Here is a 288,358-nt window from a genome sequence, read left to right as displayed (position 1 = left end):
TTGATAAAAAGATCTAACACAACATTAGGTGATAATATATGTAATATTATGGATTTATAATCAGCTATAATGGGGCGGTCATTTTGGAGCAGGAACACAGAATTAATTAACATGAAACAAACACAACAGGAGGTTTAAATGAAGGCCTTAAGTTAAGGGGTGTGAAAACTTTCTGAAGGCACTGAAAATGACACTCGTTCTAGATCTATTTTACCTCATAATTGCTGAAGACAAATATGATACCAGTCAACTGTCAGCAAAACTGAACCATATCAACTTTCCCACAGTAAAGTTTACAAAATTATTTGCCATTATGCAGACTTTTTATTGTACGGCCTTTTAACTTGCAGAGATGGGCTCTCTCGAATGTCTTAATTTGTCACGCCTGATCACACTTCCCCTCTCTGGCGCTCGAGGGCCCCAGGTTGCCCTTCATTACATACACCTGTCACCATCATTACGCGCATCAGCGCTCGTTGGACTCGGCTGGACTCCTTCACGTTGTTGATTTCCCCCTCTATATCTGTTTGTTCCTCAGTTTTGTTCCCCGTGTCAGCATTATTGTCGTCATGTCATTTTGTTCCCCCTGTCCAGACGCTGTTCTTGTTTTGTTTGATGTCCGTTTTCCATTAAATGTTCACTCCCTGTACTTGCTTCTCGTTTCCAACGTCAGTCGTTACATAATTATAGACTACTCAGACTTTCTCTGTCTCCTATTTATTTCATGTTAAATATTAGTCACTATCAGTATCGACCATCAGAAGGTCTAATAACCACACATATTCAACTGCCAATTTACTGTTAGTTGCCTATTATTATCATTCCATTTAATTACATTGTTTCGTTTACCTTTCTTTGCTTCCTCTGTAAACGCCATCTTTGCCGAGTTGTTATTACTGAGGATTATTAGTAACTGAAAAAAAGGTGCTATCTTGAACCAAAAAGGGTTCCTCGGCTGTCCCCATAGGAGTACCCTTTGAAGAACCCCTTTTTAATTCCATATACAACCCTTTTTGTACCATGTACAACCCTTTTGTGTTCCATTTAGAACCCTTTCCAGAGAGGGCTCTACATGGAACCCAAAATAGTTCTGCATGGAACCAAAATGGGTTCTATCTGGAATCAAAAAGAGTTCTGCTATGGGGACAGCCGTAGAACACTTTTGGAACCCTTTTTTCTAAGAGTATAATAACTTGTTATGGAGCAGAGCTCAGGCCAAGCCATAACAGTTTGAACCCAATGCATGAAGTAATACTTGGCTGTGTCATCACACAGTTCCATGGTTGGTGCAGGCAATAGATGAGGGTATAGTCTACTATTGTACACTACTCTCCTTATAGTAATTATATGTACGCTAATCTTCCAACATTACCATGGGTTGAAGAACTGAATGTGGAAATTTTCAGAATGAATCAAACCACCTTTCTTTCGTACGTAAAGGCTCTCTAAACATGTTATTTATGAATCATAAACACTTTTCCTAGACCGAAATAACCTACAAGATCAGAATATTTTTTAATCTACCAATTGTGGCTGAAACGGAGACGATTATGCATATATGTACATGGCTTTCTGAACAAGTTCTCTCGATATACAGTTTTCTAGTGAGTCTGTCCACAAAATTCTAACTAAAAAGTACACCGTATTTTAAGGCATGGCTTAAGATAAATGTACAAAAAATTATGTTAGCCAGCAAGTGAAGGGTTTACAGATGATGAATGAAATGTATTCAGAGCGCTCAAGGTAGCCATACCGGCAAAGCCCTTTAGCAACTGAATATAGTAAGTCTGAGAAGTGCTTAGAAAAGGTGTTGGTAGGAAAGGCGTAAATTCCAAATATGAGATTATCATATTATTTGAAGTTCAGTGTCACCTGGCACTTTTCTCCTCGTGTATATCTAATCAAACTGCATTAAAGAAACATGTTTTGTTGAGGGACTCTTAAAAGGGCCCTTCGTTATTCCTGATTCCAAGAAATCAGGAAAACCTTTCTGAAGCTTCTCTAAGCTTCTCTGGCTTCTGCCTGACAGGGCAACAACATTGTTTCTAATTAATTGTTTTTGGACCTTTTGATTCATTTTCACAAAGGCTTTGTACAGGTCTTTAATGGTTATCTGCTCTATTTAATCCATTCCTGTAGATTGTTGAGATGTGCAGAGGATAGGAGCTAAGTTTCCCCAGAGCTAGGTATGAGAAGAAAAATGCCTCTCACTTTTACTGTTCAAAAACTTTAACTTCAAAAATAAATCTCTCCAACTATGATCAACTAAAATATAAACACAGCATGTAAAGTGTTGGTCCCATGTTTCATGAGCTGAAATAAAAGATCCCAGGATTTTTCCATACGCAAAACAAAGTATATTTCTCTCAAATTGTGTGCACAAATTTGTTTACATTCCTGTTAGTGAGCATTTATCCTTTGCCAAGATAATCCATCCACCTGACAGGTGTGGCATATCAAGAAGCTGATTAAACAGCATGATCATTACACAAGTGCACCTTGTGCTACAGACAATAAAAGGTCACTCTATAATGTGCAGTTTTGTCACACAACGCCACAGATGTCTCAAGTTTTGAGGGAGCATGCAATTGCCATACTGACTGAAGGAATGTCCACCAGAGCTGTTGCCAGTGAATTGAATGTTAATTCCTCTACCATAAGCCACCTCCAACATCGTTTTAGAGAATTTGGCAGTACATCCAACCGGCCTCACAGCCGCAGACCACGTGTAACCACGCCAATCCAGGACCTCCACATTCAGCTTCTTGTTCTACAGGATCGTCTGAGAACAGCCACCCAGACAGCTGATGAAATTGTGAGATTGCACAAACAAAGAATTTCTTCGCAAACTGTCAGAAACCGTCTCAGGGAAGCGCATCTGCGTGCTCGTCGTCCTCACCAGGGTCTTGACCTGACTGTAGTTCGGCGTCGTATCCGACAGCAGTGGGCAAATGCTTACCTTCGATGGCCACTGGCATGTTGGTGAAGTGTGCTCTTCACAGATGAATCCTGGTTTCAACTGTACTGTGTGGGTGAGTGGTTTGCTGATATCAACGTGTGCCCCATGGTGGAGGTGGTGTTATGGTGTGGACAGGCATAAGCTAGCAACAACAAACGCAATTGGCAATTTGAATGTACAGAGATAGAATGACGAGATCTTGAGGCCCATTGTCGTGCCATTCATTCATCGCCATCACCTCATGTTGCGGTATGATAATGCACAGCCCCATGTCGCACGGCTCTGTACACAATTCCTGGAAGCTGAAAATGTCTCAGTTCTTCCATGGTTTGCATACTCATCAGACATGTCACCCATTGAGCATGTTTGGGATGCTCTGAATCAACGTGTATGACAGCGTGTTCCAGTTCCCGCCAATATACAGCAACTTTGTACAGCCATTGAAGAGGAGTGGGACAACATTCCACAGGCCACAATCAACAGCCTGATGAACTATATGCGAAGAGACAAATGGTAGTCACACTAAAGACTGACTGGTTTTCATATAAATGCCCTTACCTTTTTTATAAGGTATCTGTGACCATCAGATGCATATCTTTATTCCCAGTCATGTGAAATCCATAGATTAGGGCCTAATGAATTCATTTCAATTGACTGATTTCCTTATATTAACTGTAACTCAGTAAAATCGTAGAAATTTTACTGAAAAAAACTTGCATGTTGCGTTTATATTTTTGTTCAGTGTACATTTTACTCAATGTAAATGTATAAATGAGAAGAAAGTCTGAGCATTTCTAATTAAATCTAGCTACTGCTACTGTACTTAGATTACTGCAGGTTGGTTATTGGATGATACATCACAGTAGGTTTCAATATCATCATGTCATATCTTCCGTTAGGTGATATCATACTCTGCACCTGTCATGTGACCACCACCAGCTACTGTATGTAGATGTGGGCTTCACCTGTACTCTGCTCTGCCTTTGCCTGGTTTCACAATCTCAGCCTAGCTGGGAGCACAGAAGCTTCAGCTGTCCTGTCCCCGGTTAATTACCTCTGCACGCTGACCACTAGCAGTCTTTACAATGACAGTCAGCCAGGGCCTAACGCTCGGGTGGAGAGGGAAAGGGATCAGGGCTTGGAGGGAGGATGAGATGCCCTCAGAACACAGTAATCCTGGATCACAGAGCTAGCTCGGTTAGCGTCTCCTGTTCACAGTGGGGATTAGACACTGAGCCCACCTCTCTGCTCAAGCACCCGTAGCTACTACAATAGGAGCCTTTTTATGTCCTCCGGGGCCACAAATCAGAAAATGGCAAAAGATCATAAAAGCCTGGTTACTACTGCTTCCACATACTGTATATTATCATGTTTAAAGTCAAACAATATATCTGATTAAATAGATTAGGTTTCTGTGAGATGCAGTATGGGGGAAATGAATCTGTCATCAAGACCATTCAACATTCAAGAAGAACAGACATTTTAAAACTTGATTGTGTCTACTTGGAAGCGGTCTCGAACGTAATTTCAAAGATGTGGATATGCGTTTAATGCCATTTATATACATTTGTTTTGTTAGTTTTTACAGTATATGTGAGATTCTCTCTGTAATGAAAAGAGCTATATAAAATGAAATATTGTTATTATTAATTGATATACACTTTATGCTGATTAAAACACAAATGACTAGTTATAATTAAGACTGCAATTTGTCTCTGTCAATTCTCAAGTGCCATTCAATCCACTTCTCTATACCTTATTACCTCACTCAACTTGGCCATCTGCTTCTAATTATGTGGCAGAGGCCAGTCACATCTTGTCTTATTCTTTTCTTTTGCAGCCAAAACATTTTGGAAGGAAGCAGAAAACTCAAAATGTGAGGCAATGTAAAATAAGAAGATTTCTTCAGAACCAAAATATTGGTGAAATTGAATGATATGGTGACATTTAGACCAGTTTTAAAATGTTCCAAACATTTTCCAAGTGGTTCACATAAAAAATGATTATCCTTCCAAAATGGAAAGCCACTGGCCCAGTGCATATCCAGCTATTCTGTTTTAACATACAGTAACAGTCAGACGTTTGGAAACACCTACTCATTCAAGGGTTTTTCTTTATTTTTTACTATTTTCTACATTATAGAATAATAGTGAAGACATAAAAACTATGAAATAACACGTATAGAATCATGTAGTAGCTAAGAAAGTATTCAACAAATCAAAATATAATTTATATTTGAATTTATTCAAATAGCCACCCTTTGCCTTCATGACAGCTTTGCACACTCTTCACATTCTCTCAACCAGCTTCATGAGGTAGTCACCTGGAATGCATTTCAATTAACAGGTGTGCCTTGTAAAATTTAATTTGTGGAATTTCTTTCCTTCTTAATGCGTTTGAGCCAATCGGTTGTGTTGTGACAAGTTATGGGTGGTATATAGAAGATAGTCCTATTTGGTAAAAGACAACGTCCATATTATGGCAAGAACAGCTCAAATAAGCAAAGAGAAATTACAGTCCATCACTACTTTAAGACATGAATGTCAGTCAATGCGGAAAATTTAAAGAACTTTGAAAGTTTCTTCAAGTGCAGTCGCAAAAACCATCAAGCGCTATGATGAAACTGGCTCTCATGAGGACCGCCACAGGAAAGGAAGACCCAGAGTTACCTCTGCTGCAGAGGATGAGTTCATTAGAGTTAACTGCACCTCAGATTGCAGCCCAAATAAATGCTTCATGGAGTTCAAGTTCAACAGACACATCTCACCATCAACTGTTCAGAGGACACTGCGTGAATCAGGCCTTCATGGTCAAATTGCTGCAAAGAAACCACTACTAAAGGACACCAATAATAAGAAGAGACTTGCTTGGGCTAAGAAATATAAGCAATGGACATTAGACCGGTGGAAGTCTGTCCTTCGGTCTGATGAGTCCAAGTTTGAGATTTTTGGTTCCAACCGCCATGTCTTTGTGAGATGCAGAGTAGGTGAGCGGGTGATCTCCGCATGTGTGGTTCCCACCGTGAAGCATGGAGGAGGAGCGGTGATGGTGTGGGGGTTCTTTGCTGGTGACACTGTCTGTGATTTACTTAGAATTCAAGGCACACTTAACCAGCATGGTTACCACAGCCTTCTACAATGATACGCCATCCCATCTGGTTTGCATTTAGAGGGACTATCATTTGTTTTTCAAGAGGTCAATGAGAGGCCAAAACACACCTCCAGGCTGAGAGGGATGGAGTGCTGCATCGGATGACCTGGCTTCCACAATCACCCGACCTCAACCCAATTGAGATGGCTTGGGATGAGTTGGACCTCAGAGTGAAGGAAAAGCGGCTAAGAAGTGCTCAGCATATGTGGGAACTCTTTCAAGATGGTTGGAAAAGCATTCCTCATGAAGCTAGTTGAGAGAATGCCAAGAGTGTGCAAAACTGTCATCAAAGCAAAGGCTTGCTACTTTGATTTGTGTTGTGATTTGTTTAACACGTTTTTGGTTACTACGTGATTACATATGTGTTATTTCATAGTTTTGATGTATTCACTATTGTTTTATAATGTAGAAAATAGTAAAAATAAAGAAAAACCCTTGAATGAGTAGGTGTGTCCAAACCTTTGACTGGTACTGTACATACAGTTCCTTTAGAAAGTATTCACAACCCTTGACTTTTTCCACATGTTGTTGCATTACAGCCTGAATTTAACATTTATTGAATTGGGATTATGTCACTGGCCTACACACAATACCCCATCACTGAGTACCACTCAGTTATGGGTATGCCTGTCATCGGCAAGGGAGTTTTTTAGGATAAAAATAAATGGAATAGAGTGAAGCACAGGCAAAGTCATAGAGGAAAACCTGGTTCAGTCTGCTTTCCAAGAGAAACTGGGAGACAAAGTCACCTTGCAGCAGGACAATAACCTAAAACAAGGCCAAATACACACTGGAGTTGCTTACCAAGACAATATTGTATGTGGCCTAGTTACAGTTTTGACTTAAATCGGCTTGAAAATCTATGGCAAGACTTGAAAATGGCTGTCTAGCCATGATCAATAACCAATTTGACAGAGCATGAAGAATTAAAAAATATACATTTGCAAATTATCAGGTATGAAGGTAAGACCCAGATGCAGACCACGTCGAATAAACAATAGTTTAATATTCCAACAGGGCAGGCAATAGACAGGTCAAGACAGGTAGGGGTCAGTAAACCAGAGGTGGGGCAACGGTACCTGGCGACAGGCAGTCTCAGGGTCAGGGTAAGGCAGAGGTCGGGAATCCAGAGGTGGCAAAGGTACAGGTCGGCAGGCAGGCTCGGTGTCAGGACAGGCAAAGGTCAAAACCAGGAGGGACGAGAAAAGAGAGACTGGTAAAAGCAGGCGCTGAGACACAAAACGCTAGTTGACTTGAACAAACAAGACAAACTGGCAACAGACAAACAGAGAACACAGGTATAAATACACAGGGGATAATGGGGAAGATGGGCGACACCTGGAGGGAGTAGAGACAATCACAAAGACAGGTGAAACAGATCAGGATGTGACACAAATATTGTACAATCCAGGTGTGCAAGGTTTTTAGAGACTTACACAGTAAAACTCATAACTATAATCGCTACCAGTGGTGGAAAAAGTACGCAATAGTCATACCTAAGTAAAAGAATAGATACCTTAAAAGTTACTCAAGTAAAAGTGAAATTCAGCCAGTAAAATAGTACTTGAGTAAAAGTCTATGTATTTGGTTTTAAATATACTTAAGTTTCAAAAGTAAATGTAATTGCTAAAATATACTTAAGTATTAAAAGTAAAAGTATAAATTACTTAAAATTCCTTACATTAAGCAAGGTAGACGGCACACTCCAACACTCAGAGATTACTTACAAAAAATACATTTGTGTTTAGTGAGTCCGCCGGGCCAGAGGCAGTAGGGATGACCACGTGTTCTCTTGATAAGTGCGTGAATTTGACAATTTTCCTGTCATACTAAGGATTCAAAATGTAACAAGTACTTTTGGTTGTCAGGGAAAATGTATGGAGTAAAAAGTACAATATTTTCTTTAGGAATGTATTGAAGTAAAATTAAAAGTTGTTAAAAAATATAAGTAGTAAAGTAAAGTACAGATACCCCACAAAATACTTAATTAGTACTTTCAATATTTTTACTTAAGTACTTTACACCACTGATCGCTACTAAAGGTGATTGTAACATGTATTGACTCAGGGGTATTCTGTGTTTCATTTTCAATAAATTCTAAAAAGTTGTTTTCACTTTGCCATTATGGGGTATTGTGTGAAGATGGGTGCGGGGAAAAAAACATTTTAAATTCAGTCTGTAACGCAACAAAATATGGAATAAGTCAAAGGGATGAACACTTTCCGAAAGCACTGTAACTACAATCCATCTAAATGTAATATCGCTAGGTGGATGAGTGTGCCTACTTGAGAAAATGTACTAAAAGAGAGAGTGACACTGGAGGGCCACCTTGGCCATGTAATTTGATATCATTCCACTTCATAGATAGTAGACCTACTAAAGCACAGGTAATGCCCTTAGGCATTGATTTCCTACTGAGAGTTTCCCCTGAGTGCCACCCATGCAGCGATACTGCAGTAGCTCACAGCCATCATGTGCTATTCAGCAGGGAGCCCTGTTGGTTCCAAGGCTTCCTTGCCCTTGTTAAAATCGCCCCCTCCCAGATCAGTGTACCCATAGCGCCATTGAGCCGGGCGACGGGGAATGCCAATGAGTTCTGAATGACTTCCGCCGGTACCCTGCTTTCACCCCGCATGTCACTCTAGATAGGCTTCTGTCGGACCGCACACAAACATGCAGTTGGGGAACAAATTCAATTTATGCATTTAGAGTTATCATTATGCATAAAGGATATTGCCACCTTGGCTCTCTGAAAACGTATGCAGTATTGAAACCAATTCAAGCACGAAAAATAGCAGCAAAGTTCTCTTACCACAACTGAAAGACAATTATATAACTTTCAGCATTATTTATATACACTCAGTGGCCAGTGTATTAGGTACACCCATCAAGTACCTTTTGTCTCCAGAACAGCCTGAATTCTTTGAGCATGGATTCTACAAGATGTGGTGTTCAAATGTTGCTCAATTGGTAATAAGGGACCTAACGTGTACCAGGAAAACATTCCCTACACCAGCCTATACCGATGGACTCTGCCATCAGCATGACACAACAGGAACCGGGATTCGTCAGACCAGGAGATGTTTTTCCACTCCTCAATCGTCCAGTTTTGATAATCGCATGCCCACTGAACCTGCTTCTTCTTGTTTTTAGCTGATAGTATTGAACCCGGTGTGGTCATCTACTGCAACAGCCCATCCATGACAAGGACCAACCAGTTGTGCATTCCGAGACATCATTCTACACACCATTATTTGCACATTAGTGGCCCCCCTGTTTATTTACTTAACCTTTATTTAACTAGGCAAGTCAGATAAGAACAAATTATTATTTACAATGACAGCCTAGGAACAGTGGGTTAACTGCCTTGTTCAGGGGCAGAACAACAGATTTTTACCTTGTCCACTCTGGGATTCGATCTAGCAGCCTTTCGGTTACCGGCCCAAAGCTCTAACCACTAGGCTACCTGCCGCCCCTGTTCGCTTGCACGATTCTTGCCATTCTCCTTCAACCTCTGTCATCAACAAGCTGTTTTCGAACACAGGACTGCCGCTGACTGGATGTTTTTTGTTTATTGCACCATTCTCTGTAAACCGTAGACACTGTCGTGTGTGAAAAGCCCAGAAGGCCTGCCTTTTCTGAGTTACTGGAACTGGTGCTCTTGGCAACCACGATCATACCACGCTCAGAGAGATTTAGTGTCACAACCTGATCTGTTTCACCTGTTCCTGTTATTGTCTCCACCCCCTCCACCCCCTCCTGCCATTTGCGGTCATTTGCAGGAATTCATGGCAGAGGTGAGAACTTTTTGAGTCTTCGGTTTCCGGGAGAAAGGTGGCCAGCAAACTGCTTGACTTACGTCAAAACTCACGTAGTGTGGCAGACTACACGGTGGACATTCGCACGTTGGCCGCCGAAAGTCCCTGGAATCCAAAGTCTCTTTTCGTTACTTATTCTGCACGGAATATCTGAGGAGGTAAAGGATGAGCTAGCTGCTCGGGAACTGCCAGTGGACCTCGATTCTCTTATCACCTTAACCATTAAAATTGAAGGACGCCTAAGGGAACGCAAGAGTGAGAGGAGGTCTGGTATCGGGCGCACTCGTGCACCCGATACGGCGCGTTCACCTCCTATGTAATCCGGAAGTTTCCGAAGGCAGCTCTTCCGAGAGGAGTCGAAGTCACCCGAGCTCTCTCGTGAATCTACGACGGGTGAGTTGGATACTCCTGAGCCTTTGCAGTTGGGAAGAACTAGGCTATCAGTTTGGGAGCGCTCACGGAGGATGAATAATAACTGTTGTCTGTACTGTGGAGGGGCAGGACATTTTATAGCTACCTGCACTATTAGGAAACCCTCGTCTCTAGTCGGTACCAGTACATGGCGAGTCAGACTGGGAGTTCCCTAATTCCCATCACCCACACACCCCTTTTTGCTCTTGTGCTGTGGGGAGACCAATCTAAGTCTCTCCGAGTGCTCATTGACTCTGGGGCTGATGAATGTCTTATGGATGCCACGATAGCTTCGGAGCTTGGTATTCCCACTCAGCCTCTCTCTGTGCCCATGGATGCTAGGGCATTGGACGGCCGCTCTATAGTACTAGTAGTAAATCACCTATAGTACTGTGCCCATTCACTTACCGGTTTCTGGTAACCACAGTGAGACCATACAGTTCCTACTCATTGCATCTCCCCATGTTCCGGTTGTGTTGGGATTTTCCTGGCTACAAAAACACAATCCTGTGATTGACTGGACCACAAGCTCCATCCTGGGTTGGAGTCCTTTTTGCCATTCCCACTGCCTTCAAGCAGCACAGCCTTCCCCAAGTCGTCCTCCTCAGGATGTTAGCAAGACTGTGGATATCTCTGCTATTCCTACTGAATACCATGACCTCCTGGAAGTGTTCAGTAAGGCACATGCTACTTCCCGTCCCCCGCACTGTCCTTATGATTGTGCCATTGACCTTCTCCCAGGCACTACACCACCTCGGGATTGGTTTTATTCTCTGTCCGGACCAGAGACCAAAGCTATGGAGGAGTACATAGAGGAGTCTCTGGCCACTGGGGCTGTCTGTTCTTCTGCATCTCCTGCTGGCGCATGGGTTTTTCTTTGTGGAGAAGAAGGACAAGACCTGCGCACGTGCATTGACTACCGGGGACTTAACGATATCACTGTCAAAAATCGGTACCCTCTACCTCTCCTCTCCTCACAGTTTAAACCTCTCCAGGGCCCTACCATGTTTTCCAAGTTGGACCTTCGGAATGCCTACCACTTGGTTCGGATACGCAAGGGGGATGAGTGGAAGACAGCCTTCAACACAGCCAGTGGACATTATGAGTAACAGGTCATGCCAGTTGGACTCACCATCGATGCTGTCTTCCAGGCTTTGGTCAATGATGTGCTTCGGGACATGCTAAACCGGTTTGTGTTCGTCTACCTGGACAACATCCTGTTTTTTCTCCGATCTAACCAAGAACATGTACTCCATGTCAGACAGGTCCTTCAGTGCCTCCTGGAGAACCAATTGTTTGTGAAAGCCAAGAAGTGTGACTTCCAGCACTCTTCTATCACCTTTCTGGGATATGTCATTGCTGAGGGCAATGTTTAGATGGATCCTGGAAAGGTGAAAGCAGTGCTGGATTGGCCTCAACCAACGTCCAGGATGCAGTTGCAACGGTTTATTGGTTTTGCAAACTTCTGCCGTTTCATTCGGGATTACAGCACCCTGGCGGCCTTCCTCTCAGCACTCACCTCCCCAAAGTACCGTTCAAATGGTCTCCAGCTGTCGACAAAGTCTTTGTGGACCTGAAGCATTGGTTCACAACAGCACCCATCCTCATCCATTCGGACCCCTCGCGTCAATTTGTGGTGGAAGTGGATGCTTCGGATGTTGGAGTGGGGGCCATCCTGTCCCAGCGATCTGCCCAGGACCAGAAGCTTCATCCCTGTGCCCTCCTGTGCCATCGTCTCAATCCTGCTGAGAGGAACTACGATGTTAGCAACCGAGAACTCCTGGCGGTGAAGATGGCATTGGAGGAGTGGAGGCACTGGCTGGAAGGAGCAGAACAGCCATTCCTGGTCTGGACCGACCATAAAAACTTGGAATATGGCCCGGAGGAGAGGTGCTGGCTTGGACCGGCCTTCATCGCCGATTTCCACCGCCGACACCCCGGTCAGCCAGGTATGCTCCCAGGTTGGATGCCATGTGGGGGTGGGGCGGGGGGGGGGGGGGGGGGTTACTGTCACGCCCTGATCTATTTCACCTGTTCCTGTTATTCTCTCCACCCCCTCCAGGTGTCGCTTATTTTACCCTGTGTATTTATCCCTGTGATTCATGTCTCTCTGTGCCAGTTCGTCTTGTTTGTTTCCAAGTCAACCAGCATTTTTCCCGTTCTCCTGCTTTTTGCATTCTCATTTTTCTTGTCCTCCCGGTTTTGACCCATGCCTGTTTCTGGACTTTGTACCCGCCTGCCTGACCATTCTGTCTGCCTTCACCACGAGCCTGTCTGCCACTCTGTACCTCTTAGACTCTGATCTCGTTTTGACCTTTTTGCCTGTCCATGACCATTCTCTTGCCTACCCCTTTGAATTAATAAACATTCTAAGAATCTAACAATCTGCCTCCTGTGTCTGCATTTGGGTCTCGCCTTGTGCCTTGATAGCTGCTTCTTCTTCTGCTGCTTTTCTTCTTCTTCTGCTTCTTCTTCTGCTTCTGCTGCCTTCTGCTTCTTGTGCTTCTTCTTCTGCTGCTTCTTCTTCTTCTTCTTCTTCTTCCACACTGCGTGAAATAGATCAGACAGTAATAGGTTCATAGACATACTTCCTCATTTGTTGATTATATTTGACAGTGCAGTTTTCTGAGCTGAGGGCCCATCATGGTGTTATGACTGTTGCAAATACATTTGACATTTCCACCGGTGCAATAACAGTATGTGGAAGATGAAGAGGACCACTGACATTTATGGTAATAAAAAGAGTAGTGCCTATGCTGTATGTTTGACCTCATCTCAGGGAGTGTCTTGACAATTCATTGCTTTTTGAAGTGGTCAGGTAAATGAAAGGCGACTAGTAAAATAATAAGGAGGGAGTGGTGCTTTCAGTCGTGGCTGTCTCCGTTTGAGGTGAGAGGGAAAAATAATGACATTCACCTCACAGAGAGAAAAAAAGATTTGGTAATCCTTACTATCACAGACAGGATAAAAAACTATATCAGGGGACACGCATGACCTACTTCACGAGGCACCGGGCTCATGTGTCCTTCAAGACTTCAAGGAGCAAAAAGCCAAGCAACTCATCTCAATTCTTAAGCTTTGGCATGGCTGAAATCTTATATATACAAACATTGTTGGGATCAATGGGAAAATAAGACCCATATATAGTACACATTCCTCTAAAGCACAGGCATCTTATTGCCCTGCTTCACTGAGCCTGTGAAGTACATGGAAAGACTCACTTGATCTTAAAAGTGTTATCTGCTGGCTAGAGATTTGTCTCTGTGTTCATATAAAGATGTGGATTTAAACAATTCTGAAGTAGTCACCTGCGGTCATGTGTTTAAAGGTCAAGAATCATTGAGGCTGCTTGGGTTTGGCTATATAAAAGTGTGAGGTGATTTCTAAGTGTAAAATAATTTCCAACATGAACCTTGTAGAGAATGAAATGGATAGCCCTAAGCTAAATGTTACCCAGTTCACAGCTGCCCCGACATCATATAAAACCGATGGAATCAATTCAATTTATACTATCGGAAACGCCACTAAATGGAAAAGTAGCTAGAAGCCACAGCAAATGGGGTCTCTCACAAGCAAACAACAGGCAATTTACCTTCAAAAGAAAATGGCCGATGGGGAAACATTTTTGCTGTGAGATAATCAACAAGAAAGTACATTAATTACACTGTAGGCTACGGCATCAATAAACGGTTAGATCTTTTGATCGTTAAAGAAAAATTGTTTCATGTAGATTCACCGATAATACCAACATCAAATATGGACAAATAACCAGTTGAGAGCACCCTGGCTGTAGTCACACAGTTCCTCTATTTCATGGCAACAAGCACTTCTAAAAGAAGGAAAAATACTGCCACGACGTGAGCTATCCTAGATCTGCTTCTTGACGCTGAAGGCAAGCAGCCACCAGATGGGAATGAGGAACCTGTTTGTTCTTCTAAAGGTAGACCTTTTGATGACAAGCTTCAAACTGATGTAAATATGACCTCCATGGAATTGTGTGTTTGCTTTCTTAAACATGCAGCATCTCTTTGGTCTCAGTCAGTTGATCTAATTCAAAAGCATACTCCGGAAAGAAACAACAACATCGTTTTAAAGAGTAACTGCTGGCTGGCACGGCACTTTCCATTACAAAGACGCATTGCTGGTCCCAGAAGTTGTCTTGTGACACCAGACACCAAGCAGCCTAGAAACAGACCCAATGTCTTCAAGGAGAAATTGTTATTGCAATATGCACCATGAAAACGCTTGAATCACTGGATAGAGATTCATCCCTCAAGCCCTCCCTTTTCTCTGGCTCCGGCAGAACAATCACAGTCATTCTTCTGGGTGTTCGGACTGTCACTTCCCTAATCAGGGCCTGCCATGCTTCACACTGAGGAGCACACTCCTCTGGAACATTTCACATTCAAGGTCTATTAGCTCCAGCCAGTGCAGTGCTTCACTCCAGAAACCATGTCCTTGAAACACGTGTATAGAGAAAAGGGCAGGGAGGGTCAGAGATAGGGGAGAATGGGTCAGAGATAGGGGAGAATGGGTCAGAGATAGGGGAGAATGGGTCAGAGAAAGGGGAGAGTGGGTCAGAGATAGGGGAGAATGGGTCAGAGAAAGGGGAGAGTGGGTCAGAGATAGGGGAGAATGGGTCAGAGAAAGGGGAGAGTGGGTCAGAGATAGGGGAGAGTGGGTCAGAGAAAGGGGAGAGTGGGTCAGAGATAGGGGGGAGTGGGTCAGAGAAAGGGGAGAGTGGGTCAGAGATAGGGGAGAGTGTGTCAGAGAAAGGGGAGAGTGGGTCAGAGATAGGGGAGAGTGGGTCAGAGAAAGGGGAGAGTGGGTCAGAGAAAGGGGAGAGTGGGTCAGAGATAGGGGAGAATGGGTCAGAGAAAGGGGAGAGTGGGTCAGAGATAGGGGAGAGTGGGTCAGAGAAAGGGGAGAGTGGGTCAGAGATAGGGGAGCATGGGTCAGAGAAAGGGGAGAGTGGGTCAGAGATAGGGGAGAATGGGTCAGAGAAAGGGGAGAGTGGGTCCGAGATAGGGGAGAGTGGGTCAGAGAAAGGGGAGAGTGGGTCAGAGAAAGGGGAGAGTGGGTCAGAGATAGGGGAGAGTGGGTCAGAGAAAGGGGAGAGTGGGTCAGAGAAAGGGGAGAATGGGTCAGAGAAAGGGGAGAGTGGATCAGAGAAAGGGGAGAGTGGGTCCGAGATAGGGGAGAGTGGGTCAGAGAAAGGGGAGAATGGGTCAGAGAAAGGGGAGAGTGGGTCAGAGGTAGGGGAGAGTGGGTCAGAGAAAGGGGAGAGTGGGTCAGAGATAGGGGGGAGTGGGTCAGAGAAAGGGGAGAGTGGGTCAGAGATAGGGGAGAATGGGTCAGAGAAAGGGGAGAGTGGGTCAGAGATAGGGGAGAGTGGGTCAGAGAAAGGGGAGAGTGGGTCAGAGAAAGGGGAGAGTGGGTCAGAGATAGGGGAGAATGGGTCAGAGAAAGGGGAGAGTGGGTCAGAGATAGGGGAGAGTGGGTCAGAGAAAGGGGAGAGTGGGTCAGAGATAGGGGAGAGTGGGTCAGAGAAAGGGGAGAGTGGGTCAGAGATAGGGGAGAATGGGTCAGAGAAAGGGGAGAGTGGGTCAGAGATAGGGGAGAGTGGGTCAGAGAAAGGGGAGAGTGGGTCAGAGATAGGGGAGCATGGGTCAGAGAAAGGGGAGAGTGGGTCAGAGAAAGGGGAGAGTGGGTCAGAGAAAGGGGAGACTGGGTCAGAGAAAGGGGAGAATGGGTCAGAGAAAGGGGAGAGTGGATCAGAGAAAGGGGAGAGTGGGTCAGAGATAGGGGAGAGTGGGTCAGAGATAGGCACATCTGGATCAGGCCTTGTACGTCTAGAAAGTGTTAGTTATTACTGCATTATGACAGATGACAGATCCATCTCACCGTGAAACCCTGCTGATGTGTGTGTGGCCCTCATGCACGGTGAAGTGTAACATTCATTCGCTGTGTGAGTGGTAACTGGGTTAAATGGGCTTGCTAGCGTTAATGGAGCCATCCCGGCTGCAGCAGTCAGGCAGAACAGAGGGCTCTTATTGCAATTATTTCCAAACGCTCCAAAAAATGGATTCCCATGTAATGTGAACTATTTAATCTAAATGCAAGGGATCTGACTGGACTACCACATACTGTACACCTTTCGGTTCGTGGGTTTCATTTTAGCCAGTGTTCTCTTTGAATAGCATGGAAACCATAATGAATGGAAAGGTGGTTTGAAAAGTAAAGTCAGATACCCATTATTCATTCCTATCTAATGTACACTACTGTAGTTAATAGACTACCCCATCTACACTACTGTAGTTAATAAACTACCCCATCTACACCACTATAGTTAATCAACTACCCCATCTACACTCCCATACAGTGGCTTGTGAAAGTATTCACCCCCTTGGCATTTTTACTATTTTGTTGCCTCACAACCTGGAATTAAAAATTATTTTTTGTATCATATTAGTTTTGTATCATTTGATTTACACAACATGCCTACCACATAGAAGATGCACATTTTTTTGGTGGTGAAACAAACAAAGAAACTGAAAACTTGAGCGTGCATAACTACTAGACCTCCATCCCAGTCTCAAATCTCTGGAAAACTGAAACAGGTTTCCCTCAAGAATGTCCCTGTATTTAGCGCCATCCATCATTCCTTCAATTCTGACCAGTTTCCCAGTCCCTGCCGATGAAAAACATCCTCACAGCATGATACTGCCACCACCATGCTTCACTGTGGGGATGGTATTCTTGGGGTGATGAGAGGTGTTGGGTTTGTGCCAGACATAGCGTTTTCCTTGATGGCCAAAAAGCTCTCATCACCTCGAGTACCTTCTTTCATATGTTTAGAGAGTCTTCCAAACGTGTTTGCTGATTTCTTTCTTTTAGCAATGGCATTTTTCTGTCCACTCTTCCGTAAAGACCAGCTGTGTGGAGTGTAAGGCTTAAAGTGGTCCTATGGACAGGTACTCCAATCTCTGCTGTGGAGCTTTGCAGCTCCTTCAGGGATATCTTTGGTCTCTTTGTTGCCACTCTGATTAATGCCCTCCTTGCCTGGTCCGTGAGTTTTGGTGGGCGGCCCTCTCTTGGCAGGTTTGTTGTGGTGCCATATTCTTTCGATTTTTTAATAATGGATGTAATGGTTCTCCGTGGGATGTTCAAAGTTTCAGATATTTTTTTATAACCCAACCCTGATATGTACTTCTCCACAGCTGTGTCCCTGACCTGTTTGGAGAGATCCTTGGTCTTCATGGTGAAGCTTGCTTGGTGGTGCCCCTTGCTTAGTGGTGTTGCAGACTCTGGGGCCTTACAGAACAGGTGTATTATATACTGATCTCATGTGAGAGATCATGTGACACTTACATTGCACACAGGTGGACTTTATTTAACTAATTATGTGACTTCAGAAGGTAATAGGTTGCACCAGATCGTATTTAAGGGCTTCATAGCAAAGGGGGTGAATACATATGCACACATCACTTTTCTGTTTTTTAATATTTATTTATTTTTTGAAACAAGTCATTTTTTTCATTTTACTTCACTAATTTGGACTATTTTGTGTATGTCATTACCTGAAATCCTAATAAAAATTTATTTAAATTACAGGTTGTAATGCAACAAAATAGGAAAAACACCAAGGGGGATGAATACTTTTGTAAGCCACTGTAGTTAATAAATTTCTACATTTCCTTTCGTCTCTGTTGAACAGTCTAACACTGCTCCAAAGGGATATTGTATCTCTGGCCTTATTAGGTGACACCAAAGCAAGTTGAATGACGTGTACTTGACAGGACAAGTCCTATGGCTGCTGGCTAGGCCCAGGTGGATAGGTCAGGAAGAATAAGGGGATGTCAAAGCCCCAGGGCAGGTAGCACTAAGACCCTGTGGCTGACAAGACTGCTAGGCTGACTATGAAAACAAGTGTCCCAAGACTCCATTCCTTAAAATAGTTTTAACAGTACACGCTTGCCACCTGCAAAGAAAATAACAAACTACAGTCAATGAAACTTGAGTCAGAGAAGGAGATGTGAGATTTGGCATGCATTTAAAGCCCATTTGCAACACACGCATGTTGCATAAACACAAAAGTAAAATTGCAAATATAGATTTGAATATATTGTAATACCACCAACAGCTTAGTTACATTCAATTTGTACAATACAGTAGAACTGGTTAACTAATGAGATGAGATACTGGAGGGTTAATGAACCACTTATTAATGTTACATTCCCTACATGGTGATTATAGCTCTGAGACCTCATGTAGAGGCTTCTTCTGCCCTCAGGGGCATAGAAGCCATAGATCAGAATCTCTGCTTCACAGAACCAAAGTCCGCTGAGGTTTTCTTTATTTTACAGAAACAAAAAAGGAGAGGAACAAAAAAAGAAAGGAAAATGGAACAATCCAACAAAAATAAAGTGTGGAATATACAGTTGAAGTCGGAAGTTTACATACACTGAGGTTGGAGTCATTAAAACTCGTTTTTCAACGACTCGACAAATGTTTTGTTAACACACTATAGTTTTGGTAAGTCGGTTAGGACATCTACTTTGTGCATGACACAAGTAATTTTTCCAACAATTGTTTACAGACAGATTATTTCACTTTTAATTCTCTGTATCACAATTCCAGTGGGTCAGAAGTTTACATACACTAAGTTGACTGTGCTTTAAAACAGCTTGTAAAATTCCAGAAAATTATGTCATGGCTTCAGAAGCTTCTGATAGGCTAATTAAAATAATTTGAGTCAGTTGGAGGTGTACCTGTGGATGTATTTCAAGGCCTAAATTCAAACTCTGTGACTCTTAGCTTGACATCATGGGAAAATAAAATAAAATCAGCCAAGACCTCAGAAAAAAAGATTGTAGACCTCCACAAGTCTGGTTCATCCTTGGGAGCAATTTCCAAACGCCTGAAGGTACCACGTTCATCTGTACAAACAATAGTACGCAAGTATAAACAGCATGGAACCACGCAGCCGTGTCATACCGCTCAGGAAGGAGACGCGTTCTGTCTCCTAGAGATTAACGTATTTTGGTGCGAAAAGTGCAAATCAATCCCAGAACAACAGCAAAGGACCTTGTGAAGATGCTGGAGGAAACAGGTACAAAAGTATCTATATCCACAGTAAAACGAGTCCTATACTGCTCAGCAAGGAAGAAGCCACTGCTCCAAAACCGCCACAAAAAAGCCAGACTACTGTCACGGCCGTCGTAAGAACTGGACCAAAGTGCAGCGTGGTGAGAGTACATTTACCTTTTTATTAGAATGTCGCCAACAAAACAAGAAACGAAAGAAACAACCGTGAAGCTTACGAGGGCTAAGTGCCACAAACACAAGTCAACTTCCCACAATGACACAAGGAAAAAAGGCTGCCTAAGTTTGATTCCCAATCAGAGACAATGATAGACAGCTGTCCCTGATTGAGAACCATACCCTGCCAAAACATAGAAATACACAAACCTAGAAAACAGAACATAGAATGCCCACCCCAAATCACACCCTGACCAAACCAAAATAGAGACATAAAAAGGCTCGCTAAGGTCAGGGCGTGACAACTACGGTTTGCAACTGCTCATGGGGACAAAGATCGTACTTTTTGTCCTCTGGTCTGATGAAACCAAAATATACAGTGGGGAGAACAAGTATTTGATACACTGCCGATTTTGCAGGTTTTCCTACTTACAAAGCATGTAGAGGTCTGTAATTTTTATCATAGGTAAACTTCAACTGTGAGAGACGGAATCTAAAACAAAAATCCAGAAAATCACATTGTATGATTTTTAAGTAATTAATTTGCATTTTATTGCATGACATAAGTATTTGATCACCTACCAACCAGTAAGAATTCCGGCTCTCACAGACCTGTTAGTTTTTCTTTAAGAAGCCCTCCTGTTCTCCACTCATTACCTGTATTAACTGCACCTGTTTGAACTCGTTACCTGTATAAAAGACACCTGTCCACACGCTCAATCAAACAGACTCCAACCTCTCCACAATGGCCAAGACCAGAGAGCCGTGTAAGGACATCAGGGATAAAATTGTAGACCTGCACAAGGCTGGGACGAGCTACAGGACAATAGGCAAGCAGCTTGGTGAGAAGGCAACAACTGTTGGCGCAATTATTAGAAAATGGAAGAAGTTCAAGATGACGGTCAATCACCCTCGGACTGGGGCTCCATGCAAGATATCACCTCGTGGGGCATCAATGATCATGAGGAAGGTGAGGGATCAGCCCAGAACTACACGGCAGGACCTGGTCAATGACCTGAAGAGAGCTGGGACCACAGTCTCAAAGAAAACCATTAGTAACACACTACGCCGTCATGGATTAAAATCCTGCAGCGCACGCAAGGTCCCCCTGCTCAAGCCAGCGCATGTCCAGGCCCGTCTGAAGTTTGCCAATGACCATCTGGATGATCCAGAGGAGGAATGGGAGAAGGTCATGTGGTCTGATGAGACAAAAATATAACTTTTGGGTCTAAACTCCACTCGCTGTGTTTGGAGGAAGAAGAAGGATGAGTACAACCCCAAGAACCCATCCCAACCGTGAAGCATGGAGGTGGAAACATCATTCTTTGGGGCTGCTTTTCTGCAAAGGGGACAGGACGACTGCACCGTATTGAGGGGAGGATGGATGGGGCCATGTATCGCGAGATCTTGGCCAACAACCTCCTTCCCTCAGTAAGAGCATTGAAGATGGGTCGTGGCTGGGTCTTCCAGCATGACAATGACCCGAAACACACAGCCAGGGCAACTAAGGAGTGGCTCCGTAAGAAGCATCTCAAGGTCCTGGAGTGGTCTAGCCAGTCTCCAGACCTGAACCCAATAGAAAATCTTTGGAGGGAGCTGAAATTCCGTATTGCCCAGCGACAGCCCCGAAACCTGAAGGATCTGGAGAAGGTCTGTATGGAGGAGTGGGCCAAAATCCCTGCTGCAGTGTGTGCAAACCTGGTCAAGAACTACAGGAAATGTATGATCTCTGTAATTGCAAACAAAGGTTTCTGTACCAAATATTAAGTTCTGCTTTTCTGATGTATCAAATACTTATGTCATGCAATAAAATGCAAAGGAATTACTTAAAAATCATACAATGTGATTTTCTGGATTTTTGTTTTAGATTCCGTCTCTCACAGTTGAAGTGTACCTATGCTAAAAATTACAGACCTCTACATGCTTTGTAAGTAGGAAAACCTGCAAAATCGGCAGTGTATCAAATACTTGTTCTCCCCACTGTAACTGTTTGGCCATACTGATCATTGTTATGTTTGGAGGAAAAAGGGGGGGGGACTTGCAAGCCGAAATTAAAGAAGTTAAAGCTGAAGTAAATCATTCTCTCAACTTTTTTTCTGACATTTCACATTCTTAAAATAAAGTGGTGATCCTAACTGACCTAAAACAGGACATTTTTACTAGGATTATATGTCAGGAATTGTGAAAAACTGAGTTTAAATGTATTTGGCTAAGGTGTTTGTAAACTTCCAACTTCAACTGTAAATTATCTTGTCTTGTCCCTGCGAGACTAACTTTGCATGATTTCTGGAATAATGGATCCCCTGTGAATATTCTACTGTTCACTGTCCCGTCTTCCACATTCAAAAGCAGTAAAGGTAATCCAATTCAAATGTGTCATGATAATGACTCATAACCACAAGTTTTGCAGGTCAGGTGAAATCTTGTTCTCCTCACTTGATTCACTTGACTTGTGCTTATTGCATTTAGTGCGTCGCCAAATACCCCCCTCTGGATCTGCCAAGCATATCCTATCTCATTGTCAGGAGTTTAGTTTAATATATTCCTTCTCATGCTATACTCGCCATTTCATGAGACTGTTGAAGAACAACGGAATGCAATCAAATGTAATGTTGATCAAATGTGCACAACAGGCTTCCTGGCTGTCTTGTGACTGGTCTTCTGGTCTGCTGCAGGAATGCACAGGCAGGGGGCTCTGGCCGTGAGTTTGTTCCGCATGCTGCCCCTGCTGCCTGAAATTAGATACCTCTCCTGTGGCACCATGCGGCCAGGCAGACAGAACACACTCGTCCTGACTGCCATTCTTAGCCTGGGGAAGTGATTTTCATGCTCTACTGTTTCCACAGAAAGACACTGCCACTGGGTCCAAGGGACCTTCCTCTGTTATGTGGCAGGAAACTGACTGGACTCCATGCACTCTAGTATGACGAAAGATAAATAAAGTGTGTTCTTTTATATTGACAGGTAGAGTCTGTTTAATTATGTTTTTAGTAACTAGTAGCTTTATCCCCTAACCAAAGAGGACTTGAGGCCTTTGTAGGATATTACCCATCAGGCTAGTGTATTGTGTAATGACCTCATAAAACTAATGAAGGCAGGGTCATTGTAAAGCCACAATCCTCTCCACTGTAAGTCTTGGATACAATTTACTACTTCGTGGCTCCACTGAACAAATGGCTTAGACTAGCAGAGGCCTAAGACAACTTCCTGTGTTCTGATCAGAGCTCAGAGTTATAGGCCACCAGGAAGTTCCAGGAGCTCATTCCTCATGCAAAAAATATGGTTAACTCAGAAACCAAGTCCAAGCGGGCTAGGATGTGAATTGACAAAACTTGGAATTAAGTATAAGTAATATGTCCTTACCACGAAGGACCTTGGCATCTTGAGTTAACACACTATAAAGCCTTGTCATTATAACAAAACAAATAAACCAGTGAGGGACGTAAATACTGAAGGAATACATCTGTGCCTCTACTCTGAGCTGTTATAGAGGTCAGCATTTTGAAGTGAATTACACATCACTGGGTTGTTTAGTGAGACAAATAGCAACATACTATTGGTATATTTATGTTGTATTGCATTCATATCATAGAGTAACTTTATTTGTTGCATCACAATATTTAAAGTAAAAATAGAAATAGCGTACAAACACTCAAAATAATGTTATTTTCATTTCACACTGATGTAGGTCTTTTCATGGCATTTACTGTATGACATTTTATTCATATCAGTAAATGTAATACTCGTGAAAGTTGGTTGATGTGTTATTCATGACAGATCTCGACAAGAACAAGATGAAGACTTGTCAGTCAGTATACTATCATTGTTATATGATGTTGTGATTCATCAGAACCCATTTTGCCTGGACAAAAATGCTTCTGTGACAGTGCAAAGAAATGAGCATCCTGTCTCAAATGCCACTTGTCAAATAGGTTTGAGTGACAGAGATTGCAGAGGATAAGGTTGCAGACCACAAATTCCCAGCCCGAAGCTCTTTGCAAATCTGGCTTACCAGTGAGGCATAACGAACTGTCGTGTTGCTTCAGAGAGGTTTACTTCTCAGGAAAACTTTGTCTTTATAGACGTTTGACAGGATTTCAGACTCAACTTTCAGTTGAGTTTGTTTCCCTAGATAGAGATCCTTATTATGTTTTCACATGCATTCAAAATGTGTTAAAACTTTTACCTGTGGTGGGCCAGTAATCCATTCCTAAATTCAACAAAGAAAAGCCGTCCTTAATGTGGTTGTTTAAAACAGATTGTATAAGACAGGTAATGTATGATGTGATATTAGCACAAGGTAACTGTAACTGTCTCCAGGTTAAAACTGTTGCCCCTACTGTATTTATCGCTCTGAAGACTTTAGTGTTGCAGACAGTTGCTGCAGAGCCACAGGTGATTGTGCATTAGATCTCTGCCAGATGGTGAACCTCCACCAGTGATGCAATAACAATAATAATTGTGCAGATACATTTTCTCTGGATCGCAAGAGCTTTTACAGAAGTCCCCTGTTCTTCAATGCAGTTTAAATTCCCTGTCCCTGCCCTCGGGTTTGGACTATTGCTTTTCCTGCTGTTCAGTCGGACCATATTGAAGGGACAGAGGTTTACAGGAGTGCTGATAATGACACATAACCGTTGTGGCATCATTTCAGAGGCAGTCATTAAAATCATTACAAAGGGAACTACTTTCGAGACAGTACTATCCACTACCAAAACACTTAATCTACACAGTTCTGCAATATCATATCCTGTACTGAAGGCCTATATTGCCCCACTCTCCCCTGCTCCCACCACCATCCTTTCCATCTTCCTTGAAATAGGACCAATTCCAACCTCTGTATTGCAAAGAAAACAACATTCACCTCTCCTCTCTCTAAACTGCTGCAATTTTGCCAGGGAAATATTTCTCTTGGGGGATCCACTCCACATCACAGGAGTCGCAACATGACATCCCCTCCAGAAACAGTTAATAACATCAGTGTACTCTCCCGGTCAAGTCAAAGGTCACAACTGACACAATTTCACTGCTGTTCTATTTCAGGTGATCTCTAATAAAGGCCAACAGCCTTACCCCTTCACACTCTACTGTCAGGGTGGCAAAACATGATCACTTCCGGATTTCCTCTGAACAGAAAGGTTTCCTGCCATTTTGTAACAATTATGTTGGTCGATGATGACTCAGAGGACACCACATACAAATGTAGCTTTGCAAACCAAAAATATGTGTCGGTAATTTAGAGCCTGTAAAGGTTTTAACACAAGTCCTACGTAATAGCCTGGACCTGGGAAAAACATGCCCTTATGAGTGATATGGGGGATATTTTGTCAATGGCCTATACTCCATACAAGAGCCATGGGCTACATCAAAAGTAGATTATAGGCACATGCCATTGTTTTTAATGTCATAATGATGCCAATTTATACCAGAATTGAATAATAATACACAATCCTGAATGAATTCATTTAAATGTGTATCATTTCCTTCAAACAGAAAGCCGTAGAGAATGCACTCAGTCCATTATGAAGGATCAGGACTGTGGTTTGGGTAGGATAACAAGAGTTACTGTATGTCTGTACCCTCACAACAGTTGAATGGACTGTATGGTATACTCAATACAATGACCCAAAGTTTCCAGAGATGTGAATAAAGATTGCCAGAGAGTATTTTTCTCACACATAACGTAGCTACCATTCCCAAAGCAGTTTTACAGAGACGAAGAGGACAAAATTGACAGAGACACATGAGGTATAATTAAATCTATAGCCCACAACAGAAAACATACACAACACTGACTCGCAGTTATCCGGATTTCAATCTCTTTCACCTTAACAACCTTACCCGAAATACAGAAAGCCAGGTAGTTTGCCTGACAATTTACAAAATATAAAAGGTGTCTGCTCTATTTTTGAAAGCAGCCACCACAATGTAACTTTACACACACCTTTAAAGTGTCCATGCTGCAGCAGCCGCCTCTGTTCCGAGGTTCCTTGACAAGGTAATCAGCAGCTGGCTCGCCATCAAATAGGCTTGAACCTGAGCTGTATTAATACAGCAGTAGACATGTTCAAGGTTATTACTCCTGATGCAGACGACTAGCTACTTTCTCAAGTGACTGCCAGAGTTAGAAAGTAGGTATATATAGAGAGAGAGAGAAAGCATATACTGGTGAAAGTGAAAAGTGAAATCCAATTTAAGGGTTACAACGCCAGGCAGGTAGCCTAGTGGTTAGAGTGTTGGGCCAGCAACCAAAAGGGGTCAAATCCCTGAGCTGACAAGGTGAAAATCTGTAGTTCTGCCCCTGAGCAAGGCAGTTAACCCACAGTTACCTGGGTGCTGAAGATGTGGATGTCAATTGCAGCAGCCCCTTGCACCTCTCTGATTCAGAGGGGTTGGGTTAAATGCAGAAGAGGCATTCAGTGGTACAACTGACTGGCTATCCCCATCTCCTCATTTCTTCATTAACCTGACAATGGTCATATCATGAAACTCTGAATGATGGAATTTAATCTATAAGGAATTACAATTAAGTCTTTCAGAATACATTTTGTTAAAGATATAAGTTCTATTTGACAGATTTTGACAAGTGTCAAAGGTCGCCCAAATGTTGTTATTGTTCTATGTTAACATCTATACCATGATATGAGATGTATTAGTACTAAAGCACTATGATTTACTTGGGTTATCAAGACTCAGATATTCTATCATGTGAATGGCTTCAGTTTGTGGACAGCAGTGCTATATCCCAAACCGAAGTGATCTGTTCTTTGAATATCGCTTCAATTGAAAATTACAAAAAATCAAACCCATAAATAGATTACATAAATCATCTTCAATAGGTTTGCTGAGGTACATCCATAAAGGGGCCATGCAACCTTACCTCACTTACGCTGCCATTCCTGGCTAGTGGGCATAATTGACCTGCTTGAGCTAGTGGGCATAAATGACCTGCTTGGGCTAGTGGGGATAATTGACCTGCTTGGCTTCTGAAGGCATGAGATACACACAAATTAATGATTGGTTAATTGCATCATTTACAGCCTACCACTATAGCCCTGGGTACAGTACTCCATCCTAAAAGGGTTATCTTTTCAGAAACTAAAGAACTGTCAATGATTCTGTGCCTGACATTTTCTGATTTGCATTTCATGTACTATTCAATGCAACTCAATATAAGACCGGTATTTTCCAAAAGCACTGTTTTATTTGCTGCACATTTAGCCAGCTCCCAAAAATCCCTTAGTTGTTGCATCCCATCAGCACTCTCTATCCAACTGTCCCCCCACAAGGGTGAATGGATCCATACATGTAATGTATCCAATCAATTACCAGAATGTTTTCTTTCACTTTAAGTGGCTCCTAACATTTAGCCACTCAGTAGTATGGATCCTGGATACTAAATGGTGGTAGTTGAGGGGTTTGAAAAACCAAACTGTGAAATGTTTATCACTACTCCCACCTATCTTCTGTATGAAACTTAAGTTTCAGTGAAAGCGCTCTGAGAATCACGCAAAATCCCCAAGGCCCAAGATTGGTTACGAATGAAATTTGCTTCCGGGCCATTATCAATCCATTAAAAACAATGCTCCTGTAATATGAGATAAATAAATGTTCATCGCAGCCACAGACCGTAAGCAGACTGCTCTCTCTCCTCTGATGCTCAGCAGGATTGGCCTTTAGAGACATTACCTCTCCTCCCTAAACAATGCAGCCCTTTGGGCCCTGCATGGAGAATAATGAAGACACAATATCCACACGGCCATGGACCAGCTGCTCCCTCTGTCCTCCTCTGACCTGGCGTGTGCATAATGGCCTTCAGAGGAACAGCCAGGGTGAAGGCAATCTTAAAAAAAATATATATATATTTGTTATTTACCCACAAACCACCCCCTCTCTTCAGAGGACACATATACTGTATATTTTTGTTTTTACAGCTTTTATGCTGCATATTCATTTTACATATACCACCAATCACCATAGACCACCTTATTTGGTTTCCATGTGCAATATATTTTTCAATTATGCTGTGATGTTTAACATACATTTTTAACCTTTCTAATTGCACAGTATCCACATAATTGTGAGCTAAATATGAATATAAATACGAGTATTATTATATTATTGATTTCCAAATTGCCCAACACTGCTATTTGTAAGGTTAATTGTAAGTACATTTTGTGATTTTATAACCATTCCTGAACCTGTGACAAGAAACAAGCTACATTGTAAAGCGTCTGTGTGTAGCTGGTGAGATGAGTCAGGCACAGGACAGCAGATATGAGTAATGAAAGCAATTTTACTCAAATATATCACAATACACGTCGTATTAATATGAGGCCACAAATACGGACCGCAATACAATAAACAAATACTCACAAACAAACATGGGGGAACAGAGGGTTAAATAATGAACAAGTAATTGGGGGATTGAAACCAGGTGTGTAAGACAAAGACAAAACAAATGGAAAATGAAAAGTGGCTAGAAGGCCGGTGACGTCGACCGCCGAACGCTGCCCGAACAAGGAGAGGGACCGACTTCGGCGGATGTCGTGACATACATAGGGGCAATACCAGAAAAAAATATTGTGTGATTCTGTCTCTTGACAGCTAAATCTACAGATCTGAGATTGTTGAATGCCCCATATACAGTTGAAGTCGGAAGTTTACATATACCTTGGCCAAATATATTTAAACTCAGTTTTTCACAATTCCTGACATTTAATCCTAGTAAAAATTCCCTGTCTTGGGTCAGTTAGGATCACCACTTTATTTTAAGAATGTAAAATGTCAGAATAAAAGCAGAGAGAATGATTTATTTCAGCTTTTATTTCTTTCATCACATTCCCAGTGGGTCAGAAGTTTATCTACACTCAATTAGTATTTGGTAGCATTGCCTTTAAATTGTTTAAACAGCTTGGAAAATTCCAGAAAATAATGTCATGGCTTTAGAAGCTTCTGATAGGCAAATTGACATCATTTGAGTCAATTGGAGGTGTACCTGTGGATGTATTTCATGTGACTAGGGTGGGCATTCTAGTTTCTTTATTTCTATGTTTTCTATTTCTTTGTGTTTTGCCGGGTGTGGTTCTCAATCAGAGGCAGCTGTCTATCGTTGTCTCTGATTGAGAACCATACTTAGGTAGCCCTTTTTTCCACCTGTCTTTGTGGGAAGTTGACTTTGTTTAGGGCACTTTGCCTTTGAGCTTTACGGTTTGCTTTTGTAGTGTTTATTGTTTTGTTTGGCGTCATTTTGATTAAATAAAGAAAAAATGAAAATGTACGCCAACCACGCGGCACCTTGGTCCTCTCCTTTAAACAGCTGTGACACTAAATTCAAACTCAGTGCCTCTTTGCTTGACATCATGGGAAAATCAAAAGAAATCAGGCAAGACCTCAGAAAAAAAATTGAAGACCTCCACAAGTCTGGTTCATCCTTGGGAGCAATTTCCAAACGGCTGAAGGTACCACGCACATCTGTACAAACAATAGTACACAAGTATAAAAACCCTGGGACCACGCAGCCGTCATACCGCTCAGGATGGAGATGCGTTCTGTCTCCTAGAGATGAACGTACTTTGGTGCGAAAAGTGCAAATCAATCCCAGAACAACAGAAAAGGACATTGTGAAGAAGCTGGAGGAAACAGGTACAAAAGTATCTATATCCACAGTAAAATGAGTCCTATATCGACATAACCTGATAGGCCGCTCAGCAAGGAAGAGGCCACTGCTCAAAAACCGCCATAGAAAAGACAGACTACGGTTTTCAACTGCACATGGGGACAAAGATCGTACTTTTTGGAGAAACAAAAATAGAACTGTTTGGCCATAATGACCATCGTTATGTTTGGAGTAAAAAGAGGGAGGCTAGCAAGCCGAAGAACACCATCCCAACCATGAAGCAAGTGGGGGGCAGAATCATGTTGTGGGGGTGCTCTACTGCAGGAGGGACTGGTGCACTTCACAAAATAGATGGCATCATGAGGAAGGAAAATTATGTGGATATATTGAAGCAACATCTCAAGACATCAGTCAGGAAGTTAAAGCTTGGTCGCAAATGGGTCTTCCAAATGGACAATGACCCCAAACATACTTCCAAAGTTGTGACAAAATGGCTTAAGGACAACAAAGTCAAGGTATTGGAGTTGCCATCACAAAGCCCTGACCTCAATCCTATAGAACATTTGTGGGCAGAACTGAAAAAGTGTGCGAGCAAGGAGGCCTACAAACCTGACTCAGTTACACCAGCTCTGTCAGGAGGAAAGGGACAAAATTCACCCAATGTATTGTGGGAAGCTTGTGGAAGGCTACCCAAAACGTTTGACCCAAGTTAAAGGCGCAGTCAACTTAGTGTATGTAAACTTCTGACCCATTGGAATTGTGATACAGTGAATTATAAATGAAATAATCTGTCTGTAAACAATTGTTGGAAAAATTACTTGTGTCATGCACAAAGTAGATGTCCTAACCGATTTGCAAAACTATAGTTTGTTAACAAGAAATTTGTGGAGTGGTTGAAAAACATTTTTTAATGACTCCAACCTAAGTGTTTGTAAACTTCCAACTTCAACTATATGTACACTAACCGGTCAAATGTTTAGAACACCTGCTCATTGAAGGGTTATTCTTTATTCTTACTATTTTCTACATTGCAGAATAATAGTGAAGACATCAACACTATGAAATAACACATATGGAATCATGTAGTAACCACAAAAGTGTTAAACAAATCAAAATATATTTTCAGATTCTTCAAATAGCCACTCTTTGCCTTGATGACAGCTTTGCACACACTTGGCCTTCTCTCAACCAGCTTCACCTGGAATGCTTTTCCAACAGTATTGAAGGAGTTTCCACATATGCTGAGCACTTGTTGGCTGATTTTCCTTCACTGTGCGGTCTGACTCATCCCAAACCATCTCAATTTGGTTGAGGGCGGGGACTGTGGAGAACAGGTCATCTGATGCAGCACTCCATCATTCTCCTTCTTGGTAAAATAGCCCTTACACAGCCTGGAGGAGTGTTGAGTCATTGTCCTGTTGAAAAAGAAAGGATAGTCCCACTAAGCCCAAACCAGTTGGGATGGTGTTTCAATACAGAATGCTGTGGTAGCCATGCTACTTAAGTGTGCCTTGAATTCTAAATAAATCACAGACAGTGTCACCAGCAAAGCACCCCCACACCATAACACCTCCTCCTCCATGCTTTACGGTGAGAAATACACATGCGGAGATCATCCATTCACCACACCGCGTCTCACAAAGACACGGCGGATGGAACCAAAAATCCCGACAGGATGCTCTCGATTGTGCATCTGTAAAAGTTTGTCAGGGTTTTGGGTGACAAGCCAAATTTATTCAGCCTCCTGAGGTTGAAGAGGCGCTGTTGCTCCTTCTTCACCACGCTGTCTGTGTGGGTGGACCATTTCAGTTTGTCCGTGATGTGTACGCCGAGGAACTTAAAACTGTCCACCTTCTCCACTACTGTCCCGTCAATGTGGATAGGGTTGTGCTCCCTTTGCTGTTTCCTGAAGTCCACGATCATCTCCTTTGTTTTGTTGACGTTGAGTGTGAGGTTATTTTCCTGACACCACACTCTGAGGTCCCTCACCTCCTCCCTGTAGGCCGTCTCATCATTGTTGGTAATCAAGCCTACCACTGTAGTGTCGTCTGCAAACTTGATGATTGAGTTGGAGGCGTGCGTGGCCAAGCAGTCATGGGTGAACAGAGAGTACAGGAGAGGGCTGAGAACCAGCGGGCTGAGGATCAGCGGGGTGGAGATGTTGTTTCCTATCCTCACCACCTGGGGGCGGCCCGTCAGAAAGTCCAGGACCCAGTTGCACAGGGCAGGTCGAGACCCAGGGTCTCTAGCTTAATGACGAGTTTGGAGGGTACTATGGTGTTAAATGCTGAGCTGTAATCAATGAACTGCATTTTTACATAGGCATTCTTCTTGTCCAGATGGGTTGGGGCAGTGTGCAGTGTGATTGTGATTGCGTCATCTGTGGACCTATTTGGGCGGTAAGAAAAGTGGAGTGGGTCTAGGGTGTCAGGTAGGGTGGAGGTGATATGATCCTATGTGACTCATAGCTACTGTATGATATTTACAGGCTATACATGTAAGATACTTCAAATAGTATAACTACATAATAACAATAATATAGCTGGTGCTAATATTTACTGTATGCGCTGGAATATTTCAAGGATAGGAATTTTTGAAGGATCTGAGACTCATCACATGACATACTGTGTCACGATCGTCGTAATGTGGAAGAGAGGAGGACCAAGGCACAGCGTGAAGTGAATACATTCTTCTATTTATTAAAGAAGAAACGAAGAACACTTGACAAACTTACAAAACAACAAACGAACGTGACGCTATATATAAGCAGTGCAGACACAAGCAACTAACATATAGACAATAACACACAACCCACAATACAAAACAGGCTACCTAAATATGGTTCCCAATCAGAGACAACGCAAAACACCTGTCTCTGATTGAGAACCATATCAGGCCAAACACATAGAAATAGACAAACCAGACATACAACATAGAATGCCCACTCAGATCACACCCTGACCAAACAAAACATAAAACATACAAAGCAAACTATGGTCAGGGCGTGACATACTGCTTTTCTAGGACAATTTTGAGTTGAGAACAAGTTCTCATTTACAACTGCGACCTGGCCAAGATAAAGCAAAGCAGTGGGACACAAACAAGACAGAGTTAATACATGGGGTAAACAAGCGTACAGTCAATAACACAATAGAAAATTCTATATACAATGTGCGCAAATGTAGTAAGATTAGGGAGGTAAGGCAATAAATAGGTCATAGTGGCGAAATAATTACAATTTAGCAATTAAACATTGGAGTGATAGATGTGCAGAAGATGAATGTGCAAATAGAGATACTGGGGAGCAAAGGAGCAAAAAATAAATAACAATATGGGGATGAGGTAGTTGGGTGGGTTATTTACAGATGGGCTGTGTATAGGTGCAATGATCGGTAAGCTGCTCTGACAGCTGATGTTTAAAGTACATTGAAATAAGCTTGTAAAATACAAAGAATTTTGACCTTGACCAAGGAATCTGCCCATATTGCTATTGTGTAATCGAAGGGATATATGACACATAAGTGTGATAGGATTATCTATATAGCCATATAGCACAACATATATGAAAAGACAAAGGAAAGGAATGGTGGAGGGTTTAGAATTTGTGTAGCCGACAGAGTCGAGAAGAGAGCCTGCAGCGGTTTGCCAAAGAGATTTTGGTTATTATTCGCTGGCATAAATATTCATTAAATACACATGCAGGGGGCAGACTCATGGATCCACCATTGATGAGATCACGTTATTCAAACAGGAAAATGGAGGACAGGAGTGATACCAGCAGCAGGGGGCTTTGTTTCTAATGTGGGAAATGTTCGCGTTCCTGCCATTTCTCCTTTACCGTCTGAAGAAGAATGGTATTTTCTGGGTCAGTAGACAGGCAGGAAGACCTTTGGAACAAAGTGCTTGCAGATATACTCAAGACAAATGCTTTGGGATGATACATATAGCAATTCTCTGAACTATATTTATGAACTATTTGTTACCTCACAGTTCTGTGTATGTTACTGTTCATGGGAGACTAGGACGGCAGCAGAAAATGAACTTTCATAGATTTTTTGAGTCAGGTGTCATTGTTATGCAAACAATTGGAAAATATATAGTAGACACTGAAATATTTCTGAAAAATTCCATGTGTATTAATACGTGAAACATTAATACAACTTGTGCCATACGATGGGCATATGTAAAGTTATGACGTACTTATAAAGGTTGAGAAAATACAATATTCATTACTCATAAATACTGAAGTGGAATGTTATGCATTGAACCTAGTGGCTCTTCATCATTGCTTTAGCTAATTGTACCAGCCATGTAACATGATTTCTTACAAATGACAATATAAGGAAGAGTGGGGTTATGTGTCGGAAGATGCATTGTCTTCCCTTAAATGCCCCATTAGGCCTGAGCTAAAGGATTTTGAGAGTCCTCATTAGTTAGCCTATTCCTCACACTGACATACCATCTCTTATGGGTATCTCCGCCGTCAAGGCTTTGTGAACTGTGTTTAAACAAGAGAGTTTAAGGGGGGAAGTATGGAATAATGAATAATCCCCTAAAGTCCCAGTCTCTACATTACTCTGATGTTCAAATGTAGTTCTAGTGTAACTACGTTAATACATAATGTAACTGTGTATTTGTTCTGGTAGAAAAACTGCTGGAAACTTTCTTTATGACTGTCCTTTCAATCCAAAAATTACTAAAATTGTGTTTAATGGCTGATATTGTTCTTTATTTACACTGAACCAGCCGGATCACACATAACAGGCTATGGAGATAGGATGTGAATGAATATGAATGAGTAATATGCATTCAAACCCATAAGGATATAAATTTAGCAGTATTTTTACTGATTAGAATCTGACGTAGACAATTGTATCGTTTCACAAAGACTTGCAATTAGTTTCCAAATAGCATGGAAGGTCATGGAGGGTTACAAGGATTTACAGAGTATCAATATATCGTCACAATCTTAGACAGGCAATATGTCTGACATGGACTGGTCAGTGGCCGGATGAGGTGGAAGGGTAAAAGGGACATTTCAGTTTTAATGTCTTGAGAAAAGGATAAAATGGTGCATTGCACATTAGCTACTGTCATGGTTGAATAATTGCTTGAATCATGCTCTTTAACTTTTAAGAACCTGAAGTAGTGTGTAATATCCTGGTGAATGACCGTCTGTAAAATGACAGCACTGGCTCTATCTTTTTATGAGAGTGTTTGAGCCATTGCCACATATCATTTTCTTGCCAAAGACATTCTGTATTTCCATCCCACCCATTTGCAGGATGGCCCTTCATTCTCATGACATTTGTGCTCAATGAACACTGCCATTTGTCATTTCACAATAATATCCAATGAGCCAAAGGTACCTTTCTTCTCTTCATTTTTTGGCGCTCCGAGACCTCATCCAGCACCTCATCCCTGAGAAAAAGTCTGAGGCTGTGTCTCAGGAACACCTGTGTAATCTCAGCCTCATCAATGGCCGACATTGATCACTGCCTATGAGAGAATACAGGTAAATCAATCAGCTGGCCAGGACAAAGCTAGCATAGACACCCAAGATCATCCTCTCATCAATAAAGGAGCATGGCGATCGATGACCCAGTCCAAAGTTCTGCTAACTGCATAGTAGTGGCAGCTGAGTGGTGCAGCTTTGCCCTTGGAAGAGTGGATAGTCGGAGGAATGATTGCTGCTCCTTGTCTGTTCTGGCGATGCACTCTTGCAATCAATGAAGCTGTGATAGTAAATAGATATGGGATCGTATTGGACACGTATATTTCCGCTCTTGTTTGGTTTTTGGCAGCCACACCAGCATTTACAAATTTGATGGTTGAATTGAGTGTGTATTCATTTAATGGAGTATCAGGGGGGTAGGCAAAGAGCATCAACAGTTTCAATCCCAACCATCAATTTATCACTGTCTAGACAGAGCAAAACAAGCCAGCCTGACTGCTTTCTGGGCGCACAGGTTCCTCTATCCCTCTTTCTAGAGGTGTATAACCCGAATGGACCTTCAGGCAAAACCTTCAGCCTATTCTAATTAGTGTTGTTGTGGATAAAGGTTTGTGTCCCGGGTCAGCCGTACAGAAACGGAACTAGCATTATAGACATACTGGGAATACCACTATAGAAACAAGGAGTATTTATAATGACACAGGTCGAGACCCAGATGCAGACACAGGACGCAGATGGTTTGAGTCTCTGATATTTATTAAAATACAAGGGGCAGGCAACATGCATGTCGAAGACAAGCAGGAGTTCATTAACCAGGTCAAAGTCCGAAAGGTACAGGGGGGCAGTCAGGCTCGAGGTCAGGGCAGGCAGAACAGGGCTAGAAAACAAAGGCTAGGAAAAACATGCTGGAAGGCTTGACAAGACTAACTGGCAACAGACAAACAGAGAACACAGGTATAAATACACTGGGGACCCAGCACCTCTCCTCCAGGCCATAACCCTCAAGGTCAACCAGTTACTGGAAACCCCTGCCCTGAGGTCAAACCTTCAGGCGTCGTCTCACTGTGTACGCCGGATGACCGTTGATGAGACGGGGAGGAGGTGTGGGCCTGGAAACAGGAGACAAAAGATTGTGAGATAAGGGCTCAATCCTGGACACATGAAAAGTGGGAAGTATACGAAGGGTAAACAGAAACAGAAACAGAAGATGAACAGCAGTGGGACTAAGGACTTTAGAGATGGGGAAAGGACCAATAAAAGGGAAAGGGAAAGGTTTACGGGACTCCACCTGTAGGTGCATGTCCCGCCCGAGACGATATCGGGGAGCCGGAGTCCGGTAGCGGTCCGCATGTCGACGATACCTGGAGTTGGCCTTGAGAAGAGCAGATCGAGTTCTCTTCCAGGTACGCCAACAGACAAACATCTGGGCCAAGGGTATGTTGCTCTAGGAAGAGCGGGGTCTGATAACCCATGGAGCACTCAAAGGGCGAGAGCCCAGTGGCCGAGCAGGGAAGAGTGTTCCGGGCGTACTCCATCCACACAAGTTGCCGACTCCAGGTGGTGGAGTTGGTCAAGACGAGGCACCTAAGCACAGTCTCCAGCTCTTGATTGGCACACTCCGACTGGCCGCTGGACTGGGAAGAAACCCGAAGGACAGGCTGGTCGACGACCCAACGAGGGTGCAGAATGCCTTCCAGAATTGGAACAAGAATTGAGGACCACGATCAGAGACAATGTCGACAGGGAGTCCATGGATTCGGAAGATGTGCTGCACCATGAGCTGGGCCGTCTCCTTGGCTGAAGGAAACTTGGGGAGAGGGATGAAATGGGCAGCTTTAGGGAACCTATCCACTACTGTCAGGATAGTAGTGTTGCCATCACACGGAGAAAACCCATTGACAAAATCCAGGGATATATGGGACCAGGGGCGATGAGGACAGGGAGTGGCTGAAGGAGGCCAGCCGGAGCTTGCCGCGGAGTCTTATTCTGAGCACACACCATGCATGCTGTGACGTAGGCTGATACGTCAGGAACCATAGTGGGCCACCAGAAGCGTTGATGTAGGAAGGCCAGGGTTCAACGGGAGCCGGTATGGCAGGTGAGCTTGGAGGAATGAGCCCATTCCAGGACCTGAGATTGGGCCGAATCAGGGACAAACATTCGGTTAGACGGGCCCCTCCCAGCGTCTGGCTGGGAACGTTGTGCCTTGCGAACCAGGCTCTCGATACCGCAGACAACTGTAACTGCCAGACACGAGGTAGGGAGGATGGTCTCAGAGTCAGACAGTGTGGCAGCGGAACTATACAGGCGAGAAAGAGCATCCGGCTTCACATTCTTGGACCCTGGGCGGTAGGAGATGGTGAAGTTGAACTTGGTGAATAATAGGGCCCAACAGACCTGCCTAGAATTAAGGTGCTTGGCGGTGCGGCGATATTCTAAATTCTTATGATCGGTCCACACCTAAAATGGATGTTCCGCCCCTTCCAGCCAATGCCGCCACTCCTCCAACGCAATCTTGACCGCCAGAAGTTCCCGATTTCCTATGTCGTAGTTTCTCTCAGCAGGGTTGAGACGATGGGACAGGAAGGCACAGGGATGCAGCCTTTGGTCCTGAGCAGACCGCTGGGACAGGACGGCCCCCACTCCAACATCAGAAGCGTTGACTTCAACCACGAACTGACGGGACGGACCCGGATGGATGAGGATGGGGGCTGTAGCAAACCGACGCGTGAGGTCCAAAAACGCCCTGTCAACAGCTGAAGACCATGTGAACGGCACCTTGGGAGAAGTAAGTGCAGGGAGGGGTTCTGTAGCCCCGAATGAAGCGGTGGTAGAAATGAGCAAATCCCAGAAAACTTTGCAGCTGCAATCTGGATGTGGGTTGGAGCTAATTCACACTTCTCAGCTTTCACGAACAACTGGTTCTCTAGGAGGCACTGAAGGACTTGTCGGACATGGAGGACGTGTTCTTGAGCAGAACGGGAAAAAACAAGGATGTCGTCGAGGTAGACAAACACAAATCTATTCAACATGACACGGAGCACATCGTTGACCTGGAACACTGCGGGAGCGCTGTTGAGTCCAAACGGCATGACCAGGTACTCATAGTGTTCGCTAGCTATGTTAAAGGCCGTCTTCCAATTGTCTCCTTCGCGTATCCGAACTAGGTGGTAGGCATTCCGAAGGTCCAACTGGAAAAGATGGTTGCCCCCTAGAGAGGTTTGAAAGCCGAGAAGAGGAGTGGCAGAAGGTAGCATTTCTTCACCGTGATGTCATTGAGACTCCGGTAGTCAATACATGGATGCAGGGCCTTGTCTTTTTATCCACAAAGAAGAAACCTGCGACGGCAGGGTAAGCAGAAAGATGAATGCTCCCATTAGCCAGAGAGTCCTCAATGTACAACTCCATGGCCTTGGTGTCAGAGCCAGACAGGGAATATAGTTGCCCACAAGGCAGTGTTGTGCCCAGGAGGAGATCAAAAGCGCAATTGTAGGGATGATGCGGAGGGAGGGAGGTGGTGTGAGCCGTGCTGAACACCTCCTGGAAGTCCTGGTATTCCGTGGGAACGGCGGAGTAATTTGATTGCTTTACCAGAGCCCGCAGGAGGACGCCCCGTGACAAGCTTCGCGACCTTAAGGCAATAGGAGTGGCAGAGCGGGCTCCAACCCAGGATAGAACCAGGGGTCCAGTCAATAACGGGGATCTGCCTCTGGAGCCATGAGAATCCCAAAACAGGAACATGTGGAAATTCAATGAGAAGAAGCTGTATGGAATCAACACACGCAGGTTAATGCACCGTACTATGAGTGATCCTGCCTATGGTGCGCCCGTACAGTGCTCTGGCGTCCATGGGAACGGAGAGGAGTTGTGTGGAGATACCCAGCTCCGATACCAGAGTAGCGTCCATAAAACTCTCATCAGCTCCAGAGTCAATGAGCACTCGGATAGATTTAGACAGGTCACCCCACAGCAGGATAACATGGAAGAGAGTACGAATAATGGAAGTTAGAAAACTCTCAGTATGGCAGTCCATAGTACTCTTACCTAGCTGATGAGTCTGGTCTTTTACTGGACAGGCGGATTTGTAATGCCCTGTAGCACCACAATACAGGCAATTGTTGAAGTTAAGCCTCTGTAGTCATTCCTGATGCAACAACCTAGCTTTGCCCCATTGCGTAGGCACAGTAAAAAACAGGTCGCTCGTTCCCGATGATTCCCAAGGAGACTCTGGTGCCTTCGGATCCACTCGGAAATGCAGGCATCGGGGACTTCTGGGGTTCTTCTGGGGAGAGCAAGTAGCCATGGACGAAAGAGCGGGGACGAAAAAATACCAAATCTCCAACTGCGCTCCAGTAAACGTCCATCGATCCTTATTGTTAAGGCTATGAGGGAGTCGAGGTCCAGGGGGTACTCCCGAGCTCTGAGCTCGTCTTTAATCTCCTCGGATAGTCCATGAAGAAAGGTTTTGAACAGAGAATCCGGGTTCCATGCACTCTCGGCGGCCAACGTGCGAAAGTCTACTGCGTAGTCTGCCACACTACAGGGTTCTTGACGTAATCGAAGTAGCTTTCGGGCCGCCTCTCTCCCGAACATCAGAGAATCGAATACCTTCCTCATCTCCGCCATGAAATCCTCCAAACGAAGGCAAATGGCGGATAGCTGCTCCCAAACCACCGTAGCCCAGGAGAGCGCCATTCCAGACTTTAGCATCATAAGATACAGGGGGCAGGCAGGCTCGAAGTCAGGGCAGGCTGAATGGTCAGGCAGGCGGGCTCAGTGTCAGGGCAGGCAGAACAGGTCGGAACCGGGAGGGCTAGAAAACAGAGACAAGAAAAAACAGGAGCACCGAAAACACACTGGTAGGCTTGACAAGACGAACTGGCAACAGACAAACAGAGAACACAGGTATAAATACACATGGGATAATGAGGAAGATGAGCGACACCTGGAGGCGGCTGGAAACAAGCAAAAAGACAGGTGAAACAGATCAGGGTGGAGTGGAGACAAGCACAAAGACAGATGAAACAGATCAGGATGTGACAATATTAATATTAATGGAAAAGTTGGTCATGCACGGAGCACATGATTGCTTTTCCTTCAGCAATGTAGGCTAGCTCCAACTCTTTAGAAAATATCTCCTGATTCAGCCCATGCACTGCGTTATTAAGCCTGTGCCGCCTTCTTGTTATGGATATATACTAGGAAACCAATTAATTTAAGTGATTAAAGCACTGGCTAACTAGACTGAAGTTAAGAAAATTGAGGTCAAACGGTGTTAATTTATTTTGAGAATCCCCTATTTATAGCTCCTCGCACACAAATTATCAGAAGAGCCCTGCTGCTTACACACTGATTAATTCCCAACCTTAACTGTTGCGTTGGAAACTGTTTGAGAAGGATGGACAATGCAGTCTTTTTTCTCACACATTTCTCAGTGCCAAATTGGCATCAATAACATGATACTCCAGCCTAGACGTCCTCCTTCACTTCACATCTCAAGACGAGAAGACTGAAGCCTCCCAGCAGAATTAATAATGTCACTGTCTGTTTCAGACGGCGAGTCTGTGACACTTGTTTTGCGGTGTTATAACAGACGTCATGTCAGCTTGGAAGAGGCTGGAGATAAACAGCTTGTGATGCATTTAATTGTTCCGATTTCATACCCATTTAACAACCACAACATCACAGGCTTGACAAAGTGCATCTCAGAGATGAAATAGAATGCTTGCCTCCAACCCAGAGGGCTAATTATAAAATAGCACAATACTTTTTCTTTCACTGCTACACTTTTTGGCATCCTAGCTAAGCTTCATTATCACAATGCTTATGGAGTGATTTTAAAATCCGCCGAAGAGTCTAAAGAGAGAGAGAGAGAGAGAGTGAGCACTGAAAATCCCTGACACTTGGCTGCTCTGACACCCTGGTTGAACTCGTCCCCATTAATGCTGGATTACTGAGGAGAGGCCATGTTTTCATGACAAGGGAATACGGCAGAATATTTGAGCCGTGATATCATCTCCCACTTTTTAATTGCTGCAGTATCTCTGCATGCACTTTCTAGATGCCCCAAGCAGCTTTTCTGATGCCCAGGGAAAAGTCAGGCTTCAGCATAAATAGTTGTTACCACATGCTACCTCTGCATTAAAGTCAATGGTCTCCGCTTTTTCACTGCCATGATTTTTTTTAAATTACCTTTCTTCAAAGGTAACTATACTTTTTGTAGTTATTTTGTATCACGTATGTACTACGGTACTTCTGTCACGACTTCTACCGAAGGTAGTTCCTCTCCCTGTTCGGGCGGCGCTCGGCGTTGCCGGTCTACTAGCCATGACCGATCCCTTTTTCCTTTTCTGTTTGTTTTGTCTTTGGTTCTTTTTCACACCTGGTTTCATTTGCCTTAATTTCTGTGTGTATATATTTACCCTGTTGCCTGCCTAGGTTTGTGCAGGATTATTCTTTCATTGTGATGTGCTCGGTGAGGTTATGCCATTCTTTGTTTTCACGGATTCAGAAGAGTGTTATTGTCGGAACTTTGTTTGTGTTACGGCTGATTTCCTCCTCTTCGTCTGAAGAGGAGGTGTAGGGATCGGACCAAGACGCAGAGTGGAAAGTGTCCATGTTTTATTATCAATAAACTGAACACTACACGAAACAAAATAACAAAAGAGAATCTAACCGACAAACAGTCCCGTGTGGCACAACTACTGACACGGAAAACAAACACCCACAAAACACGTGAAACCCAGGCTGCCTAAGTATGATTCTCAATCAGGGACAACGATTGACAGCTGCCTCTGATTGAGAATCATACCAGGCCGAACACAAAATCCCAACATAGAAAATCACACATAGACAACCCACCCAACTCACGCCCTGACCATACTAAATAAATACAAAACAAGGGAAAACAGGTCAGGAACGTGACAGTTTGTTCCTCCGTGCGTTTGTACGGGTTCTCTGTTGTCGAGGGCGTTGTACTTTTTTGATTGTGCCATACCTGTGTTGGTGGACTTGCCAATTAAAGTACGCTTCTCAGACATCTCTGCTCTCCTGCGCCTTACTCCTTCACCTACCTCCTAAACGCAACATTATCACAACTACTGTGTGCTTGAAGCCCAAGTTAATGTAAAATGTTACATAATTGACATATCCTAGTATTTTTTTTTCTTTGGTGCAACAACTATCATTTGAAGCCAAATGGAAGCAGCCGACTGCTTTTCCTTTAGAAAAAATATTTAAAGGAAGTCTATTAAAAACTGTTCTTGATGATCTGATATTACATGTGGGATGTTTGTGATCTTATATACTGTATTATCCTGGGTAGGAGATGTCTGCAGTGTTTCTAATCAGCTCTTTCACTGAGATTCGAACCTCATTAATTGAAAGAAAATAAGTAGCACATTATGTGAAATGCAAATTTGCCCATTTTTGTGTCCAATCTAATCATGCTGTCACTAAAATAATTGCATACTGACGGGAATACCTCACTAAAGTACCAAAGATTGCGTATGATATACTGCAGTGGAGGCTCCTCAGAGGAGGAAGGGGAGGACCATCCTCCTCAGTGAATTTCATAAAAATACAAATTGTAAAACATTTAAAAAGTAATCCTTTTTAGATCAAACTATACTAAATATATTCACATGTTACCAAATATTTGATTTAACCTCTTGAAGCTAGGGGTCAGATTTTTTAATTTTTTTAAAATAACGTTCCCAAGGTAAACTGACTTTTTCTCAGGTCCAGATCGTAGAATAGGCCAGTTCGTCTTGTTTGTTCGAGTCAACCAGCGTTTTGTCTCAGCTCCTGCGTTTTTCTAGTCTCTCTTTTTCTAGCCCGCCTGCCTGACCACTCCGCCTGCTCCTGAGCCTGCCTTCCGTCCTGTACCTTGCCCCTACTCTGGATTACCGACCTCTGCCTGACCTAACCCTGAGCCTGCCTCCTGTCCTGTACCTTTGCCCCACTACTCTGGATTATTGACCCCTACCTGCCTTGACCTGTCGTTCGCCTGCCCCTGTTGCTGTAATAAACATTGTTACTTCAACTCAGTCTGCAGTTGGGTCTTACTTGAAACGTGATACCTACATTCAATGATTCTCTTTTTATATCCCTATGTGTGATCTCTGCCCGTTTGTTAAGCAGATATATTCACTTTATTTTACACTACACTGTCTCAGTAAAGTGTTGTTCGCATTGTTGCATTATATATAACATATTTTGACATTAATGAGGAAAACGTTCAAATGTCAAAGCCATTGTCGTTATTTGAAAGTTTCCTATTCCAAGCTTAAAATAGTAGTGACAGTAGGTCTAGCAGTAACATGGGAATTGACGCTTTAGGTGACATTCTTTTGGCAAATAAACCCTATTCCGTGTGCGTTTCACTTGAACCAATGTTCCTCTTTGATATAACTGGAGAGAGGAGTCACCCCTAGAGAGGAGAAGCCAGAAAGAAGAAGCAAGCTATTTGTCATTCGCCACCAGATATAGTGCAACCTTGGCAAAGAGCGGCATATGAGTTACAACGTAGATCATCACAAACTAAAGTTTTATTTTTTTCAATGACACTGGCTAGGTCTTCCACTGCACAGGTTGCATTAAAGTGGAATGATAAGTGTAGACAAATTAGTGCCTGTGCATCTCTTGGGTATGGACACCATTGGAACAATTCAGTGTTGATCTAGTTGTTTTTTATAAGTTGACGGTTTTTCTGCAGAGCAGAAAACAAGGGAGCATCCCTCTTCCTGTCACATGGTCGTCCTCTCCTTCCCTCACCACGTCAGATAAACAGATATGCACATCATCGTCATAAGACCATAGTCAAACTAAGGCCAACCGATATACAACAACAACTTTTGAAATGGTGATATTTGTACAGATTTGTTACATAAATACCTATTCAGTAACACTTCATTTTAAGGGGTCCTTATATTGTAATTACACTGTAACAAGTATTGTAGTTTATTGTAATAACTCATAGTTACACTCCAAAACAACATGTAACTGGTGGCAATTGCAGTCTGTAATTACAGAGGTGTAACAACAAAAGCTTGTTTTTGTTTTAAATTTTAAATTTTCCTTTCAGATGTATCTGATTCAGTAATAACTGTCAAAAGGTTGTAATCGCTTGTGTACAGATGTGCTGGTTGTCAGAGATTACAAAGATTGGAGGCTCAATAGGCTCTAATTACCTACCAGTGAATATGCACTCTTCAAAATCTCCACTCAATGTTGTTGCTAGCACTTGCCCCCAAAAAGTGTACCATCTGGGTTACCTTGGTTGAGTTTACAACAACAGACCAGATATAGGTCATCCTCAATGACTGGTGTCTTCCATATGGGTGTCATCCCAGATTATAATTTTTAAAAATAACTTACAATTAATGTGTACGTTACCCATTATGCCAACCTGAACCTCCTTGCCAAGTGAGGATAAACCCTCAAGTTCATCACAAAATACATGTAATATATGCATAAGTTCAATGTAATTAGTACACTACCCATCCTGACCCTCATTTAGTTTCTGGAAGCACTAGCCAAGTGAGAAAATAAACACACTAGTTCACCAAAGAGTACATGTAATATATGCATAAGTTCAATGTAATTACTAGGTATTACACAGAAATTAAAATGAAGTGTATCTTGAGGTGTACTTCCTAGTAATGATTGTGTACTGTAGCGGATGTAGGAGTTGTGTGGTGGATGGACGGTATGTGCCTGCGAGGTATCTTTGGTTTCTGGCTGCCAGGACCACGGACAGCAATGTGAAGTAGGACCATGGACAGCTCAGGGGAAAACTTCTAGACTGCAGCAGAACAGCCACACCTGTCTCCAGTTGTAATCAGAGCCAAACTGCAGACAGGTGAAACCAATCAGGACCTCTACTTAAACTCGCCCTGGGTTTTTTTCTTTGTCTTTTCTTTGACCCCGGCAGGTGAAGGAGTAGGAGGTTATTGGGGAGACAGAACGTACGGTGGAGAAGGTGGTTTAACGAGAGGAAGAAACTTGTGATTTCAACAAGGATTGAACCCCCAACGACCAAGATTGGAGTACCTGCCACTGGTGACGAAGTGTTTACTATGTTTGTTTTGAGTTTTGTATATCAGCAATCAATCAATCAAATGTATTTATAAAGCCCTTTTCACATCAGCCGATGTCACAAAGTGCTATACAGAAACCCAGCCTAAATTCCCAAACAGCAAGCAATGCAGATGTAGAAGCACGGTGGCTAGGAAAAACTCCCTAGAAAGGCAGGAACCTAGGAAGAAACCTAGAGGAACCAGGCTCTGAGGGGTGGCCAGGTAGAGATTATAACAGTACATGGCCAAGATGTTCAAACGTTCATAGATGACCAGCAAGGTCAAATCATAATCACAGTGGTTGTAGAGTGTGCAACAGGTCAGCGCCTCAGGAGTAAATGTCAGTTGGCTTTTCATAGCAGAGTTAGAGACAGCTGCTGCACGAGAGAGAGTCGAGAAACAGTAGGTCCAGGGCAAGGTAACACGTCTGGTGAACAGGTCTGGGTTCCATAGCCGCAGAAGAGTTGAAACTGGAGCAGCAGCACGACCACGTTGACTGGAGTCATCAGGCCAGGTAAGCCCCCCGACACGAACTATTGCAGAATAAAAAATGTTTTTACATGTTGCAATAAAGTTGACTAAAGTAGAAGCTCACATTTTGTTTGTAGGTATTCAGCAGGAACGCTGCCAAAACCTGACAGTAATAAACCAGTTTAACCCTTCACTTGGACTGGTGTGTTTGTGTAAACCCTGCCTTACAAAAATCTCCATGCCGAAACCGCCACAATACCTACAAAGTATATTTCCCATCTTGAAAATCTAATCGTCAGCTTTTGATAGCTCCATCCTAGTGAGAAAATAAACACACCAAAAACACAGCAAGAGTACATATGTAACGCTTGTCGTGGTTGGAAGAAGAGGAGGACCAATGCGCAGCGTGGTAAGTGTCCATATTGTTTTAATACGAAATAATGAACACTGAACAAAAACAAGAAAACGACAAACGAACACTCCTGTACGGTGAAACAAAAACACAGAACAGACAATAATCACCCACAAAACACAATGAAAAACAGGCTACCTAAATATGGCTCCCAATCAGAGACAACGACTGACACCTGCCTCTGATTGAGAACCATACTAGGCCAAACACATAGAAATAGAACAATAGAACAAAACATAGAAAAACAACATAGAATGCCCACCCCAACTCACGCCCTGACCAAACTAAAAACAATACATAATAAAGGAACTAAGGTCAGAACGTGACAACATATCTGTAATATTCGCTAAAGTACAAGGTTGTCACTAGTTCTTACACAGGATTTACCTATTTAAAGTGAAGTGTTGTCACGCACTGACCTAAGAGAGCCTTTTTATGTCTCTATTTGGTTTGGTCAGGGTGTTGGGGTGGGCATTCTATGTTTTGTTTTCTATGTTTCTTTATTTCTATGTTTTGGCCAGGTATGGTTGTCAATCAGGCGCAGCTGTCTATCGTTGTCTCTGATTGGGAACCATACTCAGGTAGCCCTTCTCCCTCCTTTCAGTGTGGGAAGTTATCTTTGTTAGTGGCACTTAGCCCTGTAAGCTTCACGGTTATTTTCTTTGTTTGTTGTTTTGTTGGCGTCATTTTCTAAAATAAAAGGAATATGTACGCTTATCACGCTGCACTTTGGTCCACTTCTTTTGACAGCCGTGCCAAGTGTAACTTTACAGTTACCTATGAAAATGTTCTATATACAGTTGAAGTCGGAAGTTTACACCTTAGCCAATGTAACGCTCGTCTTCCTCCTCGTCTGAGGAGGAGCAAGGATCGGACCAATATGCAGCGTGGTATGTATCCATATTTTATTTCTTTAAGCGACGTAATGAAGAACACTTAAACAAAATACAAAATAACAAACGACATTAACAGACCTGAACTTGAGAACACATAAAACATGAACGCACGAACGAAACGAAACAGTACCGTGTGGCGAACAAACACAGACACAGCAACAATCACCCACCAACACACAGTGAGAACAGCCTACCTTAATATGGTTCTCAATCAGAGGAAACGTAAAACACCTGCCCCTGATTGAGAACCATATCAGGCTAATACAATGAACCCAACATAGAAACATGCCCACTCAGCTCACGTCCTGACCAACACTAAAACAAAGAAAACACTAAAGAACTATGGTCAGAACGTGACATTGAGTGTATGTAAACTTCTGACCCACTGGGAATGTGATGAAAGAAATAAAAGCTGAAATTAATCTCTACAATTATTGACATTCTTAAAATAAAGTGGTGATCCTAACTGATTAAATCAGTTTTCCACAATTCCGGAATTTAAATGTATTTGGCTGTCACGTTCCTGACCTTATTTCCTTTGTTTAGTATTGTTTAGTTGGTCAGGACGTGAGCTGGGTGGGCATTCTATGTTGTGTGTCTAGTTTTCACGTTTCTATGTTTGGCCTGATATGGTTCTCAATCAGAGGCAGGTGTTAGTCATTGTCTCTGATTGGGAACCATATTTAGGTAGCCTGTTTTTGTGTTGGGTTTTGTGGGTGATTGTTTTCTGTCTTTGTGTCTATGCACCAGATAGGACTGTTTCGGTTTTCACATTTGTTGTTTTTGTATTTTGTAGTGTTCACGTTATTGTCTTTATTAACTTTTTATGGCTGCAGGGGCAGTATTGAGTAGCTTGGATGAAAGGTGCCCATTTCAAACGGCCTCGTACTCAATTCTTGCTCGTACAATATGCATATTATTATTACTATTGGATAGAAAACACTCAAGTTTCTAAAACCGTTTGAATTATATCTGTGAGTAAAACAGAACTCATTTTGCACCGAACTTCCTGTCAGAAAGTGAAAAATCTGAAATCGAGGCTCTGTTCCAGGGCCTCCCTAATCATTTGCTTGAAATCTATTAGTATACATGCACTTCATACGCCTTCCACTAGATGTCAATAGGCTGTGAGAGGTGAAATGGAGTGTATATCTATTTCTATGGTCAAAAGAGAGAGCTTAGAATGACGTGACCCCAAATTCCTTTGTTCAGGAAGGCGCAGGAAGTGCATCAGCATTGGCTTCTGAAAAGCTTTTGTTATAGACGGCTAATATCTATCGGCTTTGATTTTATTTGATAAATGTGACAATATCATCGTAAAGTATGTTTTTTCAATATAGTTTTATCAGAATATTGAAAATTTTTCGGGAGTTTTGGCGTGTTCCGGTCTCTGCGTTTGTTCACGATGGAGAGCGTCGCGCCACTTGGCAAGTTTTGCTTGCTAATTCGAGAGGGAAAAAGGACATTCTCAAACCAAACAACGATTGTTCTGGACGAAGGACCCCTTGTGCAAGATTCTGATGGAAGCTCAACAAAAGTAGGACCCATTTATGATGTTATTTCCTATTTCTGTCGAAAATGTGTTGTGTTTTCCGCCTTGATTTTTGGCGCTGTCTCGCTATAACGTAAGCTGCATGTCGTACTAAAGTTATTTTTAGAATTCTAACACGGCGATTGCATTAAGAACTAGTGTATCTATCATTTGCTGTACAACAAGTATTTTTTAGTAACGTTTATGATTAGTTATTTGGTCAGAATAGGTGAGTGTCAGAAATATATCCGGAGATTCTGGAAAATATTTGCTACGTTTTCACAATGTATAACCACGGATTTCAGCTCTAAATATGCACATTTTCGAACAAACCATATATGTATTGTGTAATATGATGTTATAGGACTGTCATCTGATGAAGTTTATGAAGGTTAGTGAAATAATTAATATATTTTGCTGGTTTTGTCGCTATCGCTACTGTTGCCTTGAATCAATGTAGTTGTGTGGTTGGCTATTGTAGTAAGCTAATATAATGCTATATTGTGTTTTCGATGTAAAACACTTAAAGAATCGGAAATATTGGCTGGATTCACAAGATGTTTGTCTTTCATTTGCTGTGCACCATGTATTTTTCATAAATGTTTTATGATGAGTATTTAGGTATTTCAATTTGGTCTCTGTAATTGTTCTAGGTGCTTCGGTGCTATTTCCGATTGTAGCTGCAATGTAAAACTATGATTTATACCTCCAATATGCACATTTTTCAAACAAAACATAGATTTATTGTATAACATGTTATAAGACTGTCATCTGATGAAGTTGTTTCTTGGTTAGTTTGGTTGGTTCTTGGTTAGTTTGGTTGGTTTTGTGCAAGCTACCTGTGCTGTGAAAAATGTCTGTGCTTTTTTGTATTTGGTGGTGAGCTAACAATAATATACGTGGTGTTTTCGCTGTAAAACATTTTAAAAAATCGGACATGTTGGCTGGATTCACAAGATGTTTATCTTTCATTTGTTGTATTGGACTTGTTAATGTGTGAAAGTTAAATATTTCTAAAAAAATATCTTTTGAATTTCGCGCCCTGCACTTGGACTGGCTGTTGTCATATGTGTACCGACACCGGGCTTGCAGCCATAAGAAGTTAAAATCATGATGAACACTAACCACGCTGCGCTTTGGTCCTCTACTTCGTCCACAGAAGAAAGCCGTTACAGAACCACCCACCATAAGAGGACCAAGCAGTGTGGTAAAGGACAGCAGCGGCAGCGGCAAAAGACACGGGATTCATGGACTTGGGAAGAGATTCTGGACGGCAAAGGACCCAGCGGAATATCGCCGTCCCAGGGCAGAGTTGGAGGCAGCAAAGGCAGAGAGGCGCTGGTATGAGGAAGCAGCACGGCGGCGCGGTTGGAAGCCCGAGAGCCAGCCCCAAAAATATATTGGGGGGGCACACGGGGAGTGTGGCTAAGCCAGGTAGGAGACCTGAGCCAACTCCCCGTGCTTACCGTGGCGAGCGAGAGTACGTGCAGACACCGTGTTATGCAGAAGAGCGCACGGTGTCTCCTGTACGTGTGCATAGCCCGGTGCGGTACATCCCAGCTCCTCGTATCGGCCGGGCTAGGTTGGGCATCGAGCCAGGTGCCATGAAGCCGGCTCAACACATCTGGTCTCCATTGCGTCTCCTCGGGCCGGTGTACATGGCACCAGCCTTGCGCATGGTGTCCCCGGTTAGCCAGCACAGGCCAGTGCGGGCTATTCCACCTCGCCGCACTGGCCTGGCTGCGGGGAGCATTCAACCAGGTAAGGTTGGGCAGGCTCGGTGCTCAAGAGCTCCTGTGCTCCTTCCGGTCTATCCGGTGCCACCTCCTCGCACCAGCCCAGTACCACCAGTGCCAACACAACGCACCAAGCCTCCTGTGCGTCTCCAGAGCCCTGTACGCACTGTTCCTTCTCCCCGCACTCGCCCTGAGGTGCGTGTCTCCAGTCCGGTACCACCAGTGCCGGTACCACGCACCAGGCTTATAGTGCGCCTCGAGAGTCCAGTGTGCCCTGTTCCTGCTCCCCGCACTCGCCCAGTGGTGCGTGTCTCCAGTCCGGTACCACCAGTTCCGGCACCACGCACCAGGCCTACTGTGCGCCTCAGCAGGTCAGAGTCTGCTGTCTGCCCAGCGCCGCCTGAGCTGTCTGTCTGCCCAGCGCCGCCTGCGCTGCCCGTCTGCCCAGCGCCGTCTGAGCTGCCCGTCTGCCCAGCGCCGTCTGAGCTGCCCGTCTGCCCAGCGCCATCTAAGCTGCCCGTCTGCCCAGCGCCATCTGAGCTGCCCGTCTGTCCAGCGCCATCTGAGCCGCACGTCTGCCCAGCGCCATCTGAGCCGCCCGTCTGTCCTGAGCCGCCAGAGCCGCCCGCCAGTCAGGAGCTGCCAGAGCCGCCCGCCAGTCAGGAGCTGCCAGAGCCGCCAGCCAGTCAGGAGCTGCCAGAGCCGCCAGCCAGTCAGGAGCTGCCAGAGCCGCCCGCCAGTCAGGAGCTGCATGAGCTGCCCTTCAGTCCGGAGCTGCCTTTCAGTCCGGAGCTGCCCTTCAGTCCGGAGCTGCCCTTCAGTCCGGAGCTGCCCTTCAGTCCGGCCGTTACACTCAATTAGTATTTGGTGACATTGCCTTTTAATTGTTTGACTTTGGTCAAATGTTTTGGGTAGCTTCCCACAAAACATTGGGTCAATTTTGGCCCATTCCTTCTGACAGAGCTGGTGTAACTGAGTCAGGTTTGTAGGCCTCCTTGCTCACACACACTTTCAGTTCTGCCCACAAATGTTCTATAGGATTGAGGTCAGGGCTTTGTGATGGCCACTCCAATACCTTGACTTTGTTGTCCTTAAGCCATTTTGCCACAACTTTGGAAGTATGTTTGGGGTCATTGTCCATTTGGAAGACCCATTTGCGACCAAGCTTTAACTTCCTGACTGATGTCTTGAGATGTTGCTTCAATATATCCACATAATTTTCCTTCCTCATGATGCCATCTATTTTGTGAAGTGCACCAGTCCCTCCTGCAGCAAAGCACCCCCACAACATGATGCTGCCACCCCCGTGCTTCACGGTTGGGATGGTGTTCTTCGGCTTGCAAGCCTCCCCCTTTCTCCTCCAAACATAATGATGATCATTATGGCCAAACAGTTCCATTTTTGTTTCATCAGACCAGAGGACATTTCTCCAAAAAGTATGATCTTTGTCCCCATGTGCAGTTGCAAACCGTAGTCTGTCTTTTTTATGACGGTTCTGGAGCAGTGATTTCTTCCTTGCTGAGTAGCCTTTCAGGTTATGTCGATATAGGACTCGTTTTACTGTGGATATAGATACTTTTGTACCTGTTTCCTCCAGCATCTTCACAAGGTCCTTTGCTGCTGTTCTGGGATTGATTTGCACTTTTCGCACCAAAGTACGTTCATCTCTAGGAGACAGAACGTGTCTCCTTCCTGAGCGGTATGACGGCTGCGTGGTCTCATGGTCTTTATACTTGCGTACTATTGTTTGTACAGATGAACGTGGTACCTTCAGGCGTTTTGAAATTGCTCCCAAGGATGAACCAGACTTGTGGAAGGGGTCTCTTTTTCTGAGGTCTTGGCTGATTTCTTTTGATTTTCCCATGATGTTAAGCAAAGAGGCACTGAGTTTGAAGGTAGGCCTTGAAATACATCCACAGGTACACCTCCAATTGACTCAAATTATGTCAATTAGCCTATCGGACGCTTCTAAAGCCATGACATAATATTCTGGAATTTTCCAAGCTGTTTAAAGGCACAGTCAACTCAGTGTATGTAAACTTCTGACCCACTGGAATTGTGATACATTGAATTATAAGTGAAATAATCTGTCTGTAAACAATTGTTGGAAAAATTACTTGTTAACAAAACCCTAGTTTGTTAACAAGAAATTTGTGGAGTGGTTGGAAAACAAGTTTTAATGACTCCAACCTAAGTGTATGTAAACTTCCGACTTCAACTGTATGTTATAAAGCAGCCTTTGTGTGTGAATGGTGTGGGCCTACCCCAACAACAGAATGGTGTGGGCTTATAGTGGTCAATAAAAATATTGTTCACAGAATATGAGCTTTTAAGTGAGATTTTTACAGGAAAGTTACTTAAAAATCCGTGCTGGTTCCTTCTGCTGCTAAACCTCAAAATACAACAACAAAAAAATATGTTGAAGGGAGGGCCACGATCCATCACTTCTGATAGCATGTCTAGTATCAGTAGTCTGAAAATAATAAATACTGTGTTGTATACCAGTAATTTGATTTAATTGTGTGGCTATTTCCTTCTGTATAATGCATTTGATTGACACTTAACTGACCTTTCGGTTACCATAGTCAGCATTTCCCACTTCCTTATTAATATAGAACATAATACATCCATAAAAGCATGCAGGCTTCCACAGTGGTATTACTCAAAGTGATTAGTAGCTAATGAATGGGTGCCAACCTGTGTTGTGGTAATGTATTCAATTTACTGATAGTGGGCCTGGGCCTCTTTGGGAAGGCAGCCAAAGGGAAAGTTTATTATTAAAGCCATATTAACAATTTACAGGAAATTATTTTGGAAATGAAGTACATCCCATTCATCATATTACCAAACTATGACAAGTGCAATATTGCTACAAAGACCTACAAGTAATCAAAATGTTAATTTATTTGGTAGCCATTTTCATTTCCCTACATACTGTTACTGTAGAGATCTTGCTGAAGACGAGGTGGTTGCAGGTCTGTGAAACTGCAGTACAGGTTGTGGTTTGAGGAAGGCAGGGAGTGGCTGTAAAAGGCCCTGTCCTCCCCCTCTGACCAGCAGATCTTATTACTGCTCTCTGAGTGGATATGGGTGAACCTGGGAGCTCGGGAAGTATTCATTGGCAATTTCAAGAGTAATTGCGTGTCCACCTTGGTTTGGGGGGAAAACCAGTCAAACATTGGCTGACAAGGCCCATTTTGAAATAGTGCCCACACGAGGAGAACCGGAAGATTATCTGTTTTTAATGGTATGACAGGCATCAGTTAATATGGCGGAGAGTTTTGCTGTATTTTCCTCCCTTCATGGATTTAGCCCCATCCGGCCATCAAGACAAACAGAGGCTTAACACTAGTTTATGTGAGGATTTTCCTCATCCAGATGGATCTTTGATAACCTTCACTTAATAAAGTAATTCATTACTGCAGAGAGAAACATTACGCATGTCTGGGGCACAGGTGCTTTTGTCTGGTCCATGACACTGGAGTCCTCTGGCTTCCTTTGGGTATCAATCTGCCACTGGATTGGTCCTGGGTGTATTTATTAGCCTGTTGGTATACAGCACTACATAAATCATGATAGTAGACAGGGGTCAACTTTCACCAGCACAGGAATGAATCAAAATTGCTCTTCGTCAAAGTAGGAATACTTAACAGCTTGGGTACAGTATACATCCAAATATGGGAAAGAAAGGTGCTGTGTCATGGTCTGGCCATGGACAATTGCTCCAGTTAGATTTTCTGTCTTTGTTCCACTTTTGTTCTTAGTTAACACTGGTTTAAGTGCAGCATCTTAAATCACACACTAAATGTCAAAATATGGTATTTTGTAGCCTGGGAAGGCATTTCAAACCTTATTTTTCAACTCATCTCAAGACTCTGCCAGGCATGCTCTTCGACTTACTGACAGTTAATTTAATAAAGTGAGACAATAAAGACCTGGGCAGACACTGCCTGAGCCTTCCAACTGCAGGAGCAGTGTCCTCTTCTCAAGGACAGGGGTGTTGCCTATCAGAGGGCCCAGACTAATGCCCTGTCAATGTATAAGAATGTTACTCTTCCTGACAACCACTATGCATCATTGCCCTCCACAAACTGTCAGGTCCAGTACACAACTCATAGTATTATCACATCAGGATAGCCAATATCAGGAAGAAAAGAAAACACTCCCAAACTTTTAGGGGTTTACAAATAGTCCAGTAGGTGACATACTGTCATATGATGCTTGGAATCTTTTTCCTCTCATTCCTTTCATGGTGCGTTGATTTCCAATTGCATCACCCCTAACCACCAAATAAAGAGAGCTGGGAGGGCCCTGTCATGCCAAATAGTGTCACCCCGGCCAAAGAGTGTCCCCCTCTACGTCACAATAGTATTCGATGAGTTCTAGGTTCTGTTGCTAGGGCTGAACCAAAGCGTTCGTTGCTGTGCTGGTTGCTTGGCTCTATTTGACCGCAGGATTCGGGCAGTTCTAGTTCTATTTCATCACAAAACCCCTCGCTCAGTCCACGCAAAATTATTAACTCAAAATTACTCTCCAAGGACGGTGTTTTTGACGGGACAACCTGCTGACTTCCTGCTGCTTCAGAGGACCGAAAAGACTGGAAAGAGAACACTTTCTTTACCATGTACAGTTGAAGTCAGAAGTTTGCATACACTTAGGTTGGAGTCATTAAAACTCGTTTTTCAACCACTCCACAAATTTCTTGTTAACAAACTATAGTTTTGGCAAGTCGGTTAGGACATCTAGGACAGATTATTTCACTTATAATGCACTGTATCCCAATTCCAGTGGGTCAGAAGTTTACATACACTAGGTTGACTGTGCTTTTAAACAGCTTGGAAAATTCCAGAAAATGATGTCATGGCTTTATTAGCTTCTGTTATGCTAATTGACATCATTTGAGTCAATTGGAGGTGTACCTGTGGATGTGTTTCAAGGCCTACCTTCAAACTCAGTGCCTCTTTGCTTGACATCATGGGAAAATCAAAAGAAATCACCCAAGACCACCCAAGACCAAAAAAGATTGTAGACCTCCACAAGTCTGGTTCATCCTTGGGAGCAATTTCAAAACACCTGAAGGTATCACATTGATCTGTACAAACAATAGTATGCAAGTACAAAAACCACGGGACCACGCAGATGTCATACCACTCAGGAAGGAGATGCGTTCTGTCTCCTAGAGATGAACGTACTTTGGTGCGAAAAGTGCAAATCAATCCCAGAACAGCAGCAAAGGACCTTGTGAAGATGCTGGAGGAAACAGGTACAAAAGTATCTATATCCACAGTAAAACGAGTCCTATATCGACATAACCTGAAAGGCCGCTCAGCAAGGAAGAAGCCACTGCTCAAAAACCGCCATAGAAGAGACAGACTACGGTTTGCAACTGCACATGGGGACAAAGATCATACTTTTTGGAAAAATGTCCTCTGGTCTGATGAAACAAAAATAGAACTGTTTGGCCATAATGACCATCGTTATGTTTGGAGGAAAAAGGGGGAGGCTTGCAAGCCGAAGAAAACCATGCCAACCGTGAAGCACGTGGAGGGGCAGAATCATGTTGTGGGGGTGCTTTGCTGCAGGAGGGACTGGTGCACTTCACAAAATAGATGGCATCATGAGGGAGGAAAATTATGTGGATATATTGAAGCAACATCTCAAGACATCAGTCAGGAAGTTAAAGCTTGGTCGCAAATGGGTCTTCCAAATGGACAATGACCCCCAAGCATACTTCCAAAGTTGTGGCAAAATGGCTTAAGGACAACAAAGTCAAGGTATTGGAGTGGCCATCACAAAGCCCTGACCTCAACCCAATAGAAAAGGTGTGGGCAGAACTGAAAAAACATCCTTGCGTGTGCGATCAAGGAGGCCTACAAATCTGACTCAGTTACATCAGCTCTGTCAGGAGGAATGGGCCAAAATTCACCCAACTTATTGTGGGAAGCTTGTGGATTGACGTTGCAAGCTACTGTACTGTACTTATATACCTCAGCCTGCCTAGTTAGCTAGCCAGGCAGTTTTATTTAGCTAACGTTAGCTAGCTAGCAAGCAAGCTACTGTAACTGTTATTGCAGCTTTCTGTTTGTATGTAGCTTGCACTTCAATGGCATCCCTCTGAGATTTTTTTTATCTTTCCACCCTGGCGAAGTACTATGAAGACACCACTGTTCTCGACAAGAGGTGCAACATTCAGAGAAATGCACAATTCAGGGTAACGTTAGGCACTTAACTTAAATTAGATAACTGGACGGATTTAGCTACATACAACCATTTTTTCAACAACCATTTTCCATCTAACGTTAGCTAGTTACTAGCTCTACATATAAACTCAGCTAAAAAACAAATGTCCCTTTTCAGGACCCTGTCTTTCAAAGAAAATTCGTAAAAATCCAATTAACCTCTAACGGGTCACAAACCCGGATCCGGGATCCCCCCATCAAAAAAGCAGACTAGCATAGCCTAGCCTAAAGCTACAGGGATATCATATAATCAAATGTTCATGAAATCACAAGTCCAAGACACCAGATGAAAGATACAGATCTTGTGAATCCAGCCATCATTTCCGATTTTTTTTAATGTTTTACAGGGAAGACACAATATGTATTTCTATTAGCTAACCACCATAGCAAAAGACACAACCATTTTTTTCCTGCATAGGTAGCCATCACTAATTCGACCAAATAAAGATATAAATAGCCACTAACCAAGAAAAAACTTCATCAGATGACAGTCTGATAACATATTTATTGTATAGCATATGTTTTGTTCGAAAAATGTGCATATTTCAGGTATAAATAACAGTTCTACATTGCAGCTGCAATCTGAAATAGCGTCGATGCAGGCAGAATAATTACAGAGACCAACGTCAAATACCTAATTACTCATCATAAAACATTTCTGAAAAATACACAGCGTACAGCAAATGAAAGCCCAACATCTTGTGAATCCAGCCAATATGTCCGATTTTTTAAGTGTTTTACAGCGAAAACACAATATAGCATTATATTAGCTTACCACAATAGCCAGAAACACAACCGCATTTACCAGCAGCAAATGTTAGCGATCGTAACAATCCAGCAAAAGATATATAATTTGACTAACCTTGATAAACTTCATCAGATGACAGTCCTGTAACATCATATTACACAATGCATATAGGTTTTGTTCGAAAATGTGCATATTTAGCAGCACAAATCGTGGTTATACAATGTGATCAGTAGCAACATTTCATGCATTCTGGCCGGCGCCATCTTGGAGAGGCACCTAATCTAATCGATAAATAATCGTAAACTTGACAAAAAAATACAGGTTGGACAGCAAATGAAAGATGCATTAGTTATTAATGCAACCGCTGTGTTAGATTTTTTAAATTAACGTTACTAGACATACAGTGTGCGTTACAGCCAGACTAGTGCCGCAATTAATGGCGGACAAATCCTTTTACATTTTTCCACATAAATACGGAATAACATCATAAATAGCTCTTACTTTTGGACGAGCTTCCATCAGAATCTTGGGCAAGTTGTCCTTTGTCCAAAAGAATCGTTGCTCGGTTGTAAAACGTCCTCTTCAACTTTGGAACTAGCAGCTAACAATAGCTATGTGGCGCAGACATGCCCAAATGTTCAAAACGCAATACTAAGGAAATTCCGAAAATCGCAATATACTCGCATAAACTGATATAACTCGGTTTAAAATAACTTCGTTATGATGTTTCTAACACCTATATCGAATTAAATTACAGACGGATATATCTAAGGCCGATAACTGAGCGTTTCAAAATGCCATCCTGAGGTCTTGCTTTGCGTCATGACGAACGTCGAAAAGAGAGCTCCCTCCATTCCTTGGGGCTTTATAAGGTCTGAGATCTGCGTAGAAACTCCATTCCAATTCTCATTGGTTACTGACATCCAGGGGAAGGCGCGTGCAGTTCATGTCGACCCATAGGATACATACAGAGCTTTAAACTGATCTGAGAACAGAGCCTCGTTTTCAGACCTTCGCAGTTCCTGTCATGAATTCTGAGTTCTGTTTCACCCACAGACATAATTCAAACGGTTTCAGAAACTAGAGATTGTTTTCTATCCAATAGTAATAATAATATGCATATTGTACGAGCAAGAATTGAGTACGAGGCAGTTTAATTTGGGAACGATAAATGTCGAAGTTGAAACAGCACCCCCTATAGTGACAAGAAGTTTTAACTTCACAGTTCGTCTTCATTGAAAAAGGTTTACACATTGTTTCCCATGGTTGTTCAATGAACCATAAACAATTAATCAACATGCACCTGTGGAACGGTCGTTAAGACACTAACAGCTTACAGACGGTAGGCAATTAAGGTCACAGTTATGAAAACTTTGGACACTAAAGAGGCATTCTACTGACTCTGAAAAACATCAAAAAGATGTCATCTGTGTGAACATGCCTTAGGCATGCTGCAAGGAGGCATGAGGACTGCAGATGGTGCCAGGGAAATAAATTGCAATGTCCGTACTGTGAGACGCCTAAGACAGTGCTACAGGCCGGACAGCTGATCTTCCTCGCAGTGGCAGACCACGTGTAATAACATCACACCTGTGGGACAGTTACAGGATGGCAACAACAACTGCCGAAGTTACACCAGGAATGCACAATCCCTCAATCAGTGTGCAGACTGTCCGCAATAGGCTGAGAGATGCTGGACTGAAGGCTTGTAGGCCTGTTGTAAGGCAGGTCCTCACCAGACATCACCAGCAACAACGTTGCCTATGGGCACAAACCCACAGTCGCTGGACCAGACAGGACTGGCAAAAAGTGCTCTTCACTGACGAGTCGCGGTTTTGTCTCACCAGGGGTGATGTTCGGATTCGCGTTTATCGTCATAGGAATGAGCGTTACACCGAGGCCTCTACTCTGGAACGGGATCGATTTGGAGGTGGAGGGTCCGTCATGGTCTGGGGGCGGTGTGTCACAGCATCATCGGACTGAGCTTGTTTTCATTGCAGGCAATCTCAACGCTGTGCGTTACAGGGAAGACAACCTCCTCCCTCATGTGGTACCCTTCCTGCAGGCTCATCCTGACATGACCCTCCAGCATGACAATGCCACCAGCCATACTGCTCGTTCTGTGCGTGATTTCCTGCAAGACAGGAATGTCAGTGTTCTGCCAAGGACAGCGAAGAGCCCGGATCTCAATCCCATTGACCACGTCTAGGCGAGGGCTAGGGCCATTCCCCCCAGAAATGTCTGGGAACTTGCAGGTGCCTTGGTGGAAGAGTGGGGTAACATCTCACAGCAAGAACTGGCAAATCTGGTGCAGTCCATAGGAGGAGATGCACTGCAGTACTTAATGCAGCTGGTGGCCACACCAGATACTGACTGTTGCTTTTGATTTTGACCCCCCCTTTGTTCAGGGACACATTATTCAATTTCTGTTAGTCACATGTCTGTGGAAGTTGTTCAGTTTATGTCTCAGTTGTTGAATCTTGTTATATTCATACAAATATTTACACATGTTAAGTTTTCTGAAAATAAATGCAGTTGACAATGAGAGGACATTTCTTGTTTTGCTGAGTTTAGTTCAGTGTAGGCTGCTGAGGGGATGATGGCTCATAATAATGTCTGGAATGGAGTAAATGGAATGGTATCAAACACATGGTTTCCATGTGGTTGATACCATTCATTTGACTCCATTCCAGCCATTATTTTGAGCCGTCCTCCCCTCAGCAGCCTCCATTGACATAGACATATATCTATCATATTGAGGTGTCTAGCTATAAGTTAAAACTGATCAATCAAATTGATAGGCTTAAACTAGGTATCTTCGCTAGACAGTCACAGAGAGGGGGGGAGAAAGAAAGGATGAAAGGGAGAGAGAGGTGGGAGGAGTGTGGAAGATAGAGAGAGAAAGACAGCAGTGCAAATATACTGTACTTAGACTTGAGTCTTTCAACTTGTTAGGCAATCATATATCTACCTACGGGGGAAGGATGGCCAGCCACACAGGAGGGTGATTTTTACTAAGGAGGAGAAGGAGGCCGTGCTTACAGAGCATGTATGCTGGACATTTCGGCGTGAAGCACATGAATGCCAAAATCAACCTGCGCTTCTTCTGACAGGGAATTGTCAAGGAGGTGGACAGCTGGGCAAGTGAAATAACCTTTTGTTTATCAATCACATTCTATTATATCTGAAATTATTATGATTTCAATTAATGTCATATCAGAGCACATAATGTTTCAATTTGTCACTTTTTGCTTCAAGGTCAGTACCATGTCTGAGAGGGCGAAGACTGGAGTTGAAGCCCATCAAAGTTGTTTCACCATGGCACATGATCGGTAAGAGTCCCAATTCAAAGTGTTGTTTTGTAATGGTTTCTTTATTTGACCACAGCAGAGTTCAATATTATAGAACGTGTGTGTGTGTGTGTGTGTGTGTGTGTGTCAGTATCCTTAAAAATACAAAAATCTGCAGACTGTATGACACAGATACGGGTAAGAATAAAGTCATCTTCTCTCTAACACTTTAAATGTTAGGGGTGGATCTCATCGGACCCGTCACGAAATCCAGGAATGGCAACAGCTGGTGTCTGCCGGCAACCGATCACTTTACCAAGTGGGTGGAGGCAATGCCCCTTAAGGTCAGTAAAGGAAGAGTACGTGCTTAATTCTAAATTCCCTTCTGTAACCCATTAAAAAGGGTGATTGGAACCAGAAATCGATTTTCGTTTTGTATGATACCCATCAAGGACAAGACTAGCGAGGCCACCTCCAAGGCGATGGTGGACTATCTTTAACACCCACGGTTCTCCTGAGGTCACCTTGAGTGACCAAGGTCATGCACGCTGGAACAAGGTATGGCTGTTATAGGTTACATTATATTCTGTCACCAATGGTTTGTTTTCTACATTTTTTACAATTTGTTTTTCCATGGTACATAATCAGACATTTCAATATTTTACATTGTCAATAGATATCGCTTTCCTACCCCCTCCTCCAGGTTTGGTGAATGGACCAACCAGACCCTCAAAACTGCCATGGGCACTCTTGATTGGTACCAGGACGGGTGGGGGAACAACCTGAAGGTAATTCTCTTTGCACACAACAGCAGCATCCAGGCCGAGTACGGACGGAAGCCGCAGCTGTTGACTGAGGTAAACAATGCCATTGTATATACAATTATTGCATATACTGTAGTCTTTCAAATGTGTGATTGACTTAGTGTTGCTGTTTGTCTATTGCTATTTTTGTATAATGTTTCAGGTCACTGAAACCCCACCTGATGTGGTGGAAGTTGTCGAACCAGATCAGAACACCTTCGAGTACTACCTTCAGGCAGGGACTGAGAAGGATGTGGAGGTTTTTGACCAGATTAAAATGATTGCCCGCTGTTAATTTATTTTATAACACTGCACTAATCCATCAAATTTTCTCACAGTAAAGTGTAACCTGTGTGTTTGCTTGTTTACGTCTCTGTCTCCTACTTTTTTTCTTTTTTAACTCAGCTCCTGTTCTCCAGGACCTAGGGGTTCTGCCCAACACCCAGATGTGGATCCACCTGATGTCCTCCATTACCAACCATTCTCCAACTTTTCATTACATCATCTACAGCTACTGTTGTTGTCATTAACTGCTAAGAAAGTTGTCTTTCTCTATCATACTGGGTACATAATATGTGAGATACATAGATGAACTAATAACACTAGCACTGCAAACACTCAGAACAAAGAGAGCAGCAGTGCCTCGACATTGCAGTCTCCCTCTTCAAGTCCCCCTTCTGAAACTGGCTGCCTGTTGAGAACAAGTGACAAGCAGAATTCCACACACCAGAATTCAGTATTTTAATCTATGATTGCCATGTGAGTGCACAAAAAATCTGAAGATAAATTAATGACACAACTGTACCAAAAACGATCAAAGTTTACGTATTAAAATCTTGCCAGGTTGGTTTTCACAGCTGTTTCACAAGGTGTTCATTATTGTAAGTTGTAAGGTATCCTTTGATGGTAGTAATTTGTTCCACATTATTCATTGTTGTATCCTAAGACCTACAATAGATACATATATGAGCTATGCGAGATAGAACAACAATAATCATAGAAGAAATTATATTATTTCAGTGTAGATAAGGGAAGGGCAGGTTAAAATAAAAACATGACAGCCAGACAAGCCAGTGTACGAATCAAGGGGATTTGCATAAGAATGGAGTGGAAAATAGCTGACTTCGTGATCTGTAAGGTAAGTAACATTAATGTGTCAAGCAGATTACACATTTTCTTTGCCATTTCCGAAACGTAGCAACGTTTAAGACATGTATTTCATGTTGTAATGTTAACAAGGTACCCAAAAGTAGTCAAATTAATGTTTTCAGTTTATTAGCTAAACAAAACTTGTTTAAACAGCATAATTGTCGCAGAAATCAGCCCTGTTTGCATAGCGATGATGAAAAAAACGTCATTTAGGCTGCAATGATCACCAGAATTCTAATCATTAGGTCATCACACCATTGATATAGCAACGGATGCTAATAGTTTATCAAATCCCATTGTGGCATAGAGAGGGACACTATTTGGCTGGGGGACATTATTTGGCATGACAGCCCCCCTTACAACCAAATAAAGATAATTGGGGAGAGCCCACCTAACATCCAAATAAGGAAAATTGGGGAGGGCCCCTCTAACAGCAAAATAAAGAGAATTGGGGAGGGCCCCCCTAATAAACAAATAAATAGAATTGGGGAGTGCCCCCCTAACAACCAAATAAAGAGAATTGGGGAGGGCCCCCTTAACAACCAAATAAAGAGAATTGGGGAGGGCCCCCCTAATAAACAAATAAATAGAATTGGGGAGTGCCCCCCTAACAACCAAATAAAGAGATTTGGGGAGGGCCCCACTAACAACCAAATAAACAGAATTGGGGAGGGCCCCCCTAATAACCAAATAAAGAGAATTGGGGAGGATGGGAAATCGATAATCCAGATATGATACCTTTGGAAAAAGTACCGAAATTATTTACCACAAGGACAGTCCTAATGAAAATCTCACAGACAGACCTCCATGCTTTCTTTATTGGCCCCTAAAAGACAAACAGCACAAAGGAGAAGGCCCTTCTATTTCCTGTCTGCTCTCCAGTGCAACGTTTAATTTGCTCTGTGACAGTGGACCCACACCCAGGGCCACGGACCAGGGCCCGCTCATTTACTAGAGTGTGAAATGTCAATATATACTCACAACAAAGGTATGCCACCTCACGTCCAGCCCTGTGGCTTCATTCATTTGGGCCTGATCCCCAGAACCATGGGCAGTCCAGAGCCAAAGATTCTCATTACCACAATCTGTTGTCCACTTATTCTTTGGGGGAAAGATAAAGAGCTCTGCCAACACAGAAGGAGCTAGATCGTGTCCTTACAGGGCTAGACTTATGCTGGATTCAGCTCTTTTCTTAAATGGGAAATTGGTTTTAGTCACTTTCCCTGAGTTCCAATGATGTTGAACCTAAGACTATGCACTGACAAAAAAAAGTATGTATTGGAACAAGGGGATAATTGAATAATTTCATGAGGAAATAGGAATTTATATATTGGATTATTAAATGAAAATTAATAGTCTGCAGTGTTTTTGTCTTTCCATTCCTATGCCAAGTGTGTAAAACTGATTTAAAAAGAACTCACTGATAACTTTGGCCAATGGGTGACATTGTCTGCATCCCTCGAGTTCGCAAAAGCTGCCAATTAGTCATCACCGGTAGAATGGAAATCATACGTAATGTATGATGTGCATTCAGTCTTTTAGAAGGGAAAGGGGGAGGGAAAGGAATAATCAAACATTTTCCTCACCCAATGTCATTTGCTGACAAAAGTTGTGGACATTAAGTTAATAGGCTCATATGATAAACTCAGAGAATAGAGGTAACTTATTAGCTCATTCATACAAAGTGTGCCTTAGTAATTTATTCGTTGTTTTGTTTATTTGGATCCCCATTAGCTTTTGCAGAAGCATCAGCTACTCTGCTCACACTATAGTTGGTTTCTCCTCCCTTTTGACATTAGCGAGGTTGGCAAGTCAGATACCTATTATGATCACTGCACTGGATTGGATTTAGCCCATCTCTTCTGGGATTCTCCTCTACCCCTATGCAAGCTAATGTGTTTTCCATGTTTAATGATGCGCACAATCTTCTTGAGTATAAGTTATTTATCTTTATCAGGGTTTCTCTCACAGTGCTCTGACAGTTGGTAAACCACCGTATCAGCCATGCAGAGACCCTCCAGGGGAACGCAGTACAAGACCAGCATAAAGACAAACCAAGAGCTGGCAATCATTAGCAAAAGGATTCCCGCCAAGCAAATATGGTAGAGTAGTAATCAGGGGTTGTAACCGGTTCAGGGAACAGAACTGAAAACCGTAAAGAACGAAAATGTTCAAAGAACAGAAACGGACCCGGGAACGAAAGTAATCCATACTGTTCCGGAACAGGATCGTAATTTTAAAAGCATGCAAACCGGTTAATAACGTTATTTTACATTCCAGGCATTTTTTTCTAGTCCCACAAAAAAAACGAAACAAAGGCCTATGCAAAGCCCTCACACTGTCACTAAGAAACATATTCCAGTGTCAGCCTGCAAGCTGAAAATCTTTGCCAGTGTGACTGAGTGTTTAGGCTACCTGCCCCTCAGAAGCATAGGTTACTGTACTGATGTTACAATCATGATTCAGAAGATGGGGAGAGAGATTTGTAATTAGCTAGAGAAGAATGGATTCACTTTTCAATACCTTACAAAAAGGTAAGACGTGTATTTAACTCTGGTGCCGCTCTGTACACAGAAGCTTGTTAGCTTGCTAGCTCAAGCTTATTAGCTAGCTAGCTCAAAGGACATTGAAAGTTCCTACATAGAAGAAACTTGGGTATAACTAGGTATAATTATGTGTACCTAATTCAGATAATGCATGTCATAACAAGATGACTAGGGCGCTCTATCGACCTGTAAAATTTCAGTCACATCTTGCGCCATAGGCTACACTTGTCTGTCCATCATGCATGTAAACAAGTAGCTTGCCTGCTCTATCTGCACTGACTGGTGAAGTAATTTTAAAGAGATAAATAAAAAAGTGTTGATTTCACAGGTTAAAAAAGTAACAGGAAAGAACGATATAAACCAGTACTTTTTGGGAGTTTGAACCGGTTCAGAACTTTATTTAGCTGGTCGGAACAGTGGAACGGAATGATAAAATTGTGGTTCTGTTCAGAACGAAACGATTGGAAAATAATTTCTGTTCCAACCCCTGGTGGTAATAGATGAAAAAGATGGTTGACTATGAGGACATAACTTACTTACTTACCCCATTTGTCCCAGGTGGGACATAAGGCCGCAACAATCTTCTGAGTTCTACCACTGGAGTCGGTCTTTGGCCACAGTATGTGCAGTATCCCATGAGAAACCCATCTTTTCCAGCTCAGCCACCACAAATCCATCGCAATGTCAATTTTGGTCTGCCTCACTTTTACTTTCCTGTTGGTGTCATAAGAAAGAGAAAAGAAAGTTGCTTTCAATTTACCATACTGTAATTAGATTAAGCTACATGACAGATTATTTAACATTTTTATTCTCATCACAGATACGCATACTATTCATCAATCCACCACTTTTGACCAGTGGTTCACAATGTATCCCACAATTTGATCAACACAAGACAAAGGAATAATTCACGCTGACATTATATTCAAATACTAAAAGACTGGCTGACTGATGGAATTGTCGAGACCCCTCAAGTGTTGGAAAGCTGAGGTAACTGGCAAAATATGCCATTGTTTGGATGCTGGATGATGGACCACACAGTGAGACTTGATATTTGGCGCTTCTAGCTGTTTTTCATTTTCATAAAATGGCAAGATCCTCCCAAACATCTCCACTTTGAACCATAGAACAAAAGGATTGTTTTGGTTTTTGCTGAGAGACATACAGTAATGATAGAGTATGTGGCAGGATGAAGTGAATCCTGTCAATAGTTGTTCCAGGTTTTGGGGTTTGAACTTCGACTTTGCTTTGCAACAGAAATCCTATACAGACTAAATCCCCCAAAGCATGAGGATGTGTTGGATCATCATCATAGCAGAGCTAAACAATACTGGGGCGTATCGGCGGGATACATCAGCTGTTCACACTCTTCAGCTAAACATTTTGGCAAGATGTCAATCTAATCTGAATCCCTGTGCCCCAGATGCTATATAAACATTCTGTAGAATATGCAATACCAAAGCTTTCTATCCATCAGTCCACCTGGCCGTGCTGCTGCTCCAGTTTCAACTGTTCTGCCTGCGGCTATGGAACCCTGACCTGTTCACCGGACGTGCTACCTGTCCCAGACCTGCTGTTTTCAACTCTCTAGAAACTGCAGGAACGATAGAGATACTCTTAATGATCGGCTATGAAAAGCCAACTGACATTTACTCCTGATGTGCTGACTTGCTGCACCCTCGACAACTACTGTGATTATTATTATTTGGCCATGCTGGTCATTTATGAACATTTGAACATCTTGGCCATGTTCTGTTATAATCTCCACCCGGCACAGCCAGAAGAGGACTGGCCACCCCTCATAGCCTGGGTCCTCTCTAGGTTTCTTCCTAGGTTTTGGCCTTTCTAGGGAGTTTTTCCTAGCCACCGTGCTTCTACACCTGCATTGCTTGCTGTTTGGAGTTTTAGGCTGGGTTTCTGTACAGCACTTTGAGATATCAGCTGATGTAAGAAGGGCTATATAAATACATTTGATTTGATTTGATCTTATTGTTACCAAAATATATGATTTTCTTTTGTATATTAGCATTTTGAGAGTATTGTATTTGTCAGTCATCTACTCATCTTACTGTTAGTAAAACAATCACTGGGTCTTGTCTTGTTATGGCCTGCTGCTTTTTGTCTAGCCTGCACTTCTTCCCTTAGTGGGCTGGGCATTTTTTTTTAATAGGGATACAGGATTTAGTGGGCTACATGTATCATGGATGACAGACATCTTTTAATTACAATTTAAATAAATGTGTCACATTTCATGAAACATAGCATCTCTCTACAATTCTGTTTATTCTGCAGCTCCATAGAAAAATGTACAGCATATAATGCGTGTTAGGCATGCAGCCATCATTATCCTCATGCTCAGTCATTTCAAGTGTGAAGAGAAGATGTGTTGAATGAAAAACCCTCCCCTGCTGGGTCACCCTCACACTTGGGTTACAATTAAAAGTTGTTGAAGATGCAGGTTGTTCACACTTGACATAACATCACCTTGTTTTCACCCAATGTGTTATATACCAAACTCATATCACACACTGCACCACATTGACATTTGCTACATGAGTGCACATTGAATTCCAGCTAAATATTAATTGTTCACATTTCGGAACTTACATTGACTCAAAATGAAACCTATATGTGCCATACATTTCAGATGTATAGTGCAGAACATGTCTTGTAGAATAATCTACCTCTCTGTGAGACTGGAGTAGATTGCTGCTCTATGATTATTAAGCACCTCTCTCTGACTATGACTAAAATACTTTGGGGCAGACGGCTTATCATGCTTTACCCTTTCATGTCTTCGGAATAAACGTATGACATTAATGCTCTTTTCCAGATCTCACATTGAATCACATCCCCTCTGGCTTGTCAGGAAACTGCAGATGGAGATGAAAAGAGAAAGATAATACATCCTATTTCTGATATTCAAGCCACATTAATTAGCTGGAGAAAAACAGTCAAAGTTCACAGAAAGGCCAGAGCTGTGTTCGAATACCCATACTAACATACTGTATACTACATACGTAATGAGTATATACCACATACTATATACTATTAGTTCATTTTAGTGTGCTCTAAACGAACGGTATCATTTCAGTTGTGCGTACTAGCGCTTTGCCTGTCTACCGGAAGTTGATGCTGTTGCTATGCAACCTCTTTCTAGCTTGTTAGAGCGTTGTCAGATTGTCCATTCGTAAATTCAGAGCATTTCGCTCTCGGAGCGTTCAGTGCGCACACTGTACATATTCTTATTCCATCCCTTTACATTTGTGTGTAAAAGGTAGTTGTTGGGGAATTGTTAGATTACTTGTTAGATATTACTGCACTGTCAGAACTAGAAGCACAAGCATTTCGCTACATTCGCATTAACATCTGCTAACCATGTGTATGTGACCATTAAAATGTGATTTGATTTGATTTGAGGAGTAGGGTTGATCCAAGCGTTCAACGGCAGTCAAGCACCCAAGCTAACTGGCTAACCTTGGCTAGCTACTTCCAGACACAAATGAGAGAACACCTCACTCTGACCATTAATAATAATCAAGTCAATAAATGTTGGGTAGTTAGTTAGATAGAAGATAGTTAATATACTGCCTGGCAAGTTCGATGAACGTTAGGTAACTAGCTAACATACCGGTACATATTGCTGTAATGCTATGCGGTTTGTAAGGATAGCGTAACGAACAAATTGTCAGCTAACATAACGTGTAACGTAACTTATCTGAAAAGAAATGACTTTATTACATTGCCCCACACTTTCATAACATTTGTCATAATTAGTTAATTAAAGCAATGAATTTGTATTAACTCTCGTTGGATATTTTCTGCTATTTTCTTCAAATCTGAAAACGCCCATTTTATGAAGAATTGCATTATGGGCCCTAAAAGCACGGAAATAGTGTCCATTGCATGTACAGTTGAAGTCGGAAGTTTACATACACCTTAGCCAAATACATTTAAACTCAGTTTTTCACAATTCCTGACATTTAATCATAGTAAAAATTCCCTGTCTTAGGTCAGTTAGGATCACCACTTTATTTTAAGAATGTGAAATGTCAGAATAATAGTAGAGAGAATAATATATTTCAGCTATTCTTTCTTTCATCACATTCCCAGTGGGTCAGAAGTTTACATACACTCAATTAGTATTTGGCAGCAGTGCCTTTAAATTGTTTAATTTGGGTCAAAAGTTTTGAGTAGACTTCCACAAGCTTCCCACAATAAGTTGGGTGAATTTTGGCCCATTGGTCCTGACAGAGTTGGTGTAACTGAGTCAGGTTTGTAGGCTTCCTTGCTCGCACATGATTTTTCAGTTCTGCCCACAAATTTTCTATGATATTGAGGTCAGGGCTTTGTGATGGCCACTCCAATACCTTGACTTTGTTGTCCTTAAGCCATTTTGCCACAACTTTGGAAGTATGTTTGGGGTCATTGTCCATTTGGAAGACCCATTTGCGACCAAGCTTTAACTTCCTGACTGATGTCTTGAGGTGTTGCTTCAATATATCCACATAATTTTCCTTCCTCACGATGCCATCTATTTTGTGAAGTGCACCAGTCCCTCCTGCAGCAAAGCACCCCCACAACATGATGCTGCCACCCCCGTGCTTCACGGTTGAGATGGTGTTCTTCGAATTGCAAGCCTCCCCCTTTCTCCTCCAAACATAACGATGGTCATTATGGCCAAACAGTTCTATTTTTGTTTCATCAGACCAGAGGACATTTCTACAAAAAGTATGATCTTTGCCCCCATGAGCAGTTGCAAACCGTAGTCTGGCATTTTTTATGGCGGGTTTGGAGCAGTGGCTTCTTCCTTGCTGAGCGGCCTTTCAGGTTATGTCGATATAGGACTCGTTTTACTGTGGATATAGATACTTTTGTACCTGTTTCCTACAGCATCTTCACAAGGTCCTTTGCTGCTGTTCTGGGATTGATTTGCCTTTTCGCACCAAAGTACGTTAATCTCTAGGGGACAGAACGCATCTCCTTCCTGAGTGGTATGATGGCTGCGTGGTCCCATGGTGTTTATACTTGCGTACTATTGGTTGTACAGATGAACATGGTACCTTCAGGCGTTTGGAAATTTCTCCCAAGGATGAACCAGACTTGTGGAGGTCTACAAAAAAAATTCTGAGGTCTTGGCTGATTTCTTTAGATTTTCCCATGATGTCAAGCAAAGGCACTGAGTTTGAAGGTAGGCCTTGAAATACATCCACAGGTACACCTCCAATTGACTCAAATTATGTCAATTAGCCTATCAGAAGCTTCTAAAGCCATGACATTATTTTCTGGAATTTTCCAAGCTGTTTAAAAGCACAGTCAACTCAGTGTATGTAAACTTCTGACTCACTGGAATTTTAATACGGTGAATTATAAGTTAAATAATTGTTGGGAAAATTACTTGTGTCATGCACAAAGTAGATGTCCTAATTGACTTGCCAAAACTGTAGTTTGTTAACAAGAAATTTGTGGAGTGTTTGAAAAACGAGTTTTAATGACTCCAACCTAAGTATATGTAAACTTACGACTTCAACTGTATACTTCGTATTTTGGGATATTTAGTACGACATCCTGAAACTTTTGGCATACTAACTATATCCATATTATGACCAATAAGCATACTATATACTCAATTCACGTCACAAATAGTATGGTTAGTGCGGTTAGTATGAATATTCAAACACAGCCTAGGATTTGACAGTAGCTTCCTCAACAGAATATATAGCTCACGTGTAAGTTTGCTAAACTTTTAAGGTGACCACAAGATTATACCCTGCGTATTCTGTCAAATGATGAAGTCTCGCCTTGAATTTCTTATCAGTTGCCGCGTTCATGTGCTAGTCGTAACTAGGAAACTTGGACATTTCGGACTTGCTAACTGGTTGTAGTTATAAAGGTGCCGCGTTAAACCAGTTAGTAAGTTGAAAGTGTCTGAGTTCCCTTGTTCCGACTAGCACGTGAGCGCAGCAAGTGACACAATAAACTGTCATGACTTTTGATAATGACATGAACTTGATTTCCCAGATAAAAGTAATTAAAAGTTTCACTCCGTTGATCTAAGTGCATGCGTGCAAGTGAATGGAGAGGGATTGTTGGAATAGCTGACACCTTTAGGTAACATGATATCCCCACTGGTCCCACTCTTATTCACAAGTGGGCGATAGGAACAGTCCCCTTCCCTTGCTAGTAGTAGCTATCTGGCAGCCTGTCTAGTTGGCTTTAGCCTGGCAACAGAAAAAAGCTAGCCTTTTTAGCTTCCCACATCTCCATGTGAAATAATCAGATTTATACAAAATAAAATATTCCCTTGCAAATATTATTTTTGTCATTTTAGACATTATTCCAGCTTGATATCCTGCTTGTATATTCCCATATCAGCAAAAACTATTAGAAAATGTTAGAAAAAAGCACATGGCTAGCTAAAAAGTATTCACACTCTTTGACTTTTTCCACATTTTGTTGTGTAACAGCCTTAATTTAAAATGTATTAAATTGGGATTGTTTGTCACTGGCCTACACACAATACCCCATAATGTCAAAGTGGAAAATGTGTTTTTTTTACAAACTAATTGAAATGTCTTCAGTCAATAAGTATTCAACCCCTTTGTTATGGCAAGTCTAAATAAGTTCAGGAGTCATGTTCTTAACAAGTCACATAATAAGTTGCATGGACTCACTCTGTGTGCAGTGTTTAACATGATTCTTTGAATGACTACCTCATCTCTGTAGCCCACACATCCAATTACTTGTAAGGTCCCTCAGTCGAGCAGTGCATTTCAAACACAGATGCAATCACAAAGACCAGGGAGGTTTTCCAATGCCTCACAAGGAAAGTTGTTAGATGGGTATAAAAAAAAGAGGACATTGAATATCCCTTTGAGCATGGTGAAGTTATTAATGACACTTTTGATGGTGTATCAATACACCCAGTCACTGCAAAGGTACAAGCATTCTTCCTAACTCAGTTGCCAGAGAGGAAGGAAACCACTCAGGAATTTCACCATGAGGCCAATGGTGACTTTACAACTGTCAATTAGGTTAGTATTGTGGGGTAACTACAATGTTGTTGATCCATCCTCAGCTTTCTCCTATCACAGCCATTAAACACTAAAATTAAGTGAAAAGAAGGAAGCCTGCACAGAATTAAGATACCCCAAAGCATCCTTTTTGCAACAAGGCACTAAAGTAAGCAATTCACTGTCCTGAATACAAAGTGTTATGTTTGGGGCAAATCCAATACCACTCTCCATATTTTCAAGCATAGCGGTGTCTGCAACATGTTATGGTATGCTTGTAAATGTTAATAAGAACTGGGGAGTTTTCCAGGATAACAAATAAATGGAATGGAGTTAAGTACTGGCAAAATCATAGATGAAAACCTGGTTGAGTCTGCTTTCCACCAGACACTAGGAGATGAATTCACCTTTCAGCAGCACAATAACCTAATACACAAGTCCAAGTCTACACTGGCATTGCTTACCAAGAAGACAATGAATGTTCCTGAGTGGCCCAGTTAGAGTTTTGACTTAAATCTGATTGGAAATCTATTGCAAGACCTGGAAATGGTTGTTTAGCAATGATTGACAATCAATTTGACAGAGTTTTAAGAAAATGTAAAAGAATAATGGGCAAATGGCGGACAATCCAGCTGTGGAAAGCCCTTAGAGACCTACCCAGAAAGACTCACAGCTGTAATGGCTGTCAAATGTGATTCTAACATGTATTGACTCAGGGGGTTGAAAAATTTACTTATCAAGATATATGTGTTTTATTTTTTGAGTTATTTTTTCTTACAAATGTTAGAATAGTTCTTCCTCTTTGACATTACAGAGTATTTTGTGTAGATTATTGACAAAAAATTACAATTAAATCAATTTTAATCCCACTTTGTAACACAACATGGAAAAATCATATCACCTCTACTTTACCTGACAACCTAGACCCACTTCAATTTGCATACCGCCCCAATGGATCCACAGACGATGCAATATCCATCGCACTGCACACTGCCCTATCCAATCTGGACAAGAGGAATACCTACGTCAGAATTCTGTTCATTGATTATAGCTCAGCCTTGAACACCATAGTACCCTCCAAGCTCATCATTAAGCTTGGGGCCATGGGTCTGAATCCCGCCCTGTGCAACTGGGTTCTGGACTTCCTGACGGGCTGCCCCCAGGTGGTGAAGGTAGGGCACAACACCTCCACGTTGCTGGTCCTCAAAACAGGAGCCCTACAAGGGTGCGTGCTCAGCACCCTATTGTACTCCCTGTTCACACATGACAGCATGGCCACACACGCCTCCAACTCAATCATCAAGTTTGCAGACGACACAACAGTAGTAGGCCTGATTACCAACAAAGATGAGACAACCTACAGGGAGGAGATGAGGGCCCTGGCAGAGTGGGGCCAGGAAAATAACCTCTCTCTCAACGTCAACAAAACAAAGGAGCTGATGGTGGACTTCAGGAAACAGCAGAGGGAGTACGCCCCTATCCACATCGACGGGACCGCAGTGGAGAAGGTGGAAGCTACAAGTTCCTCGGTGTACACATCACCATCTGAAATGGTCCACCCACACAGACAGTGTGGTGAAGAAGGCACAACAGCACCTCTTCAACCTCAGGAGACTGAAGAAATTCGGCTTGGCCCATAAGACCCTCAGAAACTTTTACAGATGCACAATTGAGAGCATCTTGTCGAGCTGTATCTCCGCCTGGTACGGCAACTGCACCGCCCACAACCACAGGGCTCTCCAGAGGGTGGTACTGTCTGCCCAACATATCACCGGTGGCACACTGCCTGCCCTCCAGGACACCTACAGCACCCAATGTCACAGGAAGGCCACAAAGATCACCAAGGACATCAACCACTCAAGCCACGCCCTGTTCACCCCGCTTTCATCAAGAAGGCGAGGTCAGTACAGGTGCATCAAAGCTGGTACTGAGAGAATGAAAAACAGCTTCTATCTCAAGGCCATCAGACTGTTAAAAAGCCATGACTAGCCGGATACCACCCAGCTACTCAACCCTGCACCTTAGAGGCTGCTGCCCTATATACATAGACATGGAATCACTGGCCACTTTAATAATGGAACACTAGTTACTTTAATAATGTTTACATACTGCTTTACTCGTCTCATGTATATACCGTATTCTACTCTACTGTATTTAGTAAATGCCACATTGCCTGTCCTAATATTTATATATTTCTTAACTCCATTCTTTTACTTTTAGATTTGTGTATTTTTTGGGAATTGCTAGATAGTACTACACTGTTGGAGCTGGGAACAGGGACTCTGCTCTTGTTACACCCACAATAACATCTGCTAAATATGTGTATGTGACCAGTAACATTTTATTTTATTTGATATCATATTTATTTGAGTCCGGATTTATGTTTACTATGTTATGTCTAGTCTATGAGACCAGGCTGCAGTCCAGGCCTGGTTGCTATGATTTCACGTTTTCCACATAAGAAATGGACTCTGCTCTCTGTACCTGCCATGTTTTGGTGATCTGATCCCTGACTGGATGAGGTCATACATCTGTCTGGCTCACAACACTCCAAACAATGGCTTCAAGTTGAAACCAATATCAAGGTCGATTGACATGGACAGCAGGATTTCCATTCAAGCGTTTCCATTCAGGTATCGGAAAGTCATAAACCTGAAGAACTGTTTCTGCATTAACGCAATCTGGTGTGGGGCTCTCTCTCTCTCTCTGCACATCTGATAGTTCCAGTTCTGTTACATTGAGGGCTGGAGCTGCCAATTCCCTCCCATGCGGCTGGAACTGAAATGCCAATACCAGGTGAAAACGGCAGAAGTTTCCCATTAATCCTCGCAGTGGGCCTGTCTGGGCTGGGGAGGCTGGGGGCGCTGGGCCTCGTCGGTTCCAAGTGCTCTGCCAGGCCTCCCCTGGTCCCCTGATAGACTGAGGACACAGGACTAGGTCACCTCCACAGGCACGGCTGGGCTCCTGTTACTTCCTCAGGACTGGGACTTGACTGGAACGCTACTGTGTCCAGAGAGAAAGACTGGCCCAATTAGTTAACCAAACCACCTCTGGAATGAGCAAAGTGTGATAGGAGAACCACTTCATTACCCCATAAGGAAGAGATTGAATGTACTTCATGTGGAGGCAAAAGTGTGTGTTAATAGATTTGGTTAATATGTTATTGTTTGAGCGCTTGAATGAACAGTAGAGACAGAAGCAAGCAAGTCTTATGTGTGATGACCTTCTTTGGTCATTATTGCAATCTTATCATGTCACGTGGATTGGATTATTCAGGATGGATTACAACCTTTGAGACTATAATGGTTGTCCTATCAAAACACTATATATAATACTGTTGATTTGAACCTTTAATCTTGATATAAAGAGGATAACTAATCTTACTACCATACAAATTGCACATCTGATCTGAAATCTCCCCTGTTAGATAACTGTGGTATCAGTAATTATCTTTTTAATATGGCTTCACGGCCCTCAAGAGCAGTGGGTAAAGGCAATTCATAGTCCCACTTTAAACGAAGTACAACTTTTAAAGGCTTTATATAGCGTACATAAAGGCTTCATAAGCACTCACTACATAAATGCTTCACAAATGATCTATAAGCCTATTTCATACTTTATGAATAGTGTATGAAGGGTGACATAACAATTTCCACAGGTGAATTGCAAATGTGACATAACACACTATGTATGTTTATACACCATTTATAGAGTACGACATATGCTTATAGATTATTTGTAAAGTATGTGGTGCTTATGAAGCCTTTATGTATACTATATAAAGCCTTTATAAGTTGTACTTCGTTTAAAGTGGGACGGCAATTCATAGTCCCAGGCTTGGAAATCCAGCTACAAATCAGAAAGAAGGCTGGATCCAGCTCCTTTCTGGATTTATTCCTGCTTGTCAAATTCAAGGTTGTGAAAAGAGGGTGAGTTTTGTCAGAAAAGCAGTATTTTAGTTTTTATAATGGTCATCCATTTTAAGGTCTCAGTTTTAGTTTTAGACACATTTTGTGTAGCTAAGGGCAAAGCTATGTCTGGAAAATCAATAAAGCTCGCACAGGTTACAATTACAAGTGGAAACTAATCATAGACGTGGGCTTGCTCACTCATATATAATCAAGGGACAAATCCTGGAACAGCCTGGGACCAGAACAAGAGCAACAAAAAACACCTAAGTCAGGTACAATTTACAGATCAATCAAAAGGCTTTTATGGAAATGCTCAAAAAACGCAAAGATGCGGAAATCGACCTGTGATGAATACACTTGTGTAGGAGTGTGTGGGGGAATCAATGACAGAGGATTCAATTCTGGGGTCATAATGGCAGTGAGCAGGCACCCCAGGGAGTCTCAACCTTTTATTTGCAAGCAATCCTGTGTGTGTTCGATCCCCTCGTCTCCCTCACCCCTTTGACTGGTGACTGGTGACACACAACGTATGATGAATAAATAAAGTTGTTAACACAAAACGACTACTATTTTCAACAGTCATATAAATCACAGAATCAACTTCTCAATGGTGAGTATTATGGAAACAGTAGGTGCCAATGTCTTTCTCTAAATTAGAGAACAGTCACAGCAGTCTTCCTTTGATTAGGCCTACATCGAAGAAAGCAACCCCGATCCACAAAACAGCCCCTTTGAGCCTGTGGTCAGTGGTGACCGTGTGTCCAAAGTTCAAACTGAACTGGACTTGAGGGTCTCAAAGGCAGAGAGATAGAAATAAATTCAGTCAGTTCTGGCAGGAGATACTACATTGCTGTACCCTAATTATCTTCACCCTGGGGCTTGTCTACAGAGGGTAGTGCGTACAGCCCAGTACATCACCGGGGCCAAGCTTCCTGCATTCCAGGACCTCTATACCAGGCGGTGTCAGAGGAAGGCCCTAAAAATTGTCACTGTAAGGTTGTATTATTCGTTGTTGTATTCGGCGCATGTGACAAATACAATTTGATTTGATTTGTCGCCTTAACATTCTACAAAGCACTCATTAATCCACTGTAAAGTGTGGTTACTACTCTCTCTCTCTCTCTCTCTCTCTCTCTCTCTCTCTCTCTCTCTCTCTCTCTCTCTCTCTCTCTGGTTGCGTGTCTCTTTCCCTCTCTCTGGTTGTGGTCTCTTCCCTCTCTCCCTGGGCTCTGCGTGGGATGTGTGGTGTATTACTTCTTTCCTGGTGTGTTGGATTGAGCTCTCCTGCAGGCTGGTCACAGTCAGACCACATAATTGAACAGCTCTGCTCCTGAACTCAATTTTATTCAAAGTGAAATAAGGCTGTGCTCCTGGGATAGCTTCAAAAGGAGCAGGGCCAGACCAAGGCATGATTCTGCAGGTCTGCTGGGCGGTGGAGGGGTAGGGAGGGTGTAACATCCAACTGGAGCATGGAAGGAAATCTGGACAGGCACCATGCTTAAATCAAAGGTGAAATGTCAGCGGAGTCGAGGCCTTTGAATTGGTTTGCTTTATATCTAATATACAGTAGCTATGGTTTCTCCATCCATGGACCTTTTGGAGAGGGACATTTTTGAAGAGAAAATATTCCTTTAATATAAATGGGTCAGTGTACAAGGTCATTTCCATGTAAAAGGACACATGAGCAGCAACATGTGAGATTCATAGGTGCATGTCAAGTTGAGTGTCAAATGAAAGCTGAATCAACATTTTTGAGAAATTAAGGAATATATACTGTACATCTTTCAGCATTTTTCCATCCTAAAAATGTGGAATTTGCAAAAGCTTTATTTTCTGGTCAAATAGATGGGAAAGGGGTCTTAGAAAACGCCTATCAGAAAAAGTCTTAAAAAGTATTAAAGGTTATTAGAAATACATCAGAACATAATAATGTTGAAGACCCCTGCCAACTAATATCAACACTTAGATTGAGTTTTGGATAAATGATTTACCTTCTGTAAGTTTAAGAAACATTAACTTTTGCCTTGAAATTCTGTTACCAAAAACCCACATATCTTTAAGATATTTTCTAATTTCTCTTCCTCATGAGGGGGGAGTATAATAAAAGTTCACAGAAGTAGCAAGTAAAGGTAGGCTTATCAATTAGTTGAAATGTTTTTACTGGTATCAATTTTATTCATGAGTTATTAAGAAATGTTCAGATCAACTAGCCCATGTCTGCTAACATTTTTTATTAGTTTTTTCCCCCCCATATACAGTTGAAGTCGGAAGTTTACATACACCTTAAACTCAGTTTTTCACAATTCCTGACATTTAATCCTAGTAAATATTCCCTGTCTTAGGTCAGTTAGGATCACCACTTTATTTCAATGTGAAATGTCAGAATAATACCAGAAAGAATGATTTATTTCAGCTTGTATTTCTTTCATCACATTCCCAGTGGGTCAGAAGTTTACATACACTCAATTAGTATTTGGTAGCATTGACTTTAAATTGTTTAATTTGGGTCAAACATTTCGGGTAGCCTTCCACAAGCTTCCCACAATAAGTTGTGTGAATTTTGGCCCATTCCTCCTGACAGAGCTGGTGTAACTGAGTCAGGTTTGTAGGCCTCCTTGCTCACACACACTTTTTCAGTTCTGCCCACAAATGTTCTATGGGATTGAGGTCAGGGCTGTTTGATGACCACTCCAATACCTTGAAAAAGCCATTTTGCCACAACTTTGGAAGTATGCTTTGGGTCTACTGCACTGTACTCTACTGTAATGTACTGTACTGAACTCTACTGTGCTCTGCTGTACTGTACTCTACTGTACTCTCCTGAGCTCTACTGTGCTGTACTTTGATGTCTGAACTTGTGAAATGACAAGTAATGTGGTCCCGTGTGGCTCAGTTGGTAGAGCATGGTGCTTGCAACGCCAGGGTTGTGGGTTCATTCCCCACGGGGGGACCAGGATGAATATGTATGAACTTTCCAATTTGTAAGTCGCTCTGGATAAGAGCGTCTGCTAAATGACTTAAATGTAAATGTAAATGACATTCATATCCATAATTATGCATTTCTCTGTAGTACAGATCAGGGAGCCATGATGAAATTACATTACCGCAATGCCGTTACAGGGTGTAAATCCACTTCACTTACTGTAGTTCAATAACCAAAGTAGAAGATTCAGTGTCAGTGTGTCATGTTATAGCTGACACCCCATTCTTTCTGCAGTCATCGTTGAATCTTAATTCAGAGCAGATTTTTAACAGTTTAAAAAAAATGTCTACACTTAAAAAACTTGGGGAGAGTTTACAAAAATTATGTTACCAAACTTTGCATCTGCACAGTTCTTCCAGTAAATGTTTTTGTAAAATGTTCTATGTCAATTGTTAAAAATAGTCATTGTGCATAGAGTTGTATGGTTTGTTAAACTTTGAAATCAGTGGTTTTTGTTTGGCATACATTTTAAGTGAAAAATTGGAGTCTCAGCGCAATTCTGTTATCATGGAATTGCCCACAAGCAACCCCCTTAGAATAAATGGTTCAGTGTACACTCTCAACCCCCTTAACTCATTCTGTGTATGATTCTGTGTATTATCGTGTCGGTTATTACTCTGGCATTGGAAAAAAATGGATTTGAAACATGCAGATGACAGATATCCAAGATATATCTTCTCTCATTGTCTCTCGCTGACAAAGTAGCTCATCGAATTCAGAACTCCTAAGTTTCGTGATATTGCTTTGTTGAGATCTCATTCTGGGTGCTAGATGGCTTTTTTTGTGGGTTTGCGAGCTCTGAAATGAGCACAGGGTATAAATGGCTTTCTTTGCCCGGGGAGGTCCGATACAATTGTATCCTGACAAAACATTTTGTTGCTTCTTTACCGGTGAAGCTGATACTGTAACTCTCCAAACACCTGAGCAAGGCACCGTGAATAAAAAATACATCACTACACCTCGTCTGCCTTCCCCATGTCTGCAAGAAACACTATCTGCTTAATGCGAGATGTCTGCAATCGTAAATGTAATGAAATACCCAAATGTTCTTATCCCAGTCTAACATTATAGTGAAATGTATACAGTATGGTGCAAATGTACCTGTGTTCAAGGTCTACTCCTGTAGCATTACTAGACATGTCCATTTCATTACATCTCAAATATTCTGTGGGTATAGACTGTGGAACAGCACTGAGTTCATCTGTTTTTGCTAACTTTTGCAAAACCTTAAACTTCGTCTTATTTTTGTTTTTTTGTGTGCCATGGGGTCCATGCTTATCACTCTAGCCTCTATCTGTCTATATTCCATTCCCTCTGCATCTTGCCAATAAGTGAAGCAGGAACTGTAAGACTACAATGGAGCAGAGTGTGTATATTTCTATTACAGAGCTAAATTCCCCTGCCTGTGGCTTCAAGGCCCTCCTTAGTCTCCCCCGTCTAGACTCAAACTACAAGAGTGCGCAGGAAGCCTGATGGCCATCATGGTGAGGGGCTCTTCAGGCGTATTGATGCTCCCTCCGAGTCCCCGGACACTAACATCTTGTCCCCTCAAGCTACAACTCAACAACGGCAGGAAGAGACTTTCTCATATCGAGGCCACATGTAGCCACGAGCAATGTGTTGGCGACAGGTTGCGACACATGTACTGTAACGCAAGGCTATTTGGTTGCTGGTTTGTTTGCGGCAGTGAATTAGAATCCCTTGAAGTTTGGCTTGATGTGTGGCTTAGGATGGGGAAAAAGTGAGGATATTGCTCAGCCAGATGTTAACTCCAGACAGTGGACGGGCTAGGGGGATATTAAAGGGGGGGGGGGGGGGGGGTGTATTAGCCCACGCTGGAGCTGGCTAATTGTGGAATCCAATCTTAAATCTGTGATAATTACAAGTGATCTAGGGTGAATTATAACAACCAGGAAGCACCCCCTGTAGGAAAATGGAGGTGGCTATATTTCATGTGAAAACCCGGTGTGACTACCAGCCAGCCCTGCACTGAGCACAGCGTCACAGCAGTCGGCTTAATAACGAAATATTAAGCAAATTACCTGTGAAAATGGACAGTCATTTCCATGCCCCGGGCAAGCATTTTTTAATCCCTTTAGACCTTTTGAGTCATTCATCCGTGTGCAAATGATTATTCTTGGTCTGACAGATCAATTGGGGTTTTGAGGAAAGATGATATTATATCGTTTTTTCACAAGGCCACATCGTAAATGACAGGGTTATGAAACAGGGGATAACATGGACGCATGTTTTCCCTTTCTAATCAACCTTAGGTGACTCTTGTCCTCCCTCTTGCCTCATCTGTCTCTCCCCCCTCCCTCTATCCCTCTATCGCTCACTCTCTCACACACACACACACACAAATACCAGTCTGATCTCACACACGCACACACACATAAACACACGCACACACACGCGCGCACACACACACACAGCAGAGTACACAAAAGCAGCAGAGCGCTGTAACAGAATGCAGTCATTAGCAAATGGTCATATCATCCATTTTGTCAGCTCTGACAAATCATTTAATGGGATGTGGTCTGGTCATGGACCCATAGAGTGATACCTCCTATTTACTGTCCCCATTGCAAGCTCCATTGCTCTGCCCCTAAATATGAATCAAACAGAGGTGAGTCCCAATAGATGAAAAAGAGGGACAGAGTATCTCAGATTTGTATATATATTACGCTTTTATCTTTTCAGCACTATAATTCTTCCTTGTTCATAGTGTGCCCCCTATAGGGCAGCAGGTGTATTGCTGCTCCATTTATATCGATGTCAAGCCTACTATTTTATGATATTGGCTCCACAGATTACAGCAGTGCCAGATCCTACAATTGAAGTTCACCTTGAGTCGGGTCCTCTTTTTATTTAGAGGCAATACTTTTCTCAAAAGAATCAGAGAATGGGGCCTCCCGAGTGGTGCAGCGATCTAAGGCACTGCATCGTCACAGACCCGGGTTCGATTCCAGGCTATGTCGCAGCCGGCCGCGACCGAGAGACCCATGAGGCACAATTGGCCCAGCGCTGTCTGGGTTAGGAGAGGGTTTGGTCGGCCGGGATGTCCTTGTCACATCGCGCTCTAGCAACTCCTTGTGGTGGGCCGGGCACATGCAAGCTGACTTCGGTTGCCAGTTGTACAGTGTTTCCTCTGACACATTGGTGTGGCTGGCTTCCGGGTTAAGCGAGCAGTGTGTCAAGATGCAATGTGGCTTGGCAGAGTTGTGTTTCGGAAGACGCCTGGCTCTCGACCTTCGCCTCTCTTGAGTCCGTACGGGAGTTGCAGCAATGGGACAAGACTGTAACTACCAATTGGATATCATGAAAAAGGGGTAAAATATATATTTTTTTTATGTTATGAGAGTGAAACACAAAGATATGGTCTGTCTTAGTCTCGTAAACCCAACCTAGGCAGCAGCAGTGCCTAGAGGTTAGGGTTCCCATCAAATCACAAGGCAGACATGCTGGCAAAACCTTTTCAGTTGTTTTAGTGAAGGTAGTTGATGCAAACTAACCACTCGCAAAATGCACTCATTGAAAATATCCTCTGTGATCTCCAGCTTCCTAGCTACTATTTTGTATTTTATTTAAGCTGATAAGGCAGCGATGTAGGCAGTGACGTAGTTTGTCTATACCAAACTGACATTCTATTACGTACTGACGTGTTCTGCCAGAACATTGGAACATTGTGGGAGGCAACCCTGATGTCTAGAGAGACTAGGTTACACTCACAATATCAATTCACATGACAATATAGTAAATCAAAACCATTCCATTTAACAGACCATTTCAAATCAGTAGCCTATGCTTTAAAAGCAGAGAATTCAGGATTTACTCTTTTCAACTAAATAATAACTGGGGACTGCAAAGAATGAAATGGTTAATCGGCAATGGCTTACAGTTGAGAATGTGATTTTGTTCTGGGTGGAAGAAACAAGAAATGCCATGAGAGAAATATTCTAGCTCTCCCTGGTGTAATTGGTGTTGTCTTCTCTTGATCTGTCTACTGACACTGCAATGTATTTACATGGCCAGGTTGATGTGCTGTCATACTGCAGGCTACCTCCACTGCCAGTGTCACCATCTCATGTTTCAAACTTTAAATGGGCCTACCACTAAATGGTTTCTCCCATAGAAATAGAATCCACTGTCTCAGTCTGCATCTCAGTCCCTAACATGCACCCTTAGAAAAAAGGGTTCCAAAAGAGTTATTCGGCTGTCCCATAGGAGAACCCTTTTTGCCTGCAGGTAGAACCCTCTTGGGTTCCATGTAAAACCCTCTGTGGAAAGGGTTCTACCAAAAAGGGTTCTTCAAATGGTTCTCCTCTGGGGACAGCCAAATAACAATTTTAGGTTCTAGATAGCACCTTTTTTTCTAAGAGTGTAGGAAAAGCCCAGAACCATAGTGGTGGCTGTTTGAAACAGACTCCTGTATAGAGCTTCAGACGAGACAATGTTTTCTTTAACTTCTCTTTCAAAGACTGCCACATTCATTCCTAACTACCCTGTAGCAGGACTATTATAGTATTACATTACGACTTGACAGAAAACACGGCCCATCTTATTCACACATCCCTTTACTTGCAACACTTAATTCATTTGAGCAGCTAAAATGCCGCATTCCTCCACACACAGAGGGAAAGTTTTTAAACCACCTGTATTTAAAGCGGGTGGGTACTATAGTACTCCAGTACAGTAAATGATATTCAACCCATTTGCCATATCTGTATGATGAAGAGCATTGGCACGGCTTCTCAGCCCCCGAATCCATCATTTAGTACATTCAAAGATTCATCAGTGCCCTGAGTGGCTCTGTGGGCACACAATGAACGAACCGACAGAGTAGAAATACCTTCCGTGTGACAGAACCATATACATGCTTCATAAAGTAATAGCTGCAGAAAGTGATTGTGCAGTGAATATTCCAAATCTTACATAAAATGAAGTATTTTGGATACACCTTCTTTCCCCTAAGTGCTTTATATTAAATTCAGTTCAGCAACTCAGAAGGATCATTGGATGAGGGCCCTCAATGCTACATGAGCCAATAGAAAATATACTTCAGTGGGTAGGTGAGAGTTCGCTACCTCCTGCCACCACTTTATGAGGCTTTCCAAACATCAATTGCTTCAGAATTCTTTCTATTTGAATGTCTGGACAACCAGGGCATCCCATGGTATTAAGATTCCCTTTTAATGATTTCCAGCACAGGGAAACTCTGGTTTAAATGTTCTGAACTGAGCACAATAGGCGCAGCAGGCCTCTTACTAATCCTGTTTCCAAATGAGAGCCACTTGTCAAGGTCAGACTCCAAATCCGTTATTAATTTGTCCCCTGACAATAACTTCCTGGGCTATTCCCAGCCATCTTTCATCAGAACAACCCAATCGTCTGGCCCTAAGTATTTACAGACTTCGACAGCAACAGTGGCCCGCAGGCTACCAATTTAATCTCTTACCCCCTACATCTATTCAAATGACCATGTAATGTCACAGATGTTACACAGACCTGATCAGGAACAAATCAATGAGACAGTAACTAGGGAAACTACAGTGGAGGGGAGTATAGCTGTATAACCCCCATTGCACTCTCTAAAAACCCTTCATAGTGAGGAGACATTTCTGAGGAATATGTTGGTCCTGCATGTAGAGACCATATATTGAATGTGTTATGAATTCCTTATAGCATACCCTGCAAACAATAATACGTCACGAAATGGTCACCTAGTCATCAGGACATTGTGTCATGGTCCCCTGGAGGTTTCGTCGTGCCAAACTGAAAGCATGAACGACCGCATTTAACCACAGCAATGGGACTGGGACATGGTTGAGTACAATCAAACAGGCAAAAAGTGGAGTTGCAATTCAACGGTTCAGACACAATACGTATGTGACAGGGACAATCACGGATTATAAAGGTAAAACCAGCCACATTGCGGACACCCACGCCTTGCTCCCGGACAAGCTAAACACCTTCTTTGCACGCTTCGAGGGAAACACAGTGCCACCACCGCTCCCATGGACTGTGAGCTCTCATTCTCCGTTATCCATGGAAGACATTTAAGCATGTTAAAACTTCTTGTCAATAGGGGGGAGCTATTTTCACTTTGGAAAAAATCGTGCCCAATTTAAACGGCCTCGTACTCTATTCTAGATCATACAATATGCATATTATTACTATTGGATAGAAAACACTCTCAAGTTTCTAAAACTGTTTGAATTATATCTGTGAGTAAAACAGAACTCATTTTGCAGCAAACTTCCAGACAGGAAGTGAAAAATCTGAAAACGAGGCTCTGTTTCAGGGCCTGCCTATTCAATTGCCTAATATTTATCGATATGCATGCACTTCATACGCCTTCCACTAGATGTCAACAGGCAGTGGAAGGTGGAATGGCTAGACAGCTTGATCTGAGGTCGAACAAGAGCTTTTGGAGTGGCAGGTCAGGAATTTCCTTTCTCTACCTAGGCGCGCGAAGCACCCCCATATTGTCTTCTGATAAGCATTCGGTATACACGGCTAATATCTCCGGCTCTGATTTTATTTGATACATGTGATAATAACGTCGTAAAGTGTGTTTTTTCAACCGAGTTTTATCAGATTATTCAACGTTTATTGGGACTTTTGGAGTTTTCCGTTCTTTGCGTCGAGAGAAACTGGGAACGTCATCAACATTGGCTAGCATTGTGGCACGAATTCGACAGGAGAAAAGGACATTCTAAAACCAAACAACGATTTATTCTGGAAATAGGACTCCTTGTACAAGATTCTGATGGAAGCTCAGCAAAAGTAAGAACAATTTATGATGTTATTTCGTATTTCTGTGGAAAATGTTATTTCTATTCTCCGACGTTTTGGCGGGCGCTGTCTCGCAATAACGCAAGCTGTTTGTTATGGTAAAGTTATTTTTTTAAATCTAACACGGCGGTTGCATTAAGAACCAGTGTAGTGTATCTTTCATTTGCCATACAACAAGTATTTTTTAGTAAAGTTTATGATGAGTTCTTTGGCCAGATTAGGTGAGTGTCCAAAATAGCTCCGGACATTCTGGTGAATCGATGCTACATATTCACAATGTATAACCACGGTTTGCAGCTCTAAATATGCACATTTTCGAACAAAACATAAGTGTATTGTATAACCTGATGTTATAAGACTGTCATCTGATGAAGTTGGTCAAGGTTAGTGATTAATTGTATATATTTTGCTGGTTTTTGCGAATGCTATCTATGCGGTGAATAAATGCGGTTGTGTGTTTGGCTATTGTGGTAAGCTAATATAATGCTATATTGTGTTTTCGCTGTAAAACACTTCAAAAATCGGAAATATTGGCTGGATTCACAAGATGTTTATCTTTCATTTGCTGTACACCATGTATTTTTCATAAATGTTTTATGATGAGTATTTAGGTATTTCACGTTGCTCTCTGTAATTATTCTGGCTGCTTTGGTGATATTTTTGATGGTAGCTGCAATGTAAAACTATGATTTATACCTCAAATATGCACATTTTCGAACAAAACATACATTTATTGTATAACATGTTATAAGACTGTCATCTGAGGAAGTTGTTTCTTGGTTAGTGACTAATTATATCTCTATTTGGTCGGTTTTGTGATAGCTACCTATGCGGTCGAAACATGGTGAAAATATGCGGTTGAGTCTTTGGCTATTGTGGTTAGCTAATAGAAATACATAGTGTTTTCGCTGTAAAACATTTTAAAAATCGGAAAATGATGGCTGGATTCACAAGATGTTTATCTTTCATTTGCTGTATTGGACTTGGGATTTCATGATATTTATATGCTATTATTTACTTGTGGCGCTATGCTAGGCTATGCTAGTCAGATTTTACTGATGAGGATGCTCCCGGATCCGGGATGGGTGTTAAGTAAAGGTTAACCCACGCAAGGCTGCTGGCCCAGATGGCATCGCTAGCCGCTAGTCCTCAGAGCATGCGTAGATCAGCTGGTGAGTGTGTTTACTGACATATTCAATCTCTCCCTATCCCAGTCTGTTGTCCCCACTTGCTTCAAGATGTCCACCATTGTTCGTGTCCCCAAGAAAAAGAAGGTAACTGAACTAAATGACTATCGCCCCGTAGCACTCACTTCTGTCGCACTGCATACTGATCCTATCCCATCTGGACAAGAGGATACAGAATGCTGTTCATTGACTACACCTCAGGACTGCGATTACTCACCACTGATTAGCGGAATCCTCTTTTTCCTTTCACGACTCTGACGAGCCCAATGCGAAGGATACACTGCTTCCTCGGAAACAAGCCCTGATCCCTGTGATCTGCGTGAAGAGGAGGTGGAGAAAGAGGGGGAGAATGTTGGGCTGCCTTCTGAGAATTCATAGGTGATCGAATAAACCCCCACTTCCCTCCATTCTGCTAGCAAACATGCAATCTTTGGACAATAAAATCGACAAGTTACGTGGGAGATGAAACTACCAACAGTACATTAAAAACTGAAACATCTTATGCTTCACAGAGTCCTGGCTGAACGACAACAACATCAACATTCAGCTGGCTAGTTATATGATGTACTGGCAGGATAGAACAGCTGCGTCTGGTAAGACAAGGGGCTGCGGTCTATGTATTTTTGTAAACAACATATGGTGCACGATATCTAAGGAAGTCTTGAGTTATTGCTTGCCTGAGGTAGAGGATCTTATGATAAGCTGTAGACCACACTACCTACCGAGAGAGTTTTCATCTGTATTCTTTGTAGCTGTTTACATACCACCACAGTCAGAGGCTGGCACTAATACAGCATTGAATGAGCTGTATTCCACCATAAGCAAACAAGAAAACGCTCACCAAGAGGGGGCGCTCCTAGCAGCCGGGGACTTTAATGCAGGGAAACTTAAATCCGTTTTACCAAATTTCTATCAGCATGTTAAATATGCAACCAGAAGAAAAATAACTCTGGACCACCTATACTCCACACACAGAGACACATTCAAAGCGCTCCCTCGCCCTCCATTTGGCAAATCTGACCATAATTCTATCCTCCTGATTCCTGCTTACAATAAAACATTTAAGCATGAAGCACCAGTGACTACATCAATAAAAAAGTGGTCAGAGGAAGCAGATGCTAAGCTACAGGACTATTTTGCTAACAAAGACTGGAATATGTTCCGGGATTCATGGCATTGAGGAGTACACCACATCAGTCCCTGGCTTCATCAATAAGTGCATCGATGACGTCGTCCCCACAGTGACTGTACGTACATACCCCAACCAGAAGCCATGGATTACAGGCAGCATCCGCACTGAGCTAAAAGCTAGAGCTGCCACTATCAAGGAGCAGGACTCTAACCTGGAAGCATATAAGAAATCCTGCTATGCCCTCCGACGAACCATCAAACAGGCAAAGCTTCAATACAGGACTAAGATCGAATCGTACTACACTGGCTCTGATGCTCATTGGAGGGCTTGCAAACCATTACAGACTACAAAGGGAATCACAGCCAAGAGCTGCTCAGTGACACGAGCCTAACAGACGAACTAACCCACTTCTATGCTCGCTTCGAGGCAAATAACACTGAAACATGCATGAGAGCACCAGCTATTCCGGAAGACTGTGTGATCACGCTCTCCACAGCCGATGTGAGTAAGACCTTGAAACAGGTCAACATTCACAAGGCCGCAGGGCCAGACGGATTACCAGGACGTATACTGCGAGCATGCGCTGACCAATTGGCAAGTGTCTTCACTGACATTTTCAACCTCTCCCTATCCGAGTCTGTAATACCAACATGTTTTAAGCAGACCACCATAGTCCCTGTGCCCAAGAACACTAAGGTAACCTTCCAAAATGACTACTGACCCGTAGCACTCACGTCTGTAGCCATGAAGTGCTTCGAAAGGCTGGTCATGGCTCACATCAACACCATCATCCCAGAAACCCTAGACCCACTCCAATTTGCATACCGCCCCAACAGATCCACAGATGATGCAATCTCCATTGCACTCCACACTGCCCTTTCCCACCTGGACAAAAGGAACACCTATGTGAGAATGCTTTTCATTGACTACAGCTCAGTGTTCAACACCATAGTGCCCTCAAAGCTCATCAATAAGCTAAGGTCCCTGGGACTCAACACCTCCCTCTGCACCTGGATCCTGGACTTCCTGACGGGCCCCCCCCCATGTGGTAAGGGTAGGTAACAACACATCCACCACGCTGATCCTCAACACAGGGGCCCCTCAGGGGTGCGTGCTCAGTCCCCTCCTGTACTCCCTGTTCACTCATGACTGCACAGCCAGGCACGACTCCAACACCATCATTAAATTTGCAGATGACACAACAGTGGTAGGCCTGATCACCGACAACGACGAGACAGCCTATAGGGAGGAGGTCAGAGACCTGGCTGTGTGGTGGCAGAACAACAACCTCTCCCTCAACATGATCAAGACAAAGGAGATGATTGTGGTCTACAGGAAAAGGAGGACCGAGCACGCCCCCAATTTTAATTGATGGGGCTGACGTGGAGCAGGTTGAGAGCTTCAAGTTCCTTGGTGTCCACATCACCAACAAACTAACATGGTCCAAGCACACCAAGATAGCCATGAAGAGGGCACGACAAAACCTATTTCCTATAAATTTGGCCTGGGTCCTCAGATCCTCAAAAGGTTCTACAGCTGCACCATCGAGAGCATCCTAACTGGTTGCATCACTGCCTGGTATGGCAACTGCTCAGCCTCCGACCGCAAGGCACTACAGAGGGTAGTGCGAATGGCCCAGGACATCACTGGGGCCAAGCTTCCTGCCATCCAGGACCTTTATACCAGGCAGTGTCAGAGGAAAAATTGTCAAAGACTCCAGCCACCCTAGTCATAGACGGTTCTCTCTGCTACCGCGCGGCAAGCGCTACCGGAGCGCCAAGTCTAGGTCCAAGAGGCTTCTGAACAACTTCAACCCCCAAGCCATAAGATTCCTGACCATCTAGTCAAATATCTACCCAGACCCCCCCCTTTACAACACTGCTACTCTCTGTTGTCATCTATGCATGGTCACTTTAAAAACTACCTACATGTACATAATACCTCAAATAACCAGTAATAATTGACTCTGTATCGATACCCCCCTGTGTATGGTCTCGCTATTGTTATTTCACTGCTGCTCTTTAATTACTTATATCTCTTATTCTTATCTGTATTTTTTTTTTAACTACATTGTTTGTTAGGGGTTCGTAAGTAAGCATTTCACTGTAAGGTCTACTACACCTGTTGTATTCTGCGCATTTGACTAATAAAATTTGATTTGATTCGATTCGATATTTCTATAAACCTGTTTTTGGTTTGTCATTATGGGGTATTGTGTGTAGATTGATGAGGGGAAAAAATTATTTAATACATTTTAGAATAAGGCTGTAACCTAACAAAATGTGGAAAAGTCAAAGTGGTCTGAATACATTCCGAAAGTAGCCACCTTTTGCCTTAATGACAGCTTGTCACACTCTTGGCATTCTCTCAACAAGCGTCATGAGTTAGTCACCTGGAATGCATTTCAATTAACAGGTGTGCCTTGTTAAAAGTTAATTTGTGAAATGTCTTTCCTTCTTAATGTGTTCGAGCCAATCAATTGTGTTGTGACAAGGTAGGGGTGGTATACAGAAGATAGCCCTGTTTGGTAAAAGACCAAGTCCATATTATGTCATTCTTGGGACGTGTCATGGTCTCCTGGGAACAGACAGGGAACTACACAAAGGTCACATAGAGAACGTTCCCTTGAGACCATCACGCAACATTCTCAGAATGTCCATGTGATAACGTTGCGCCGAAACACTTAAAAACTTCTTAAGACTAGGGGGCGCAGTTTTCGCTTTTGGCTAAAAAGGCGTACCCATTTGAAACTGCCTATTTCTCAGCCCCCGAAACTAGAATATGCATATAATAGTCAGATTAGGATAGAAAACACTCTGAAGTTTCCAAAACTGTAAAATATTTGTCTGTGAGTTAAACAGAACTGATATTGCAGGCTAAAACCTGAGGAAAATCCAACCAGGAAGTGGCCCTGTTTTTGAGACCTCTCTGTTCCCATGCATCCCTATTGCCCATATAAAGGGATATCAACCAGACTTCTTTTTCTATGTCTTCCCTAAGGTGTCAACAGCCTTTAGACATAGTTTCAGGCTTTTATTTTGAAGGATGAGCGTGAACGACCACATTGCGTAAGTGGATAGGTGGGGGCTCTCCGAGTGATTTTTGCGCAAAAGTGAAAGGCAGCCATTGTTTCTCTCGGTCCTAGTGAAAAGCCAACTGTCCCGGTTGATATATTATCGAATAGATATTTGAAAAATACCCTGAAGATGGATTATAAACAACGTTTGACATGTTTCTGATGGATATTATGGATATAATTTGGAATTCTTTCTGGCGTTGTCGCGAGCGCCCTTTCCGGTGGATTCCTGGGCATAACGCAGCAAACAAATGGAGGTATTTGGATATAAAAAAAATATCTTTATGGAACAAAAGGAACATTTGCTGTCTAACTGGGAGTCTCGTGAGTGAAACCATCCGAAGATCATCAAAGGTAAACGATTAATTTGATTGCTTTTCTGATTTTCGTGACCAAGTTACCCGACGCTAGGTGTTCTTATTGTTTTGTCGAGCGATCGATACATTTACACAAATGCAAGTATTGCTTGCGCTGTAAAGCATAATTTCAAAATCTGAGACGACAGATGGATTAACAAAAAGCTAAGCTGTGTTTTGCAATATTGCACTTATATTTTATTATATACCGTTCGCGCTAGGCTAGGCTATGCTAGTCAGCGTTTCTGATGACAATTATCCCGGATCTGGGATGGGTGGTTCAGAAAGGTTGGGACCTCATGGGAATGTCGCCAAATGTCCTCAGGAATTCCCGTTTACTGGGTAGTGCACATTGAACTCCTGAAGATAAAGTGTATATGATCACAGTTCACACCAAAAACAAAATTAATGCATCACACCACCACAGCTGTCAGCAAGCACAGTTGGCAGGCATCAATATCGCCACTTTGTCCTCTCTTTGAGCTCTCCCAGCTTGCATTCACCATACAAAATTCCTGCTGCCTGTCAGAACCAATAATGCCACCTCACACTTTTAGTAGTCCTGACATCTTGGTGAACCACAATCGTCAAATGCTAAAGTCCAGCTTTGGGTGTTGGAGGGGAGCCAGTGGGCGCGCTGGAGAGTGAGTGAGTGAGTGGAGGGAAGTAGGTAGGGGGGAGGGAAGTTAACACATACAGACACAGGTTCTCCCCAGTTGGTCTCCAGACTACACTCTAAGCAAAAAAGGTGCTATCTGGAACCTAAAATAGTTATTTAGCTGTCCCCATAGGAGAACCCTTTAAAGTGTCCTTTTTGGTTCCAGGTAGAAATAACCTTTTTGGGTTACATGTAGGACCCATTCCACAGAGGATTCTAAATGGAACCAAAAGGGTTTTAAGTGGAAACAAAAAAGGTTCTCCCTGGAACCTAAAAGGTTCCTATTGGAACCCTTTTTTCTAAGAATGTAGAAACAAATGAAGTCTTGTTGGATAGTGTACATACTGTAGCTGAGGATGAGGTTGGGAATAGGACATGAAGGGGAGAGAGAAGAGAGAGGCTCATGAACTCAACACTGTGCTGCAGTGAATAATGCAGCTACAGGCTCGGAGGGGGAATACTCACTCCGGTTAAAGCATCACCAGAGACCAACACATTAAAGGACACACAGACAGCAAAGGACACACAGATAGGCCCACAGCAAAGACACATAGACCCACAGCGAAGGCTGGTATTAGACATTGAAGGACAAGGAGACACTGTTTTCTCCACCTGTGATAACACCTTAAGAAGAACCACTGGACAGCAGACTGCGGAGTAGCTCCTTTTAAAGAATTTCTATATTGACATAGTGTATAGATTATCAAACGCATTTATGAGGCAGCTCTCTGCAGGGTTGAAGGCAAGAGCAGGAAACAACTTTATTAGCCCACCACTGTTGGGATTCAGCAGCTCTCTATGGGCCTCTCAGCTGCACTGGGTAAGACAGTGAAAGACAGATACTTAACAAGCACTGGCAGGAATGGCATTACATTGAAGCGCACATGCATGAGATTTGGTTCTGGGTGCCGAGAACGTTCACTCAGAAAGACACGGTTTCCAACCTGTCACAATTTGATCTGTTCTCATGCATGCATTCGAACATTCCAACACAATAGACTATTGTAACAAGTTACTGGAAAAAAAGATAAATAGACCTCTAACTTTTATACAGCACTTTATGTTAATTCATTAATTGGTGTTCCTGTAGTGTACTATTGAAGGATTGGCCCAGGGGAGAATGGGGTGTGAAAACACCAGTTTGTTTGTTCATTGATTACCGCTCAGACCCTTCAGCTGGAACCAGACCTGATGCTTATCTGCTGCTATGTTTGCTTCTGCACTGCTGTTTACTAGTCCAGAGAAAGGGTTACAACCACATAAAAGTCAGGAAAGAGTGAAAGATTGGCGATGCCTTTGAGCCCAATGCCTGGATGAGTCCATGCATCACAGCACTGACAGGTGTTTCGGCACTTCAGGCCTTTAGTGCTGGGCTTGAGTATGGCAGGGGACTCATCAAAGCTAAATGCAGAACCCGTTTTTTTGGCCTTTGTTATGAGATGCAAATGAGAGAGTGATGTATTCAGAGAAGCTTGGAAAATACTTGTAATGATTTCTCATGCTCAGTTCACCATTGAAAGATAACCAAACGGAACAATAACTGCAACTAGAAAATGATTGGTTGGAATCTAGATTAATTAATGGAGCAATTAAGTACCTTTGAAGCGCATTAATAGATTGAATCTCTAAAACATGAGCCGTAATCTAAATATTCTGGAACAATTTATTTGGACAGTCTCAAATAGATGATATCACGACAAACTGTTCAACTAATTCTCCTCTTTCCCTAATGTTTGTTATAGTTTTGCTATCTATAGGAGCCAAATAAAGTATTTTTACCTGAAGCCCATACCAATAACACATCACAACACTGGGTTCTTACCTGCTTTAAACTTAAAGTTATCAATGGCAGGCAGGGTTTGGCCAAAAGGGATTGAGACATAAACCGGTGGATATGAAACAGAGATATGTGAATTCTAACTGATGGCTTCATGCAGTGGAATGTGGCTCTTCCAACATGCTGTCAGCCAGGTGAGATAAGTGCCTATATTTCATATACTGTATGTAGGAGTGGCATTGGCTTCTAATTTACATTTCACCAATTTACTATCAACATGTAGCCTACTTGCTACAGTATACCTAGAGAGTTTATCTGTATTTTTTGTAGCTGTCTACAAACTACCACAGACCGATGCTGGCACTAAAACCGCACTCAATGAGCTGTATTCTGCCATACGCAAACAGGAAAATATTAATCCAGAGGCGGCACTCCTAGTGACCGGGGACTTTAATGCGGGGAAACTTAAATCCGTTTTACCTAAATTCTATCAGCATGTTAAATGTACAACCAGAGGGGAAAATAAATTCTAGACCACCTTTACTCCACACACAGAGACACATACAAAGCTTTCCCTCACCCTCCACTTGGCAAATCTGACCATAATTCTATCCTCTTGATTCCTGCTTACAAGAAAACATTTAAGCAAGAAGCACCAGCGACTCGGTCTATGTTCCGGGATTCTTCCGATGGCATTGAGTACACCACATCAGTCACTGGCTTCATCAATAAGTGCATCGATGACGTGGTCCCCACAGTGACCGTACGTACATACACCAGCCAGAAGCCATGGATTATAGGCAGCGTTCGCACTGAGCTAAAGGGTAGAGCTGCCGCTTTCAAGGAGCAGAACTCTAGCCCAGAAGCTTATAACGAATCATACTACACCAGCTCCGACGCTCATCAGATGTGGCAGGGCTTGCAAACTATTACAGACTACAAAGGGAAGCACAGCCAAGAGCTGCCCAGTGACACGAGCCTACCAGACGAGTTAAATAACTTCAATGCTCGCTTAGAGGCAAATAACACTGAAACATGCATGAGAGCATCAGCTGTTCCGGAAGACTGTGTGATCACGCTCTCCGTATACGATGTCAGTAAGACCTTGAAACAGGTCAACATTCACAAGGCCGCAGGGCCAGACAGATTACCAGGATGTGTACTCCGAGCATGCTCTGACCACCTGGCAAGTGTCTTTACCAACATTTTCAACCTGTCCCTGTCTGAGTCTGTAATTGTCACAGGCCGGCTCATAGCATGTGGCAAAAATGAGGGGACACGAACAACAGGTATAGGCCAATCAAAAAGGTTATTTATTATAAACCAAAAACTATTAACTTTAAACAAAGAAAAAGGAATGAGGTGTGAAAGTATCATAATGTAGGGTGTATGTAAAGTGCAAGGATGCGTGAATCTGTGTGTGTGAACATGACTGAGTGAAAACAACGTAAAACTACAAAGGAACAAACAAAACAGGATCATACCTGGAAGAGCAGAGAGAGAGAGACAAAAGTGATTAGTGAAGCAGCTTAAATACCCTGAGCCCAGGTGGCTCCAATCACTAACGACCCTCCTCTGCAATGCAGAGGGGCCGTGACACCCCCCTCCTTAAAATGAGGGTCCCACCCTCAACCCACATTTCGGCCCAACATATTCAAAACAATCCAAAGATCCCCAAAAAGAAGAAGAAAAAAAGGATACCAGTCCCGGCTCCTAGCAGTAGTCCCGTGTCCCCCAGCTGACTGTACGCCCCTCAAACTCGGCAGCCCTGGTACCTGGGGAGCAATTTAAGAGGAAAGAGGCGCAGACAGCCTGTAGGGGTCAGCAGAGAGAAGATACAAACTAGGTTAAAGGAGCACGGGACAGAGCATCAGCAATGATATTATCCTTACCACTAATGTGTCTAATATCAAGGTTGAATGGTTGCAAGAACAAAGCCCAACGCATCAGGCGCTGGTTGGGATTTTGCAGGGACCTCAGAAAAGTGGGTTGTGGTCAGTGAACACAGTTAAAAGGGTCAAACCAGCACCTACATAGACTTCAAAGTGCTGTAAAGCCCAAATGAGACCTAAAGCCTCCTTTTCAATTACAGAATGTTTTACTGATACTTATTACATTTCCGGGAGAAGAAGCTGACTGGACACTCAACATTGTCATCATTCTCCTGGAGAAGCACAGCCCCAGCACCGATTTGACTGGCGTCTACCTGCAATTTGAAAGGTTTCCCAAAATTTGGTGCTACCAACACAGGTGCCAAACACAAAAGAGCCTTAACTGCATCAAATGCCTCTTGACACTGGGTGGACCAGAAATTCAGCCTTGGCCTTCAACAGATTGGTCAGTGGGGACACTACTACCGAAAAGTTTTTACAGAAAGCACGGTAGTACCCCGCCATTCCCAGGAAGCGCATCAGTTCTTTCTTTGTGGAGGGCTGTGGGAACTGCTTCACAGCCTGGACCTTGGCTTCCACGGGACAGACAAAACCCTGACCAACAACCTTGCCTAGGTATGTGACTGTAGCTTTGGCAAACTCACATTTAGCCAAATTGATAGTCAACCTGGCCCACACCAATCTTTCGAACAGGGCTTGCACTCTCCAAACATGCTCCTCCCAGGAGTCTGAGTAGACGACCACGTCGTCCAAATACACGGCACACCCTTCCAGACCTGAGACCACCCGATTCATCAGCCTCTGGAATGTGGCTGGAGCATTCCGCAAGCCGAAAGGCATCACTGTATAAGAGAACAAACCAGATGGAGTTATAAAGGCAGCAATCTCACAAGCTCTTTTGGTAAGGGGTACTTGCCAATATCCCTTTAAAAGATCAAATTTGCTAACATACTTTGCTGACCCAACTTGATCAATAGAGTCCTCCATCCTAGGAAGAGGGTAAAGGTCTGCTTTAGTAACATTGTTAACTTTTCTATAATCAGTGCAAGGTCTGAAAGTGGAATCAGACTTTTTGACCAAAAGACAGGGTGAAGCCCAATTTGAACAACATGGCTCCGCAACATATACTGCACCTCTGTTTCCATTTGCAGTCTCTTCTCCTCAGATACACGATAAAATCTCTGTTTGGTGGGTTTGCGATAGAGTGTCAGAAAACAAAACAGGGTAGTTTCTAATAAGAGCTACCAATTCATCACGTTTCTCAGAGTCTAAATGATCTACCAAAACCAAGGTTTTGCAAAGTCTGGGAGTTTTTCAACCGACCTTGTAAGACCTCATCCGAAACTCTAACTACCTCTTCTCCCCCCTCCACCAAATTAAAGCCACAAGATGCAGTGACTGGAGCAGCAGTCAACGCTGACCTCACCGCTGGAGTGCCTTCAACTTTGCTTAGATCACGGGAGTGATAACATTTTAACAGGTTCACATGGCATAATTTCGAGGACTTCCTATGACTAGGGGTTTCAATAAGATAGTTCAAATCTGACACTTTACGCAACACAGTGAAAGGACCACAGTATTTTGCCTGAAAAGGTCAACTTACAAGAGGCAGAAGAGCAAGTACACGATCACCGGCACTAAACTCACGCAGCTCAGCCTGTCCGTCATATTTCAATTTCATTTTCTGTTGAGAACATTTTAGTTTTTCTTTCCCCAGTTCACCAGCCCTATACAACTTCAACCTAAAACCATTTACATAGTCAATAAGGTTCCAAGGTGGTTCCTCAGGCAAACAACCATCCTGCAACACTGCTAAAGGCCCACGCACCTTATGACCAAACACTAAGTCATTTGGGCTAAACCCTGTGCTTTCCTGCACTACTTCACGAGCAGCTAGTAACAGCCAAGGTAACCCCTCCTCCCAATCTGCAGACAGTTCTGTACAGTATGCACGAAGCAAGCATTTTAAAGTTTGATAAAAACGTTCCAAAGCTCCCTGGCTCTGGTCATGGAACGCAGTAGACTTGTTGTGTTTAACTTTAAGCTGTTTGAGAACCTGAGCAAATAAACGTGAGGTAAAGTTAGACCCCTGATCTGACTGGATGATTTTTGGAATCCCAAATGTTGAAATAAATTGAGTTAACGCTTTAACTACTGATTTTGAAGTTATGGTACGCAAGGAAAAAGCTGCCGGATATCTAGTTGCTTGACACATAACCATTAATAAGTAGCTATGACCTGACTTGGACCTTGGTAAAGGCCCAACACAATCGATAATAAGATGCTCAAAAGGTTGCCCTACGGCTGGTATTGGATACAAAGGTGCTGGCTTTACAACCTGGTTTGGCTTACTTGTGCACTGACACGTATGACAAGTTTTAATAAACTGAGCTACATCCCGCTTTAAACGTGGCCAGAAAAGATAACGGAGTATGCGATCATAGGTTTTACGAACACCCATATGACCTGCCACATCACCATGTGAAGTTTGCAACACTTTATTTCGCAAAGTAGTAGGTACAACTATTTGAAAGACTGGTTCTCCTAGACCCTGATCATAGTGTGGAACCCATTTCCTGACCAACAGCCCATCAAGAAGAAAATAACACTAAGCACTATTCCTCACCACTGAATCAGGAACAACTTTATCAAACAGATCAGCCAAGGTAGTATCGGCCTTTTGCTCAGCCATCAATAATCTCTAGAACTACTAGTCAACTGTTCTGTCTGGAGTTTGACTGGCAACTCAAGACTTTCTGGCTTACTCTCAATCTCCTTACGAGAGGCCGCGCGGGTAACCGCACAAACTGGAAATACCTCAGGAGACACACAGTTTTGATCCGGAGATTCCCTTGCAGGGGACACTGAAGGTTGCTTCTTACAGATGTTTAGTTTGCCATCTGCCCACACCTTACTACCTGCCAAGTCATTCCCCAAAATCATGTGGACTCCCTCTACTGGCAACTGGGGTCTAACCCCAACATCTACATCACCCTCTACCAGACCACATTTTAGGGTAACTTCGTGTAAAGGACAAGAGAATGGAACTAAACCCATACCACGTACCATTACACAACTGCCAGTATCAGACTCTTTAGAGAACGGCAAAACAGATTCCAGAATAAAATAATCTAAAGCTCCAGTGTCTCTTAAGATCTCGATTGAAACATTTTGGTTGCCATCTACCAGGGACACTACACCATCTGAAATAAAGGCTGAAAAATCACAGTGGGAAGACTGAGAATCAAACTCAACTAGTGGCTGAAAAAGCTCACCCTGGTGGTCAGAGGCTGTAACAGGAGCTGCCATCACAGCAGGTTTAACTTGACCTGACTGTTTTGATTTAAGCAGAGCACAATCTTTCTTCCAATGTCCTTCAACTAAACAGTAGCGACAAGTATTAGCATTAACCGGTGCTTTAAGTCCTCCAGACCCAAACTTCTGCTGAGGCCTTTGGAAAGAAGCTCCAAAAAAAGGTGACCTATTATTCCTAGGAGTAAAGTTATTTTTATGGTACATGTCACTGTTTGACTCAAAATGGCTTTTATGTGTTAGCCTGTACTCATCTGCAAGGATTGCTGCATCACTTGGAGACTTAACTTTACATTCATTCATGTATGTAGCAACCTGGTCAGACACAGAATTTTTTAACTGTTCTAACACAATCAAATTAGACAGACCCTCAAAAGTACTAACTTCAGAAGCTGTACACCAACGATTAAATGCAGAAGTCAAATCACGAACAAACTCAGAATAGGTTTGTGAATCTAACTTTTTCCTGTAACAAAACGTTGACGATATGCCTCTGGCACAAGCTCGTAGACCTTCAGAACTGCTGATTTAACTTTAGCAAAACCTTTACTGTCAGCTACACTCAGTGCTGCAAAAGCCTCACGTGCTTTACCTGTAAGTACACATTGCAACAACATAGTCATGTCCAAATCTGACCAAGCTCTAGCTTCCGCAATACGCTCAAATAAAGCAAAGTATGTGTCTGGATCTGACTCATCAAATTTAGGCAACAAACAAAGATTCTGTGAAACATCAAACTGTGGTAGTCCTTCTGGTCTATTAGCATTTCTCAATCGCATTATCTCTAATTGCATTTGCAACAGCCCCCTCTGCTGCTCAAAAGTTAATGAAGCGCTAGACTGAAAATTTGCACCCTCACTACTAGCAGACTGACCCCCAAAAACACCCATTTCCCTAAGACCCTGCTTTAATCTAGTTTTAACAGTCTCTTAATTTTTATCAACAATCTCAATCTGATAATGTTCAGCAATTTCAATTAACTGCTCCTTAGTACACAACTCTAAGGCTACCTCTGAAGGAGCTTGAACAAAACTACTCAGAATGGAAGACATTTTCCTCAACCAATACAACTATTACAAATGCTTCAAAAAAACACACAACTCACGTGATGTCAGTCTGGGTTCAAGGACAGGAGCCACACCCCACTATCCTCCAAAAACAAAACAACTAACTAACTGGCCCTGGTCTTCGTGCAGTCACATGTGGTGGGGTTTTATGCACACAAAACCAGTGGAGTGGAAAAGACAACCAGAAACTGGCGCCCCCCCCCCATAACCACGGAGGTGCTCCCGAGCCGATGTAGGGGAATAGGGAAAGGGATGCTCTACCCACGTTCACTGCCACCTAAAACAAAAACACCACGAGCCTCCTATTGACACTCGCTGATAAGCCTGAACAGGAGAGGACTCCCACCTGAACAAAACCCAGAAAAACCAAGAGTGAATTGCTAACCAAATTTAGCTACCAAGCTAACTGAACCAAAAGAACACATGGCTCTCAACGCTCTCTTCAACAATATTGGCCCAACCAAAACATCCCCTCAAACAATTTTTTGGGGCAATCTGAACTAAACTAACCCAAGTTAACTACAAAACAATAATCAAATAAGCCAAATTACAAATACACAAATGTATCAATAATAAGACAAAGACAATCTAGACAAAACCTTAACCAACTATGACAAAATGTTAAAGTAAACTAAAATACTAAAGTAAGACTAAAGTACAATTAACTTTAACTTACGGATGAGCCCCCACTTGTCACAGGCCAGCTCATAGCCTGTGGCAAAAATAAGGGGACACGGACAACAGGTATAGGCCAATCAAAAAGGTTATTTATTATAAACCAAAAACGATTCACTTTAAACAAAGAAAAAGGAATGAGGTGTGAAAGTATCATAATGTAGGGTGTATGTAAAGTGCAAGGATGCGTGAATCTGTGTGTGTGAATATGACTGAGTGAAAACTACAAAGGAACAAACAAAACAGGATCATACCTGGAGGAGCAGAGAGAGAGAGACAAAAGTGGTTAGTGAAGCAGATTAAATACCCTGAGCCCAGGTGGCTCCAATCACTAACGACCCTCCTCTGCCTGCAGGAGGAACCGCCCCTGCAATGCAGAGGAGGGGCCGTGACAGTAATACCAACATGTTTCAAGCAGACCACCATAGTCTCTGTGCCCAAGAACATTAAGGTAACCTGCCAAAATGACTATCGACCCGTAGCACTCATGTCTGTAGCCATGAAATTATTTGAAAGGCTGGTCATGGCTGACATCAACACAATCATTCCAGAAACCCTAGACCCACTCCAATTTGCATACCGCCCCATACAGATCCACAGATGATGCAAAACTATTGTACTCCACACTGCCCTTTCACACCTGGACAAAAGGAACACCTATGTGAAAATGCTATTCATTGACTACAGCTCAGCGTACCCTAGGACTAAACACCTCCCTCTGCAACTGGATCCTGGACTTTTTGACAGGCCGCCCCCCAGGTGGTAAGGGTAGGTAACAACACATCCACCACGCTGATCCTCAACACGGGGGCCCCTCAGGGGTGCGTGCTCAGTCCCCTCCTGTACTCCCTGTTCACTCATGACTGCACAGCCAGGCACAGCTCCAACACCATCATTAAGTTTGCCGATGACACAACAGTGGTAGGCCTGATCACCGACAACAACGAGACAGCCTATAGGGAGGAAGTCAGAGACCTGACCTTGTGGTGCAAGGACAACAACCTCTCCCTCAACGTGATCAAGACAAAGGAGATGATTGTGGACTACATGAAAAGGAGGACTGAGCACATCCCCATTCTCATCGACAGGGCTGACGTGGAGCAGGTTAAGTTCCTTAGTGTCTACATCACCAACAAACTAACATGGTCCAAGCACACCAAAAATGTTGTGAAGAGGGCACGACAAAACATATTCCCCCCCAGGAGACAGAAAAAAATTGGCATGTGTCCTCAAATCCTCAAAAGGTTTTACAGCTGCACCATCAAGAGCATCCTGACTGGTTGCATCACTGCCTGGTATGGCAACTGCTCAGCCACTACAGAGAGTAGTGCGTACGGCCCAGTACGTCACCGGGGACAAGCTTCCTGCCATCCAGGACCTCTATACCAGTCGGTGTCATAGACTGTTCTCTCTGCTACCGCACGGCAAGCGGTACTGGAGCGCCAAGTCTAGGTCCAAGACACTTCTAAACAGCTTCTACCCCCAAGCCATAAGACTCCTGAACATCTAATCAAATGGCTACCCAGCCTATTTGCATTGCGCTACTGCTACTCTCTGTTATTATCTATGCATAGTCACTTTAATAACTCTACCTACATGTACATATTACCTCAATTACCTTGACACCAGTGCCCCCGCACATTGACTCTGTACCGGTACCCACTGTATATTGTAATGAATACTCAGGGAGAAAAAGGTGTAGATTCACACGGCAGATGTTTATTTTGCCTTCGCAGAAGGCAGGAATCGTGGTCACAGGCAGGCAATGGTCATACACAGGCAGGCAAACAGGCAGGTGAATCAAAACTAGGACTGAAGGCTATAACTGGTTCTCACAAACGATCAGTACCTCACAAAGGCACAAACAGAATGAACTGAACTAAATAAGGAGCTGATAAGACCAGGTGAGTAACTAACACAGGTGAAATCAATGAACAAAATGAAAGACAGGGCTACGTTCAAGAACACAAAGAAACAGAACACAAGGTTGACTACGAAAATGAATACACCATCTTACATATATAGCCCCGCTCTTGTTATTTACTGATGCTCTTAAATTATTTGTTATTCTGATCTCTTACTTTTTTGCGGTATTTTCTTAAAACTGCATTGTTGGTTAAAGGCTTGTCAGTAAGCATTTCACTGTATTCGGCGCATGTGACAATAAAATGTGATTTGATACCGGATGGGTGTAACGTCCAACAGGTCCTCCACACACAGCAGATGGTGGGAGGGTTTTTGTTTTTACACAGCTGGTGAATCATGTGGTGAGAATGGAACTGGCACAGCTGTAGTAGAAAAATAAATGCTTGTTGCTTTGGTAAGAAAATATGAATGCTAAGCAGTTGTGTTATTTTTTCTTATTTTCTCATGGGTAATTAAATCGCCAGACTGTTTTTCTACAGTTGTGTTAGCATGGTACAGTATCACTACAAATGTATTGAAATCCTTTGAACAGGCCTACATCCCCAAACTGCTGTAGAGAAGGAAATAATTGTGAAATACAAGAAAATGATTCCACAATTATGCATTTACAGATGGTGTACCAAATTCACTCACTCATACAATTATTTTGTGCCTATTGTCAACGTTTGTATGGCTATTATCAATGTAATTGAGAACACAACCAGGCATTACAGAATGAGTAAGTCTGCGATCTCAACAGTCTAACAGAGAAATAATGTGAAATAATACTTCACATAAGGTTCACTTCATGACGTATTGATATTGATGTGAATTTATGACTCATCATCTACTGGACAGGATGCCAACTCCTGTGTCATCAGACTGTCAACAGCTTCACTCAGCTTCCAATATGTTAAAGGAAAACTCCATTGTTGATATAAACTCAAATAGAAAAACTATAAAAATCCAAATAACTTCACAGATCTTCATTGTAAAGGGTTTAAACACTGTTTCCCATGCTTGTTCAATGAACCATAAGCAATTAATGAACATGCACCTGTAGAACGGTTGTTAAGACACTAACAACTTACAGACGGTAGGCAATTAAGGTCACAGTTATGAAAACTTAGGACACTAAAGAGGCCTTTCTACTGACTCTGAAAAACACCAAAACAAAGATGCCCAGGATCCCTGCTCATCTGCATGAACGTGCCTTAGGCATGCTGCAAAGAGGCATGAGGACTGCAGATGTGGCCAGGGCAATAAATTGCAATGTCCGTACTGTGAGATGCCTAAGACAGCGCTACAGGGAGACAGGACGGACAGCTGATCGTCCTCGCAGTGGCAAACCACGTGTAACAACACCTGCACAGGATCGGTACATCCGAACATCACACCTGCGGGACAGGTACAGGATGGCAACAACAACTGCCTGAGTTACACCAGGAAAGCACAATCACTCCATCAGTGCTCAGACTGTCCTCAATAGGCTGAGAGAGGCTGGACTGAGGGCTTGTAGGCCCGTTTTAAGGCAGGTCCTCACAAGACATCACCGGCAACAACATCGCCTATGGGCACAAACCCACCGTCACTGGACCAGACAGGACTGGCAAAAAGTGCTCTTCACTGACGAGTCGCGGTTTTGTCTCACCAGGGGTGATGGTCAGATTCGCGTTTATCGTCGAAGGAATGAGCGTTACAGCGAGGCCTGTACTTTGGAGTGGGATCGATTTGGAGGTGGAGGGTCCGTCATGGTCTGGGGCAGTGTGTCACAGCATCATCGGACTGAGCTTGTTGTCGTTGCAGGCAATCTCAACGCTGTGCGTTACAAGTAAGACAACCTCCTCCCTCATGTGGTACCCTTCCTGCAGGCTCATCCTGACATGACCCTCCAGCATGACAATGCCACCAGCCATACTGCTCGTTCTGTGCATGATTTCCTGCAAGACAGGAATGTCAGTGTTCTGCCATGGCCAGCGAATCTCCAGTGTTCTGCCATGACCAGTGTACTCAATCCCATTGAGCACGTCTGGGACCTGTTGGATCGGAGGGTGAGGGCTAGGGCCATTCCCCCCAGAAATGTCCGGGAACTTGCAGGTGCCTTGGTGGAAGAGTGGGGTAACATCTCACAGCAAGAACTGGCAAATCTGGTGCAGTCCATGAGGAGGAGATGCACTGCAGTACTTAATGCAGCTGGTGGCCACACCAGATACTGACTGTTACTTTTGATTTTGACCTCCCCTTTGTTCAGGGACACATTATTCAATTTCTGTTAGTCACATGTCTGTGGAACTTGTTCAGTTTATGTCTCAGTTGTTGAATCTTGTTATGTTCATACAAATATTTACACATGTTAAGTTTGCTGAAAATAAACGCAGTTGACAGTGAGAGGAAGTTTCTTTTTTTGCTAAGTTTAGTACCATAATGATGCGCATGTCAGCAATTAAGTTTGCAAGATATAAAATGTTCAAATAGCTCCGTCATGAGCCTCTTTGCTGTTGGACCCTGACATGATATAGAACACAAAAAAGCAGCTTCATCCAAATATAAAGAAGTGCCCTTAGTGAAACATGTCTCATGAGACGGGAGAGCTCCAGTGGTTAATGAGATAATTATCTTCAAAAAGCACCTCTTTTATTGAATGTGATGACTTGAACAACATTTCTTTCACAAGTGACAGGACTTCCCCGTCTTAGGCAGGTTCAGTGCTAGATGCCATACCTGCCCTTGCTTCCGTCCTTCCTGTCTGCAACCTCCTCTCTGTGTTATAATTTCAGTGAATGAAGCTCTTCACCACCCAGATACAGTACCTGGACAACTGTAGGTGGAATTTAACACAATGCACAGTGTCCATATTAGGACAGCTGCATGTAGACTAGAGGTTCTTCTGAACGACGAGAAAAACGATACTGTCACTAATATCAGCGTGATGTAAATTGAAGTTTCCAGGCCTAACAGGGAATGCATGTAAAAGCCAAAGTGTCATTAATGGGAGCTGTTTCCTCTGAGTCTAATGTGGTGTGAGGATCTAATGTTATGGTTATTAGACTGCTCTCCCTGTCTCTCCCTCCCTTTCTGTCTAACTAACCAACAATATGGCTGATGTGACACCACACTGAATCCCCAAGCATCCTCCTGACATCTTAATTCAACTGCTCCTGGGCAGGTTTTACCCCTCTGTAAATCTGTTTGAGAGGATTATATCCTCACCTTATTTTTGGGGTGTTTGAAATCACCATATGTTGGCTTGTGGCTAAATCTAAATCCTGTTTGATTCAGTTAGCTACATGTGTCTGCACTGTCATCCATTCTACATCGGGAGAAGCAGATACGGTGAAACCTCTCTTGATTATACAAGCGTAATTGACTAATTTAACCACTTTTGAAGGAAGCGTTAAAAATAGAAAGTGTATACAATGTAACATCAACAGTACTGTATCCTGGCGTTCCGTCAAACCACGTATTACCAAGATGTCACAGCGACAGATGTTGAACCATGACAACGTTCTACCTCATCTATCCATTTATAGGGCTGCATGCTGTTCTGCTTTTCTGCAGACTCGTTCAGGCGGCAAGTGGCTGGCTGCAACCAGTGGACTCATAAGGGGAAGTACCTGCCCTGAATCCTGGGTGCGGGCACAATTGAGCAACTTCAGGAGTTATAACAACACACTCTGCCGAGGTAGCAGGGTTGGTCTGGCCTCTCCACACCGTCTAATCACAAAGACAGCGGCTCCCAAAGTGATGAGCGAGCATTTCTTCCTCATTATTTTTTCAGCTCGACACCAGTTGTCACTTTAGCTCTGCAGAGTCAAAAATACAATTCCTGATATTTTCCTGAGACTCTCTCTCTGTAGTTTCTGGCTCTCCAGACATCTTCATTACTTGCAGGTGGATTGCTTTGCCCGAGCATAGAGTTACCTTTTCTGACAGCCCTGGGACTTGGTCCCGAGAGATGTATTCAGTTGATATATAATACAAAGAAATAAAGTTATGTGTATTAAAGTGAAACATACCATCATCAATACCAACCTATTATTCCCAGAAACCACTTCAGTACTAACTTTTAGTTCATGTCATCACAATGCTCCTGTGGGACTATGATCATTAATGCAAACAAAAGTTACACTTTCACAGAAGGTCTACCTATTATCAGTTCACAAAAAGCTCTGAAAAGCACTGCCTAAGCGACTACACGTGGCTGTTTAATGTTTATCTGGTGGAATCAATGCTTTAGCAGGTGAGCAGGCAGCTTTGTGGGCACAAAGGGAGGGTGTAGCTCGGTCCCTAGACAGAACTGAAATTTTAATTAGCATTGCTAGCGGTTTGGGTCACCAACACAGACATTCATCTGAGAGTGCTCAATATTTAATTAAATGGCTCTTGCTTTACCCATTTATTCTCCCAGCAACACCTTTTATCCGGCCTCCCAATTAGTCAGCGGAAAATAATTAATGAGAAACAGCTCAGTCAAAGCCAGCCCTCAATATTCCACAAATACTGTATCACTGGTTCAAATCTCCTGCAGAGGAGATGCAATGATGTTCAGTCATTCTGGCATGACATGTAAAGCATTTTAGCACAGACTTTGTGACAATTGAAAAGACAGAACTACCCGAATGTTAAACACAAGATCAGTAAAGCTGACAAAAATAGGATTAATTTTATCAAATTGTTTCGGTAGGTGCTCAAAGGTCACCAAGGGGAGGATCATCCTGTAGCACCAACTGTTCATTTGGTCTCCAATCCACCAATACCTATGTTGCCAGTTACGTCACATTAATAAAGCCTGTCAACGACTGCTGCATGACTTCTGCCCATCACCAATTCAACCGAATTATACATTTTTCCATCAGAAGATCCTTTGAAGATCCTTGTCTAAACATCTCAACATTTTCAGTTTGTTCTGAGCCTAACTCTTGACTCATTTCTTCTACTTGATAACATGTATTATTTGGCAGGTTGACTCTGCTCAGTTCTATTTCACTCTCTCATTTAACTTTTTTGCATTTAAATTACTTTTTGTAATTGCCTGGACGAATCATGAAATAACACACACACTTCTCCTCCTCTGTGTTGTCATCCTCCCTCTTCACTCTCAATAACAAGCAAACACAAAGTGCTCCAGATCCCTGTCAGGAATTTAGCTCACTTCAAGTGACTCATGTCACCGTTGGTCGTCTGACTTTGATTCATTTCTCTGTGACACACAGCAATTGAAGCCGGCTAGCCCCTACATCAAGTAAAATATTTACCAATTATTCACACAACCCTTGGGAATAGGCCTTAAGAAGCACACAGTGTTAGCATGCTGTTCATGAGCCTGCACAGAAGTGTGTGTGGGCTGGTGGTGTGGGTATGGTGTGTGGGGGGGAATGCTGTAGATAGTTGCTGGCCTTTACGAGTCATCCTGCCTTTGAGTTCCTTATCTTGTGTATACACAAGGACATTCACAATGTTGGGCCGGGGCATGGCTTCATATTAAATCCTGGAGCATGAGCAGCAGAATGCTATTACAGCTCAATTGGGTGAAGATACACTTACGTATGGCTAGATGGAGATCAACGTACAGCACTAGTCCTTCTCTTCACAGCACCGCATCATCTGGTGATGATTAAAACAATAACAACTTATTATAATTTGCAGAATTCACATCTGTGAACAAAGAAACGTAGCGCTGCAATCCCTTCAACTGAAATGGCCCCTTTGAAATCTGAAATATAGAATCACTTTTTTTTTGTTAAAAGTTTATACATTTGCCATTAGATCTGACCTGCTGAAACAGCAAAAACAATAATATCTTCAAAGAAAGAATAAGTCAGGGAAAATAAATGACGATCCCGGGATATTATTCTCTAATAGAAATGTATTAAATCTTCAAGGAGGTAGAGTTTGAAATAATCCACTGCTTGCATGGAATATAATAGGCAAAGGGAATGGAGCGGCGATTAAAGAGTTTTACAGGCCCTATGGGTACACTTTACCTTAAATCAGAGCTTTCCAGAGAACACAAAGACTCTTTCTGTTACAATGTCCCTGTGGATTAAAGTGGCATCAAACACTTTCAAAATGGTTTCTGCAGTCCAATGATAAGATGGCAGGCGGTAGCTATGTAAATAGAGTTAACACTTGGTATAAGCTAGTGGAGGGGAAGAGGGCTCTCTCTGTGATGTACATTACAACACTGTGAGAGTGACACACTCCATGAGCATGATTCTAAAGCCTGCAACATGAATGCAAGGGCCTCTGTGTGTCACAGCAATTATAGGGAAGTATTTAAGGAGCCCTGATGCCCTCAGACACTTTGATATTCAACACCTTAATGATTTTCAGATCACTTTATTCACACAGAAATATAATATTATACAAGCAGTTGTCTAGTATATACAGAATATACAGTACTGCATAATAACATATCTGCCATTGGATCCTAGATCTCCATATCTGAATTGTGAATATATATTATTTTCATGTAAGTTAGCAGACACTCTTATCCAGAGCAATTTACAGTTAGTGCATTCATCTTAAGATAGCTAGGTGAGACAACCACATATCACAGTCATAGTACATTCTTCCTCATTAAAGTGTTACATGTTGACCACACCACTCGGGTTGCGTCCGCGAGCATTGTAAAATAAATGTACAGATACATGTTATTCAATCATTGCACCCACACTTCTCGCGTACGTCAACGAGCGTCTGCATAGCCAAGAGCTAACATAGCTCTTTGCAATATTTGTGACGCGCTGCAAGTTCCGCCTCTCCCATCTCCTCATTGGTTTTTAGAAGCATATCCCCACGTGGGTGACTGAAAGATGAACTGAGGTCCACACTCCAGTCCAGGAGGTCTTGGTAATGCACCTTAAAGTTGGTTGCCAACTGGCATATAAAGTCCAAAGATGAAGAAGCCTGAAGGAGGACAGATTACTAGAAATTACCTCTGTTTACCCTTTTATCTGTGGATTAATTGTCGAAGTAGAGGACCTTGTGCATTTCAAGTAAAATAACAACCCAATGTTTCTATCCCAGGACAAATTAGCTAGCAACAGCAGCTAGCTAAGTTGCCATACATGTTTAATGCTTTTTGGCCTGTCCCCAAATTAATATAGTTGGTTCAGAGTTTGTTTTTATATTTCAACTTGCGTGTTCTGATCGCGTCTGGTGTGGGTGGACAAAATCAACATGCGAGTGATGGCGCATGCAGACGCACACATGCGTGCAGTCTGGTCAGCATGTTAGTGTAAAGAAGGCAAGGGAATTGGTGTTTTTTTCTCTCTTTTTTTACATATAATGCATTCAGAAAGTATTCAGACCTTCACTTTTTCCACATTTGTTAGGTTACTGCCTCATTCTAAAATGGATTCAATTGTTTTCATTCCTCATCAATCTACACACAATAACCCATGATGACGAAGCAAAAACAGGTTTAGACATTTTTACAATAAAAAAATATATATATACAGTATATATATCACATTTACATAAGTATTCAGACCCTTTACTCAGTACTTTGTTGAAGCACATAGGGAGTTTCCTCCATTCTTCCCTGCAGATCCTCTCAAGCTCTTTCAGGTTGGATGGGGAGCGTTGCTGCACAGCTATTTTCAGTTCTATCCAGAGATATTCGAGCGGGTTCAAGTCCGGGCTCTGACTGGGCCACTCAAGGACATTCAGAGACTTGTCCCGAAGCCACTCCTGCGTTGTCTTGGCTGTGTGCTTAGGGTCGTTGTCCTGTTGGAAGGTGAACCTTAGCCCAAATCTGAGGTCCTGAGCACTCTGGAGCAGGTTTTCATTAAGGATATCTCTGTACTTTCCTCTGTTCATCTTTCCCTCGATCTTGATTAATCTCCCAGTGCCTGCTGCTGAAAAACATCCCCACAGCATGATGCTGCCACCACCATGCTTCACCTTAGGGATGGTGCCAGGTTTCCTCCAGACGTGACGCTTGGCATTCGTGCCAAAGAGTTCAATCTTGGTTTCATCAGACCAGAGAATCTTGTTTCTCATGGTCTGAGAGTCTATAGGTGCCTTTTGGCAAACTCCAAGCGGGCTGTCATGTGCCTTTTACTGAAGAGTAGCTTCTGTCTGGCCACTCTACCATAAAGGCCTGATTGGTGGAATGCTGCAAAGATGGTTGTCCTTCTGGAAGGTTCTCCCATCTCCATAGAGGAACTCTAGAGCTCTGTCAGTGTGACCATCAGGTTCTTGCTCACATTCCTGACTAAGTCCCTTCTCCCCCGATTGCTCAGTTTGGCCTAGCGGACAGCTCTAGGAATTCTTTGTGGTTTCAAACTTCTTCCATTTAAGAATGATGGAGGCCATTGTGTTCTTGGGGACCTTCAATGTTGCAGATTTTTTTTGGGGTGCCCTTCCCCAGATCTGTACCTCGACACAATCCTGTCTTGGAGCTCTACAGACAATTCCTTCAACCTCATGGCTTGGTTTTGGCTCTGACATACACTGTCAACTGTGGGACCTTAAATAGACAGGTGCGTGCCTTTCCAAATCATGTCCAATCAATTGAATTTAACACAGCTGGACTCCAATCTAGTCATCTCAAGGATGATCAATGTAAACAGGATGCACCTGAAACAGGATGCACCGATTCTCATAGCAAAGGGTCTGAATACGTACAGTGGGGCAAAAAAGTATTTAGTCAGCCACCAATTGTGCAAGTTCTCCCACTTAAAAAGATGAGAGAGGCCTGTAATTTTCATCATAGGTACACTTCAACTATGACAGACAAAATGAGAAAAAAAGATCCAGAAAATCACATTGTAGGATTTTTTATGAATTTATTTGCAAATTATGGTGGAAAATAAGAAGAAAAAAAAAATAACAATACGAAATATGAAATACACAATATAGTAATATAGTAAGTAAGCATACTATATAGAGGATTTTTTTTTTCTAAAGTCAATTCCAATACCATATTTACAATGTGTAGGGATACTGGAGTGATGAAGGTAGATATGTATAGGGGTAACGGGACTAGGTAACAGGATGTAAGATAAACAGAGTAACAACAGCTAGTATGTGAGTGGGTGTGCGTGTGTGTAGAGTCAGTATAAATGTATGTGCATATTATGTGTAAGTGAGCAGATGGAGGAGTGAGTGTTTGTGTGTGTGTTGGACTGACAGAGTGTGTGAATGTGTAGGGACCTGTGAGTGTGCTCAGAGACAGTGCAAAAATTGAAATAAAAGGTCAATAAAGATACAGCGTTAACTAGTCCATGTAGCTATTTTGTTAGCTATTCATCAGTCATGTTGCTGGGGGATAGAAGCTGTTCAAGAGCCTGTTGGTGTCCGACTTGAAGTATCGGTACCTCTTGCCGTGCGGCAGCAGAGAAAATAGTCTATAGTTTTGGGTGATTGGAGTCCTTAACGATTTTCCGGACCTTCTTTTCACACCGCCTGATATAGAGGTCCTGGATGGCAGGGAGCTCGGCCCAAGTGATGTACTGGGCTGTCCGCACAACCCTCTGTAGCGCCATGTGATCGAGGGCGGTGCTATTGCCATAGTAAGCAGCGATGCAACCAGTCAATATGCTCTCAATGGTACAGCTGTAGAACCTTTTGAGGATTTGAGGGCCCATGCAAAACTTTTTCAACATCCTGAGGGGGAAGATGCGCTGTCAAGCCACCTTCACGACTCTGCGTGTATGTTTGGACCATTTTAAGTCTTCAGTGATTTGGACATCGAGGAACTTGAACCTGCTCCACTGCCGCCCCGTCGATGTGGATGGTGCGTGCTCACCCTCCCTCCCCCTTTCCTGTAGTCCACAATCAGCTCCTTGGTCTTGTTGAGGGAGAGGTAGTTGGCTGGATGTCCCAGTGATTCACAGCGAGCTACTTCCCTGACGTTGAAGCTGTCTATGTTACAAGCCATGCGGAAACAGGTTCTCACTGTTCTCCTCCAGCAGTTCTTCACTTTCCACTAAATGAAATCGTTTCAAATGAGAGCTGTCAGCGCCGCTCCAATCCTCCTCCCTTTTGAATACCAGTCATAAAAAACAAGGTGACCCAAGGGACTTGTGTTGGAACCTCAACAAGCAGACGGTGAGCCAAGTCAACAGGAGGAGTTTGACAAAGGGGGTAAGAGAAAATAAAATGTGACTCATGTAATGTTGACGCAGGCTTTCTTTTAGTGACTGTGGGATTGCATTTATAAGCTTTGATAAACTGTCCCCTGAAGTGGAAAAATGTCCTTCCCTTCAATTGACTTGTAACCCCACCACAGTGCTTTATGCAATAAACATGCACACTTTAGGAGGGTGGGGATAGGAAGCATGCAACTGAGCACATCTCCTTCATTTCAATACTCAAAACCATACAGTTAATCATACAATATATTTATATGTATGTAATCATCAGATACTAGCATCAGGTCACCTATTGAATGAGACACCTGGACATCCAGATCAAGTCCCTTGAACATAATTATTTGGCTGCCTTCTGTCACATTGAGCTCCTCTAATGTTAGCTGTTTGACGCCACACAAGCTGAATAGAGCTGGGTCGGAACAATGAAGAGTGACAGACAGGGACGAGGAGAAGTGAGGAGAGGAGTGCTGTCGCCTCATACTCAATTACAGTGAATGGGATGGAGGAAGTCTAATCAGTTTCGCAGGATCTCCTGTGGCTCCTGCGCTATTCACTACAGTAACATCTGCTCCATCCAGCTAGCGCAGTCAGACACACGCATGGCACTTGCTAGCCTTCTGAACAAAAAACACTCTCTGTCATATTTTCCTTCTCTTTTGTCAAAACGCTATGTAATTACTGTATGGTGACAGCAAGTCCCATTTGCAGAAAAGAGGCCGGTGTTTGTTGCCGTCTTTCTAGCCCCAGCTGTACTAGTGAAGGTTATGTAAAACTTCAGAATTACAGTACTGGCATGACTTTGAAAACTGCTATCCAGTAAAGAGCAAACCCCAGGAGCCCTTTCAGATTTGTCTCAGATGTTTATAAAGAGGTCTATAAAGAATGGCGTTCACTTTTAATGCTAACCCAAACTAAAACACTACGTACATACCAACTGAGGGAATAGCATCTTGTTAGTATTGCAGCATTGTAGATTTCCATCCGAGAATCTCTTGCATCATAATCAGAATAATAACCTGCTTGAAAATCTGTTCTTTGATAAAAACCCTCTTAAAACCTGTTACTGCGGTGGGCTAAACACTTTATGTACTGAACATCACAGAAGGCTGAAATATAACAAAACTGTTTGACATAGAAACACCAGATGTTTGTCAGGTTTTTTAAATAATCTTTATTAATGATGAAATTATAACAAATATTAATAGCAATCCACCCATGAGGCCAAAGAGGGCGCTATTCCCAATGTAACCCTTTCCTGAATGACTGCAGGAAAGGGTTACATTAGGAATAGGTAACTCACCATGGGTGGGCATTCCTGTTGGTTCAATTCAAAACCTCTATATGGGTACACTCATGTCACGTTTCATATCGAAGTCTGGTTGGACACAGTTTTCAATTTTCTCGTTCGAGACATCTTTTTCTCTGCTGGTTGTCTGTTGTACAGTATGATGGACACAGTGGATCGTTGCAGTCAGAGTCTTTGAGAATTACCAAAGCTGGGTGAGTAGATTTCCCCCAGAAAACGTAGTCAATCATCTTGTGTGGACCCATGTTATTTTTCACAGAAATAGTGTTTTCATTTCCTGGAGGGAAATAGTATTATTTACTGCAAAATTGCTTGACTTGTTCCCCATTGGGTGAACTGTGCAAGTTCAGACTAAACATGTCTCCTCTCCTTGGCTTTTCACATTGCCTACACCACTTTCATTTTCTACTACATTGCGGCACTCAGTAGTGGAGCAGCACAGCGGTCTTTAAGGCTAAAGAACTGGAGCTCAACCACCTCTCAAACAGATGGTTATATCAAGGAGCTCTCTGGGAATGCTCAGGAACAGCAGGGGTTTATCTACTATGTCTCCTCAAATGAGCTCTTTACATGGGGATGGGACAGGAATGCAGTGGTTCAGGGCTTCTCATGACTGACCGGCAGTAAGGAAACATACAGCTTTCAAGTGTATATCTTGCCTGGCAACAGACAGATAAAGAATTTCATTCTGATTGTTCTTTGCCTCCATCGGATTAACTTTTGTAATCACCAGGCAGAGAAATAAGGCTCCATATTGGTTGAGTGCACTTGGAGTGGGAATTTATGAAGGTGTTGCAGTTGGATAACAGGTGTGGGATGAATCATACTGTAGACAATATGGAAGACACAGTTTAATAAGACACACAGCGATAACACATCCTGTAATAACTAATAGTGCATCAAAATGTCAAATGCGGGTGGGTGGGCGTACTAGCACACGGCACACACAGACACGTTGTTAACCTGTTATACGCACACAAAAGGTTTGGAAGAGGATACACATAACGACAGCAATGCGCATTTTTTTTCAGTTCGATTGGAGAAAGCCTCAATTCTAGTCAGAGTTTATATGAGGGTCACTGCAAGCAGCGCCTGCATTTGCCAGTGTTTTACTACATTTTTCCTGGCTGTCTCCAAACCTGTTATCACTATACTGTATTATGCCTATACTGAAGTGCTCTCCTCTTCCCATGACTGGAAACCAAATGGAAACAATATGATTCAATATCAGAGTTATTGTTTTGTAGTCATTAATGACACAAAGCTGTGGTACTCGGAACCATTACACTACTGAAGCTAAAATAAAACATTATAAAGAAAGTACTTTTAAAACATCCAACAGTTGAGTCACCATTCACTGAAACAGTTTTAGATATGAAAATATAAAAGTCTGCTTCAAATGTCTTGACAAAAGACATTCATAAAGCAATTGGCCCGCAATTAGGAAACGTTTAGATTAAATGAAACGGCTGGGGAGACAGTCGCATAAAGTCATTTGTGGAGGATATGACCATAATCTAAGAACGGTACAGCACAGATTGCCTGGGTACACTGTCTGTAACTATTTATAGGCATAAACCCACATACGATTGAATACCAATTAGCTAAGAAATACATTTAACTCTCTTTAAACCAGAACAATATCGAGCATTAGAGAGATTTTAATTTATATGTAATTACCTTTCCAGCAACGGAAATATCAAGCATGTGCATTTTCCATGTTGGAAAACAGCACTAAATCTCCAATGACAAACATTAACTGTAAATAAGCAATGTCATAGGTCATGTCAGAGTTAAGCCATAATCATCAATTCAACCTCTTTAATAATCAATGCCAGTAAACCAGGCAAATACCACTTCTTCTCCTTTTTAACATTTGAATCTTGGAAATCAAATGGTAATTAATTCCTAATATGTTTTAGAAATTTCCTAATTGCTTCATATGCCCGCTCCTCCCAGTCAGCCACCAGTTGCTTGTAGCAGCCAGAGGATGAATGAGCCGTTAATGATGCTCGGTACACTACAGTGAGGCTTGCTGCTGTAGCCTGGCACAGCACAGCACAGCCCAGCCCAGGTAGTGTTCTTCTAATTAAATGCTGCATACTGTATGCCATCATTACTGCTGGGAGAGGGAGCTAGCTCATCTGCTCCCACTGAGTGCCCTGAGATCAGGACAGCAGGGATGTTCTCCACTCCTCCAACTTTCAACTAGGTACTTAATACAGAACACTGAACACAAGCCACAACAATCATCTTTCTGTCTTCTATCAGCTAGAAAGCACTATTAGTGTCTAATACTGTGAACCATCAGATCCTCCTCTCCACCCTCTCCGAGCTGGGAATCTCTGGCGCGGCCCACGCTTGGATTGCGTCCTACCTGACAGGTCGCTCCTACCAGGTGGCGTGGCGAGAATCTGTCTCCGCACCACGTGCTCTCACCACTGGTGTCCCCCAGGGCTCTGTTCTAGGCCCTCTCCTATTCTCGCTATACACCAAGTCACTTGGATCTGTCATATCCTCACATGGTCTCTCCTATCATTGCTATGCAGACGACACACAATTAATCTTCTCCTTTCCCCCTTCTGATAACCAGGTGGCGAATCGCATCTCTGCATGTCTGGCAGACATATCAGTGTGGATGACGGATCACCACCTCAAGCTGAACCTCGGCAAGACAGAGCTGCTCTTCCTCCCGGGGAAGGACTGCCCGTTCCATGATCTCGCCATCACGGTTGACAACTCCATTGTGTCCTCCTCCCAGAGTGCTAAGAACCTTGGCGTGATCCTGGACAACACCCTGTCGTTCTCAACTAACATCAAGGCGGTGACCCGTTCCTGTAGGTTCATGCTCTACAACATTCGCAGAGTACGACCCTGCCTCACACAGGAAGCGGCGCAGGTCCTAATCCAGGCACTTGTCATCTCCCGTCTGGATTACTGCAACTCGCTGTTGGCTGGGCTCCCTGCCTGTGCCATTAAACCCCTACAACTCATCCAGAACGCCGCAGCCCGTCTGGTGGTCAACCTTCCCAAGTTCTCTCACGTCACCCCGCTCCTCCGCTCTCTCCACTGGCTTCCAGTTGAAGCTCGCATCCGCTATAAGACCATGGTGCTTGCCTACGGAGCTGTGAGGGGAACGGCACCTCCGTACCTTCAGGCTCTGATCAGGCCCTACACCCAAACAAGGGCACTGCGTTCATCCACCTCTGGCCTGCTCGCCTCCCTACCTCTGAGGAAGTACAGTTCCCGCTCAGCCCAGTCAAAACTGTTCGCTGCTCTGGCACCCCAATGGTGGAACAAACTCCCTCACGACGCCAGGTCAGCGGAGTCAATCACCACCTTCCGGAGACACCTGAAACCCCACCTCTTTAAGGAATACCTAGGATAGGATAAAGTAATCCCTCTAACCCCCCCCCCCCCCCCCCCCCTTAAAAGAGTTAGATGCACTATTGTAAAGTGGTTGTTCCACTGGATATCATAAGGTGAATGCACCAATTTGTAAGTCGCTCTGGATAAGAGCGTCTGCTAAATGACTTAAATGTAAATGTAATGGTTTTAAATGTGCTGCTTGTGAAGCTTATTTAGGATGTCTTGACCACAGATCAGATATGAACTATTGGATGATTGCTTGCTGCCCGGGTCCTTTGCCTTTAGGGCTAATTGTTTATTTTTGTCTGCTAGTCCTCCGTAGTTTTCTGAACCTTACTTACGTGCTTCAGACAGACATTGTCTGGAATGTCAAGATCCACAGATCCTCTTTTTCCCTTTTGGCATATCATCATCTCCATCTCTGTAGAAAATATCAGTGACATGTGGGGAATGAGAAGCAGAGAAAATATATAATATTGTTTATGAGGAGTCGCTGCCCTCTGAGCTACATCGTTTACGAGAGAAAAGGGACGCTCGTTCTTGGTGGTGCACTTCAATGGACATCAGAAATCCTCTAGGCCAATTGTCCTAACGCAGGGGAAAGAGAGTTTGATTATTTTCTCTCATTCTCTCATCATTATGGCTTCCGCCTCACACGGCTGTCATTGGTGTTCTTCTTATTAAAGATTAACAGGATTGTGTCCCTGGCGTTGTACACAGGTTGCCCCTCATGACTGTTTCAGATGAATCCCAGGCTGTGTCACTGTGTTCCTTTCAAGTTCCCCGAGACCAAAAGCCTGGATAGGACTCACTGGCTCCGTCTCCCTCACTCTCCCTGTCATTCCCTTTGTGGCTGGATAATGAAAAGTGTCTTAATTTGTTACATCTCATATTTCACAGCGCTATGTCGGCGAGTCTCCTTTTTTGGCACTATCTCCTTCAGCCCAAAGAGGAAAAAAGGGAGGATTAACGTTTTAAAAGATTAAACAGCAGTGTTTCTTTTCAGATATATTTGATCTAATCCCCCGTTTGAGTTTCAGTTTCAGCCTTGCTCGTCAAGTCATTATTTTCAGACCAACAGCACACGCTGAAACTTTCTTTCACTCCTTCTCTCTCATCCCTCTCTAACCCTCTCTCAGTCCCTCTCACTACCTCTCTCTCACTCCCCCTCTCTCACTCCCTCTCTCACCTCTCACTCCCCCTCTCTCACTCCCTCTCTCACCTCTCACCTCTCACTCCCCCTCTCTCATCCCTCTCTAACTCTCTCAGTCCTTCTCACTACCTCTCTCTCACTCCCCCTCTCTCACTCCCTCTCTCACCTCTCACTCCCTCTCTCTCACTCCCTCTCTCTAACCCGCTCTCTCTAACCCGCTCTCACTCCCTCTCTCTAACCCTCTCTCTAACCCTCTCTCACTGCCTCTCTCACTGCCTCTCTCTCACTCCCTCTCTCACTCCCTCTCTCACTCCCTCTCTCACCTCTCACTCCCCCTCTCTCACTCCCTCTCTCACCTCTCACTCCCTCTCTCTAACCCGCTCTCTCTAACCCGCTCTCACTCCCTCTCTCTAACCCACTCACTGCCTCTCTCACTGCCTCTCTCTCACTCCCTCTCTCACTCCCTCTCTCACTCCCTCTCTCACTGCCTCTCTCACTGCCTCTCTCACTGCCTCTCTCTCACTCCCTCTCTCACTCCCTCTCTCACTCCCTCTCTCTAACCCTCTTTCAATCCCTGAATGAAGTTGATGTTGGTGCTCTAAAATGGTTAGGGAGTTTTTGTAAAACTAGAAATGCAGAGTTCTTTTTCACAGCCAAACTAATAAAACTGCCAATGTCAACCTTGTCACAGTGATTTGAAGGTAAATTGCTCTTCCTTCACATTGGCATGAAAGGAAGGCACATATGTCTTGATAATGCACATATGTCTTGATAATGCACATATGTCTTGATAATGCCTGTTTTTCACAGCACTCTGGGATATAACAACAGCAACTCAGCTGGCAACTTTCACAAATAAACAAATCTAAAATGCTGGGAGGAACATGTTTTTGCATTGACTATGACAGCACATTAATAGCATTGACATGCAAATATGTCAGTGACATCGTTCTGCTGGTTGCCAGTGGGCATATTTCAATTGCTATTCACTGTCTGAGATGGTGTATGTTTTACATAGGAATGAGAAACGGGTTGGTCCATTATACTACATCTATCCAACCATATCACTTAACATAAATCGTTTCAGATAGTCTCATTATGGAAATGCCCACGTGGTAAAACAGATGATAATGTTACATTTAAAGTCTGGGAGAGAGGCTCCATTGAAACACTGTCTCTTCCTCTAAGAACTGTCACTTTAACAGACCAATGTAGACCCTCCAAGCAGAGAGGGAGAAGGCATTCGGCCAGGCAACTGCTTGTCAGCCGACAACTACAGTATGTGGCATTCAGGAAATTGACAAACACTGATTTACATAGTCTCCATTTCTCAACCTGGACACAAGAATCTTTTGAGAAAAGGTTTCCTGTGCACACCCATGGAGGGCCTACTCCGTGGTGTTCCCAGCCCGTTGTCTGACATCCACGGAGCTAGTATTAAAAACACTAGTGGCCCATCTGAAAGAGACACTCAGTCGTGTGGGTTGATGGATACACCAGCCGCACCATGACAATGCTCTGGAGAGAATAATTGAGCCCAGCTAGCTGTGAATTGCCAGTAAGCATTTCATGGTAAGATCTACACCTGTTGTATTCGGCACATGTGACAAATACAATTTGATTTGACATTTTTCTATCCAAATGTAGTGACTTGTGAGTGGGTGGTGCTAGATCGCCTTGGATATAATGTCTCTGCTGTTTGAAGGCTCCAGAACATGGGCTGATGGAGAGACAGGTCCCTGTTCTAGACGCTGTGGTGCATTGAAGGAGGGTACAGTAAGGTTTTCCACCACCATGACTCAGCGTCCCTGTGCTGGACCATTCTATGGGAAAATCTCAATTGCGTACTCTTCTCCTTGCCTCCTTCTTAAAACCCATTGGATGAGAAAGCCAGAGGTCTCTTCCCTCTGACCTTCTCCTGCAATTGGTTTTGAGAAGGAGGAGAGAGGAGAGAGGATGCAAGGAGTATGCAATTGAGATTCTCCCAATGTCATCACATCTTGGGGAAAGCATCACAAAATCAATCAATTAATCAAGTATTCAATCAAGGAGCTGAGATGTGCCATGCATATCAATTCCAATGGTTAAGAGGGAAGGAGGTACTGCCCTTTTGAAGGCTTAGTTACCACCATTCACAAAATATATAATTCAATGGACATCATGATGACACTCACAATGATTTTCATGCATCAACCTAATTTGTCACTTAAAAGGTTTTCAAACAATTCAAAAAATGAGCCTTCAGAAGACAAGCACACAAGTCATGTTTTGCTGGAACGAGAATCCATCTGGGATAATTTACATCTATTCCATCTGAGCACCAGGGCGTCAGTTCTCGTTGGTGGAGGACCATATTGTGCCAATGGTGTGTGGCGATAACGGCTGTCTGCTCTGCTCTGTGTGTGTGTGTGTGTGTGTGTGTGTGTGTGTGTGTGTGTGTGTGTGTGTGTGTGTGTGTGTGTGTGTGTGTGTGTGTGTGTGTGTGTGTGTGTGTGTGTGTGTGTGTGTGTGTGTGTGTGTGTGTGTGTGTGTGTGTGTGTGTGTGTGTGTGTGTGTGTGTGTGTGTGTGTGTGTGTGTGTGTGTGTGTGCGTGTGTGTGTGTGCGTGTGTGTTTGTGTTTGTGTGTGCAAGCGTGCGTGTGCATGTGTGTGTGTGTGTTTGTGTGTGTGTGTGCAGGCGCGCGTGTGCATGCGTGTGTATGTGTAGGCGCGCGTGTGTGTGTGTGTGTGTGTGTGTGTGTGTGTGTGTGTGTGTGTGTGTGTGTGTGTGTGTGTGTGTGTGTGTGTGTGTGTGTGTGTGTGTGTGTGTGTGTGTGTGTGTGTGTGTGTGTGTGTGTGTGTGTGTGTGTGTGTGTGTGTGTGTGTGTGTGTGTGTGTGTGTGTGTGTGTGTGTGTGTGTGTGTGTGTGTGTGCAGGCGCGCGTGCGCGCGTCAATGTGAGCATGCAACATAGGACTTTGGGGAGTAGAACTGCAACTCCTCTCGTTCCAAGTTAGATTCCTTGCTCTAACTGAATACAAAAACAGCTTTTTGACTGAATTACTCTGTCCTTATTCTAAAAACAATTGTAAATTGGATCTACAGGAGTCCCACTTGCAGTGAACTAGCAACACTCTCTGAATCAATTAGTGGTCTACCATGGTTTACTGGAGTGATTGGACCTTCTGGGTGCAATGGGAAATTGTAGGCTACTTGAATTAGCAATGAATAAAGGGATGGTGAAAATAATGCGTAAGAGTAGATACTTTTCTGGCCAAGACCACTTCACCTTTAGAAATATTTGTCCATTCCAGGCTTCTAGAAATAAACACCATGGCATACATCACTCATTTTGATGGTCATATTGGTGATGTAAAAAACTACATGAATGGAAATGCACTCGGGCATTGGTCAGCAAATCGGGTGACTTTAAATCGAAAGAATCAAACTCGATTATTGTACTTTCTTTGGAGTCTAGAATGTTCTGCTTGGCTAATTAAAGACAAGTTAAAGGTCAGAGACATGGAATCAGGCACGTTGGATTGTTGAGTCAAACTGAAAACCACAGAGATTCCCAAATGGCACCCTATTCCCTATACAGTGCACTTATGTTGGTCAAAGTAGTGCACGATGAAGGGAATAGGGTGCCATTTAGAACACATGCCTAAGAGGTTAATGAAAAATGGGAATCCACATCGATGTCAGTTGATCTGAAAGACATACTGTAAGCCCAAATAGCCAAAGAAAACGTCCATTAGATGTGGCATTGTGACAAGTGATACATCAAAATACTCACTAGGTTTGATTGATTTGATATTTGCATAGCTATCACAGAGTTGTTTTCCCACGTTGTCACAGTGGGTTGTATTTCTCCAGATGCATAATGACTGACTCTTCTGCAAAAATCCACAAGAGCAAGGCCTGGCAGGTTGTCTTAAAACAGCTGATTTGTTGCTTTTACATGGGGAAAAAATGTATGCTGCCAACACTGACTGCATCGTGGGCATATCTGGAAAATAAGCCATTTTGAACTTGGCTTGGGCCCTCCATATAGGAATTGGCTGTATGTGACCTCTGCTTGACAGTTTTGATGATATGCCTGCTGAGGATGGCATGTATAAATGACTCTCAATTTCCTTTATTAATTTTAAGTGTCACTATAAATTTGTTTCTAAGTGGACATGTCGTGGCATTTAAGCTTGCTGCTGTACATTGGGATGTCCCTCCTTCATTCTTAATTGCACGGCAGCATACACAACATTTTCTAAATGACATTGCCGGTATTCACCTTTAACCCATACTGTAGCACTGTAGTAGCTGCAAACAAATGCCAATCTTTAAACATCAAGTTGGAATTACACAACTAATTTCACTTTTACATACAGACTTTGCAAGACCTTAACTTTTCAAACAATGGATAGCAATGGGAGGTAAATGAACCCTCTGTCTGAGGACAGAGCCTTAGCTAATCAACAATCTTAGCATCCATGTAATTTTTACAGACACCTCGCCACCCATTCCCATTTTTCTTATTTTTATTTTAAACAAACAGAAACCGGATCTCAGAATAGCTTCCCAAGTGGCAGCCACCGGCATGCATATATTCTGGCTGTCAGAGTGTATTGTAAAAAGAGAGCAGGGGAATAACTTTATCTGAGATATGATGGCATCTGTCTCTCAGGCAGCAGCCTCCTCATTACAGGCAGTTACTTTGACTGGTTGTTCAGACATCAGCTGTCACAGTTCATCAACCATGCCAAGGTAGGGGCAAAATAAACAGCTACCAGAAGAATGGTCAGTAGCACTGGAGCTGCAGACAGGTGAACACTGAGGCACTGTTATTTAGAAAATTCTCCAAACGCCTGACTATTATCTAATAAGATAGTGTTTCAACGTATGATTATTTTGCCTCCATACTGTTGGGAAATATGTTGGAAACCAGTAAATAAAATGTATACAAAGAATAAAGAGGCATACCATGACCAGAATCCTTAGTTAAATCCTTACCTCAAGGACAGTAGTAGTGAGACCTGAGACCTGAAGACCACCAGACGGCCCAACATAGGCCTTTAAAGGTCCAATGCAACCGTTTCTATCTCAATATCGAATAATTTCTGGGTAACAATTAAGCACATTACTGTGATTGTTTTCAATTAAAAATAAACAAAAAATTGCATCTTAGCAAGGGCAAAATCTCAAGCAAGAATTTTGTAAGGACTGTCTGGGAGTAGTATGAGTGAAGAGGGGAAAACGGAAAACTAGCTATTACTGTCCGAGAGGTTTGGAACTTTCCTATTGGTCTATTGACTCATTTACTGCCAGGTGATGTCACCAAAACTCCATAATAACAAAACAGGCTGAAATTTCAGGCGGTCTTTTCAAACAGATCTTACACTAAAAGGGCATTATCATAATTCTCACAATTTCATAGTATTATTCCAACCTCATAGTGTGGAAATATTTATAAAATACAGGAAATCACGTTTTTGACTGCACTGGGCCTTTAAAGCTGAAATCTGCATAAGGTGAAATAGTGCCACTTTGTTATTGTTTTTTTTGGTTTTGAAACAGAGTAAAGGAGCATCCTGCAATGTGGTAAAAAAAAAATCATAGTACATACTCCACTGTTGTATCGCATATGCAATGATGTGCAATGATGTCCGAGGGGAGAAAAAGGTGTTAGTTGTTTGATGTAACGTCTTTGTTGTTGTAATGTTGCAAATGGGCGTGGCAGTTTCACCTCTACAAATTCCAGCTTTAATAGATACTGTAAATAGCAAAAACATTTAATGAAACATATGACCTGCCAAAGGCAAGTGGGCGTGTAGAGGGCGGTGGGAGGGGCATGTAGAGGGCGGTGGGAGGGGCATGTAGAGGGTGGTGGGAGGGGCGTGTAGAGGGTGGTGGGAGGGGCGTGTAGAGGGCGGTGGGAGGGGCATGTAGAGGGCGGTGGGAGGGGCATGTAGAGGGCGGTGGGAGGGGCATGTAGAGGGAGGTGGGAGGGGCATGTAGAGGGTGGTGGGAGGGGCGTGTAGAGGGTGGTGGGAGGGGCGTGTAGAGGTGCTGTGGAAAGGTACAAACCCTGGCAGGTAGTGAGACCTAGCAGTCTGCCATGTCCTTCTGTCTGATCCCACCGTGCCTATATCTTTGGGCCAATCTGATACAGCCCTCATCTCTGTAGGGCTTTCCTATCCTTCCATCCTATCCTTCCATCCTATCCTTCCATCCTATCGCCGTGGAGCACGGAGGTTCTGCACACCTGCCCTCCCCCCCAACTCCAAACGCTTCCCAGTGATCCCACAGCCACATTCCGAGAGTGCGGAAAGGGAAAAAACTGAGGCTTTGCTCGGCCTGCTGTCGTTAAAGTCAGTGGTCAGACGGAGAGTTGGTGCTAAGGGGTGGTCATAATCCTCCTAAATCCCTGGGAGCTTGTATACCTGACCCGATGGCACTGAAAATAAATTAGTTCCCTACACTGTACAGTTACAACTTGGCCTTGAGCCACTCTCTAAGAGTCTTCTTTACTTTTCAGGCTTTTTCTTATCACCTCAAATAGGGATTCCTGCAGACACTCAGAGGAATCATCACAAATAACAAGGATGTCCTTGATCCCTGCCTGAATACCCTCTGGAGGCTGGCCATCTGTCTGACCACTCTCTGGAGGCTGGCCGTCTGTCTGACCACCCTCTGGAGGCTGGCCGTCTGTCTGACACCCTCTGGAGGCTGGCCGTCTGTCTGACCACCCTCTGGAGGCTGGCCGTCTGTCTGACCACCCTCTGGAGGCTGGCCGTCTGTCTGACCACCCTCTGGAGGCTGGCCGTCTGTCTGACACCCTCTGTCCCTCTGTATTCTAGCAGTGAGGCTGTTTATCTGCCTAGCTCCTCCAACACTGGCATTGGTGAGACTGTCCACCTGCCCAGCTCCTCCAACACTGGCATAGGTGAGACTGTCCGCCTTATCCCAGTACTCCAGCACTGGCGTAGCACACACCCCCGCAGCCCCCGCAAGGGAGGGGCCCACGAGCTTTGGAGGTTGGGTCCCCCAGATAACATATGAACACATAATAAGCCATAAAATAAATGTTTAGAATTACAGGAAATGTTCTCTAAGCCTCATGGCAAAATGTGTAGAATAGCAGGAAATTAGCTCAGAGATTCTTGAAAGTCGTGACAATCCTTATCCGGCAGGGAAACTTTATTTTATATTTGAAAATAATGGATTTTGTTGCATTAATTGAGCTTAAAATGTACAGTTAGAAGAATTTCATAACATTTACATTTACATTTAAGTCATTTAGCAGACGCTCTTATCCAGAGCGTTTTGGGAATTTTCGAATAGTTCAATATTATTATTTTAATATTATTAATTTCCATGTCAGCTGGAAGATGTGTCAAATGGCCTAGTGGCCTCATGGGTGCAATGTTATTAATATTTTGATTAATCTACTTCTTATTTTTTACGCAGAAAATCTGTTGTTTCTATGTCAAACGGTTTTGTTATATTTCAGTCTTCTGTGATGTATATAAAGTGCAACATTGGGATGCAAACACAAAATGTAATACATTTCAACTCTATATTTGACATGGTACAGGTGTCTTTTTGGTTTTAATCCCATGTGTTATGGTGTACAGTATACCTTTGTTTCAAAGTAGATTTATTTAAGAATACCAAGCAACACTCTGTGTGACCCTGATTTAGCCCACTGCAGTAAAAGGTTAAACACTTGTTGGACAATAATTGTACAAATTAAATTCCTTTTATGGTGTCTGACGAAGTTGACATAAATCCAGTTAGTTGTGGGGGCCCCTCGAAACAGTGCTACACCACTGTCCTCCAGGCATCTGACAACACTGAAATGTCTGAGGTGTGTCCCAAATGGCACTCTATTCCCTTTATAGTGCACTACTTTTGACCAGAGTCCTATGAGTAGTGCACTATATAAGGAGGAGGGTTCCATTTGGGATGCAACCTATGTGCATCTGAGAAACCTCTGAAAAGCCACAGTGATAGTTCCAAAAGGAAAATTGTCATTAAATGAAAAGCCAGTCTATCTTATTCAGAGTGCATATATTCATGCAATTCTTGGAAATAGACAAGTCAACAAATATGTGATAAATTGCTCTTTATCAGAGGCTCTGGAAATGTAATCTTGATCTCATCTCATGACTCAATTATAGAAAATTCTTTCAGGCGATGTAACCAACGAGGCCTGAAATAACCGCACCTTACATTTCCAATGAAAACACAAAGCATGGATTCTGAACCAGTATTCCACATTGAAGGTAATGAGTAATTTGTTTCAGTTATCACCGTATATATAGCCTAAATAAAATCACAGAGATATGTTGACCTGCATGACTCTGAATGAAAGGGCGGTTTACTGAGATGGGTCCCAAGGGAGAATTTTAGAAAGGTAATCTACAACTCCTGACATGTCCATCAGTCTGAAATCACTTTAAACATGATTGATTCTGTTTGAAATCAGATATACGTACTCTGAACTAAACAGAGGAAATAAGCAAGAAAATAAGCAAAGTATTTCAAAGACCAGTGCACCATGCAGAGATAATCAACAGGCACATGTTCCCATATGGCTGATAATGGTGATACCCAGACTGTTGGAATCTGGGCACTAGATTAGCATTCTAAACATCTGTTAGCATTCTAAACATGCTAACGGAGAGCATGCTTTCTAGTCTACATTCTATTCTACCATTTCTTCTGTGGTATTACATTCCAGTAAATCGTTAACATTCTGTGAGCAGAAACATTGAGCTAGATTTTTTTATACTACCCCGTAACATGCCTCCATGGATAGGCCTAACTCAAAAGCTAAGCACCTTCAATCAAAACCTACAAAAAAAATTATACATATATAAGTGAAGGAAAAAATATATTTTTTCTTGAGCTGCAAGACTGTGCTTATGCCGTTTGGATTAACATGGTAAACAACAACACAATTCTTACTGAGTGAATCATGAAACAAAACAGTAGGCCTATACTACTTCAAACATGCTGAAAAGGAAACTGAAGTGGTTTGAATTGAATATAGAGGACGAAGACGTCACACCCTGATCTGTTTCACCTGTCCTTGTGATTGTCTCCACCTCCAGGTGTTACCCTTCTTCCCTATTAGCCTCAGTGTATTTATACCTGTGTTCTCTGTTTGTCTGTTGCCAGTTTGTCTTGTCTTGTCAACCAGCGTGTTTTTCCGTTCTCCTGCTTTTTCCAAGTCTCTGTTTTTCTAGTTCTCCCAGTTCTGACCTTTGCCTGCCCTGACACTGAGCCTGCCCTGACCTCGAGCCTGCCTGCAACTCTGTACCTCCTGGACTCTGACTGGTTTATGATCTTTTGTCTGTCCTCGACCTGTCTCTTGCCTGCCCCTTGTTTTATAATAAATATCAGAGACTTGAACCATCTGCCTCCTGTGTCTGCATCTGGGTCTCGCCCTGTATCGTTATAGAAGACCACAATGACATATTTCCTTCATCCCCCAAAAATTATTTTCCCAACTTGTCAGAGGATAAACAATTAGCTGGTGTCGGAGGCCCTCTCCTCTCTCTGAGAGATGAGACCATCTCCAAAAAGACAATGTCACTTGCGTCAAAATGATAAAGGTCACTCGTTCCCGTCAGTTCTAACCTCTTTAAGCCTGAGCTGAGGAATTATCACAGAGGAGAGACAATGGATGGAGGCCTCATCACCGAGATCGGGAAGGTGGCTGCATGACGTGGTGTGGCGCAGAGAGAAGAGAGGCTGCTGCTGCGCTGCTCCCTCAGCCCACACGCTCAGCACCACCACTTATCAAGTGTGATGTATCTGAGCCCGCATTGAACAATCGGGAAAGGTCACTCTCAGCTGGTCCCCTGTGCACAGCAGTCAATCTGTGAGGAAGAAACAGCAGCCACCAGCTGTGCAGGGGGAGAGCAGCTTTGTCACTTGTCGGCCAGGAGGGCCTACCAGTCTGATTCAAATCAGATGGCTGAACGAGAATGGAGGGCAGGCACTTTAAATGACATGGTCTATGAAGCCGGCTTCAAATAAAATCCTGGATTTACCTATAAGTATGGACCATATTATTCCCTGACCCATTCTTTAACCTGATTTAATCGAACAGCTCCACTCATTGGTCTAGACTACAGCTTTAGGCTCCCATTCAGGAGGTCCGCTGACTCACAGAGGCTACTATTCTAGTAGAGGTTCAGTCACTGCAAACTGCAGGCAGACTACCTCAGACTAATACTGATTAGGCTGCAGGATTATTTTTCAGCTGATTTATTTAGTAAGTCACATAAATTCAGTGTAAATGAATGGAGGGTTTGGATCAAGTTAAAATGATTTTGCAAAATGACTGCACAGTGGTCCCTGGTGCCAGCGCTGTTTACTTGTCGGGATGCAGCCCTGGGAATTGCTCTACTTACACCAAATGATTTGTGTGAATATTTGCAAAGAGTGGTATTTTTTTCTAACCACTCTAATTAAACAATGAAGTTCTTATTTAGGACATAGATATTCATAATGCCAACCTAGGAGAGCTGGTGGCAACTAAAAGCCATAAGCATAAGACAAATGTTAATCAGCTGCAAGAGTGTTATGTCATCAATCATCTGACTTTATTAATGAACGATATTAATGAAGGCATTCTAATTGTATAAGATCTGTTCTTATACCCAAATGCCTGAAATATATTGTCCTTCTCTTCACTGATAACACCATAAAGAGAGTAGCACATCACTCTCAGCAAAGACCCAGGAGAGACCAAGGCCTCCTCTCAGAAGTACACCAGCATCACCCTGTGGTGATGATAAAATCACATGACACCAACTACAGGAGCTCCACTACAATGCCTTCTGAAGGATTCCCAAGTGCATGACCTTTTCACTTCAGCTGAATTCATGCTCCATGATCATGAATGCTATGCCTAATTAGCATCAGCAAGACAGCAAGACAATAATGCTCCAAAAGAGATACCAACTCAAGGGCAGACCTTTCAAAAGGGCCAAATTCAACATGATTAAATACCTCAGAAACTCTACAAATATAAACTAATTGACTGTGATGGATGACTAAATGTGATAAGTTAATAGAGTTGGTCAATCATCATGATTATTCAAAACTTTACAGGTATGCTACAGAGAGCAAACAAACCTGCTAGATTTTGAAGAGCACAGATCCCCAGCCATACGTATGGCAATGCTGGTAGTCTCAGATAACACTCATTGAAGAGCATTTTAAACAGCCTTTCAGTCAAGTGACTAAAAAGTATTATTTATTGCAGTGGGAATTGGATAGCACTTGCATACTTCCAGTTCAATATACAACAAATCATTTATGCTCTTTAGTATGAGTTATGATTGCCTTGTGGTTGTGATTTACCAAGCTTCCCGTGGGAACTCCTTTTATTAATCTTTGTAAATAGGGAATGTGTTACTGTTTAATCATGTGCTGTGTTTCTTACAATACATAGCCTAATTTTTTTTTTTTAAGTGTTGCTGCTCAAATTCATATTAAAGCAGAGTTAGGATATTGGTTGTTAGACGTTATTACAATGTTATCTATATTACTTATTTTAACTATTGTTCTTATGGAGAAGCACTGATTCACTTATATGTGGAAAGTATTCTCGTGACCTGTACTGCTGTCTGCCTCAGCTGATAAAGTAGTTGGAAGAGACATCAGCTGTATCCTTTTTCAGACTTACATTTGGTCTCATGGTCCTTCTGAAAGTGACATGGGAACATCTGTTGGTTGGCCCACTTACTAGTAGACGTAGAATAGATATTAAATATATATCAGAATAGTATGTTGAAAAGCAGTCTCTTTCAAAGGAACTCCTATCGATGCTTCACTGATATTGAAATAAACAGTGTATTGTATTGAGTGTATTGTAGTGGCTCACTATATTCAGCGGTTAGCCCTGAACTTTTAATCAAACACAGCAGTTAATCCAACAAAGATAATGGCATTATACATTTGGGTTAAGGACTTGAGCATCTGATACATTCTAATCCTAGACTCAATCTGTAGTGGAAATACCTTTTCCTTCACACTTTGAATCCCTGACACACACAGAGATCTTGGTTGAATATAAAATCTGTCTTCCCCTTCCCAAAATTAGATCTTATATCAGACCTTATGTCAAAGAAGACAAAATATAGGGTCATCACGCTGATTGCTGATCAACAGTCTACTGAAGTTTCTGCCCCTCTCCACTGAGTTAAAATGGCAAATTTGCTCAAAAATAGGTTTGATATATACGGCTTACATAACATACAGACTTACTTTCTTTTCATTTTCACATAATAGAAAATGTAGTGCATGCTGTCCTAGACCAATACACGATCGATCTATTTCACATGGTTAGCAACATCTGGGCCTATAGGCCTAATCAAATCACAAGGCCAATTTTCTCACAGCCTAATGGCTTTTTTTAAATTTTTTATAACATGAGATTAGCTATAAAATGTGCTTTAAACAGCAACATTTTTCTCTTTGCCCCATAGCAAAATGTGTAGAATTGTAAGAAGTTAGCTGTTTTCCTTGCTCAGACATTGCAGGGCCCAGCAAAACGACGGTACGCCACTGGAGATACCCCACTTGCTGTTTTTTTCTGGTTCAATGAAAGTCAATGAACTAAGTAGACCAGACCCAGCTGCTATTGCACTGGTGTCTATTGGAGACTGATCCCATTAAGTAGTCCGGAACTGACATTATTTTTTCAATGGTAAACTGCCTGAGTGAACTATCTTAATTTACCCACCACCTTGGACACTTTAATACCTTTTGAACTGTTCACACCCTAAGTAGGCTCCCCTGGGAAACGATGACCAAAACTATGGTTCCAACTCTGTCACACATGTTTGTAGGATGAAGAGGGACTTTACAGATGTAATTGACATATGGGAAACAGCTGAATTGTATTTTGTCCAGACTACCAGACAAACCATGGATGATAGATCATGATTGATGGTCCATTTGATAAATGGACAATTTTATTTTGAAACACTAAAGCACTAAAATGAATAGCATTGTATTATACCTGTGTTAGTCTAATTAATAAAGTTTACATTCACAGTAAGTCACAGTCACTTGCGTTTTTCAACTGTAGGCTACCAGTGGTGGGAAAAGTACCCAATTGTCATACTTGAGTAAAAGTAAAGATAGAAAATTACTTAAGTAAAAGTTAAAGTCACCCAGTAAAATACTACTTAAGTAAAAGTCTAAAAGTATTTGGTTTTAAATATACTTAAGTTTCAAAGTTAAATGTAATTGCAAAAATATACTAATGTAACTAAATTAAAAGTACAAATATAACTATTTTTTTATTTCTTATTTTAAGCAAACCAGAAGGCACAATTGTCTTGTTTTTTTGCTTAATTGATAGCCAGGGTCACACTTCAGCATTTGTGTAGACCAATTTCCTGTCCTGCTAAGCATTTAAAATGTAACGAGTAGCCTACTTTTGGGTGTCAGGGAAAATGTATGGAGTAAAACGTACATTGTGTAGTGAAGTAATAGTAGTCAAAAATATAAAAAGTAAAGTATAGATATCTCAAGTACTTTACACTGTAGGCTACGTATACTGTTGACATTTAAGAGGCTAATAACGTTACTTATAGGGACATACATACGCATGCATTTATTGTAATATAGTTAACAATAACCTCGCATCCTTTTTATTATAGCGTCTCTACTTTACGTTGCATCTGCATGCCATTCGGGACACAGAACTGGTGGGGCAGAATTCAGGAGAGCACACCCTTTCTGGAGCTGCTGCCTGTAACAACTGCGGAATAAAACAAAAGTCGTATATAATGGAAGCAAAGTCGTAATTATAAAGTTATGTACGCGAGTCAGATGTTTAGAAAAACGCAGGGGAAAACGGTGGACACTTCTTTGATTGTTTGTTTTAAATGTTGAGGAAATCAATCACCCCATGTCTCGAGCCACTACGCCGGTGGTGCACAGTCTACGGCGGCGAAGGGCTGGCGTGATTAGGCCAGCAATCGGCCTAGTCAAGTGACTCCCAAAGTGTCAGATATAGCTTGCTCGCCAGCTAGCTAACTTGCTGAATTAATTGTGTCAACCAACGTCGTTGACGTCCCTGATATGGCAATTGAAAGTTGCTGTTTTCAAATTGTGGCTACTACTAGCCATTGTTAATCGACTTTTTAGCTAACGTTAGCAAACTACCTTACTAGCTAGCTCAGCTACCAGTTGGCTATGTTGGACTGAGCTAGCTAGCCAGTAAACACAGCTTGCGAGTTCCAGTTTTTAAACTAGATTTATTTCCGTTTTAGGTCCGCCAGTGTCTTGGCAAATTGTGTCATGTAAGATTATTTTTATTTTTATTCGTGTACGCGTGTCTTGCATATTATTATTTTTACATCTTGGTTTTAATGAATAACTAGTTAGCCAGTTAGCAATGTCTCTGCCATCCGCCGATATGATCGAAACTCCCCCTGGATATCCCTTTGAAGAAATAGATTATGTGGATATTGAAGTTGAAGAGGTAAGTAACAATTTAGCTATCTCAACATTTGATTGGAATGTGAGGGATCCTATGATGCAGAAGTTGCCACAGTGCGTGATATCTCAATTGTCATGGTTGCTAGCTCTACCATTGTTAATCTACTTTGTAACTAACGTTAGCAAACTGCCTTACTAGCTGTCTAGTTAGCTCAGCAACCAGCTGGCTATGGTCTAGTTAGCTCAGCTACCAGCTGGCTATGTTGGACTGAGCTAGTTAGCTAGCTAGTCAACAAACACACAATTCACACCCCAGCATGGGGTGTGATGTTGGGTTTGAATCACCCCAACATTGTGAAGTTGTATGGCTCATGCAATAATCCGATAAATCAGCTTTTTAACCATGCATGGAATGTTTTGTGTATTATGGTTTTGAAAGGCCTGGGAATTAAGGTACCATAACTATCTCACTAATAGCTATGCCATTCATCAATTATTATGCCATAGACGTTATGGAGAATGGTCAGTTAGCTATGCTCCAAATCTATTTGTCAGTTCTTGTTTTGATTGTAGCTAGCTAACTAGCTGCAGTTCCCCACAGGTGGGCCCCACACATCAGACCCCTCCATCAGATCAGCTGACGTTGACTGTCTGCACACAAGAGTTTGATTGATATGCTGGATTGTGTAATGGAACTTGTCCACAACAAATAACAACAACGGTGTTAGCTTGGCTAACTCCCAAAACACCCAGACGGAAAGTGGCATTAGTAGGGTCATGATAATAATAGACGAATAACATTACACCCAACACACTTGGCTTATGTCGTCTACCTGTTATCTTTCAGGTCGTGGGGAGAGGTGCATTTGGTGTTGTCTGCAAGGCCAAATGGAAAGGCAAAGACGTCGCAATCAAGACAATAGAGAGTGAATCTGAAAGGAAAGCGTTCATAGTTGAGGTATTGTCACATTGTACTGGGATACTAGTAGAGAGATTCTGTAAAGTTATGGCAGGGCAGTTTATTACAACCCAAAGAGATCCCTCTTGATTATCTTCCTTCCTCCTCTCCCCTCCCAAGCTGCGACAGCTTTCACGTGTGAATCACCCCAACATTGTGAAATTGTATGGCTCATGCAATAATCCGGTAAGTCATCTTTTTAACACACTGATATTTCAGTGTGTTGTTATAGCCTATGTTTTTTGCCAGTTGTTGTAAATACCTTGGAACAGTGGGTTGTTACTGATTTATTGTAGAAACACCAATAGCAAGGTAGACAAATGACCAGAACATCGTGGGATACTGTATACCCTAATAACTAGATATTTTTTTCATTTTTGACGGCACAAATTTTCCGATCTAGGTCTGCCTGGTGATGGAATATGCTGAAGGGGGGTCTCTGTACAATGGTGAGTCCCTGGACGATGATGTAGGCAAGCCTACTACTAGGCTTGGGCAGTATCCAGATTGTCGTACCTTCATACTGACCTTGTGCCATCCTAGGATATGAACACAAGGGGCGCTATATTCAAACCCCACTGAGTCTGTAATCTGAAGGTTAGCAATGCTAATAAGTACACTATATATATATATATATATATATATATATATATATATATATATATATAGTTTTGTATATATATATATATATATATATATATATATACAAAACTATGTGGACAACCCAAATTAGTGGATTCGGCTATTTCAGCCACACCGGTTGCGCAGAGATGTATAAAATCGAGCACACAGCCATACAATCTCCATAGAGAAACATTGGCAGTAGAATGGCCCATACTGAAGAGCTCAGTGACTTTCAACGTGGCTTTGTCACCTTTCCAACAAGTCAGTTCGTCAAATTTCTGCCCAGCTAGAGCTGCCTCGGTCAACTGTAAGTGCTGTTATTGTGAAGTGGAAATGTATAATAGCAACAACGGCTCAGCCATGAAGTGATAGGCCACATAAGCTCACAGAATGGGACAGCCAAATGCTGAAGCGCGTAGCGCTACCTGCTCCAATGCATAGTGCCAACTGTAAAGTTTGGTGGAGGCATGACAATGCCCCCGTGCACAAAGCGAGATCCATACAGAACTTGATTGGCCTGCACAGAGCCCTGACCTCAACCCCATCAAACACCTTTGGGATGAATTGGAATGCCGACTGCGAGCCAGGCCTAATCACCCAACAACAGTGCCCGACCTCAATAATGCTCTTGTGGCTGAATGGAAGCAAGTCCCCGCTGCAATGTTCCAACATCTATTGGAAAGACTTCACAGAAGAGTAGAGGCTGTTATAGCAGCAAAGGGGCACCCAATTCCATATTCATGAACATGATTTTGGAATGAGATGTTCGACAAGCAGGTGTCCACCAACTTTTGGGCATGTAGCGTACATTTAACCACTTAGCTAGATGACTAAGTTAGCAAACCAGTTGCACAACTGCAGAGCATTTAGCACATTTTAGACTATTAACTTAATAGTTATAAGATATCTAGCTGGCAAACATTTAGTTTTTGAATTCCATATTGTAACTAGATCACCTGGCGCATGGTGCACAACAATGAGTGAGTGACTAAAGCGTCCGGTCTCGCTTCGTTGTGTGCTTGTAAACAAAACAACGTGACTGGGGACTACCGCTAAGCTTCATCATGAAAAATAATGTGACGAGTGTAATGAAGAACGCAATCTGCTTTATCTCCTAACGTATTGCACACGTGATGTTGACGGCAGGTATTTAATCAAGTAGCTACAAATATATATATATTTTTTAAGCTTCACAGAAATGGTTTCGACGGTATTGAAAAACCATCCTGTGGCTATTTCCAAATTCCCTGGTATACCGCCCAAGCCGACCTACTTCTCTACCACACACATTGACATGGCTTGTAAATTTGTGTAAATACATGCCATGTCAAACAAGTGGAAATATTGCAATCAATGTCAATAACTCCAATACCCAAATGCAAACTATGCTCTAATTAACCCTTTACACTCGTACCCTTATACGGGTAGAAAATTGCAGATTTGGGTGCTAACAAGCGCCTAAATTGGAACATAGTGGCTGTACAGTAACATGCTATAAGTTACGTCAGAGCTCAGGCTCTGCGCTTCACAGTGTTATATGGGTTTTGAATGACAGCCGTTCTGAACTTGAGCACAGCTCGTGACAACAAGTTGCCCCCATCACTCCCGGTATTTGGGCAATTTTCTTGTTGTCTGAGTGAGGGAAATTCTGTCAGTTAAGATGACTTGATGTAATTTGAAAGATGTGATGTTGAGGATTATAATAAATACCGTTTTGATGTCGAACACCCTTGAGTCCAAATGTGCACATCATAACTCATGTCATATACAGTGTCAACATTTAGGATCACTATGTTTGATGTACAGTTACAGATGACGTGTTGTCATATCCTAGGTTGTTCTGAACAGAATGAGCCTATATTTGTTTATTGTGAAGAAAATTTGCCAAGGCACACACACCTGAATGCACTCATGACTCATTTCTATGATCTGTTTCTCTGAATTGCCCTGTGAAAGCTTACCACTGTAAGATCGTATTTTATCACTTAGCTAGGCATGTTGGCAATAGAACAAGCGTTCAAATCATGCCCACCTGACCCAGATTGCGATGTTATAATGGACTGTTTTTGGAATGTATCCAGAGTATTTTCAGATTTCGTTAATGTAAATGTAAAATGCACATAAAATCAACAGTGCAATGTTTTTATTCAGTCTTGTGTGATGTTAACTGTCGTGTCTTCACCTTTTGGTCTAATAATTTCTCTGTTATCTCCTAACTGTTCCATTTAAATTTCGCCTCATCCATATAGACCAATTCCCAAGAGTGTAAAGGGTTATTAGGCTCACTATTGACATGATTCCTTAAATTGGTCAGTACTTTCACAATGACCTGTTATGTACTATTGCAGAGTTAGGAAGTGTTCATGGATCCGTTACCAGAAAGGGGTTCAAATACATGTGTATTTAAGTGTCTGGTATTTTAAAATACTTTTTTTAAATACCTCAGTTAAATGCATTGGAGTGTGTTTGAGGCAGTGTTTTTGACTATTTTCAAATATATACATTAAAATATTAAACTACTTGTCTTAAATAAATAAAATCATAATACTTACTTTGAATGTATGTGAAATTAATTGAGGTATTCAAAATAGTATTCGAACCCAGGTCTGACTCTTACCTGTACAAGCACTTTATCCACTTGTATACTTTTCTACCTCTGAATCTCTGTCAAAGTTATTTAAAGTTGGTGTTCTTAGTTGTGGTCGTCACAACTTTGTTGAATGCTTGAAACTAACTTTGAAGGTATTCTCTCTCTGTGTGTGTGTGTGTGTGTGTGTGTGCGCGCGCGCATCTGCGTGTGTGTGTACGTGCACGTGCATAATAGTGGTAAACAAGGAAAGTTCTCCCTGGTGGGGATATTTCCCAGGTCCCCACAAGGACAAAGGCTATTTTAGGCTTAGGGGTTAGAGTTATGGAAAATATCATTTTGAATGACAATTCATTTTATGTTCCCACAAGGATAGTAAAACATGGTGTGTTTGCACTTGTGGACTTTTATGGCTATGGAAGTGTGAGTGTGTGCATGCAGGTGTGTTTTGTGTTTATTTCGAGGTGGTAGTGACTGTTATCTCTGTCCACAGTGCTGCATGGTGCTGAACCCCTCCCCTATTACACTGCTTCCCATGCCATGAGCTGGTGTTTTCAGTGTTCCCAAGGGGTCGCCTATCTCCATGGCATGAAACCAAAGGCTCTCATTCACAGGGACCTCAAGCCACCCAAGTATGCTCCTCCTCACCACCTCCCCCTCTCTCTTGTTTCACTGCCAATAAAGTGCCTTGCTCCCCCACTCAAGGTGTCATTTAATAGATGTGTGTGATATTATATTATGCAATAGCATCAGAATATTTGTATCTGACTTTATTAACCAAAATACCATAGTTTTATTATATATATTTTTAATGAGAATAGTCAACGGACGGGCTCCAGTCGTCTACGTATAAAAGTATTTTGCTTATGTTTTTGTTCTGTTCGATCTGGCTTCAGTAGTAAGGCCTTAGTGTTTTCATAGTGTGCCTCTGACTGAAATGCTTAGAGTAGCTGTATCGGCTCCAGAGGTTATATATTTGGCTCTGACGGAAAAGACTGGAACCTAACCTTCACGCTCTTTGTGTGACACAGCGGGTGTTGCCAGACGGTGTGGTTGTAAAGTTATTTGCTGTAAGGGATCTGACTTGTTTGCATAAAAATAATCTGAGTAGCTGTATTCTCTTTTTTCATGTTTTTTTTAATGATTAGAATGTTTGCTTTGAAGCTAAAGTGGATTTATTATGTGTTTGTAACCCATTTAGACCTCAGTAGCCTTTAGTAGTGACCCTTACGTAGTCTCACACGTCACTCATTTGAGTGGATCTTTGTTTACTTGTTTGTTTCAGCCTGCTCCTGGTTGCCGGTGGCACCGTGCTGAAGATATGTGACTTTGGGACAGCGTGTGACATTCAGACCCACATGACCAACAACAAAGGAAGTGCTGCTTGGATGGCCCCAGAGGTGTTTGAAGGCATGTATGAACCGCATGGCAAATGTTTGAAACACGCCAAGGGATGCCTGTCCCATCTGTCTTAGAAAGCGCAAATTGGACTGACTCTCTTTAAGAACAAGGGTATCTAAACAAGTGTAGCCTTTCATAAATGTGTTTATCTAGAGTGCATTGATTGTCAGTGTTTGGTTATGTGATGCTACTGTTGAGAGCAGTGTTTATACAGTAGGGCTTATGTCTAGTGGTGGAAGTGACCGTTAATTGTAATGGTGCGCCACTTTGGCTTTATTACTTACTTGATCACTGGAAGTCACCCCAAACACGTAGATTCCACCATTTCTCAAAGCCTGATTAATCTAACTCTAGTTAGCATTCTGTTAATTTATATTCATTCATATCTTGGGTGGTATTAATTATTGTGGTTGTACACAGAAATGTAGAAGTTGAATTGAGGGAAAGATGCAGCATATTGCAGAGACGGTTTCGGTTTCATCTAAAAGAGAATGTAGCATTTTAGTCTATGCTCTCAGCCGGTAGTTTAATGCAATATTTCCCAAACTCGGTCCTGGGGGCCCCCCTGGGTTCACATTTCGTTTTTTTACCCTAGCACTATTCAAATAACCAACTCATCATCAAGCTTTGATTATTTGAATCAGCTGTGAAGTGCTAGGAGCAAAACAACTATACAGTGGGGCAAAAAAGTATTTAGTCAGCCACCAATTGTGCAAGTTCTCCCACTTAAAAAGATGAGAGAGGCCTGTAATTTTCATCATAGGTACACTTCAACTATGACAGACAAAATGAGGGAAAGAAATCCAGAAAATCACATTGTAGGATTTTTTATGAATTTATTTGCAAATTATGGTGGAAAAAAACTTTTGTTATTGACCAAATACTTAATCTCAATACTTTGTTATATACCCTTTGTTGGCAATGACAGAGGTCAAACGTTTTCTGTAAGTCTTGCTGGTATTTTGGCCCATTCCTCCATGCAGATCTCCTCTAGAGCAGTGATGTTTTGGGGCTTTTGCTGGGCAACACAGACTTTCAACTCCCTCCAAAGATTTTCTATGGGGTTGAGATCTGGAGACTGGCTAGGCCACTCCAGGACCTTGAAATGCTTCTTACGAAGCCACTCCTTCGTTGCCCGGGCGGTGTGTTTGGGATCATTGTCATGCTGAAAGACCCAGCCACGTTTCATCTTCAATGCCCATGCTGATGGAAGGAGGTTTTCACTCAAAATCTCACGATACATGGCCCCATTCATTCTTTCCTTTACACGGATCAGTCGTCCTGGTCCCTTTGCAGAAAAACAGCCCCAAAGCATAATGTTTCCACCCCCATGCTTCACAGTAGGTATGGTGTTCGTTGGATGCAACTCAGCATTCTTTGTCCTCCAAACACGACGAGTTGAGTTTTTACCAAAAAGTTATATTTTGGTTTCATCTGACCATATGACATTCTCCCAATCTTCTTCTGGATCATCCAAATAATCTCTAGCAAACTTCAGACGGGCCTGGACATGTACTGGCTTAAGCAGGGGGACACGTCTCGCACTGCAGGATTTGAGTCCCTGGCGGCGTAGTGTGTTACTGATGGTAGGCTTTGTTACTTTGGTCCCAGCTCTCTGCAGGTCATTCACTAGGTCCCCCCGTGTGGTTCTGGGATTTTTGCTCACCATTCTTGTGATCATTTTGACCCCACGGGGTGAGATCTTGCGTGGAGCCCCAGATCGAGGGAGATTATCTGTGGTCTTGTATGTCTTCCATTTCCTAATAACTGCTCCCACAGTTGATTTCTTCAAACCAAGCTGCTTACCTATTGCAGATTCAGTCTTCCCAGCCTGGTGCAGGTCTACAATTTTTTTTCTGGTGTCCTTTGACAGCTCTTTGGTCTTGGCCATAGTGGAGTTTGGAGTGTGACTGTTTGAGGTTGTGGACAGGTGTCTTTTTATACTGATAACAAGTTCCAACAGGTGCCATTAATACAGGTAACGAGTGGAGGACAGAGGAGCCTCTTAAAGAAGAATTTACAGGTCTGTGAGAGCCAGAAATCTTGCTTGTTTGTAGGTGACCAAATACTTATTTTCCACCATAATTTGCAAATAAATTCATTAAAAATCCTACAATGTGATTTTCTGGATCTTTTTTTCTCATTTTGTCTGTCATAGTTGAAGTGTACCTATGATGAAAATTACAGGCCTCTCTCATCTTTTTAAGTGGGAGAACTTGCACAATTGGTGGCTGACTAAATACTTTTTTGCCCCACTGTACATGCACCCAGGAGGGGCCCCAGGACCGAGTTTGGGAATCCTTGGCCTAATGTACTTTGTTTTACAAAACACATTGAGGCAGCCTCTTGTCAAGCGGGTCAGGAGGAAACGCAAAGGAAATAGTCATTATCTTGTTTAAGGGAGTAACATGAATAGTCATTATCTTGTTTAAGGGAGTAACATGAATAGTCATTATCTTGTTTAAGGGAGTAACATGAATAGTCATTATCTTGTTTAAGGGAGTAACATGAATAGTCATTATCTTGTTTAAGGGAGTAACATGATTTCCATGCAATTTAAACAGCTCACATTTGCCCCCAGAATGACCTCCGCAAAACTAATTTGCATCACGGGGAGAAATGTTATTAAAAAAGGCCTAGGCAGCAAAGCAACTTAAAATCTGAGTTCCAAATGACACCCTATTCCTTATATAGTGTATTATGGGCCTTGGTCAAAAGAAGTGCACTGAATAGGGTGCCATTTGGGACACAACCCAAACGTCTGTGTGAAGAGTAGTTTAATTGCACAACATAGCCACAGTAATTAAGCATCTCAGGAGTGGCCCTGAACTAAAATTGCCTCCTTATTTTCATCACACATATGTTCTTAAGGTGCGCAGACCAGATGGATGCTCCTGTGCTTTCCCAAGCACATACCCCTTCTCCCCAACACTACTCACACATATTAACTGTGCTTTTTTTAGACTTACTTTTCATCAGTCAATCAGAGCAATCTGAAAGGCCCTGAGTGGAGCTGTTTCTCCTATGTGCTTTCAGGCAGCAATTACAGCGAGAAGTGTGATGTGTTCAGCTGGGGCATCATTCTCTGGGAGGTGATCACACGCAGGAAGCCCTTTGACGAGATTGGAGGGCCAGCCTTCCGCATCATGTGGGCTGTGCATAACGGTGAGTCTAAGAGGAAGTAGGTGGGGGAGCTGAATGAGTTCATCTCTGTGCTGACATGTCAATCACCCTGGCGTCTCAGAGCCGGCTGCCCAGTGAGACCTGCTGTGAGATTAAATGAGTTACGAGGCTGACGGGGAAGCGCAATTAAAAGACAGACTCACCTGTATAGCGCTCCCTGCTGTTCCCTCCGTCGCACAGTAGAGTGATGGAGCAGAATGCTAACGGAACACGGACTGTCTGAGAACAGGAGCACACCTGGGGACACGACACTACTGCGTCTGTCATTCCGACAAATTAGCGGTGCCACCACAGCATGGGGCTTTCATTTGCATTAGATTAGAAGTGTTTACTTGTACTGAAATTAACTTTCTAGAACTTTTTAAAAGATTGCGTTTGTATAACCTTTGACCTCTCCATCCATTTTATTGTGTTTGGGTGTTTGTATTCATAGTGATAAATGTTGACGTAGTGCATCTTTTCTTTCTGTTTGTATTGATAATGTCCAGGCACCCGGCCACCGCTCATCAAGAGCCTACCCAAACCCATTGAGAGCCTGATGACCCGCTGCTGGTCTAAAGACCCCTCCCAGAGACCCTCCATGGAGGAGATAGTCAAGATCATGACCCATCTTATGCGAGTAAGGCCCTCCTACACACAAACACTCATACTTATAGAGATGCATTAAATGAAATTGAATGCCTTACCAAGATGGCCGCCCTGCAGACAAGTGATCTACACAGTGTCCATTCCAGTGTTCTTTTGAATTCCATGCCGACACCGATCCTGGATGCAAGGAGGACTCTTAACCATGGTGTCCTGTTCTCAAGCTGCTTGTCTGGTCAGATGGTCAGTGTTGGGAATGTCGCTGTTACGTTTTCTGTCAACCTCTCTTTTCCAGTGCTTCCCAGGATCTGATGAACCCTTGCAATATCCGTACCAGTCTTCAGATGAAGGACAGAGTAGCTCGGCCACCAGTACAGGTAGCTACATCTATATCGTTGAAATAGTGGAAGCTTTTATTATCTGCATTAGTTTTACCTACATAATCATGGACGTAATGTGGAAATATCTCACGTCTCACCTCTCTATTGGGTATTACAGGTTCCTATGTGGATTACACTTGCAACAGCAACAAGAGTGACACAAACATGGAGCATGGGGACTCCCCAGGGAGCAACGACACCATCAAGATCACACCTCAGTTTGCACATCAGTTCAGGCCAAAGGTAACGCAGCAACCTGTACTGGTACTTGGCTTGCCATGTCTATCACAACCATTAAACCTGAGCAATTTACTTTGTCAGGTGTCTAGGTGAGAGAAGGTAGACAAATTAATGCAATTAGCTACATTTGTGTGGATATGAACAAAATGATTTAAACAAGCATCATATGAAAGTAATCACGGTCATTTTGATGTAATCATCAGTGCACAAAATGTAATTGAGACTTTTTGACCACAATGAATAAGTAGTGAAATGTACTGTAGGCCAACAGTATCTGTTTTGTCTGTGCTCTCAGGTAGACCCGTTGTGGAGCCTGCCTCTGTCCAGAGGGAGCAGTGTTGAGAGCCTGTCGGAGCGAACACACAGTCTGCTGCCCTCAGAGAGCAAAAGAATGAGCGCAGACCTGTCAGAGCTGGAGCACAGGGTGCCTTTCGCTCCCACAGGTAACTTCAGAATCAACACCCTTCACACACCCCAAAATGGATTATACAAGTATAGGACTACATATTTGACACATCACACACTTCTAGAAGAGATGCATACAGTTCATACTTACAGTAATGTTACGTCAGCTAATGAAGTCAGTTTTATTTCAGTACGAGAGAGAGCGATAAAGGCATCCTACACCATTAAAGCTACTATCAGGTTGGCAGGTAGCCTAGCGGTTCAGAGCGTTGGGCCAGTAACCAAAAGGTTACTGGTTCAAAGCTCCGAGCCGACTAAGTGAGAGAAAAAAAATACTCTGTCCATGTGACCTTGAGCAAGGCACTTAACCCTAATTGCTCATGTACAGTACTAGTCAGAAGTTTGGATACACCTACTCTTTCCAGGGTTTTTCTTTATTTGTACTATTTTCTAAATTGTAGAATAATAGTGAAGACATCACAACTATGAAATAACACATATGGAATCATGTGGTAACCAAAGTGTTAACCAAATCAAAATAGATTTTATATTTGCAATTCTTCAAAGTAGCCACCCTTTGCCTTTATGACAGCTTTGCATACTCTTGGCATTCTCTCAACCAGCTTCATGATAGTGGGTACTTTTTCCACAACTACTACTTTGAAGAATCTAAAATATATTTTGATTTGTTTAACACTTTTTTGGGGGGGTTACTACATGATTCCATGTGTGTTATTTCATAGTTTTGATGTCTTCACTATTATTCTGCAATGTAGAAAATAGTACAAATAAAGAAAAACCCTGGAATGAGTAGGTGTGTCCAAACTTTTGACTGGTACTGTAAGTTGCTTTGGATAAGAGTTTCTGCTAAAATGACTTCAGTGTAAATCATGTCTCCCTGTCTGTCAAGATGCATTTCATCTGCTTTCATCTCCGAGGTGATGCCTCACTCCTCATGTAAGCTCCTCCATATGCCCCTCAGCACTGGTGCCAGTCATCTCCCCTTCTTCACACAGATCTAAGGCTCAGAGGCTGAGCTTTATAGACAGGCAGCCCAATTCTGATCTTCCACTAATTGGTCTTTTGACAAATCACATCAGATCTTTTTCAGAGCTGATCTTATTGTTCCAAAGACCAATTAGTGGAACAAAAAGATCAGAATTGGGATGCCTGTCTAAACACAGCCAGAGAGAATGCCTTGTATTCATCATCTGCCTTGTCAAAATTAAGCGTCCAAGGCATGAGTAAGCTACAATTAGCCTTAGTCTATATTTGTCAGGGTTTTTCCTCACGCTTTCTTTTCAGCTTAATGTGAGACTGTTTTGTGTGAAATGTCTTCAGTTGTCTTGTCTTATTGTATATAATTATTTCACATTGTTGATGCTGTACATGGTATATCATATAAATATTAGTTTAAAATGTAATATATTTAGCTTTATCATCTGTTTATCTTCAGTGCTCCTCAATGGTTACTATATATTACAGTATTCGGTGCCATCAATATGGTTTGATCAATTTATTTTATTCTATTTATCATACATATTCTATTGGTACAGTCAAACTGTTTGTTAACCAAATGCCTGTCATGCCTGTGCTGAGACTTCCTATGCAGCATCGCTAGCACTGTGTTGTCATACTTACCAACCAACCTAAGGACAGGATGCATGTTGCCCGTGCATTGTGCATGTATGTGCGCTGCATGTCAGTACAGTCCAGAGGGTAGCGAGAAGAGAGCAGCGTCTGACATGTATGCTCCAGCTCTGGGCCCTCTCTTCGTCTGCATGTGTACGCCAGCTATGTGTGTGTATTTGTTGCAGCACGTCCCCAGTATAAACGAGGCCACCGTAAAACGGCGTCATTTGGCACCATTCTGGACGTTCCCAAGATCGTCGTCACAGGTACCAGTGCGGACCACCAGGCTACCTGGTACCCTGGGTATAGCTGGCTTGGCTGAACTGAATCAGTGGGTTGCTCTGACACTGCTGGGCCTTTAGTGTCTGTTACTCCAGGTCTCACAGGCTACAGGGGCCGCTTGTAGTCGATCCGTCTCAAATATCACCCTATTCCCTATAGAGGCCCTATGGGCCCTGGTCAAAAGTAGAGTACTAAAAATGGATTAGGGTGCCATTTGGCATGCAGTTCTTATATTCTGCCTTGACACTTTACAATTGAATTGAAGTAAGGGGATATTATTTAGTAAGGGGATATTACCACCAGTGATGACTCAATACAAATCAGTATTGAGGCTATGGATGATGATAAACCTGGAGTAACACACACAGTTCTCTCTTTCCTCTGTCTTTTGTGGTTTTGTTAGACATTAAGAGGGACATGAGTTACACATGGTGGCGGTCTTATCTGTGTTTCACCCTTCAGGCACAAGATGCTGATCAAGCTGTTTCAATTCACACAGATCCATCTTTTAATCAACATATCTAATCCAGATTCATGGATGAATCCAAACGTGTTAGCCTGATGTGCAAAAACAATATAATAGACTGTTGATTAAGGGGCATGTCATCAGGTTATTTTTATCATCATGCCATCAGAAGGGGGGGTGAAATGGATGTGATAAGATTCATAACTCATGGCCCTGTCTTTTTCTCAGATGTCCTTCTGGCTTTGCTGCAGGCATGCAGGGAGTAAATTGGTTGGCTTGGCTTGCTCTGTCTGGAGTTGAGCTCCTCTCTCAGCTCGTCCTTGTCTTTCATGCATAGAGGACGTCTGTTAAAAGCTTGGCAACATTTTTTTTCTCTCTCTTTGCATCCATTAACTTTGTCGATTTGATTGATTTACCTCACATTGAGGGTCACAGCTATTATTACCACCCCAGATGAGTATGAAGGAAACGGGGACAGCAGCACTGGATTTCAAACAAAAAAAGGCCTTTCTATTTAGGAAGGAGGAGCTGCGAGAGACATGTCGAATGAGTAGTTAATTAATCAGTGACTAAAGGAGAGGGCTGACGTAAGGGGATATTAAATGTATGACAAGGTTGTTATCACTGTATGTGGCACACCTAGATGTCACTAATTTCTTCAGTTCATTTGAACCCAGTTTCCATTTAGTAGTTTAATTAGTATGAAGCATTACTCAAGTTTTTTGAAGTTCTGGATTGGCATTCTAATTAAAATGTCTATTCAGTGTTCTCATAGTAGGGTGTGACTTCAAATGGCTATGCTCGCAAGCACCTCTGTTGCCATATTGTACATACTTGACTGCAGCAACGTATATTATTTTTACACGCAAAACAACAATCACAATAACAGGACCTTATTCTGATCTACAGTGACTTCAGAAAGTATTCACGCCACTTGACCTTTTCAATGTGTTGTGTTACAGCCTGAATTAAAAATTGATTCAATTGAGTTTTTACGTCACTGGCCTACACACATTACCCATAATGTCAAATTGGAATTAGGTTTTTAGACATTTTTACACATTTTATTAAAAATAAAAAGCTGAAATGTCTAAGTATTCAACTATTTTGTTATGGCAAGCTTAAATAAGTTAATGAGTAAAAATGTCACAAGTTGCATGGACTCTGTGTGCAATAGTGTTTAACATGATTTTTGAATGACTACCTCTTCCTTGTACCCCACACATCTGTAATGTCTATCAGTGAATTTCCAACACAGATTCAACCAGAAAGACCAGGGAGGTTTTCCAATGCATCGCAAAGAAGGGCACCTATTGGTAGATGGGTAAAAAAAAAAAACATTGAATATCCCTTTTTCTGCATGGTGACGTTGTTAATTACACTTTGGATGGTGTATCAATAAACCCAGTCACTACAAAGATACAGGTGTCCTTCCTAGTGGTTTCCGTCCTCTCCTTTAACTGAACTAAGGGATTTCACCATGAGGCCAATGGTGACTTTTAAACAGTTCCAGTTTAATGACTGTGATAATGGGAGAATTGAGGATGCATCAACAACATTGTAGTCCCAGCACAATACTAAGCTAAATGACAGAGTGAAAAAGAAGACTGTACAGAATCAAAATATTCCTAACATGCATCCTGTATGCAATAAGGCACTTAAGTAAAACTGCAAAACATTTGTCAAAGAAAGTAACTATGTATTGAACACAAAGCGTTATGTTTGGAGCAATAACAACACATCACTGAGTACCACTCTTCATATTTTCAAGCAGGGTGGTGGCTGCATTATGTTATTTGCATGCTTGTCATTGACTTAGGAGTTTAAGATCAAAAGAAATGGAATAGATCTCAGCATAGGCAAAATCCTGGAGAAAAACCTGGTTCAGTCTACTTTCCAACAGACACTGGGAGACAAATTCACCTTTCAGCAAGTCACTACCCTAAATCAGAAGGCCAAATATACACTGGAATTGCTTGCACAGACCACGTTCAATGTTCCCGAGTAGTAAGATTTGAAAATGACTGTCATGGAATGATCAACAACCAACTTGACAGAGCTTGAATAATTTTTTTCCAAAGAATAATGTGCAAATATTGTACAATCTAACTAGAGACCAAGAAAGACTCAGCTGTAATCCCTGCCAAAGGTGATTCTTACATGTGGTGACTCAGGGGTGTGAATACTTATGTAAATTCAATATTTCTGTGTTTAATTTTCAATACATTTTCTAACTTCCATTTTGAATTCAGGCTGTAACACAACAAAATATGGGATACGTCGAATAGGTATGAATACTTTCTGAAGGCACTGTATAGGCCTAGAGCAACAATTACTGCAGTGACAAATGAGCATTTGTCTCAATCCAACATTCAGTGTATTGTTTGTTTCTCTGTGTGTGTGTGTCTGCCTGTGTGTAGTGTCTATTTGTTTTGGAGTTTTGTGCAATAAGAGAGGTCAAGTTAAAATGGTTAGACCAGTGCTTAGACCTACTTTACCAGAAAATAGACCGGGGCAATTTCCCACATCCATTTTCCCTCTGGTGCCACGTCTTGTAAACCTACATTCCAGGTAGTTTTAGATGTTAGCTTCCATATCATGTAAAAAGTTATGCATTTAGAAAGAAAAAAAATCAGTTGAGGGTATTGTTTAGTTACATTTCTAATAATTTCAATTGTCCCAAATTGTTTTTTATGGTTTCCACCTTAAATATTTCCCTTGTTGTAGTAGTTCAAATGTTGTATGGGTCTGGGATTGATGCCAAGGGGTGTGCGGAGGGTAAAAAAGACCTCCAGTGCTCCCATCGCCAGAAAATTTACAGCAGCTGAATATTCCGACTCTGAAGACATTGTTCATAATTCTCCAGCATAGATCGAACTAATAATACTTCTAACTGCCAGATGGCTGGAATTTCACCTGTAATTCTGACGATGTCAGGCAGGTCAGAGCCAACCTCAGGTTTACCTTGGCTGGGGACGAAGGAGTGGAGGCAGGGTGCAGATCATGGACAGACCAGACCTGATTGTGCTGTTCAGCCCATTGGCCTTGTCTTGTCTGAGGCCCAGCAATGTGCTATGAGCCCTAAAATACCCTAGTTTCCCATCACCAGCATCCCTTACTCACAGCCCCCCCCCCCAAACAAGCAGATCTGCACAAACACGTGACACAGTGAGGCCTAGCTATTCATGTGGTAGGTGTGTGTGTGTTGTGCCGTGTTATTGTGTGGGTTGAGAGGGATGACTACTGCGCTATGGTCATGCTATGGGCATACCAGAGCACATGTGACTGGCCAAGGAGTCAGGGGTTAAATCTGTGCAAATGTCCTGTCTCTGTGTGGCTCTGTGGTTTGGATACCCCACTTTTCACAGACCTAAGGCAGACGCGGACAGACGACAGACAAGTCCCCCTGGAACTGTCTCTAGGTTTTAACGGTTCCTCTATCTCTCCATCTTGTCCACAGCCACCTGTGAGGCGCAGAGACGGAGATCTGTACAGGACCTCCCTGGGGTCGGCACAGAGTCCAGCCAGGTAAGATGCTCTACAGTAGGACAGCCAGGTAAGATGTTCTACAGTAGGACAGCCAGGTAAAATGCTCTACAGTGGGATAGCCAGGTAAGGTATTCTACAGTAGGACAGCCAGGTAAAATGCTCTACAGTGGGATAGCCAGGTAAGGTATTCTACAGTAGGACAGCCAGGTAAGGTATTCTACAGTAGGACAGCCAGGTAAGGTATTCTACAGTAGGACAGCCAGGTAAAATGCTCTACAGTGGGATAGCCAGGTAAGGTATTCTACAGTAGGACAGCCAGGTAAGGTATTCTACAGTAGGACAGCCAGGTAAAATGCTCTACAGTGGGATAGCCAGGTAAGGTGTTCTACAGTAGGACAGCCAGGTAAGATGCTCTACAGTAGGACAGCTAGGTAAGATGTTCTACAGTAGGACAGCTAGGTAAGATGCTCTACAGTGGGATAGCCAGGTAAGGTATTCTACAGTAGGACAGCCAGGTAAAATGCTCTACAGTGGGATAGCCAGGTAAGGTATTCTACAGTAGGACAGCCAGGTAAGGTATTCTACAGTAGGACAGCCAGGTAAGGTATTCTACAGTAGGACAGCCAGGTAAGATGCTCTACAGTAGGACAGCTAGGTAAGATGTTCTACAGTAGGACAGCCAGGTAAGGTATTCTACAGTAGGACAGCCAGGTAAGGTATTCTACAGTAGGACAGCCAGGTAAAATGCTCTACAGTGGGATAGCCAGGTAAGGTATTCTACAGTAGGACAGCCAGGTAAGGTATTCTACAGTAGGACAGCCAGGTGAGGTGCTCTACAGTAGGACAGCCAGGTGAGGTGCTCTACAGTAGGACAGCCAGGTGAGGTGCTCTACAGTAGGACAGCCAGATTTGATGCTCTACTGTAGGACAAGGCCTGGATTGACTAGTGTAACACCGTACATAAGCCTTTCACAGAGGGGGAAATGCATGTTATGAAAGCTTTCTCAAAAGCTTTTTTGTGGTATAGTATCTTTTCTCTCTCTCTGTGAATTGCATTGCATTTTAACTGATCGTGTTTTGCTTCCTCGGAGGATTTGATGCATGCTCGATCAAACATGGTGTCCAATGGCGGAAAAGCTAAGTGATGTAATGGAGAATGTCACTGTTGCGAAGATGAATATATTCCAGGTGTAGAAAGAACATTCTCTTGTCTCCCTGTGCATTTTTTTGCAGTAGCAAAATTCCCGTTTAGTTTAATGAGAAACTAGACCCTGGACATGTATTGATTTATATTTGTATTGTTCTTGTCTGATACCTTTTTGCACAAGGTTATCTGTGGAGATCAACTCGTGAATTCCCAGTAGTGGAACTGAGTGTTTTCCTCAGGTTTTCTTACATGTTTCTCTCTTTCGGGAGGGTGTACATAACCCCACTGAATGAGGCTCAGGATTGCCATGTGGGATTTTGTTGCCGTCTTAAGCCATGGGATGACAGCAAAAATAATTGTTGACTTTGCTTGAGGTTCTGGTGTTTTGTGCTCAGTGGACAAAAGCAATAGCGGTCCTGTATGGCTCAGTTGATAAACCATGACGCTTGTAACGCCAGGATTGTGGGTTCAATTCCCAAGGCCACCCAATTGTAAAACGTATGCACGCACGACTGTGAGTCGCTTTGGATAAAAGCGTCTGCCAGATAGCTTACTTCTTTTTTCTTTTCTTTTTTAAAGGGCCATTTTGTGGACATGTGTTTCCACCTCTGATCTTCTACGATTGGCTGTATGAGTGATTGACAGTGTTGTTGGTCTGTTACAGGGGAGCCGGAACAGCAGCAGGTCCTCCAGTCCCAGTGTGAGGATGATGCCGCCTGATAAGACCAGCAGCAGAGGCTATAGCTTCTCTCCCGATGACCCCACAGGTACAGTAGTATTGGTGGCAGGTAGCCTAGCGGGTTAGAGCACTGGGCCAATAACCAAAAGGTAGCTAGTTCCAATCCCCGAGGCGACAAGGTGAAAAATCTGCCCTTGAGCAAGGCCTTAACCCTAATTGCTCCAGGGTCACCGTTGATGATGGCAGACCCTGGCCGTGACCCCACTCTCTGAAGGGGGAGTTGGGATATGCAAAAAGACAAGGGTCTATTTCTGTTGAAGGACTTCTGGTGTCTATTGATAACTGTGTGCCTGCCCAGTGGACTCGGCTTACACCGAGTCCACTACTGTCACTGTCAGAGCAACAAAAAAACATGAGTCTTGCTCTCTCCTGCCCAGATACCAACGGCTCAGACAACTCCATTCCCATGGCATATCTCACTCTGGACTACCAGCTGCAGGTAGGGAATCATTTCATACCGGACCTCCCCTGTCCCTGTCCTGCTAATGTTAAGCATTATTTTATACCACGATACATCTTGTTCCCACTCCCATCCCATTCAACTGTTTGTGTGGACCTGTCCAAAAACAATATGGTGTTACAGTGAATCTTGATTTTTTTTTGTGTGTGTGTTTTGATTTGCTATTTTGTTTTAATTGAAATGTTGATGTTTTCCACACTCAAAGATGATTTCAAGGACACTGCAAATTGACTAATTCAATTAGGGCAGGATAACCTCTGAGAAAATTATGCTATCTAAAAAGACGAATGTCTGTATAAATATCCACTTGCAACGGCGGTGAGATATTTTGTATATTTTTAAAAGCTCTGATGAATCTGATAAACTCTAAAAATGTATTTATATCATCTAACTGGATATATGCTTCCAAATCAATTAATCGCATGGTTTATTTTCAGCCCCTCGCTCCTTGCCCAAACTCCAAAGAGTCCATGGCTGTGTTTGAGCAGCACTGTAAAATGGCCCAGGAGTACCTAAAAGTGCAGACAGAAATCGCCTTGCTGATCCAGAGAAGGTAAATAGTGAACCTTTACTGTACCTCTCCATCTTGTAGGGCAAGTGTTCAGCCACCACCAAAGGGCTGAGGTAATGCGCTGTTCTTTCATTCTGTTAGCGTTCAGTGTTATTAACTCTAGTCTATACTGTAGGCCCTGCTGAATGTGACCATACACATCTGTGCGATCCAAGCAGACAAAAATGTCTCCTCGTTTAAGGGGGTGGGCTGTCTTGTGACTAACAGAACAAGCAGCTCCATCAGATGTGAAACATGTATTTAGACTTGGGCATATGACTGCTGAGGGCAGAGGTCCACCCAAAGGCAATTACTAATTTAGATGACCATTGAAATTCAAACAGGCCTGCTAAGCTGTGCAAGTCGAGCGTAGTGGAACAACTGGCTGTGTTTGGATGAAGAGCTAATCTCCTATTCATAGACCATGACTTTAGCAAGGAATTACCACATTTGTGGAATCAGCGGTTTTCTCACAGAAGCGATTGGATGCTTTGGTGCTTCGTCATCCACCAGCCTAAGCTGTGCGAATTGCATGTGATGCTATTCCTCTGTTCAAGCACAGAGTAATTCACAGTTGTCTTAATCACATTTTTATTATTACTTAAAGGTGCGATATGCAGAAATTGCGCCGCCATTTCCTGGTTGTTAAAATTGTAATAATTCGCCTAATTTCAGTTTGTGCCATAACAAGCAATGGATAGTGTAGAGCTGTGATTCTCAACTGGGGGGTCACGGGAGGATTTTAAAGGGTCGCGGGACTTGTGCAAGAATAATAAAATGAAATAAAAATAACATTATTTTGAAAGGGTACCGCTGCACCGCTTATTGTTGCTGACTTAACACATGCAGTGCGTCCGCAGTGGTGAAATGGCTAGCTACATTTGGACTTGAGTGTGTTCACGCTGCACTCACTCACTGACCAATACAATAAATTCTCCCCCCACACACACACACACACACTGATCCAATGAAATGACAGATTTCTTGACACACACACACACACAAACATTTCGCTTCATCTGCAATAACATCTGCAAAATATGTGTATGTGACCAATAAAGATTTAATTTGACACACTGATCCAATAAAAATGTCATTCTGCAACATTGTTTTAAATTTGACACGTCCAATCAGATAATACAGATCTTCTTCTGACAGCTAGCTTGATTGACAGCTAACTATGCAGAGGTGTTCTGCAGGCATTGCACGTGTGGATAGTTGGCTGTCATTTAACTCATGTAGCCTAGCTGTCAGAGTAAAATCATGGACCAGTTTTTAAAACGTGCAGCTCCCTATTCATCTATTGCTGCTACCAACGTCAACAACAAGGCAGACAACCCGGTCCCTATCAAGAAGATAAAATACCACCCGACTTCATCAAATATAGTTTTATATAGATGAGAACGTGAAACCCAAAATGAAAAGGCATCAAGCATCCAAGCCACAAAGACAAGACAGCTGACTTTTTTTTTGTCAATATCTGGAGGCCTCACAAGATTCATTGAAGAACGTCTGCACGATACAAGAAAAGGCACTTTGTGCATCACACCTTGTGGCCCAGCGTATTGCTAAGTGCAAAAAAAACACACCAGCGCAGAGGATCTACTCCCTGCTGCGATTGATAAAAATGCACTGAAATCTTGGGAGAGTCAACCGCAACATACTTAAAACTATACCCCTATCCAATGACACTATGAGGAGGAGAATCCAGGACATGTCTGGGGACATAACGTGCCAGACATCAGAGTGCATCAGTGCAAATGTCCATTACGCACTGCAGCTTGATGAATTCACAGATGTGGCTAACCGTGCAATTCTAATGGTCTATGTCAGACACGTCTGGGATAATAACTTCGAGAAGCAGTTCCTTTTTAGTGCTGATTTGCCCACCACCACCACTCCAGAGGCTATCTTTAGCACAATCGATATGTTCCTGGGCTCCGTGGGACTTGCCTGGGATGGGTGTGTCGGTGTGACCACAGATGGGGCAGCTGCCATGACGGGGACAGCACTCTGGAGTAGTAAAGCGGATCCTGAAGAGAGCACCGAGTGCGACGTGGAACCACTGCTTCCTACACAGGGAGGCTTTGGCAGCGAAGGACATCATGCCTGAGCTCCACGCCACTCTCCACAATGTGAGCGAAAAGCGGTTGTTTCCAGGTCTTCTGCAGGGATATGGCGAGGGAGCACCTCGCCAGCTTTATCATGCAGAGGTCCACTGGCTTTCCAGGGGTAAACTGCTGGGTCGCTTTTATGAGCTTCGAACATTTCGATTGTGAGGAATGGCTCTCGCAAGTTGCCTACCTGGCAGATATTTTTAATCATCTGAATTCGCTCAATGTGTCAATGCAAGGGAGGGGTCACAATCGATTTGAACAGAGGGACAAAGTGGATGGCTTCCAGATGAAGCTTACCGTTTGGGCAAATCATGTTTCTAATGGGAGGATTGACATGTTTCCCGATGCTGATTTTCGAGATTCAGAATCTGATCAACGTAAGGCACCGCGACACACTGAAAAATAAATCGTTAAACAGCATCTTGTCAAGCTGCAGGGAAAGTTTTGTGACTACTTCCCGGGGGAGAACAGGAGACTAGACGACTGGACCCGGGACCCCTTTTGAGTGGAGATGGGAAGCGTCACGTTGCCAAGTAATGAAGAGGATCTGCTGGTGGAGCTGTCATTTGATCGAGGACTGAGCATGCACTTCCCGGAAATGACACTGCCATAGTTCTGCTGCAGCGTAATGGTAGAGTATCCTGCTCTCACCAGTCATGAATCATGCTACCGTTCAGCACTACCTATCTGTGTGAAAGTGGCTTCTCTGCTATGGCCGTGCTGAAAACTAAAAGCAGAAACTAACTGGACAGCCAGCATGACCTCCGAGTTTCCCTGTCAACCATCACCCCAAACTTCAGTGAATTTATCAAACTAAAGAAACCCCCCAGCTTTCCCACTGATAGGCCACACACGCGATAAAAAAACAGCTTAAGGAGTTATTGTTCAATGTTAATTAATTCTAACATTCATATTATACTTTATTTAAATGGTTAAAAAACATACACCTTTAAAAATAAATTCAAAGTTGTGAAACTATTCAGATGGTAATGAATAATAAAGAATTCCTAATGATTGTTGTTTCAACTATTTTAAAAACTGGTATGTGTTACTGAGTCTGATCATGTATTACATCCCACTCCTGAACTGGTCGCCTAATTAAATGGCTTATTCTCTTGAATTGATAATACATGTGTTCTCAGTTAATATGGCTGTCTAATGACTTTCTTTAATAACATCATTGAGTCTATTTTGCAAGTGAAACCTGCCCAAGAAGGCAGCTGCAATACAACATTACAAAATGTAATCATCAACAGTCCATAATATTGGGTTGTGACTGTCAAATGTTGGTCCCCAGACAAAACCAGTTGAAAACCACTGGTGTAGAGAATCATTGTTCCCTCTAAACCGCTGTGAAATATCTTTTCATTAAACCAAAAATATTGTATTTTCAGCTGTTTGAAGCTGGTTTACAAAACCAAAAGTAGATGACACAAAAACAAATCTTAAAGAACAGGAAGCATAGAAAAGGGGCACATAGCCCACTGTTCCCCGGTATCTGTTCTAACTGCCTTGTTCAAGGGCAGAACGACAGATTTTCACTTTGTCAGCTCGGGGATTCGATCCAGCAACCTTTCGGTTACTGGCCCAACGCTCTAACCACATTTCTATGTGAATGTGGTTGGGTCGCCCAAAAAGTTACATATTGCAGCTTTAATGGCATATCCCTTTCCTTTTTTTCTTGTTCTCATTCTGTATGCTTTCCTCTCCGATGCCTTTCTCTTTTTAATCTTAGTCATGTTTGTATTTTCTTATGTAAACTGCACTGCAATTAAGTTTTCTGTATTGTAAAGTGCACCATTGTGGCACATGTAAAAATAAAATAATAAAAATAAACGTCCTCTCACTGTCAACTGCGTTTATTTTCAGCAAACTTCACGTGTAAATATTTGCATGAACATAAGATTCAACAACTGAGACATAAACTGAACAACTTCCACAGACATGTGACTAACAGAAATGGAATAATGTGTCCCAGAACAAAGGGGAGGTCAAAAGTAACAGTCAGTATCTGGTGTGGCCAGCTGCATTAAGTACTGCAGTGCATCTCCTCCTCATGGACTGCACCAGATTTGCCAGTTCTTGCTGTGAGATATTACCCCACTCTTCCACCTAGACACCTGCAAGTTCCCGGACATTTCTGGGGGAATTGGCCCTAGCCCTCACCCTCTGATCCAACAGGTCCCAGACGTGCTCAATGGGATTGAGATTTGGGCTCTTCGCTGGCCTTGGCAGAACACTGACATTCCTGTCTTGCAGGAAATCACGCACAGAACGAGAGGTATGGCTGGTGGCATTGTCATGCTGGAGGGTCATGTCAGGATGAGCCTGCAGGAAGGGTGCCACATGAGGGAGGAGGATGTCTTCCCTGTAACGCACAGCGTTGAGATTGCCTGCAATGACAACAAGCTCAGTCCGATGATGCTGTGACACACCGACCCAGACCATGACGGACCCTCCACCTCCAAATCGATCCCGCTCCAGAGTACAGGCCTTGGTATAACGCTCATTCCTTTGACGATAAACACGAATCCGACCATCACCCCCGGTGAGACAAAACCGCGACTCGTCAGTGAAGAGCACTTTTTTCCAGTCCTGTCTGGTCCAGCGACGGTGGGTTTGTGCCCATAGGCGACATTGTTGCCGGTAATGTATGGTGAGGACCTGCCTTACAACAGGCCTACAAGCCCTCAGTCCAGCCTCTCTGCCTATTGCGGACAGTCTGAGCACTGATGGAGGGATTTTACATTCATGGTGAAACTCGGGCAGTTGTTGTTGCCATCCTGTACCTGTTCCGCAGGTGTGATGTATTCGGATGTACCGATCCTGTGCAGGTGTTGTTACACGTGGTCTGCCACTGCGGGGACGATCAGCTGTCCGTCCTGTCTCCCTGTAGCGCTGTCTTAGGCGTCTCACAGTACAGACATTGCAATTTATTGCCCTGGCCACATCTGCAGTCCTCATGCCTCCTTGCAGCATGCCTAAGGCATGTTCACGCAGATGAGCAGGGACCCTGGGCATCTTTCTTTTGGTATTTTTCAGAGTCAGCAAAAAGGCCTCTTTAGTGTCCTACGTTTTCATAACTGTGACCTTAATTGCCTATCGTCTGTAAGCTGTTAGTTTCTTAACGACTGTTCCACAGGTGCATGTTCATTAATTGTTTATGGTTCATTGAATCGGCATGGGAAACAGTGTTTAAACCCTTTATAATGAAGATCTGTGAAGTTATTGGGATTTTTGCGAATTTTCTTTGAAAGACAGGGTCCTGAAAAAGGGACGTTTCTTTTTTTGCTGAGTTTGTGTAAATAATACCAATCTATATCTCCAGGAAGGAGTTGATCGCTGAACTGGACCAAGATGAGAAGGACCAGCAGAACACGTCCCGCCTGGTCCAGGAGCACAAGAAGCTGCAGGAGGAGAATAAGTCTCTGTCCACCTACTACCAGAAGTGCAAAAAGCAGCTGGAACTGATCCGCGCTCAACAACCGAAGAGACAGGGCACCTCATGATGATCCACAAGCTGGCCCCTACCTGGCTCATGCTGCTGAGACACAAACAAACTGTCCCCATGTCATATCCCCTGTTCTCCTCCTCTTTCACTCCTCTACTGTTCCGGGTCACCTGTAGTCTGGACTGAAACCCAAACCTCTACTGTCCTGCGTCACCTGTAGTCTAGACTGAAACCCAAACCCTACCTGCAAAGCATTTGCCATCTCTCTCTCCTCCTCCCTCTGCCCTATGACAGCTATGATCTCAACCTAGGTGCCCCCGCCCACCAGCACCTGGGCCCTGTAGGTTCCAGTGGATCTTGTTTTACTTTGTACTGTAAAGAGACCTGTGTTTTACTGTATACCTGCATGTTGCGTCATAGACACACTGCTGATAACATGGAATGGACAATAAGGTGTGCACTCAAGCAGGCTGTTATGGAAAGTCTCTGTGCCCATATGTTTGCACATCTTTACAGTATATTCTTTGATAGCAGACCAAAGCAATCAGCATCCATCTACCCTCTCTGTCCATAAAGAGCGGTAGTCCTGAGGTTGTGATTGCCCTAGGTTCAGTGAACACAGAGGGCAGAGGAGTGGGCTTCTAGCTCTCAATGGTCAGCCATCCTTTGGGTCAGAAAGGATGCTTCTTGAGGTGTGAGTCCTGTACAGTAACCTCCTATTGCCTTGTGTTCCACTGAGCCTGATGGGAGGGGAGGCCAGTGAGGGGTGTGAAATATGTTTCTTTCTATTGCTCTCAGGGTCCCTCGGACCCTCCCCTGGGCTGCCTGGTCAGTGTGTGTGTGTCCTCCTCCCACAGTCCAGTCCTCCCGTTGGTTAGTCCGACCCTGACCTGTCTTCCTTACTGGCTAGTGGCCATGTGTCCTTGAGAATGTGAAAAACAAAGATGGATGTGTGAGTTATGTTCAGAATTTGGCGTTTTTTATGAATTCCGAACTGAATTTGGCGTTTTTTATGAGTTCCGAACTGAATTTGGCGTTTTTTATGAATTCCGAACTGAATTTGGCGTTTTTTATGAATTCCGAACTGAATTTGGCGTTTTTAATGAATTACGAACTGAATTTGGCGTTTTTTATGAATTACGAGCAGAATTTATTTGACTGTGATCACTAAGTTCTAAGTGTGTTTTTTACCCTCTTAGGCAGAAATAGCCACCCTTGTATCAAAATAATGTAGACGTCTCCGTTCTCCCTCCTAGTTTTTATGGCAGCATAACCCCTTACAGAAGAAATCCACCACAACCTGACAACCTATCTGAAAGTATTTAATGTAAGTTGCATTCATTTTAACGGGGGATGTATTTTAGATATGCCTTGCATATCCATGATGTGTCTGTGGATAAAAAAAAGAATGTCTCGGCTTATTAAAAGTACCTGTATTGAAACGTGGTTTGGGTCTTAAACAGAGATGCGATATTTATAGGCCGCTTTCAAACAACAACACAAGCAAAATATGAGACTTGTTTTTTCAACCTGCTTAAGTAAAATAAACTTTGTATGAGGTTGAAAGTGCAACATGTTTATCATGACTTCAGTATTTTGTGTTTCTTTGTCTTTTATTATTCTATAATTTGTATAAGTAAGACAACGTTTTTGTGTTAGGGATTATAATTTTATCTGGTATGGGAATATACTGAGGTACAGTGCATTTGGAAAGTATTCAGACCCCTTGACTTTTTCCACATTTTGTTACGTTACAGCCTTGTTCTAAAATTGATTCAATAAAAACATTTCCTTCATCAATCTACACACACTGTCCCATAATGACAAAGCAAAAACAGGTTTTTAGACATTTTTGTTATTACAAATAAAAAGCTGAAATATCACATTTACATAGATATTCAGACCCTTTACTCAGTACTTTGTTGAAGCACCTTTGGCAGAGATTTCAGCCTCGCGTCTTCTTGGGTATGAAGCTACAAGCTTGGCACACCTGTATTTGGGGAGTTTCTCCCATTCTTCTCTGCAGATCCTCTCAAGCTCTGTCAGGTTGGATGGGGAGTGTCGCTGCACAGATATTTTCAGGTCTCCAGAGATGTTTGATCAGGTTCATGTCCGGGCTCTGGCTGGGCCACTCAAGGACATTCACAGACTTGTCCCGAAGCCACTCCTGCGTTGTCTTAGCTGTGTGCTTAGGGTCGTAGTCCTGTTGGAAGTTGAACCTTTGCCCCAGTCTGAGTGCTGCAGAGGTGGTTGTCCTTCTGGAAGGTTCTCCCATCTCCACAGAGGAACTCTAGAGCTCCTTCAGAGTGACCATCGGGTTCTTGGTCACCTCCCTAACCAAGGCCCTTCTCCCCCGATTGCTCAGTTTGGCCGGGCGGCCAGCTCTAGGAAGATTCTTGGTGGTTCCAGACTACTTCCATTTAAGAATGATGGAGGCCGCTGTATTCTTGGGGACCTTCAATGCTGCAGACATTTTTTGGTAGCCTTCCTCAGATGGCCTCGGAGCACTATGGACAATTCCTTCGACTTCATGGCTTGGTTTTTGCTCTGACATGCACTGTCAACTGTGGGACCTTTTATGTACACAGGTGTGTGCCTTTCCAAATCATGTCCAATCAATTGAATTTACCACAGGTGGACTCCAAGTTGTAGAAACATTTCAAGGATGATCAATGGAAACAGGATGCACTTGAACTTGAGTTCGAGCCTCATAGCAAAGGGTCTGAATACTTGTGTAAAAAAAAAAAAACTTGCTTTGTTATTATGGGGTATTGTGTGTAGATTGAATCAAATTTTAGAATAAGGTGGTAACGTAACAAAATGTGGAAAAAGTAAAAGGGTCTGAATACTTCCTGAAAACACTGTATACAAGGAGAGACCTATCCCTCTCCTAAATGTTGGTTTTTAGTTTTTAGTGCCTTAGAGTTTTGTTGCTAGCTGTTAAAGTACTTGACTTGTTTTTCTTTGCTATATTGAGGTGGGACAAGTTGTTCACTTGCGCCTCATTTTAATGGACAGTCAGTGAGAATGGACAGTCAGTGAGAATTATGTGACTTTGTGTTTTTTGGGGAGGATTGTTTATTATGCTAATTAATTCCCAGGAGGCTGATTGTCTGGTCAATGGTGATGTCAATATGCTGCAAAGGAAATCTTAATGAAATCTGTCACTGCTTTCCCCAATGAATATAATTAATCCCAGTAGATTTAAGTATCCATGAAAAAAAGTTGATAAGAGAAATGATCTTACTTTAAAAAGTTGTCTTGGTGTTTAATTTGAGCAGACCTGTCTTAACTACAGTCCTTCAAATGTTTTGCACAATCATCTGGTTTTACTGATCACATGTAACAAACAGTTTGATTCTGGTACTTTGAAATACACATTCTGATGTACGAGACAGGTGAAATTGTGGGTTCATTTGCTGCAGTGAGTATATACCTAGTTTTTCAGTTTAAAGTTATGTTCACTATATCGTTTTATTGACCATTTCCTGTATATAAATGTTTCTTAAGCTATAGGGAACAGGTATGTGCCTAGGAGGGAGGCATCAAGAAATAAACTAAACGGGGACAAATTGTATTATTTGAACATGTTTTATATATTTGTATGAGAGAGTGTGTGTGTGTGTTCGCATCTACACAGACACCCAAATAATTCATAAAACATAGTGATCCACATTGCTCATGGTTACTAAAAATGCCAGAACATAGTCCCTAGTTGTTATGATTAGAAAGTGAGCTAAATGAATCTGTGCATGTGTTTATTTTCATGTTAGGTCTCAAAGCTACCAGTAACACCCTCATAACAAACTGTTGTGTGGGCTGGGGTAAGGCGTTTACACCTGGACTGCCAACACAAAACATTAGTCTGGTAAAGGATGGACGACTGATGACTCGCATCACATCAGTCAAGACATTACTGTGTAGAACTTCAACCATTACTGTCTTATCTTTTGTAGTGGTTCATTGTCTTATACACTGAGAGAACAAAACATTAATACACTAATATTGAGTTGCACCCCCTTTTCCCCCCAGAACAGCCTCAATTCATCGAGGCATAGACTCTGGTGTCGAAAGCGTTCCACAGGGATGCTGACTGACCCATGTTGACTCCAATGCTTCCCACAGTTGTCAATTTGGCTGGATGTCCTTTGGGTGGTGGACTGTTCTTGATACACACGGGAAACTGTTGAGCATGAACAATCCAGCATCATTGCAGTTCTTGACATACTCAAGCCGGTGCTACCATACCCCGTTCAAAGGCACTTTAAATCTTTTGTTTTGCCCATTCACCTTCTGAATGGCACACGCACAATGTGTCAAATTGCCTCAAGGCTTAAAAATCCTTCTTTAACCTGTCTCCTCCCCTTCATCTACACTGATTGAAGTGGATTTAACAAGTGACATCAATAAGGGATCATAGCTTTCACCTGGTCAGTTTGTCATGAAAAGAGCAGGTGTTCCTAGTGTGGAGATATCTGGGTGTCATATTGTATTTGACCAGGAGGTGGCGTACAAGATCTCGACATGGTCTTTTCACAGCGTTTAGTACTGTAGTCATTTTGGTATAGTTGTTCACTGTCCAGGAACTGAGGCCGTTTTTCAGACAAAGAAACCGAGTTTTGCCACTGCGGTATAACAATTGAGGGGATCGAACCTGCCCCTTTACGTTGTGTGTAATGATACAATACCCAGGGTAACCTAATGCATTTGTATGAATGATCATCTTTTTATATTGGGCAAAAGTTATACAAGTCTCTAACAAAGCTGGTCAGATTTGCCTTTGATATTGAAGTCAGCAAAAACCAATGATATGAGTTCTCTTTTCTAGGATGAAACTTACATAAGACAGGGTTTATATTTCATGTTAAAATGATCCCTTAACTGCTTACAAAGGCTTTGTTTTAACCCTCACAAAAAAGTTTATTGTGTGTTTGAAGTTGACTGCTGAAGAGAAGACAATGAATCATTTCATTGAGGAGAAATGATGTCATCTTCCTTCTGCAGCCAGGTATTGTGTTGTGCTCTGGCTGGCCTGCATGCCCTTGTTGAGCGCTGATGGAAATAAGGAACTGAGCATATTGTTAGCAGGCCTATCCTGTGCTGCTTTGTTCTCACAGGGACATTCACTTCTCTTCCTGTCTCTGCAGACTAGGTCGAAAGAATACAGGTAAGACAACGTCGTCACAAAGCGGACCAGCGCCATTGCTAACAAGCTTAGCTGGTCCCTGGTCCCATTGTTGCAAAGAGCTGTCGGATATTAGAATGGTGTTTTAAATGATCTTATCACAGCACTGGAAAACCATGGTTGACCAACTCGCTGACCAAAAAGGCTGACCTTTATCCCATCATAAGAAGGTTCATGTCCATTCTATTATTCTAACTCTGGGTGAAGGTCTGTGTGGCCAAGGAAACAAGAATCCCATCTGTACATTCCAAATGCACATTCTATTCCCTTCCTAGCGCACTACTTAATATTGCACTTCACTCTAGGGTGTCATTTGGGATGCTCGCCAAGTCTTAATACGCAGTGTAATCTCTATTTCCTAGATGCATCATGTGTCTTTCTGTGTTAACAACTGTGAAGGTGTGTTTGGGTACACACATTGATTATGGTTGCATGCGTGAATCCAATATTTACATTCTTGATAGGGGATTAGTTACATTTGTAAGAACTATTGTACATGTGTTGAAGGAAGATATGGCATACTGCATTACATGGTTAGAGCCAAAAAGAATGATAATCTTCTCTCTGATAAGGGACATTTCACTTGAAATGTGCATTAGATTTAAATATATCTCGTGGTGCCATGGAAACAGTGTGACATAAGTAAGCTAGAAACCGTCGGCGAGATGTTGCAGTTTTTAATAATGGAAAGAATGTGGGTCGTAATTTTTTACCGGTATGTTGGTCTATAAATTGCTCTGTGTGCCAGATACCTGTTCCGTTAATCTGTATGAATCCCTGGTTGGCCTTCAAAGAGGCTCTAGATGATCTGTTTAAGTTCTCGTCTGCAGTCAAATACATCACACACAAAATGACTCCTGTTCCAGCTCTGTGTTGTCAGTTTACTTTCTGTACATCTTACCAGGCATATTATTGCATGTAAGGCTCTATCGTATATTTGTACAGTAGTAAGTCATTAGCTTTGACCGACATTGTCCTATTGTATTACCGTAAAAATAAATAATCGGTAATTTTCTAAAGTGATTTACTGGATCAGAAACAATTAGCAACCGAAACAGAAAATTGATTACCGATTTAAAGAAAAATATCAAAAATATTGGGTAGTAAACAATTGCAAGTGCTGCCTGTCTCCCTAGACGTTCAAAATGATCCTCATTAGCATCCGTCTAAAGATAGCCTGGCTGAAATTCTCAACAGAAAACAATTGATGTAATGTCAATTAAGCTAAGCCGTCCTATTGTATAATTTTGTCCTGGAATTGACAGTTGTAATGAGAGGATACATGATGTCATTTCTAGTCCTGTTGAGGGTGACAGTGAGGGTCCCACCAAGACAGAGGAGGAGCCATATGAACAAGAGGTCTCCAATGTGTATGTATGACAGACCAGATGTAATGGGTTGTGATAAAACAACTAATACCAGGGAAATGTCTGTTGACATGTCATATTTTCTATTGATATGTTCCCATATCACAGACGCTGACCCCATTGAGATGACTCACTGTCTCCTGCACTGTACTGTGTACTGTATATTAGATGTAATGTAATGGGACGTGTTTATCTTTAATCATGAGAGCTGCATACCACATCTTCTCCCCAGATGGCCCTGGGTCTGGGCAGTGGAGAGGACAGGAGAGAGGACTGTCTCTAGAATACAGCTAGATAACAATCAACCATTCCCTTGCACCTTTCAGTCTGCACATTTCCCTCCACAAAGCCAACGGCAATCAGATTCAAAATATGTAAAGTATATGTGTACATTTTACAAGAGTGTTTCTATATGACAGAGAAGGGGGGGGGGGGGGGGCGTTGAAGCACTGGCTGTGTTGTGAATGGGACAGTGAAACAGGCTGTTATTTCAGGCTCGTGACTGACAGTGTGTGGGTGAAAGGTAATTGCTGAAGTATGCCTGTGGTGATGACGGGGGCCTTTAGAGGAGCGGATGTGTAGCAGACCGAGTTAGGCATGCAGAGAGAGAGGGTCACAGAGAGAGAGAGGGGCACAGAGACAGGGTAGAGAGAAGCACAGAGAGAGCGAGAGAGGGCACAGAGAGAGAGGGGCACAGAGAGAGGGGAGAGAGAAGCACAGAGAGAGAGAGAGAGAGGGCACTGAGAGAGGGGGAGAGAAGGAAAGAGAGAAAGAAGGGAGCTCAAAATGTGATGACTCATATATCGCACCCCATTCACTCTGTTTACTCCACCTGTCCATCAACAGATCAGGAGACTGTCTCTCACACTCCGGTGGCCCATCTTAAAGGATTTCACCTGTTTAGCCACACGGCAAGCAGCTTAGAGCACAGAGCACAGAGGTCCACTTCCCATGTAAACAGCCCATGAAAGCCAGCTGAGTCTAGACTAAACAGAGAGATCAGCTCTTTACTGCAATATCCAGTCACACAGTGAGTTCTTCAAAAGCAACTGGCTATAAACTCATCATCAACACAAGAATTGTGGCACTGTTATGGCTATTCCTTTTCCAGCTTATCCTGGTCAGATACTTTTTCCTGGGCGGAACTGGCAGCCACTCAGAAATTCTTGTCTCTGCTCCTCCTCCCCTCACTGGCCAGAACTCACACATCAGTGGCTCAAACTGGCAGTAAACAAAGCTCTGTTATTGTTTGACTGTTTGGGTTTTTCTACACCATGTGGGTGATTGAGGGTTATGCTTATGTGTCAAGGCATTGGTTTGGCATTGTTTTGCACCCTGCAACCCCAGCCTCACCGCCCACGCACATACACACACTTGTCCACACTTGACGAACATAAAATAACAACTTGTCAGCTGTGCATATTCTGGCTTTTATCTTTCAATCTCAAAGGTAAAGGGGAAAAATGCAAACTAGTTAAACTGCCAGACAAGTATTGTAGGAGGCATGAGGCAGGGATTGACCTGAAGTCATCACAAGTCTTCTAGTCAAACAGTAGTGTTCTGGGAAAAATATACAAGAAGTGTAGCTGTAATAGTTTTGGGAGGTGTGTGCGTTTTTGTCTGTTTGTTATTGTCTGTGTGTGTGTTTGTTATTGTGTGTGTGTGTGTGTGTGTGTGTGTGTGTGTGTGTGTGTGTGTGTGTGTGTGTTTGTGTATGTGTGTGTGTGTGTGTGTGTGTGTGTGTGTGTGTGTGTGTGTGTGTGTGTGTGTGTGTGTGTGTGTGTGTGTGTGTGTGTGTGTGTGTGTGTGTGTGTGTGTGTGTGTTACCTGTCCTGAAGTTAACCTGAGCCAGGGAAGTTGTTCTGTGGCAGGCTTTGTTATGAATGGCGGTTAGAACGGTCCCTGGGGTGCTGTCAGAGCCACAGTAATTGACGTAATCAAGGTATTTGGCTTTGTGTCTCATGCTGACTGCTGGCTGACAACAAGGCTGCATTTACGTCTTTGTGCCTCTGCCTGGGCTTGCCGAACTCCTTAGCTAGCAAATTCATGGATGTTTTCCGGCTCTGTGTCCTATCGCTCATACCGCAAAACCAAATGAATCACTTTTAAATGAGTCATCCCTCCGTGCTGTGACTCTTTGACCGACTTGTCTCTCTCTCAGTTTGTGCAGGGCTTTTGTTTTTACTCCCAACACTATTGCTATGTGTCACTAATTTCGGCAAATGCAAGATTATACATATGCCGGCTATACTTGCAGTGCAATGTGTTGGTGTATATACCTTAAATATACAGTGTATAAATGAAGTATACACTAAGTATAACAAGTTTTAATTAATAAACATCAAAAGCCATTAGATCTGTGTATGTTCTACTCTTTCCAAGAAGTGAATTGTCAAGACGGCATTTCTAGGTGAAGCTCCCTCAGTGTAGATAGAAAACTCCTGTGTGGTCTGTCTGGATTGCTATGAGGTATCTCTGTTAATCTAAATCAAATCAAAGTTTATTGGTCGCGTACACAGATTAGCAGATGTTATAGCAGGTGCAGCGAAATGCTTATGCTACTAGCTCCAAACAATGCAGTATAATGTCAAACAAGTACACAAATAATAACCCCCTGATAAAAATGCACAAGAAATTAAGAAATGTTGGAACGAATCCAATGAACAACCCAAATAGCACTGTAACAGTAATCCAAATGAACAACCCAAATAGCACTGTAACAGTAATCCAAATGCAATCTATACGTACAGTTTATACCCTGGATGAATTTACACTAGATATACTGAGAATGATATGTACAGCAGTAGATATATTAGCGGTGTCAAGTCTCCAGCATATAAATGCACAGTATAAACCCCATAGCAAAAATGGATAGAATAGCAGGAAATTAGCTTTCGGACCAGAGTCCAGAATATAAATATATATGTATGTGAATGGTGTGTGTGGACAGTATGGACAGTATGTGAATTGAATGCTGTGTATCTCAGTAGTTATATAGGATGAGTCATGACTAGAATACAGTATATACATATAAAATAGTTTGTAAACATTATTTGAAATCCCAGAAGAGTATTTTTCCAGACATAGCAGCATAGTATCTGGATGTACTTAACTAGCTGTAGTTTGTGGAGATTGTTTCCTTATAATGGAATGCCCTCTCTCTGCTTATTCTTTATGCAACTCAACACAAAAGAATGTTCCTCCCTATTGAGCAATCTGTGCAACTGCCTTGTCCACACAGATTTCCCTCCGCTCTGTTGGTGAGTTGAGTCAGACCTTCCTTTCTGTAGTGCCCCAATGCACTGTGCTGTACCTCCAATGTCTTGACTGAATGTCAGACACTGAACATGTTGTTTGTATTAGCGCTAATCAGACTTCCTGACATAAAACCAGTGTTGGTCTGCAGTGTAGGCGGAAATCAAAGGCATCGCCATCCCCATGTAGACTCCTTACCCCCCATCTCACCCCTCCTGTTCTTCCAAACCCACCCACCTCCTTCCGCCAACCAACCTCAGTTAGCCCTCTAGGAAAAGGCCCTAGGGAGAGGTCGTTGACTGCTGTGTGTGTGTGTGTGTGTGTGTGTGTGTGTGTGTGTGTGTGTGTGTGTGTGTGTGTGTGTGTGTGTGTGTGTGTGTGTGTGTGTGTGTGTGTGTGTGTGTGTGTGTGTGTGTGTGTGTGTGTGTGCATTCTCCTCGTGCACTTTAAGCATTCTCAGCATATGCAAGATGTTGACTTCAGGAGCACTGTCTGCTGAGACAAAAGAATGAACCATATCTGTCTCTCAGTACTAAGATATGGGACACCCTCCCCCCGGAGGCCACAAGGCGAGCTTTGGTGCTGAACCATTTGGATGGGTATTAAAAGCTTCAGATGTCCTGAAGGTTTTTGAGAATGAATATAAATATGAATTTCTTCACTAATCTGCTGGATAAGTTTGGGATTGTCAAGCGGTGTTTCTCTGGCCTCCCAAAAATCCCGGACCTCCTTGCTTTTCTCCTCACTAAATGTCTCACTTCACACTTGTCCTCTCTTTTTTTCTATTACAATGTTTAGTTCATTGTTGCCCTTTGACATTAAAAGGGTAGTTCTATGTTATCCATGGCTCATCTCAAATGTAAGTTTGAACTTTTGTGTTGGTTACACATTCACTCTAAAATGTAAACAATGCATGTTGCTTTATCCGCAAGGCAGCTAAGAGGAGGATGACCAACCATGACCTGGTGCAGATTTCTCACTGTGGAACTCAAAAACACCCACTTGTCATGTCCGGAGGCAGAAAGGACTGACAGCGTTCGTCCAGGAACGAAGAGGATTGATTAAGTAAGCATGTTGCTTCATATTTAAAAGACACAGTAACAGTAAAGGGGTCATACAGAGAACATCTGCAAATACGTATCTTCCAGATGGTGCAGCGGTCTAAGGAACTGCATCTCAGCGCTAGAGGCGTCACTACAGACCCTGGTTCGATTCCAGGCTGTATCACAACCGGCTGTGATTGGGAGCACAATTGGCTCTGCGTCGTCTGGGTTAGGGTTTGGCCAGGGTAGGCCATCATTGTAAATAAGAATTGGTTCTTAACTGACTTGCTAGTTAAATAAAGGTTAAATAAAACATGTATGAATCTGTCAATTGCTCAAGAAAACGCCATCCCCTGAGTCTACCATAGTGTACATGAAGTGTAGTACTTAGTCTAAACTAGTCAAAATAATTGCTCTCTATATACAGTAGGCTAACATGCCATTGCAAGTCTGGCAAGAGGCTGCTATGATCCTGTCTACTTGTAATCAATAGTCTATCCGTGGAACTGTGCTGATTGCTGAACTATCAAATAACTAATTATATGCATATCCAGTCGTTTCCAGATAAAAAACGTTTGTTAATTTTATTTTATCAGGGAGATATCACTTGCAGGGAATGTGTTTTATTGTTTGTGATTCTGTGCAGCTGGAAGTATTGAGAAATAACCCACAGGCCCAGAACATCTATGAAAATCATCATGCATGTATTGTTCGCAGGAATTACCTTCTTGGGTAGGCCTACCACACAGTGTTGAATGCTCATATAGGCGTCTAGATGCATAGTGACATAAGATTCAGTAGAGTTGTGGAATAGAAATATGGACCTGTATACACCAAGTTATCCCAAACTCGGTCCTGCCCCCCTCTCTCCCCAGCCTCAGGACCAAGTTTGGGAAACCCTGGTATACACTATAGGCCCCACATTTCAGGTTTCAAGTCCCAGTGCAATACATCTCAAATAACACTTTTCCATTTTCATGTGTTTTCAGTTTTAAAAGTCTTATGTCACTCATAATAATACCATGTTCCCGTATTTCTCTGCTGTTGCATAAACAAATGCCTGTTGGTGACAGTGTTGTCGTGTCCCTACCACCAGTAAGACGCCCTTCAGCCGCAGCATGGGGTGTTACAGAACTCTGAATGCCACTCTGTAAAATGTTGAGTGAGTGAACTGAATATATTGGGATGAGAAAGGAAAGCTGTCTGTGGTGGCATGATTATTTATAGTATTAGTATTTAGTAGTTTATTAGGATCCCCATTAGCTACTGTTAAAGCAGTTGCTACTCTTCCTGTGGTCCACATGAAACATGACATAATACAGAACATTAATAGAAATCACAAGGACAGAACTACATACATTTTAAATGAGTTTAATCAGACCAGATAATCTTGTTTCTCATGGTCTGAGAGTCTTTAGGTGCCTTTTGGCAAACTCCAAGCGGGCTGTCAGCAGCTGTCTGTCCGTCTGGCCACTCTACTATAAAGGCCTGATTGGTAGAGTGCTGCAGAGATGGTTGTCCTTCTGGAATGTTCTCCCATCTCCACAGAGGAACTCTAGAGCTCTGTCAGAGTGACCATCGGGTTCTTGGTCACATCCCTAACCTCCTCCCTGACCAAGGCCCTTCTCTCCCGATTGCTCAGTTTGGCTGGGCAGCCAGCTCTAGGAACAGTCTTGGTGGTTCCAAACTTCTTCCATTTAAGAACGATGGAGGCCACTGTGTTCTTGGGGACCTCAAAAGCTACAGAAATGTTTTGGTACCCTTCCCCAGATTTGTGTATCGGAGCTCTACTGACAATAGACAGGTGTGTGCCTTTCCAAATCTTGTCCAATCAATTGAATTTACCGGTGGACTCCAATCAAGTTGTAGAAACATCTCAAGGATGATCAATGGAAACAGGATGCACCTGAGCTCAATTTGGAGTCTCATAGCAAAGGGTCTGAATACTTATGTAAATAAGGTATTTATTATATATATATGTATTTGTATGTATATATATATATGTGTGTATATATATATATGTATATATATATGTATAGTTGAAGTCGGAAGTTTACATACACTTAGGTTGGAGTCATTAAAACTCGTTTTTCAACCACTCCACAAATTTCTTGTTAACAAACTATAGTTTTGGCAAGTCGGTTAGGACATCTACTTTGTACATGACACAAGTAATTATTTCACTTATAATTCACTGTATCACAATTCCAGTGGGTCAGAAGTTTACATACACTAAGTTGACTGTGCCTTTAACCAGCTTGGAAAGTTTCTAGAAAAATGATGTCATGGCTTTAGAAGCTTCTGATAGGCTAATTGACATCATTTGAGCCAATTGGAGGTGTAGCTGTGGATGTATTTCAAGGCCTACCTTCAAACTCAGTGCCTCTTTGCTGGACATCATGGGAAAATCAAAAGAAATCACCAAAGACCTCCACAAGATTGTAGACCTCCACAAATCTGGTTCATCCTTGGGAGAAATTTCCAAACGACGGAAGGTACCGCATTCATCTGTACAAACAATAGTACGCAAGTATAAACACCATGGGACCACGCAGCCGTCATACCGCTCAGGATCGAGACGCGTTCTGTCTCCTAGAGATGAACGTACTTTGGTGCGAAAAGTGCAAATCAATCCCAGAACAACAGCAAAGGACCTTGTGAAGATGCTGGAGGAAACAGGTACAAAAGTATCTATATCCACAGTAAAACGCGTCGTATATCGACATAACCTGGAAGGCCGCTCAGCAAGGAAGAAGCCACTGCTCAAAAACCGCCATAAAAAAAAACAGACTACGGTTTGCAACTGCACATGGGGACAAAGATCGTACTTTTTTGAGAAATGTCCTCTGGTCTGATGAAACAAAAATAGAACTGTTTGGCCATAATGACCATCGTTATGTTTGGAGGAGAAAGGGGGAGGCTTGCAAGCCAAAGAACACCATCCCAACTGTGAAGCACGGGGGTGGCAGCATAATGTTGTGGCGGATGCTTTGCTGCAGGAGGGACTGGTGCACTTCACAAAATAGATGGCATCATGAGGGCGGAAATCTATGTGTATATATTGAAGCAACATCTCAAGACATCAGACAGGAAGTTAAAGCTTGGTCGCAAATGGGTCCAAATGGACAATGACCCCAAGCATACTTCCAAAGTTGTGGCAAAATGGCTTCAGGACAACATAGTCAAGGTATTGGAGTGGCCATCACAAAGCCCTGATCTCAATCCTATAGAAAATTTGTGGGCAGAACTGAAAAAGTGTGTGCGAGCAAGGAGGCCAACAAACCTGACTCAGTTACTCCAGTTCTGTCAAGAGGAATGGGCCAAAATTCACCCAACTTATTGTGGGAAGCTTGTGGAAGGCTACCTGAAACATTTGACCCAAGTTAAACAGGGTGGCAGGGTAGCCAAGTGGTTAGAGCGTTGGACAAGTAACCGAAAGGTTGCTGGATCGAATCCCCGAGCTGACAAGGTAAAAATATGTCGTTCTGCCCATGAACAAGGAAGTTATTAACCCACTGTTCCTAGGCTGTCATTGAAAAACTGACTTTCCTAGTTAAATAAAGGTAAAAATATATATATATATTTAAAGGCAATGCTACCAAATACTAATTGAGTGTATGTAAACTTCTGACCCACTGGGAATGTGATGAATAAAAGCTGAAATAAATCATTCTCTCTACTATTATTCTGACATTTCACATTTTTAAAATGAAGTGGTGATCCTGACTGACTTAAGACAGGGAATTTTTACTAGGATTAAATATCAGGAATTGTGAAAAACTGAGTTTAAATGTATTTGGCTAAGGTGTATGTAAACTTCCGACTTCAACTGTATATACACTACCGTTCAAACGTTTGGGGTCACTTAGAAATGTACTTGTTTTTTAAAGAAAAGACTATTTTTTGTGCATTAAAATAACATCAAATTGATCAGAAATACAGTGTAGACATTGTTGTAAATTACTATTGTAGCTGGAAATGGCAGAAATGACTATCTACATAGGCGTAAAGAGGCCCATTATCAGCAACCATCACTCCTGTGTTCAAATGGCACGTTGTGTTAGCTAATCCAAGTTTATCATTTTAAAAGGCTAATTGATCATTAGAAAACCCTTTTGCAATTATGTTAGCACAGCTGAAAACTGTTGTACTGATTAAAGAAGCAATAAAACTGGCCTTCTTTAGACTAGTTGAGTATCTGGAGCATCAGCATTTGTGGGTTCGATTACAGGCTCAAAATGGCCAGAAACAAATAACTTTCTTCTGAAACTTGTCAATCTATTCTTGTTCTGGGAAATGAAGGCTATTCCATGCGAGAAATTGCCAAGAAACTGAAGATCTCATACAGCGCTGTGTACTACTCCCTTCACAGAACAGCGTAAACTGGCTCTAACCAGAATAGAAAGAGGAGTGGGAGGCCCCGGTGCACAACTGAGCAAGAGGACAAGTACATTAGAGTGTCTAGTTTGAGAAACAGATGCCTCACAAGTCCTCAACTGGCAGCTTCATTAAATAGTACCCGCAAAACACCAGACTCAACGTCAACAGTGACGAGGCGACTCTGGGATGCTGGCCTTCTAGGCAGAGTTCCTCTGTAGAGTGTCTATGGTCTTTTGCCCATCTTAATCTTTTCTTTTTATTGGCCAGTCTGAGATATGGCTTTTCTTTGCAACTCAGATCAGGCACTAGGCTGTTTTTACTTATTATTATTTTTCATTTTTAACGATTTTACAATGCTCCACAATGTCATATACACCTCACAATATGTCAATACTCCACAATATTGGGCTACCAATGAGATATATTATATGGCTCTACATGGTATTGGTATGGTATTGGTTAGCAGTGTTATGGTGCGTTTTAACCAAGTGGGAAGTGGGAATTTACCACATCTGGGAAAAATCCACTTGAATGGCCCTCCAACTGGTAATTACTAGTTAAATCAGCCATGAATCCCCTTGTGACAGGGGGAATGGAAGCTTGTGGTGTGCAACAGCGAGGGGCAATTGAATGCAAGATTCACACAAAAAAAAAAATTGTTCAAGATTTATTGCCTGTCTATCTATGGGTAATGGGGTTGACGTGTTACGCTCGATCCACTCAGTTTTTCTCAGCAAAACATCAGAAAATTGCCAAACAAAGTAGAACCAGCTCACCTGTTTTTACACTGTGATTTGACTGTTAAATGTTCAGTGGTTCTTTTGAAAGAAATATTTAAAAAGAATAGTTACACCATATTAAAAGGAGAGTTCATGTGACAGGGTTGACCTTAAAATGAGGGACAGACATAAATGAATCCCTAATCACATTAAATAAATAATAATCTTCAGAAATTACTTTGTCAAAGCAGTGAAATAACTATGGATTTACAATGATGATGAAAACTTTGAGTATTTTTCAGGGTTAGTGGGTTAACATCTTCCTAGAAGTCCAGAGGGTGCATGAATGCTGAATTTTGGCACTTTAGCAAGTCTTTATTAATATTGAATATCAGATTTATTGAATGCTCCATGAGATCTATATTAAAGGGGTCTTCATTTCATATAACAGGCTTTTAAAATTCAATATTGGTGCATTATTTCTACTTAACATATTAAAGAGATGCAAAAGCTATTCATTTCGTGGAGCGACCCAGTACACATTAAGTTCTGCCTGTCGTATGTTGGTTGCAACGCTCTCGTCAAGTTTGTTTATTTGCCACATGAAAGACATTGAGTCACTTCATGACCGATAATGTATCATGTTTGTAGTCATTTTTGTAGTCATTTGAATGCATGTTTGTGCTTTTGGTATGTGTCAAGTACAATTTTTTTTTTTTTTAAGACAAAATATATTGTTTCTGCGGTTAAACGTTCAGCTTGTACACTGCCAGTTCTGCAGTCTTAAAGGAAAACTGAACCGAAAAACTATATTTATGTATTTGTTTCATTAGTCCATTGTTGGTATAGTCCCAAAAATGTTTTGCATGTCAGCAATCAAGTTTTCAAGATATATAACTTTCAAAATACCGAAGAATTACAGCGGGTATGATGCAAAACGCAGCATTATATGATGCAAATGAATCATACTGACTGTATTTCTGTATTAGATGGATTTAATTGTAATTTTTTTATAACAATCTAAAGAAAATATGTCAAAGTGAAAGCAAATTTGTTTTTAAAAATCTATGATTATTGAAAAATTAAACACTAACATACTTTGATTAGAAGAGTACCCCAGTGATTACAGCTGTGAGTCTTCTTGGGTAAGTCTCATACGAGCTTTGCACACCTGTATTGTGCAATATTTGCCCATTATTCTTTAAGCTTTGACAAGTTGTTGGGGATCATGGCCAGACAGCAATTGTCAAGTCTTTCAATAGATTTTTAAGCAGATTGAAGTCAAAACTTTAACTTGGCCACTCAGGAACATTCACTGTCTTCTTGGTAATCACCTCCAGTGTAGATTTGGCTTTGTGTTGTATGTTATTGTCCTGTTGAACGGTGAATTCATCCCCCAGTGGCTGGTGTAAAGCAGACTGAAGCAGGTTTTCCTCTAGGATTTTGCTTGTGCTTAGTGCCATCCCGTTTCTTTTCATCATGAATAACTCTCGTCTTTAACGATGTCAAGCATACCAATACCATGATGCAGCCACCACAATGCTTGAAAATAAGTAGGCAGTTACTCAGTGATGTGTTGTGTTGGATTTGTGCCAAATGTAAGGCTTTGCATTTAGGCCAAAAAGTGTATTCCTTTGCCAAGAATATTTTTTATTCTGTATATTTTTATTCTTCTTGTCACTCTGTCATTTAGGTCATTGTTGTAGTTACTACAATGATCCATTCTCAGTTTTCTCCATTCACAGCCATTGACCTCCTTATCTGTTTTAAAATCACTGATAGCCTCATGGTGATATCCCTACACATCCCTAGGTTTCCTTCCTGTCCTGCAGTTCAATTTAGAGGGATGACTGCATCTTTGATGTGTCTGGCTGGTTTAATTAGTCATTCACAGCATAATTATTAACTTGACCAAGCTGAAAGATATATTCAATGTCTGATTTATTGTTACCCATCTACCAATCACTGCCTTTCTTTATGATGCTTTCAAATGGCTCCCTGGTCTTTGTAGTTGAATCTGTGCTTGAAATGTAATACTTGACTGAGGGACCTTACAGATGTTGTATGTATGGGGGACAGAGGAAGAAGTAGTCATTAAAAAATCATGTCAATTATTATTTCACACAGAGTGAGTCCATATAACTTATTATGTGATTTGTTAAGTCAAATTTTACTTCTGAACTAATTTATGCTTGCCTAAACAAAGGGGGTGAATAGTTATGCAAAGACAATATTTTAGGTATTTATTTTGTATTCATTAGTAAAAATATGTCGAATTTTCTTTTCACTTTTGTGCAACTCAATGACCCCAAGAAAATGTCAAGGGGCCATAGACTTTCTATAGGCACTACATTATGTATCCTATAAAAAGGGGGGGGTTGTTTGGTTTTAATATCATCCTTTGTTAAACAATATATATTTATTCCACAGGCCAAGACTGAGAGATGGGCTATAAAAAGTCGCTTATACCCTACCTATGCAAACTAATCAACAAAAGTTAGTCTCCTAAATGTAGATATTGTGCTGAATTTCACTTATGATTTCAACTTGAATGTTTTATTTTGTATGTATTGAAATATCCATGTAGGCCTATTTCAGTGTCTTTGACTATGTGGATACCAGTAAAAACGTATATATATATTTATTTGGGACAGTAACTATATGCCCATCATTGCAGCTTTGTGCATGTTCGTTAAATGCCTGGTATATTTGTTTCATTAGTCCAATGTACAACTGCCAACTGCTCGTACAGACAGGGGCTGCTGAACAAATAGATGGAGGGTCGCACTGTGCGTACTCACCATAGCTATTCACAAACCTCAACTGAGGACATTTTTTTGAGTATGTGGCTACTGCCCGGGGCACCAACGCAATCTGCACCGCGTAATGTTGTGAATGAGGGATAGAATGACGTCAGTGGCCGAATGTCAACAATGTAGCAATTGAGAGTAGGCGGTCCATTCGAGTGTAACAAACAGCGGAGACTGAGCAGCACGCTGCGCAAGATCGTCACACACACTGACATTTGCTGAAGAAGAACAATAACCATTTTTATAACTACAAAACGTAATTTTTATAAAAATAAATAAACGCGTAGTGTCAAGCAAATGTTTTCTCCCTGCAGCCGGGGGCTTTAGGAAACTGCAAGGAAGTCATCATGTGAAAAAAATTATTGTTAAACGGACAAAAGGGCTGGATTACAAGAAAAAAAGCGAAAGTTAAAAGGTGAGCTGCATGCATATGTCAACAAATTTACTGGAATGTGTTATCGAATGGCTTAATTATTTAATTCCTGTGCAGTGCTCGAGTAGACTATAATATGTTTATAACGGCGAATGGAGTTCTTAACTTGTACGGTGAGTCGGCTGTTAATGCTTGGAGTTCGGAGCCATGAAAATGTCTCCCAATTAATACATGCGTTAATCTCTAATGCTTGGCGGTGTGCCTCAGATGTTTCGTCTGGTTGTAGCTATTTGTTTGGAGTGTGAATACTCCCTGTTTAAGAGTGAAACGTAAGGCTACCACATCCTGTTATGTTCTGAGTCAGTATAGTGTGCACTCCCTCCGATTTTAATGTTTTGTAACTGCAAAATGCATTGCTATCCCAGAGGAAGAGGTGGCGCGTCGGTGTGAATGTCGGTGTCAGGCATGGCTCTTGTTTTCTCTGAGAGAAAAGAAGCTGTCACTTGCAAAGGCCTTGACCTATTAAGGGGTCATGGCAAAGACAAAGACCGCCTGTCCGAGTTCCCCCCTTAATTCACTCCATGGCTTTGGCTTTCATCATGATTGAATTCGGACTAGATTCACATTTTTCAATGTAATTAAACTTGAAATGAGCATAACCTACACATTAAATATTACTATAATTATAATTAGGATTATAATAGCCTAATGATTATGATTAGTTGACCTAGTAAGATATTATTATGCTATCTATTAATTATATAATATATCAAACTTGAAAAATATTCTCTCACATGCTGCTTTTGAGTAATGAAAGCAATTTGTTCGATTGTGCAATTGACTGAACTGCACCCATGTAAAAACGATTAGCCATTACACTACACAATCCCCAAATAATCCACAATAAACCTTTGCTGTGTAAGGACTGCGAGCCTTATTTGGTTAAGCAACCAAGTCAATTGGCTCGATTGTGCCATTTAAAGAACCAGAGCACATATTCCCATGAAACCGGGGGAATGTGATCCCCCTCTCCATATTTACATAGTCCGACATAACTCAAGTTAAATTGAGGTTACATGTGTCTACAATAGTCCATATCCTACAGCAATGTGGCTGGAGAAACGATAGCCTACCTGCTGTAAACAAAGGCTGCGCCTTTACGCACAGAAGTCCCCGTGCTTTGTCTTTGTTCACTTTGCATTGGCAACAATGTGGAAGGAATTATTGGCATTATAAGTATTTCGCCTATTTCCCATAATTTCATTATTCATATTCAGTGTTTTTGTTTAAGTTTTATTGACGGGTGGTGATAGGCTTATTGGTGCAGTGACTTGGCGGCTTTGTCCTCATTTTGAAATCACCGACCGAAAGCGGCTATCATTCGTGCGTTAGGCTACTATAGGCTACACACCTGCTCTGCATAGACTGCGACCACGTTTGCTGCGCGATGCTGTAATGTACTAAGAATGTGTCATCGGAGTGTGTTCTCTCCACGCCGCGAAAGCCTATCTGGGAATGCAATGCGCCATGCTTTGGCTATTTCCAAACTTAAAAGTATGACACAATACAATAGCCTTAAGAAAAACGAAATCATCGAATGATGCTGACATTTTAATGCAGTTATACAGCAGTTTGTATATAGTGCCTAGGATACTGGAATGACAATGCGCACCTAGACATTCCTTTGTCTAGTGATCTAGAACTGCTGATGCCATGGTATCACAACGGTGGCTGAGTGTGCTATGAGTGTGCGCATCGAAGATATTTTGAAGTGATGATTCATGATTTGGACTCACGTATGGCATTCTAAAAACAAATTTTCCATGAAATGTCTCAACGCATTATAACACTATTACAGCATATAGGTGTATCTAATTTAATGTATCCTATTCTTGAACCAAGAAACAACAATAGAAAAATAAAACGTTTAAACTATTCCTCTTTCACATAGGTGTCATTGATGCGCATTGTATCAATCAATATAGCAATTTATAGCATGTGCGTAATCATCTGCTGCAGATATGACGCCATTGTTCTATAGGCTCCTGCCTTTACCTTCGGTAGACCTAGGCTACATGTGCATGCTTTCACTTATTTAGTCAGTGTACTGTATGCTTCACTTTCCCGATTAATCTGAATCTATAATTCGAGGCAATGTTGACAGTGAATCTCTTGGCTGGATACAGTAGCATATGATGCAATATCACACCAAAAACCTACAACATCTATAATATAACCAATTTCGATACAGCCGAAGATACATTTGATTTGGTTGGAACATTTCATTTCTGTATAAGGTTGTTTTGGTTTTGAATCCATTGCATTATTGTATTTTTAGGAGATACTTTATGCCAATATTATTTACATTTCACATTTTACTCTTATCCAGAGTGACTTACAGATGCAATATTATTTACATTTCACATTTTACTCTTATCCAGAGTGACTTACAGATGCAATTGGGGTTATTAAATGTAATTAAAACAAACTAAGGAAACATGTTATGGTTCTCTGAGTTAAGCTAAGAGAGCCCTCCAAATTTACTGGCAGTATCCGAATACCCATACTAGCATACTAAATAGTATGCGAAAAAATAAAGTGTTATGTAACACTATGAAAATAGTACTCCGAATGCGCCAGCTAATGCGCCATTGTGTTGACTCACGCAAATCGTTCATTTTGGTACAGCGGGTCAATGTATCTGATTATCAGCTGTTGTCAGACACGGAGTCGGAAAATACGAGAGAATTCTGCTAGATCAAACGACGAAATCACTATGCAGTTTAAGTATGTAGTATGCTAGTATGGGTATTCGGGCACAACCAATGATTCATGAAATCGCACTTTTGTCAGGGGGTTATGATTAAGAATAGCACTACTTTTCATGACTATTGTCGAATAATCAGTACATCAAAAAAACAATGTTTTGATGTATTACGGCATATATATATTATGTAGATTCATGTACACCTGAAGGAAAGGAACTGTATGTTGGAAAATAAATAGGTCGTTTTTATGAGGTAATAATCAAAAGGCAATATAATTAATCTGTCATGAGAAAGTCTTCACACATGCACCTTTGTTTTTGGCATCATTAAGGGATCGTTTGCATCCCTCCAGGCATTTGAGTTACCCTTACCAGCGAAAACTCAACATCTCTAATCACAGCCTTGAGTAGAAAAAAACATGTTCCCATAGTTCTCCCACGTCAGCACAAAGGCATGTTTGACTGGGCCCCAGCCAGTGGGAGCCATAGATGGGACTGCGCTGCTGGGAGAAATCTAAGATCCTGCAACTCAGACCTAGGGCTTTTGTTTTTTTCCCTCCCTCTCCACTCTCAGTCATTCTCCCCTCTCTCTTTTCTCTCTCTCTCTTTTCTCTCGCTCTCTTTTCTCTTTCTCTTTTCTCTCTCTCTCTTTTATCTATATCTCTCTCGCTCTATTTTCTCTCTCTTTTATCCCTTTCTCTCTTTTCTCTCTCTCTTTTATCGCTATCTCTTTTCTCTCTCTCTTTTCTTTCTCTCTTTTCTCTCTCTCTTTTATCTCTCTCGCTCTCTCTCCTGTGTGTTTCGTTCCTCCTCTCTTTTATTGCTCTCTCTCTCTTTTATCCCTCTCTCATTTATCCCTCTCTCTCTTTTCTCTCTCTCCCTTTTATCCCTCTCTCCCTTTTCTCTCTCTCTTTTATCTCTCTCTCTCCTGGGTGTTTCTTTTATCTCTCTCTTTTCTCTCTCTCTCTCTCTCTCTCTCTCTCTCTCTCTCTCTCTCTCTCTCTCTCTCTCTCTCTCTCTCTCTCTCTCTCTCTCTCTCTCTCTCTCTCTCCTGGGTGTTTTGTTCCTCCTCTCCCACTATCCAGAGCAGTGATGCTACTGCCATTATCACTCACCATGTGAAATCAGACTTCATTATCGTGCCAGACCCACCTCCGTCTGCCCTGCCTGCCTCTCACTGTGTTCCCTTCACTTCACTGTGTGAAGAGAGACAGAGTGCCAAAAAGCTATCACACACAAAACGCTACAGGCACGATACTGATTGCTCTGTTTTGGTTGGAGTTTTTATACTGCCTGTGTGAGATTATCAAGACTCCTAAATCACCCCGTGACTGCGTCATCAGACTATCTGTGATCTGCTGTAGTATGCCAGGCTGAGAGTGACTGAGAGTGACCCCACCATGTGGCCTCAGGCCTTGAGGAGGCTGGCCCACGCAGACAGTTAACTCAATGCTCATTGGGAACCCATCCTGTGGTCATTCATTACTTTTTAATTGTTCAAAACGGATTTCAACAAACTAAGTTACTCACATCTCGTCTGAATTGGGTTGAAGTTAAAACAACAGGGAAGGTGTGGGGCCTATAGGAAGTGTGAGTTAGTGACTATCTGGGCAGTACCATGTCACCGAAGGAAGCACTAATTGTGTAAACGAGTAGACATCCATTGAAGTGAATCATTGTAGTACAGAGGCCTTTCAGATCACATTGCAGTAATCTCTCTGTTTTACAGCTGTGTGCTTGGCTCGGCTGTGTGCTTGGAGGTGCTGTGTGCTTGGCTCGGCTGTGTGCTTGGAGGTGCTGTGTGCTTGGCTCGGCTGTGTGCTTGGAGCATAGGCGGAAATCCCAGGGGGGACGGGGGGGACACGACCCCCCCATCCTGGGAAAAATATGATTTGTCCCCCCCAATCTATCACTGTAAACATAACTATGTAATTTCAATAATATTAATAATACGCAATGAAAGCAGTTGTGCTGATTATAGACACTTAATAGCGCCTTTTTAATTTTCAAAAGATTGCGACCACCCCGCACTTTGCCTCACAATGGTTTGATCCACTGTCAGTTCTTTAGCTGGCAAGGTAATAGAGGGTTCGTATCTACTGTCCGAAAGGCACATGTACGTAACTGACGTGAGGTTAATCCAGTCAATCGCGCCATAGCAATGTTTAAATTTTTATGTTGGCAGGGTTCACACACTAGCTGAATTTGCAGAGCTAGCGCGCAAACTAAAGCAAACATTAACTAGCAAGCTAGCTAGTACCTATTCCATTAATGTGGCGTCGTCAAAGATGGAATCTTTACTATCGTCAGTTTATTCCAAGATCAGCATGCAGCTGTAGTGCTTCAAAGTCCCTGTGATAAGGTTAGCGATAAACTGAAGTCCAAACTGAACAGAACTACACTCTCTTATACCATTGTCTTAAATATATTTAATGGTCTCGTTGCAAAAGCTAAATTGTCGCTAGTGAACTTTTTTAAATTTATTTTATTTCACTTTCTTTTTTTTTAAAGATTATAGCAAACACCACAGAAACGGAATTGGTGCTCGCTAGCTTTACAAATTCAGCTATTGTTGGAAGCCAGCCAATATGAAACAAACTATATTAAAATTAGAAAAGGTTGTAGCATATGTTGTGTAAATGTGTGTGTGTGCAGCTAGACCGGCCAGCCAGCCAGCCAGGTAGAAAAATGGCAGAAAAAAGTAAAAAGACGGACATCAGAGTATTTTTCAGTACACCAAAACGCAAAGTAAGAACTCTAGTAGCCTAATATCTCAAAGACGAGTTGATAAAATGTTCATAAGAAAGAAGTGAAATGCTAATGGAATGTTTCACAATGATGTCATTAGGCAGAGCAGGCAACAGATGGCACACAGACAGCAGAGCTGGGGACAGATAGGCAGGGACAGACTGGCAGAGACAGGGAGTCTCAGGTAAGTTTGTTGAGTCTTTGTTTGGCAACATTATGAAAGGTTCTCAATTTTTTTAACTTGTAAAATAGGGACATAATTGGAAAATGCCATGGATACCCCCGCTCTCAACTTAAACTGATGACTAAACTAAGATTTGTTTATGGCAATGGTATTGCTGTTGTGATTAATTGTGTAGTTTTGGGTACCGGTAGTTAGGAGTACGGCAAACACCTTATTTATTTTCTAGGAGACAGACTGAGTCAGTGAGGGTGGTGAAAGGGAAAGAGCCAGGGAGAGAGACTTCAGAGAACAATGTCACAGCCACGGCAGGACCAGGTGTCACCCTTGTTGCCAGCAGCACCAGTATAGGGGACAGTGGCACAGCATTGTCCAGTTACCTCAGTGATGGCACAAGACCATATCAGCCACACCCACAATTTTTGAACCGCAAACTCTTGCCAACAGAGTGTTGACGTTTCAAGAGGCCCCAAAGCACAGAATGAAATTCTGAACATCATGGCCAATACAATCATTCGAGGCATTGCAGCTGAGATTAGGTCTCTTCCGATTGTACAATTTTCATTAATTGTTGATGGTACTCAAGATGTCTCTGGTGCTGAACAGGAGAGTGTCTGTCTGCGTTATGTTGACCATGACCTTGTCCCTCACGAGGAGTTTATTGGGCTATACAGGGTGTCGGAGACAACAGGCGAGGGCATTGCGAAAGTGGCAACTGAAGTGTTGTTGAGGCTCAATTTGCCCATGTCTGGCTTACGTGGGCAGAGTTACGATGGTGCCTCAAACATGGCAGGAAAATACACAGGTGCACTGGCAATTGTGAGAAGGCAGCAGCCATTAGCCCTCTATGTCCATTGTGGAGCACACTGTGTAAATCTGATTACACAGGCTGGCTGCTCAGCCTCCCCACTGATCCGGGATTCCCTTTCTTGGGTCCATCAGTCAGGTGTCCTCTATGGCCAGTCAGGAAAGTTTAAGAGCATGTTTGAATCAATTGCCACGTCCAAAGAAACACATCTGCCCACCCGGAAACCCCTATGTCCAACAAGGTGGACTGTGCGGAATACTGCTATTAGAGCTGTGCTAGGGCAGTATGAGCGGGTACTAAGCAGCCTAGAGGAGAGTAGTTTTTAGTACATGACAGTACACTTACAAATGATTTATTTTTATTTAAAATTGCATACTTTGTGCGACATACTTGTCCTTGACGGAAGGATATTTTGTTTGATTTATTTGGGTTTTTCATTGAAGTAGTTATTTTGCTTTTAGAACTGTACTTATTTTAAGCTTTTTGTTCTTGTAAAGATATTGTAGTAGACTCAGGCCAGTGGCACATTTAATGACTATATAAATGTATCAGAAAAAGTCAAATTAAAAGGTCAATTCAATACGGAGACTAACTTTGTGATGGTTCTCAATGGAGATTATTTTAGATGAGATCACACCATGTTCATTGTATTTATGAAAACTACACCCATACAGTGTACAGTACCATTGCTACCTACTGGCCTTTCTTGATATTGCTAGTTGTAAGTACGAATACCTGCATACATACTGGACTGGTAAGGAGCACTGCTATAACTATTATTAGTAGTAGTATTATAATGATTTAAACATTTGAACAAGTTGGTTAAACCCTTCAGTTAACTACTGTACCTATCAATTATTCAGTTGTAGGAATTATGGTTCCTCAATATACATTTAACATATTACAACGTAGGCTATGTGTTACAGCACTACTTTTGGTGTCCCCCTCAGGAATTGCTCTTGAGAAAATGTAATGTAATTGTCCCCTCCAAGGTTGATATCAGATTTTCGCCCCTGGCTTGGAGGTGCTGTGTGCTTGGCTCGGCTGTGTGCTTGGAGGTGCTGTGTGCTTGGAGGTGCTGTGTGCTTGGCTCGGCTGTGTGCTTGGCTCGGCTGTGTGCTTGGCTCGGCTCTGTGCTTGGAAGTGCTGTGTGCTTGGCTCGGCTGTGTGCTTGGCTCGGCTGTGTGCTTGGAGGTGCTGTGTGCTTGGCTCGGCTGTGTGCTTGGCTCGGCTGTGTGCTTGGCTCGGCTCTGTGCTTGGAGGTGCTGTGTGCTTGGCTCGGCTATGTGCTTGGCTCGGCTGTGTGCTTGGAGGTGCTGTGTGCTTGGCTCGGCTGTGTGCTTGGAGGTGCTGTGTGCTTGGCTCGGCTGTGTGCTTGGATGTGTCCTCCTTATGCTGTTGGATCCTCTGGTTTCCTGTGTGAAGCGTATAGAGCGCTGCAGGACTATGAGACGCGAGCGTGGTAAAGCCAGTGCAGCTGCCGTTTGGACACGGTGAGTCCCTCACACAAAATGCGCCAGCACAGGAGTGCTCTCTCTATGTGGTGAGAAAAGACGATGCCAAGGAGTGTGATTTCAGTGCTCTCAGCCTCAAGTGTCACTCTTAAGAGACTCAATGAGCAGCTCTTATCTAAGGGCAAATGAATATCATGCCAAATTACTTATTTAAAGTTCCTTTCAGCTCCAACACTCAGTTGTTTTATCTTCACAATTGTTGTTGTTACAATTTATTGGTGATGGGATACCAGTGTGCTTATTAAATGGGAAGTCAATACCTCAATGTAGCATTTCCTGTCCAGTTCCATTTAAATAAAACCACTTTTATAGTTCCACTTGTAGATGTGAATCATACCCTCAGACCTGTGTAGTGATAGCATTCATAACCCAGTGTCATATTTTCATCAGCCCTGCCACTGTGTGTGGTCCTCTTCTCTTAAGCATCAGAGGACTTGGGAGACATATGTAAAAGTCATTTTTTTCTGTAGTTGACTGGGAAAATTGCGGCATAGGAACCACATCAAAAGCCTCAGCTGTTCCCATATGTCCGACTGTCTCAACAGCAGCACATTTACAGTCCAACATGCACCAGGCAGGCAGGCAGCCGATGGCATTGATTCTTTACCAGAACCCCTACCAGCTAAGGAAGGGCCAAAAAGCAAATTACCCAGTGTGTCTTGGGAGTAGTTGTAATTTAGTCAACAAACCCCTTTCTGCATTTTATTTCATTTCCTAAAAGTTCCTTAGAGTTTCTAAGATGCCTTTTCCATATTTAGAGCAAAGCAAAGCACCCAGTTCGGTTCCAGGTGTTGTGTCTACTCTCTGGGGGCCCTGCTCTCATAGTGGTGATGACATGCATGTTACACACCTTATCAAATTAGACCTGTTTTGCAGCAAATTCCAGGTGAAGAAAACTGGATTTTGTCTGGCAGGGTTTACCTGTTTGGGAACTCAGTAGATAGTATAAGTAATCTCCTAGTTACAGTTACAGCCATGCCCACCCCGCTTGTCAGCGTTTTCCCTCTGCAGCTGCTGAATCACATGTGGAGAGGAACCGGAGCCCCTCTGACCAATGACCGACCACTCACATATCCAACCCAGTCAACCTCCCGTTACCAAACCCACCCACTTACTGTACTTAATCCTTACTTGACTTAATCCTTACTGTACATAATCCATACTTGACTTAATCCTTACTGTACTTAATCCTTACTTGATTTAATCCTTACTGTACTTTAACCTTACTTGACTTAATCCCTTCAGCTCCTAGTGGAACAAAGGGCCTCAACAGTCCCTTTTTTACAGTATCTAGACATATTCTCTTAGTCACTCATCGGCCTGTCTCTAACTTACTTCATGCATCCTCATTCACTACTTGTTTTACACTGCTCCTACTTTTTTCTTAACTAGTTTGAAAGCATGAGTCTGGCAGCCTACTTACTCTATTTGTAAAGCTTACCCTCTATCTCTGTCTGATTCTGTTAGCCCACTGCCTGACACAATGTCAGACACAAGAATGCTCTTCTGTTGTCTTCCTTTCTAGTCTGACGTCATATCCTCACTCTTATGTCTGTGACAATCTCTTTTGTTCTGTTAGTCTTCAGCATTACAGGTCTTATTGTTGTGCAGCGAAATCTACAGCTTGTCGATGACGGTGTGCCAAAAAGCTCATTTGTGAGCTTTAAGCAGAGTTGAGCTCTATCTCTGCAGTGCCTACACAACCCTGCGAGGGAGCGCATGGGAGTCGCATTAGTGTCACTGTGGCTTTGGTCGGCACACATGAGTCACAGGGCTTCTGCATGTCAACATCATGCTCTGTCTTAATATAACCTGGATGCACTCTCTGTCTGCATCGATGATCAACACAGAGGTGGAAAACATGACATTTTGAATGGAAAAATTGGAACACAGAAAATTTGACACAGAGACAGATGAATGCTCTGATGTTGGTTATTACTCTATAGTAAATGTTAAAAGTGTAAATGTGAAAAATATCAATTTATATATGTAAAATTGAATTTAAGTCATGCAATAAAGCGGCAAAAAATAAAATGAAAAAATAAAATAAAATATCATCAATATCCACAGATGTCAATATTTACATCATCTTCATTTCACCAGAGATACGGTATTAGGTGTTGAGGTATTCCTTCACTTCCTTCACCTTGGCAACCCTTTTCATCATCCCATTCCTCACATTTCTGCCAACAACAATTCTTCTGCAAAAATGTGGATAATTTTCCTGTGCGCTTGCGCCCTCTCTCTCTCTCTTTCTCTCTGAGCCTTATTAAATTACAAAGGTTTTGACATTTTTTTCGGTCATTTAAAACAATATTGGTTGAAAGCCTGAATGAACTCGAGTTCCAGGCTCGCTAGAGAACCCGACGATTCCTGCCAAGGTCATTTTGTTTTCCCTCTTTTCACATGTTTCTCCTTAGTCAATGGGAAAAAGGAGCAGCAGTCTGTCAATCACTCGAGATTGGAAGGTATTTAAAACAATCAGTGGATTGGTAAGAGGAGTGAGGTCATTGTTTTAGGGCGGGAGAGAGAGAGAGAGGGAGGGAGGAAGGAAAGAAAGAAGGGGTGACCCCTGTGGCAGGAGACAACCCTGTGGTGGGCTGTTGTTGTCTGTCTGCCAGACCCAGGCACAGGGCCAGTCAGCCAGTACCCTGAACTCTAAGGTAACACTGGCTATGGCAAAGGTCACCATTCCTGCTAGATGGATTTATTTGTACTGCTTTGCACATCAGAATTTCCCGCCAAAAACGAAACATTCCCTGTGTGTATGTGAGGGGATGTAAACACAGAGCTCCAACATCTGTATCTGATGATGAACACTGTATTAATCAAATTGAGGCCCTTTCTCCAGAGTCAGGATAAACAAGGCAGGATGTAATAATGATTATCTAGAAATCAACTTTCTGCAACTTTTCTTTATTTGTTTTCATGTGTCGGCTATTTCATTGATTTCCCCCTACAGTTATACAAGCTGCAAGGAAGAATGTACTGTAGAAACATTTCATACTTATGATCATACAGTTACTGTCAGTTATTCAAGAACAGTTTGAAATGTGTATCAATCAAACGGTCATTAATCAAACACAAATTCCAAGAAATTCAGAATAATATTTTCATTAAAGCCATCACTGCCGAAGTTGTGGAGTGTAAAACTACCCAAACACATTGGTAGCGTGGTTTTGGGTATAGCTGTTGATGTAGCTAGTGTTTGTGAGAGTGGGGGGTTGGGGATCTGCATCCTGTGAGACTTGCACAGGTGGTTGGGAGGAGGGAGGGAGGGGTGGAGGAAAAGGTGGGCGTGGAGGAGCAGGGGCGTAGTGCCCACTTCCTGTTGAAATACTGTAAACCAGTTGGCTCACGGCCAGCTCAACAGGATTTGTCTTGGGGTGGCTGCTCTCTCTCCACCACACAATAGGCTGCCATTGGTTGAGAGGCTTTGTGTTATGGCTTAGATCATTGTGTCTTGTACTTGATTTAAAAAAAACAAGTGTTGCAAAGAAAAACACATTCTGAACAAAACATTTAACTCTCCCATCAAGAAAAAATTAAACGACAATGTACTATTACAATTCTGCAAGTTATTACATATGAATATTTACCTCTTGAAATGGTGCATGTTTTTTCAAGAGAGAACAACATTTAATGGTCCAATGCAGCAAAAAAAAAAAAATGTTGTTAACAATTAAGTACCTTACTGTGATTGTTTTCTATTAAAATGGTCAAAAAGAAAGAAAATTAGATTCTTAGCGCAGAGCAATTTCTCAAGCAAAAATTATGCAAGGACTGTCGGGGAGTGGTCTAAGTGGGTTATTGGCAGAGAGGTTTGGAACCCTCTTTCTTATTGGTCTATTAACCAATAGATGTCCCCAGGCAGGCCAAAACGCCATCTTACCAAAACAGGCTGAAATTTCAGCTGGTCTTTTCAAACAGCTCCTACACTAAAGGGGCATTATCATTATTTTCACAATTTCACAGTATTATTCCAACCTCATAGGGTGGAAAGATACAGTGAGTGCACAAAACATTAAGAACACCTTTCCAGTGTTGCCGTGTCAATACACCCTGGGGTTCGATCCCAGGCTGTGCCATTACCGGCCGTGACCGGGATTCCCATAGGGTGGCGCACAATTGGCCCAGCATCGTCCGAGTTAGGGGAGAGTTTGGCCGGGGGAACTTTACTTGGCTCATCGTGCTCTAGCGACTCCTTGTGGCGGGCCAGTCGCCTGCAGGCTGACTTCGGTCGTCAGTCGAACGGTGTTTCCTCCAACACATTGGTGCTGCTGGCTTTCGGGTTAAGCGGGCGGGTGTTAAGAAGCGCGGTTTGGCAGGTCATGTTTTGGAGGACGCATGACTCGATCTTCGCCTCTCCCGAGGCCATATGGAGTTACAGCGATAAGACAAGATCGTAATCACGAATTTGGGGGAAAAAAGGGGGTAAAAAGTACTTAATAATAATGAACACCTTCCTAATATTGGGTTGCACCCTCCCCCCAGGGATGCTGGCTCATGTTGACTCCATTGCTCCATTGCTAAATTGTCTCATGGCTTAAAAATCTTTCTTTAACCTGTCTCAAACCCTTCATACAGTTGTTTGATTTTAATTGGATTAAACAAGTGACATTGATAAGGATCATAGATTTTACCTGGATTCACCTGGTCAGCCTATGTCATGGAAAGAATGTTTTGTGTTCTTAATGTTTTGTAAACTCAGTATATATACAAATATATTCTTCATTTGTTTTTTCTCCTTTTGAATTTCCTTGAAGTTGACCTTAAATCCCAAGGGGATATACAAGTAACTGCCAAAATAAACACTTAAAACTTCTTACGGCTGAGATCCCGTTAACGGGATCGATATGACAACAGCCAGTGAAAGTGCAGGGCGCCAAATTCAAAACAACAGAATCTCATAATTAAAATTCCTCAGACATACAAGTATTTTACAACATTTTAAAGATAAACTTGTTGTTAATCCCACCACAGTGTCCGATTTAAAAAAGACTTTACGACGAAAGCACACCAAACGATTATGTTAGGTCTGCACCTAGTGACAGAAAAACCCAGCCATTTTTCCAGCCAAAGAGAGGAGTCACAAAAAACAGAAATAGAGATAAAATGAATCACTAACCTTTGATGATCTTCATCAGATGACACTCATAGGACTTCATGTTACACAATACATGTATGTTTTGTTCGATAAAGTTCATATTTATATCCAAAAATCTTAGTTTACATTGGCGCGTTATGTTCAGTAATGTTTTGCCTCCAAAACATCCGGTGATTTTGCAGAGAGCCACATCAATTTACAGAAATGCTCATAATAAACATTGATAAAAGATACAAGTATTACACATGGAACTTTAGATAAACTTCTCCTTAATGCAACCGCTGTGTCAGATTTCAAAAAAACTTTACGGAAAAAGCACACCATACTATAATCTGAGTACAGGGCTCAGAGCCCAAACAAGCCATAAAGATATCCGCCATGTTGTGGAGTCAACAGATGTCAGAATAGCATTATAAATATTCACTTACCTTTGATGATCTTCATCCGAATGCACTCCCAGGAATCCCAGTTCCACAATAAATGTTTGTTTTGTTCGATATAGTCCATCATTTTTGTCCAAATAACTCCATTTTGTTTGCGCGTTCAGTCCAGTAATCCAAATTCATGACGCACAGGTCAGACGAAAAGTCAAACAATTCCATTACAGTTAGTAGAAGCATGTCAAACGATGTATAGAATCAATCTTTATGATGTTTTTAACATAAATCTTCAATAATCTTTCAACCGGAGAATTCCTTTGTCTTCAGAAATGCAATGGAAAGCAGGTCGCTCTCACATGAGCGCGCATGTTCAGCTCATGCCAGACACCTGACTCAAAGAGCTCTCCTTCCCTCATTCTTCACAGTAGAAGCATCAAACAATGTTCTAAAGACTGTTGACATCTAGTGGAAGCCGTAGGAAGTGCAATATGACCAATATCCCACTGTATATTGGATAGGCAAACCTACAAACCTCAGATTTCCCACTTCCTGGTTGGATTTTTTCTCCGGTTTTTGCCTGCCATATGAGTTCTGTTATACTCACAGACATCATTCAAACAGTTTTAGAAACTTCAGAGTGTTTTCTATCCAAATACTAATAATATGCATATCTTAGCCTCTGAGCCTGAGTAGTAGGCAGTTTACTCTGGGCACCTTTTCATCCAAGCTACTCAATACTGCCACCCAGCCATAAGAAGTTAAGTAAATAAGGGATACAAATTATATTGAAAGCACGTGCTTCCACACAGGTTGGTTCCTGAGTTAATTAAGCAATTAACATCCCATCATGCTTAGGGTCATGTATAGAAATGCCCAGTTGCCCTTTATTTTGGCTACCATGGCTAGAAGAAGAGATCTCAGTGACTTTTAAAGAGGGGTCTCAAAGGAGCATAGGGGGTTTAAAGTGTGTGTGTGTGTGTGTGTTAGTCACCAGATCTCAACCCAATTGAACACTTATGGGAGATTCTGGAATGGTGCCTGAGACAGCATTTTCCACAACCATCAACAAAACATCAAATGATGGAATTTCTTGTGGAAGAATGGTGTCACATCCCTCGCAATAGAGTTCCAGACACTTGTAGAATCAATGCCAAGGCACATTAAAGCTGTTCTGGCAGCTCTTGGTGGCCCAACGCCCTATTAAGACACTTTATGTTGGCATTTTCTTTTTTTGGGTAGTTACGTGTATATGTAGGTTTTATATGATAAAGGTTTTTCCTGGAAGAATGTTGAAGGATGTTACAAAGATGTTACAAAGATCAACATCTAAGCTTTGATATTTACTTTTGAGCATCTTTAACTCAATTTTCATTCCGTTATCTAAAGCCATGTCTCTAGAACTTGTTGTTGAACTTGATGTTCTACACTTTGTATTCACGAAATCATGCTTTACACAAATAAATATAGTATTTTGAGTCGTTTAATAGTCACACATTTCTAATCACCTACAACTGCAGTACATGTGTTTTATTTAGATAGACGTTAAAAAAAACTACTGTAGCATTATTTTTCTTCTATGGTTTGATAGACAGGTGGCAATATTGCAGAAGTATGTTGGAATGACGTGTATTTTGTTTATTGAGCTGTATTGTATGTTCTCTATGTGCATAAAGGTCACAGATAATTTCTGGGGTTTGCTTGTTCATTAATTATAATCCACATAATAATTCCCTTTCTTATTGCTGCAGGATTATTTTCCTGCTGGAGCAAATTAGCTCAAATTAAGGTCCTATATACAGTGGGGAGAACAAGTATTTGATACACTGCCGATTTTGCAGGTTTTCCTACTTACAAAGCATGTAGAGGTCTGTAATTTTTATCATAGGTACACTTCAAAAATCCAGAAAATTGCAAACAAAGGTTTCTGTACCAAATATTAAGTTCTGCTTTTCTGATGTATCAAATACTTATGTCATGCAATAAAATGCAAATTAATTACTTAAAAATCATACAATGTGATTTTCTGGATTTTTCCGGATTTTTCCAGATTTTTCCAGTCTCTCACAGTTGAAGTGTACCTATGATAAAAAAATTACAGACCTCTACATGCTTTGTAAGTAGGAAAACCTGCAAAATCGTCAGTGTATCAAATACTTGTTCTCCCCACTGTATGTAGAATCCATGCTTGTCTCTATCTGAGTTCTGCTATTGACTCTATGGAAGAAAGACAATGACAACCAACAAAATACAAAAAGTATGTTTTATACCACAATCATACATTGTAATTTCTAGTGAAAAAACTTAGATTACCATCAAAACAAAATAGAATAATACTGGATAAATTCACTTGATCATTTTGTAGTATGATAAATTGTAAATTGTTTGTATCTATGGCCACGTCAATAGTACTTGCATTTTTTCCTCACTCATTCTCCAGACAATAGCTCCACTTGCCGCAGCTTTTCCATCGCCAAGAGATGAAGTATCATTTTATTGCTACTTTGACAATAACATCTACAGACTATGTTGAATTTACCAGTACCAGTATTGTGCTGTATTCATAAAGTCATATTCATCAGCACATGTTTTTACTTGTTCATATTCTAAATGTGATGTTAAAAATGTACATGACCAGTTGCCTAGCTTATGGACCATATCAGAAGAAACACTGAATTAGACAGGTCTATCTAAACGTAACTCATGGATCTTTGGATCGATAGTATTTGGATCGATAGTATTTGGATCGATAGTATTTAGATCGATAGTATTTGGATCGATAGTGCCGCCTGCATGAACGGCTTTAGTAGCTGGCATTTAGATGGATTACAGTAGCGTCATATCCCTTTCATCTCTAACACAGAGACTGTCTCTGGAGGGGAGGAAGCGAATTGGTCCTCATTATGCTTAGCATGCACTTTTAGGTTAGCTTAGCGCTCTCTTATTCAATTCATACTTCTCATTGTCATCTGATTGAACAGGGTAAGTATCATAATGTGTACACTGTGCACATGCTGCACTTTTACTTTACAGGTTCTCTACGTGGGTTTATCCTGACCATAATGTCTTCTGCGTATTTGAATGTGTGCATGGACAATATGTTTTATCTAGAATACAAGTTACTTCACATGAGGATCTGTGTAGCATTGCATAGTTAGTGTGATTCATCAAGAATTTTCTATGAATCCAGTGACGTCTGAGCCCCAGCATACTATGTCATATTGCGTATAAGTTTCCAGCCTTAATCACCTAACTTGTTTCAGTGGTTTGATCATCACGCACAGTCAACAATGTTACATTTTATAGAGGCAGTTTACAAGCTGATTCAAATCTTCTTCAATTTGATTTATATTTGACATTTTTGTCATTTTGACACTTCTCTCCAGAGCGACTTAGTGCATATATTTTTCAATCTCTTTCATGCCTCGTTGGTGGACGTCAACGTTAAAACTGTTAGCAGTTCAGATCTTTTGTTGATATAACGTGATGATGGTACAGCTTTTATCAGATTCTGGTTTGAAGGGGAAATGATGGTGCAACATCACTACGTATGCACATCCGTGCTTTGTGCGTTTGAGTTTGACATGTTTTATTTCAGTTGTGATAAGATGGATGGTTAGATTGACATCAAACATATTTGGTGGCAGGTTTTTGTTATTGGTATGGGAAATTCTACTGTGAGGAACGTGTGTGTGTGTGTGTGTGTGTGTGTGTGTGTGTGTGTGTGTGTGTGTGTGTGTGTGTGTGTGTGTGTGTGTGTGTGTGTGTGTGTGTGTGTGTGTGAGATACATGAGAGCTTTCCTGTCATTGGGGAAGCCCACACGACAGACCCCTGAGCTGCCAATCAAATGACTGGCATAACACCTTTACATAGCGGTCCGACTGGTGTTGTAGAGAAACTGCTGCTGGTGAATGACTTGTTACTGATCACTATCACCATGGAAGGCAAACCTGTAAGTACCTGACTTGTTAATCACTCTGTGTTTACTTTTGTTGTCAAAGTACCATTTATGTTGTCAAGGAAGATGTTCTTATGTTTTACAGCAAAGCGTTTTTGTGGTCACAATGTGTGGAGTACATGTTATCGATCCTTTGAAGATAACGTCTACAGACTATGTTGAATTTACCAGTTATCTAATAGTATTGTGTTCATAAAGTCATATTCATCAGCACGTGTTTTTACTTGTTCATATTCTAAATGTGATGACCTAGCTTATGAACCATATCAGAAGAAACACTGAATAAATTAGACAGGTCTTTCTAAACGTAATTCATGGATCTTTGGTTTACGGTGAAGCTGGGAGGAAAGACCTTGAGCCACAAACCTCTTGTAGTCTCTAGGAATTCCTCCCCATGTTGAACTGTGTTGTGAAGTGTTAGTTGACAGAGTTCAGTGAATACATATGTAAAAGTGAAGACATATACAAAAACAATTTGCAAAGGAAATGAAGCTTGTTTTTGTGACTTTCCTCCCCTGCAGATGCTAGAATTTTGTCTGTAGCCAAATTTATATAGAAACTATTAACAGAAACAAAAATGTATTCATGTGTTAGTGTTTCTCCCCTCCATGCTAATTGTAAATCTTTCTAACGATTCTAAGCTGTTAACAGCACATGCGTCTGCTCTTATAAATCACAGCATTTTCTACTTTAACCAATTCCCTCCATTTTAATATTTAAATCCTGATATAAGATCCCATTGAACATATGTTTTGAAAAAAGGGGAACTTATGACTTGTTAATGGCAAAGTGTGACTGCTCAATCCCTTTATGAACGGTCTTCAGTGTGCAATGTATGCATATAGAGTCAAGGCTCATATCCCCTCTTTATTATTGGACTATTAGTATACAATGGTTTCCTGTGTCTCGCTACTGTTAGTCTCAGAGTCAAGGTTTGTGGCTTAGAACTAATGCTGTAGCTAATGCCATCATAGTAGGAGTACAACTCATAAGTGTGATTAGCCCCGGACCACGTGGAGGGCAGGCAGGATGCTATGTAACATGGCTAAGACCTGCTCAGAGTAAATGCTAGTGCCTGGCGAGGCCTGGCTTCTAAACTTGTCAGTCACAGTCTCAATCCTGATGAAAAAGTTTAGAAACCGTTGACGTACGTTGTGTTCAAGGACTTAGGCCTATTCCACGATGCCTATCTTGCAAAGCAACCTCTTTTTGAGTAATTTAACCATATAATTCAAGTGCAGATGCCTGTGATTTAAAGTAACATTAGGCCGTCGCTTGGATTCCTTGAATGTCTCAGAAGTATCCATATGCACTGTACAAGCAGCAGTCTGCCTGTCTGGCTCCCATGGTGCACCTCTTCTCATCCAACATGGGGAAGGCAGTGAAAGAGGCCATTGTTCTTGTCACTCTGAGGCATGTTGCATGCACTTATGACACTGAGTGGGAGAAATTATGCCCATTATAAATCTGGAATGTCTTTGAATCAATCAATTGTAGAAGAACAAAATGCATTTCATAACAAACTTCAATTTTAGAAGGACCCACTTTTCTCTAGAAAGTACTTTAAATTAGGTTTTAGTTGTTCATAATAGGCAGGAGTACTTTTAGTTACAATATTGTGAGAAAACATTATGTAATTTCATAATTGAGAAAAAAAACACTTTTACACAGAAGCTTGAACAGGAAAAATCTGGACATTTCTAAATAAACCCAGAGAAACAATATGGATGGAAACACTACATTTCCTCTTTAAAACCAAGAGCGTAACAAAATCACTTTTTACATATTTCCTTGGCACGCAGAAGAAATGGCTCATACTATAACATGACTCAGTGCTCGTTGGTTACAGGTTGGAGAATAAACTTGAAAGTAGACTACCTTCGGAGTGTGATTCAGACGTCTGGTCTATTGAATCAACTCTTCCTCTAATGCTTTGACAGAACAAATGTCTTTCAGGGCTTCTCTCTCCTTCTGTTTCCCCTTCTTTTCAGAAGGCATTGATTGATGTGCAGTAAACCACACTTGCAAAGTCTTTATCTCTCCCTGGGATTGTTCTGGTATGATGTAATGTTTTGATGATCCTCAACATGGTAAGATGTCATGTGTAGCAGCACTGACATAAAAAAACAATACCACTATCTGAAAAGACAGAATCCCATGTCTTTTCAGAGGAGTTCTCTATACCTCACAGATCATGTTAGCCCCATTTAGATTGCGGAACACTTTGTAGCAGCGAGACAAAGGTATTTGTGAGAATGTTAGGTTCTTGTTGTTCTCAATGGAAACCGAGCCTCTCATCAGACAGACAGTTTCCAGTTGTTGTTTTCAGCATCTTTTCTGGGGTGCACTCTGTGTATCAGCCGTTCTCCCTAAGCTACATCATATAGTCACCATCACGAGGGTGTAAACTCACAGCACAGCGTGGAGGTCGTAAAAAATGCCCTTATCCACCAGGGAGAGGACTATTTTTAACATTACCGTATCGCGTATCGCCATTTTGGTCTTTTGTGGTGAGGAGGATATTTTGGGACGCTCTCGGGAAGCCTGACCTGTGAGGCAAGATGAGGTGGAATCTCTCCACAACAATACATCTTGTGAGTGTGTGTGTTTATGCGTGCGTGCGTGCTCGAGGTGAAGCCGACGTCTGAGACTGACCTGTTGCAAAGTTGAAAATACAACATTTTTCACCAGCGCACTAACAGCTGGTACTTCTACCAGCACTTTCACTATCTGTACTAAAAGGTTCCAGATAGGAACCATATAGCAGTCTGGAACAACCGTACAGACCTCATAGAAGCTAAACAAATGGTAAACAGCTACAAAATAATTTCAAGGAGCTCCATGTCGGGCCTTTCCTCATTGCATTAGCGGCACATAACAGTCTCCTGATCGGAACTAGGGCTGCCCGCTACTCCTCACACTTAAAATAGTGGTCTGATAGAGAACTTAAGCCACCCCAATCAGGGCCTATCAGAGCCCAGGAAAAGTCTACTGGCCTGCCTGCCTGCCTGCCTGCCTGCCTGTCTGTCTGTCTGTCTGTCTGTCTGTCTGTCTGTCTGTCTGTCTGTCTGTCTGTCTGTCTGTCTGTCTGTCTGTCTGTGTCTGTGTCTGTGTCTGTGTCTGTGTCTGTGTCTGTCTGTCTGTCTGCCTGCCTGCCTGCCTGCCTGCCTGTCTGTCTGTCTGTCTGTCTGTCTGTCTGTCTGTCTGTCTGTCTGTGTCTGTCTGTGTCTGTCTGTCTGTTTGGGTTAGATAATGATCATCCTTGTCTAGAGGCTGGCTCTGACTTTACTGCCCTGTTTAGGAGGGGGAATGTGTGTTGGAGGGGAGAGCGGGAGGGTGAGTGAAAGCACAGGAATTCCCGCTCACTTTGGCTCGTCCTGCATTCAGTCTGATCCTCGGCTGCCCCCCACTCCCCTTTCTCTCTCTCCCTCCCTCCCTCCCTCCCTCCCTCCCTCCCTCGATCTTTCAGTTCTCCTCTGTTGGAGAAAGGGGGACGTTTGTTGTTGGAATGCGCTCATCATTTTGATCTGTGCCCGGCATTAGAACATGTTTGTTCCGAGCAGAGCGGGTCCTCCCGGAGACCCTGCATGGCGCGGGGGGAAGCCAGGCGGCCAGGCGGCCAGTTATCATGGAGGGACCACTGGGTTCATTCATCAACCTGTCATGGGCCCCGCTTTCTGTTATTTGTAGCCAAATCCATCAAGCATGACAAGCGGGTAATTTGAGCCAAGTCGAGGGCAGAGCTCCAGGTCCCTTCCACAAAGTCATTCTTCCCCTCCCTCCTGGGAAAGGCTCCGGACAGCCCGCTCAAGATCCAGAGTTTTGTTGAGTCATGTGAGAGAAACAACCACACCGACCGAGGTGGGGGGGCTGCTAGGGGGAACCGGAGGGGGGGGGGCTAAAAGCTGCTCACAGGCTAAGGGAGACAGAGGAATGCACTGGAGCCAGCCTTGTATAAGGTAATGTCTGGTGAACATGCCGGGGTGGGACGTGTGCACAGATTTATTTTAATACACTGCTGGCAGGGCCAGAGGGGAGGGGAGAAGCGTCCAGCTCCCTGCCATCTCGTCCCGGGATCACAGTCACGCATCGGACAAGACAGGACATTGTACTAGGCTGACCACCACAGACGACAAAAACACACAGAGGCAAGTTTCAGTTGAGAGTTTGGCCTACTAATCTGCATGATCAGATTGGGTTGCTTTATGTTCCACTGTCAGGGCTTGCATTCCTTTTCCATGGGGTTGTTGTGTGTACCTGCTCGTAGAGTGATTCCCCTGACACCAGCATGTTTTGAGTTCACTGCCCTGCAGACAGATATGTTTTTGGCATGTCACTCAGGCATTTAGCGTTGCAGTGATGCATACAGTACGTACGTGTAGCAACTATATGGTGATTTGATGTAGGGGTAGTTATGTGCCCCAAAGCTGTGTATGGTTATTATCAAAGGCATTTTTGTGTAATATTCATAGTGTAACGGCAGCCTTCCTCCTCTTCGTCTGAAGACCGCACAACCTAAACCTATAGGGGAGAGTCTGGGTGGGCATCTGTCCACGGTGGCAGCTCTGGCGCTGGACGTGGACCCCACTCCACCATTGTCTTTGTCCCCCTCCTTAGCGTCCTTTGAGTGGCGACCCTCGCCGCCAACCTTGGCCTAGGAACCCTAACAAAGGGCCCCACTGGACTGAGGAGCGCCTCTGGACTGAGGAAACTCTTCCGGACTGAGGGACAGCTCCGGACTGAAGGGCAGCTCATGACTGAGAGGTAGCTCATGACTGAGAAGTAGCTCATGACTGAGAAGTAGCTCATGACTGAGAGGTAGCTCATGACTGAGAGGTAGCTCATGACCGAGGGGTAGCACAGGACCGAGGGGTAGCTCAGGACCGAGGGGTAGCTCAGGACAGAGGGGTAGCTCAGGACCGAGAGGTAGCTCAGGACCGAGAGGTAGCTCAGGACTGAGAGGTAGCTCAGGACTGAGAGGTAGCTCTGGACTAAGGACAGCTCCGGACTGAATGGCAGCTCCGGACTGAATGGCAGCTCCGGACTGAATGGCAGCTCATGACTGGAGGGCAGCTCATGACTGGAGGGCAGCTCATGACTGGAGGGCAGCTCATGACTGGAGGGCAGCTCATGACTGGAGGGCGGCTCTGGCAGCTCCTGACTGGCGGGCGGCTCTGGCGGCTCCTGACTGGCGGGCGGCTCTGGCGGCTCCTGACTGGCGGGCGGCTCTGGCGGCTCCTGACTGGCGGGCGGCTCTGGCGGCTACTGACTGGCGGGCGGCTCTGGCGGCTCCTGACTGGCGGACGGCTCTGGCGGCTCCTGACTGACGGACGGCTCTAGCGGCTCAGGACAGACGGGCGGCTCAGATGGCGCTGGACAGATGGGCGGGCGGCTCAGATGGCGCTGGGCAGACGGGCGGCTCAGATGGCGCTGGGCAGACGGGCAGCTCAGACAGCGCTGGGCAGACGGGCAGCGCAGGTGGCGCTGGGCCGACGGGCAGCGCAGGCGGCGCTGGGCAGACGGCAGACTCTGACCTGCTGAGGCGCACAGTAGGCCTGGTGCGTGGTGCCGGAACTGGTGGTACCGGGCTAAGGACACGCACCTCAAGGCTAGTGCGGGGAGCAGCAACAGGGCGTACAGAGTTCTGGAGACGCACAGGAGGCTTGGTGCGTGGTGCTGGAACTGGTGGTACCGGGCTGGAGACACGCACCTCAGGGCGAGTGCGTGGAGGAGGAACAGGGCTCTGAAGACGCACAGGAAGCCTGGTGCGTGGTGTTGGTACTGGTGGTACTGGGCTGGGGCGAGGAGGTGGCACCGGATATACCGGGCCGTGAAGGCGTACTGGAGCTCTTGAGCACCGAGCCTGCCCAACCTTACCTGGTTGAATGCTCCCCGTAGCCAGGCCAGTGCGGGAAAGTGGAATAACCCGCACTGGGCTGTGCTGGCGAACCGGGGACACCATGCGTAAGGCTGGTGCCATGTACACCGGCCCGAGGAGACGCACTGGAGACCAGATGCGTTGAGCCGGCTTCATGGCACCTGGCTCGATGCCCACTCTAGCCGGGCCGATACGAGGAGCTGGGATGTACCGCACCGGGCTATGCACACGTACAGGAGACACCGTGCGATCTTCCGCATAACACGGTGTCTGCCCGTACTCTCGCTCTCCACGGTAAGCCCGGGAAGTTGGCGCAGGTCTCCTACCTGACTTCGCCACACTCCCCTTTAGCCCCCCCCCCCCCCCATACATTTTTGGGGCTGCCTCTCTGGCTTCCAGCCACGCTTCCGTGCTGCCTCCTCGTACCACCGCCTCTCGGCTTTAGCTGCCTCCAGCTCTTCACGAGGGCGGCGATATTCTCCAGCTTGAACCCAGGGTCCCTTACCGTCCAGAATTTCCTCCCATGTCCAGGAGTCCTGTGTACTTGGCCGCTGCTGCTGCTGTCCCTTACCGCGCTGCTTGGTCCTTTTTTGGTGGGTGGTTCCGTAACGGCAGCCTTCCTCCTCTTCGTCTGAAGAGGTGGTGTAGCAAGGATCGGACCAATACGCAGCGTGGTAGGTGTCCATGTTTTAATAATAAACAACTAAACATGAACACAATACAAAATAACAAATGTGGCAAAACCGAAACAGTCCTATCTGGTGCAATGAACACAAAGACAGAAGACAACCACCCACAAACCCCAACACAAAACAAGCTACCTAAATATGGTTCCCAATCAGAGACAATGACTAACACCTGCCTCTGATTGAGAACCATATCAGGCCATACATAGAAACGGACAAACTAGACACACAACATAGAATGCCCACCCAGCTCACGTCCTGACCAACACTAAAGCAAGGAAAACACAAAAGAACTATGGTCAGAACGTGACACATAGACTGATGGACATTATAGGTTGACAGATCAAATCCCAGCAGAATTCTGCTATGGTGACGTAGTAGCCTAAATGTATAGAAAACTAAAACGTTTGTTGAATGCAATGTTATCCAAGACCCTCAGTCAGGACAAGAAAATAGTATGCATATAGATTGTAACCAGCAAACAGAGGAAATGTCTACAAGAGAATGTGCATACTGACCACATTTTCCTTCAGAATGCACTTTGTAGTGTCAGCTAGTATGCGAGAAGCCACTTTCCCAGCAGTGTGTTTGTGACCTGGCTCCTTACCTGATAGAGCAGCCTCTCTGAACAGGGCAGGCATTGGTTGGTCTGGACTGAGCTGTCCCTCTGACCCCCGTGGACCCTGTGGCTCTGCTCAAACCCGGTCGTGTGTGTGTGTGTGTTTCAAGTTTCACGTTTTATTAGTCATATGTACAGGATCCACGTGGTATACTCTGTCAATCTAAATGCTTACTTGCAGGTTCCTCGACAATCCAACAACAGTAATAAATAAGAAAATATAAGAATAGGAACATAAAGTAAATGGCTCAGTAGAATAGAATAACGATTTTAGCATAAGTATAATACACGAAGACACAAAGTACAGTCCAATATTTACACGTGTTTTGGGGAAGAGGGGATTGTGGGTGTGTGTGGAAGTGTGTGTGTGTGTATGTTTTTGTTGGGGGATGGGATGACATGTTCCATAAACACATTCCCTGAACAGAGTGCTGTGACCTGGACAGCTTTCTAGTCTCATTACAGTGTGTGTTGTAACACCTGGCATGGTGGCCTCTCTCTGGGTGGAGATGACAAGGTCGGTGCCAGCTGCCAGCGCCGGTCAGGAAGGGACACACAGGCGATGGCCTGGGAGGGAACAGTCGGATGCAGGATGGTTAGGTGCCACAGACACAGCAAGGCCTGGGGAGCTACTGTCCTGTGTGGCTGATTCACTTTCCCCACTGTGACATGACTGAGGTTGACTCCCAAATGGCACCCTATTCCCTATACATTATAGTGCACTACTGCCATTCGTGACGCAACCTGGGAGTGTAGCCTTACTCAGGCTTGCTTGGCTGCTACAGTATCGGTGCATACCATCTGAGATGAATGTACCGTAGTGAGAAGTAGGGCTACTACTTGGTTGTGGAATCTGTTTCTGTCTCCCTTATTGGTTCCCTGTTGCTTTTATTTGTGATTTTACTGCACCACCCCTTTTTGTCTTATATTGATCGTTCTGGTATAATACTCCATTAGATACCAACACAATGTGGTGAGTGCATTGTTAATGCTCTGCTGGATGTCAATTCAAAACTGCCTGAAGGCCAAAAGATAGGATCTCTTTCTGTTGCTTATTTTATTAAAATGAGCACAGATCTGAACGTGTTGCTTCTAAACCCACAACAGTAGAACTCTTTACTTAGCCTAAAGATCTTGTACAAAAAATTTAAAAAAGAAAACATGCTAAGATGAATAAAAATAGTCTCCCTCCCTTTGGGGTTTAGAGTTTTTAGCTCTGTGTTATCTTAAGGAAGCGTTCTCGTAAGCCGAAGACCTCTATTGATGCATATAAATTCCTTCTGAGTTCTGGAGACTGAGGGCTGAAAGGATACCCTTGGGAAAACATTTCTTGGAACTCTTGGGCTACCGCCACAAATCATGGGAACAGGAGTACTGTGAAAGGAATGGAAAACAGCCGACAAAGGAGGAAGCCTTTTTCTCAGCAAATTGAAATTTGCTTATCTTACGACACTAAATGAAGAACGACAAATGCATTAAAATGTCCCATAATATGGAAGTGGGAAGTTGTTCCTCTAGTTCATTTCTGGACTAGAGGTTTGTGACCCTGGATCTTTAAGTCTGATTGCCATGGAAACCATTATTTGGGGCAATTGCCGTTTTAGACCACTTTAGCAATCTCCTTGGAATATATTACTATCCTACTCTCTCCTCACCTTCAACCTCTCGCCATTGTCTCGGACATAGTTTACTTCAGCCTCTTTTCTCAGTAATTGCAGTAGGCTACTAAGCTCAGGAATGCACAACCTATCTACAGCAGTAGATCAGCAGATCCTACGTCCTCTTACCACTAGTACTGATCATGATCATGAGCTGAGGAGAAATAGAACAGAATCTTGGACAGTGAACTGACCATGTCAATAAATCAGTACTGTGAATCTGGAGAATTCACAGCCTGTCTATCTGCATGCAGAATCACAACAACCCACAGAAGGGGTTAGATTAGATATCTCAGCTAGGTGGTTGAAAATAACCATATTCCAGCATCTCATTATTTATCATCTTCATTGCATATATTCTTATAGCACATTGATGCCCAAAGAAGATAAATAAACCTTTCCTCATCCTCTTCCTAGAAAGCTTAGACCAGCAGTCTGGCTGTGAGGCAGGTTTTTGCTTTGGCTTTCACCTGGCATTGGCTCAATTTGGAGCTTTATCAGGTGAGTGAAGTGGGCTGTGCAGCAGACCTGAATAACCCCGTATCTTTTCCCTGACATTGAAAAAGCCCAAATGAAATCATGAACAGAACAGAAGTGTTGATATTCGCATTTCACAGTTAAAGTACCGTTCATTCAGAATGTACTCTCTGTGAATTGGCAAAGCAGCTTGATGAGTGTTTGGAAGAAGGGCCTGCTGGTTATTAGCTCCATTCCTGCTGGCTGCCAAATGGACTCTGGACTGATCTCAAAATCAACGTTTGAAATCAATCACTCTTTGACCTTCAGAGGCACTACTTTTTCCTATTAGTGAAGCTTTAAGTAGCAGTGTGTGTACAGATGTAAGATCTTAATTTGATCAACCTGTTGCAGGAGAACTTTCCTGAAATGCATGCAGCAACCCCTACAAAAATGTCCATTAATTATAATCCACATAAAAATGCACATTTCCTGTTGCTGCAGGATTTGTTTTCTGCTATAGCAAACTGGCTCAAATTAAGATCCTACATATAGTCTCAGCAGCCGTGTCACTTGAAATGTCTCATATAGGCAATTCAATCAAACACTCTTGAAATTATTTACCTTTTAAAAGAGAGAGAGGAGAAAAAAAGCAATAATTAATTTCTGCAGGCACCCTAGATAGTGGACCGGTGATGCACACATTTATTGTGCAGGAAAACAACCTTCCTCAAAGATCTGCTAACCCATCTGGTTGAGGTGATTAGCAAAAGCTGAGGCAGATGGCGCCCTGGCCAGATTCTGCATTGCTTCAGGCAGGGTGTATTAATCTGCATAAACTACCGACTGGCTTGTCTGGCTGCCATGATTATTTTGGTGTGGTACAACATTTCTAACCGTGGCTGAATGGGAACATTTTACAAAGAGAAAAAAACACCCTATTTTCCAGTGTTGGGTTTCTGAAGGAATTGTCCACCAGCACAAGGCTCATTTACTGTGGTGAGATGAATGACTGGGGCCCTCAGGATGTTTTTGTTAGGGACAAGGCAGGCGGTAATGTGGCCTTCCTCCCCTCCTCCTCAATGTGCAGTGAACACGCTACACTGAATAAGACCACAGCCACTCCACTGGCAGTCCGTCTGGAAATATTGACACACCAGTGGAGAGCAGAGAGAGAGAGAGCAGCCCCAGAAGCTCCAGGAATCCCCCTGAGAAGAGACTTTGGGCGGGAGGGCGGGAAGGTGAGGTGGAGCATTGGAATGCACTCGAAGCAGGTCACTTCTTTACTAGCTGAACCCAGTGAACCCTGCCTGAGTCAGCGACTTCCCAACCAATCTCTCCCGCCACGGTTGGCGAAGAGTCCACCCCTCCCTCCCTCCACCCCCTCTCTTTCTCTCTCTCTTGCCTTCTCCTTGTTTATCTGTCTCCGTTCCCCACCCCCCTCATTGATCGAGACTCGAGACTGCTGCAAGCCTATTGGCTGGTCTGTTCGCCCTGCTCTCAAAAACAACCCCGTCCATCCCCCTCTCTCCCTTCACCAACACCCCCCACCTGACCCCCTTTACTCGCCCTCGAGTCCCAGTTGAGGTCAAGATGAACATATGTTAGGGATAAGTGATGGAATATCAGTATAGGTATATAGCACTACAAATATAGCACACACAAAAACCAGTACAAACGATCAGCCACACACTGCCAATTGGAACACATGCTGTTCATCCCCTACTGATAAATGGTCTTTAGTTTGTGGGAGTGAAATTACCCCATCCCCACTATATTCCACCCCTTTTCTAAACAGGATAATCTGCTCCTTGACCTTCACAGCCACTCATCTTAATGCATATCATAGCTAAATCCTTTGTGGATCCTTATTTGGCACCAGGCTAGAACTGTGTATAATTTGTAATTAGTATACCTCTCAACATTGTAATGTTTTTATAATTTACACTTGAGAAATGTGTCAGTAACGTGTTGGTTCCCATGTCAAATTATATTTCCATACACACACAATGATGCATGAACAAATATGTTCACACTTCAAATATTTTGCAAAAGCTATCACCCTTGATATAACCTGGCAGTCTATCCACAATCAATTCTAGATTCAATCTGATTGTGGTTTCGGTCTTTGTTTGTTTGTGTTACCGCTTTATAGATCTGAGAGAGAAAGAATGGGTGAGAGAGAGAGAAAGAGAACGAGAGAGAGAGAGAGAGAGAGAGAGAGAGAGAGAGAGAGGGAGAATGAGAGAGAGTTAGAGAGAGAGAGAGAGAGAGAGAGAGAGAGAGAGAGAGAGAGAGAGAGAGAGAGAGAGAGAGAGAGAGAGAGAGAGAGAGAGAGAGAGAGAGAGAGAGAGAGAGAGAGAGAGAGAGAGAGAGAGAGAGAATTGGAGAGATAGATGTTGTAATTATTAATGACTGCCACCCCCTACTGATCTGATGGAAAACGCTAATCCATGACTGCTGGAATTCTGAGGGACCATTCGAAATTGACTGGGAAAGGTTGTGTGGGGAGGGTTTTCTTTTTTTTTATTGGCCACAGGGGAGGGTAGTGCGTTTTTCTCCCTGGTTTACGTTGGCTCTTTTGCCTCTGCTTGCATGCACCTCCCCTACATCAAGGTGTTTTGGTTCTTCCCTTATGCTCTACGCTTTTCCGCACGTTAACTTTTATTATAAACTGGGTGGTTCCAGCCCTGAATGCTGATTGGCTGAAAGCCAACAACTACCTAATACACACACATCTAAGTAAAGGAATAGAGAGAATATAGAATATATAAATATAAACAATTTCCAACAATTGTTTACAGACAGATTATTTCACTTATAATTCACTGTATCACAATTCCAGTGGCTCAGAAGTTTACACTCGCGTAGCATGCGCAAGCGTTGCAAAATAAATGTAGAAATCTATATTATTCAATTATTGCACCCACACTGCTCGCGCACGCCAACGAGCATCTGCGTTGCCAAGGGCTAAAATAGAAGTCAGTTCTATTTGTGACGCAGATCTCGCTGCAAGTCCTGCCTCTCCCATCTCCTCATTGGTTTATAGAAGCAGGTACCCACGTGCCATCTCCTCATTGGTTATACCCACGTGGGTGACTGAAAGACGAACAAGGTCAGTGGTGGAAATGCACCTAATTTGTGAAAGTAAGCCAATTGCAATATAAAGTCAAGAGAAGAAAAAGCCTGGAAGGAGGAGAGATGACTAGAAATTATTTGGTTGACCTTTTATGTGTGGATTAATTGTCGGAGTAGAGGACCTTGTGCATTTCAGGTAAAATAACAACTCAATGTTTATATCCCAGGACAAATTAGCTAGCAACAGCAAGCTAGCTAAATAGGACAAATTAGCTAGCAAGTGCAAGATAGCAAGCTAAATTGCCATAAATGTTTAATGCTTTTCGACCTGTCCCCAAATTAATGTTACCATCTGTTACCGACTGTCTTTAAACAGCTTGGGAAATTCCATAAAATGATGTCATGGCTTTAGAAACTTCTGATAGGCTAATTGACATCATTTGAGTCAATTGGAGGTGTACCTGTGGATGTATTTCAAGGCCTACCTTCAAACTCAGTGCCTCTTTGTTTGACACCATGGGAAAATCAAAAGAAATCAGCCAAGACCTCAGAAAAAAATGGTAGACCTCCACAAGTCTGGTTCATCCTTGGAAGCAATTTGCAAACGCCTGAAGGTACCACGCTCATCTGTACAAACAATAGTACGCAAGTATAAACAGCATGGGACGACGCAGCCGTCATACTGCTCAGGAAGGAGACGCGTTCTGTCTCTTAGAGATGAACGTACTTTGGAAATGTCCTCTGGTCTGATGAAACAAAAATAGAACTGTTTGGCCATAATGACCATCGTTATGTTTGGAGGAAAAAGGGGGAGGCTTGCAAGCCTAAGAACACCATCCCAACTGTGAAGCACGGGGGTGGCAGCATCATGTTGTAGGGGTGCTTTGCTGCAGGAGGGACTGGTGCACTTCACAAAATAGATGGCATCATGAGGAAGGAACATTCTGTGGATATATTGAAGCAACATCTCAAGACATCAGTCAGGAAGTTAAAGCTTGGTCGCAAATGGGTCTTCCAAATGGACAATGACCCCAAGCATACTTCCAAAGTTGTGCAAAATGGCTTAAGGACAACAAAGTCAAGGTATTGGAGTGGCCATCACAAAGCCCTGACCTCATCCTATAGAACATTTGTGGGCAGAACTGAAAAAGTGTGTGCGAGCAAGGATGCCTACAAACCTGACTCAGTTACACCAGCTCTGTCATGAGGAATGGGCCAACATTCACTCAACTTATTGTGGGAAGCTTGTGGAAGGCTACCTGAAACGTTTGACCCAAGTTATACAATTTAAAGGCAATGCTACCAAATACTAATTGAGTGTATGTAAACTTCTGACCCACTGGGAATGTGATGAAATAAATCATTCTCTCTACTATTATTCTGACATTTCACATTCTTAAAATAAAGTGGTGATCCTAACTGACCTAAGACAGGGAATTTTTACAAGGATTAAATGTCAGGAATTGTGAAAAACTGAGTTTAAATGTATTTGGCTAAGGTGTATGTAAACTTCCGACTTCAACTGTATATGGGTGAGCATTGACCGAGCAGCATAGGCAAGATGCAATAGATGGCATAAAATACAGTATATACAATGAGATGAGTAATACAAGATATATAAACATTAATGAAGTGGCATTATTAAAGTGACTACTGATCCATTTATTCAAGTGGCCAATTATTTCAAGTCTGTATGTAGGCAGCATCCTCTCTGTGTTAGTGATGGCTGTTTAACTGTCTGATGGCCTTGAGATTGAAGCTATTTTTAAGTCTCTCGGTCCCAGCTTTGATGCACTAAATATTCCATATAAGTCCACAACAACAAATAGGAATAGCTGATAGGCAGCGGAGAGGCCAGGTGCGTCATCACGCATGATAGAACAATGAAGACATGAGACACACGCAGCTAAAAAAGCTCCCCTATTGATCTTGTTTAAGAACAGTACAATTTTCCTACCTAGACTAGCCTACAACACCACAATGCAATTAATAATTGTATTATTGTTTAACAATTGTATTATTATTGTTTTGAATGTGTCATTCTATTTGGACCAGTTGTGGGTCTACTTTCGACAGTTTATAAGGTCTAGAAAGGCACCATAGCAGGCCAGTCTGGCTGTATTTTTACTTCTGATACTGAAGTAAATCTGCTGCAGATTCTCCCAAGTCATCCTGTAATTATGTGGCCATATACAGCACCAGTCAACAGTTTGGACACACCTACTCATGATTCCTACTCAAGGGTTTTTCTTTATTTTTTATATTTTCTACATTATAGAATAATAGTGAAGACATCGAAACTGTGAAATAACACATATGTAATCATGTAGTAACCAAAACAGTGTTAAACAAATCTAAATATATTTTATATTTGAGATTCTTCAAAGTAGCCACCGTTTGCCTTGGTGACAGCTTTGCACACTCTTGGCATTCTCTCAACCAGCTTCATGACGTAGTCACCTGGAATGCATCTCAATTAACAGGTGTGCCTTGTTAAAAGTTAATTTGTGTAATTTCTTTATTCTTAATGCGTTTGAGCCAATCAGTTGTGTTGTGACAAGGTAGGTGTGGTATACAGAAGATAGCCCTATTTGGTAAAATACCAAGTCCATATTATGGCATGAACAGCTCAAATAAGCAAAGAGAAATGACAGTCCATCATTACTTTAAGACATGAAGGTCAGTCAATCTGGAAAATGTCAAGAACTTTGAAAGTTTCTTCAAGTGTAGTCGAAAAAACATCAAGAGCTATAATGAAGCTGGCTCTCATGAGGAACACTCAGAGTTACCTCTGCTGCAGAGGATAAGTTAATTAGAGTTAACTGCACCTCAGATTGCAGCGCAAATTAAATGCTTCACAGTGTTCAAGTAACCGACACAACTCAACATCATCTGTTCAGAGGAGACTGCGTGAATCAGGCCTTCCATGGTTGAATTGCTGCAAAGAAACCACTACTAAAGGACACCAATAAGAAGAAGAGACTTGCTTGGGCCAAGAAACACGAGCAATAGACATTAGACCGGTGGAAATCTGTCCTTTGGTCTGATGAGTCCAAATTGGAGATTTTTGGTTCCAAACGTTGCATCTTTGTGAGACGCAGAATAGGTGAACGGATGATCTCCGCACGTGTGGTTCCCACTGTGAAGCATGGAGGAGGAGGTGTGATGGTACTTTACTGGTGACACTGTCTGTGATTTATTTAGAATTCAAGGCACACTTAACCAGCATGGCTACCAAAGCATTCTGCAGCGATATGCCATCTCATCTGGTTTGTGCTTAGTGGGACTATCATTTGTTTTTCAACAGGACAATGACCCAACACACTTCTAGGCTGTATCAGGGCTATTTGACCAAGAAGGAGAGTGATGGAGTGCTGCATCAGATGACCTGGCCTCCACAATCACCCAACCTCAACCCAATTCGGAGGGTTTTGGATGAGTTGGACCGCAGAGTGAAGGAAAAGCAGCCAACAAGTGCTCAGCATATGTGGTAACTCCTTCAATACTGTTGGAAAAGCATTCCAGGTGAAGCTGGTTGAGAGAATGCCAAGAGTTTGCACAGCTCTCAAGGCAAATGGGTAGCTACTTTGAAGAATCTCAAATATAAAATATATTTTTATATTTTGACTATTATTCTGCAATGTAGAAAGTAGTAAAAATAAACAAAAAACCCTTGATTGAGTAGGTGTGTCCAAACTTTGACTGGTACTGTATGTTCCCAGCAGGCCCGGTTATTCAGGAAAGCCTATCACACGCTTTGCTCTGCCTCCTCTCCAATACGAGCAGCTGTTCATTGCGCAACTAGAACCTGACAAATCCTGGGTTTGATTTGATTAACGCTGCAATATAGCCTAAATATTGTCATTTAACTTTTTAAATGTATTATATTTTATTTGTGGCATAAACATAACCAGTCACAATGTTTTAGTCTGATTAGGCTACTTCAAAACTCTCCTGTAGTCATGAGCGTGTTCGTCCAAAATATGATTCCAGCCCATCCTCAAAATATCTTGACATTGAATCCCTAAAGACTGGCAAGTGCGCTAGTCCAGTGTCACTTTGATTATGCTGCACATCATGGTTCACCAGCAGCCCCAAACATCTAAAAGAGAAGCTGCAGACCAGCCAAAACATGCTTGTAAGATTTGTACTTAAACTTCCCCCTCATACTCATCTGGAAGTCAAGCATTGTAAGCAGCTAGGCTGGTTATCTGTGGAAAAAAAGAGTAGTATTAATTCCACTTGGTCTGGTCCACTGAATTATCACGGACTCATCTGGGGGCAGATATCCAACTATTTGGTCCAGCTTCAAATGAAGTTGAGCTTATAAAGGCTTCATAAAGCATTCATAATGGCATCCTTAGCATAAATGTGACAAAGCATCTATAACCGTATTTCATGCTTTATAAAGGGTCCATAAATGTTATATAACTGTGTGATATAATTACCAATGGCACATGTGACATAACCCACTATGTCAAAAATGACATAAACATGTGCTTTATAAAGGGTGACAGGTTGTGCTGCAGGATGACACACGCTCTAAAGAGAAGTCATGTTAGTCACATTTTACACCAGGCAACAGTTACCAGTGATGAAAGCCCCCAACAAAGGACATTTAAAGTGGCTTTCTTCTGAAACCAAGTGACATGTTCCTCAGTACACAAACACTCACACAACAATATAACAAGCCATACCGTGAGGTGCTGGTCCCAGCCAGGTGTTTGACACAACAATATAACTAGCCATACCGTGAGGTGCCCAGCCAGGTGTTTGACACAACAATATAACTAGCCATACTGTGAGGTGCTGTGCCCAGCCAGGTGTTTGACACAACAATATAACTAGCCATACCGTGAGGTGCTGTGCCCAGCCAGGTGTTTGACACAACAATATAACTAACCATACCGTGAGGTGCTGTGCCCAGCCAGGTGTTTGACACAACAATATAACTAGCCATACCGTGAGGTGCTGTGCCCAGCCAGGTGTTTGACACAACAATATAACTAGCCATACCGTGAGGTGCCCAGCCAGGTGTTTGACACAACAATATAACTAGCCATACCGTGAGGTGCTGTGCCCAGCCAGGTGTTTGACACAACAATATAACTAGCCATACCGTGAGGTGCTGTGCCCAGTCAGGTGTTTGACACAACAATATAACTAGCCATACTGTGAGGTGCTGGTCCCAGCCAGGTGTTTGACACAACAATATAACTAGCCATACCGTGAGGTGCTGGTCCCAGTCAGGTGTTTGACACAACAATATAACTAGCCATACCGTGAGGTGCTGTGCCCAGTCAGGTGTTTGACACAACAATATAACTAGCCATACTGTGAGGTGCTGGTCCCAGCCAGGTGTTTGACACAACAATATAACTAGCCATACTGTGAGGTGCTGGTCCCAGCCAGGTGTTTGACACAACAATATAACTAGCCATACCGTGAGGTGCTGGTCCCAGTCAGGTGTTTGACAACAATATAACTAGCCATACCGTGAGGTGCTGGTCCCAGTCAGGTGTTTGACAACAATATAACTAGCCATACCGTGAGGTGCTGGTCCCAGTCAGGTGTTTGACAACAATATAACTAGCCATACCGTGAGGTGCCCAGCCAGGTGTTTGACACAACAATATAACTAGCCATACCGTGAGGTGCTGGTCCCAGTCAGGTGTTTGACAACAATATAACTAGCCATACCGTGAGGTGCCCAGCCAGGTGTTTGACACAACAATATAACTAGCCATACTGTGAGGTGCTGTGCCCAGTCAGGTGTTTGACACAACAATATAACTAGCCATACCGTGAGGTGCTGTGCCCAGTCAGGTGTTTGACACAACAATATAACTAGCCATACCGTGAGGTGCTGTGCCCAGTCAGGTGTTTGACACAACAATATAACTAGCCATACCGTGAGGTGCTGGTCCCAGTCAGGTGTTTGACAACAATATAACTAGCCATACCGTGAGGTGCCCAGCCAGGTGTTTGACACAACAATATAACTAGCCATACCGTGAGGTGCTGTCTCCAGTCAGGTGTTTGACACAACAATATAACTAGCCATACCGTGAGGTGCTGTGCCCAGTCAGGTGTTTGACAACAATATAACTAGCCATACCGTGAGGTGCTGTGCCCAGCCAGGTGTTTGACACAACAATATAACTAGCCATACCGTGAGGTGCTGGTCCCAGTCAGGTGTTTGACAACAATATAACTAGCCATACCGTGAGGTGCCCAGCCAGGTGTTTGACACAACAATATAACTAGCCATACTGTGAGGTGCTGTGCCCAGCCAGGTGTTTGACACAACAATATAACTAGCCATACCGTTATGTGCTGTGCCCAGCCAGGTGTTTGACACAACAATATAACTAGCCATACCGTGAGGTGCTGTGCCCAGCCAGGTGTTTGACACAACAATATAACTAACCATACTGTGAGGTGCTGGTCCCAGCCAGGTGTTTGACACAACAATATAACTAGCCATACTGTGAGGTGCTGGTCCCAGCCAGGTGTTTGACACAACAATATAACTAACCATACCGTGAGGTGCTGGTCCCAGTCAGGTGTTTGACAACAATATAACTAGCCATACCGTGAGGTGCCCAGCCAGGTGTTTGACAACAATATAACTAGCCATACCGTGAGGTGCCCAGTCAGGTGTTTGACAACAATATAACTAGCCATACTGTGAGGTGCTGTGCCCAGTCAGGTGTTTGACAACAATATAACTAGCCATACCGTGAGGTGCTGGTCCCAGCCAGGTGTTTGACACAACAATATAACTAGCCATACCGTGAGGTGCTGGTCCCAGCCAGGTGTTTGACACAACAATATAACTAGCCATACCGTGAGGTGCTGGTCCCAGCCAGGTGTTTGACACAACAATATAACTAGCCATACCGTGAGGTGCTGGTCCCAGTCAGGTGTTTGACAACAATATAACTAGCCATACCGTGAGGTGCTGGTCCCAGCCAGGTGTTTGACACAACAATATAACTAGCCATACCGTGAGGTGCCCAGCCAGGTGTTTGACACAACAATATAACTAGCCATACCGTGAGGTGCTGGTCCCAGCCAGGTGTTTGACACAACAATATAACTAGCCATACCGTGAGGTGCCCAGCCAGGTGTTTGACACAACAATATAACTAACCATACTGTGAGGTGCTGTGCCCAGTCAGGTGTTTGACACAACAATATAACTAGCCATACCGTGAGGTGCTGTGCCCAGTCAGGTGTTTGACACAACAATATAACTAGCCATACCGTGAGGTGCTGTGCCCAGTCAGGTGTTTGACACAACAATATAACTAGCCATACCGTGAGGTGCTGTCTCCAGTCAGGTGTTTGACACAACAATATAACTAGCCATACCGTGAGGTGCTGTGCCCAGTCAGGTGTTTGACAACAATATAACTAGCCATACTGTGAGGTGCTGGTCCCAGCCAGGTGTTTGACACAACAATATAACTAGCCATACCGTGAGGTGCTGTGCCCAGCCAGGTGTTTAACGCAACAATATAACTAGCCATACCGTGAGGTGCTGGTCCCAGGTTAAAGAAGGATTTTTAAGCCTTGAGACAATTGAGACATGGAAAAGACAAAATATTGAAGTCCCTTTGAACGGGGTATGGTAGTAGGTGCCAGGCTCACCGGTTTGTGTCAAGGACTGCAAAACTGCTGGGTTTTTCACGCTCAACAGTTTCCTGTGTGTATCAAAAATGGTCCACCACCCAAAGGACATTCAGCCAACTTGACACAACTGTGGGAAGCATTGGAGTCAACATGGGCCAATCAGAGATTGTCAAGCGAAGCCTTCGATACTGGGTAGGCCTACGAGGTAGGGAGGGATGTATTTTCTGTTTCTCGAGATTGACATAGTCTATTTATTGTGGTGTTGAAAACACAAACCATGATATTGAAGCGCCTGATGTCGGTATACTTTGTTTCTTGGTTGTGTGGTGCTTTGGCACAGAAACCTGTTGGTGGAATATTTGTTACATATATTTTATAGAATTATTAATATAAATATGCCATCAAAATGTATAACATCTGATTTCCCCCAGCTGATCATTGTCTGCAGCTGGCTCTGATTGTAGTGTAAATGAAACAGGCAGGGAGAGGGAGCTCGTCTGTGGTGGTCGGCGATTCTTGCGTGGCATCGACTGTGCCACAAAAGCATGCTGAAGTGGCACAGTCGATATCCACGTTTATTAACACAGGGTTGCTACATGTAGCGCTAGAGTTCCGTGTAGCGCTAGAGTTCCGTGTAGCACTAGAGTTCCATGTAGAGCTAGAGTTCCGTGTAGAGCTAGAGTTCCGTGTAGAGCTAGAGTTCCGTGTAGCACTAGAGTTCCGTGTAGCGCTAGAGTTCCGTGTAGCGCTAGAGTTCCGTGTAGCGCTAGAGTTCCGTGTAGCGCTAGAGTTCCGTGTACCGCTAGAGTTCCGTGTAGAGCTAGAGTTCCATGTAGAGCTAGAGTTCCGTGTAGAGCTAGAGTTCTGTGTAGAGCTAGAGTTCCGTGTAGAGCTAGAGTTCCGTGTAGCGCTAGAGTTCCGTGTACCGCTAGAGTTCCGTGTAGAGCTAGAGTTCCGTGTAGCGCTAGAGTTCCGTGTAGAGCTAGAGTTCCGTGTAGAGCTAGAGTTCCGTGTAGAGCTAGAGTTCCGTGTAGAGCTAGAGTTCCGTGTAGAGCTAGAGTTCTGTGTAGAGCTAGAGTTCTGTGTAGCACTAGAGTTCCGTGTAGAGCTATAGTTCCGTGTAGCTCTAGAGTTCCGTGTAGCGCTAGAGTTCCGTTTTGCGCTAGAGTTCCGTGTAGCACTGCACTGATCTATGGTCTAGACTTTTATAAGAGGGCTTTCGGTGGGTTATCTCTTGGTTGTGGCTGTGTTTTCCTTCGTTCCCTGTTAGACCCTGCTGGGTTGTTAACATGCTGTGTGATTTCCAGCTGTGTAATGCACACAATACAGTCCAAACAAATCAACTCAGAGCAGAGCGGAGCCCACCAGTGCAGGGGCTGATGCAGACTGGGGAGGTGACGAACAAACACTCAGGTAGACTTGGCTCTCCAGATCGTAGTCTGAAGAAGGATTCTGATACAGCAACGATAACAAATGGGTACCGGTTTGCTCTGTTATCAAATGGATTTCCCCGCTAACATTCAGAAAATGTATATGTACCTAAAATATGATGAATTGCTCTTAATGTGTCGTTGGGTCCTATGGTGTGTGAAAGACGATGCTCTGGTCTGATGAAAGTGTCTCTTCAGTAGTACTGTAGTTTATAGCCAACCCTTTGTGCGCAGCTGCAGAATGCGAGCCTGTGCATCGTAATAACTGTGGTGGGTGAGGTGTTCTATGTATAGAAAGGCAGACGATGGGGAGCAGTTGGCCTTTGAAGCTGGTGATTAGTTGGAACCCGCATGTTCAATTATCACTGTTGAACCGTTAACTCAGCCACAAAGACTTGTGTTTCTCTGTGCATAATAGAGCCTTAAAGATCAGAGTGATGATTGCGGTGTTCATTGACGTTGTAGAAACGGGTCCGTTTGAAAAAAGATCAAAGCAAGGATCCCCTTCACGTTTTACTCTGAGGGTGATGTTTATGTATAGCTATTTTTGTGCATTTAATAGATGGATATGATGTGATTGAGGTATTGTACTCAATTCAACCAAGTACAGAAGCACATCAGTTTTACTTCAATGGAATTCAGTGTGTGCTATCTGTGCTTGGGGAGATTCAGAGAAGTTTAGTCTAGGGCTAAACACATGACTGTTGTGCTCCAGCTCTGAACAACAACTCTTCTGACACCCTATTTCCAAAGCAAGCACAGACGGAGGGGTGAATGTGGAATGTGTGTTTATTTAGTTTAGAATCTTCACAAGATACAGCCGAAAGTGTGTCACACGCTGACCTAGGTTAAGTATGAGGCAGCAGTTTGCAGGGCGGTTGGCCCCAGAGACAGAGCGAGGCCAGGCTGAGTCTGTCTCCAGGAAGCTTGTTGCAGAGGAGACGTTAAACACTGAGTTCCTGTTTGACATCTGTTTCTACCGAGCCAAGTAGACCAGGCTTTTTGCTGGCAGGTCTCTCTCTCTCTCTCTCTCTCTCTCTCTCTCTCTCTCTCTCTCTCTCTCTCTCTCTCTCTCTCTCTCTCTCTCTCTCTCTCTCTCTCTCTCTCTCTCTCTCTCTCTCTCTCTCTCTCTCTCTCTCTCTCTCTCTCTCTCTCTCTCTCTCTCTCTCTCTCTCTCTCTCTCTCTCTCTCTCTCTCTCTCTCTCTCTCTATCTATCTATCTATCTATCTATCTATCTATCTATCTATATATACAGCTGGTTCATTATTCACAAGCCTGCGGGTTGACAGTCTAGCAGGTTAGTAGCATGTGTAAGAACCTGTCTTGCCTGATTTTATCTGTCAACGTTTCGTTATTCTGGGCACCGAGTCAACCGATAGGAGCGTCATCCGAATTTCTTTGGTTTCCACAGGGGTGGGGAGGAAGGGGTCACAGAGCAGTTAAACCGCCTCCTTTTCCCTGGCAGAGAGAGCGATAGAGAGAGAAGGAACATAAAAAGCGACATACCAATTACGATCTGGCTCAAACTAGCTCAAAAATATCCTTTGCATGCAAAGTAAAACCCCAAATAATACATGCAGAGCGGAATTAGGATTATATCCACTAATTATAAAAAAAATCTGAAAATAACTTAAATTCTACAACCATATAAAAGGAACCAATGCCCACACATTCGACCACAAAGTCCTCACCGACAGAAACATTTACCTAGAGACGAGTCCCTTCAGCCAGCTGGTTCTGGGGTTCTTTAGACAAACGCAAACAGAACCCACAGAACCCCAGGACAGCAAAACAGAGAGTACACAGTGGCAGAATACCTGACGACTGTGACTGAGCCAACATTAAGAAAATCCTTCACCATGTACAGACTAACACGGAAGCCAAACCGGCTGCGCGCGTGCGCTATCGTGCATACATTTATTTTGCCCCCCCACACCAAACGCGATCACGACACGCAGGTTAAAATATCAAAACAAACTCTGAACCAATGACATTAATTTGGGGACAGGTCGAAAAGCATTAAACATGTATGGCAATTTAGCTAGTTAGCTTGCACTTGCTAACTAACTGTAATCTGTCCTATTTAGCTAGCTTGCTGTTGCTAGCTAATTTGTCCTGGGATATAAACATTGAGTTGTTATTTTACCTGAAATGCACAAGGACCTCTACTCCGACAATTAATCCACACATAAAACGGCAAAACGAATCGTTTCTAGTCATCTCTCCTCCTTCCAGGCTTTTTCATCTTTGAATTTATATGGCGATCGCATCTAAACTTTCATTGTATTACCACGACAACCGGCAACAAAGTTTGTCTTTCAATCACCCACGTGGGTATAACCAATGAGGAGATGGCACGTGGGTACCTGCTTCTATAAACCAATGAGGAGATGGGAGAGGCAGGACTTTCAGCGCGATCTGCGTCAGAAATAGGTAATACTTCTATTTTTAGCACTTGGCGTCGCAGACGCTCGTTGGCGCGCGCGAGCAGTGTGGGTGCAATAATTGAATAACATGGATTTCAAAATGTATTTTGCGACGCTCGCGCACGCGACGTGTCCGGTCTGGTCAGCATGTAAGTGAGCATAACCTTGCTATTGAGAGAGGCTGCCATAGGCACACCTGGCTCTCGACAGAAGATAGGATATATGGCCACTGACCACAAAATTAGGTGTAAACTGAGCTGCACTTCCTAACCTACTGTCAAATGTATGACCATATTAGAGACACATATTTCACACAGATCACACAGACCCACAAAGAATTTGTGTTATCTGTTAGGCGAAATGTGTGCAATCACAGCAGCAAGATTTGTGACCCATTGCCATGAGAAAAGGGCAACCAGTGGAGCAAAAACTACATTGTAAAGACAACCTACCTTTATCTATTTATTTATCTTCCTCTACCATTTGTACTTCAAATATTTGCACATTGTTAAAACACTGTATACAGCTGATAACATAACACTTGAAATGCCTTTATATTTTTTAAACCTTTGTGTGCAATATTTACTGTTAATTTCTAATTGTTTATTCCCATTTTTGTTCATATATTATTTCACTTGCCTTGGCAGTGTGAGTGTGAGTGTGAGTGTGAGTGTGAGTGTGAGTGTGAGAGAGAGAGAGAGAGAGAGAGAGAGAGAGAGAGAGAGAGAGAGAGAGAGAGAGAGAGAGAGAGAGAGAGAATACAACAGGTCTGAAAATGAACACTTCATCTAAGGTGACTGATTCTGTTGCAGGATACCAATTTAGTTATCTCAGAAAATCTCTCACTCAAGTTGAACTGACAAAAAAAGTACAACCTGAAAGTAAGTGTTAGGTACTACTTGAAGGCTGACAGATATGCTACATTGCATAAGAGAAACACAAAGGCTTATTTTTCTGTTCACCAACTCGAAGTGATCACATGAAATTTCACTTAGCGTGATGAGGAAGGAAGAGCAATGTATCGGAAGAACTCTGCTTCCTTGTTTCCACTTATCCAATTATCCACCTACTACACCTTACGTTACATGAAACCCTAGAATGGGCAAAGGAGAGGTACCCATAGAGCGGAGCCACACAGGCCCTTCAGGCACTGATGATGTCAGTGGTGGAGGCTGAAAGAGGACACTGAGGTGGAAAGGGTTACACAGCCCGGGCAGAAGGCCAGACATGCAGGTGTCGCAAATGATCCCACTTGGAATTCAAGTGTTAATAAAGAAACAGGCCGACCAGTTCTAAGAAATCCTATTCCTGTTACTTTACTTGAACTTGTTCTGCTAAATAAAGAAAGCATGAAGAAGATGTTTGTGGTAATATTTGTTTTCAGTTAGATTAGTGTTTTTCAAAATTGCATGGAAAGACTGAAACGTCTCAAAAGTTTGTCTGGGACGTCATCATTAGATCAAATTGATGATGTCGTTGCTTCCACCATTTTTAGAAGAGCTAAATATCTCTACACTAAAATAATGTTTATTATTTTATGATCATATTATAAACTGCAGATTGTTTCTTTGTGTGGAAATGCTGAGGGGTATAGGCACAACCCACATTTCCACTGATTTGTGCCTTTATTAAAAGTGACTGTTTGGTGATTCACACTTTCCACATACTGTATGATACAATTGGCGAACGGTGATTTCTTTGTCTGTGAGTCATTTTTTTGCTACATGGTGTGTAACACAATCTTAAATAGTTACTCTACTGTATGCTTAGCTACATCACACATGATGTACGTCGCTTTGGATTAAAGCGTCTGCTAAATGTCTTATATTATTAGTAGTAATATATTACATCACACAGAGAGTTGACAACTTGGCTTCAAGGATAATCACCTGGCAGTTTAGATATAAGCGTTATTGAAAGGTAAGGCCATTGCCTCTCTCTTTAGTGGGTAGTTTAGGTTTCGAATCGATCAGATATACAGTGAAATGATACAATGACTATGAGGTTAAAGTGCGGGTTCACTGTATTTCCATTGACTGTACAGTATAGTGAAAGGGAGACATCTGAATCACCCTGCTGAATGCACCTGTCTAGAGGAACATGTTGTCCCTGAGGCAGGGAATTGTATGTGATGCTGACACATAGTCACCTTAGTCTATCCTATTTATTAATAAAACATCCTTATGTGAGGAAAACCTTATTCGCTTAAGTGCACCCAGAATTACAGAGAGATGCAGGCAGAAAAAAAACTGTACGCACACTGTCTGTGTGAGAGAGAGAGAATCAGAGAGATAGAGAGAGAAAAAAGAGAGAAAGGAGACAGAGACATGAGGGAGATGCAGGCTGGTATAGCCTGGCCCTGCAGGCTGAGATCAGCCTAATCATTAGAGGAGATAATGTGGGGATGAGTAGTATGACATCAATATTAGGCACTCAGGCCCAGGAGCACCATTGTTGCCTGCCTGCCTCCCCCCTCTCCCTCTCCCTCTCCCCCTCCTCCCCTCCACCCTGTGCTGAGTAAACAGTGGCTCCCCAGGGAGAAAGCCAGTCATTGATGGTCTGGCAGTCTACTGTGCATTGTTACAAGGCCTGAAGAGAATCCATAGTGACCTCATCCACAGACGGGAGCCCTACCTGTCCCCGGCTGCCATAGAGGGAGTACAGAGGGAGAGAAAAAACAGTGGCGAGATGTATTCAATTGCTAGTAAAATGAAGTAAAACAATGATGTTGAGCGGTTTTGACATTGATGGAGTGTCGTGTGCCTCTAGTGGCTTAGTCTTTTATTCAATCGTAAAAATAAAGCATTTGTGTTGTGTTGGGGAAAATGTAGTGTTCCTCACTGCAGGTACGGTTTCACTGAGTTCTGGTGATGAGCATATTGAGGTGATCATACTCTTTCTCTGACATCAGAGGAAAGATGTGCACATGTTCACTAGAGGATTGCATGTGTGGTATTGGCATGCTGTGTTGCCTCAGAAAATCTGTGGCAGGATTGTAAATTAATCTTTATTAGACAAAGAAGATATTCTGTGGGGGTATTAAAGGGCACAAATAAATGAGTGGTAGTTTAACAGAATCGACTGTATCTGAATAATCTCATCGGGGAAGATTACCACCACTTACTGGAATCATGATCAGTCTATGTCAGAGGTCACCAAGCTTTTTCTGAGTCAAGATCACTTTCACAGTCAAAAAGCAAGCCAAGATCTACCTCTCCGATTAAAAAAAAAAACACCTGACTTAAAAATTGCAACATTAACCTAATAAAACCAGTTCTATAGGAATGAAGTTCGTGCAGTAGGCCTAATACATTATCACAGCAAATTGGTTCTTCTGAAAACTCAAGCTTTGATAACAAAATAGATCAGTTGGTGTAGCACTTGTGAAGCACAGCTGAGCATAAATTGAAATTATTTGCTTTTTATTTATTTATATACTGGACTGATGGTACCTGCATCTGATGGTCATTGTGCTTTCAAGATAACAGGGAACTAAAAAATAGGTGAAATCATGACGTCAGTGATCTTCAGGTCGGAGCTCTAGAAAGTGTTTCCGTCTTGGAATTCCGAGTTGGATGACCGTTCAAAACGCTTTTTCCCAGTCCGATGTCGTTTTTTGAACTGACTAAAGTCGGAAGTCAGAGATTTCAGAGTTCCCAATAATTTTTCCAGAGTTCCCAGTCTCTGGGAGGAAGAGAGCAGCAGAGGGAGAGAGCAGCAGAGGGTCTGCCTCTCATGATCCCTGCTCTCTCCTTCCTTTCCTCCGGTGAGACTGACCAGAGAGGAGACACCGTCTTCCACCTGATGGTGAAACTCGAGTCGCACTGCATCTGCCTCATGCACAAATTCATGTTGTTCCTATGACCAGAGATAGTTAAATATTCCTCAATATTAAAATAGACACGACGAGCTGCTAATAATAATTAAAATGCATGGCTATCGATACACTTGGCGACTCATTCATTGCTGCGGGAGTGGAAGCAGGGAGAAGTGCATCTTATGTTTTGTAATAGTGTTGAATAAAACAGTGACGATCGTGTTGAATAAAAACTTAAACATGAACTCACTCATAAAAACAGCAGCTCTTTGCTTTATTCTTTGACTGTCTCTCTCTGGTCATGGTTTTAAAAGTTATGAAATCTCACGTAGGCTAGTATCAAACTGCAGTGGTCGTGGAAGTTGAAGGCAAGGGGATTTGAGCTATTCGTTGGCCAGCGCTGTAGGCTCTTTCGATTTAGCCACAGATCTCCCGGTCTTTTAAGACAAATGAAATGTGCCAAAATGGGAATACTTTGCCTACCCAGTGTGCATGACTTCTGAATCGAGTGCACCTACCGCCAACAGCGCAACACACACACACAAAAAATAAGAAACGTAAGCCTTTATCATTAGCATTTCTACAGAAACGTTTGGTGATCGACTAGGAATGCCTTGAAAATCGATCAGTCAATCGCGATCGACCGGTTGGTGACCACTGGTCTATGTTGATCTTACCAAGATATCAAACACTGGCACGAAAAAAAACTTAAATATGAATTACTATAGTTACCTGTATATGACACCTCAAAAAGACCTAGAAATCTGGCTGGAGTTATATTGCAAGAATGTGCTTTGTGTTTAGTCTGGATTATTCCAAGAATGTCTGCTGCTATGTCATGATGTACAGGTAACTGCCAAAATAAAGGAAACACTTGAGAAAAGGAGGGATACAAATTACACTGTATATTGAAAGCAGCTGCTTCCACACAAGTGTGGTTACTGAGTTAATTAAGCAATTAACATCCCATCATGCTTAGGGTCATGAATAGAAATGCCCAGTTGCCCTTTATTTTGGCTACCATGGCTAGAAAAAGAGATCTCAGTGACTTTGAAAAGAGGGGTCTCAAAGGAGCATAGGGGGTTTAAAGTGTGTGTGTGTGTGTGTGTGTGTGTGTGTGTGTGTGTGTGTGTGTGTGTGTGTGTGTGTGTGTGTGTGTGTGTGTGTGTGTGTGTGTGTGTGTGTGTGTGTGTGTGTGTGTGTGTGTGTGTGTGTGTGTGTGTGTGTGTGTCAAATCAAATTGTATTTGTCATATGCACCGAATACAACGGGTGTAGACTTTACAGTGAAAAGTTTGCTTACGAGCCCTTCCCAACGATGCAGAGTTAAAAAATAGTAATACAAGAGGAATAAAATACACAAGAATGGAGCTATACACAGGGAGTACCAGTACCCTGTGCAGGGGTATGAGGTATTTGAGGTAGATAGACTACATGGTATACAAAAGTATGCCGTTTTACCGGTGTGCTCCGGTGGCAATAAATTAGTCAAACTAAAAGCTTACCTTGACTTGGAAGAGTTCCAGTGTTGGATAGTCATAGCCAGCTAGCTAACATAGCACCTCTCTGTTTGAGCCAGTTGTTTGAGTAGGCTGAAGTAACTAGCTGCATTTGCTAGCAAAGTAAGTGAAACTGAAAAAAAATTATGAAATATTAGTTAATATCTCCCTCTCTCTTGCTTCTCCTTAATTTTTGAAGAAAATTAATTTGTTAAAAACGGTTCAACTATTGTCTTTCTCTTTGAGTCAACTACTGCAGTGCTAGCTAGCTGTAGCTTTCAGTACTAGAGTCATTCTCTGGTCCTCTGTGTAGACAACATGTCAGTTCATGCTGCAAGAGCTCTGACAGGTTGGAGTACATCCTCCAGAAGTTGTCATAATTATTGTTTAAGTCTTTGGAAGGGGGTGAGAACCATGAACCTCCTAGGTTTTGTATTGAAGCCAATGTACCAAGAAGAGGATAGAAGCTAGCTCTCCTCTGGCTACACCTTGGTGCTACCCTATACAGTGCTGTTGAGGCTACTGTAGACCTTAATTGGAAAATAGTGGGTTTTAATCAATTATTTGGTTACATTAGTATATTTAGTATAGTTTTATCTAAAAAGGATAATTTTTAAATGTATCACAATTTTTTTTATAATGAAATTCACTGAGGAGGATGGTCCTCCCATTCATTCTCTGAGGAGCCCCCACTGTTCTATACATACACTACATGACCAAAAGACACCTGGTCGTCGAACATCTTATTCCAAAATCATGGGCATTAATGTTGGTCCCACCTTTGCTGCTATAACAGCCTCCAATCTTCTGGGAAGGCTTTCCACTAGATGTTGGAATGTTGCTGCGGGGACTTGCATCCGTTCAGCCACAAGAACATTAGTGAGGTCGGGCACTGATGTTGGGCGAATAGGCCTGGCTTGCAGTCAGGCCTAATCGTGTCCCAATTAATCCGAAAGGTGTCCCAATTAATCCGAAAGGTGTTCGATGGGGTTGAGGACAGAGCTCTGTGCAGGCCAGTCAAGTTCTTCCACACCAATCTCGACAAACCATTTCTGTATGGACCTCACATTGTGGACGTACACATTGTCATGCTAAAACAGGAAAGGGCCTTCCCCAAACTGTTGCCACAAAGTTGGAAGCACAGAATCATCTAGAAAGTCTTTGTATGCTGTAGCGTTAAGATTTCCCTTCACTGGAACTAAGGGGCCTAGCCGAACCATGAAAAACATCCCCAGACCATTATTCCTCCTCCACCAAACGTTACAGTTGGCACTATGCATTGAGGCAGGTAGCGTTCTCCTGGCATCCGCCAAACCCAGATTCGTCCGTCGGACTGCCAGATGGTGAAGCGCGATTCATCACTCCAGAGAATGCGTTTCCACTCCTCCAGAGTCCAATGGTGGCGAGCTTTACACCACTCCAGCTGATGCTTGGCATTGCGAATGGTGATCTTAGGCTTGTGTGCAGCTGCTCGGCCATGGAAACCCATTTCATGAAGCTCCCGACGAACAGTTATTGTGCTGACGTTGCTTCCAGAGGCAGTTTGGAACTTTTTACACGCTTTAGCACTCGGCGGTCCCATTCTGTGAACTTGTGTGGCCTACCACTTTTTGGCTGAGCCGTTGTTGAACCTAGACATTTCCACTTCACAATAACAGCACTTATAGTTGACAAACTGACTTGTTGGGAAGGGGGAATCCTATTGACGGTGGCACGTTGAAAGTCACTGAGCTCTTCAGTAAGGCCATGTGCTCGATTTTATACACCTGTCAGCAACCGGTGTGGCTGAAATATCCGAATCCACTCATTTGAAGAGGTGTCCACATACTTTTGTATATATACTATAGTGTAGCCATTACAAACATATATATATATAGTACCGGTCAAAAGTTTGGACAAACCCATTCATTCAAGGGTTTTTCTTTATTTTTACTATTTTATACATTGTAGAATAATATTGAAGACATCAAAACTATGAAATAACACATATGGAATCAGGTAGTAAGCAAAAAAGTGTTAAACAAATCAAAATATATTTTGTATTTGATATTCTTCAAAGTAGCCACCCATTTGCCTTGATGACAGCTTTGCAAACTCTTGGCATTCTCTCAACCAGCTTCACCTGGAATGCTTTTTCAACAATCTTGAAGGAGTTCCCACATATGCTGAGCACTTGGTTGGCTGCTTTTCCTTCACTCTCCGGTCCAACTCATCCCAAACCGTCTCCATTGGGTTGAGGTCAGGTGATTGTGGAGGCCAGGTCATCTGATGCAGCACTCCATCACTCTCCTTCTTGGTCAAATAGACCTTACACAGCCTGGAGGTGTGTTGGGTCATTGTCCTGTTGAAAAACAAATGATTGTCCCACTAAGCTCAAACCAGATGAGATGGCGCATCGCTGTAGAATGCTGTGGTAGCCATGCTGGTTAAGTGTGCCTTGAATTCTAAATAAATCACCAACTGTGTCACCAGCAAAGCACCCCCACACCATTACACTTCCTCCTCCATGCTTCACGGTGGGAACCACAAATGCAGAGATCATCCTTTCACCTACTCTGTGTCTCACGAAGGCACAGAGGTTGGAACCAAAAATCTCAAATTTGGACTCATCAAACCAAAGAACCGATTTCCACCGGTCTAATGTCTATTGCTTGTGTTTCTTGGCCCAAGCAAGTCTCTTCTTATTATTGGTGTCCTTTAGTAGTGGTTTCTTTGCAGCAATTTGACCATGAAGGTCTGATTCATGTAGTCTCCTCTGGACTGTTGATGTTGAGATGTGTCTGTTACTTGAACTTTCTGAGGCTGTTAACTCTAACGAACTTATCCTCTGCAGCAGTGGTGACTCTGGGTCTTCCTTTCCTGTGGCAGTCCTCATGAGAGCCAGTTTCATCATAGCCCTTGATGGTTTTTGCGACTGCACTTGAAGATACTTTTAAAGTTCTTGAAATGTTCCGCATTGACTGACCTTCATGTCTTAAAGTAATGATGGACTGTTGATTCTCTTTGCTTATTTGAGCTGTTCTTGCCATAATATTGAGTTGGTCTTTTACCAAATATTGCTATCTTCTGTATACCTTGTCACAACACAACTGATTGGCTCAAATGCATTAAGAAGGATAAAAATTCCACAAATGACCTTTTAACAAGGCAAACCTGTTAATTGAAATGCTTTCCAGGTAACTACCTCATGAAGCTGGTTGAGGGAATGCCAAGAGTGTGCAAAGCTGTCATCAAGGCAAAGGGTGGTTACTTTGAAGAAACTCAAATATAAAACATGTTTGGATTTGTTTAACACTTTTTTGGTTACTGCATGATTTGATGTCTTCATTATTATTCTACACTGTAGAAAATACATATATATATATATATATAAACTACAACAATAAAATGAAAGGTGTGACTGCCAGACTTCTATAGGACATGCTCTGCAATAGAACCATGGGCACTGTGACTATAAATAGTTTAAGAAGCAGTGATGGTGGGATGGAGAGGTGTTCCCAGGGGTGTGTTTCTCTGTGTCTCAGAGGAGCAGCTGTCTGGAGAAGCCTGAATAAATGAGTCATTCCAGTGGACCCTTCATAGTCACGCCCTCCTAGAGCAGGGGAGACCCGATCTAATTGGCCAAGCTGTGATGTGATGCACATTCTCTAAACTTCTCAATGCAGCACATACCACTTAACAATACACTTTTCTTTCAACTGCTAAGCCAATTCATTTGTAGCGTGGAATAAAATATCGAAGAGAAAAAGCTAATTTTGAGACTTTGTGATGGCGGTGTGTTACCATATGATATATTTGAAGCTTTGTGTGAATGTTTATTATGATGCGTAGATGGTATGGAAAGCTGTTCATATGACTGATTGTGTCATGAGATCATTTCATATGCTGTAATATTTAATTCTTAATAGAGCGAATAATAACAGAAAGAAAAGGGAGCAATTTCTTGCCTTTTTCTACTATAACTGATTCAACATGATGAAAGAGAACTAGACCCTGAGATTCTGTCATGGCATTCTGAGAATGTACTATTAGACCAGTGGAAAGTTCTCTGACTCATTTCTGCTTTCCTCATTGAAATTATGACTCAGGAGGGGAGCGCAAAAAAAACGTTTTAGACATCAGAGCATTCTTGCTGTGTGTGTGTGTGTGTGGGGGGGGGGGGGGGGTACACATGGTTGTGTGTGTGTGTGTGTGTATGTGTGTGTGTGTGTGTGGGGGGGGGGGGGGGTACACATGGTTGTGTGTGTGTGTGTGTGTGTATGTGTGTGTGTGTGTGTCTGCCTGCGTGTTAAAATGTGGAAGTGAAAGTGTGTGTGCGTATGTTTGTGCGTGTTTGTGTTTGTGTATCTGCTTATATGTAAATGTGTGTGTGACTCACCACACCTCCACCCCTCATTACTCCCTTTCTCTCCCCACCACACCTCACCTCACCTCCACCTCTCATTACTCCCTCTCTCTCCCCACCTCACCTCACCTCCACCTCTCATTACTCCCTCTCTCTCCCCACCTCACCTCCACCCCTCATTACTCCCTCTCTTTCCCCATCCCATCTCACCTCACCTCCACCCCTCATTACTCCCTCTCTCTCTCTCCCCACCTCACCTCCACCCCTCATTACTCCCTCTCTATCCCCATCTCATCTCACCTCACCTCCACCCCTCATTACTCCCTCTCTCTCCCCACCTCACCTCCATCCTTTATTACTCCCTCTCTCTCTCTCCCCTCCTCTCCTCTCCTCACCTCACCTCCACCCCTCATTACTCCCTCTTTCTCCCCATCTCACCTCACCTCCACCCCCCATTACTCCCCCTCTCCCCACCTTACCTCCGCAGCAATGGGAAAAAGTTATTATATTCTCTCAGGCAAGATGTGAAAGGAGTGGGATGAGCATTACTGAAGGAATCCTAATGGAATGCTACAGTACATTTCCCCCATGCATTTCTCCATTACACACTAGTCATCTAGGCTAACAGCACTCAGGTACTGTTCTGTTCTGAGTCTGCCTCCTTCAGCAGGACCAGGGGAGCTGGCTGGTTTACTTCAGCCAGCCATTCCCTCAGATGACCTTCACTCTGCAGAGAAAGCAGTGATAAATCCTGCCATGACTCACTGCTGGCTAACGCCTTGACAGGTGGAGTCTGGGCTTGGTTTTTTATGAGCTCTCCCAGTAAAAAGCAAGTATTTTGGTGTGGAGGAGTAAGGTCATGGAGAGGGAGAGACTATTCTGCTTCCCAAATGGCACTGTATTCATCGGCTCTGGTCAAAAGTATTGCACTAAATAGGGAATAGGCACATGTGGGACATAGCCACAGACTCACCCTTTGACATGATAACTCCTCTATTATGTTCCCTCTGATACCAGTCGTGTCCAGGCACGTCGTTCATCAACACTGCCTCATTGTCATGAGTAGTTCACAGTGTGCTTTTTCACAAACCTCAGTCATCTACAGCAGTGTTTCTTAACTCCAGTCCTCCAGTACCCCCAACAGTACACATTTTTGTTGTAGCCCCAGACAAACTCACCTGATTAAACTTGTCAACCTATCATCACGCCCTCAATGAGTTGAAGTTGTCAACCTATCATCACGTCCTCAATGAGTTGAATCAGAATTTGTGTGGAGTGTGTGGAGTTGGGTCGTCACTAGTTACCACAGCCACAAAGTCATAAACCCTGCCTATTTCTACAATTGATCTTCTTAAGATGTGATTTTAAACCTAACCATAACCTTAACCACACTGCTAACCTTATGCCTGTCACGTCTGCTCCCGCTCTTCCCTCCCTGGTGCTTGAGGGCGCCAGGCTACCCTGCATCACGTACTCCTGCCATCTATTACGCACACCTGCCTTCCCTCGTCACGCGCATCAGCGATATTGGACTCACTCATCATCTGTTTATTACCTCCCCTATATTTGTCAGTTTCCTTGCTCTGTTCCCCGCTGCATTAATTGTTTTTTGTCTGTATTATTAGTTTGCTGACGCTGTTCCTGTCTCGTTCGTTATTAAATGTTTGACTCCCCGTACCTGCTTCGTCTCTCCAGCGTCAATTCATGTGACAATGCCTAACCCTAATCTTAAATTAAGACCAAAAAGCCTATTTTTGTTTTCATGAATTTTTACAATATAGCAATTTTTGACTATGTGGCTGTGGAAACCCTGGAGTTGGGAACCCCTGATCTAAATCACTGTGTGTTACCGAAAAAGTACGTTTTGACAAACTCTTTCAAAGTCAGACTCAGTTTCGAGTTGCAGAGAGTTCATGCAGAGCGTTCATATACTCACTTTGGCACATGTTTACATTGAGAGACTAATACATACATGTAGAGTTTGCTTCTGTTGCTTTATCCTGGTCTCATTGAAGACCCTCACAGTACTGCACTGTATGCACAGACCTCACACTAAATGAGATTGATAGGCAAAGCCGGCCTGACTCACATGCGTATGCTGCAAGTCATGTAGCATGTTATTGAGCACATAGGCCTAAACTGCAGGACTGGCCAATGCCTGGCTGGGTATTTTGCCTTTCGAGGATATTGAAAATGTGTCTATGGGATGGATGGCTGTTCCATATGGATGGAACTGGGGAGAGCATAGAGGGATCAAAGAGAGGCATAGGTTTTGTGCCCTGAATGCACCCTATGCCCTTTATAGTGAACTAATTTTGACCCTGCTTAGGTCAAAAATAACACACTAGATAGGGAATAGGGTGCAATTTTAGACACAGCTATAGCCTCCCCTCAGTGAGTCAGAGGTCTTCCCTGTAGTTTTCTATGGCAAGCCGCCACAATCCTTGCTCTCACCTGGATATGGGCATTCCTTCATCTGCTCTGCTCTGCTCTGCTCTCTCCCTCTCTCTCTCTCTCCCTATCCCTCCCTCCCTCTCACTCTCACTCTCTCTCCCTCTCCTCCAGCCCTCCCAGGACAGGCTAAAGCTGCCTGCTGGGGTTTCCACCAGACACAGGCTGGAATGTGACCCATTCATCAAATAGAGAGCAAATAAATCACATAGCTACTATCGCTTCATCACAGAGAGCAGGCCCTTATCGGGGTGTGGCGTGTTGAGTTTAGATAGACTGCAGAGTCCAGATCCAAGGCAAATCAGATCTGATGGTTCTATTGTCTGGGAGTGTGCCAGGCAGGCTCAAGAGGACAGTGGTAGAGAGTTAGTGTGTTTGTTGGGAGGGAAACGTCTGCTGCTGTGGTACAGATCCAGTTTCAGCACTACTGCATATTTGTTTGTGTTTTTACTACTACTTGTCGTTCCTGGTTGTGCGTGTGTACGGTAGCTTCCTCCCCTGTGATAATTACGCTGTGAGACAGTTTCTTATTGGATTAGACTGACTCCTTAGCAGGCGGGCAGGCTACAGCTCTAAAGGGCATTTTTTGTCCATGGTGGGCTGGTCCGTGTTTCTTTCTACTCATATTAAAGAGATTATTTGGTACTTTTGTATACTTTTTAGCCAGTAGTTCTGAAAATAGCACTCACGAGCCAAAAGTGTTCCCTGAAAATAGCTTACTACATCACATTTGCATTACGTAATTTGCTCTCTCTCTCTCTTTCTCTCTTAAAAAATCATTTTTAGTCGCCAAAATAGCAGAGCATCTCTTTAAGAACCGTAATAGGGAGGCTAGAGGCTGAGACTGAGGCCAGTCGGTCAGTCCCAGAGGCCTAGTTTCATGGTGTGAGAAGATTGGATTAGAACAGTTTGTTTCTATTAAAAGCCTATGGAAGAGGGAGCGAGCGATGTCTGACTGTGTGTGGTCATTTTGATCAAGCACTTCAATACAGAGACAGCAGATTAGCAGCAGGCTGTGTACTGTACTGTATGTGTAGGAATCCTATCCCTAGTCTCCACACACCACAGGAGGTTGGTGGCACCTTGATTGGGGAGGACGGGCTCGTGTTAATGGCTGGAGCGGAATCAGTGGAATGGTATCAACTACATCAAACACGTCGTTTCCCTGTGTTTGATTCCATTCCATTCGCCTCCACTGCCACACATTGATGATTCATCATACCAATGGTAGTTGTCCCAGAAATGTTTTAATGTTAGATAATGTGTCTGCCGCCTGGTATCTAAATAACCTGAACATTTGGTACAGAACACAGATTTCACATTCTCTACCATTTTAAACCTGGGGTATTTTAAGTATTGAGAGATCAGACAAAAAAACCCTGGTGGGTACACTTTGGCATTACTCTTTTTTTATTCATGTTTTTTCATCTGTGAAGTCTCGTCCATTATAAATCCATTGACAGATTAGACTGCTAAAAATAAGGGGGGACTTAGTGTGCAGCCTAAACCATAAACAAACAAACTGTAGTTTCTCCTCTGCCCTGTCTGCCTGCGTTTTAGGGAGTAATTTGTGGTTCGCCAGAGGTTGACCACAGTCAGAAAGTGGCGGCGCACCGCGGGACGAAAAAAGGACCGTTTATGTGTGAGTTAGAACAGTGGCCTTCTCGCAGGCAGACGGGCTGAGGCCAGGCAGGCATGTCCAGTCTGTGCGTGGTTGCTCTGGCTAGCCCACAGACTAGAGCTAAAACGCTTAGGATCATGCTCAGTCAGACACAGCGCATCAATCATTACCGTCCAAGAGCTGTGCTCCCAGGTCGTCACTGGAAAAGCAAATGTCCCTCCTGTCCGCAGACCTCCTCCTGGTCCAACGTGTCATTTCAGCCAGCCTCTGGCCCTCATCTGCAAATAGCAACAGCCTGCGTGCACTTTTTCTCCCCGAGATCCCGGTATCCAGAAGGAACACTGCATGGCCTGCTACATCAGTCAATGTTGTATTTTCTCTGCTCTTGACTTCAAACGTGAGTTGAAAAGGAGAGAGTGATGTTTGGGAAACACGCAGTCAGGTGTCAGGGCCAGAGTAAGACTCAGGCCAGCAAGACATCTACATATGTGAGGAGGGACTTCACTTTGAGGCCCAGTCTATTGTCGTATCTTTTTAATTGAAGGATCCAAAGGGATGGATGGCCATGGAAGGCTGCCCTATAAAACACCTCTCTGGCCCTCTATGACTTTCATTCTGACTGACTGACTGCTGGGGGAAATGCTTATTTTCAAGCTGTGATATACCTTAGCACAGTAGGTTTTTCTTTACACCCACTGTCTATCGCCTTGGTTTCATCACACATGAAATAAATCATTTGAATGTGAGTTACATTAATTCCCCTACACTTGTCCTCCTCATTCACCTCTTTGTATTGACCTACAACAGGAAATGTGTGGCCAGAAAAAGCACATATAAAAAATAGAAGTTGGATAGCTTTAGTTGCATGAGGTTGTCTTTATACCTCAGATTAAAATAAACATAGAAAATACTCCAGGCCATGATTCTGCAGCTTTTTCTGTATGATTCTGCAGCTTTTTGGCATGAAAATCAGACAGAGCTCCTGTTCTTTAACAATGGAAGTAGTTGAAAGTGGCGGTGTGTCTGTGAAGTTATAATTACACTAGGCCTGAATGGGACTTCTCTCTCATCTGTTCTATTGAGTCATTGAAAATGCCAGACTGTAATAAAATACTTTCACACTGCCATGGAATGAATAACTAGCCATATCTGGTGGAGCTCTATTAATCTGTACAGTATCTCTACAACACACTATGCTCTGAAATGTATAGAAACCATTATTCATTTGCGTTTATTTCGATATTTGTGGGCTGGATAAACCTCTTGAGATGGGACATCTTGTTCTCGAGGGCGTCTTGAGAAGAATAGTTACATCACAAACAGAATCAATATGAAAAAGGAAAAACAACAGCCTGTAGATACGGACCCTTTTGATAGAAACTCTATTGTACTCATTTCAACCAACCATTTTCAACCAGCCTCTTCTGCAATAGATATAGTTCTATAATGGTACAATCTATAATGGTTGACCCTCACAAGACCTTGGCTGCACTCACCTCTCTTTCCTCCCCTCCCCCCTCCTTGGTCTTGTCTGGAGGACTTGTTAAGATTCAGTGTTTTAATCAAGCAGAAATCAATAGCTCCAGAGATATATATTGATCTCTCAGGCCCAAGAGTGTAAGATTGGCCAGTGGCCCTGTAAACATTTGGCCAGTGGCCCTGTAAACAGGTGATCATGTAAACAGTACCTTGGTGGTATTATACATTTTGTATTGTAGATATGTAGTGATGTAATAATGTTATATGATGTACTGTTTTGTCTTTTGTTTTATATTGTAATGTAAGTGCCTTTAATGTGTTTGGACTCCAGGAAGAGTAGCTGCTGCCTTGGGGATCCCTAATAAATACAAATACAAATAATTGAAGAAGGTATGAAGGGTAACATATGTATGTCTGGATTAAGGTGAAGTTCAGATTTGAGCACCATTGATACTAGATAGCATTTGTCACATAGCATTAATATCTGTCCATAATAAGTAACAACATGTGGTGGAGGAGACAAAACCACCTACCAAAACAATACTTCAACCAGTACTCATCTCAAAGAGCAATGGTGAGTATTGCTCACATACATAACATTTGCATTTCTCACATACATAACATTTGCATTGCTCACGTACATAACATTTGCATTTCTCACATACATAACATTTCCACCTCTGGCAGTGATTGAAATGGCATTATTGTAATCACGCTGATCATCACCACAGGTACAGTCAGTGTTTCCTCCCTCAGAATATTTCCAGCGTGTCTCAAGTCTCTCACGTACAACAAGAGTGCATATGCTAATCAGTGGATTTCTCTTCTCAGTTTGAGTCACCTACAGAGTTGTCTTAACCCACACTAACCACAGTATGTGTCACATCTGTGCTTACTTCAACCATAACCTTTCAGTTCGTGCCCTCTCAATGTATTTCAGACACACATGGGTTGTCTTACGTACACCTCCTATCTCCTTCTCTGACTGATCACGTCTGGGTTTGCTCCAACTTGACTGTTCTGTGTCAGCCCCTCATTGACCGTATCATGACTGTCTAAGGCAGTGGTTCCCAACCTTTTTCGGTTGCTGTACCACCAGCTGAATGTTGCTCTGCCCAGAGTACCCCTGAAGTACCCCCTCATGTGCATTTTACCAGTAGACCTATGGTCTCATGAGTCTTCTCAAGTACCCCCAGAGGTCCAAGTACCCCTGATTGGGAGCCACTGGTCTAAGGTATGGGGATTCCATAGGAAGTGGTGTTACTAGTCGAGTCACCACTGTAGGAGGCAAAATCACGCAGATGTTGCATATGAAATAATACATCACTTGACTTGTGTGTACGATGAGTGGAGAGTGGTATAATTTATTATTAGAGGATTTGTTCATGATCTGTATGGCATTAATTTCACAACATTTAATCTAACCTACTATTCTGCTTGTCTTAGTGTGCACATGCAGACTCATTATCCCCAGTCACATACATTCACATGTGTTGCAGCCTCACCTCAGCTCCCAGATTAGCTCTCTTACACTCCTGTCAGTGTTTCTGCCAGCAGGTCATCTGACCTGGTATGGGCACTGGCAGACAGTCACTCTGTGTCTGTGTAATGTGAGCAAGGTCCCCTCAGCTTGGCCAGGACCAGGGTCACTGGTGTGTTGTGTTGGTATGTGTGAACATACTGCAACCCCCTCACCATAGCCAGCCACAGTACACGTCATGAACTGACAGCAGCGGGTGTGCAGGCAGGCAGTGTATCCCTAGACAACCTTAGTGACACACTGCATGACATCCATTTATGTGACCTGTCCAATTACCTTATAGCATAGTAAAGGGAGTGAGGCTATGTGTGAGAAAGTTCTATGGAAACTCTAGACAGATTATCCAGTCCAGTCTGCTGTAGTTGTCTATGGTGGATCTGTCATTCTTTACCATTCAATTGGCATTAGTATATTAGTATAACCATGTTTCCTTTATTCATCTTCTTGTCAATTTGATTTTAAGGAACACATTTTGCAGCTGTTGAGTTTAAAGAGGAAATACTGCAGGGTGAATAGCTGACCCTCCCATTCACATTTCAAAACTGAAACTGTGGTTGAAAAGCAATAACTAAAGTCTTCATTAATGAATGTATTAATAAAAAAATGATGAATGAGTGATATCCTTCACATTTTGGAGAAAGGACAATTCGTACAGTATGGCTCTCTTACTTCCTAGTGTATAATCTTGCTTCTTGTAAGAACTGGGGTTAATGGGGCATAACATGACAACTGTAAATAACCATAGAAACAGGAAGTATTGTCATGTGACATTTTTTTCACCATGGTGGAGCTTTTGTCTGTGTCTCAAATGTTACCCTATTCCCAATGTAATGTATACCATAGGGCTCTGGTCAAAAGTAGTGCACTACATGGGGAATAGGGTGCCATTTGAGATGCAATCTTTGTCTGGAGCTCTGATTTCTCAGAGAAACTTATTATTTATTTATGCTCAACGTAGATGAATTACAATCAGTCATCACCCTGAATGAAGCCTTTCATCTCTGCCTTATGGTTTAGCTTGGTAGCGTCTCTCTCTGATCTCTGCTGGGGATCTTGAACATGTCTGTGCTTTATAGTTCACACATCCATGCACACGCTACAACTGAGAGAGAGCACTTGTATCTATTCTTACAACGCTAGATAGCTAGATATCACACCTTCAAGGGTGCTGTGGTGTGTGTGAAAAGCTGCTTTTTCACTTCTATATCAACGGATGAATGCCCTCCAATGCACTCACACATACATGTTCACACCACACACACTGAACAACACCCTCAGCCTTTGAAGGCTTCCCGTGGGTGGTTCTCGGTGTCACCTCCTTCCTGTGAGAAGAGTTTCCATTCGCAGGTTGTTGTTGTTTGTTTTTTTCCATTAGTAGGTGAAGTTTTATTTAATTGCCAAATATCTCATCAACATTTTCATATTATTATTATTTTTGTCTCTGGTGGATTTTTTTGGTGTTGTTTTGTATAAATCCCTCCATCTGGCTCCTCTCCAACACTTCCCATAACCCCCTAGTACCCCCCCACCCCCCATCCTCCATCCTCCAGCCAGACAGACCCTTCCATTGGGTCCCGTTCATTAATAATTCAGGGAATAATCCCACTTCGGAAACACTCTTCCCAGCAGCCCCATGGTCTGCCAATCACCAGGCTTAATTAGCACATGCGCCCAGCCGCCCATTCACCAATCACCACACAGCTCTGGCTCTAGTGGCAACGCTCAAATTCCTTGTGGTAACCAGATTCATCTGAAATACCCCCAACTACTGTATCTCCCTTTTGGCAGTTTGTTTCAGACCAAGATGATGTGATGGTGTGGGTGTTTTGCTTGTTTCAGGCAATGTGATGTGATGGTGAGGGTGTTTTGCTTGTTTCAGGTCAAGCTGATGGGATGGTATGGGTGTTTTGCTTGTTTCAGGCCAAGCTGGTGTGATGGTGAGGGTGTTTTGCTTGTTTCAGACCAAGCTGATGTGATGGTGAGGGTGTTTTGCTTGTTTCAGGCAATGTGATGTGATAGTGAAGGTGTTTTGCTTGTTTCAGGCCAAGCTGATGTGATGGTGAGGGTGTTTTGCTTGTTTCAGACCAAGCTGGTGTGATAGTGAGGGTGTTTTGCTTGTTTCAGACCAAGCTGATGTGATGGTGAGGGTGTTTTGCTTGTTTCAGACCAAGCTGATGTGATGGTGTGGGTGTTTTGCTTGTTTCAGGCAATGTGATGTGATGGTGAGGGTGTTTTGCTTGTTTCAGGTCAAGCTGATGGGATGGTGTGGGTGTTTTGCTTGTTTCAGGCCAAGCTGGTGTGATGGTGAGGGTGTTTTGCTTGTTTCAGGCCAAGCTGGTGTGATGGTGAGGGTGTTTTGCTTGTTTCAGACCAAGCTGGTGTGATGGTGAGGGTGTTTTGCTTGTTTCAGACCAAACTGGTGTGATGGTGAGGGTGTTTTGCTTGCTTCAGACCAAGCTGGTGTGATGGTGAGGGTGTTTTGCTTGTTTCAGACCAAGCTGATGTGATGGTGTGGGTGTTTTGCATGTTTCAGGCCAAGCTGATGTGATGGTGAGGGTGTTTTGCTTGTTTCAGGTAATGTGATGTGATGGTGTGGGTGTTTTGCTTGTTTCAGGTAATGTGATGTGATGGTGTGGGTGTTTTGCTTGTTTCAGGTAATGTGATGTGATGGTGAGGGTGTTTTGCTTGTTTCAGGTAATGTGATGTGATGGTGTGGGTGTTTTGCATGTTTCAGGCCAAGATGATGTGATGGTGTGGGTGTTTTGCTTGTTTCAGGTAATGTGATGTGATGGTGTGGGTGTTTTGCTTGTTTCAGGCAATGTGATGTGTGGGTGTTTTGCTTGTTTCAGGCTGATGTGATGTGATGGTGAGGGTGTTTTGCTTGTTTCAGGCAATGTGATGTGATGGTGAGGGTGTTTTGCTTGTTTCAGGTAATGTGATGTGATGGTATGGGTGTTTTGCATGTTTCAGGCCAAGCTGATGTGATGGTGTCGGTGTTTTGCTTGTTTCAGGTAATGTGATGTGATGGTATGGGTGTTTTGCATGTTTCAGGCCAAGCTGATGTGATGGTGAGGGTGTTTTGCTTGTTGCAGGTAATGTGATGTGATGTGTGGGTGTTTTGTTTGTTTCAGGCTGATGTGATGTGATGGTGAGGGTCTTTTGCTTGTTTCAGACCAAGCTGGTGTGATGGTGAGGGTGTTTTGCTTGTTTCAGACCAAGCTGGTGTGATAGTGAGGGTGTTTTGCTTGTTTCAGACCAAGCTGGTGTGATAGTGAGGGTGTTTTGCTTGTTTCAGACCAAGCTGGTGTGATAGTGAGGGTGTTTTGCTTGTTTCAGACCAAGCTGGTGTGATAGTGAGGGTGTTTTGCTTGTTTCAGACCAAGCTGGTGTGATGGTGAGGGTGTTTTGCTTGTTTCAGACCAAGCTGGTGTGATAGTGAGGGTGTTTTGCTTGTTTCAGACCAAGCTGGTGTGATGGTGAGGGTGTTTTGCTTGTTTCAGACCAAGCTGGTGTGATAGTGAGGGTGTTTTGCTTGTTTCAGACCAAGCTGGTGTGATGGTGAGGGTGTTTTGCTTGTTTCAGACCAAGCTGGTGTGATAGTGAGGGTGTTTTGCTTGTTTCAGACCAAGCTGGTGTGATGGTGAGGGTGTTTTGCTTGTTTCAGACCAAGCTGGTGTGATAGTGAGGGTGTTTTGCTTGTTTCAGACCAAGCTGGTGTGATAGTGAGGGTGTTTTGCTTGTTTCAGACCAAGCTGGTGTGGTGGTGAGGGTGTTTTGCTTGTTTCAGACCAAGCTGATGTGATGGTGAGGGTGTTTTGCTTGTTTCAGGCAATGTGATGTGATGGAGTGGGTGTTTTGCTCACGTCAGAGTTTTCCTGTGGTTGATATGGCCCAGGTGCCTGTGGTTGTTGAGCTTCAGCAGAAAGGGTTCTGTAATGATCGAACTGATCTCAGGAGGAGGAAGGGCTTTTAAACATCGACACAATGGAGACGTGAGAGGAATTTGCTTGAGGTGCAGAAGTTAAGGTTAGTAGTTTGTGATACTCTCCGAGATTAGACACACAAAAGAATGTACCCTGCACTTATTACATTTTTACCATGTAAATAACATCAAGTTGCTAGGTAAAATTCCGGTATCTGGATGTAGGGGATTACCGTATTCTTCTTGAAGACAGCCGTTGCCTCATCTAACTTCAAAATATATTTTTGGTTTTAAATTTCCAGCTCAGAAATAAGCAGTTAATAATAATAATAATAATAATGTATTACATTTCTATAGCGCTTTTCATGACAAGCTCAAAGCTTTAAAGTCTCTACTGTGTTTCTCTAGACTCTATAGTGTGATCACAGTGTCAATTTGATAGTTGACACAGAATATGATGCAACTGGGAACATTATTTACATTTGTGTCCATGCGGACCAGATAGCCCAGGTCCACAGGTAACTCAGTGTTTCTATCATATGTCACAAGTCTGTTACCATATAAGACAGTGTTATGACTCATCCTACTTTCTGACCTACAATGTGGGAAGTCATGATTCATGCAAGCTGCAGCTTAAGCAGAAAGAGGCCTAAAATACTCTGGTATGCCGTCACACACACACTCACACACACACATAGTGATACACACACAAATACACCGTACACACACACCCACACACTCACATATGCACAGATGTACTCAGTACTCAGCAACAGATAGCGAGACATAATAAAGTTACCCGAGTGAGAAGGAGAGTTACAGAATGACTGGCCCAGTTGAGAAATCCATCTGAGGTAATACGAGCACGTTTGTCTATATTGTGTTTCCAGGCATGAGCTACATAAGGTGCATTTCTGTCAGGAAGTGGTTTTCTGTGTTGTTATTTGTTGGCAAACCACATAGTTGTTGTCTCAGCACTGTCGTAAAGTAGATTCTGCGATTAAAGCAATTTAATTCTGAGTGATCGATCCAACCTCATTACATCTTGGTCTAAATGAGAGACTGCTTCAAAACATCTTGTTAGTTGTTACTGCTTGCGTTGACATACTAATTTGACTAAAGCCCTGTGCGATGGAATTAATGAGCTCTAATTTGATTCTCCATCATCATTAGAATGAATTTGATACTCTCAAGGAGAGTCCTTTTTCTCTGTAGGTAACACCATTAATTATAATCCACATAATAATATACATTTCCTGTTGCTGCACAATTATTTTCCTGCTGTAGCAAACTGGCTCAAATTAAGATCCTACATCTGCATACAGTACGATGTATGTTTCATTTCAATCAGCAGTTAGTGATGACTGATGAGTGAGGTCTCTGTGATGTGGAGCCTATGGAATAACTACTCTGCTAGATACATGTGTAAGGAGCACAACAGCCTGCATGACCACCCTCATGTTTCACAGCAATACGTCAGCATTTTAACCTACTTTAATCTGGATAACCGTTGCCATTGATAGTTTACACAGACTATACTATTGTACTTTTCACTAATTGTTTTTTCTTCGAGGGTGAATCCCTATGGTGTTCTTAGTATTGATTCACGTGCTGAAGGTTATAACCCTCTGCCTGCCTCTATAAGACATGAACTACCTTAGTTGTTAACACGTTGGATTGTACAGATCTCTTAATGGTGTTACTAAACAAGTCCCCCAAGTCCCCTACGGCAGTGTGCAAAATCAGATGAGATCTCCTCCTCCCCTCTCCTTCCTTCTTTCTTCCATCTCCCTCCTCCTCTCTCCCCTCCTTCCCTCTCTCTTCTTTCTTCCCTCCTTCACAACCACCAGAAACAGAGCGGATCCCATTCCTCTTTTCTAACAGAATCCCTTACATTAATATTTAAAGTGCTGGCAGCCTACTGGTCGAAAGTTAATAATTTGCTGTTTTTGCTCTTGCTCGGGATCGGAGCGTAGTGACATAATATTGATCTCTATCCGGGTGGGCTTTTGTTGATCGAGTTGGGATTTAATGAACACCGGCATAGCCTGACTTGTCTCTGTGTCTGTCTGATACCTCTGCAACCCTTCTCTGTGGCCTGAGGAGACCCAGAGTTAAATACATCAATGCATTGTCTTCTCATAGCCACCCCTTCTTTACCAGTGGCGGTCGATTCCATTTAAGATGAGGGAGGACGCTAATTTTTCTTATGAGCATTTCCTTATTTCTATTTCAGCATATTGGATGACTGCCCTTTATATTCCATTCTCCCAGTTCAATGGACCAGCGATATGTTTAGGCTACTACATGATACTTTAATTTACCCATCATGAGGTTTGCTACAACCTAGTCTATGAATTAATGTATACAACGTAGGTGCACACAGGTCGAGAGAAAAATTTGATGTGCCAGACAGTGACACATAGACACATGGACAGTGACACATTCAATACAGCTTTGCACACTTTTGCCTGCATCTAACTGATCTAGGTGTAATCATCAGTCCAACAGTTGCAAACATGGGTTTCTATTGGACAAATTCAGGTATGTTTATCTGTTTGCTGTTATGTTTCGTTCTGTTTGCTTCCGTTTAAGAAACGTTTTTCAACGGAATCGGCAGAATGAATACACCCCTGATCACGCGTAAACACAGTTCACTTTCATAGCAGCCACATTGTATTCCTTCTGACATCTATGCACTCTCCTCCTCTCAACTTTTCCCTTTGCTTGTGGACTTCAATGCACAACACATCAGCTTTCCAAGCCAAACTTTATCATAACCGCTAACCGCTACACACAGCCTACATTGTTGTCACCATATTAGAGATAGTAACGTCATAGTCAGCATAGCTAACAAAACTAACGCGTTAGTAAACCCACTAAAATCATGCAGTACAGTGTACAGTCAGTAAGCAGTTTAGCAGTTTTACCGGCATGTTCCGGTGGCAATAAATTAGTCAAACTAAAAGCTGACCTTGACTTGGAAGAGTTCCAGTGTTGGATAGTCATACTGTAGCCAGCTAGCTAACATAGCATCTGTTTGAGCCAGTTGTTTGAGTAGGCTAAAGTAGATAGCTGCATTTGCTAGCTAAGTAAGTGAAACTGGAAACAAATTATGAAATATAGTTATCTCCCTCTCTCTTGCTTTTCCTTCATTTTTGAAGAAAATTAATTTGTTAAAAACAGTTCAACTATTGTCTTTCTCTCTCTTTGAGTCAACTACTCACCACATTTTATGCACTTCAGTGCTAGCTAGCTATAGCGTTCAGTACTAGATTAATTCGCTGGTCCACTGATTGTGTAGACAACATGTCAGTTCATGCTGCAAGAGCTCTGACAGGTTAGAGTACATCCTCCAGAAGTTGTCATAATTACTGTTTAAGTCTTTGGAAGGGGGTGAGAACCATGAACATCCTAGGTTTTGTATTGAAGCCAATGTACCAAGAGGAGGACAGAAGCTAGCTGTACTCCGTCTACAGCATGGTGCTACCCTACAGAGTGCTGTTGAGGCTACTGTAGACCTTCATTGGAAAACAGTGTGTTTTAATCAATGATTTGGTTACATTAATATATTTAGTATAGTTTTATCTAAAAAGGATATTTTTTTTAATGTTTCACTATTCAAATTTTTTTTATAATTCACTGAGGAGGATGGTCCTCCCATTCCTTCTCTGAGGAGCCCCCAATGTTCAATACATACACTACATGACCAAAAGACACCTGGTCGTCAAACATCTTATTCCAAAATCATGGGCATTAATGTTGGTCCCCCCTTTGCTGCTATAACACCCTCCACTCTTCTGGGAAGGCTTTCCACTAGATGTTGGAATGTTGCTGCGGGGACTTGCTTCCGTTCAGCCACAAGAACATTAGTGAGGTCGGGCACTGATGTTGGGCGAATAGGCCTGGCTTCCAGTCGGTGTCCCAATTAATCCGAAAGGTTCGATGGGGTTGAGGTCAGGGCTCTGTGCAGGCCAGTCAAGTTCTACCACAACGATCTCGACATGTTATGACCTCTATTACTTAATGCATCATAGATTCAGTGTAAACTCTCTTGTGTAAATTATCCTACAACATCATTTCACGAGTTAAAAATTATATTAATATTGCTGACTATCAATGACACCTATGTGCTCACTTAAACTACTGTCTGTTATTTATATATCTAATCAAATGTATTTATAAAGCCCTTTTTACATCAGCAGATGTCATAAAGTGCTTATACAGAAACATTGCCTAAAAACCCAAATAGCAAGCAGATGAATACCAATATACCTTTGTATTATTGATTTCTATATTAGGGAAACACATCTGTACAGATGCTGTCACCAACTTAACAGCTCTCTGCCCGGCCCTCTCAGGTGTCTGTCTGTCTGCGCCTCTCAATGATTTGGTTTCATTAATCTACTACAATTAACTTACCTAAAGCCCCACACCAAAACCCTTAACAGGCTGAGGAAATAATGACCTTGATGGCCAAGAGAACACGTACTACATGGATTACTACGTCGTCGTTTTCATTCCAATACATGACTTTTGAAACAGTTGAACAATTACACACGGAGCCCTCCAGGTGGTTGAATAAGCAGAATTCTCTAATGTCCTGTGGGAGGGAGAGATCTGCATGAAGAGAAGCATGCAGGTGCCTGAGACCATTGAGATGAGGAAATTGCCACTTAATGGGAATAGTCATCTGGGTTGACTTTCATGTTGAAGTGAGTGGAGGGCTCTGATCCCTCATTTTAGAGAAAGTACAAAGATGAATATAGGCATTTATAGGAACATACAGCAGGCAATGGGGGCCACACATGTTTGTCTTTCCGTCTGTTTATCTGTCAGTCATAGGATGGTGCTGGGCGATGTTTATGGTATATTGGCAGGGGTTATCTATTTCCCCCAGGCAGACATTTTTTCAATTAGTGGTTTTATCACCTTTAAAGCCATGTTTGACATTGACTGCCTTAGCTGCCTGTTTGACATTACCTCTCCAAGCACATTTCTTATCGCTAGCTACTTAATTTGGTAATTTACAATTAAAGTCATGCTCATCCTCGGAGTAGTTACAGACATCTGGCATCAGGCCTCCTGTCCTAATGGTACACATTACACAGTAACGCAATGTTCTCTCCCATTACTCGTAGTCTTGCTAGTATTCAATACATACTGCTCAGGAGACTTGGTGTGCGTCCCAAATGGCACCCTATGGGCCCTGGTCAAAAGTGGTCAAAAGTAGTGTACTATAAAGGGAATAGGGTGCCATTTGGGACACAATCCTAATAGTATTACAGCAGCAGACATGGCTTGTTTACTTCCAGCAAATGCCATCATAGAGAGAGAGAGAGTGATTCAGATTTTCTGATTAGAAACTATGTTACAATTAAAGTCATACACATCCTCGTAGTAGTTACAGACATCTGGCATCAGAACAGTCTCTAATTTTCTATTGTGTTGTCTGTTAAGATACCTCACATCATCCCATACTCTGTAAAAATGGCTGTAGAGAGAAAGGTGTGTATGTCTGAGGAGGAGTGCGTTGTCATGGCATCCAGGGTGTACATGTGGGAAGGGGGTTTGGTCCCTGGTAGATGATGCCCTGTTTCTGAGTTATGTGACCTTTCTGCTGTCATGAGTGTGGCGCTTTAGGCTTTGTTTTGTTCCGCATTGAGAGAGAGAGAGAGAGAGAGAGAGAGAGAGAGAGAGAGAGAGAGAGAGAGAGAGAGAGAGAGAGAGAGAGAGAGAGAGAGGAGAGTCCTCTCCCCTCTGCTCCCCCTTCTCTTCACGTCAATCCCCTCTCTGCACATGCCTAAGAGACACAGAGAGGAGAGGACACGTCACAGAGCCCATCATGATGCTCTTACTCCCCCTCTCCTACAGGGCCCCCTAACCCGAAACGCATCATAATGCCATGTCATAGGTGACTGAAACCATCCACTGTTTTGTCTGTGTGTGTGCGTGAGTAACCCCACTAACCCCATTAACCCCACTGAGCCTGTGAGAGGGGAGGTGACTGGGTTCTACTGGCTAGGCTATAACCTTTCAGCTGGTGGTCAGGAGTCAGGAGTCAGTCAGTTGAATGGACTGAGGAAAGGCTTTTACAGTCAAGGTGCAGACGGTCCACATACAGACCACGAGTCCATTCATACAGTGCATGCAGGCGACAGCTAACTGCAATCATAAAGGCGTCTGCAGGAAAGGTATTGCAAGTGGCTGGTGGATGGTGACAGTATGGGTCTTTGATGGTAGTAGTTTTCCGTTTACTGTACAGTATAGATGCATTGTAGTAGCACATTGAACTCAAATAAGCTGTGTGTGTGTGTGTGTGTGTGTGCGTACTTTGTGTATGTACGCTTGTATGCATGTCTTTGTTAATATACTGTATAATATTACAGGAGTCGCTGGTAAAGTGTAAAGAGCTGAGAACTGACTCCTCTCCAGCCACATTAGTGTTGTTTTTTTTGTGTTTAAAAATAAATAAATTGTACCCCCTTTTTTCTCCCCAATTTCGTGGTATCCAATTGTTAGTACTTACTATCTTGTCTCATCGCTACAACTCCCGTACGGGCTCAGGAGAGACGAAGGTCGAAAGCCATGCGTCCTCCTCCGAAACACAACCCAACCAGCCGCACTTCTTAACAACCCGGAAGCCAGCCGCACCAAAGTGTCGGAGGAAACACCGTGCACCTGGCGACCTTGGTTAGCGCGCACTGCGCCCGGCCCGCCAAAGGAGTTGCTGGTGCGTGATGAGACAAGGATATCCCTACCGGCCAAACCCTCCCTAACCCGGACTACGCTAGGCCAATTGTGCGTCGCCCCACGAACCTCCCGGTCGCGGCCGGCTGCGACAGAGCCTGGGCACAGCTAGCGCTGCGATGCAGTGCCCTAGACCACTGCGCCACCCGGGAGGCCCTACATTAGTGTTAATCAGTGTTGGTGCTTCAGGAGAATAGAGCTGTGCCTAGGCCCAGAGTCAGCTCTGTTGATGGGCTTGTCGGAAACGTATCACCACACTACTGCGCTTTTGATCTGTACAGGAGTGTTAGTCACAAAGCAGGTTAGCTGCATCAGTTAGTGAAAAGAGCTGCGGTAGAAACTAAATTAACTTCAAAAAAAAAGAAGAGCTTTGCATCCCTCAGCAATTCTAATCAGAACGCGACCATAACCAGCTATTTTGTGGTGCGTGCGTGTGTGTTTGTGTGTATCGTCCCTGTATTTTTCCTTCCCCGCTGCAAAACAGACTTCTGAAATGGAAGCAAGGCGAACGCACATTCCAGGGTTAGAAATAGCATGTTTGGATTGTTATGAACCTTGCAACCACATCTGGAGACATTATTCTTGGAAGACAGGTCATTATCCTGCCAAGCACACTGAGAAATGTATGGTGGAAATAAAAAAAACTGAACAATAATTGGGACCGACCACTCAGACAACCACTGTAAATGTCTGGACAGTGGTTACAAACCGGCCCCCGCATGGCCGCACCAGCCCTATCATACCACAGCAAAAGATATGAGGGTCTGCAATGATGGCTGGTCTAGTAAAAGCAGTGAGATCAAATTAGGTTTGTTTTTAAACCTGGAGAGGTAAGGGCCAGAACTCTCTCCCTCATGTAGTTGATGACTACATAGTTTGCACTGTAGTTATTGAGGTGTAAAACCTGAGCACTGTCTGATTCTCATTCCTGGTAGGAAATGGACATAGGTGATATTTCACTACCCTGGCAGAGCAGCAGAGTAGTGTTTTCCGGTCAGTCCATTTCCATTTACAAGACAGGAGTTTCCATTTTCAACAGAGACATTTCCGTTTGCAGGGGGGGAAGAAGCCTCCATTCTCACCAGTAGTGTTGTCGTCCACTGAGGCGAGGCGGTGTGTTAGAGCTATTTTACTGATGTTATATTCAGCTGTCTGAGTGAGAGCCAGGACTGCTCCAAATGTGGCACAGTGTCTGACAGTCAAGGAAAGCATGGCCTGGCCGGTCACTAGGGACTCCTTTTAATGTGACTGATCACTACATGTACACAAAGTTATCTGTGTTCTACGTGTAGAACCAGGAATGAAGTAGGGGTTGACGAGTAAGCAAACCCAGGCATAAAAGAGAGTCAGTTATAGAGTGCCTCCGTATGATTTATCTGCAGAAGGATAGCTGAAAGATAGTTGAATTCCTATCTATCGCCAGTGGTTGAGCAGAGGGGAAAATTGGCCTGACACTGACTTCATGGAAATGTGCTGCCGGTTCCCAGAACAGAGCTTCTTATGTGTGTTTTGAAGGAACTATGGAGTCATGCAGCTCTGATTTACTAAGAACAGCAAGCCCTGCGGATGTGAAAACTCATTATATGATGGAAACAAGTCCGGCAGGCTCTATCTGTGTTTATTACTTGGTTTCTATAGCAATATGATCATTTAACAATATTCTTCAGTCGTTTCACGTTTAAAGGGATACTTCAGGATTTTGGCAATGAAGCCCCTTATCTACTTCCCCAAAGTCAGATCAACTCGTGGAAACCATTTTTTATGTCTCTGCCTGCAGTTCGAAAGAAGTTGCTAACTAGCATTAGCGTGATTTCTGACTTTATTGTTACACACATGCTAGTAGATAACATAGAATGCCAGTCATTGCGCTAACACTAGTTAGCATTAGCTCGCAAAACTACCTCTAACTTCCGTCCTACAGGATGCAGACACATAGAAATGGTATCCATGAGTTCATCTGACTCTGGGGAAGTAGATAAAGGGCTTCATTGCCAAAATCCCGAAGTATACCTTTAACATACTCATCATGTGTAATAATCATGTGTTGTAAAGCAGTGTTTCCCAACTCTGGTCCTCCAGTGCCCCCAACAGTACACAGGTTTATTGTAGCCCTTGACAAACACACGTCATTCAACTCATTGAGGGCTTGATGATTAGTTAACACGTTGAATCAGGTGTGCTTGTCCAGGGTTACAATAAAAATGTGTTTTGTTGGGGGTACTGGAGGACCAGGGTTGGGAAACACTGTTGTGAAGGATCCTTTTTTGCAGAGAGAACCAGTCCTTTCAATTCTCCCTGCACTGTGTGTATGTGGAGCACTGATAAGACGAAATGCTTTTAAATATCCATTATGCTTTTCTTCCTTTAGTACAGCCTAAATGACTGTGGGTGGAAGCGCTTGACTGCAAGGACCAAAGCCAAATATCAGGCTTCTGAGGGATTAAAGCAACATAAACAACTGTATAGACACTGTTTTCCTTTACACAGTTTACATAGTGCTGGCGAGGAGGCTCGAGTGGAGTTTGTATGACTGGTGTTCATTCTTCTCCTGTTTGAGAGTCTTATTATTCTGTGCTGAGTGTGCTTGAGTGGCACTCATATAGTCCCTCCCGACCTTCTTAGATTAGGAGCCTGAGGACTTTCTTCTCTGTCTGTCTCTGTGAAAGGATGACACCTTTTAGACAGGGAGTGTGTGTTCTGTTGTGCTACTGTATCAGTGTCCGTGTGCATAGGGTATGCAAGCTGTTTTTTGTTTGCGGTATGATGTGTGTGTGTGTGGGGGGGGCTGTGTGGGCTGTGTACAGGAACATGAGTCTATGTGGAGGTGTGTGTATGTGGGAGGATGTGTGTTATTGCTTGTGTGTTTGCATGCAAGGGCGTGTATGAGTGGGAATGTGTTAGGTACTTGCGGTTTGAGAGTGTGTATATTTCCTGGCTATAAGGGGTGTTTGAGAGAGTAAAGCTGAGCTGAGGCGGTCTGATCTGGTCATGGTGTATGCATTCAATCATGGGGCTGACTGTGTTTGGGGCTGGTGAAGTAGGCTGGGCCGTGGGAGATGAGGAGAGGCCCACTGATGTCAGCCCTGCGGTATGCACTAGCTCACCAACAGGGCTCGCCACATTAATCTGAAAGCTGAACCCCACCCCCCTCTCACCCCATTGTGCTTCTATTTCCAGGGCGTGAGCGGAATGTCCGTGGATGAGAAGCCTGAAGCCCCCATGTACGTGTATGAGTCGACGGTTCATTGTACCAATATCCTCCTGTGCCTGAACGACCAGCGGAAGCAGGATATCCTGTGCGATGTGACTGTCCTGGTGGAGGGCAAGGAGTTCCGCGGCCACCGGGCCGTGCTGGCCGCCTGCTCAGAATACTTCTTGCAGGCTCTGGTGGGACAGGCCGAGAATGACTTGGTCCTCAGCCTACCTGAGGAGGTATGTATCTACTGTATAACAACTGAGCTTAACATCTACAACACCTACTGTATAACACATAGTATTAAGAACAACATCTTAGTTTCCACACCTGGTCAAACACACAGTCAGACATTCACTCCAATCTGGTTCTTTTGACTGTTTCATCATCAGCCTGTTTTTATCACTATTCACTTCATATCTTCTCAGTCCAATATCAACTGTCTCTTTGCCATGAATGGTGTTGAGATGAATGGTGTCAGGGAGGATATAAGACATCCTAACAGTGTTTTAATTTAATCTGTGAGGTCTTATAGCTGACGAGGAGAGAGGGAGATGTGCTACTGTAGCGATGGTGCTAGTGAGACCATGTAGAACCATGATTACCAATTATCACCTCTCCCTCCACTCTCAGCTCTCATCAGCTCCTCAGCTCTCTGTAGCAGGTAGCACTTAACTCTGTGACTGACGCAATCTCCCTCACGCAGCCAACACTTTTCTTCCCCTTCCCAGCACTCCTGTCATTCCAGCCTCACCCCTTCAGAACCCCCCAACCCTCACCACCCATAGATGTGTCATAGTGATAACAATTCTCCACTGACATATTGATGTCACACACTCACACATCACATACACACACTTGGCCCGCAAAACTGGGGCACACACCACATGTGAAGGAGCTGTGTGGTTCCGAGCTGTGTGGGGTTGGAGCTAGCATGCATTAATAATGTAATGCCTGTCCAAAGACTTTTACTGTTGCCTCGATAGCTAGAAAATAAGTCACCATTCCTCCATCTCTGTGGAAATCTCCCCTGAAAGATCAATCTGTTCCTGTTTTATGTAAAATTAGCAATGTGTGTTGAGTGAGTTACTATGGTATCTCACCTATCCCGTTGTATCATGACAGATCTACGGTACCATTTATGTTTACGTAGTCTGTCCATGAGAGATTACTCTGTGACACACCAAAGCAGGATCCCTTTCATTCACTCTTTCTGCATTATGCATAATGCATGAGAGGTTGTGTGTTTCAGGTGTGGAAAGGGTCATGTTTCAGAAAGAGCCCGTTTCTTTAAAGTAACTGTCCTGTGTTTCCAGGTTTCTATGAAATATGACCTATAATTAATTTTAGTATGAGTTAAATAGTTTTCCTTCCAACTTTTTTTATTAAGTATCTTAAAAAGCAGCTTTTCTGTGTTGGATTGGTGTGGGCCTTCCCCAACTACAGAATGGTGTGGACAAACAACATTATTTTGGTATGAGTTAACAGAATATGAACTTTTAACATGCTTGTCCCTAAATAAACATTATCTTGAGTAAGTAGGGAAATATATTACATCTACTGTATAAACTGGGTTGTAAAGTGGTTATTAAATAGCTCCGTCTAAGAGACTGGTTGATGATGGTGATGGTGAGTCTGTCCTTTGGTGAGATGATATCAGTATCCCAAATGGCATCCTATTTCCTTTATAGTGCACTACTTTTGACCAGGATCCATAGGGCTCTAGTCAAAAGCAAGGGTTGGAACCAACATTTTTTCCAATCGTTTCGTTCTGAACAGAAGCGCAATTTTTTTTGTTCCGTTCCACTGTTCTGGCCAGCAAAATACAGTTCTGAACCAGTTCAAACCCGAAAAATATCGCTCCTTTCTGTTCCTTTTTTAACCTGTGAAATCAGCGTTTTTATACATTTAACTAATTAAATTACTTCACCAATCAGTGTGGATAGAGCAGACAAGCTAGTTGTTTACATGCATGATGGAAAGACAAGTGTAGCCTATGGTGCAAGATGTGACTGAAATTTTGCTGGTGGGGAGAGAGCGAGAGAGGGTTGAGGAGGAGGCTTGAAGTGCTGTGCATCTTGTTATGACATGCATTATCTGAATTAGGTCCACAGAATTATACCCAGGAGGAGTGGCTTCTATGGAGGAACTTTGAATGTCCTTTCAGCTAGCTAGCTAACAAGCTTGAGCTAGCTATCTATGAAAAGCTTATGTGCAGAACGGCAAGAGAATTGGAAACACGTCATACCTTTTTGTAGATAATAAATCCAATGTGAAACGTGATAACTAAGCCTATAGTATCCTTAACTAGCATAGAAAAAATGTATCCATTCTTCTCTAGCTAATTACAAATCTCTCTCCCTAGCTTCTGAATCATGATTGTAATATCAGTACACTAGCCTATGGTAATGTCAGTACAGTAGCCCATGGGAATGTCAGTACAGTAGCCTATGGGAATGTCAGTACAGTAGCCTATGGGAATGTCAGTACAGCAGCCTATGGTAATGTCAGTACAGTTGCCTATGGGAATGTCAAGACGGTAGCCTATGGTAATGTCAGTACAGTAGCCTATGGGAATGTCAGTACAGTAGCCTATGGGAATGTCAGTACAGTAGCCTATGGTAATGTCAGTACAGTTGCCTATGGGAATGTCAGTACAGTTGCCTATGGGAATGTCAAGACGGTAGCCTATGGTAATGTCAGTACAGTAGCCTATGGGAATGTCAGTACAGTTGCCTATGGGAATGTCAGTACAGTTGCCTATGGGAATGTCAGTACAGTAGCCTATGGTAATGTCAGTACAGTTGCCTATGGGAATGTCAAGACGGTAGCCTATGGTAATGTCAGGACAGTAGTCTATGGTAATGTCAGTACAGTAGCCTATGGTAATGTCAGTACAGTAGCCTATGGGAACGTCAGTACAGTAGTGTATGGGAATGTCAGTACAGTAGTCTATGGTAATGTCAGGACGGTAGCCTATGGTAATGTCAGGACAGTAGCCTATGGGAATGTCAGTACAGTAGTCTATGGTAATGTCAGTACAGTTGCCTATGGGAATGTCAAGACGGTAGCCTATGGTGGTAATGTCAGTACAGTTGCCTATGGTGGTAATGTCAGTACAGTTGCCTATGGTAATGTCAGGGCAGCAGCCTATGGTAATGTCAGTACAGTTGCCTATGGTAATGTCAGTACAGTTGCCTATGGTGGTAATGTCAGTACAGTTGCCTATGGTAATGTCAGGGCAGCAGCCTATGGAAATGTCAGTACAGTTGCCTATGGTGGTAATGTCAGTACAGTTGCCTATGGTAATGTCAGTACAGTTGCCTATGGTAATGTCAGTACAGTTGCCTATGGTAATGTCAGGACAGTAGTCTATGGTAATGTCAGTACAGTAGTCTATGGTAATGTCAGTACAGTTGCCTATGGTAATGTCAGGATGGTAGCCTATGGTAATGTCAGTACAGTTGCCTATGGTAATGTCAGGGCAGCAGCCTATGGTAATGTCAGTACAGTTGCCTATGGTAATGTCAGGACGGTAGCCTATGGTAATGTCAGTACAGTTGCCTATGGTAATGTCAGTACAGTAGTCTATGGTAATGTCAGTACAGTTGCATATGGTAATGTCAGGATGGTAGCCTATGGTAATGTCAGTACAGTTGCCTATGGTAATGTCAGGGCAGCAGCCTATGGTAATGTCAGTACAGTTGCCTATGGTAATGTCAGGACGGTAGCCTATGGTAATGTCAGTACAGTTGCCTATGGTAATGTCAGTACAGTTGCCTATGGTAATGTCAGGACGGTAGCCTATGGTAATGTCAGTACAGTTGCCTATGGTAATGTCAGGGCAGCAGCCTATGGTAATGTCAGTACAGTTGCCTATGGTAATGTCAGGATGGTAGCCTATGGCAATGTCAGTACAGTTACCTATGGTAATGTCAGTACAGTTGCCTATGGTAATGTCAGGACGGTAGCCTATGGTAATGTCAGTACAGTTGCCTATGGTAATGTCAGGGCAGCAGCCTATGGTAATGTCAGTACAGTTGCCTATGGTAATGTCAGGACGGTAGCCTATGGTAATGTCAGTACAGTTGCCTATGGTAATGTCAGTACAGTTGCCTATGGTAATGTCAGGGCAGCAGCCTATGGTAATGTCAGTACAGTTGCCTATGGTAATGGCAGGACGGTAGCCTATGGTAATGTCAGTACAGCTGCCTATGGTAATGTCAGGACAGTAGTCTATGGTAATGTCAGTACAGTTGCCTATGGTAATGTCAGGGCAGCAGCCTATGGTAATGTCAGTACAGTTGCCTATGGTAATGTCAGTACAGTTGCCTATGGTAATGTCAGGACGGTAGCCTATGGTAATGTCAGTACAGCTGCCTATGGTAATGTCAGGACGGTAGCCTATGGTAATGTCAGTACAGTTGCCTATGGTAATGTCAGTACAGTTGCCTATGGTAATGTCAGGACGGTAGCCTATGGTAATGTCAGTACAGTTGCCTATGGTAATGTCAGGGCAGCAGCCTATGGTAATGTCAGTACAGTTGCCTATGGTAATGTCAGGATGGTAGCCTATGGCAATGTCAGTACAGTTACCTATGGTAATGTCAGTACAGTTGCCTATGGTAATGTCAGGACGGTAGCCTATGGTAATGTCAGTACAGTTGCCTATGGTAATGTCAGGGCAGCAGCCTATGGTAATGTCAGTACAGTTGCCTATGGTAATGTCAGGACGGTAGCCTATGGTAATGTCAGTACAGTTGCCTATGGTAATGTCAGTACAGTTGCCTATGGTAATGTCAGGGCAGCAGCCTATGGTAATGTCAGTACAGTTGCCTATGGTAATGGCAGGACGGTAGCCTATGGTAATGTCAGTACAGCTGCCTATGGTAATGTCAGGACAGTAGTCTATGGTAATGTCAGTACAGTTGCCTATGGTAATGTCAGGGCAGCAGCCTATGGTAATGTCAGTACAGTTGCCTATGGTAATGTCAGTACAGTTGCCTATGGTAATGTCAGGACGGTAGCCTATGGTAATGTCAGTACAGCTGCCTATGGTAATGTCAGGACGGTAGCCTATGGTAATGTCAGTACAGCTGCCTATGGTGATGTCAGGACAGTAGTCTATGGTAATGTCAGTACAGTAGCCTATGGGAATGTCAATACAGTTGCCTATGGGAATGTCAAGATGGTAGCCTATGGTAATGTCAGAACATTAGCCTATGGTAATGTCAGTACAGTAGCCTATGGGAATGTCAGGACAGTAGCCTATGGGAATATCAGTACGGTAGCCTATGGTAATGTCAGTACAGTTGCCTATGGTAATGTCAGTGCAGTTGCCTATGGTAATGTCAGTACAGTAGCCTATGGTAATGTCAGGACAGTAGCCTATGGTAATGTCAGGCCAGTTGCCTATGGTAATGTCAGTACAGTAGCCTATGGTAATGTCAGTACAGTAGCCTATGGTAATGTCAGTACAGTAGCCTATGGGAATGTCAAAATGGTAGCCTATGGGAATATCAGTACGGTTGCCTATGGTAATGTCAGTACACTAGCCTATGGGAATGTCAGTACAGTTGCTTATGGTAATGTCAGTACAGTAGCCTATGGTAATGTCAGTACAGCTGCCTATGGTAATGTCAGGACAGTAGTCTATGGTAATGTCAGTACAGTTGCCTATGGTAATGTCAGGGCAGCAGCCTATGGTAATGTCAGTACAGTTGCCTATGGTAATGTCAGTACAGTTGCCTATGGTAATGTCAGGACGGTAGCCTATGGTAATGTCAGTACAGCTGCCTATGGTAATGTCAGGACGGTAGCCTATGGTAATGTCAGTACAGCTGCCTATGGTGATGTCAGGACAGTAGTCTATGGTAATGTCAGTACAGTAGCCTATGGGAATGTCAATACAGTTGCCTATGGGAATGTCAAGATGGTAGCCTATGGTAATGTCAGAACATTAGCCTATGGTAATGTCAGTACAGTAGCCTATGGGAATGTCAGGACAGTAGCCTATGGGAATATCAGTACGGTAGCCTATGGTAATGTCAGTACAGTTGCCTATGGTAATGTCAGTGCAGTTGCCTATGGTAATGTCAGTACAGTAGCCTATGGTAATGTCAGGACAGTAGCCTATGGTAATGTCAGGCCAGTTGCCTATGGTAATGTCAGTACAGTAGCCTATGGTAATGTCAGTACAGTAGCCTATGGTAATGTCAGTACAGTAGCCTATGGGAATGTCAAAATGGTAGCCTATGGGAATATCAGTACGGTTGCCTATGGTAATGTCAGTACACTAGCCTATGGGAATGTCAGTACAGTTGCTTATGGTAATGTCAGTACAGTAGCCTATGGTAATGTCAGTACAGCTGCCTATGGTAATGTCAGGACAGTAGCCTATGGTAATGTCAGTACAGTAGCCTATGGTAATGTTAGTACACTAGCCTGTGGGAATGTCAGGACAGTAGCCTATGGTAATGTAGGTACAGTAGCCTATGGGAATATCAGTACGGTTGCCTATGGTAATGTCAGTACACTAGCCTATGGGAATGTCAGTACAGTTGCTTATGGTAATGTCAGTACAGTAGCCTATGGTAATGTCAGTACAGCTGCCTATGGTAATGTCAGTACAGTTGCCTATGGGAATGTCAGTACAGTAGCCTATGGTAATGTCAGTACAGCTGCCTATGGTAATGTCAGTACAGTTGCTTATGGTAATGTCAGTACAGTTGCCTATGGTAATGTCAGTACAGTTGCTTATGGTAATGTCAGGACAGTAGCCTATGGTAATGTCAGTACACTAGCCTGTGGGAATGTCAGTACAGCTGCCTATGGTAATGTCAGTATAGTTGGCTATGGTAATGTCAGTACGGTTGCCTATGGTAATGTCAGGTCGGTAGCCTATGGTAATGTCAGTACAGTAGCCTGTGGTAATGTCAGTACAGTTGCCTATGGGAATGTCAAGACGGTAGCCAATGGGAATGTCAGGACAGTAGCCTATGGTAATGTCAGTACACTAGCCTATGGTAATGTCAGTACAGTTGCCTATGGTAATGTCAGTACAGTAGCCTATCAGAATGTCAGGACGGTAGCCTATAGTAATGTCAGAACTGTAGCCAATGTAATGTCAGGATGGTAGCCTATGGTAATGTCAGTACAGTAGCCTATGGTACTGTAATGTCAGTACAGTAGCATATGCTTCAGAGGGAAAGGTTGCCTAAATACGCACACACACTGGCAAAGATTTTCAGCTTGCAGGCAGACAGTGGAATACATTTCTGAGTGACAGTGAGGGCTTTGCGTAGGCGTTTTGTCACGTTTTTTTTGTGGAACTAGAAAGAAATGCTAGATAAAATAGAAAAAATAACAGTTCTGTTCCAAAATACTATGAATGACTTTCATTCCCGGTTCCTTGAAAAATGTCGTTATTTTCCTGTTTTTGGGCACTGTTGCCTGAACCGGGCCCAACCCCTGGTCAAAGTAGTGCACTATATAGGTAATAGGGTGCCATTTGGGACACCATCACTATTTCTCTGTCCTGTCTAAACGGGTCACTGTCCCATAATGGAGGGAAGGTAATTACATTGCTATCATCTCTCAAGATTTAATGTCCTCTGTACAGTAGGTGACTCACAAGTGCTGACACATTTTTGTCCTATTCAAGGATTTTTCTTTATTTGTACTATTTTCTACATTGTAGAATAATAGTGAAGACATCAACACTATGAAATAACACAAATGGAATCATGTAGTAACAAAAAAAGTGTGAAACAAATCAAAATCAAAATATATTTTATATTTGAGATTCTTCAAAGTAGCCACCCTTTGTCTTGATGACAGCTTTGCACACTCTTGGCATTCTCTCAACCTGCTTCATGAGGAATACTTTTCCAACAGTCTTGAAGGAGTTCCCACATATGCTGAGCACTTGTTGGCTGCTTTTCCTTCACTCTGTGGTCCAACTCATTCCAAACCATCTCAATTTGGTTGAGGTCGGGCGATTGTGGAGGCCAGGACATCTGATGCAGCACTCCATCACTCCCCTTCTTGGTCAAATAGCCCTTACACAGCCTGGAGGTGTGTTTTGGGTCATTGTCCTGTTGAAAAACAAATGATAGTCCCACTAAGCGCAAACCAGATGGGATAGCGTATCGCAGAATGCTTTGGTAGCCATTCTGGTTAAGTGTCACAGACAGTGTCACCAGCAAAGCACCCCCACACCATCACACCTCCTCATCCGTGCTTCATGGTGAGAACCACACATGCAGAGATAATCCTTTCACCTACTCTGTGTCTCACGAAGACACAGCGTTTGGAACCAAAAATCTCAGATTTCCACCGGTCTGATGTCCATTGCTCGTGTTTCTTGGCCCAAGCAAGTCTCTTCTTCTCATTGGTGTCCCTAGTAGTGGTTTCTTTGCAGAAATTTGACCATGAAGGCCTGATTCACGCAGTCTCCTCCGAACAGTTGATGTTGAGATGTGTCTGTTACTTGAAGTCTATGAAGCATTTATTTGGGCTGCAATCTGAGGCTGGTAACTCTAATGAACTTATCCTCTGCATCAGTGGTAACTCCGGGTCTTCCTTTCCTGTGGCGGTCCTCATGAGAGCCAGTTTCATCATAGCGGTTGATGGTTTTTGCGACTGCACTTGAAGAAACTTGAAAAGTTCTTGAAATGTTCCGGATTGACTGACCTTCATGTCTTAAAGTAATAATGGACTGTCGTTTCTCTTTGCTTATTTGAGCTGTTCTTGCCATAATATGGACTTGGTATTTTACCAAATAGGGCTATCTTCTGTATACCACCCCTACCTTGTCACATCACAACTGATTGGCTCAAATGCATTAAATCAAATGCATTAACAAGCAAAGGAATATCCACAAATTAACTTTTAACAAGGAAAACCTGTTAATTGAAATGCATTCCAGCTGACTACCTCATGAAGCTGGTTAAGAGAATGCCAAGAGTGTGCAATGCTGTCATCAAGGCTACTTTGAAGAATCTAAAATCTAAAATATATTTTGATTTGTTGAACACTTTTTTGGTTACTACATGATTCCATGTGTTACTTCATAGTTTTGATATCTTCACTATTATTCTACAATGTATAACATATTAAAAATAAAGAAAAGCCCTTGAATGAGTTGGTGTGTCCAAACCTCAGAAACTTTTGGTACTGTATGTGCAACAAAGGGCAACTAACCAAAGGGGCCTCGATGATCACCAAGAAAAGACAGGGAGAGAGGGGAATAAAAGACACTGCAGATGAAATGTGAAACGAAGACAATCGCGGAGGCTATGATGCTATCCTCTATTCCCTCGGTTAGGGTTAGGGTTAGAATAAGGGTTTGGGTAAGGGTTAAGTTTAGGTTTAGGATAAAGGTTAGGGTTGGAGCTATGGTTAGGGTTATTAAATAGTTAGTTGAAATGTTACTGATAGTCTGTAGAAAGTCTGTAGCGCATCTACAGATGGACTATCCAAATAAAGTGTTACCCAATTAAGTACCTTACTGTGGTTGTTTTAAAATAAAATGGTAAAAATTTTACAAAAATAGCTTCTTTGCAAAGAGCAATTTCTCCATTAAGAATTTTGCTAGGACTGTCTAGGAGTGGTCTGATTGGGGAGTAAAAATCTGAAAACAAGCTGTTATTGGCAGAGTGGTTTGAAGCTATGAAAATCATATTTTTGACTGCCCTGGGCCTTAAACCAAGAAGAGGGAGGAAACAAACACTTGATTCCAGATCCAGACCATAGGAGGGAGGAGGAAGGAGGCCCCTTGCTTGACCGGTAGCCATATTTGACCTCTGGTTTACTCAGGATGCGTCGAGAATGGCAACCTATCCACTATATAGTCCACTGCTTTTGACCAGGACTCTAGGGAATAGGGTGCCATTAAGGATGCACATTCACTGTGATTCAGCAGAGGGGCAGTTGGTTCAAACCTCAAACCACCTCCTGTTTGTCAGATCCCTCAGTCATGACTCATCTCAGACAAAAAATGTAACTCTCTAAGCAGCAAAGAGAGAAAATAAAATACATCCACACCACTTTGATTGCTGTGATTGGACTGTCTGTAAATATAATGTTAAGGCCTGGTGTAGTGAGTGGAGAGAGAGAGTGGCTGCCTCATGAGTGGATGCTGGTGAAACAGGGAAATGTAATGCGCCTTGAGAGGTTTAGTGTTGGTGAGTGACATCCCCCCCCCCACCTCCATCTCCACAGACACTTGATCAGGTCGGGACATGCAGAAAGAAGCCAGGCTAACTAATCTGAAGGACTCAGGGCAAGGTGGAAGCAGAACAGCAACAGCAGGGCTTGACACAAACAGAGAGCCCAACCAGGATACTATCACACAATTACAGCTCATTAGACAGATGGCGGGAGGCGGGCGCATATCTTCAACTGTCCTCCCCCCACCAAAGTTGGGGGCAGGGTGCGACAAGAAGGGAGAAGAGAGGAGAGAGAGAAAGAAAGAAGATAGAAGAGCAAGTGAGCTAGCGATACCACCTAGTGTGACTGCTGTCGCTAATGCAGGGGGGTCTTCTCTCCGCCAACACAAGGGCACAGTGCTCAGCGCTAATCTGACAGTAAGGATACAGGATCTTTGTCTGCCGTTTGAGCAGGCTACTCTGAGAACCTGCGCATGTACATGTATCTCTCTCTGAGTCAACCAGCCAGCCAGCTAGGGAGACCCAGTGAGAGCCTACAGAATGTTGTCTGTGTGTTTATAGTAGCTGGATTTAACCCTCGAGACCCAAACAATTAACCACTGGCTGCCCTGTATTTTCAATGTCTCATCTCAGGTGCAGGATGTATCAACAAGTGGACAGCAGTAATGTTCTGCCAGTTTGTATAGAAACATAGCAGGATACCATACAGCATTCTGAAGAATAAAGACAGGGACAGCGTGTAAAGTCAGAGCTGAGCATCCTCGTAGTAAAGTGTTAGGGTCATGTCCTCCCCAGTGTCTCGTCAGGTACAGTAAACTAATGAAATACAAGAGGATTAGGAAGTACATTATCTCGTTTACTTCACACCATCAGGGGAGGTTTACTCCCCACTGTCAGGGGAGGTTTACTCCACACCGTCAGGGGAGGTTTACTCCCCACCATCAGGGGAGGTTTACTCCCCAACATCAGGGGAAGTTAACTCCCCACCGTCAGGGGAGGTTTACTCCACACCATCGGGGGAGGTTTACTCCACACCGTCAGGGGAGGTTTACTCCCCACCATCAGGGGAGTTTTACTCCACACCATCAGGGGAGGTTTACTCCACACCGTCAGGGGATGTTTACTCCACACCGTCAGGGGAGATTTACTCCACACCATTAGGGGAGGTTTACTCCAGACCGTCAGGGGAGGTTTACTCCAGACCGTCAGGGGAGATTTACTCCAGACCGTCAGGGGATGTTTACTCCACACCGTCAGGGGAGATTTACTCCACACCATCAGGGGAGGTTTACTCCAGACCGTCAGGGGAGGTTTACTCCACACCGTCAGGGGAGATTTACTCCACACCGTCAGGGGAGGTTTACTCCACACCGTCAGGGTAGGTTTACTCCACACCATCAGGGGAGATTTACTCCACACTGTCAGGGGAGATTTACTCCACACCATCAGGGGAGGTTTACTCCACACCGTCAGGGGAGGTTTACTCCACACCGTCAGGGGAGGTTTACTCCCCACCATCAGGGGAGGTTTACTCCACACCATCAGGGGAGATTTACTCCACACTGTCAGGGGAGATTTACTCCACACCATCAGGGGAGGTTTACTCCACACCGTCAGGGGAGGTTTACTCCACACCGTCAGGGGAGGTTTACTCCCCACCATCAGGGGAGGTTTACTCCACACCGTCGGGGGAGATTTACTCCCCACCGTCAGGGGAGGTTTACTCCACACCGTCAGGGGAGGTTTACTCCCCACCATCAGGGGAGGTTTACTCCACACCGTCAGGGGAGGTTTACTCCCCACCATCAGGGGAGGTTTACTCCACACCGTCGGGGGAGATTTACTCCCCACCGTCAGGGGAGGTTTACTCCACACCGTCAGGGGAGGTTTACTCCCCACCGTCAGGGGAGGTTTACTCCCCACCATCAGGGGAGGTTTACTCCACACCGTCAGGGGAGGTTTACTCCCCACCGTCAGGGGAGGTTTACTCCACACCGTCGGGGGAGATTTACTCCACACCGTCAGGGGAGATTTACTCCACACCGTCAGGGGAGGTTTACTCCACACCGTCAGGGGAGATTTACTCCACACCGTCAGGGGATGTTTACTCCACACCGTCAGGGGATGTTTACTCCACACCGTCAGGGGATGTTTACTCCACACCGTCAGGGGATGTTTACTCCACACCGTCAGGGGATGTTTACTCCACACCGTCAGGGGATGTTTACTCGCAGAAAACGTCTCATGTGTCCCAGTGTTTACTGGTGTCTTACTGTGGAAAAAACATTTTGTTCCTTTGCCATTCATACACATTAGCTGTCAAATTTACTGTAAATTACTTCTATTTCCCTCGTTTATTTATTGGCATAATTGCCTGGCTTAAAGTGAACACTTGGCTGTACTGCAGCGAGTCATTGTCCCTGTGCTTCTTCCTCCACCTCTCTTTTCTCTCCCACGAGGATAAATGACGATGGCAGCCAACCCTCCATACAGTACCTCCATCCATTAGCGCTGTGCTGTGACTCATCAACATCGAGGCTCCTCATCATGCGCCTTTCAATACAGAGGTTAATGTCAGGTTACTCAGCAGATCTGATATTAAAATGTCTAGCTTGTAGTCTCTCCAGAGGAGATCTCTCTTCTGGCTTGTCAGCGTGCCGTCCGGGGAAGCACTCAAATCAAATGTATTTATATAGCCCTTCTTACATCAGCTGATATCTCAAAGGGCTGTACAGAAACCCAGCCTAAAACCCCAAACAGCAAGCAATGCAGGTGTAGAAGCACCACTCCATTGTCATGCTATGCAATGTCCTTATTAGGATACATGACATTCAGGAATTCACTGAAGTACAGTTGCATGAATTAGCCGTCTCTACTACAGAGTGGAGCGGACAGAGGGAGGCCTCAGAGAGAGAGCTCAGTGAGGGAGACAGAGACTGGAAGACAGAGGGGGATGTCAGAGAGAGCGAGAGAGAGATAGCAATAGAGGGAGAAAGAAGGGGGGTGATAGTTTTCCACACTGTCTGTTTATGAAAGGATATTGGGCAGACTTCCTATAAACAGGGTTCTGTGATGCACTCTTGCTATAATGTCCTGCTCTGTAATGGTACCGCCTCGTCACCAGTCCATAGAAACATAGCAGGCTTGGCCCACCCGGTCCACAAGCCCATATTAGCATAAAATGCCCCAGTTCTATCACCTTGATTAAATTGTCCCTTTGTGTTAACTCCTACAATAAGTGTTGCTAACATCCTGAAACGCTTCATACAGTATGTCAACGACTATCCAGTAATGACCAGGAAATGTGCTTTATATCCACCACCTTCGCTTTTTGTTCTCCCTTTCAAGTGTGGCTTTTTAGGTTGCAAGTGCAACCATCTTTCCCTCTTGCCCTTTTTTTTCCTCACACCTTCTCTCTCTCTCTCTCTGTCTCTCTCCCTCTCTTTCTCTCTCTCTCTCTCTCTCTCTCTCTCTTTCTTTCGCTGTCTTTCTCCGGATCCCTCACGTTTGCCTTCATTATGCGACTGTGCTGGTTGTAACACTGGTGTAATCACATGTGGTCGAGGGCATTGGTGGAAAAACTACCCAATTGTCATACTTGAGTAAAAGTAAAGATACCTTCATAGAAAATGACTCAATTAAAAATGAAAGTCACCCAGTAAAATACTACTTGAGTAAAAATTTTAAATATACTTAAGTATCAAAAGTAAAAATCTATTCAAATTCCTTATGTTAAAAAAACCAAATGGCACTATTTTTTTTAATGTTTTTTTTTACAGATAGCCAGAGGTACACTCCAACACTCAGACATAATTTACTAACTAAGCATTTGTGTTTAGTGAGTCCACCAGATCAGAGGCAGTAGGGATGGCCAGGGATGTTCTCTTGATACGTGTGTGAATTGGACAGTTTTCCTGTTCTGCTAAGCATTAAAAATGTAACGAGCACTTTTGGATGTCAGGGAAAATGTATGGAGTAAAAAGTACTTTATTTTCTTCAGGAATGTAGTGAAGTAAGTTGTCAAAAATATAAATAGTAAATTAAAGATTTACAAGCTGGAAATAGATCCGGGGAACAGTCTAGGGAGTAGCCTAACATTAATATATTTGTTGTGTTATCAGGCAACCACAGAATTTCAAAAATACTATCCTTATAGGATTACAATTCATAAATGTTGTGTATTTAAACCACATTTAGAATAATCCCTCCAACAAAATCGACACAACACACATCCCAGTGATTTCACTCCTGCTATGAATAATTCATATTACCTAACATTTTCCCCTCTAGGCCTATATTTGCGTTTCCTCGTAAACACTGTCCGGTTGTTTTTCCAAACGGAAAAATCCACAAAGCAAATTTTTGTGGTTTGTGAGTTTGATTTCTGAGGAGGGAAAATCCTGTTTTACTAGCAGGGTGCCTGGCACCGAGCATGGGAGTGCAGAGCTGCCGACAGCCTCTACTGCTACGGTTCACACACAGACAGACAGACAGACAGACAGACAGACAGACAGACAGACAGACAGACAGACAGACAGACAGACAGACAGACAGACAGACAGACAGACAGACAGACAGACAGACAGACAGACAGACAGACAGACAGACAGACAGACAGACAGACAGACAGACAGACAGACAGACAGACAGACAGACAGACAGACAGACAGACAGACAGACAGACAGACAGACAGACAGACAGACAGACAGACAGACAGACAGACAGACAGACAGACAGACAGACAGACAGACAGACAGACAGAGAGAGAGAGAGAGAGAGAGAGAGAGAGAGAGAGAGAGAGAGAGAGAGAACCATTACATCTAGAACAGTGGTTAACCTATTATAAACAGATCTGTAGCAATGAGGTTTGTAGTATGCTATATACCCAATGCATTATCACGGGATATTGGCTATTATATTTATAATTATTATTTATTATTTAAAAAATGAAGGTATATAATCACAATTGTAATAGATCATTTGTTGTATTAGTTTTGAGGCACAGCTGATTGAGCATAATAATTAGCTTTTTATTTTATTTTACTGGACTGATGGCCTGCATCTGATGGTCAGTCTGGGGGGGGGGGGGGGGGGGGGTAGCAGCGGTGAGGTTGCCTCTCACCTGACTCATCACCCCTCCGCTCCTCCTCCCTCCGTTGAGAAAAGGGAACACAGTCTTCCAGCGGATGGCGAAACTCAAGTCGCACTACATTATTTCTGCCTCTTGCACCAATTCATGTTGTTAATCCCATGTCCAGATAAAGTGAAATATTCCTCGATATAGAAATAAATAATAATAACTGCTAATAATAACAACGCAAGCTTATCCAAACACTTTGCTATAGTCATTCATTACAGCTGCAGCGCTGGTTGTAGCATTTTATGGCTTATAAAAGTGTTGAACAACGTGTTGACAGTGCTGAATAACAACTTAAACATGAACTTACTCATAAAAACAGCAGCGCTTTGCTGTATTTGTTGAGTCTCTCTCTAGTCAAAATCTTACAGCATCAATTTTGATGTGCGCTTAAGGCTTATTTTGACAGTCTATGGCTTCAGGGCACAGTGCAGACACGGTGATCTGAGCTATCTGATTGGCCAGCCGTAGGCCTGTAGGTGCACCTGATTTGCTCTCTGGGCCTGCTGGGTCAGCGGAGTAATAACTTCAGACATGAAATGGTTCAAAATGGGAACACTTTGCCTTCCCTGCACTAGGGCTGCTGAATCAAGTGCACCTACCGTCAACATCACGAAACAAATAAAAAAATAGGAACGCTTCATCGTTGTTTTTTTACCTAAATGTTTGGTGATCGACTAGGAATGCCTCGCGATCGACGGGTTGGTGACCTAATGACCTAATGACCTAGAGTAATTCATCTTGTGTTGTTACTCCCACAAATGGGCAGCAAAACAACCAGTAAACACTGGGCTCTTTCTCCCTGCTCATTAAAAACACACTGTGAGAGCACGTTAAGTCTTGTACCGGGGTCTTTACATCGCTCAGGCAAAGAAAAGGTGCCGGTGGCACACACACAACAATGGCTATCCACCATTCAAAGTGGATAGCCTCGTAATTGCATTGTGAGCACACCTTGCTTTGTGTGTGGTTTGTGATGGTATTCATTGAGCAAGCATCTAACAGGGGAAATTCTTCATCAGAGACTGTTGTCAAACAGTGCTGTGTCCTACTGTTGCCTGAGCAAGGGGTGTGTCTCTCAAAAAAGAGCTTTCCTCTACACACACCAAACATAATGGTATTAAACAGCTAGCTAGCCTGGCTCCTTTCTCTTGTCTCCCATTTTCTCTTTTTCCCTCCCTCCCATTCTCTCACTTTCCCTCCCTCCCTCCCTCCCTCCCTCCCTCCCTCCCTCCCTCCCATTCTCTCTCGCTCTCTCTCTCTCTCTCTCTCTCTCTCTCTCTCTCGCTACAGTAACAACAGTAGAAGAGGGCAGGTTTCCATAATTATCCTGCATTAAGTCTAAATTGAAGGATTCCCTCTCTCTTATCCTAGGTTACGCCACATGGTTGCAATAATGATAAGCCGCAGTCTTTCAAACTATTTGGCTTCACAGGCACTTAGAGGGGCTGCAGGGGACTGACACAGAAAGTGAGGCAGCAGCAGTAGCAGCAGGAGCAGCAGGAGGAGCTGCAATCCATATGGTCCTATAGTCTATATGCAGTCTGTGATGACAACAAAGGCTTCCTGTACATCAACACAACACAACACAGGGGTGGGTGGGAGCCGCCGGGGAGGGTGATAGGTCACCGCAGGGCAGACAGACTGTGGTAGCCCAGTGAAATGTGAGTATGTCAAAAGGGTTTTTGTAATGAAAACGCACTGGACACCCAAGCTGCCGCCTGCCAACCAGCCCAGCACCACTGGGTTTTATTTACTGGCTTTTTACAATGTTCGGTGCTGACCCGATAAAAGATTAACTTAGTACTTTACAGTGTTTGTTTGTGGTCATTAGAGCTGTCGGGTTGTCTCACCACACTCCAAGGGGTCAGAACAATGGCAGTGCTGATGGTAATGCTGGCAATTTCCCTGTTTTTTCGCAGGTCACTGCCAGGGGATTCGCCCCATTGTTGCAGTTTGCCTACACTGCTAAGCTGTTACTCAGCAGAGAAAACATCCAGGAGGTCATCCGCTGTGCCGAATTCCTGCGCGTGCACAACCTGGAGGACTCATGCTTTCGCTTCCTGGAGGCCCAGCTCCGCAGTGAGGAGGATGGCCTGCTGCTGTGCCACAAGGTGGCGCCGGCCGAGGGCAACCACAAGGCCGAGGACGAGAACATGCAGTCTGAGACGACAACAAAGGCAGCCTCCCCCCGGGCACGCCGGCGCTCTGAAGCCCTTTCCTCCTTGCGGCGCGCCCCGGACAAGGACCGGCTACCCGTGGCGGTGCCCAGTGACTTCAGCAACGTACGACGGGACTTCGACAGACACGGAGCATCCGACCTCCCCCGCTGCCCCAAATACAGGAAATACCAGTGGGCCTGCAACAAGCACAATAACGACACCTCCTCACACACCAGTACCTCAGGTTTACAAAGCACATTATTATTAAAGGAGACAAGCGGTGGCATCAGTTGCGGGGCGGTCCGGGGCCAGAGCATGTCGCCGGTGGCAGACATCAAAGTGGAGCCGCGGGCAGAGGAAGAGGCCATCTCGCTGTGCCTGTCAGGGGACGAGCAGGGCGGCCTGGACAAGGAGACAGGCATGGAGATGGACAGTGTCCCAGTGTTGTCCGCCTCCTCCACCAAGAGGAGCAAGTCCCCCACCTGCCTCCGCGCCTTCTTCAAAAAAGGAGCAGACCTGCCGGGTCTGCCCAATGTGTCGCAGCAGCTATTTGCCAACAGACTCGCCAGCGTCTGCCCCCAAGACACAGGAACCACTCTGGGAGATCACAAAACAAAAGACTTCAGGCCTCTCACTGCTGGGGAGTTGGGCCTGTCTGTTACATCCCTGAAGGAGGTAGACGGCTTCCCTCTGAGGCTCTCGCCGCTGAAGTCCACCTCCTGCGACGGCGTCTGCAAACAGGAAGTGGAGCTGGACCGCCGCAGTGTCATCTTTTCCTCCTCAGGGGCCTGTGACCGTCTGGGCTCCCCGGCGCATTCCTACCCCGGCGGGAGCTCTTTGGAGATGGAGCTCTCGGAGCACACGCCAATGGGCCTGTGGGCTGGTGCCAGCCAGTCCCTTCCCAGCTCCCAGACCTACTCCCCGAGCAGTGCCCCCTCCTTCGCCTCCGCCACCACCGAGCCCCCGCCGGTCCTCTGTCGCCCGCTGCCAAACACCAGCTGCCCAGTGCCAATCAAGGTGTGCTCGCGCTCGCCGCCCTCTGAGACCCGCACACGGACCTCCAGCTCCTGCTCCTCCTACTCCTACGCGGAGGACGGGAGCGGCGGCTCACCCTGCAGCCTGCCCCAGTTTGAGTTCTCCTCCTCGCCGTGCTCCAACGTGGCGCTCCGCCTCGCCGCCGACCAGCAGGAACAGGGCGTGATGGGGGGGGACACCCTCTTCAACCAGGTTCGCCCCAAGATCAAGTGCGAGCAATCGTACGGCACCAACTCCAGTGACGAGTCGGGATCCTTCTCCGAGGGTGACAGCGAGTCGTGCCGAGTCGATCAAGGGCGAGAGGTGAGTGACTTTGACACTATCACACTCTTCTCTCATGACGTACACAATGCCTCGTACTCTCAGTCTCACCTTGGTGACTAATCATCATCATCTCACACTGACCTACATAGAGATCTTATTAAATTACAACCATACAGTGCATATACATTTTTCTAATTCATTATTTTACACAATATAATATAACAGCACTGGTAAACCATGGTTGACCAACTCCCTGACCAAAATTGCTGACCTTTATCCCATCATAAGAAGGTTCATCTCCATTCTAGTATTCTAATTCTATGGGGACCTAGCTCTCCAGGTCTGCATTAATAGTCATTAGATTAGATCATCATGTAATTGAAGCGGGAGTATTTTCACTAAAGGATTTACAGCACACCATGAACAGAACAGGGGCAAAGATGTGCTTTGATATTATTCATATATTTTACACACTGCTGGAGATCTGTGTAATGAGACTGAATAAGAGAGAGAGTCAGAATCAAGTGAACAATCTAGATCAATCTGAGCACACACACCCACACACACACTCCCGAGGAGGTGGTGGTTGTGTCGAGGGCTGTGATTGGTTGATCCTGTGGTCGGGGAAGAGCTAGCGTAGTAGGGTTATATGACTGAGATGTAGATGGTCCATGGCGGAGGGGTCAGGACTCTGTCTAAGGATCTGAAGGCTTTCTCCTGGGGCTTTATCTCTGTCTCCCTAGCTGTCAGGGCAGCGCAGGCCAACTAGTTCATATTATCCATCCACAAACCTGGCATCTCTAATTAATTCCACACAATCTGCGTATGCTAATTCTCAAGACACCTAGCTGTGCCATGACATTTATACTGCATTACCAATTAGATTTACAGGTAACTGCCAAAATAATGGAAACACTTGAGTAAATGAGGGATAATAAGTATATTGAAAGCAAATGCGTCCACACAGGTGTGGTTCCTGAGTAATTAAGCAATTAACATCCCATCATGCTTAGGGTCATGAATAAAAATGATGGGCAGGCCATTATTTTGTCTACCATGGCTATGCCCCCATATGATAACAATGCCCCCATCCATAGGGTATGAGTGGCCACCGAATGGTTTGATGAGCATGTAAACCATATGACATGGGCATCTCAGTCACTAGATCTCAACCCAATTGAACACTTATGGGAGATTCTGGACAGGCGCATGAGACAGCATTTCCACCACCTAGGAATGGGCGGTATCCAGATTTTCATACCATCATAATGTTTCTGTACCATACCGGGGTACACGGTATTACCGGAGTGCAGCAAAGGGGCGCTATTTCAACAACAAAAGAAACATTTAGGCAACAGGGATCTTGATCCAGGAGGGGAATGAATGTCTCTGCTGTAACCAAGAAGCTTGATATCTTGATATCTATCCACTTAGATTTATTTATTTTTTTTAGAATTTTTTAAACATTTATTTTTTATTTATCCTTTATTTAACTAGGCAAGTCAGTTAAAAACAAATTCTTATTTACAATGATGGCTACTCCGGCCAAACCCGGACGACGCTGGGCCAATTGTGTGCCGCCCTATGGGACCCCCAATCACGGGCGGTTGTGATACAGCCTGGAAATACCCGGTATACGGTATAAATGGTATATAGCCCAAGCCTGGTGTCATTATATCACCCAAAATGGAGTTGCATCCCTCCAATGGAGTTCCAGACACTTGTAGAATCTATGCCAAGGTGCATTGAAGCTGTTCTGTCTCATGTTGGCCCAATGCCCTAGTAAGACACTTTATGTTGGTGTTTCCTTTATTTTGGCACTTACCTGTACACCTAGGTGAAGGTAGCCTTTGTTGTTTATACACAAATATGGCTTATAGTGTATGTGACATTTCTAGTGTATCAACAATTAGATATACACCTACACTACTTGAAAGTGAAGGTAGGCTATGTTGTGTTATACACAGATAGAGCATAATAGTCTAAGTTTGAGCAAAAGTCTATGTTTGTGATAGTGATAGGACAATAGCAGTGTAATGAAAGAGAATGTAGCTGTTTAAGTCCTTTGGTGGAGGAAGGTCTGCTCTGTGTTGTGTCATAATAAGACTGCAGCCTGGAGCGCCGGCCGTGCTGCTGACAAGGAAGGATGGCCAATCCCCTAATCATCCCCTAATCCACCTGGCCAGACGACTGACATCCTCCAGACTGACTGCAGAACAGACTGACTGTTGTTGTTTACTTTGAGATCAATGAGGATAGATAGAATATAGACTAGCAAAGTTTATAATTATAATCAGGATGAAAACTGTTTTGTTCCATCAAAAAGAAAATGTAATATACACTACCGGTCAAAAGTTTTAGAACACCTACTCATACCTTGACACAACACAACTGATTGGCTCAAACACATTAAGAAGGAAATACATTCCACAAATTAACTTTTAAGAAGGCACACCTATTAATTGAAATGCATTCCAGGTGACTACCTCATGAAGCTGGTTGAGAGAATGCCAAGAGTGTGCAAAGCTGTAATCAAGGCAAAGGATGGCTATTTGAAGAATCTCAAAATATAAAATTAATTTTGATTTGTTTAACACTTTTTTGGTTACTACATGATTCCATATGTGTTATTTCATAGTGTTGATGTCTTCACTATTATTCTACAATGTAGAAAATAGTAAAAATAAAGAAAAACCCTTGAATAATTAGGTGTTCTAAAATGTTTGACCGGTAGTGTATATATTTTTTTTATTCATACAGAATACCTCTGATGCCTCTTCAATTTCAGCTTGAAATGATTGCATCTGTAGCATTTAGTTTTGTTGTAGGCAGACTTATTTTATCTTTACCTGAAGGAATAAGACTGTCTGCTTCTGAGGCTGACACCGAGAGAGAGAGAGAGAGAGAGAGAGAGAGAGAGAGAGAGAGAGAGAGAGAGAGAGAGAGAGAGAGAGAGAGAGAGAGAGAGAGAGAGAGAGAGAGAAACTGGTATGTTGCCATGGTGATCAGATTCACAGAGCCTAGTCCCCGTTTCACTGGGGTTGGAGCAATTTGGCAGGATTGAGCCTCCGACTGTGGAGGAATCCAGTCTTCTTCTGTGCACAAACAGAGAGCGGCAAGATAAACGGCCCTAGCAGTCATGTGTAATTATTACCTTAGAGGCATGGCACCCACACCCAGTGATTTATGAGCCGTTTGAAGGACTGCTTAATGCCCCGGCTGTAAATTATAGACAAAAGATTTACAGCAATACAGCTGTCGAGGAAGGACAAAGCAGCCCCAAAAATTACTCTTCAAACATGTCCAGTTCCCTTTGTCATCTTGTGTGAGTCAATGTATGGATATACACTACACTCCATTGTTGATTAGTGGCTCACAATATCCACTGTCAGATCTCTATTGACCCACATGGACTCATATCTGCTAGCATTCCCCTTTACTGTCGCCTGCTGCTGATAAGATGTATTATGAATGAGACTGGCTGGCTGTGCTGGGTCTCAGATGCTGCTGCTGTGTGTGAGAACCTATCTCTCAGTACTGTTTGGTTTATGACATGGCCTTATGGGTGGAGGCATAAAAGAGCACTTACATAATGAGCCTCAGTGTGGGGCCAAATGCGACCCTGCTCTGCTCCAGCCTTATCTGGTAACAAAAGTGCTACCTCATGCTTCCTGGGGCGCTGTTTTCTTCTTTCCCCCCAGTGAGTTGGCTGTACAAACAAACAGCTAGCTTCCAGGGAGACAGAAGGCTCTGGCTCTCCCTCTGTGTGTTGAAAGAGCAAATGGCAGCCAGGCCGGGTCCCACTCAGGGAGAGATAGCTGAGCAAGCGCCCGGCGCTGCTGCTGTTAAAAATAGCTGCAGCCCCAGCACTGGAAACAATGAATTCTGACAAGGAAGGAAGTTGTTAAACTGGAGGCTAATCTGACTGAGAGAGGCGATAGTCATTCAAGGTAGTCTGAGTCACTCAAGGTCTCCTGGCCGCTCCCACTTCAACCCGCTACTGAGGTTATGGGGTGACACATAGCAGACACCACACTACTCTGGGGTTACTTTTTAATGGCTACAATTTTACACGTTAACTGTGTTCAACTGTTTCCCATCTGGCACATATGACATATATTGAGTCAGTCAATAGGGTCAGGAGAGGGTATGCCCATATGTAAGCTGAACCAGGGCCTGTAATCATATAGTCTCAAACTAGGAGAGCTGATCATGGATCAGTTTTGCCTTTTCAGATCATAATGAATAAGATTGTGTGGACAGGGGGAGCTGATAATAGAGCAGCACCCTTTTTAAATACGGCTCAGTACTCCACCACCAGTCAATGTTTTGGGCAGCAGGTAGCCTAGCGGTTAGAGCGTTGGGACAGTGACTGAAAGGTCACTGGTTCGAATACCCAAGGTGAGAAAATCTGTCGATGTGCCCTTGAGCAAGGCACTTACCTCTCATTTGCTCCAGAGGTGCCGTACTAACTGTATGTGAACAATAAAACATCACCTTTTTTTTTTTACTATACACCCAACAAAGGAGGAAACAGATATGGATTTCACAGTGATAAAGGAGAATTTAAGAGCTGAGACATCGCAAAACACAGAGGATCTCGGTGGAAGATCTCTGAGCTGTTTCCACAAAACATCAGTCTCTCTCTCTCTCCCTTGTGTAGGCGTTGAGCTCAATGACACATCGTCTAGTCACAGTACACTGCAAACATTGATCTGAGAGCGAGGTTGGAGTGATAGGGAAGTCGTGTTGATATATTGGCAGCACAATGTTTCCTATCTCACCACCAAACATTAACCCCGTGACTCACACAGGAAGTACTGTACACAGACCTAAATATCACTCCTGTTTTTTCGACAGTCAAAAAGTGCATTTCTCCACTCTTGAAATGATGCATCTGTGGTTAAAATATTATTTGGCATACAGTGTAAACCACAATATACTGATTTGGTGCAGCCTTTTGCCACATGCCAACTGTATTTTAAAAAGTAATTAGTATGTTATGGATGGCTCGTTGTGAGAAGAAGGGGTGACACTTTTTATTTGTCTATTGAAGTGACTTTTATTTGTCCATTGAAGTGACTAAGCAAGCTGAAATTAGTGATACCAGCTGAGATTCCTATATAACAAAAGTATTGTAGGTTTTGTTGTTTGTCTTGTGTGCAGCAAGAGTATTGTGTCAGGCTGTTGTTGTGATGCCCATTGGGGGAAGGTCGGTTGCTGGGGCTGGCAGCTGAGATCCAACAGGCTCTATGTCAGTCTTAAGGCCACCTGGGACACTGACACGTTGCCATCTCCTGGGACCTGACATCCTGCAGTAGCAGTACACACAGCCCATCTCTTCATCACAGAGCCTCTCTAACTAACTCATCTGCCATAGGGGGTTCCGGGAGAACAAGATACTATAAGATACTGTTTACGGGAGAACAAGATACTATAAGATACTGTTTACGGGAGAACAAGATACTATAAGATACTAAAGGGGGCTCTGTAAGAGCATTACCTTCTCCCAGATTTCCATAGGATGCATGATGCTCTCTAATCACGTTATAAACCACATGTGATTTATTGCAGGGTTAATCGCTGTGGATCTGGGAAAAATGTTGTATGTAAAATTTCAAAAATGTATGCACTCACTACTGGATAAGAGCGTCTGCCGTTTTTCCTCTCCTTCCTCCCTCGCTCCCTCCTGGTGGCGTCATTTCACTAAAGTAGGGAATGGAGAAGTGGGGTGTATCAACGAGGCGGTTCTGAGAATATTGAACCATTTTGTATCAACAAGGCTGCTCCAAGAATATTGATATTGCAACATAGTAGCCAACGAGGGGGCGGCTCGTGTAATTTTTTCCCTGAGCTAGTCTGCAACATTACTAAAATGTAAATGTAAAATGTTTATAGAGTCAACATAGAAAGACTTTAGTGTTCACATTTATGTTGATCGTACTTACCAGATAAAGTTCTCTTTTTGATGCAGAGATAGAGCCGCAGTCACAATAGCGGCACTCTAGAAATCAGGCAGGAGTAACTAATAGTAGACGGTTAGACCTTAAGAATGAATCAGAGTGGGACGGCCATTTTAGTAAATTGCTTCGACTTTCAAAGGAAATTGCTTGGAAAATTGGGAGTATTTATTTCCCCAGGGCTTGTGTCAATAGATGAGAAGGGACACAGTAGTAGGTGGCGCTGCATGCCTCTCTCCTGCACAGGACGATGTAGTGTTAAACTCCCTCCCAGGGTTCATCGTGGGTCACCAACCCTGCATGTGAACACTGGCAGTCAGGCTGCACAGAACCCACTGTCATTGTCGGGCCGCCCATGCATCTGACTCCCAGGGCTCGGCCCAGGTCTGGACCTGCAGGCAGCCAGCTGCCGAGCCTCTCTCTGTGTGTCTGAGGGGAGAGGAAAGTAGAGTAGAGCGGGACAAGACACACAGTGCTGCCCGGGTAACAGATGAGCCCTACTTTTCACCCAGGACCCATTTGGAGCATAATGACCCAGAGACAGTGAGACGGTAGGAGGGAGGTAGGAAGGAAAAGAGAAGGAAGAATAAAAAGAGGGGGGTGGGGGTAGTGAGAATCCAGAACATGTTGGGTCTGAATTTATGACTGTCGTCGGAGCTGCACTCTGTCATCCTAGCCTTGTTACTGGACTGGTTCCCCTGGCGGAGCCACTAAATATAGCCTAGATATCCCTCCTGCGCTGCGCTGTGCGCCACTGCCAGGAAGAAAAAAGAAAATAACCTCACAAATTTGCTCGCTGTAGAAAGGTGGTTGGCTGTACGTCCCCTCCTCCCTTCCTCGTCACCTCCCTCCCTCCCTTCCTCTTCTAGCCTGTCTCAGTGAAAGAGCCCCCATCATTACACCAGTGTGGTCACTCCGTAGAACTCTATAACTATCGCTCATCATTACATGGCACTCAGAGGGGTCATAATCACAGATAGAGTCATCTTCTCTTCGTTTAGATCACACGGGGCAGGCAAGATGTGTTCCATCGCCATGTAACCACTGCCATGTCCTGGCTAGTAGTGGGAGGGAGCCTGCAGGGCCCAGTGTGGCATTGATAGGCTTGGTCCATTATTTATTTATTAATGTGTTTACATGCACATGAGAAATGGTCTCAACAAGTCTCAAAGGACTGAGGGCTTCTGATGAGGAAATTCAAGCTTCTCGCTCTCTCTCTCTGGGATAAATTGACATCTAGATTTGCTTTTCAGTGGAGAGTGATTTCAGTGAATAGGCACCTTGCTTTGTCCTCTGAAGTGAAGCACTTACCCCAGGTGATGGGACCATCTGGTACAGAAAGAGCAGTGAGATGTTTTTCCTCTCCTTCCTCCCTCGCTCCCTCCTGGTGGCGTCATTTCACTAAAGTAGGGAATGGAGAAGTGGGGTGTATCAACGAGGCGATTCTGAGAATATTGAACCATTTTGTATCAACAAGGCTGCTCCAAGAATATTGATATTGCAACATAGTAGCCAACGAGGGGGCGGCTCGTGTCATTTTTCCCCTGGGCCTGCTTGTCTCTGTCTGATGTTATTGTGTTGCTTACATAGAAGTTGTACGTCTCGGTGCTCATTATATATTTTTTTAAACATCCCTACATCCACACTACAGATAAATAACTTAGCAATATTTAATTATGTTTTGCCAGCAAGATTGATCTGTTAGAATATCTAATTTTTATTGAAGAAGATGGACAAACAAGACTGATAGAGTGAGAGGTTGACATGCGCTATACCAGAGGATGATAGGCTACAGGTAGGGGTAGTGGATGTAGGCAGAGGATGATGATGAAGTAGGCCTACAGCAAGAGGTTAAAAAGTTAGCCCAACTAGGTAATCCTTAATGATTTGCATTATCTCAATTATGATTTTGTCACTGCATGAGAATGCACATTTGTTATAGCCTACAATTCGTATTGCCTAGAAGCCAAAATCAGGACATGGTGAAATGCTTTAAATAGCAAGTTGTTCAGTTGTGTTTTTATACCAATAGGCTACATGATACCAAATTGCACTAGCCTACTGGGCGAATTAATTAAAATATAAATTAGGCCTACAACAATCACAACATATATTTGAATAGCAATAAACTATATTTTTGTTTCGAATAAGCACCAAAAAGGAGGGATTCCCCACCTCCCAATTCCCAATTCAATGAACCCCTGGCTATCAGATTACAACAAGGCTTACAAGGCCGAGTTCAAATGCAGATATCAAATTCAAAGCAAGCAGCACACTGCCTAAGCAGCTGACCGGAAAAACAAACTGGTACTGTCTCTGCTCTCTGATTTCTAAAAGAGAGAGAAAAGGCCTTAACAGCCATTGTATTTTAATCGGGATTGGAATGATTTTAGTCAACTTTTTTTTGGTTTACTTAAACATTTTGCTTGGAATTCTCACTTATTGCAGAAGAAAACAAAGCTGCACTCTGCCTTAACGGCCCCCTACGGGCTTGGGCCCCGGGACTTCAGCTCCTGTAAGCCCTTTCATTAATCAGGCCCTCGTTGCACTCTATGTGACTGTAGGTGTCAAAGAAAGCACGGCTTTGCATGTTTCTTTTGTTCTGCAGTCCCTGTGGATTATTGCAGGTAGATAGTATAGATGTTACATATCTATATCTATACATATCATGCCCTCTAGATATCACCTGACACCAATATGGATGGGGTTGACAAGTCCCTGCTTGTCCCTCCTTGATCTGTCATGCTGGCACCTTTCCAAGCTAGCAGGGACAGATGGAGAGATACTAGTTTCTTAGATCACCTTGTCCCCCTCTGCCTGAGAATAGGTTTCAAGTTCAATATTTGAGGTTGAGAAAGAGAGAGAGTGTTGTAGGCTTACTAAACACGTGTTATGGAGGCACATTCTCTAGCTCTAGTCCTGACAGTGGTGCTTTTATGCCATCTCCTGGTGAAATGTGGAATTCCATGTCTAGTCACCAAACTCCTCTGTTCATTTACTCAATAAAAAAATGTAAGTCAACGCTGTATAAGGTCAGATGTGAAAAGTAATTCTCAATTTCTTTATTGGCAGGTAAAACTTCCTTTCCCTGTTAATCAAATCACAAATCTTCCACGGAACGACTTCCAAATGATGGTAAAAATGCACAAACTGACCTCAGAGCAGCTGGAGTTCATCCATGACATCAGGCGGCGGAGTAAGAACCGCATCGCAGCGCAGCGTTGTCGCAAGAGGAAGCTTGACTGCATCATGAACCTGGAGTGCGAGATCAGAAAACTGGTGAGTGTGTCTATAGATCTGCATGACATGTCATCCTCTCTCAGAGATATCCTGTAAAGGCTACAGTACATAGTATATACAGTAGACCTACTGGCATTCCACATACACATATATACATGCACACACTGTCAGACAACTGCCTCCTTCTTCACACATAGGCTATTCTCATTTTCACACATTGCTTTCTTCTTTTTAATCAACTTTTTGATCATACATTTTTTCCCCCTGTGATGGTTCAGTTCACAGGCAGGCAATAATATTGTAAACACATAAAGAATCACACTGCTTTCTATAGATCAGGGGTGTCAAACTAATTTTGTCCCGTAAAAATGTGCAAAAAAATGTCCTCTGTCAATAGTTTTGGGATTTTTCTATGCTCCCTGACTGTCTAGCTTTCATTTTGGTGATTATTAGCGAGCTGGACACAGTCAAGAAACTGTATGAATGTAGGTCCATTATCATTTCTACACAGTTTCCATTTAGTTTTATTAATTTTAAAGTATATTGAGTTTGTTTCCCCAAACAAGACATTCCCAAATATATATATAGAGTACCAGTCAAAAGTTTGGACAGACTTACTCATTCAAGTTTTATTATACATTGTAGAATTATAGTGAAGACATCACAACTATGAAATAACACATATGGAATCATGTAGTAAACAAAAAAGTGTTAAACAAATCAAAATATATTTTACATTTTTGATTCTTCAAAGTAGCCACCCTTTGCTCTGAGGATAGCTTTCTCTCAACCAGCTTCACCTGGAATGGTTTTCCAACAGTCTTGAAGGAGTTCCCACATATGCTGAGCACTTGTTGGCTGCTTTTCCTTCACTCTGCAGTCCAACTCATCCCAAACCATCTTAATTGCAGCACTCCATTACTCTCCTTCTTGGTCAAATAGCCCTTACACAGCCTGGAGGTGTGTTGGGTCATTGTCCTGTTGAAAACAAATGACAGTTCCACCAAGCGCAAACCAGATGGTATGGCGTATTGCTGCAGAATGTTGTGGTAGCCATGCTGGTTAAGTGTGCCTTGAATTCTAAATAAATCACCAACAGTGTCACCAGCAAAGCACCATCACACCTCCTCCTCCATGCGGAGATCATCCGTTCACCTACTCTGCGTCTCACAAAGACATGGTGGTTGGAACCAAGAATCTCAAATTTGGCCTAATGTCCATTGCTCGTGTTTCTTGGCCTAAGCAAGTCTCTTCTTCTAATTGGTGTCCTTTAGTAGTGGTTTCCTTGCAGAAATTCGACCATGAAGGCCTGATTCACACAGTCTCCTCTTAACAGTTGATGTTGAGATGTGTCTTTTACTTGAACTCTGTGAAGCATTTATTTGGGCTGCAATCTGAGGTGCAGTTAACTCTAATGAACTCATCCTCTGGAGCAGAGGTAACTCTGGGACTTCCTTTCCTTTGGCGGTCCTCATGAGAACCAGTTTCATCATAGCGCTTGATGGTCTTTGGGACTGCACTTGAAGAAACTTTCAAAATTCTTGAAATGTTCCGTATTGGCTGACATTTTCAGGTCTTAAAGTAATGATGGACTGTCGTTTCTCTTCGCTTATTTGAGCTGTTCTCGCCATAATATGGACTTTGTCTTTTACCAAATAGGGATATCTTCTGTATACCACCCCTACCTTGTCACAATACAACTGATAGAAATTCCACAAATAATTTTTTAACAAGGCACACCTGTTAATTGATTTTTTGGGGAGAAAAGTAGGTGTGTCCAAACTTTTGACTGGTACTGTATATATATTTATATTTTTATTACTCAAACCAGCCGCGGGCCAGATTGGACTCCCGCGGGCGGTATGTTTGACACCCCTGCAAAAGACCGTAGAGTAGTAGAACAATGTAGTGTCTATATATAACAGTTCTCTCCCTGGACTTAACTAATGATAAAATTTTTGACAGCGCAACAAACATTACCTTGGGATAGAGTGATATTAATTATATCAACACCATTGTGTCAGCACTTTCACGCCAGCTAACTGCCGTCTAGCTGCCACGCTGTCCATGTACAGTCAGGTGTGTGGAGGCTGGTGCAGGGGCCGGCAGGAGACTTCATTATAGAGTAGAGCATCCCCAGTAGAGTCCTGGCTGTATCTCTCCTATCTGTACCTCCTTGCTCCCGCGTTTCCATGGCATGGCGGTCTCTCACAGGCAGCTGCCATGCTTTTTCTGTGAGGGTGGTGGAGCTGCGGCCTCTGATGTGTATGTGTGTCAACCGTCCACACACACACACACACACACACACACACACACACACACACACACACACACACACACACACACACACACACACACACACACACACACACACACACACACACACACACACACACACACACACACACACACACACACACACACACACACACTAGTGCTATATTCTCCACAGAGGACTGACAGCCTTCCCCTTGATATCCCCCAGCAGCATCTTATATATGAGGACATCATCATCAAACCTCTTTCCACCACCTAGTTCCTTTTTACCTCAGTGCACACAGCACCCTGAAAGTGCTTGCTCATCACAAACTTCATCAACAGTATGCTCACGATTGAAACAAATGATTTAATATATGCTTAGGGAGCAAATAATATAGGCCATGTGAATACTTTTATGTTGCTATGAAGAAATGACTACCATTCGTTATGTATCTACTGGATAGTTCATACTGCTGCTAGAGGATGTGTGGAGTGTTTACAGAACATTAGCTGCAGTCTCAAAGGGCTTAGCAGTATGTACAGTGGGGAGAACAAGTATTTGATACACTGCCGATTTTGCAGGTTTTCCTACTTACAAAGCATGTAGAGGTCTGTCATTTTTATCATAGGTACACTTCAACTGTGAGAGACGGAATCTAAAACAAAAATCCAGAAAATCACATTGTATGATTTTTAAGTAATTAATTTGCATTTTATTGCATGACATAAGTATTTGATCACCTACCAACCAGTAAGAATTCCGGCTCTCACAGACCTGTTAGTTTTTCTTTAAGAAGCCCTCCTGTTCTCCACTCATTACCTGTATTAACTGCACCTGTTTGAACTCGTTACCTGTATAAAAGACACCTGTCCACACACTCAATCAAACAGATTCCAACCTCTCCACAATGGCCAAGACCAGAGAGCTGTGTAAGGACATCAGGGATAAAATTGTAGACCTGCACAAGGCTGGGATGGGCTACAGGACAATAGGCAAGCAGCTTGGTGAGAAGGAAACAACTGTTGGCGCAATTATTAGAAAATGGAAGAAGTTCAAGATGACGGTCAATCACCCTCGGTCTGGGGCTCCATGCAAGATTTCACCTCGTGGGGCATCAATGATCATGAGGAAGGTGAGGGATCAGCCCAGAACTACACGGCAGGACCTGGTCAATGACCTGAAGAGAGCTGGGACCACAGTCTCAAAGAAAACCATTAGTAACACACTACGCCGTCATGGATTAAAATCCTGCAGCGCACGCAAGGTCCCCCTGCTTAAGCCAGTGCATGTCCAGGCCCGTCTGAAGTTTGCCAATGACCATCTGGATGATCCAGAGGAGGAATGGGAGAAGGTCATGTGGTCTGATGAGACAAAAATATAGCTTTTTGGTCTAACTCCACTCGCCGTGTTTGGAGGAAGAAGAAGTATGAGTACAACCCCAAGAACACCATCCCAACCGTGAAGCATGGAGGTGGAAACATCATTCTTTGGGGATGCTTTTCTGCAAAGGGGACAGGACGACTGCACCGTATTGAGGGGAGGATGGATGGGGCCATGTATCGCGAGATCTTGGCCAACAACCTCCTTCCCTCAGTAAGAGCATTGAAGATGGGTCGTGGCTGGGTCTTCCAGCATGACAACGACACGAAGCACACAGCCATGGCAACTAAGGAGTGGCTCCGTAAGAAGCATCTCAAGGTCCTGGAGTGGCCTAGCCAGTCTCCAGACCTGAACCCAATAGAAAATCTTTGGAGGGAGCTGAAAGTCCGTATTGCCCAGCGACAGCCCCGAAACCTGAAGGATCTGGAGAAGATCTGTAGGGAGGAGTGGGCCAAAATCCCTGCTGCAGTGTGTGCAAACCTAGTCAAGAACTACAGGAAACGTATGATCTCTGTAATTGCAAACAAAGGTTTCTGTACCAAATATTAAGTTCTGCTTTTCTGATGTATCAAATACTTATGTCATGCAATAAAATGCAAATTAATTACTTAAAAATCATACAATGTGATTTTCTGGATTTTTGTTTTAGATTCCGTCTCTCATAGTTGAAGTGTACCTATGATAAAAATTACAGACCTCTACATGCTTTGTAAGTAGGAAAACCTGCAAAATCGGCAGTGTATCAAATACTTGTTCTCCCCACTGTATGTGTCTCTTTGCTCATTGTCAGACCACAGCTCATGACATTAGTCCTCATCATTACAACTCTCCTTCAGTAGCCTCCAACTGCTCTTAAATACAAGTAAAACTAAATGCATGCTCTTCAACTGATCGCTGCATATTTTATTGCCTTTACCTCCCTTATCTCACCTCATTTGCTCACATTGTATATAGACTTGTTTTTGTACTGTATTATTGGCTGTATGTTTGTTTTACTCCATGTGTAACTCTGTGTTGCTGTATGTGTCGAACTGCTTTGCTTTATCTTGGCCAGGTCGCAGTTGTAAATGAGAACTTGTTCTCAACTTGCCTCCCTGGTTAAACAAATGTAAAATAAATAAATAAAATCATTAATATTAACTTTTGTGTCTATCAGGTGAACGAGAAGGACAAGCTGCTAACGGAGAGGAACCAGCTGAAGGAGTGTATGGGCGAGCTGTGGGAGAACTTCTCCTGTCTGTCCCAGGAGGTCTGCAGGGACAGACAGCTGAGTCCGGAGCAGGTCCAGTCCCTGAACCACCACTGCCCTGTCCTGAAGCCCAGCACCACCAACACCACCACCACTGCCAGCAATGCTGCCTCCAACAGCATTGACCTCAACACCCACTCCAGCTCAGCCACCCCGGAGCCCAGCTTCCTCAAGTCCTCCGGGCCCTCGGAGAGCGAGCCTGATTGGGCCATGGGAAATGGGGCTGATGGGGGGCCAGGTAGCAATGAGGCAGAGGGCCAGGAGCCACGTTTATACATGGAGTCGGGGCTCTCGTTCAATGAACAGTCCAATCAGACGGTGACGGTAGACTTCTGCCAGGAAATGACTGATAAATGTACAACTGACGAACAGCCGAGAAAGGACTGTACTTAGTAAACTGTGGTTTTAATATATGTTTTTTATTATTTAATTTCTAGTTTTTATTTTCTTCTGACAAACCCCTTCCTCTGGGTTGGTGAGATGTTCAGCCTCTACCAGTGTTCTTTAAACAACATGTTTTTTGTTTGTTTTTATTTATGTATTTTTGTTGTCTTTTTATAGGTTGACACTACAGTTGTCTTAACAGCAATACTGTTCTCCAGGTATTCTCCTCTCTGTAACCATGACAGAGAGGAGGGACTTCCCACACAAAACTCCGCTCACAATGGTGCTCCACCATGCCCCGTCAGGAAGCAACCTCTACAGTGGACACACTGTTCTCTATCTATACAGTCTACTCACAGGGATGGGCAAAGATCACATCTTCAATTCAAACCTCAATGGACCTAACAGCAGCTCTCTTTGTCTCTCGATCTACCTACAGTTTCTATCTCTCTGTCTCTCTATTTCTCTCTCTCTCACTCTCTCCTACTCTGTCTATTTTCCTATCACTATTTCTACATCTAACACTTCCTCTCTATTTCTCTATCTCACTATCTTTCTAATTCTCTCACTCTCTCTTGTGGCCCTTGTCACAGCAATTCAAACTCAGGAAAATATCTTCTGAATGTTCAACATGATTCATGGAAATAAGAATACAGCTTCTGTATATGAGAGGTTTCTGAAGCAGACTGTAAATGTTCATATGCAAAAATGTCTTTTGTACAGCAAAACGATGTGTACAGACAGTACCTTAACATTCCTCCTTTGCCTTCCTCAGCACTGAAACGCAAAAGAAAAACGAATGATTTGGCAGGTGGTTCCCAAATAGCTATGTTCCCACACATCAGCAAAATCATTGTATTTGGATGTTGTAATGGTAACTTTCAAGTGCTTGCTTGGGCAGAACACAATAACGTATAATGTATGGCGCATGGTGACTGTCACAGTAATATTGTACAGGTAGTGGCTTAGACATTTCTTTTTCACTGGGGTTATATCAAGTACCTTTTTGCTAAGGGAAAATATTTGCTTAGCTTTTTCCTGATTAAAGGAAAATTCCCCATAAGGGTGGATGTTCTTAAACTCAGGAAATCAGCTTGACACACAATGTGTGTGTATATACAGTGGGGAGAACAAGTATTTGATACACTGACAATTTTGCAGGTTTTCCTACTTACAAAGCATGTAGAGGTCTGTAATTTTTATCATAGGTACACTTCAACTGTGAGAGAAGGAATCTAAAACAAAAATCCAGAAAATCGCATTGTATGATTTTTAAGTAATTAATTTGCATTTTATTCCATGACATAAGTATTTGATACATCAGAAAAGCAGAACTGAATATTTGGTACAGAAACCTTAGTTTGCAATTACAGAGATCATACGTTTCCTGTAGTTCTTGACCAGGTTTGCACACACTGCAGCAGGGATTTTGGCCCACTCCTCCATACAGACCTTCTCCAGATCCTTCAGGTTTCGGGGCTGTCGCTGGGCAATACGGACTTTCGGCTCCCTCCAAAGATTTTCTATTGGGTTCAGGTCTGGAGACTGGCTAGGCCACTCCAGGACCTTGAGATGCTTCTTACAGAGCCACTCCTTAGTTGCCCTGGCTGTGTGTTTCAGGTCATTGTCATGCTGGAAGACCCAGCCACGACCCATCTTCGATGCTCTTACTGAGGGAAGGAGGTTGTTGGCCAAGATCTCGCGATACATGGCCCCATCCATCCTCCCCTCAATACGGTGCAGTCGTCCTGTCCCCTTTGCAGAAAAGCATCCCCAAAGAATGATGTTTCCACCTCCATGCTTCACGGTTGGGATGGTGTTCTTGGGGTTGTACTCATCCTTCTATTCCTCCAAACACGGCGAGTGGAGTTTAGAGCAAAAAGCTCTATTTTTGTCTCATCAGACCACATGACCTTCTCCCATTCCTCCTCTGGATCATCCAGATGGTCATTGGCAAACTTCAGACGGGCCTGGACATGCGCTGGCTTGAGCAGGGGGACCTTGCGTGCGCTGCAGGATTTTAATCCATGACGGCGTAGTGTGTTACTAATGGTTTTCTTTGAGACTGTGGTCCCAGCTCTCTTCAGGTCATTGACCAGGTCCTTCCGTGTAGTTCTGGGCTGATCCCTCACATTCCTCATGATCATTGATGCCCCACGAGGTGATATCTTGCATGGAGCCCCAGACCGAGGGTGATTGACCGTCATCTTGAACTTCTTCCATTTTCTAATAATTGTGCCAACAGTTGTTGCCTTCTCACCAAGCTGCTTGGCTATTGTCCTGTAGCCCATCCCAGCCTTGTACAGGTCTACAATTTATCCCTGATGTCCTTACACAGCTCTCTGGTCTTGGCCATTGTGGAGAGGTTGGAGTCTGTTTGATTGAGTGTGTGGACAGGTGTCTTTTATACAGGTAACGAGTTCAAACAGGTGCAGTTAATACAGGTAATGAGTGGAGAACAGGAGGGCTTCTTAAAGAAAAACTAACAGGTCTGTGAGAGCCGGAATTCTTACTGGTTGGTAGGTGATCAAATACTTATGTCATGCAATAAAATGCAAATTAATTACTTAAAAATCATACAATGTGATTTTCTGGATTTTTGTTTTAGATTCCGTCTCTCACAGTTGAAGTGTACCTATGATAAAAATTACAGACCTCTACATGCTTTGTAAGTAGGAAAACCTGCAAAATCGGCAGTGTATCAAATACTTGTTCTCCCCACTGTATATCACACACACACACACACACACACACACACACACACACACACACACACACACACACACACACACACACACACACACACACACACACACACACACACACACACACACACACACACACACACACACACACACACACACACACACACACACACACACACAGATGTTGCTGGCGAGGACAGTGTAAAGTATGTTATTAATCCCTGGCTTGAGCAACATCCATTCAAACTTTGACACCTCTTGAAATGTGAAAAATTGTTTAGGCTTGTTGTGTTTTTAAGGAAACTTTCTTTCTTTTTATCAGTATTTAAAGATGCTTTATGTATGATGGTGAACCCTCTCCCAGACACCCATTGAATATCTTCAGTGTTATGTTTCAATGTTGTCGAGAAGTTTGATAGTAGACACCTTTCCAAGCTGAGGGACAGATATTCTGTCTGTAACAAAAAAACATACACAAAATATTTATATTTGACTATGGATACTTTCTCCAATGAATCTGGGCTCAAGATCAGGCACTTTCCTTCCAGCACCAGACACTCCATTGCAACTAGATCCTATAGCACTTCATAGAGGGTCTACGTCAGGTTCAGAACCCTGAAAACACTGATACTGAAGCACTTGAATTGGCACTTAAATTAAAACATCTTATTGATATAAATATATCTATGAAGACATTACATTCAAAAACCTAAAGCAATCAGATGTATTATCAAAAAGGAAGCCAACATAACATTTAGAGAGTGTTCACATCTTATATTTGTATTTCTTTAAGAATTGAATCATTTATTTGGGACTTGAGTTCATGTGAAAGCATGATATAGTAACATGTTTGCCCTGATTGTACATTTGTTGAAAACATAATATTCTGTGATGTGAATGCATGCTGCCTGTATATTTTACCTAGTTATTTTGTCTAGCTTATGTTTGCTTCTAACAATAGTGCTCAGCTAAATTATTTAGTCCATCTTTTGATGAACAATATTTAAGCAATAAGGCACCTCGGGGGTTTGTGATATATGGCCAACATACCAGAGCTAAGGGCTGTTCTAAGGGCTGTTCTTAGGCACCCACGAGGTGCCTTATTGCTATTATAAACTGGTTCCCAATGTAATTAGAACAGTAAAATGAAATGTTTTGTCATAGCCATGTTATACGGACTGATATACCATGGCTGTCAGCCAATCAGCATTTAGGGCTCGAACCACCCAGTATATAATTACATTTATAACATAAATATACAGAAATAATCCTCGTATCTGTTGAACAGGGATGCGCTTGAAAATACAAAAAATGCGAAATAGAGACAGAAGCTGTCTTTACAGTGAGTGAATTCAATTGGAATAAAAAGCTTTACTCATAGCTTTAACTTCATTCAGGATGAAAAGCTATACAGTGTCGGAAAGAGCGATATTATAAACTGAGTGGTTTGAGCCCTGAATGCTGCTTGGCTGACAGCCGTGGTATATCAGACCGTATACCACGGGTATGACAAAACATGTACTTTAACTGTTCTAATTACGTTGGTCACCAGTTTATAATAGCAGTAAGGCACCTTGGGGGTTTGTGGTATATGGCCAATATACCACGGCTAAGAGCTGTGTCCAGGTACTCGGCGTTGCGTCATGCATGAGCACAGCCCTTAGCCCAGCCCTTAGCCATGATATATCGGCTATATACCACCCCCCCGTGCCTTATTGCTTAAATATACACTTTGATGACTGTCTGCAAATTCTTCTTGGCGTTACCCTGTTGCACCCTCTTGGACACTGCTGTGTAATACTCTAGTCTTGACTGATATCGAAAGCTGTTGTGATATTAGAGTGCAGCTTTGTAGAGTATGTCTGTGTTTGGCAGTGTGCTAGTCTGATTATTTGACCATTTAGATAAGTTTCCCTAAGATTTTAGTTAGATCCGTATACAGTCATACTTAGACAACTAAAACATGCACCCAAATATTAATACACACAGGATGCATGTCCAATGGCGTCTGTTCCCCGGGCGCCGATGGCGTGGATGACGATTAAGGCAGCCCCCCGCACCTCTTTGATTCAGAGGGGTTGGGTTAAATGCAGAAGACACATTTCAGTTGAATGCATTCAGTTGTTCACCTGACTAGGTATCCCCCCTTTCCTTATGTAAGGAAGGAGTGTAGAGCAGTTGTAATTGTTGTTTGCGAGGTTCTTCTTCCACTTTGGCTTTTCTCTGATTCATATGCTATCACTGTATTGGAACAATATACATCAGTCTCCATTATCAGGTACAAAACAGGAAACACATTTGTCAAATCATATGCAATTCCTACCCAATAAATGTACCTTTTCTTTCTCGTTTTTGACATAAAAGTGGAAAGCATAATGGTCCACCAGAAAGCACACTCTCATTAGGCTACACTTTGACAATGTGGGGGAAAATGGATTGAAATTCAAAAAGTTTCTATTGTCCTCGGCCCATCAAAGCTATATCAACAGATATCTTTCAATATCTGTTGTTAGATGGCCTTATAATGCTATTATAATTAATATCGATGTTATTCTTTGGATAGCAATGAGTGCATAGCCTAATTCTGGTTTGTACTGTACGTACAATAATTCATCATTGTTTATTCTCTACCTAGAGCCCCAAGATTGATATACAGTAAAGGTTGGTGGATGCAGATAGAAGCCCACTGGGCACAGACATTATTTCAACGTCTAGTTTTGATATACATTTGGTTGAGTTGTCGACTAATGTAAATGCAATGTGTAATCAATAAAAAAGTTGACCATGTCATTGAATTTAGGTTAAAAGCTGGGTGAAAAATTTACAAAATTCTCTTATGTTGATGACTTTTTGCAAATCCAATCAGTTTTCCACATTGATTCACTGTCATCACATTTAATTGTTGTGTTGTAATTACGTGTAAAGAACATTGATGCAAACAGTTTTTGCCCAGTGGGAGGTGATACAAAGTAATGAGGGGTTTTTAATGTAGCTCCTTACGCCGGTCAATTGCCAGTCCAGACCTCTTAGCTCTCTAGTTCTGAGAGAGCTACTCCATGCTTGCTATGCTGTATGGGGTGTTACTATGGTGACCAATGGTTGAAAGTAGTACATGGTCGGGTCATCTCTACAGTTACCCCAAGCATTACGGGTCAAATAAGCTTGTTGTGTGTCATCATCTCATTCACACAGAGATTTGTCTGGTTGACCTAAACCAGGACTAGTCATTGGTCTTGTATATCGTCTCAGGGTGCCAAGCATTTTATTTCTCAATTTCTGAATCTGTAGCAGACTTTTGTATTTTAGCTGGTTTCTGGCTTTGTTTGAGTGTCTGAAAGTTTAGCTCACTTCTAACCTCTGGTCTTATACTCCTGAAGCTAATTTCTACAAATGCGGAATAATAAGCTTTGCACAATACAGATCAAACTCATTAAGAGCTGCAGAGAGAGTACTCAATACATTGGAGTAAACATACATATATATTTGAATTCTGTTTTGGTAGTAAATACAATATTTTGGGGGGATTTCTCTCAAGTTCCTTACCTCTGCAGATTTTTACAAGCCAAAACTCAAAAAACAGTAATGTTATTTGATTTGTTAACTGGCTATGGTAATTAGTTGGTGGATATTTGTTGTAAAGCTAGGTGCATTGAATGCATTATCTTTTTGAGAGGCTTTTGTGCTGTATTCATTTCTCGTTTTGTTTCACTGTTTTGTTTGTTTTAGTTGTTTTTGTGTGCTGCTTTGAAAGAAAAAACACTGTCTCTCCAACTCCAAAGGTTGTTCTTTTGAAAAGATGAACAAAACTTGCCTTTTTCACAAATTGCTCAACTTTATAATACAATATACTGGTATCCTGATTGAATGCACAGGCTGAGATCATTTTAGGAGTAAAAGAAAAGTTTGATATGTTTACAAAACGGTATTACATGTCATGATGTG

General features: G+C 43.0%; 2 protein-coding genes across 6 annotated transcripts; both read left to right on the top strand.

Moving 5' to 3' along the window:
• Window positions 1-131,687: 131,687 nt before the first annotated feature.
• LOC139556191 (mitogen-activated protein kinase kinase kinase 7-like) lies at window positions 131,688-160,965 on the top strand. Of its 4 annotated transcripts, none has more exons than XM_071369815.1 (18): window positions 131,773-132,735; window positions 133,294-133,378; window positions 133,540-133,650; window positions 133,771-133,836; window positions 134,054-134,099; window positions 137,355-137,493; window positions 138,147-138,275; window positions 141,303-141,427; window positions 141,934-142,064; window positions 142,326-142,407; window positions 142,529-142,653; window positions 142,946-143,093; window positions 144,873-144,953; window positions 148,896-148,963; window positions 150,736-150,838; window positions 151,188-151,249; window positions 151,708-151,823; window positions 157,266-160,965. In XM_071369815.1, exons 2-18 carry the CDS (start codon window positions 133,367-133,369, stop codon window positions 157,444-157,446), a joined length of 1,725 nt encoding a protein of 574 aa, XP_071225916.1. In that variant the 5' UTR covers window positions 131,773-132,735; window positions 133,294-133,366; the 3' UTR covers window positions 157,447-160,965. The 4 variants fall into 4 exon arrangements, with proteins under 4 accessions (XP_071225914.1, XP_071225916.1, XP_071225915.1 ...); XM_071369814.1 differs by having other exon boundaries at window positions 133,284-133,378; XM_071369813.1 differs by lacking the exon at window positions 133,294-133,378 and having other exon boundaries at window positions 131,688-132,735.
• A 15,350-nt stretch (window positions 160,966-176,315) lies between these two features.
• LOC139556189 (transcription regulator protein BACH2-like) lies at window positions 176,316-284,245 on the top strand. Of its 2 annotated transcripts, none has more exons than XM_071369804.1 (5): window positions 176,316-176,562; window positions 248,452-248,706; window positions 265,700-267,277; window positions 276,271-276,477; window positions 281,235-284,244. In XM_071369804.1, exons 2-5 carry the CDS (start codon window positions 248,464-248,466, stop codon window positions 281,718-281,720), a joined length of 2,514 nt encoding a protein of 837 aa, XP_071225905.1. In that variant the 5' UTR covers window positions 176,316-176,562; window positions 248,452-248,463; the 3' UTR covers window positions 281,721-284,244. The 2 variants fall into 2 exon arrangements, with proteins under 2 accessions (XP_071225905.1, XP_071225906.1); XM_071369805.1 differs by lacking the exon at window positions 176,316-176,562 and adding an exon at window positions 238,486-238,628 and having other exon boundaries at window positions 281,235-284,245.
• Window positions 284,246-288,358: the final 4,113 nt, after the last annotated feature.

Source organism: Salvelinus alpinus, chromosome 27 (genome assembly GCF_045679555.1).
Source record: "Salvelinus alpinus chromosome 27, SLU_Salpinus.1, whole genome shotgun sequence".
Lineage (NCBI taxonomy): Eukaryota > Metazoa > Chordata > Actinopteri > Salmoniformes > Salmonidae > Salvelinus > Salvelinus alpinus.
Note: the sequence above shows the minus strand (reverse complement) of the source record. Positions and strands in the feature narration are given on the sequence as shown.

Coding starts and splice junctions, on each gene's coding strand:
- LOC139556191 (XM_071369813.1), top strand. CDS start 132,649: ATGTCTCTGCCATCCGCCGATATGATCGAAACTCCCCCTGGATATCCC. Junction 134,100..137,354: donor AGGGGGGTCTCTGTACAATG/GTGAGTCCCTGG, acceptor CTCTGTCCACAG/TGCTGCATGGTGCTGAACCC. Junction 137,494..138,146: donor AGGGACCTCAAGCCACCCAA/GTATGCTCCTCC, acceptor TGTTTGTTTCAG/CCTGCTCCTGGTTGCCGGTG.
- LOC139556189 (XM_071369805.1), top strand. CDS start 248,464: ATGTCCGTGGATGAGAAGCCTGAAGCCCCCATGTACGTGTATGAGTCG. Junction 248,707..265,699: donor TCCTCAGCCTACCTGAGGAG/GTATGTATCTAC, acceptor GTTTTTTCGCAG/GTCACTGCCAGGGGATTCGC. Junction 267,278..276,270: donor GAGTCGATCAAGGGCGAGAG/GTGAGTGACTTT, acceptor CTTTATTGGCAG/GTAAAACTTCCTTTCCCTGT.